Here is a 219,948-nt window from a genome sequence, read left to right as displayed (position 1 = left end):
TCCAGTACCTGCTGTCCTGGCAGAATATTTCACTTTTGCACACTCCACCCTTCACTTCCCGCAGCTGGAGACCATGCGACCGCCACTGCACTCTGCGGAGGCTTGTCGTCCCGACGCTCTAATTAGGGGGGCGCGTGGCCGCTCTCAGTGCGACGCCACTTCCCGAGGAGACACACGGCAGATTACCGGGTAATCCGGCCCAGGAAGCAGCCCGCATCCGACTCCACCGTGGCCCTTGGTTCAAAGCCACCGAGGACTATTTATTGTACAAATTCAAAAGAACTTCCATGTTTTGAGGACGAGGTGTTTGGTCTGTAATGACGATAAAAGCTCCAGGAAGATTTATTGGAAGCAGGTGGGCGTGTGATAAAGTCAGATATAAATGTGGTCCTTCTTTTCAGGAGGTGACTGGAGAAGGAGGGACAGCGAGAGCACATCTATGTGTACTGTCCAGAAGATGCCTTTGTAGCATTATATGCATGAAGCAATACATTTGGGAAGATATTTAAAGTCAAAATTGTGAGGAAACTTGATTTCCTTTTTTCTGTCTGGATTACACAGAAACAAAAATACAATCCCTCTTTTTTTTTTTTCCCCAAACAGTAGACATTGCTGTGTTAAGGTCCAACGCTCAGTGATGTGGGTGTGTGTTATAGTACCCGTGTGCCTGGGTGTGCTCTGTACTCTGTGTGGTGGAGACCCTGCCCTGGATCACCACCGTCACAGCAACAGCAACAGCAACAGCAACAGCAAAAACAACAGCAGCAGCAGTAGCAGCAGCAACAACAAAATACGATCTTCACCGGAGACATTTGGTCATCTACACCAGGTAAGAACATTTTTATACTCTCCATACACAGCAATGTTTCATTTTACTTATACAGGCACAAACCTGATTAATTACTTGCAGGCAGCCAATGAACACATGAAACTGAGTGGTTCAAATGCTGAGATTGCAGTTATAGTTAAGAGTTCTATACTGCTCTCTTTGGATAAACTGTGTACGTGTCATGTGTTTGGAAACTTCTTGAATTTCAAAGAAAAACCTGTTGATGAATCTTGTCTACTAATATCAGAAAAGATAAATGTGACAGAAGTACAGTATATAAACCATATAAATTACATTTGCTTAGCTGGAGTTATTTTGTATTGTACAGAAAAATCATTGCTCATTGCGCTGGACTACAGGGCGATCTGTTAAAAAGCCGTGTGCTTTGCTCTCATGCAGGTGTCCTGTAAGAGGGACAGCGACTGCACCGCTCTGCATTACTGCGAGCACTTGTCCACGCCGTCTGTATGTGCCGCATGCCGAACGGAGCGGGGTCGCTGCCATGGCGACAGCGCATGCTGCTCGGGTCTCCAGTGCATCAACGGTTTGTGAGCTCCTCCGCTCAGCGTGGCGAGGCCCCTCGAACATGCAAAATGCACCTTCCTGATACTCACAACACTGGACGTTTTAGAAAGGCAGAAAATGTACTTGTTTTTCAAAGAACTGAGTGGGTAGTGCTTCTGCCTTACATTTCTGGGTTCAGCGCAGCTACATCTGTGTGAAGCTTGCATATTCTCCCCATGTTGAGGTAAATATTCATGGAAAGATTAAAGGTAGAAAAGAGCATCCCAGTTATCGGCACAAGTTACTCCACACACACACACACACACACACACACACACACACACACACACACACACACACACACGATGTCTACAACCACTTGTCCTGGGGAACTAGAGCCTAACCTGGCAACGCAGGGCGCAAGGCTGGAGGGGGAGGGGACACGCCCCGGACAGGATGCCAGTCAGCTGCAAGGCAACTCAAGCAGGACTCAAACCCCAGACCCACCACACAGTGCACCCTGGCCAAACCCCTTGCACCCCCCACAAATTACTCCAGAAAAAAGCTATTTAGCATCAAAGACACTGTATCAGGAAAGGTGTGTGCACACCGCCACCCTGTCTAGGCCAAGTGGTTATCAACAATGAGCAAGTGAGTGTGTACGCATGTCTGTTTGTAGAACTGTCTATGTCCATCTTAGAGTCCAAGAAGATCAACAAATTTCTTAGCCTCAGAAAAGCGTGAGAAACATCCCCGTCTGACACCTCAGTTGCTCTCACATGACTTGACTCAGCAGTTCAAAAGTAGGCTGAAAGAAAAACCTGTCTTCCTCACAGTAAAAACATACTTGTCACCTTCATCTTATTAATTTTTATCGCAACTTACATGAGAAGTTACTTTTATTCATGATACAGTACATAAAAAAAACTGCTCACCTCAAGGTTTTGTGTCACTTCTATGGACTGAGCAGATGAAAATGCTGAGGTCAAACATCTGATATGGAAATTATTACACAGTGCCTTATAGTTTGGCTCTAGTCACTGTGACCTCCAGGCTGTGAAATGAGTAACCAAGTTTTAGCTCATTTATTAATACTGCTCTTGTTTTTATAGATTATATAAAATTATATATATTTATATATGCTGGGTGGCACAGGGAGTAGTGCTGCTGCTGTCTCACAGCGTTTGAGTGGTGCGAGAGGACATGGGTTCAATACCCGCTCAGTCCATGTGGAGTTTGCATGTCCTCCTGTGCATGTCCTCCACATGTCTGTGTGGGTTTCCTCCCACAGTCCAAAGACATGCTGTTCAGATTCCCCTGCAGTATGTGAGTGACAGAGAGAGTGTGTTCCACTGATGTATGGACGAGTGCCCTATTGTAAGTAGTGTATCTAGCACTGTAAGTCACCTTGGTGAAGAAGGTGTGTGGGCTGATAACACTACACAGAGTTCATTGGAAGTCGCTTTGGAGAAAAGCGTCTGCTAAATTAATGTAAAAGGAAATTTACTACTTGGCTACCAACATTTACATTAAAACTTGGCTTAGTTGTTTTATATAATAAGGTGTATAGAATATCACAAATTCATGAAACACTGTATTTATTCATTTAGCAGAGACTTTTCTCCACAGTAAGATATATCAACTAACTAGTATTTAGACAACACCTTTACATCCGGTGACGTAGTGTTAGATACACTAAACTTCCTAAATTCACCCATTTACAGAGCTCAGAAATGTAACTCCCTCATTCATTCACTTATACACACACACAAGGAGCAATTTACAATCACCAGTTCATCTGAAATGCTTGACTTCAAATTATGGGAAGAAACCACAGCACCTGGTGGAACCCTTGCAAACTGTGCATAGACTGAACCAGATTTGAACCCATATCTAAATGCACATCTTAGGAATTGTGAGGCACCAATTCTGTATGCTATGCTACCATGCTGTCCATGTAAAGCACATATAACAGAAATATTGAAAACACATGTAAATATATGTATATAATTTTTTTCTTTTCAGATGAAAGAATTGGAATATTATTTCCTAATTTATTTAGCAAACATTTTGTCAGTAATCAGTTGATTTCAAGGAATTGTCACAGTTTAGAATAATGGTTTGAAAATGGTACAATCATTCAGTAGTTTTAAAGTTCTTCTTTATGTTTTACTGTGTGAATGCAGATCAGTGTAAGCGAACAAGGAATAAGAAAAAAAATCCCAACATGAACAGACCGCCTGCATCAAGTGAAAAAATCAAAAGAAAGAAAAACTGTAAGTATCGCGATAAGTGAAAGCTAGAGGCTAAAGCAATAAGGTGTGTGTCGCAACCATGGTAAACATGTGGTGACATCTGTGCTCCAGTTCAGGAGATGGAGAACTGCGTGCGGTCCAGGGATTGCGCAGAGGGCCTGTGCTGCGGACGCTACCTTACCAGCAAGAAGTGTTTGCGTATCCCTAGCGAAGGGGAGGCGTGCTCCCTGCCTGGGCACTCCAAAGGGCGCAGGGCGGTCGAGTACTGCAGTTGCGCAACGGGGCTGTCCTGCCACGCCCAGGAGCCCATCTCGAGCCGCAACGGGGTTTGCCGACCTAGCTCCGGACGTAAAGACGACGAACAACCGACCCCCCAGCAAGGCCAAGACGGCCTCCTGGAATGAGGAAACACAAAACCGTACCTTTACACTGTTGAATCAAGAACTGCCCCTTTATACAAGAGAGCACACGTGCCACTGGTGCTCTGCTACAACACTGACTGATAAATGCCTTTTCTCAACTGTTTTCATGTTAGTACAGCCTATCTATGTCTACTTTTGAAGTCTAGTTTGTTTTGGAGTCAGTGTTCAGTCACTGCCTATAAAGTACAAAATGGTGTCAGTATAGATAGAAAACTGTCCTGTTCTTTTTTCTTCCTCTTATGCCCCAGCACAGACTGGTAACTGACTTGGAAAGCATTTACTTGTGTTTGCATGTAAAGGTATTTCAATTTACACATTGTCATCGTGGTGCATCTTGTATATAACTCCTAAATAAATGGTTTCTTTATGGAAGTCCTTTCAAATGGAAAGAGGCTTTGGACTCTGCACCTGTTGCATGAGGAGCTCAGTCACTGGGTGAAGAGGACAAGACCAGGCGAATATTAGGAAATGTTTGAACACTAAATATCAGTACTTTTTACTTTACATGTAGTTCGGGATATTAAAATGTTGGAGGGGGAAAAAAATGAACACATTTTTTATTTTAAACGAGAATTCTGAATGATAGACTGACACTTCACAAGTGGTTGAATATGAGGTCATCATTATTTAGTGACACACTAGGGCAGGTATAATAATTGCGTAAACACGACTGTTCATCGTGGTATTTTGGGGAAATAGTAATTATTTAGAGATTTACATACCAGCGGTGGATGTGCTCTGACAGAGTGTGGTAAACAAGGACTCCCAACATTACCTGACGCTGGTTAAAACCGCTTTTTTCGCGCCAAACGAAAATCGAGCGCTGCGATTGGTCAATGGCACAGGAGCCTTCATTTGATTGGTAGAAAAGGGAAGAACCTGGGGGTCGCTTGCGCGAGAGCGGAGAAAAAAAAAAAAACTATTTCGTTGTTGAGGCTAATAATTTACAGCTAAAATGAGTAAGAGTTTGAATTAATTGAAAATGTGAAATACGTTAACAACCCAATAATTCAGTAATTCCGAGCTGCGTGTCTTGAAACGTACAACACAATTTAAAACTTAAACATTGACATGTCATTTGTAGCCGAATTCATACGGCTTGAATGAAAAACATGATCATTGCAGGCACGTCATTCCAGGGTAAATTCTGTTTTTTTTCAACGATACATTAAGTGTATTAAGTATATTAAGTTCGGCGCTTTTCTTTTTGGCATTCCTTTTGCTTTTCGCGTGGAGAATTGTGAAGCCAAATTATTCGTGGTAATTTTTGAGGCGAGCGTCTAATCCCACCTTGCTCTATAACAACTGTAGGAACTGTTCTTACCCTAAATTGCTCCAGTAAAACCACGGGGTAAATAACTGTAGACACCTTAACATTGAAAGTCAGCCAACTGAACAACTGGACATATGATGAACGTTCGGCGGGCTTCATATCCCGGACATGGAGATCCAGCAGGAGGGAACATAACGTCACAGCTCGCAGAGCCAAACGGGGAGCAACAGCGCCGCCTTAGTCATTTTCACGTTGAGAGAGAATGTGGGGAGGCGGGCGCAGCGACCTCTGCTGGTGATACGTGCGAACAGCCAAACGCTCCCAACGGAGCATTCTGCAGAGCGGGGCACAGCACAAAATGACGGCTGCAGACAGCGGCATCTGTGCAATTTCGCCGCTGTGCTTAAGTGATTCCGTTTCCGAACTATTGAGAGCTACGCATTCCTCACTAGAACTACAGAAAATCCACCGAGCGAACATATTCATAAATACCAGAGAATGATCTGTAACAAAGTGAACCTTCTTAATGAAGAAGGTATGTGCAGAATGTGTAATAGAGGCACTATAGGAGAACAAATAGATGATGTTCTAACTGCTCCTATCAGACTTGCAAATATGAAGGCATTCGGGTACACGGCGGCCAAGTCCATCCTATAAATAACTTGGTGCAAACAGGGAATTCCAGCAATTTGACTGGTGCAGCAAGTTTCACACCTTTCTCTACCCTACTCCGATTGGCACAGTAAATTAGAGGGCATGTCCTTAGTCAGCTTTGGGGGAGGGGGTTTCATTGCCCATTCCTTTCTGACAGGAACTCTTCACCCCTTGTTTTACTCCTAAACAAATCCTGTACATTTTAAAATGAAACCGATTAAGACAATCTGTGGGGAGGGCTGTTCGATATGTTGTCATTTCCAGGACTCAACCTAACATGACACCAAGCTGTCTAGATGCAATACTACCTTTGAGGAAAATACAAGCCTAAAATGCCCTTTAAAGAGATAAAAGAAAGCCGGAAGTTATATAAATCTAAGAATTTTAAAAGGTTACTCCAGCACTCTAAAGAAAATCAAAATCAAGAAACCAGTTAGATCCCCATACAAAAGGGTCATGTATGCTTTTATAACAACTTACAGGAGTGTCAATGCAAAGTTCAGGAAAGATCAAATCAATTTAAGGGGGGAATCATGTCAGAGGAAAAAATTTCATTCAGTTCTGCTCTAAAAGATTGAATTCAGTTTAAAAGATTGCAACAGCCACAATTGAGAGAACAGCCAGCTTAGGGGACTGAGGGGTTTGTCGATTAATGCAGACTGCATTAATAGATGCACCTTTTACCGCCAAATGCTTGTTCCAGCTATATGCCCACCATTACTAACAAGGAGGGGAGGGGGGTTACACTGGAATTCAAGTACCTTAGTCTGCAAAAGAAAATGGTTGAGATTCCTGAAGACAGACTTATGTATTCTGGACATGATCATAAAAACAAGAATGCCATGTTTAAGGTTGTTCCCCTTTATTTCAGACTGTTAAACAAATTTTGAAGTTCTGCTGGACTTCCAAATTACAGAAAAAAAAAGCCACAAATGCAGCAAGTTCAGACAAGACACCAACTGGAGGCAGAGGGTGGAGGGGAAATAACGAATCTTTCCTGGTTAGGAATGTTGAGGTTTATGTGATGGACAACCATTTCAGAGCTGGCCACAGTCAGCAATGACAAGCTTGGCCTTCGGCTTGCCACTCTGCACCCCGAAAGACTCCACCTTCCTTACCACCTCCATTCCTTCCACCACGTTTCCAAACACAACATGTTTGCCATCAAGCCTGCCAGGAAGACACAGCAGAAACTTAAGTCAATGGAACAGGTCACAGTTCAGATTGTTCATTTGTAATGTAGTAAATGCTACTACTGACATGGATACAGTATTTCAAAATGTACTTTTAATATTACCCTGTTAAGAAAGGGTTAAAATCATGCAGGAATCCTGTAGAGTTACATTACCCACCACTGAGTTTTCTCTGTGCAGATGAAGAACTGAGACCCATTGGTGTTGGGCCCAGCATTGGCCATGGACAGGATCCCTGGTCCTGTGTGCTTCAGGGTGAAGTTCTCATCAGCAAATTTATTGCCATAGATAGACTTTCCACCAGTTCCATTATGGTTGGTGAAGTCACCACCCTGAGAAGGTAAGACTATACGTTAACATTTACATTTATCTGTTTTCAAAAGCAACTTACAATGTTAATCTAGCAACAATAGTCTACCCCTTTATACAGTTGGTAATTTTACTGGAACAATTCAGGATAACTACTTTGGTTATGGATACTACAGCTGGGGGGAGGATTCAAACCTGTAACCTTTCAGTCCAAAGGGAGCAGCTCTAACCACTATGCTACCACCTGCTGCCAAAAAAATCCCAAGATGCTTTAAAAAAAAAAAAAATGTTCCGCTTGATTCATTCAACAGAGTCAAAACAAGTTCTGTTACACAGCAGTAGATGTAACTGAAGGGGAGAACATGTCCAGCTTCCACGTACCTGACACATGAAACCAGGGATGACCCGGTGGAAGGTGGAGCCCTTGTAGCCAAAGCTCTTCTCTCCAGTGCACAGGGCACGGAAGTTCTCTGTTAACAGAAAAGCAACTTCAGCAAATGCAGACATGGCACTAAGCTTCCACACAGATTCTGAAAGTGGAGCAGTACACTATGGGGTCACACAGAGCGAGTTAAATGACGTTATATCAGGAAGAGGGATGAATATAACCTGTAGAGAAAAAGCCACCATTAGAATGCCAACCAAACACTTGCCATCTTCTGGTACGTAAGCACCTTCATACTGAAATTAAAGTCACATACCTGCAGTCTTTGGGACAACATCACTTCTTAGCTGTTTGAAAACAAGGGGTTGGGGGGGGAGGTTAATCAGCAGTCAAAAGCTACATAACCCTGGATATTTGTTATTCCAGCATATGCAAATTGACAGCTGCATGCATTTATGAGCATCATTCAAAAAGCTGAATTTTACCTAAAAATATACACTTCTTGCAGGTTATATTAAAGAGTGCCTAGAACTGGACAGTAGAGCTGTAGGGGGCACCAACCAGAAGGGCTGCTGCACTTGAGCGCTGCTCTCATGCAAATCATTTGTCCAGCCATGGCCAGCATGCAGCTGTGATTGAAGAATGTGTTCCATACATACAACTTCAAACTCACTTGACTAATTCCTCCTCCCCATTCACCAACATGGGGCAGTCTTTCCTATTCCTCATGTTAACAAGTTCACAGCAAAATTACTCAGGGAATACCACTATAATTTCATTGTACTGCACAGCAATACAACAAAATCTTCAACTCAATATTTAAGAGTACAGGCTTCACTGTCACCTGCACCACAGAAGCAGCTAATCATTTACATCTTCAATCACTGGAAGTGAATACAAACTTTAAAAGGTAAGTTTGGTTCCAATACATCTTTTAAAAGGTGGACTCATTGATTTAGGAGTGGGGGGGGAGTGGGGTGGGCGGCGCAATAAATGACAACTGGAGATCAAGAACAGGAGCTCAGCCACGTGCAGAACCATGGCCCAGGACCACGTGGATCCATCACCTGTCAGTTTCAGAAAGATCTGACACATGACTTTCGGAGTTTATAGAAATGCACCATAGTACCAGCTTTGGGTAGTCTCGCAAATTCTCTTCTGTCCGCACCCTCCCACCCAGATCTCAAGGCACGATCTCCTGTAGAAGTTTGTAGAACAGAGCCCCATTGTTGCTGCATGCAAAAGCCGGAATTACGGAGTCCTTCCAAGTTCATGTGAAATACAGAAAGACGTAATAAACCAGAGAGTTTACAAGACGTACGCATATGTAAAAATCGACTGAAGGCAGCGCGGGTTCCTCCTTTCTCGCGCACGTGCCGAGAAGCTCCGAGCAACAAAAGGGCGGCAGCGCCTCGCGCGCCCTTCTCACACGCTGCAGTGCCTATTTAAATTCTTTCAGTCACGGTTAAAAAGACGACGAGGGCATCCGCATGAGCCGTACTCGTATCGCTCAATAAAAATCAAATAGCTTTTACGCAAAAGAATCCAAAAATTAAATCCTGGCGAACTTGAAGCCTTGCTCTTAAGTGGCAATTTGGGCGAAAAATGGAGGATTCCGCCGGGCAGAGATCGTGAAGCCGGGAGGGAAAAAAAAAAAAAAAAAAAAAAAAAAAAACCCGCCACATGAAGCTGACAGACAGAGGGGCCAAATTAGGCGCCTAAAAAAGCTGCAATGCAGTCAAACATATCACAATGCGACCTCGTTTATGGTTTTATATATATAAAAAATATACACACACAAAAAGATGGACATTTTAAAAATTCGGCCAGAGGAGAAACAGCAGTGCGGCGCGTTTATCTCCGCCCAGTTACAAGCAGATGAGGAAATGGCGCCGAGCGCCTTCAAATATAACTTCTTCAGCTTGGCCTTATTAGTAATTACCAGTCTCGTTGCGCGTCCATCTATAATTAATTCTTGCTTCGTTTACATAACTCGTTATCTTTCTTTTAAATCCAAAAGTCTCCCCAAACCCTACGCCCTCATTGAACAAGTTTAGTCAAGTTAGGAGCTGCAGGAAACTACTAGTTTAACTAGTTAGCGTGGTTAAGTGGAAAGGAACGGTCCGCATTAACACGGCATTTTTAGAGGTGCACACGACCACTGACTGACATTTGAAACGTCAAAAAGGTTTTCTTTTACAAAACGTCACCCCACCCGCTTGCTTAGCACTTAAGTTTTTAAGTTTTCTTTCAATATACAAGATTTACGTGTGATATAACAAAACCATGAGGTGCGGTTGGGCTTGCTTGAACAGGTGAGGTTCGCTGCGTGTATAACCACACCTACATGATGCAGCCGCTTACCTCCATGATAATCCTGCCGAGTGGCCTGCCGTCTGCGGTGATCTCGAAGAAAACTCTGGGGTGTGCCATACTGTATACCGATGTAATGCACTTGTGTGTGGACTACAGACTAAACTCCTCACCAACGCCTTTCACGCTCGCAGCAAAAAAAACTGCTTAGCACCCTCGTTGTAATATATGGCACAATAACGTCACCGCGAATACGCGACGATCCAATGAGAAGCCTGGGATTTCTGAGTGACACCCCACCCAACCAAAGGAAACAGCAATTTGACGCACGGTTAAAACTGCTGATGAAAGTCGCTTCGAACGGCACTTCAAGGATTGACATTATTTCTGGCCAGTTACGGTGGACATGAACACTGGCACGCTGTTTCATCCAGTGAAAATGGGTCTACTTTGATATCCGCGAAGCGAAGGGGCGGGAACTATTGTAATTCGCCGAAAAATAACGGAGGGTGGGTCACGGGAGATCGCCATTACGGCTCAGTTTTACCATACGTCGATGTCAGCGAGTTCTTTCGCTATAGAGCCGTAATGGCGACGGTAACTGCAGTCGTTGTACTCGAAAGCGCATATCCGTAGTTGCCTAAAAGAACAATGTTCTTTCTTCTTTTAGTTGTGATGTTAGATCTTACGGCCATGTATGCTGGAAAATGTAATGGTAGTAATATTTTAACTGTTATTACTCATTTTTTTCCCATAGAGTTTGACAGACGCTTTTAACCAAAGCGACTTACTGTGTTGTATATGTGTCACATGACATGATTTGCTCATCTAAGCGAGGTGTTATTTTTACTGCAGTGAGCCAGGAGTGAAAGAACCTTGATTGTTTTCCAGCTGGAGCAGAGCACCCTGGAACATTTATTTTGCAGTTTTGTTTAAATTATGTTCTATGGAGTCCAGCTGGCCCTTCTGTTTTGTGCTCGTTGTTTGTTCCTTGGAGTGCGTGTCCTGTAAATCTGGAATCAGGGCAATATAATTTATAATAATAATAATAATAATAATAAGGCGTGTTTTTGGAAGGTCCATGATGGACCTAAGTAAGGAATAATGAGTCCAGATATGTAATTGTACTCAGGAAATCGAAGCCAGAGGGAGGCCCCTGCTGATTATTAGCACTTAATAGTGTAATGTCAGCCTTTGTTAGTTTCCCCTCTAATTGGAGATTTAGGGGACATCCTGTATTATGGAAATTATCAAGTATTCAGTTCAACTTCATCTACAGTGGGAAGATTTCACCTCTCCCATTTTAGCTAGTCAATGGTTAAATGGATTTTTACTGGTATTATTACGCTACATCTGTCTGATACAAACACTGGAAAGTGGAATGAGGATACACCAATCATCTTTAATAACAATATTAATATCATCATTAATAACAATAAAAATGACTATGGTACACAAAATATCTGGAAACAAAACTTTTCCTCCCCACATGAATGCATGAACTTCATACAAACTGCACTCTGTGGGCCCACACTGTTCTCAGAAGGGAGTGAGAAATTACAGGATTTGGACAAAGAGCTGCTGAACTCCTCACAGTTATATCAATATGACCCCAGAGTTTTCGGCATCTTTCCTTACAGTGTTACTAACGGTTTTGATGAAGCCACAGAAAGGCCATCTAAAAATTCAATTAACACTGACCATTACGCTTGCCATTTGGAGAGAGAGAAAAAAAAATAATCACACCGCCTACCTAATTGGAAAAAAAGTGTATATTTAAGGGGGGGGGGGGGGGGGGGGGAAATCCAGCACTACTTGCTTGAATTTCTTATAAAAAAAAAAAAAAGAAAAGCTTTGGGGTTTAGGCAAACCGTGATTTCAGATAGCTAAGGTGACAACACTCAACAAAGAGACATCAACATGCCACCCTCAGGCCTTTCTGCCACAGTTTAAAACCTCACATATGCACTGAGGGCCAATGTTTGATGGTTGTGCTTTGAAGTAATACACTGAAGATCCTCAGCCGTTCTTTCAAATATACTTGAGAAAATTGAAGTTCCGTTTCAGTTTCCCTTTACTTGGAACATTTCCAAAAATGAACTGTGTTCCATAATGGTGTAACCCGCTGCATGTTTTAGGTGAAGTACACTTACACATGTGTGTAATGAAGCTATTGTTACAAAAAGTAAGGATTAATCTTTTTTTTTTTTTAAAAAAAAAAAAAGCAAGTGTGGTAGGAACTGACTGAAGACATACAGTAGGTCTAACTCCCAGCAATAGAAATCCCAGCAATAACAAAAAAAAAAAAGATTCCAAGGTGACAAATAAGGAATAAATTAACATAATAATAATAATAATAATAATAATAATAATAATAATAAAGAAATGTACACTGGTCTTGCACATTTCAAACCATGGCAGGTCTGTGGAAAGCAGAAGTTTATGCCATACGCTGAGAATGTGGCGAATGTGAATTCCCTTCTGAAGGCCAAGGAAGGAGTAATGCAGCCTCAGCCCACAACACTAACACCTACCAGCTACAGATCCGGCTTAATAGGGGCACAAGGGCCCTCTGCACTGGTGTATTTACATTAGGCCAGGTTCAAGAAGTTCAGCTTTATCCCAAACACTTCCGAATAAGCACTGTGTTGGCAGATAAAGTGCAACAGTAACCAAGTCTGACAGACGAAACTGCGATCTTCCTATTCGGACCAACTAACGTTTTGCCACGTAATGTAGCTATATGATGAAAATTAACTGCTGCTTTCAAGGAATACATTAGAAATTATCAGAGAGCATTAGACAGTACGTGTGTGGCTATTATCAGGTGCATCACAAAGTCCGCACAGAGAGGATATGAAAACCTAGTTAGAAACGTAATCAGGCTTCTATCCAGTCTGCCTGTTGCCCTCAAAGTTTATATAAAGGCCAAGATAAAAAGAAATACAACTGAACACCTACAGAAAAGAAAAAGCTAATACACTTTGCTAAGACATAACCTCTTTAGCGCTCTTCTAGATTCAGACATCAGTCATTAAACTTTTTAAAATTCTGTCAGTGCATGATTTATAATAAAAAAAAAATAAATAAAAAAGCACTGCCTATTTAAAAGCAATTTAAATGTCATATTTCGTATTTTCCCATATGGCAAATGTCCCCGTATAAAGAACATTCCTCAACAATTAAAATGATTTGATTACTTTTTCCTGCAGTTTTCCTTCAGAAAAAACTATGCATCAAATTTACTTCATACTTCAAGATGGGATAACAAGTATTAAAAAAAAAAAAAAAAAAAAAAAAATCCTCACAGAACTTAGAAAATGCAAAAATTGCACTGGTTCATATGGCAACAGCAGGGCAAACTTTAAAACTGAGTGGGCAATGATGATACATTGATTCAGAATCTACTGTTCTGCAATACACACTCCCTGCAATTAAAACATCACTTACAACATTCTTCACCCTCTCCAAATGAGCACTGAACTACAAACAAGGTATAGGGTACCACAAAGACAGTAGTATTAAATGCCCGCAGTTATTGACGTATTGCACCACGGCAATGATTCTGGAGTCACCAAACTCTGGAAGCACACGGGATACTGGAATCATGTAATTAGGAATCTTGGCAGATTTCATTCACGAATAACCTTTTCGATATTCCGACGTCCGCCCGACTGTACTAAATATGCAAACGACGGTCATTTTTCTTCCTGTGTGCGGCCGGTATTCTTCCAAGTACATTCTCTTCACAGCATCTGGGGCATCTGCCATGCACTCTTCTAAAGTAATACACTCCCAACTTTAGGTCTTATGACACCAAATTCGTTACCGCCAGTGCAACACATCAGTAGAGGCAGTTAAACGTGCAGCACGCTCTTCTGACACTTGTGTGGGTCAGGGACTGTTTTACTTAGACCTTATTGCATTGGTAGAAAAACTATGTGTCGCAGCAATACCATTCTCTCTGGACAGACAGTCAACTTCTAGCACCTTGTAAATTATTCATAGTCATGGCTGTTCAAATTAACTAAGAGCAGGTACAAGACCAAGCTGTAGTGGGATTCGGCTGGACGCACGGGAAAAGCTGTCTTCACAATGACCGAACGTGACAGGAGAAGTTTATGGCTGCCTCTCAGAATGAGAGAGTGTGTGTGTGTGCTGTATAAGAAGGAGATGTTTTGAATTAAGGCCACCCCTTTCAACTAATATCCATCTCTTTCTCTCGTACAGTTATACAAACAGCAAGCTGAACAGAAGTCTAAAGACTGAAAAGAAAATCACATCACATTTAAGAGTAAATTTTCTTTTCTTTTTTTTTAACCTCTTTATATATCAATGATTAAATTCAAAGCACACATTATAATTGTCATTTTTTTTCATTGCAAATCACACGTAACAGAGGTCTTACATTGGAAAAAAATGAAGAAAATTTCCATATAATGGTATTTTCTTTAACAACACTGATTTCAAATGGGGTGTGATTTTGAACCTTGGTCCGAGAAGAGACGTAAGTAACCCGGAGGAAAGGAATGGGTTTATAGCTTAAAAATATAAAATAATAAAATCTGATTCATAGTTCATAGGCTGTCAAACAAAGCAAAACCTCTTAGATTATAAAGTTTTTCAGTGTCCTTGGGGCTGACCGCTGCTTCCAGTTTGAAGGGTGGCGAGGTGGGGTGGGGTGGGGTACGGTGGGCGGCAGGATTATAGTTTAAAAGAAGTCATACTTCCTGCTGCCCTTGCATTTTGGGCCATGGAGTTTTTTTTTTTTTTTTTGGACCACAACAGACCACTGGATTTCGGAGGAGTGATGTGTGGGGGCTCAGTTATTCTCGAACAGAGAGAGCAGGTCGTCATTGCTGTTGTTTGGGAGGTCGGGGGGGCCGAGGTAAGAGAGCAGCTCATCAGTGTTGGTCAGCTCAGGAAGCAACTGGGAAAGACAAATACGACACCTTTAGGTTACGTTTACATGTATTCATTTAGCAGACGCTTTTCTCCAAAGCGATGTACATCTCATAGAAAATACAATGTGTGCTTTACCTTAAGGTTAAACAGTCAGCGGACAGTACGATGTTTAATAAGCCGGAAAGGGCCTTGACATTATACCTCTGAGGAGGGTATGGATACGGCAAGTGTCATCAAGTCAAATTCGACATTCGGGAGAGCATGGAAGTGATCTACCGTTGCCTTCTTCCTCACATCGCCAACTCCACACACTGTGCACCACTGAGCTGCTATGAGCAGCGTACCAAACCAAAAAGGGATCAGCAGAGTATCTGGTTATGCAAAATACACCTCTTAAGGTGTAATCTTACATGCTATATAATCTGGAAAAACATCTCCTCTACAAATATTCACAGTTCATAAATAAAATATACACGGTGACATTCGCAAAACCACAATGTTTGTACTCACATCCAGTGAAGTTTCTGGAACATCTGCAGGGCCCCCCAGTCCGAATGAGCCTTCCGTGTGCAGCCGGGCGTTCTGGGAGGAGTTGCGCGGGAGCACTGGTGCTCCTGGGCCTCCTAGATGGACGTTGCCATGAAGACCCTGAGGCTGAGGCTGTTGCTGCGAACCAGGATTATGGCTGGAATGGGGCACCTTCACCAGAAAGAGATGATGATTGGAGCTACAAACTAAACCATATCGGTGCTACTAAATCTTATACTGAGGGTTCCGTGTTTTCAAAGTCAACTGGGACAGTTTGTTCATCACTCTAAAAGTCTGCAAAGTGAATTCAACGCAAGTGCGCTAGAGGCTTGTAATCCGTCCAATAATTCCAGCTGAATTCTATATGCAGCTACTCATGTGATGTGCACCAGCGAAATCGGTGGTTTTTCGACAAACTGCTACGGGAATCGCGTGTCTGGAAGAATCTATCTGTCTCTGTGCCACCGAGCAGCTCGTGGAGAGCAGGCTGGCAGACACCTCACGCGCATGCCTCTGCATTCTGAATCCCCTGGGAGCGGATTTTATGACCCGTTGTAAACAAGAAAGTACAATAAATGACCTTGGTTAGAGGTGCGAGTGTTGAAAAACTTAAGGTAGTGCGTGCTATTTGTGATCGCTGTCTGTCAAGGAATCGGATTAATCTTTGGCCCAAGCGTTGCATTGGTATGGTAGTTCTCTTTTTTTTAAAAAAAAAAAAAAAAAAAGTACTAAATAGTTCTCTAAAAAGTCTAACGGTGAAAAGTTTCTCACTCAAAGATTCCCAAGTCTAGGACCCACTGTTTCCAGTTTTTATTTTTAAATTTTATTTCATTCCCCTCTCTGTTTCTGCTGAAATTTCAGGCTTTGGCCAAGCGAAAGCGACCCGCGTTTCCACGTCCAGCTGTTAGCAGGCAGTAAAACACACTCAGGCAGAACAATAGAGCGAGGCAGTCTAGTTCACCTCGCATCCATGGTGTTCGCAGTTCCTGAGTCCTGCTGATCTATTGATTGGTGACGGGAGAAAATCGGTCAATAGGCCCTGAAGGGCACTTTGCGGAAAGAGAATATTTTTAATTTACGGTCACTGTAAACTAGATTTCATTTAGCAGTAGCTCAAAGTTAATAAAAATGCTCAAATAGTCTTGCCGAGCATTTTTATTTATGAAACCTATATGTGAGTTTTTGCAGAATCTAACCAATAAACAAATGCATCTGAATTATAAAGCTTTTATTGATTCCGCAGACAAAGTTGAATGTGGCCAGAGACTGATGAACACTGGACATGATTGGTCAGCAAAAAGAGTTGAATATGAGGTGATGGAGACAATTTTTCCAAAAATCTTAAATGATTTTTAATGTAGCTCGATGTTTTAAAAAATAAAGTGTTACGCAGTGAACCCACGCTCCGTCAAGAGCGTGCACTATATCGAACCCTGTGCTAGCAGGTTAGGCTCCACACCACCGTGACCTTGCACTGGAAAAAGATAGTGATGATGGAACAGAACCTATGAAGTAAATTAATAGAGGGAAATCTGCTGTTTAGCTTGTGTTGATTGTGACAAGTGCAACATGACTCACTTAAAGTGACTTTGGAGTGACGAACAAATCGATTTATGAATGTCTGTCATGTCTAAGTTGAGGAGCTAGTGTACTGGTGTTATTGCAAGTATTAACAGTCAAAATGTTCAAGGCATCTATGTCTAGATCCCATGACATGTTCATTTATATGAATGTTAATAACCTACATTATTAAACAGAGTACAGTAGGTGTACAAGTGACATACAGCACAGCATTATACCCACCAAGCAACTGACACACAGCTGCTGGACCATGCACAGTAACCTCTTCCAGCTATGGTTAAAGGGTTCGGTGTGTGTGGTGTCCCTGGCCATACCTGTGCAGGCATGGGGTGCCCCTTGTCAGGAGTGAGCAGACCGCTGGGCAGGTCGGCCTGGTAGGACAGAGGGGGTGGCCCAGAAGTAAACTCGCTGAGGGGGGGTGCTCCGGGTGCGCTGGGAAAATCGGGAAATTCAGCCTGGCTCGAGTATCCTGGTCCTGGACGAGAAGAGACACAGACTCACTGCTTACATCACAGACACCACGGAGTCCAAAGAAAGAAACCATTTTCACACATTTGGCGCAGTTTGTTCTGTTCTTTGAACAGAATCCACAGTGGTCCCATGGTGACATTTTGCATAAAGAAAAAAACCCATCATTCTGGCACACAAAAGCAGTGGTGTTTTTTAAGGATCTGTCATCTGCAGTACATCTGTGTTCTTCTGCCCTATTTTGTTTGAATGAACTGCTAATGAAGTATCTGTCTGCATACGACTGCTTCTACAATAAAGGTACTGGACGTTGAACTCAGAAGGTGCAGTCTCGATATTTAAATGCCAGTTACAGAAAGCTCGCGGTTCTCTGTTGAATCCTGTGTCTCGGAAACAAACGAAACCCATTTCCTCGCTTAACTAGGTTAATTTGTTCCACGAAATGACACTGTTGGGTGAATTCCCGTTGTAAGGGGACTGAATAAATGTTATTTCTTATGATAAAAATAATACTTGGTTCCTGGACAAAAAAATGCCATCTAAAATTAAAGACCAAAATAAAAGGCATTGTAGGCATAACAATGACATCATCACCAAGCCTATGACATTTGTAACAATAAAAACATTTCTAGCTTGTGTTTTAATGTTATGCTTCCGTTAATTTGTAATTAATAACCGCTTGTCCAATGCAGGGTGGAAGTAGTCACAAGAATAGGTTGAGAGACATGGTTGTGAGCAGGTTACGCTGGATGGACACACCTGAGATTATTTGGCTCACGGATGGTGACGACACAAAGAAATATAAGTTCCCAAGATCCCCGTTTACGTCACTGCACAAAACGCACGGACACCACACAGGTGGAGGCGCCGCGTAGCGTTACTAACAAGTGTTTGACTTTAGAAGAATGACAAGGACCCCCCCCCAGCAGTAGGAGGGTGCGTCCCCGTGTCCAGCCCCGCAGTGTCATCCATCACTGGTGTACCCCTGTTATGTGAGCAGTGAGTGTATAAACAATGCATTCCCATCTACTTTGTCTTCGGTCAGTCAAAATACGTCGTTTGTATTCTACGAAAATTAAAGGACATCTTTGAAGTTTTCCTGGTTTTCCATTTCTACGATAAAAAGTGTTATTAATCAGGTATATGGCCTTTGAATGAACTGTTCAAATAGCACAAAACAGAAGAATGTTTAGACAAAGAAGTATTGCTCTGCTGTATTAAAGATGATAAAGGCGACAGACTGGGAAGGAAGAAGAGTGGACTGACAGTGTCCCAGGCCAAAGCGGAACACTCTCCATTTTTCGTACCTTGGTTGGAGTAGTCCGTTGTGCTGCTGGTGCCACCCGGTGGCAGAGGAGGGTAGGGAGAGGGACCCAGACCCGGGCCAAGCGCCGCTATCATCTCCATGACGCTGGGCAGGATCATGTGACTGGGGCTCATTGTGCGGCACCGCTTCAGCGCTGGCCCGTCGGGCTCCTCCTTTACGTGCAGGTCGGGTTTAATGGGCACTGGCTTCCAGCTGCACACGGGGTCGATGGTGATCTCCTCGTACTCAGAACTGAGGCAGGGAAAACCGCGAGGGGTACGAAGAAGATGAAGGCAGTGGCGAAGAAAAGAAAACACAGAATGGGGGCGGGTGAGACACCAAAATTAGAACCCCGCAGATAAATGACACTTCTGGAAATGTCTCCGAAATGAGACACGAGTAGAGGTGAAAGAGCACTCACTTCTGGATGTAGATGAGTATTCCCAGTATGTACTGGTCCACTTCCAGACCTTCCAACAGAGCGGTCTTACTGTGAGATGCAGAGACAGGTGGTCAGGCTGTTTAATGCACTTTACTACGACAGGATAATGAGATGCAAACAAGCGACACTTGTGGACATACTTGCACACGGGACAGCGCCAGGTACCCCTCTCACAGTTGAGCTGTAGGTAGGACTCCAGGTCGAAGCACTGCGGGCCAGGAGGGGGATTCAAAGTCTACTTCAACTCTTACAGCAAATGCAGGTAATCTTATTCCAAAGGCTTCACTTATCATGTCAAAGAGAAAATATCCTAATGCTCCCAGACAAGAAGGGTCCGCTCTCTATAACGCCCGTACCTCCAGGGGCCTCTTACCTGTATGTGTCGGCAGTCGTGACCTCGTGCCGGCAGCTGGATACGACGGAAGGTGATGGGACACTTGAGGGACACTCTAATGGCAGTCTGCTCTACACCGTCCTCCCCATTGAGCCCTGGGGTTCCCGGGATGGTGCCACTGCTGAAGTTCCTCTTAACTGTCATGAGAGGAAAGGGTGTATGAGCAACTTAGAATGCATGTTACACACCCCCAGCGGACGAGAGTTACACAACCCGACCAGCAAGGCAATGCCCAACAAGAGGTCCTGCAGCTTCAGCAATAATGATCATACGAGCACAACACTGGGAATGTACAGGAATCCAGATATCTGGACAAACAAAGCATCTTACAACTAGAGCCTCAGCGGTACCTCTGAGGGCGTATCACATTGGACCCAGCGCAGGCATAATTAAAAACAAGTCGGCCATTTAGCAATAGCACGTTATGCATGAAGATTTAAAGGTTAATATTTATTGACTGTTGAAAGGTCTGATTTATTTCACAATTCTAGTTTGTAACAAGAAAAGTCTGACAGTAGGAAGCTCATGGTCAGAGAGATGTGTTTGATACAAAAGCAAGGCTGGCAATGTGGCATCCTGATAACTGATGAAGCTCTCCTGATTCCAAACCCATCCATGAATAGGATTGACAGTATGGAACGCATTCCATGTGAAGCATAACTAGTGCCGTGCTTCTATGAAATCTTAAAGAATATAGAAAAAATAAATAAGAGCCTCCCCCAAGTTCACCCCTTCCCTTATTTAGCATGGGCTTCGGCTTTCTTTTCCTGCAGTACCAGGTACACGTCTACAGGCCGTTCTACGCGAAAGGGCACATCAGCTGGGGCTGAGCAACGCGTCAGCGGCCTTGGGGCAGAAGTGCATCAAGCAAGGGCAGGCAGCTCTAAGGGCTGTGCCTCTATGTTTCGTAGGTATGCCGGGGGCTGTTGGCCGCACTCACTCTTGGTGATGCAGTGCTCTGCGGGCAGCAGTCTCTTCTTCATGAGGCCCTGCAGGACAGAGCGCACCGACGGCCGGTGGACCAACTGCAGCACGAAAAGGTGAGACTGTGGGAGAGACAGACAGGGGGACAATGTTGACGTGTCAGAAGTGTGGGTACATTCTATAGTGAGCTTTAGATGACCTCTACATTTTTCCTAGTCAATTAAGTCTTGTGATACTGATAAAGGCAGACAGAGAAAAAAAAGAGACAGGAAGAAAGAAGAGCGCACGTGTTTGACACAGTTTATATATTTCACAGCCAATATTTTACAGCAATCAGTCATTTCAAAAGTGCTGGTCTAGAGAGTATCCTGGCAACAATGAAAAGACTAACAGAAAAAAAAAACAGAAGAAAAAAATTACATGGGGTGAGAGGTGACAATGCAAAGGAGGAGACTTACACAGCAGCAGGCTGTGACGGTGATCTGAATGGTATTCCGCCCCGGCTGGCACACCTGCTTCAGGTACAGGGGCTTGTGGGATGTCTTGTTGTCACCGCGTTCAATGGTGAGGGGCGTGGCATTCACGCTAACCTGCACCGACGCCGGCCAGTTGGTGTTCATCTGCCGGTCCTCGTGGTGGTAGCATTTGAACTGGAGCTCCAGGTCGGGCCTACAGATCACAGACACAAATACACACACGCAGAAACAAAATCAGTTGCAATTTCAAGTGGACAGGCACACTCAAATAAATGTGAAGAGGTAGCAGTAGATCTGCTCCCCAGTAGCAGTGGTAGGCCATGACCTCATCATGAGCGTCTTGTAGACAGAGTCACGCAGCTGGAAGACGTGGTTGCTGACGGCCAGGTTGTGCTCCAGGCGGAAGGGCTCCAGCACCACACCGTCCCGCACGGGGAAGGTCAGCCGCAGGTCGTCACTGGGGTTCCCTGCGAAAAACAAAGGAACTGGCTTCAACACAACACAGCCTCTTTCCACACTACCGAGCTCCAGCTTAACTCTTGAATTAAGAACTCCTTGTTTTACAACTGGGCACGAAAAGCAGTCCTAAATGGCACCCTGTCGAACTGTAAACAGCACGGAGCATAGTAAGCGCGTGTCCTGCTAATAACAGATTTTACCTGTAGGGGGTGGCGGCAGGGAGTTCATGTTGGGCTTGATGTCAGGAAGAAAGGGTGATTTGACGTCATGGCTGGGGGACATATAAGGGGGTACAGCACTGCCAGGGGTCATCGGGGGAGTTGGGTTCCCAGGGAGCGGAGAGCTGGGGTATCCTGGTATAACTCTCCCTGGCTACAGGAGAGAAGAAACAATCATGTGAGAAAAGAAGAGAGAAGCACACGGGCCTGGAGTTAAGGTAGAGTCCATGCAACTAAAGTGTACTCTGCAGAATGAGAAAAAAAATAATTCTCTTATGGACAGCAATAAGTGTTGCGGTTAAGGAAATGCACCAGAACACTGAAAGTTCAAGATTCCACAAGGAGTCTGCTGCTGTGCTGTGTTTCAGGACGATCCATGGATTCATTCTGTTGACACCAAATTGTGACCCTACCGTTAAGCATGTCAAGATGGAAATCAATATCTGTCAAACCAGGCAACGTTTTTCTACTCTTCTCTTCTGCAGTTTTGGTGATAACATATCCACTATAGCCTCATCTGCTGTTTTGTTTTTTTTTTTTTTTTTTTTTAACCTGACAGGAGCGGAACCAGGTGTGGTCTTCTGCTGCTGTAGCCCATCTACTTCAAGGCTCAAAAAACTGAATTCACAGATGCTTTTCTATACACCACTGACGCACTAAGCTGTTATTTTGTACTTGCGCCCTTCAAGTTACCTTAACAAGTCTGGTCACTGTCCTCGGACCTTTCATTAAGGTGTTTCCCCTCACAGAAGTGCCTCTGAGAGGATGTTCTTTGTTTATTGCACCATTCTCTGCACTCTTGAGACTGTTGTGCGTGAAAATCCCAAAAGTGTCGTCGTTTCTGAGTTACTAAAACTACCACATTAGGAACCAGCAATCAAATTACATTCAAAATCACTTAGATCACACACCCTGCCCATTCCACGACTTAGTCCAATAGTCACCAAATCTCTCGACCCTGTCTGCATGCTTTGTATATACTGAGTTGCATGATTTGCTGTTTGGTGGAAGAGTCTGTTTGCATTAATGTGCAAGTATACCGCATGCATAAAGTGACCCCTGAGTGACAGTCCTTGTGAGCACCAGTCCAGTAGGTTTTTTGTTCTAACAAAGTACAATACGACCTGATTTAAACTATTTGTTACCTGCACTGGTCCAACAGGGGAGTGAATTAATCAGATCAGATCGTGTCGTGCACAGCTCAGTAACCTACAGCAAAGATGGACATTGAGGACCACTGGTCTACGAGTTCCCATGTGGTGGGGATGGACAGACAAGACGAAGCGTACACTAGCTTGATCTGCAGCAGCTGGGAAGCTTTGGCCTTGTCCTTCAGGACTGATGCGCTATTAGAGTCGTGACAATTAAAGCTCTTAGTCTGTAGATCTGGGTTCAGTCAAATGGGAGAAAACAGACTTCACACAGTGCTGCACTGTACCCGGCTACATAGACAGGCACACTGCTTCATTGGACCATTGCTGAGACCTACCCCATTGAGTACAGGTTGGTTGAAGGTGTTGTAGCCTGCACCTCCGCCTGCGCCACCCCCTGCAGTCATCGCAGACATGGTGCTATTTTGCCCATTGAACTGCTCTGTCTGGAAGGTCGACACACAAAAGAGTTCTCATTCAAATTGGCTTGAGTGTGATGCTCAACACAGTACATCATACACAGGCCTGCACCCTATCGCGCTGTAATAGGCTGCTTTGGTTTCCGTGTGTGGACTTCTTGTATGCCCCCTTACGACGCAGCGCTTCCAGAGGAAGGTATTTAATGTTTGTCCACAGCATAGTGTTGGACAGAGAACACATGTAAGATTAACATTATCACATGTAACATCAACATTGTTACTCGGGCTCAGGGGTTTTCTAGAGCCTCACCTTGTAATATTGCCCTGGGTTACCAGGCCCTGGGGGGTACTGGCTCATGCTGCCCTGCTGCAGGGGCATCCGGTGGCCAGGGTAAGAGGGAGAGGGGGCAGAACGCTGCGCCCCAGGCCCGGTGTACTGCATGGGCTGATTTGGATATGGCCCTGTGCTGGGCATACCTGGGAAGCCCTGGAAGAGTAAGGTAGGGTGGGGCACAGTGGGACATAAGAAATAAGTCAGAGAGCAGGAGTTAAAGCACCAGGACACTCTGGTATGCAGCAGTATTGAATCAAGTATGTGTTCCCTACATCTCAAGTCACCCTTTCTCATACCACTGTTACAGTAAATAAATAATGAGGTCTTATGATTTCTATTTTTATAGTACATGAGGCCAGATAAAGCTTTCAGTGTTGTCTGGGTATTCCATAGAAGAATTGCTGATTAAGTTGGTTATGAAACATGGACTGGCGTCCTGTCCTGGGTGCGTCCCCTCCCTCTCCAGCCTCGTGCCTGTGTCGCTGGGTTCGGCTCTGGCTCGCCGAGACCCCACGCAGGACAAGCAGTTTCAGTCAACGTGTGTGTGAGAAACATGTAAGGCGGTACATCAAGAAACCAGGAGTGTTATTCCCATTAAGTTCAGCAAAGTCTGGCACGCAAGTTGCAGGCAAGAGGCCGAAGCTGTTCCTAGACACGGTCGCAATCTTTGACACTATTGCTTCTATAGCACACGACTGGCCTGGCGCACCTCTGAGCTGTAGGGTCTTTTGAGTCCCTGCTGTGGCCTTGGGGGGCCCTGCTGGCCTGCAGGGTAGCCCGGTTGCTGAGGCAGTCGCTGGCCCTGTGCTGCGTACATGGGTCCCATGGAGGGGCCACGGGCAGGGCCAATTCCTGCAGGAGCCATGCCAGGAGGGCCTCTGGGTCCTGAATGGGGCAGGAACTGGCTGTTGTAAGGGGATCCAGCACCCATCTGGGAGGCGGGGAACATTTGAAACAATCAGGTTAACACACTGAGCCCCAGAGCTGTGACATGGGGCACTGGAACAACAGGTACAGAGCTCAGCTGTGCCATTCTCGTGTGAGACTGGGCAGTAGAGTTGGAAAGCGGGTCTCTTCAGGAAGCAGGACACGGGAAACGGGGTGGGAACCCGAGCACAAAGGCGATGACGGCAGAGGCTTTTCTACCGCATTTGTCAGAACCTTTAAGACAGTTCTGAATCAACCAATTACCGACCACTGCAGTAATCGTAAAATGAGGATAGAAAGTGGCTTTCCAACTGCTGTAGTATCACTAAACAAGGTACTTGCCTTGAATTAATACAGCAAAGATTATGCAGCTGTAGATATAGGCAAATCACCGTTAAGTAGCTTAGAATACAAAACTGCTTTTTCTACAAAAATTTTCAAACAACAAGACCAACAACAATAAAACACACGAAAAGAGAAGGGAAGCCAGGTAAAACCTGCAGAAATTTCCTCTTCTGGCCAAGGGGGGGCACACGACACACCGAGACCAGGTACTGCTGTGCAGCGCATGGTGAGCGTGCCATGGCTCCTGCCACTGGAATATGTGAACACACCGACTTTTCCAGCCGTCAGACACAGCTACGAACCACGCTCAAGGAAGGCATGTGGAAGCGTTTCACACACGGGCTAACAAATTGAGTAGAGCGGTGGTCTGTGGACCAGATCGGGGGGGTAGCAGGTGGGGTAGTGGTTAGTGCTGCCACCTTGACATTAGAAAGACCCAGGCTCAAATCCCACCTGCTACTATAGTACGTCTTTGGAGAAAAATGGCAGCGAAAGAAACAGGTAGTAGTAAGTAAACAACAGGCGGACCAATGTCCACACTGGACGTCACCGCTAGTGACAGGATGAAGTAATTTTCTCCCCTCTGCAATAAGAGGGTCAGCTGTTGGCCACAGAGCGCGAAGAACGAAACACAGAAGCTAATCTGTAAATACGAACGCTCGGAGGTTCTGCCTCGTGCAGCAATGTCACTGTGCGAAACAGCCACGATGTTTCGAAAGGTCGCATCGAGAGGCCAGCGGCGCCCGGGGGGGCCGTACCTGCCCGTAATTCAGCTCCTGGTTCTGCTTCTCCTGTATCGCGGCAACTGTTGCCGTAGCAGTTGCAGTTGCTGTGGCGGCCGCGGCGGCCACCGCCGCTGCCGCAGCTGCCTGGGTGAAGTCTGCGGACGAGCGGGCGCCATGAGGGGGTACGCCCATCGACCCTCCGCCGCTGGGAGGGTAGCTGAAGATGAACACAAAGACTCAGTGGTTCTTCCCAGAGAGCTTAGTGCCTCTTGAAGCTGTCAGGAAACACTGCTGTACACAGCAACTGCCATAAACAACACCGAGGCCGTATAATTTGTACGTCGCGTCTAACGGCTGAACGGGCTATGACTTCTAGTGATGTAAACCGGTCCCTGAGGCCACAGCAGTGACTCACGTAACCTCTGAGGAGTTACACAACCTCCCCTGACGTTGGGGTGGTGGGTCTCCCTCTCTCACCTGCCCCCGTAGCCTGGTCCCGCCGGGTAACCCCCACCTCCACCCGGCCGGCCGTACAGCCCTTGCTGCATGTAGCCCTTGCTGGGCTCGGCGTAGCTCTGCTGGCCCATGAACTGCGGGGAGCCCATGGCAGGGCTGCTTCCAGGCATCATGTGGCCACCTGCAGAGTTCCCCCCAGGACCCATAGGGGCACCAAGGACCTGTGCAGGAAGAGAGGAAGAGGAGCCACGGGGAGGGAAAGCAGGAGGGCAGAGAACACATGGCCGGGCAAGATGTGAATACTGCAGTCTGTCAAGACTAAAGGGGAAACGAAAGTGGGGAAATACTGAATTTGGACGAAATAAGGAACATTTAAATAAAGCTCTCTCCGCCATGCTAAAAGCGTAAAAGTCAACTGATGGCAAACAGTAACACGGGGCAACACCTCCAACCACTATCAATCACCACTTGTCTAATGAAGGGCTGTGTGGTCTCGAGCCTACCCTGAAAGCATACAGAGTAAAGCGGGTACACCCTAGATGAGGATATTTCAGAGTCACCGGTTCACCTGAAAAGTGCGTGTCTGGATTGCGGGAGGTAACCGAAGCGCATGGAGGAGGCCCGCGCGTGCTCCACGCAGACCGTGCCGGTTTCGAACCCGCATGCAAACCCACAGCCCAAGAGAAACGAGGCACCGGGGCAACCTTCTGCGCCATTGCGGCACCGGTCTTCCCCCTCTGCCAGGCAACGTTTCCGAGACGTGCAGACACAGCCTCAGGACTTCCAGGATCGGGGAGTTCTTACCTGGCTGGGTGATGGATTGGTCACCCCCCACACGGTGGTTACCACGGAGAGGGAACCTGCGGCCTGATTGGAGCCTTGCTGCCAGGAGACAGGGTCATACGGGTAGGAGCCGTCACTGCGGAGGAGATTCGCGCGGGACATCGTTACCACCCATATCTTAACTGAGCGTTTTACGAAGGGGGTCAGATGAGCGACTGATAAAATCTACTTGGTTCCAGCTACTTCCAAACGCCGAGGGGGAACAGACAACACAGCCGGGAGTTAAAGAGAGAGACAGATGGGATCGGGAGACTGCTTTCACACTAAGGACGTCAGCGTGGTAACCAGAGTGTGTTCTGCATACAGATGCACGCATGTGCGGCAGACCGTTTCACCTCTTCGTTTGGGTTACGCTGCAGGATTGTGTGTGTCGACGTACACAAATACGTACGCGCACACACGCCCGCCCACGGAGCACTGCCTGGCTGTACGCGAACAAGATTCGTCTTTACGCACGTGAGCCGACCAGGTTTCCGAAGCACGGTTCTAGAAACGCGCCGTGCGACGGGTTAACTTGGTACGCAGCTATTTAGAGAGCTCGTTATTAATACCTCATTAAGCGAGCTAATGTACCACTTGTTTCGGCGCACGCGTCGATTCTTATTTGCCCATTCTTTGTCGTAGGCATCAGGTCCTCCAACAAGTACTTGTAGAATTCGTAGACGAACTCTTTCAGGTTGGCGCTGACTGCTTCTCACCAAAGGAGTGCCAAAGCGACATTAACAGACTCGCACGTGGGGTTCACGCCCTTTCAAGCGGGGCGCTGCATGTCCGCATTTTATTTTTTACAGCCGCACACACAGAACTGGGCTGTGTGTGTGTGTGTGTGTGTGTGTGTGTGTGTGTGTGTGGGATTGTGTGCAGCGCAGTCCCTCCGTGTCTCACTAAACCTGACTTCTGTGTCTCAGTCACATGCTCGCATAGTACTCTGCACTTTGTTTCCATGGAGATACTGCCGTCACTTAGATACGGGTAAGAGAAATACAGGGAGGGAGGGACAGCGGGGGTGGGGGGGGGGTGATCTGTGATCTGTGCGCAGGCGTGTGTGTGTTTCTTTGTAACTCACACTGGATTAAACAGGACTGCTCTAGTTATTCCCCCCCCTTGCGTTCCATAATTAGCAAAGCTGCACAAAGCCTGGGAAGAGCGGCAGGGACGCGTACCCAGAAAGAACAGCGAGTCTCTGCTGAATCACACATCAACAGCCGCTTCCACGAATAGCGGAAAAGGAGCTCCAGGAACACGACATGGCGGTGCCGCCGCTGACTGGGGCGTTCCTGGGGTTACTCTCATTCAGCAGACAAGAATATGCCGTTCATTCCGCGTACGCGCTACATCGTCGTTATATCTTCCGGGAGCGTCGGCGCCGGTCTTCCGCAAAATGCCTGGATTAAGTCAAACTGACAATTTGTGCTTTAAGGAGGAGAAAAAAAAGTGAAACAATAGAGACAGTGTTTTTTAGGAAGCAGGTGGTGGAAAGACATGCACTGGCACACACGCGCACAGGATGCCAGGAGGCGAGGTGGGCAGCCCTGCCCAAAGGCTGTTTCGTGAACCACCGTCTCTAAAATCCACGTCCTCGGCACCTGACGTTTGCCCTTCGTCACCTGAGCACGCGCATGATGGTTGTTAGCGTCCTGACGCCAGGTGCCGCTCCCCTTGCTGCAGAACGAGCTCTGCACGGCTGCAGGGAAACGAGGTGATCTCCTTGTTAACGGAGGCGCTGTACCCCACCGCTGCGATACACCGCTCTTGCACAACACCTTGGCAAGGTGCCGGCGTGGGCAGCTCATGGTGGCGTCGAGGGCAGCCAGGACACTCGGAGGCTGGGGGAGGGGGTCCTCTCAGGTTCCTTTCCCCAAACCACCGGATGTCCGGCCCACTCTGCAAACAGGAAGCCATTGTTCCTCAGCTCGGCTTCCAGATGCCCAATCAAAAGGGACACGGGGATGCAGAGGCGCGGAGGGGGACCAATAGGAGGCGGCGTGGAGCCTCTGCCGACCGCACACATCTGCAGCGAGCGCAAAGGGTGTTTTATCTCCCCCACGTGCGTCTGTTTCCGGCTCATTCTTAACGTCTCACCGTTGCACCCCCCGCCACTCCTGCGCCTCGCGTGAAATTGTTCCCTTATCTTTCAGATATAAAGAGGGTTCAAAATAAGGTGGAACCTCAGAGGTACTGCGAGCGAAGCTTTGGGGGAAAACACTTTTTCAGAAAGCTTCTGGAAGGAAAAAACAACATGCTACAGGGAGCAGCGGTCGAGCGGCAAATTGACAGGGAAGCCTCCTGATATCCGGACAAAGGGGGCCTGCAGGATGCAGCGAGGGGCTTCTTTGAATGCCCATGTCCTGGGTGTGGGGTTTCACAAGCGAAAGCAGGACGCTTACCTGTGTGGTGTCGGAGGCAGCCCAGGTTTCATGGAGTTGTTGGGGTTCATCGGAGGGGCGCAGAGGTCAACGGAGAACCCCAGAACTCCTCAACCCAGCAGGCAGCCTGGAAGAGTAAGCGCTGTTAGTCGCTGTAGTTAAGGCACTGGAAGAGGTAGAGACATCCGGGACAGGCAGTGTCACAACTAAATATTCACATGCTAACTGAAGCCACTTGTCCCGAGCGGGGTTGCAGCGAGCCGGAGCCTAACCCGGCAACGCAGGGCGTAAGGTTGGAGGGGGAGATGACACACCCAGGACGGGTCGCCAGTCCATCGCAAGGCATTCCAAGCAGGACTCCAACCCCAGACCCACCAGAGAGCAGGCACAGGCCAAACCTGCTGCGCCACCGTGCCCCCCTTTAGTCAAGACTAATTTTTTAAATATATTTAGTCAACACTATATATTTTAGGTGGGGGGGAACGCAGGGTGGCACAGCCACTCTCTGGTGGGTCTGGGGTTCAAGTCCTGCTTAGGGTGCCTTGTGATGGACTGGCGTCCCGTCCTGGGTGTGTCCCCTCCCCCTTCGGCCTTGCTCCCCGTGTTGCCGGGTAGGCTCCGGTTTGCCACGACCCCGCTTGGGACAAGAACTTTCAGACAGTGTGTGTATATATTTTAGTTTAAATATTTTTGTGCTGTTTTGGTAGAGGAACGGGGAGCGCTACGAGAAACGCCACGCTGTCATCCGCACAGATACCCTTTCGGGAAGACCTGCTCCAGAAAGCCGCAGTCTTGGGCCTCACGGCTTTTGAACGGGATCCCAGATTTTAAACCAGTGAACAACGTATGCAGAAACCGCAGGCGAACTGGGCTCGCGGTGCAACTTGTACGTGGAGGAGAGGCTGTGAAAGAGCAGCCAGTGAGCAGGTTTTCAGCAACAGCAGCAGGAGCAGCAACAACAAAAAGCAAACAACTCCAGGAACACTTCATTTCTGAGTCAGGCGGCTCTGCTTCTCGCACTAATTTTTTTCCTCTGCTCATCAGAGTCCCAAGTCGCATGGCCTTCCCGACGTAGCCGATTCAAAGCTAAATCAATCACTCCACAACAATAGCAGGGGGGTGCGGCAGCGCAGTGGGTTGGTCCGGGTCCTGCTCTTCGGTGGGTCTGGGGTTCGAGTCCCGCTTGGGGTGCCTTGCGATGGACTGGCATCCCGTCCTGGGTGTGTCCCCTCCCCCTCCAGCCTTACGCCCTGTGTGCCAGGTTAGGCTCCGGTTCCCCATGCCCCGTGTGGGGCGAGCGGTTCGGACGGACGGGCAACGATAGCACACAGGCGGAGGGAGGGCCACTTCTGTATTTCTGCACTTGTGTTTTTTTCGTATTTCTGCCATATGCAAGGTCAGAGGGGTCTGACATAATACAAATCTGCAGCATAGATGGAAAACCAGGAAGCAACGGGCAACTAAGCGAACAAATAAACAAATACCTTCATTCACTCATCCTTTATTAATAACCACTAACCCAGTTCAGGGTCATGGGGGACTGGAGCCTATTCCAGAAGCATCTCGGGGCAAAACTAAGGTGTCAAATCAGCAATCCTCTTTTTCACGACATCTCTAAAGCGTCATGGCATCCGGCCCGTCATACGTGCCGAACATCCCTCCTCCGCAGCCTTACAGTGATGTCATTCCATACAGCGGGGAAAAGTCTTCATTCATCCAGTCAGTATGTGCGCTGCACACTCACTCGTTTCGTGACGGGATGAAAACAAGACGAAGATCAACAAACTGTTACGATTATATATGTAAAGCCAAAGGGTCCGAAGGCCCCTTCTACTCCCTGTTGTGAGGCACAATAATTACCGGGTCCGAGTTACCCCTCCGCTGGGGGTCCCTCTGACCAACGCAAAGGCGCTGCAGCCTGCAGAAGCAAAGAAATTCAGAAAGCACACGGGGAGGAAAACGATAAGCCGTTAACACGGCTCGGGAGCGGTTCCCGCCCACCGTTTACTGCCATCGCTAGTGGTCATTCCCACTTTGCACCGCCCCTCGCTCCTACAAGGGACGGCGCGCAAAGCAACAGATGCGATTCGGAGCAGTTCTGCGGCTTTTCTCTCCCTCGCAACGGAGCTCCTGTTACATGCCGGGACTGCGAGCGGGGACCGATAGCCATCCTGCCATCAGAGCCTCTTTGTTCGAGCCCACAGCCAGACGGAGGGTTGTCCGTATCAGCCTAGGGTCATGTGGGCGTGTCTCTGTGTGTGTGTGTGTGTGTTTTCAAAGCACGCTCTGCTTCAGGGTGACATGAACCATTAACTCCGAGATGGTGATGTTGCTGACACCAGAGCAGGGGGGCTGGATCAGTCCCGGCAGCAACGCCGCACCTCCGCTTCGGGCCGACACCGGTGTTTCCTGGACAGCACAGACCCCCCCCTACCTCGGGCACCCCGCAGGACCCGGAGATCGGACACAGACACGACGCAGGAAGCCTCACGGTTAAAAACCCGACGCTGTGCGATGGCACCGGGGATGGCTCTCTCTGTGTAGTGGCTGCTGGGTAATTACTGTGGGCTCCCTGCCCCCTCCCACCTCACCAATACATGTCATTAACTGACATGCTAATTTGTCACCCTTCCCTCCCCCATCAGCCTCTCCCCACATGTAGGTCAGACAGCCTGCAGCTTGCAAAGAGGAAATAAAAACAGGGTGGGGCCGCGACGGCGGCGGAGGAGGAGGAGGAGGCCTTTGCGTGAGAAGAACATCGACAGGAATAATAAGGTCAAGGAAGACGGCTCCTCAGCTGCAGCCGGAAAGGAGAATATAGTGACAAGTGGTTGGTGGAAAGGGGGGGCAATGAGAGAGCGGGGGGACCACCGCAGAGGAACGAACACGTGGGCGCACGCACACACACACACACGCACGCAAAGGCTTCAGTCCCAACAGCCTCGACACGGACCCTCGAGCACGCAGGGCTTCATTACAGCGCTTTAGCGTCACGTACGTGACTGCGGCGTTAATGTAAACCGACTCATTCCGCAGCGCAAACGCTCACCAGACTCGGCGCAACAGCTAAACGAATCGGACAGGGGAGGTCGGGCAGCGCGGAGGTCGAGCCGCGAACAGCCTCGTCGAGTGACGCGAACGGACCGGCAGGTGGCGAAGCGGTTAAAGGAGCCACGAGCTGGAGGCCGCAGAGCGGCGTCTCAAAAAGCGCACCTCGGCGCTTTCGATAAATGTTACGCAGCCGCGTCACGGCATAAAACGGCACGCGACGGGACACGCGTCGCCGGAACAAACGAAGCGGGACTATAAATGGTACGGCGGGGATAAACAGGCACCGGTGCGCCGGACCACCGCCGTGCCGCTTGCTGCTAATGAAGAGCAACGTGTGGGTGGAGGAGGCGGATGCGATGACACGCACTTGCGGGGCCCGTTATTAATTACGCTCATTACTGGTGGTAATGGACCCGCGGGGAAGCGAGCGGCTCTTTGCACGCGTGACGCGCAGCCGCAGACTGCGTGTGTGCGCGTGCGCGATTAACCTAGCACGGAGGGGGCAAGGGGCGCGAGGTACGGCGACTGCGGACACGAGCGCAGGCGAACACCCCACCACCGCTCGGGGACACACACACAGACACGCACGCGCAGGCAGCCAGATGAAGTGGGCCGTGTCGACACGTGGGCGACTGTGCCCACAGCTTCCCCCGCCCCTGTCCTCGGAGAGACCCCACGAGCTGCAGTGGCGTGCCGAGCGGTACGCACGCCCCCCTTCCCCCCTCCCCCCACAGTACACACTGTTCCTGTCCCGGAATGAGCGCTGCACCCTGTACTCCCACTCCTCTGCCCTCCTTGTTATTTCCTCTCCACCCCCCACCCCACCTAGAGACAAGGGTTCAGAGTGGGACTTGTGCATCGTCCCGGACAGCGTGTGTCTGTCACGTTGACCGAAGAGGTGCTAAACACTGGGGGAAAGTAGGGGGGGCAAACAGAGTGGTTGTCGTCCGGTACACGACGACACCTCGCAGCTTTAACAGAGCGAATCAACTGAAAGACGAGCTCTCCGCAGCCCCGCTGACGCATCGCCGCAGGGCTCGCGCTCACGGGTTCAAAGACCTCTGACAACACGGCTAGGGGGCCAAGGCTTGGGGGGGGGGGGGGGCGCTTCAGAAAAGCCTCTTCTTTCTGGTTACACCTACAAAGGCAAACGGCCTCACCTCTCACGCGTTAACCCCAGAGCCGAGATCCCCTCCCCCCAATGCCGCGAGCACCAAGACGTCGGTCGGCGGCAGAGGCCCAGGTCTCCGCAGCCACCTGGTTACGCAACCTAACAACATCTGGTCCCATGGAATAATCCCAGGAGCCCTCCCCTCGGACCGTCTGCGGCCTGCAGTTGAATAACGACGACGCACACGTCGTCAGGCCACACACACACACACACACACACACACACACATTTACATTTATTCACTGAGCTGACATTTCTCTCCACTGTGACTTATAACTATTTATCCATTTATACAGCTGGGTAATTTTACCGGAGAAGTGGAGGGTCGAGTACCTTGCTCTAGGGTAGTACAGCTGGGATTTGAACTTGCGAGTTTGGGTTCAAAGGGAGCAGCTTTAACCGCTACACTACCGGGTGCCCCCCCTCACCACGCACGCACGCACGCACGCACGCACGCACGCACGCACTTACCCCCACTCTTGTGTTGATAGAAGGAGTAGCGGTCCATGACACATGAACACGAGCGATGGCGATCAGCTCGGGGTTCCTCCGAGGGCTCGGCCCGGGGCCCACACCGCATCCGGCTCCCCCATTCACAAAACCGAATGGAGGAGGCTCTCACCACAGTGGTCCCCTCCCCCACCCCACACACACACTCGGCCATTCGAGGGACCACTGCAAAGCCATGGGGAGCGACCCTCAGGGGCACATTCCACAGCAGAGCTGCCAGACATGCCCCCCGGAACACACACACACACACACACACACACACAAAGAATACAGATGACCAGTGGTGAGCAGCCAGACTGCTACTGACACCCATGAGAAAAAGAAGCATCCAGCCACTGGGACGAGCTTCCCAGGATTCCACAAGTGACATGGGGAACTCACTGCAGCCGCAGTGTGTGTGTGTGTAAAACAGGGGTTGCACAACTTTAGATTTTTTAAAGTCGACAGTTATGTGATGAAATTCAACGCTGACTAGTCGCTGATGACATCATGAATAAAAAGACAGGCGAAGGGAATGCTTTGCAACAACCGACAATCTATTATTAAACTGAATGCAAATGCTGACGAGCTTCTTTTTTGTTTTTGTTTTAAAAATGAAAAACTATGAATTAACTATGTTTAGTAACTATTTTTTGCTCAAAATGTTAAATATTTAAAATATGCCTCGTTTATAGTTTCTTGCCGTATGACTCTTTGACTGAGTTATTTTGTTTTGTGGTATTCTTGAAGAACCCGCAAGTAAAGCACGGAGGTTCTCGGTTCTGGCTCCGTTGTGGTGGAACGTCCTTCCCCCGTCACTCAGAACTGCTGAAACTCTTTCTGCATTCGAGAAGGGTCCGAAAACTCACCTTTTCCGGACCCATTTCGCCCAAGATCTCGCCAGCTCATGCACAGTGTAAATGTTCATGCACCATAACTTCATGAGCATCACCAGATAAAGCCTTTAATCAGCCACTACTTCGGCATTGTATTTGCTTGCTTGTGTATCTTAGATTAAAAAAAAAAAGGTTAGGAGGGTATCAGGATTTGTCTATCCTGTGTTTTATGCACCTACTCGATCAATGAACCTCGGTGCAGTAAGTGGTAGGCAACAAACTAGGTTTACTTAAGAGTCATATGTTTGCAGCCATGTCTCTTTCCCTTAACGTAATGCACAAATTGTATTTTCGCTGAGACGTATGTTGCTTTGGAGTAAAGCGTCTGCTAAATGAATGAATGTAAATGTACATGTAAATTATGTAAAAGCATTTAAACCGAGCATAATCCATCAGTGGATTCATCGAACATGCTGGCCTCGTTCCGAGTTATTGATCATAAGTTAATATGGATCATTTGGTGCTTTTCAAAAGCAGCAAGAGAGCGTCCTCTTCTCACAATGTGGTGCCGTGCACAAAATCTTCGGACAATCATTGTAGAAGAACCCCACGCAGCACCATTGTACTAGATTGTCTGCGATCTCTGAATATGTTGCTCTACTTTCTATTATATTACTTATCATTTGCACAAATGGCTCCAGAGTGGACATTTTTTCTGAAGACCCCAATGAAACTCACTTTTACCTCCAGGTTAGGCAACTTGTTAGACATTTACATTTTTTTTTTTTTTTTTTAAATCAGACACTTTTCGCAAAAGTCACTTGGAACGAACTCTATGTAGTGTTGTCAGCCCACACACCTTATTCACCGTGGTGACTTACACTGCTAGATACACTACTTACGCTGGGTCACTCACCCAACATCAGTGGAACACACACACTCCCTCTGTCACTCACACACACACTTTGGGTGAACCTGAACAGCATATCTTTGGACTGTGGGAGGAAACCAGAGCACCCAGGGGAAACCCACGCAGATACAGGAAGAACATGCAAATTCCACACAGACTGAGCAGGGACCGAACCCACGTTCTCTCACACCACCCAGGTGCTGTGAGACAGCAGCGCTACTCGCTCTGCCACCGTGCCGTTACATTGGAAATACTGCGCACTTTAGGGCATTCATCATATTGGCATTGTGAGATTTTGATTTCTACACTTTGTATGATTAAACAAAAAAGAAAATTAAAGAAGTCCACTTGTTTTCTTTTTGTGCTTGCGCTCAGAAAAAATAAAAAGACGTTTTCCTAATTTTTCCGTTAGTTAATTCATAAATAGTTTTTCATCTTTAAAACAAAGAACGAATAAAGGCAACGTACACGGTCCGATTGGATCGTTCCTCTGCTAGCGTTAGCGGATCCCTTTTCAGATGAGTGCGCTTTGCGCTCGTTGTACTTTTGTTGTACTTCAGGACAAACTCGCATATTTTACAAGTGACAGTAGCACAAGCTTCATATTTCCACACACTTGATGAACCGCTCCTGGTTTTCTGCAATGACCCACCAGACTCCTCACCCGTTGTCCTCTCGGAGGCACCTATGCCGTTAGTGTCATAATCACATGATCAGCGACTAGTCGACGTCAAGCCTAAAGCGTCATTGCAGAGCAGTAAAGTCGACAACTCGACCAGTCGGTGCAACCCCTAGCGTGTAAGCGGGCGGCACCATCCGGTCAGTCGCACGCAACCTTGCGATGCCCTCCACCTGCAACTGCAACAGAAAGAAAAGGAGCCAAGTGGAAAGCTGTGAAGATTTAGATCCAACCTGGGACTCCAGTTTCTACAAAGTGTTTTACCACGTTAAGCTACTTACAGTGATTTACCGATTTGTACACCTGGGTAATGTTTATTGGAGCAACTCAGGGTGAGTGCCTTGTTCAATGGCACTGCAACAGGTGGTAGGATTTGAACCTCCGTCCTCTGACACCAAGAATGGGAGCTCTAACCGCGACGCCACCTGCTGCCAGGGTCTAATAAGCAAGCGTGAGTTTTAACGGAACACTTCTGCTCGAATCTCCAGTCCACTCAGTAGGTCGCCACCGGAATACGTGCGCTTTGATGACGACCGTGTCGGTAACCGTGCGTCTGCATCTCACCCCTCTGCCTCATTTTGTTTGCGGAGCCGCACGATCCTTTGGAGACAAGGGTCTGCGCAACACACGAACGCAGGTGTAAATATAAGGCGAAGGGGTCGACAGCGAGAGGAAGTCCGACGAGAGGGGGTACGGTCAGATCGGCAGCACCTCCCTCTGGCGCGGTCCACAGGAAGCGAGGGAGGTGCTCCGTTACCGCTAACGTGACGCTCACCGAGACCACAGACATTCCACCGCAGCGCACCGGACGCGCTTCTGCGCCTCGCATCCTGAGCCTCGCCTTGCGCTCGCTGGGCGACGGTTATCCCAAGGATCCGTGCTTCCGGTATTTCGCCGACGAACAGTCACGAATAAAGAGGTCATAAAGATGCAATGAAAGGTTGCCATGGCAAAGGGCTACAACCGACGGGGAGCCCGGGTTCCAGGACAACGGTGACAATTTGGCTGACGGGTGTCAGCCGTCTACCCGCAGAGACACGAAGCTCTTCCACAAAGCGACGGCCCACCGTGTCTCTCAACGAGTGGTTGAGACTCAGCTGAAAGTGGCGGCATGTGTTTTTTGATACCATACCAAAAATACTTTATTGGTACAAAACCATCGCCTGCAGTATATACCGGTGTCGACCGCAACCGCCGTGTGCCCTACTGAGCCAGTAAACACATCCAGATCCAGCGTGCCGGCAGTCACACTCTGCTTGGTATAAGAGAGCCTCAAGCACCCACGCACCTTGCTCACTGAAATAATTAAAAAATAATGAATTATTGTTATTATCTGATGCCTCTTTCCAAGGCAACGTGCAGCATAGGGTTTGTACTGTAAGTGAATTACAATGATTTACGCATTTGTACAGCAGGGTACTCTACTGTATCTCACACTCTCACACACACACACACACACACATTTTCAGAACCGCTTGTCCCATACGGGGTCACGGGGAACCGGAGCCTAACCCGGCAACACAGGGCGCAAGGCCGGAGGGGGAGGGGACACACCCAGGACGGGACGCCAGTCCGTCGCAAGGCACCCCAAGCGGGACTCAAACCCCAGACCCACCGGAGAGCAGGACTGCGGTCCAACCCACTGCGCCACCGCACCCCCTTCTCTACTGTATCAATTCAGAGTAATTCAGCACAAGAACTCTGTTCAAGGGTACTGGCAGCAAGAGAAGGATTCGAACCCCAGTGCCTTGACTGGAAGATGATATCCCTAACCCCTAGAAATTACGATCGGCCCACAGCCGCACGCAGCCCAAACGCACGCCGCTAACTTTCACCTTGCACGGAACTCCTGCCGAGCGCCGTCACCGGTTCCAGAACTTGTCCAGAAGACACTTTCTTAAAGTCTTATAAGCCTTAGTTCGGGCCAAAGCAGGAGACTTTAAACTGCAGGCATCAGAGTCCGATATGATGAGGGACACAAGCCCTAGAGCCCTAACAGGGACCCTTCCAGAAAGAACTTAACTGGGTAGCAGCAACTTTCATTAACAATTTGTTATCGTTATCATCATCATCATCATCATCACTACTACTACTCTTTCAGTTAGCCGACTTCTTTCTACTGGTAATGCCTCAATGCTTCTGGGCTGTGGGTTTGGATACGGGTTCAAGTCTGGCTAAATCCACGTGTTCTGGGTTCCTCCCCCCAGTCCAAAGACATGTATGTTAGGCAAACCGAAGACTAAACTCTCCGCAGGGCACAAATGAGAGAGCGTGTGTTTGTGTGTTGCAGTTGCTCGTGTGATGAACATTGGTGGACATGGTGAAACAAACTACTTAATCACATGTCTACAACTACGTCTCTTTCTCCTAATGTAATGCACACATTGTTTTTTCTATGAGATGTACATCGCTTCAGAGAAAAGCGTCTGCTAAATGAATACATTTAAATGTTTCAGAGAGACTTTCCTGCAGTAAACTGAGGACCTACCCAGGGCGTACCCTTCCTCACAGCCTATGCTTCTGGGAAATGCTCTGAACCATCATGACCCTGCGATGGATGGATGGATGGATGGATGGATGGATGGATCGATCCTGCTCTCCGGTGGGTCTGGGGTTCGAATCCCGCTTGGGGTGCCTTGCGACGGACTGGCATCTCGTCCTGGGTGCGTCCCCTCCCCCTCCGGCCTTACGCCCTGAGTTGCTGGGTTAGGCTCTGGTTCCCCGTGACAAGCGGTTCAGAAAGGATCCATCCGTCTGTACACACACTTTCTTATATTGGGTTTGTGTAATAAGATACAAGTATTTACCCAGCTGGGGAATTTTAAGTACGTAAACCAAGGGTACTACAGCAAGAGCAGAGATTCAAACCTAAGCCCTTTGAATGGAGCATCATCGCTCAGCCACTACTGCCCGTACGTACCAATGTGGTGCCAACGTAACCAGCCGGCCGGAGAGGGGCAGGGCAGGGGCAGCCAACACTCAACACACAGCGCTTACTTAGTTGACTCCACCAGCAACCCAGTGTGTGCAAACTAGAAAAGCAGATTGATTGGGCTCAAATTAAAGGAGGTAATGTTTACTGTGTTGCCGTGTACAGGAGGCTGTTAGAAGTGATGCAGTTTACAGGAACTCAACGCCACACTTACGGGGTCTGTGATGATACACTTCTGCTCCGTCTCTTGACTGACCTCCCCCTATACATAGGTCCTGGACTCCACGCACAGGGCCCCCCGACCCACTCGTAAATCAACGAGCACAGTTTGGTTCTCTGGGTGTGTGTGTGTCTGTCTGTCTGTCTGTCTTACAGGCAACTACATGCATTTCAAGTTCGGGATTGACGTGGGTGGGGGGTGGGGTTCAGCTCCGGAGCAAAAGCTGCCAACACATCCTGCCCACCTTCCACTGCACAGTCATCGCAGCTGCATCCGAAGGTGACAGTCACACAGTCGCCTCCGTCCCACAGCTGACACACACACACACACGTGCGCAGATCACCAACCTTTGACTCACACGCTGAGCCACAGCGATAGACTGCTGCTCCTCGGCACTCGCCGCTGGAATTCTCCTGTGGTTTCAGGAATTTTAATGACTCCATGTACCCTTCCTGTGCTTTGCTTCCTCCATAATGGAGGCAACATAAAATCGCAGCGTGGGCCGGGAGGTCAAACGGTGAACAGAACGCAGCTGGACCGCGGCTATTTCAGGAGCAGGGCGGCAAGCATCGATCCGCCGGCCGATAGGTCTCCGCCCAGCAACGGGGCGCAAACGCAGCGGCGTTAACGCACATCGGTGGGTAAACCGCTCCGTGTCAACGAGCGAAACAAACACGACAACAAATCTCTGCTGAGATGACGACTGACAGCAACGCAGTGTGAGAAGACAGCACTGCTGAGTGGGAAAATAGGATGTGTGGGCCACAGCCTTCTGTCAGACATGGCTGAATGTCAGAGGCCCAAAAGGAGACACACACACACACACACACACACAAACACACACACACACACAAAATCGATCCCATTACTCCCTTCAATCCCCAAGTCTCCATCACTCAAAATGATCCACGGAAATGGGATGGAGAGCAACAGCCAACTCCTTTTTCAGTGCGGTCGAACCCGGAGCCGACGCGTGGCGGTGCCTCACCGCCACCACTTAAACAGCCGAGGCACAGGCTGCCCGTGTCCTATAGCTGCGTGACCACATATCTCCACGTGGGAGTCACCTGGCAAGACCGTACGGTCGCCCTTCTGCTCGGCACCTGGGGATCCCAAACTACACGCAACAAGGCGCAGCCCGCTTGCACACCAGATAACACCCCTCTTACACTCCTCCACACACACCAGTACACCGGCAGAGGCAGGGATACACACACGCACACACAAACACATACCGCACACAGCATTTCCTCCAACCCTCACCACAGAAGTCGGTGCTGCGCTCACATTCTGCCTTCTCGTCAAAGAGCTCTTAACGGTGACCTGAGAGCGACCCGGGCGCGAGAGAGCCGCAGAGTTTCCGAGCGCCGCACCGAAACGGCGCGTCCGCGGCCAGGGAGGCGCTGATCCAATTAGCGGATAAGAAGGGGAGCAGAGATCAGAGTGGAACAAAAGGCTCACCGAAGAGTCCGAGTTCCCTCCCGCCGGACGCAGCGCAGGAATCCACACGCTGCAGGAAGGCGAGACGCCTAGGAGCCCGGAGCGGGTCTCAAACACCTGTCAAGAGTAAACTTTCAGCAGTGAGACCGCAGTGGTACACGACTTCCTTTCTCGCATTTACATTCATTCTTTTAGCTGACACTTTTCCCCAAAGCCATCTTTAGTCATGTCATTTTGACACGAGCAACGCAGGCCAAGTACCTCGATCAAGGGTGGGAATCGAACCTGAGGTTTTCTGGTCCATAGACAGCAAATCTAAGCGGTAAGATTTGTCTTTTTTTTTTTTTTTTTAAAACTTATTGTATTATTAATTTATTTGAATTTATTTGCTTTGTTGCTGTCCCATCTGTTTCGTCAGCATCAGTAGGTAGAGGCTGGGGGATCGGTGACCTGAGAAGCCCTCAGTAGTGTTCGCACATGTGCTTTTGGGATTCTCTGGGTCCCTGCCCTCCCCAGTGGAATGTAAATGTATCCCCTATATGAAAACTTGAAACAAAGTGTGGAAAAAAAAAAACTTTTACACATTACTAAACTGTATAGGGGGGTGCGGTGGAAGAGCGGGCTTGGCCGGGTCCTGCTCTCTGGCGAGTCTTGGGTTCGAGTCCTCCTTGGAGTCCCTTGCGATGGACTGGCGTCCCGTCCAGGTTAGGCTCCGGTTTGCCGCAATCCCAGTTGGGACAAGCGCTTCCAGACAGCGTGTGTGTGTGTGTAAACTGCACAGTAAGAGAACAGTATGAGATGAGGTAATGACCATACGGTCAGGGTTACGGGCGAGAACACGCACATCTGCCTCTGCCAACCTACTACTTTCACTCAGCCCGAGCGGGAGGCTCCCATCCTCGGCTCCGGGCTCAGGGGGCCTTGGCGGCAGCGCGCGCAGCGAGGTCCCCACCCGTATCCACCGCGGCGTGAGCTTCTCGCCAGGAATGTGGAGAAATGCCGACAGCACCTTAAAAGGTCATCTCCCACCACCAGATTTCAGCCGCAATCTACGACGTAAGCGACTCAGACGCTGCTTACAGAAGAGGACGGTGAGCCAAGCATGAGAGCGCTACAGTGCCGCTGGCTGTGCCTCGGTGAGTCACCGAGATCAGAGCGATAGAGCAGCGTCACAAACGTCTGGACATGACAAGGGGGTCCGGGTTAACCAGCGTGCCTTCTGACAATCTTCTGATCTACATGATCAATATAAGAACACACACACACACACACACAGGCCTTTCAGAATGCGTCAGAAATGATGAAACATCACTAGAGGCAGTGGGAGAAGCAAGGTGTAATTTTCACCAACTGCTCCGGAGTCAAACACAGCTGGTCAACATCATGAGTGCAAAGAAGTGTTCTGGAGGCCCCAGACATGGTGGAGATGGTCAAAAAAGGGTTATAGCACTGGAACAGAAGGCGGATGTTATCAAGCACTTCTACTGGGACAGGTGGTAGTGTAGCGGTTAGTGCTACTGCCTTTGAACCCAAAGGTCATGGGTTCGAACCCCACTTTGAGCTGTAGCACCCTTGCGCTAAACTGCTCCACTAAAATTACCCAGCTGTACAAATGAATAAGTTACTGTAAGTTGCTCTGGAGTAACCTCTCTAAAATGTAATGAAGGAAAATACAGAACAAAGTGTCACAAACTGCACAGTTTTGTGTGTTTTAACACACACACTTTCTGAACCGCTTGTCCCATACGGGGTCACGGAGCCTAACCCGGCAACTCAGGGCACAAGGCTGGAGGGGGAGGAGACACACCCAGGACGGGACGCCAGTCCGCTGCAAGGCACCCCAAGCGGGACTTGAACCCCAGACACACAGGAGAGCAGGACCCGGTCCAACCCACTGCGCCACCGCACCCCCCCGTGTTTTAGCAATGATCTGCAATTGATTATTCTTTTGCACCATCTTTTAATTTAAGGTGTACTGCGAGCGTACTGGGTCCCGCTCTCCGGCGGGTCTGGGGTTCGAGTCCCGCTTGGGATACCTTGCGACGGACTGGTGCCCGGTCCTGGGTGCGTCCCCTCCCCCTCTGGCCCTGCACCCTGCGTTGCTGGGTTAGGCTCCGGTTCGCTGCGACCCCACTTGGGACAAGCGGTTTCACATAGTGTTCGTGTGAGTTTCTTGTAGGCCAAGGACAGTATATTTAAAGTGACGTTATAGCACAGTAGTGAGGAGCCAAACACACACCTATAGGGTGTCCCTTTCAGATCCTTACAGCTCACTTACTCCATTTACACTGTGGAACTGAAGCAAAGGCTTTTGATCCCCTGAAGCTCTACCAAGGACAGCTCTGAACGTGCGTGAACCTTCTGCCACAAAGGAGACGGCTCTGCAGCACGCAGGCTTCCGAAAGGAGATCCCACTTCAAGTTAACAGCACTTGAGGCCAGTCTTGTGCTCAAAACATTTTCTTCACCGTGATCAAACGTAAAATGACTTTTACGAGGGGCGGGAAAAAAGGAAATCCAGCAAAAAGGCGCGTAGGCCGTTGGAGAGCCATTCTCAGGAACGGGGCGAGATTTTGTGGTCTGCCCAGCATGGAGATTTCATTGATTCAGCTAAAACCCTAAACAATGAGCCTGTTCAAAAGGGCAGAGCACATGTTGATATATTTAGCAGGAATTCTTGAATCCGCTCTGTGTTTGAAAGGCATCCTTGTGACACTTGCGCTCAGCGAGACGCGGTTGAGAAGAATCGACATCTCGTCCCTGGTGGCGCTCCGGAGAGGGACAGACACCGTCCCCAAGGTGGACGGACAGCCAGCGGAGCGGGGCAAACCTCGGACAATAGCGATGGGTTTTCCGCAATCACCGGGGCCTACCCGTGGTGCCATTCCTCTCCATCATTTACATTGATTCACTTAGCAGATGCTTTTCGCTAAAGTGACACACAACTCAGAGTAAACAAAGGCGTATTTCAGAGCCAAAGAGCTTTAGAGGCAGAAACGCCACTGTCAAAGCACAGTCAGTTTGTCAAGATACCGCCGTTTTCGCCAGCACATATTACACAAGCAGCTGCCTATAGGACTGAGTCCGAGAGGGAACAGAGACGTTATTGTGACAGATGGCACGACGCAAATTTATGGAGCCGTGAGGAGACCGGGAAAGAAGAGGGTCCATGCTGGGATGCTTCTGAAATGTTGGAAGGGATTCAGCAGTTCTAAGGGAGAGGGGAAGTTCATTTCACCACTTTGGAACCAAAACCAAGAACCTGTGGACTTTTGATTTTGTACCTCTTGTAAGAGGGCTCACCAAGTAGCCTGAAATGTCGGAACTTACTGGTCTGGTTGGGGTGTAGCAAGTGACCTAGCAGGTCCTGTAGGTATCAGGGCACAGATCCATTCATGCTTTTCTAGGCCATAACCAGAGTCTTACACTTGATACAGGCAACTACAGGAAGTCAACGGAGAGAGGCAAGGAGCGGAGATAACATGGGAACACTACGGGTGATCAGACACAACTCATGCTGCAGCATTCAGGATCATGTGGCGAAGCTTGATGACAAAGGCTGGAGCTAAAAAGTTTAGAAGGGCTATCACCATGGCCTGGACCAGCAGCTGCGTAGAGTGTGTGTTGCAGAGCTGCCAATAACAGTATTAACAAAATCTCTCTGTGGGTCGAAAGGTTCGCTCTGCAATAAAAATGTGACTGGTCTACCAAGGAAATGGTATATCGACAGGGACATCCATCCATCCATATCAATAAGCACTTGCCCAATGCAATGCAGTGGACTGACGACATTTCTAGGATTTCTTGCTGATAAAGAGTGATGGTCTATGGTATAAAGAAGCTGCAGACGCAGGCAGTGATGGCGACAACATCTGTGAGAAGTAAAGAAGTCGTCGGACGTAAATTCACTTCTTCCAAGTGCCAGCAAGGAGGAACCGCATCTCCACGGTTGCCTACCCGACGAGGGTTCGGCAGCAGTAGGGGAGAAGCTGGTGGGTGCAGCAGCAGGCAGGGCTGGGGGTGGGGGTGGGATGGAAAGAACTTTCTGCCTCCACTTTCCTGGCAAACCCCTCATGGCCCCTCGTCCCCTGCATCACCGCTGCGCCTGGCGTTCGGTTCTGCGTAAAACAATCTGCTTTTTCAGCCCAGGCGCAGAACTCGACAGCTGGCTCTCAGGGGTCCCGAGGCCACTCGGTGAAGCCGAGGATGGCGAGATCAGCCGCAGCCGCGCCGCACGAGCAGCGACAGAGAGCACGTGGTTCGGCAGGAGCGCCGGCCTCGTTTCGGAAATTAACCGTACTTACGAAACACCCTGCGTGATGGCCGGAGCCCCTCGGAGAGCCCACGCGCTCGAGCTAGTGAATGGCACTCCGGCTAGCGTACCTCTTAGATTGTTTTCCTTGTGAGGAGCAGCAGCAGACTCAAGCAACACATCCAAGCACCATAACTAAAGCACCTTGGGACAGAAGACCCATTAAAGGCATGTTTCTGTTGGCAGGGCTGGATTCCGCATGCCCGGAAAACAGATGAGCTGATACAAGTGTTGAGGGGGCAAGAGGAGAAACGGGAAGATGAAGCAGAGCCAGCGGGACCTCCCCCAACCCAGGTCCAAAGCACTATTGTTTCGCAGCGTCCTGCTTTCCTCAAGAAAAGACTCACGCATGCCTGCAACACGAGACAAGCTCAGCACTGTTCGATCAGCAGCGTGGAGGTTAATTAATTGATTGGCTGATAAACGAATAATCTGAGAGCTCCGCGGCAGACTGGGACCGTGCCGCCGGCAGACAGCGAGGGCCACGGGCAGGGCAGGCTACGGCCCGCACCCGCCTGTACCGCTGGGCGCTAAAGCGGCGCCACGGAAGGTCCGAAGAGCTGGCCTGCTTCCAGCGACGTGAACCACGATTCCAAACAGAGTACAAACTGCTAAAACGTACAAGGCCGGATCGCGTGCGGGGATCACGAAACATCTGGGCATTTGATACGGTCCTCTCGTCCTTAGCGACACCGAACCCAGCTCACCTCAAAAAGCACGGAAACACCTCCAGTTACAGCTGCATCCAAACGCAGCATCAACAGATCTAGCATTCAGCACAAAGGGTCTTCCATAAAGGTCACTCGGCTGTTTCGGGGATGTGCTCAGAGTTGAGTCAGGTGCTCGGTTACGGACCCGGCGACGTGACGCCGCGCGCTTATCGATCGTCCGCGGTAGAGGCGCATGCTGCTCCCTGGGGTACCCGCGCTACTCCAAGTCTCACAGAGGCGCCCTGCTAAAGAGCACAGGTAGAGCCCTACATGACGTATACACTTCATTCATAACCCGTGGCCACGACAGCAAGGCCTCATTGCCCTTGTTGACCAGTCGAGTTCAGCAGGAACACGCACGGCAAAACCCTCCACGCACACACAAAGACGACAAACACTGCCAAAGAAAACGGGATAAACAAACACTGTGTTTGCACACCACCGAACAAACCTGTAATGGCATTGAGCAAACATTTAATGTAAGCGCACGCATGCTATTCAAAGATAAACGATGCATTATCAGAAAATTTCTTTAAACTATTTAAACGCTATCAAATAAACATTACATTAACCTGGATGAAGTGGGACCGGAGCCAAATAGAACTCTGGGGTCTGTGCTGTTTAGGTCAACTGAAATAACATTTAACATGTTATAATCTGTACATTAACCATAAGCGCTGCTCCAGTGCAGGGCTGCGGTGGTCCGGAGCCTATCCTGGAAACGGGGGAATGAGGAGGGTACACCCTGAACAGGACACCAATGTATTGCAGGGCGTTTACACACACATTCACTCACACACACTATATGGGCGATTCAGACTCACCAATTCAGCTGAAACACATCTTTGGACTCTAGGAGGAAACCCATCCCAATGCGGGGAGAAAATGCAAACTGCACATAAACCAAGTTGGATTCAAACCCAGAGCCCAGGAGGCACCAGTGCTATGTGCTGTGCCACCGCACCATAATAAACAATTAGCATCAGAAGGTAACACCAATTGTACACTTCGTGCACAAATCAAAGATTTTGATTTGTATACACACACATTATTAACTAATGAAAATTAATTGTTGCTAAAGGGAAAAAAAATGTTTCAAGGGGGAGTTAGACAATGCAAAAGAAGTTGACGAATGTGCAATCGTGGAGTAATTTCAGTGTAATTTGCCATTGAGATAAAACATTTTCTATACAGGGGGTCCCCGATTTACGGTGGGGTTACGTTCCGTGAAATCCATCGGAAGTCGAAAATATCGTTAAGTCGAAAAAGCATCGAATATACCTAATACACACCTCTGCGTGGCAGAATAAGAGATGCGGATCAATGCCGCTGCCCAGCATTGCGAGAGAGAATTGCTCCACGTATTGCTTGCTCAGAAAAAAAAAAAAAAAAAAAAAAAAAAAAATCAAAATTCAATATTCGAAGTACGATTTCTACTGAATGTCTATCGCTATTGCGCCATCATAAAGTCGACAAAAATCGCAATCCGAACCATCGTAAATCGGGGACCACCTGTACATACGCTGAACCGGCTCTTGGAACACCCTGGGAAAGTTACCCTAATTTACTCCGTGCACAATACCCTGCGTGTTTGCCGTGGTTCATTTTTCTAGGACGTGCACCTCTTTCTCTTCCCGCTTTGTAAATAAATCGCATTGAGGCTGACACCTGGACCGGACCTCTTCTTCAGAATGCCACCAAACACACCGTAGCACAGGACAGGTCGGTCTCCCGAGAAGAACACACCAGCATCTTTACTCCGAGCCACCGACTCAGCTCCACACGCAGGCAGCGAGCGAAACCCGAGCACCTATGATGACCTGCGTGAACTCGACACAGACAAAAGCACGACGACGGGACGCATATAGCACAACACCCTTGCTTCTAGTGGATTTTACCCACAAAAGCAAAGGTGTTGGATTCTAGTGTGTCGGTGAAAGAAACACTTGAAGCTGCGAATCTCATTTCCTTATATTTCGTGCGATTGGGTTATATAACTATAAAATGTATATCTACAGTTATATAACTTTTGAGCAAAGCGCAAGGTCAAACTGCCATAAACGACTTGCTCAAACAAGGTTAACCATTGATCCTCGCTGTGGTCCAGACAGATCTGTGGACAATGAAGTGGGGCAAAGGGAGGATAATTTAAGCACACAAGCCCATCACTTTCCCACTGGGAGCAATACTTCACCCAAGATGGAATAAACTATTAATAATTCAATGAAACTCCTCCTGAGGTGGAGCTTTCGGTGAAGCGCACGGAGAACACCCGTCACTGGTTCTCCAACAGTTGTGTGGACACACGTGGTCCTCAAAGGGGGATGAGGATTGGAGCAGGAGAGGAGGCAGCACCGTTGCCAGGGCAGCGCAAATGACATATTTTCTGTTTTGTACAGATCCCAGGCAAAGAGGTTTGAAGCCGGTGGCGTCAAACACCGCCCCCCCCCCTCCGGCAAAGCCTGGAGGGATGGTCATACCCACGTCTCTGACCTACAAGTGAGCCGATATCATGCCCCACTGATCCTGGGAGCGGGACTACCGGGTGCTCGCTGGTCAAGTCCCACTTCACAAGTTCAACTAATTGAGCGCAGCCTGACTGCTGTAAAAAAAAAAAAAAAAAAAAAATCTATCATTAATTTAAGCTTTTCAACAGCATCGACTTATAACAGAGAAGCAGACTGAAGGTCTGCAATCGACCAAGTGTCGTATTCCTTCCAGGTAACCCGGGTTCAGCAGGACGTGATCAGAGCAGAGACCGCGGGGACCTTTGGCACTTTCCCCGAGAGGACCTGAGCGTTACGCTAATGAGTATGCCGTGCAGCGCCGGGGGAACCTCACACACCTGTTCACCGGAACAACACCGGCAGAGAACATGACGTGAAGCTCCGGACCCGGACCTGGACCTGGATCTGCTCTCCACGCCAGGGCACACAGGAGTCGCTCTCAGAAAGGGATGAGCGGCGGACTGTGATGGGCAGCGGGGTCAAAAACAGCACCGCTACACACACCAGCATCCGTATGGCAGCACACAACACAAGTAACACTTTTTTTTGTTTTTTAAACAAAAAAAAATAGAGAAAACCTCACAAGTATTACCACTATTATAGTTTCATACTGACTATACTCATTATTACTAACCTGTGTGTGCCAATTTCCCAGCAGCAACTAAATTAAGTAGCATCCTGCTCTATCTTAACTCATTACTGTTGCTGCTATTAAAAACAATGCTTTTTATTCATGAACAACACTATTAATTATTAATTCACCTATAAGTTAGTATAACGCTTTTCCCCACATGTTTGCATACTAATGATTACGCTAATCGGCTTACAATCAGTGATTTAGCCATTTATATAGCTGGGTCATGTCCACTGGAGTAAATTAGCGTAAGTACCTTGCCCAAGGGAACTGTACTACACTTCGATTCGAACCCGGGCCCTCCGCCGACTTCTAACCATTACGCCACCTGCTGCCCCGTAACCGGGAGCATCACTATAGCGACGTCAGGAGCGCGCGCACACAGGCTCACAAGTCGGGACTTCACTCACTGAGCCTCGTGCCGAAAGCGGGTAGCGCGCCGCGCCACTGTCCGCCCGCGAGCCGCTGTTCCCCGCGAGCCGGCGCTCCACCACAACCGACAGCGCGTCCGCAGCCTCGCAACAAAGGGAGACATCTTGTGCGCGCGGGCGCGTGTGTGTTTCACGTCGCGTCGCGTGGTGTCGTGTCGTGTCTCGTCTCCTTCCGCCGCCAGCAGTCACCACGGCCATCGCGCTGGCTGGAGCCGCCTCTGTTGCCGTGAAATATGATAAAGCGACAGAACGCGCCAAGTCGAGTAACGCGCGGTTGATGTCGCGCTCGTCAGGTTAGCTTGTGAGCTAACGAACCGCACTGCGACCCGCACTACGGGAACCCGCAGGCTGGGCGCCGCGAAGCCCCGCCGCTAGTCGGCTCTCCTGCCCACCCTTTCCCCGGCCGACGGAGAAACTAAGAGCCCGTAATAAACGGCGCCCCTGTCCCTCTTACCTTCGGGACTCGCTGAGCCGCAGCTGGAACAGCCGGCGGTCACGCGGCGGTGTCCGGGACACGGAGAAGCGGCTCTCATGCACGGAACGAGCGTCCTGTGTGAGCGCGAGTCATGGCCGCAGCACCGCGCACTTCTGACAGCTCCGCTCCGCTCAGCTCAGCTCAGCTCGACCGCGCGCTTCTCACGGTTCCTCGCGGCCCTTCGCTTCCAGCACGGGAGCTACGTTCTCCATGGCGGCGGCGCCGGCCGGGTCACATCTGTCCGTGTGGTTGAGCTCTTCACACAGCAGGACGCGTGTGTGTGTGTGTCCTGGACTTGCTGGTGGTGTACAAAGCAGCGCTCTTCGATCTAGATCGCGGTCCGCACCAGCGCCTTACTTGCGCCGCTCACTCGTCCACAGCGTTTCCACCTCCCTCTGTTGCACAATGCTCTACCATAATTTATTCATGAGATCATGAGCCCTGTGTGTATGCGCGCGCGCGTGTGTTCCTCTCTCATTTCTCACTCCTCGCCCCAGACCAGCCTGCTGGATAGATGTAGTTACAGCACTTGAAAGTCTCCGTGTTGATCGCGCTGGGGATGCCGTTTTGAAAGGAAATAGACCGGACGGTTCAGTTGCTGCACTGAAAATATTCATCAAACAAATATGATCGTCTCCATTCCGGCATTTAAGGGGAATACACCACTTTAAGATTAGACGGTATGAGAAAACTTGGGGCTGTAATGATGAGACACAAATAGAGAACATGATATTGTGGCATCTGAAAAAACTGGTTCTCCGCATGTCCGGAATTTGACCCCCCCCCAAAGCCCACTAGGCCCCGATCATGTTGCTATTTCTGACTTCTTTGTCCAGAGGGGCTCTTTTCCCTTTACCTGCTGTCGTCGACGTAAGTAAAGACCCTCAGTTTGGAAATAAAACCAGACATTATTTTAGTAGGATGCATTGGATGCAACAGAATATTCCCTTTCACAGCGCTCTTATTTGTGACTATGTTTTACTGTAAAACACCTTTATTACATTTATTTATTTAGCAGATGCTTTTCTCTGAAGCAACTTCCAATGAACTCTATGTAGTGTTTCAGCCCACACACCTTGTTCACCGCGGTGACTTACACTGCTAGATACACTACTTACGCTGGGCCACTCATCCATACATCAGTGGAACACACACACACACTATGGGTGAACCTGAATATGGTTATTCCACAGATGGCTTGCGGGACCCACGGAAGGAGTCTATCCCGGGCACAAACGGTACGAGGCAGGGTACACCCGGGACGGGCCTTCAGTCCATCGCAGCCCAGGACAATCACACAGACGAAGGGCAATGTAGACTCACTACAAGAATCTACAATATATACTCATTCTTAGTAGCAAAGTATATTCTGCTGTAAAATTCTTTAAAATATTACAAATGACCTTAGTATTGGTTTCAGTAAACATTTATATTTTTGAGTCCAGTACTGACTGACAACGTTTATCACCAGACTGAGGAAATTTAGTAATACTTAATTTACTTTAACTTTTCCATTATTTCTTAAGGAGAAAATAGTCCCACTATACTTTGTTCCGTGGTATAATGTGCTGTATTCGGTCCATGTTAGTACTGGATAGTCTGTGTGTGTATGTGTTTATACATATACACACATATCCCTATATATATATATATGTGTGTGTGTGTGTCTTTCCACATCTTACTTCTTTCTACTCTTAAGGAGCCACCGGAGTGTGTACGGGCTGAAATGTGAAATCCCTCTGATGGACTCTCTCGTGCCTTGTGTTCTTTACCATGGTACTTATAATTGACCTCTCGTGAGCGTTTGACAATCTATTTGCGTCCAACTGCGCCAAACCCAAAGTATATCCAACCCTGTCCATTTTCCACAAACTCCGACACAGCGTGTGGTTCTTGAGCTTGCAAAAAATGAGACACTTGTTTTTATTGTGATATCCTCTAAGTGCGAAACAATGTTCTACACAAACTCAAAAAGGACAAAAAAAAAAAAAGGCTACAAACAAATGACAATTTTAACCATATCTGAGAAATACTTCCAAAAATTTATCTGAAATCCCCGAAATGTTCCATGCTCCTTGAATTACTTCACACGAGGTATGTCCTGAACTGAAGTTGGGGGCCTAATCCTGCACCCTGTGCTGCCAGGATAGGCTCTGGACTGCCATGACCCCAGCTTGGGACAGCTGGTAGTGTAGTGGTTAGAACAACTGCCTTTGGACCCCAAGGTTGTAGGTTTGAGTCTCATCTCCAGTTGTAGTACCCTTGAGCAAGGTGCTTACCCTGAATTGTTCCAGTAAAATGACCCTGCTGTATAAATGGGTAAATAATTGTAACCTTAACATTGAAAGTTGCTTTGGAGAAAAGTGTCAGCTAAATGAATAAATGTGACTTGAACAAGTGATTTCAATAATGAATGAGCAAGTGAAGTCTAGGGTGTTTGTTTGTGGCCTGGACCTGGTGCATTTGGCCTTCATTGGGGAGGGCAGGGTTTCTCCCATTTCTTTTTCCAGCTCAGCTTATAAAAGGTCAAGGCAAACCGCAGCCTACACATCCACTCCGGAGTGACGCCGGTAACGACGGGTCCAAAGTTCAGGAAAGCAAATACAGCGAAAGGACTGAAGCAGTCAGCAGATCACGGCAGAAATACTGGTTCCGTCCTTTGTCGTCTCCCACTTGAGATGGTATTAATATTTCGAGGATAGCCTTGCTCTAACTATTCAAGTCCACTGAAGCAAATATTGGATGATTTCACAGCCTATTGAGCAGAAATGTGTTCACAAGAAAGGGGTCTCTTCAGAGCAAAGGACCGTCACATTTCACACAGACTTTGGTATGTTAACAAAGGTGGCTCGTCGACACTCGGTGACGCACAGAGAGAAGTCACTACAATGGACTCGTTTAATACGACTGTTTTGTACTACGACGGCCATCGCTGGAGTGAAAATGCACGGTGAAACACAGGATTGCGCTAAGTGAAAACATTTTATACTGCTTTTTCAAACGGTGAACAAATGAATGCCTTATATTCGAAATGACTCCGAAATCTTCAATTTAAGCTGTGCGGAATAAATACGGCTCTTTGAAGAGATAAGTGGAAAAATACCTAATGTGAGAATGTAATATCTAATTTAAATATGTTAAAAGGTTTTATGCCCTGTAGCCAACGCACAGACAGCATCCATATTTTAATCTTCAGTGCTGAATAAATTTTCACTTTTCTTGGGAACCTCCCAAGATCATAAGCTCTGCAGGGGTTCGAGAACTCGCAGTTAAAACATGAATGACTCACTGAGCGAACAACAACAGAAAGAAATACAGTAAAACGATGCGTACTTCTGTTCCCTTGCTGCACACTGCCTCATTCCAGTGAGTCATCAGCCTCGTGTAGACAGCCAGCTGAACATTAACGCATCTGCGGGTTCGAAGCAAAAGCGGGGGGCACTGTAAGTAAGCTCAGGCCATCTGTACCACATCACACACTCAGTACACTGTGCTTGACACCTAAGAGCGGCTCCCTTCCTCTTGCTCACTTAAAAGGTTGCACGGCTGCGCGTGTGAAGAAACAAGAAAATAAGTTTGTCAGACACTGAATCAATAAGACACCGCGCAAAGTGAGAACGGAACGGAGCGCACCATGTCGCAGTCTGGGGGAGGGAGAGCTACGGGCCAGAGCAGAGAGCCCCGAAAGCGAAGGGTAGCGGCGTCATCTTCGTACAATACGCGTCGAAATGTCCTGCTGGGCTTAAGGAGGACGAGTACTGAGGAGATGAGTATTCGGGACGAGGAGCAGCAGAGAAACGGAAGAGCTGCTCTCCTGCACTGCTCCAAGTGGTCCGTTCCGCCCGCGACTGCTATAGCTCGACATGGGAACGGGCCAGGAGATAAACAGAGCGCCAGGGCCGGGCTGAAGCTGGAGCCCCCCCTCCAACACACACACACCACGGTTATGCGTTTCCAGCGAGCGCCGAGCGATTCCTGGTAAACGCAGCCTTCTTGGATCCAAGTGCTCTGGGGCGCTATTTCAGCGCCGTCTCCCACTGCACACAGGTAGGACAAAGGATAAACAAACGTTCTATTGATCACTTTGGGGGAGAAAGTGATGCAGCAAAGAACTGACTACCAAGAGTGTCATGCAGGCCTGCCAGCGCCTCTATAAAGATGTGTTAATCTTAAGATACGGGCAACATGAAGCCCGATGTGAAGGAAGTGCCAGGCTACAAGTCACAGACACTACATGGTCCACATTACTAACCAGAAAGAAATGCGCAGACGACCAAACCCAAAGTGCACTCATCGCTGAGTCGAAATGTGTGCTTGGCAACGCGCTGGCGTGCCACCGAGACAATCTGGAGACGAGCGCAGCGCAGTTTCTCGGTCACCCTTGTAATCTGCAGTTCCCTGTTGCCCTGGAAACAGATGCTCTGCTCACATTCTTTGCGGTTTCCTCATTTTTTCCCAGTCCATTGACAAAGGGTTAGGCAGCATCCCCCACTCAGGCACCCCGCCCAACCCAACCTAACCTGCTGCACAGCTTCCTCTGCGACCTGCTGCAATCATTAAACACTGTCACAAACCAGGAAAGCCGAGCCCCTCGCTCCAACGACACACACGTACGCACAGTTCAGCGTAGAACACGTCCACTGCTGAAGGGCAGAACCGCGAGCTGCTGCAGTGAATCACTGGAGCTAAACACACCACGCGCAGCTCTACAGCTGCACCTGGGAGTGGGTGGCTCGTGTGTGTGTGTGTGTATGGGGGGGGACGTTGCAGATCACATGGCACCATGCTTTCATATGAATAACAGTCGCACAGGGAGAGCTACCCTCGCCAACATTTTCAGGCCCAAACAGAACATCTGCGCAGGATTTGACGAGTTTCACACACACACACACACACACAAAATCCCAGGACAGCAGAGCTGTTTGCTTTCCTGGCCTTTTTAAGGCAATATGTTATGTATTCTTTTTTTATTGTTCCCCAGCACTCTTGACATTCCATTGCAGTGACTTCTCCTTTCTGGCCAGAACAAGAACATTCCTGGGAAGTCTGTGACTGACAAAAACAGCTCAGCACCGCAGCACCGGGCAGCCTCCCTGAGGGAGGCAGGGGGCGATTCCGCTGCCGGAACGCTTCACGGAGACACGCCGCCACGAGGAGCCGCCGCTCCCAGCCACAGCAGCACCACCAGAGATGGCGCGTCGCAGACGGGCGCCGGCGGCTGGGTGCGCTGCTTCGTCTGAGTGCGGCACGGGACACATCACAATGAGCATCTCTCCCACAAGGGCACGGCTGTTTTCCTGCAGAATGGAGCTCTTCAGACTCGACGGTCAGCCCCAAGCTTCTTCTGTTTGACGGCCAGCCAGAATTCAATTAAACTTTAGAGCTGCGGTATAAAACAAAAAAAAAAAAAAAAACCCTCATCTGTTTGTCGACCGCACGTCAGGTTGAAAAGCGTGAAACAAACCAGGCAATAACAGAAGTGGTCTTTCAGCTGTCACCTGTTCTGCTCCTCTCAAAGCAGGTGATAATTATTTCCGCGATAATTGCGCACCGGTCTACACAACCGCTATTTAAAACAGTTGCACTTTTTTTAAGTCATAAATCAAAGCTGGATCATTGTAACAGATCCCTGAACTTTAACAGCTGTAAAGCAGTTGCCCCATGCTCAGTTCTGCTGTTTCCACGGTACCGCTTATGGCGGCTCTGATTCAGATTTTTTTTTCTCTGCTTGCCTCAGAATGGAGCAACAAAAGGTCAACGTGCAGAGTCCACTTCAGGATGACAGGAAGAGCCCGTTACGACTGGGGAAACAACATGTTCCACAGGGGTAATTTGTACAATGGCAGAATTAGTTGAGAAAGTGTATGTAGCTGGGGCACACTGAAGAGCTGCAATGTGTCAGAACGGTTTAGGCTGTCAGCACTTACAGTCTTTGTGTAAACACGCGGCCTCGGGTACGAAATGCCAGCGCATGACGCAGGTAGGCCGGGATTGACCTCAGCTGGCTGCAAACGGCACCGCTACGGCAGCGAGCGGCGGAGCATGACCGTGAGCGCGGCACATCTAATGACGTGAGCGAGGCGGACAAGGCCGTGCTACGAGTCGGGGAGCAGAGGACATCAGTCAGGGAAAGGTAGGAAATGTAACACATACACACGCACAGGGTGCCTGTCTCACTCCAAACAAGCTGTTATTTTTCTTGCCTGAGGTGATCTCCATCGGTGCGGTGGTGGCCGTGAGCTACCAAAAACAGAGGATTAAACAGCGTTAGAGGGAGCAGCATCGCATCGCGAGAGGCTGTCATTAGCTTCACGGTTCATTCATAAAGCCGTGGTGTTTAAGAGGTTATTAATCTTCTGCTCGGGACTTTCAGCGTCTCACTCGCATACGCACGGGGACGCCTTACAACAAAGTTGATCCGGAGAATGTTGCGTCTGCCGCCTTCCTCTGTCTGGCCCCCCCGCCCCCCTTGTTTACCGCTCCGTCGCCTCATTAACACACATTCCATTCCAGAAGTCACGGGCCGGAGCCCCCATTACCCGCCACACAGGCAGCTCCTCCGCGAATTCACTTCTCGGACCCGTGCAACACACCGTCATCGAGAACGTTAGTGCGACCAACAGCTTCTGCAACCGAGCCCAGTGCTTAACCTCCGTTTATTTTCAATTTTAAGGTCAGCTATTTCGTTAGACCAGACAGTGTCTTCCCTTTCTGCCCTCGTAACTGTTCCCTTTTCATGTGGCTCCCTAGGGCGCCCCTCCCCCCCCGCTCCCCACTCAACTGACTAACCAGGTCACACGAAACGTACCCGCTGTGCCTCGATCCAGTACCTGCAGTGTGCACCAGTGGCACAGAGCAGAGCCGAGAGGCAGCGTTCCCCGCGCATCCCACGAGCTTCGTCTCCAACCTCCTGACACTTGTGCGGTTGGTTCCGAACTTAAATTTGCACATCAGAAGGACAGAATGACCATCACGCGCCATGGCGAAATTACAGTAACGCGCTGCATTACCGCATCTCTTTCCGTGACACAGATGGAGCACTGCAATGCAGACTGAGATGCACAATCTCAGCTCGCTCTGCAGTGGGGAAGCTATTCAAAAAGCAAGAGCCTGCAGTGTTCAAATCTTAATTTCATATATTCCTCAAGACAAGGCTGTGGCTAATGGCAGCGCTTTGAAAAAGCTTCAATGCCCCAGAAGCCTGTGTTCACAACTCAAGGGGTTCAGTTAGAGCAGAAAAGGTCTCGGTTTAGTTTCGCTTCTGGAGGATGCAATAAGGCTCCAGCATGTGGTCTCTGTGCTCGCGCATGCACGACATTCCAATGACGCAACTGCAGCAGATTGCAGCGAGGACAAAGATCGCCATGGCAACACGAGCAGACGCGCGAGCACCGCTCGCCGTTACTGCACGCGTCCAGACGTGGCGAGAGCGCACTGCTCGCGGAAAAACCCATTTATTCTTTCTTCCCTGTTTAGGTACAACCGAATGGCAGCCGTACATATTTATAAACGGTCGGCATTTTTAGCCAGGCAAGTGCTACATGTCCGTGTCCATTTGCACCAGCAGCCGAGCTGGCTGAGGAAACACGCCATTTTTTATTCGCCCTACGACGAGCTGTTAGTCGGAGAAGAACAAAATACTGCACACCTGTAACAGTTTACACGGGTACAGTGACGGAGGTTGGAAAGTATCGCTGCTGAAGCAGAATAACGAACCCGTCGACACCGTTCTCCAGACAAAAGCTGGGGACGTCGAACGCAACGCCTCCGGGTTCCTCAGAGCGCTGCTTGCACGCGAGCGCCACCCCGCGGCCGAATCGTGCATTAGCGGGCTGTGATCTCGCGCCTGTGCACGCGGAGCACGAAAAAGGAAAAGTGACTGAACGATATTTTTTACCCGTTATCTCTTCTCTAGTCATTTATCCACCCATTATTCGTGGTACATTAATTAAGCTACTTTGTCACTTGGTCATTGTCCGTCGCTTATAGTTCTGACTCTGAGAAAAAACGCTTCTCGCTTGTTTCTCGAGGCAGGCATGCGACGTGTTGATTCTTAGTTTATTAAAGAACTTCGTGTAACGTCTTTTGAAAGTGGAACGCGTGCCAGCAAATAGACAAAAGCATAAAAATTCCTCAAATGTAGATGGTTTAACTACCCGTCCTACCCAGTTTTTCCTGTGAGCTAAGACAAGTTTTTACTGGGCTCTGTCCTGCTCGTGCCTGGGACGTGAAACCGGCCGTGACGTCAGCGAGGTGTAGGACAAAAAATAGCGCGAAAGGGTATTAGAGCGAGTGACAAAATGTCCCCCTTTATCGAGCGCCATGTCCGCGTAACGAGGCTGGACAAACGTTTCTTAGCACCACGTTAAAGTGTATACTTGCACTGTACACTGTAATTGTATACATCTCTTAACCAATCCTTGCGCAATCATCCTGTTCAGTTTCCCTGCAAGATTCAGCCCCTTTACTCCTAATATAATAATGAAGTTATCGCTTAAAATTCCACTTCATTTCATAACAGGGCACACACAAGCAATAGAAGACGATGTCTTTATTGAATGAAGCAAAGTACAATGAAAGAATTTATAATGGTCTATGTGGAAAATAAATAAGATGGACACTTCACCCTGCGGAGAGACTGAAAAAAGTAGCTTTGCCGTGGAAAGGTTTCTATTCCTTGGCAAAGTTGAGTTTTTTTTATTCTCTACTTCCACAAAGAATCCTAGTTTTCAGTGAAGTAGAACCTTTTGGCACAGTAGGGGAAAGGAGAAGGGTGCAGAAAGGTGGGAGAACCAAGACCTGAAGCTGTCCTACTGTCCTCGGTGCTGCGGAGGAGGCCGGGACTTCGGCTGGGGACACGCTGTGTGTTACTGACATCATTGCCACCGAGAGTGAGGGGCAGCGACGGCCCTGAAGCCGAACAACGGGGCGCACGAGGCTCCTTGTGCTGGAGGCAGACAGCGGTCTGGCACAGCTGTATTCCCAGTAATATACAACCATCACCTCTAGCAGATATATTATATATAAATACAAAAAGTAAAATCTTACACAGTTGTTTTAGGTTTTCCCTCCAACTTTTATATGTCAACACTTCTTGGTAGCAGTAGTGAGGAAAAACAAGAAATAATACAAGTTATTGCATTTTAAAGAAAAATTCAAATGCACCAGCTGACTTCTCAGCAGTACCCCATTCTACCTGGAAATGCAACAATGCAGTACAGTTCATCCCTCCTCTAAGTGAGCCATACAACTGCAAAGCAAAAAACAAAAAATATATATATTACCGATGAAAGTGGCAAATAATCAGTAGCATTCACAAGAGGGCAAGCCCTATAGTGCTGAGGCAGATGAGAGGGAAGAGGTCAGAGGTCACGGCTTTGGGCCAGGGTCAGACTGACAGCAGCCTTTGCTGAGCTTCCTCCGCACTGAGTAGTCCCAATTCTACACCACCCAGTTTTACAACTGCTTTTCAGGGAACCACAGCGAAATTGTGTTGCCGACATCTGCTGCAAGGCTCTTTAGTCGCAAACACGGGGAGAACAAATCGTGCAGAAAATACAGCTTGTATAAGAGTCGAAGGTAGGCTTCGCTGTCTGGGTCACACAGTGGGAACCCGACAGAAGGACTCAATGAGAGACAAAGTTGCACTGAGGTGCAACCCAGATAGTTGTGAAAAACATGCAGATACAGCCAGACAGCTGTTTCCTGTACTGCATTACACTTCCTATCTATCGATTAGCTCATCAAGGACTGCTGCAGCTGGCTGGAGTGGAGAGGTGAGGAGCAGCGGAACTGCTGACAAGGGGTCACAAAGACGATGAGGAGATAAGAGTGGAAAAAAAAGTGGTTTCCGTTGAGAGAATGAGGAGCTTAGTGTCCTTGGGAATAGCATGGCTGTCGCTGAGTGCTGCTGAAGGACCCACAGGGACAAGTAAGGCTGGGGAGCAGGGATGTTGGTGTGTGCGCATGGGACGGATGGGGGGGGCGTCGGAGCCAAGGCATCTCTACACCCTGGGAGAGCACAGGCGGGACCCGTGGGCTAGACCTGGCCCTTGAAGGCTTCGAGGTTGAAGGCCGTGTCCAGGAAACGGGCCAGTTCCTGAAGGTGGGCTGCCTTGTTCCCCGTGGCAGGAGCTGCTGCGGGATCACGGCCAGCATACCTGTGGACAGAGAGACACAAGAACACAAGTATATAAATCCACATGCAGGCAGACACACACAGGAACAGATTTCAGTACAGCACAAAGCTCAATATGGGGGGGGGGGTCAGAAAAGTATGCTGTAGGTAAAGGAACTGAAGTGAAACACAACACACCGAGGGACTGCATCAGTGACGATAAGGCAATGCGTCGGAGCAGGGGAGCGTTTACCAGACAGGACGAGCGCGGCCAATAGTGGTACGCATTCGGGGCTTCACGTAGTCGTAGTAGCCCTGGTTCTTGTGCTCCTCCTGGCACCACACCAGGTCTGCCTCTGAGAACTTCTCAGTCTCCGCCTTCACCAGGTCAAAGGGGAACGGAGACAGCTGTGTGGGAGGAAAGGAGGCAAGCCATGACTCAAATGATGCAAGTTCCTGGATCACGATGGCATTCCGGGTGAGTGCGTACATGGGTGCGTGTGTCTGTGCGTGAACAAACCTGCTCGACGCGAGTAATAGCCACCGTGTCCTCCATCCCGCGGGCTTTGCGTTCCCGGGTCAGATCATAGTACACCTTCCCTGTGCAGAAGATTACCCGCTTCACCTCACCAGGATTCTGGGATGCTGTACCACTCTCTGGGATCAGGCGCTGGAAGTGAGTGTCTAGGAAAGCCCACAGGTACACGCATGCACACATGTACACAAACATACACACCCAGGTATAGGCGCGCACACACACAGAAACACAAAGATATGCAGTAGGGTCTGTTAGGCATTGACATATAGCAAACCTTTGACAACCCAAGTATCCAACTGAACAGAACTCAGGAGACAATTTGAATCCAATCTCTCACCTGGCAACATGTCATCAAAACTGGACTTGGCCTCTGGGTGACGCAAAAGGGACTTGGGGGTGAAAATGATGAGCTAGAAGGGGATGAGGAAGAAAACTGTTAAAAAAGCAGAGCAAAGTACCCTAACGTATCCCAACACACTGGATGCAGGTTTGGAAAACGCCCTGGTCCCACCGGCTTCCTGAAGGGTAACAGTATCTGCCTCCTCAGCACATGGAAGTAGTTGGCTGGAGTAGAGCAGTTGACCACAATCCAGTTGCAGTCGTACAGCTGACGCACGGCAAAGTCCTCCGTGATTTTCTGAGACGAGAAGAGCGGAAAGCTCAGCACCATAAAATACTGCCATATACTGCAAAGCAGTGAGCAGCACGGAATCCTTGAGCACTACCGGGAAGACGTCTGGGTCATCGTTGCACATCTGGAGAAACCTCTCAGGTCGCGCAGAGGAGTGCTCTGGACCCTGTGAAGGAGGGAGGAATTCTTATTTTGGGTGGATGGACTATGGTTTTTAGCAGTAACACCCAATCCAATTCAGTATTCAACAAGACACAGAATATGACATCTCAATTTTCCTGTTCAAACAGAAAAGCAAGGTAAAAAGAGAAAGGAAGAGGAAGATGGTCTGGTGAAAAACCTGCCGAAAGTAGTACTATAAGAGAAACTAAAGCCCATATCTGACAAGAAGGAAACAGCACAGTGGTTACGAGTGCGACTAGTTAACCCAAGGAACCACTACAGTACCAGTGCAGTGTTTAACCTGAGCAGTTTCCATAAAATGCTCTTCTCCTAGAAAGAGGTCAGGTGTAATGTATGCCATGAAAAATGGGAAGGACAGGATGAGCTCACCATGCCCTCCATGCCGTGGGGCAGCAGCAGCACAATGCCATTCTGCCGCACCCATTTGGCTTGGCCGGGGCAGATGAACTGGTCGATGATGCACTGGGCCGTGTTGTGGAAGTCACCAAACTGGGCCTCCCAGAGCACCAGGGAGTTAGGGCTAGCCATGGCAAAGCCCAACTCAAACCCTACAGAAAGAGGGGGTAATGTTTCGTCATAAGTGGAAAAGAAGGTGTGGGAAGCACGTGGAGCATGAGGAGTCTACAGCCAGACTTACCCAGCACACCATACTCAGACAATGAGCTATTACACACAGTGTAGGGTGCCTGATTGGGGGAGAGGTGGTTCATGGGGATGCAAGTCCTCTTGTCCACATTCTGATCATGAAGCACGTGGTGACGGTGGCTGCAGAGGACCAAAAGCAACAGATTCAAAATGCACAAGTCAGAGGTGCAGAAAAGAAAAGCCCAATGATACTGCAGGAACATTAATCTGTACCAATTAAATTAGTCATGGTACATTAAATTGTACCATGTACTAATGCTTTAAGACCTGGTGGAGGTACATACCTGAAAGTTCCTCTCTCAACATCTTGCCCACTCAGCCGCAGGTGGATGCCCTCCTTGAGCAGTGAGCCAAAAGCCATGTACTCTCCCAGTGCCCAGTCCACTATGCGGTTCTTTATCATCTCCCCCCGGGCCTTCAGGATACGGCTGAGCCCTAGGTGCACACAGAGCGTGAGGACTACCGTGCACCACCGAGTCTGTCATACAACTACCCATCTTGCCTCCCTTTTACACTGGGAGAGATATTACTGCACTGATACTATCATTCTTATATTGGATTTTTTGTACTAAGACCACCCTCTGCTCTATCAGGAAGGAGGCTTCTTTCAGAATGCGTATTCATTCATGCACCTCCATGGATGGTGAAGTCCTCCACAGGCACGGAGGAAGCCACCTGGCCAATTTGGTTAAGCTCCTCTTCATTTAGGCCAGTGGATGGGCAACTCATGCTCTTTGGCTGGCCATCCAGGGTGAAGAAACCTGCAGGCATAGATATAACCAAACACATACAGTATACAGCTGTCTTAACTGCAAACACAAAACGCATAGCAACAGCCTTTAAATAAATGATTCCTGCTTTATCAGTGGTCTTAGGCAGCTCCAGAGATCCATAGCATTCCCACACTCACCAGGCCAGGGTGAGTCCAGCCAGTGCTTAATGTGGAGGATCTTCTCATCCTTGGAGCGTGCATATGCCTCCTCACATATCTTGTCATACTTAGCTATCTCCTCCTAGAGGGGAAAGGTGGGCAGGGCAAATGAGCCAGTTTGTATGTGTGAGAGTGAGATGTACATATCAGGACAGGGAAGGCCTCCTTACCTCAAACTCCTGCCGGGTGACAACTCCCTCTGCAATGAGTTTCTCGGCATACTTCTGCAGCACTGCCTTCTGCTTTCTGATCTGCTTGTACATCAGCGGCTGCGTGAACATGGGCTCGTCCATCTCGTTGTGGCCATTCCTCCGGTAACAGACCTGAGCACAGAAGCATTGTTGGTCAACTGTCAACCTGTTCATCAGTTATTAAATATTCATTTAAACACAGATCCAAGATGTATTCCGCACTGAAAAATACGTATTATTCAATTTGAAATAATAGGACATAATTTTGAGATGACAGCCTTGTAAGGTAATGAGGTGCATATAAAGCATATGACTTAATACCCCAGCAGGGTCTGGGGCAGTACTCTGTAATCAAGCACAGTAATATTTCTGTAGCAAAACATTAAAATTCACAGTAATTGGGATGACTATAAGTAGTAGTACAATTTATTTACATAGTAATAAACTGGTAAATGAAATAGCACGAAAAATGTAGACTAAATATCACAGTATGTCTTATTCAAAGTAAAACATTCAGTAAAATTTCAAACATATTCAGGGTAAAACTCAGCTAAACGTGTACATGTACATGAAATAAATGTTCATTACATTTGACTGCTTGAGTATCTTGGAGAAGAGGGTAGATCAGTGTTGCCACTGTCGCCATCGTTAGGTTTTGTTTTTACAATTTTAGAGCCAAGCTTGCAAGGAAAAAAACTTTCAGTTTTCAGAGCTTTTTGGACTTCGAAGTCATGGATAAGGGATTATAGACTTATACTTTACTGTGGAGCTTAGTAAATTTTACTTTATTTAGTTTTTGAAAAGGCCCGCGTTAAATGATATGGTAATCTGCAGCCTAAACGTTCCATCCACTGCAACAGAAATATCGGTCCAACCTCAGCGGTGGGGAGCAGAACCTACCAGATCCACCACAACGTCTTTGTGGAAAGTGGCGCGCCACTCAGCTGCCACGTTGCACACGTACACCACAGCCTCAGGGTCGTCCGCGTTGACATGGAAGATAGGTGCGTTAACCACCCGTGCCACATCAGTGGGGTAGGGTGAAGAGCGTGCCATTCGGGGGTCCGTGGTGAAGCCGATCTGAGAGTCGTGGTCATGGTTATGGTTATAAGTAATGTCAACAAATTCCAAGACTCACTTCCTCACTTTTCTGCTGCCTACAAACTGCTGCTAGCAAAAATAAACCACAGCCATACACGTTTAAATTATAGAACTAAAAAATGCACTGGGGTATTCCTCTGTATTCTGAGGTAGAGCTCACAACCCCTCCACACCTGGTTATTCACAACCACATGCACGGTGCCATGGGTAGTGTAGGACGGCAGGTCGCTCAGGTGAAAGGTCTCGTACACTATGCCCTGGCCGGCGAAGGCGGCATCACCATGGAGCAGAATAGACATCACCTGGAGCATGAGATATGGTGACAGGATCACAAGAGCAGCACTATCCAATTTGTGTCAAGGACCTGGACCTGCGAGTCTCACAGAAATGGGCTCCCATGGGGCCACACAACAGGCCCCACCCTGTTGCCCTGGGTGTCCCCGCAGTAGAACTGCTCAGCCTTGGTCTTGCCCTGCACCACAGGGTCCACAGCTTCCAGGTGGGAAGGGTTGGCAACCAGAGACAGGGTGATGTTGCGATCAGTCACACGGTTGATCCGCCGGTGGTACATGCCCAGGTGGTATTTCACATCTCCAGAACCCTGACACATGATAAATTTAATGAATTTATTCATATGAACTTTTTGTATGTCTCACTAGGGGCACATATTTCAATAACAAAGAATGTTATTGCAAAACTGCACATGTACACCTTGAATGTGAAAACACTGTAAAGGGGTCAAAATCACAGATATAAAGTAAAAAGATTACAGGCATAAAAACAGATTTTTAAAACAGACCTCATCGGCCGCCTCCAGCTTGGAGTCAAACTGGCAGAAGATTTGCTCCAGCTCCTTGCGAATCACATTGGCCAGGACATTTAGGCGACCCCTGCGAGTGACAATGCGTTCACAATCGAAAAAAAGATTTCTTTGTCTAAGGAGCTGACAGATGGTCCCCTATACCCGGGCAGTATGCACATCCACACACAGCCAATGTCCATCACATCAATAGCTATACACTCAGTTTGGAGAACATTTTCATCCTCTGACCTGTGTGGCATGCCCATGATGACATACTCCACACCGTTCTCACTTGACTTGTCAATGATGGTCTTGAGGGCAGGGATGAGTGACTCACAGCCCTCCAGGCCAAAGCGCTTCTCTGAGGACCACTTCCTCTGCAGGAATTCCTCGAACCTTTAGAAGGACACATACTTTTTACATTGAGACAAGAGCCTGTGATGTATGGAGACAGCCCTTTAGGTGTTCATAGAGACCAGAGAAGTACAGCACATGCTTAAGGGACAACGTCTGAAATGTACACTTCATGACACTTGTTGGGATTGAATGTGTATTAAGAGCATTGGCTCAAGATTCATTTTGAACTTCTTGTAAATGTAAACCGGAAGGGTTTCAGTTTTGGCTCTGATGCAGTGGAATGAACTCCGCCTCTTCCTCAGAAAAGTTTTATCCCTCTCAACATTCGGCAATGGACAAACTGTTTCGAGAACTATGTGCGCATCTGTATCGCTTCATTGGTTGGTGAAATGCATGTTTTACACTGCCACAAAGCGTTTGGTAAATAAATAAATGTAAACGTAAGACACAGGGTTGAGTCCTTGGAAGGTATAAAGTAGGACCACAGTACTGGTACTTAAACTCAAAATAACTGTACAATTGTTAAATGTAATGAATGCCTTGACGAAAGTGGTAGAAAAATAATGAAATGACTACTGATAAACCAACCCCATGGAAGAAACAAGATACTCGTGATGGTTAGTATTAAACTGTACGTCAAACAATGGGACAGCAGTGGTCCATTGAGTGCTCACCTGGTGGAGCGGATCATGCGGGCCAGCAGCGTTCTCTTCTCCTCCAGGGTGAACTGCATCACTCCAGGCTTCTCAAACTTCTGACGGATCCACTGGCACTGGTCCAGGTCATTGATGAACATAAACTCCACTCCTATGTGCTGGCAGTAAGCCATCTGCAGAACAGTGGGATGCTCAGTGTTTGTGCATGTGAATGTGCACACATGCATGACATGTCAAAACAGCTTGATCACCACGCAGTACTTAAGATCCTACATTCAGTAAACCAAAATCTAGTTTTGGGTTAAGTGAGACAGCTCTGTAAGGCTGGGAACAAAAAACAAATTTCAGTTGTTACATCTTAATCTTTCCAACAGATGTTTTTGAGCCACCCCCAAACCTGGCAAACCACATTTCTACCAATGAAAACAGATAAATGATCAAAGGATGCAAATACAGAGCAAAGCTAAGAGTGGGCTGGTATGCACCAGCATATTCATGACTCATGGGACACATGGCAGAATAAAAAGGGACAGCACCTCAAGTCGTCTGATGATCTCTCGCAGGGGCAGGGCACTCTCGTTGCCCCCGATGAAGGTAGTGGTGGGTAGGCGGAACACCTTGTCCAGGTCAGACTCGTCCAGTCCATAGAACCCTGGGATCAGTGGCAGGGTCATGAGGAATTGTGGAGACAACAAGCACAATGTAGGAAAAAAAGGGAATAACGCATGCGTCCAAAGAGGCAATGGTGGAGAACAAAAATGAAGCAAGGTCAAATTCAAAAGAACATGGTTAGGAAAACGCAAACGTCAAAAAAACCCAAAGTGTTGTGCAAATAAGGCATGGAGAGGGACAAAGATGCAACCAACAAAGTAAGGGGATAAATTTAGCAACAACCCAAGATTCATGCGCGGAATCATCAAATGGTAAATGGGAAGAAGAGGAGACAGGTGGAACAATTAGAGGGTGGGGGGGGTTATAAAAACAGCATAAAAGTATGAATAATTGTGGTGTTAAAATGGAAAGGGAAAAAAGGGAGAAGATTCATTAATATTACAGAGATCGGACTCCGAAGCAATTAAATGAAAAAAGATCAGAAATTTCCCCTCAGGCAATACTGAGCCGAGTCCCTATCTGGGTGATCCAAAAGAGGTTTTCATGTCAAGCGGCATGGTGTGTAGCAGCTCTAGCAGTATTCGGGGAATATCCCTGTGGACACACACATTTAATGTGCTCGTCTCCATGAACAACAAGAATCAGGCTCACTTCCCATAGGATTACTCAACTGTTCATCATTCACGTCAACATTTGATGCCCTTTTCCAGTCTGCTACGCACACAGAATCCCTACATTAAGCATCCCAGTGCTTTCATAGCCTTGTGGGACCTCTGTGCTGTGGCCATCATCAGTGCTCTCGCAGGTTCCTCCCTTGTTCTGGTGTCTCAACTCCGAGACCAGGTTTGGATCCTCCTTTATCCTCAGTGAGAGTGGGAAACTAAGCCCCACCAAACATGGACTGTGCTGCTTTGTTATCTATTCTAAACCCACAGAGACTAATGAGACTTCTGAGAAGTTTGCATCTCTCCATTGTCACTGTTCCCTCTTTCCTCACTGAGACAGTGTATAGATGTCCAAGCGGAGCTAAAAAGTTATGGACAGCGTTCACAGGTGAGTTGGTATGGCAGAGGTAGAGAGAGCGAGACTACCTGTGGAAACCATTAAGAACTCAACCGGCTGTTTAAGCCCATTCTACGCACAGCTCTTAAGTACAGCTCATAAACACAGTTACAGTACTGGTGTACTGCACTCAGTATTCAGGACGTGAGCTCATTGTTTCCCTAAATTTCTGGATACTCTGGACTTAAGACAGGTTAACTAGGCAGTATGAATTAATACAGCATTAAGTCTTTCAAGTGCATCTACTATTTGTTATATTACTGTAGCTTTAGAGAAGCTCTTTCCTACCACAATGGGTGCAATGGCATCTCCAGTGAGGTGCTTCCTCTGCGTTGGCACAGATACTTTCTCACTGTATCATCTCCATATCCTGTACAACGCTCTAGGTGCCTGTCGTGTCCCTCCTCCAATGTCAACATTGAAGCTCCACATATTCTGCTCCAGTTCACTCAACAGTTTTCACAAACGTTCTGTAGTCCCACACAACAATCTCCCCTGTGAATATCGAAGGTGTTTCTTTCTGCCACATTTACACATGAGCATATTAATAATCACTTTATCTGGAGAAGATCCATATACTTTTTCATAGTTATTCCTTTTTACGTTAAGACATTTATTTCATGATAGTTAAATATATGAGCATATACAAGTAAAAACTGTTGTTAAAACATTAAAGAACAAAAACTCAGTTCTAAAAAAATTGGTCCTCCCCTCTGCTGTTTTCTGGCAAAATTCAAAAACTGCAAACACGTCAAGTAGCATACAGCAAGTAGGTAACAACAGAGCTGAGCACTACATGTAGATTCGCACAGAATGCAGGGAGCACTGTAGCCCCGGCAGCAACACATCACCGACTGCACATTGAGGTTATTGTCAACATGGAGCTGTGGCAAGGAGCTGTTAGCACTGTCTGAGTGTGGCAGTCGCCACCACAGGGAACAAGCTGTTGCAAAAGTATCACTTTATCAACAGGAAAAATCTAATCCGAAGTGTTAAATATCAGCACCTACAACTTAATACTCACCTGTCCTTATCCAACATTTGCCTTAAAAACCTGCCTTGACTTTCATACACCAGGAACAACTTTATCTTTCACACCGTAAAACCAACGACCGATGAAAAATTTCATAAACTTACAATCACAAACGATGTGAGCCAGTAGAACACAAAAGAGGAACATCTGTGTCTTCATTCTGCTGAAATCACTCAGCAAAATTACAACTACAGAAATTGATCTGAAGGCTTTGGAATTTTAATCTTTCAAACAGTAGATATAAACTCATAGGTGGTGGTATAAACCCCCAGAAACTCTAATCAAGATGACTCCTGGGACAACAGCCTCTAGTCTGGTTTGCTAAACACAGAGCAACATGTTTCAGCAACTACGCACAGAAAGTTAGATGGAAAGCAAGTGGGGAAAACTACTCTATGTGAGTGGGGTGTGTGTGTGTGTGTGTGTGTGTGTGTGTGTATGGGGTGAGGTGTGATCGACTCAAAGGGGAATAGTCACGGGAAATAAAATGCAAAAGTGTATTATCTACTGTAGTTCTCCAGAGCAGCAAAAAGGAGATACAGCAGAGGCAGCGGTCTTGAATTCCTGGTCCCACTCCAGAAAAGAGAGGTCACACATTGGCGACCATTCACCCGCCCAGACAAATCAGCATACGGGTAGGATGAGTGAAGATGAGGCACACAAAAGTGTACCATGTGTCTTGTGAGAGGACGAGCAAACATTCAGTTCCATTTGAAGATGGTCTCCATCCAAGGCCCAACAACAGTGGGAGCTCTGCTGAACATCAATCCCCAGACACATTTACTTGTTTAGCTGACACTTTTCTCCAAAGCAACTTACAATATTAAGCTACTTATTATTTACACAGCTGGTTAATTTTACTAGAGCAATTTTAGGAAAGAAGCTTGCTCAAGGGTACCAAAGCTACAGGTAGGATTCAAACCTGTGACCTTAGGCTCCAGAGGCAGCAGCTCTAACCATTACGCTATCAGCAATAGCTGGTGCATTAAGAGGGTGGAGATCTCCTCAAAGTGGATTTGGGCTAAAGCATCATGCATTTAGGGCAATGCCTCCAGCTTTCAGACAAGGTCAAACGTACAGTACTGCGAAAGGGCTGCTGGAGGCCTTGCGATGTCATCAATATGAGTTCAGTGACACATGGCAAACCTCCGAGTCAGACTGATAACTCATACGATGGGTAAACGGGTACAGTCCACGGAAACCCTCAAAACATTAGCAAGGTCACTGATGCATTCACTGTTAATTAAAAGCAGCAGAACCTTTAAAATCCTAGCATTGAGAGGACAGGTACTCATCTCTTGCTGGCTTCGCAAAGCAAGTCACAGTGCAGTCCCAGGTAACAGCCGAAGGCACACTTGCAAAAGCATTCAACATCTTTTTTTCACAAAGCAGTGTGTACTTATTACCACTTCCCCAGCATTCTGAACAAGTTTTAAAATAAGATTTGCACTCTGACTCTGAAAAACAAAACATAAAACAAAAATCAACACGTGAGGGCATTTAATAAGATTCCAGCAAATTCTGGAGAAACTGCATGGACTTTTGACTAGACTACACGTGTACACTAACAACAGTTCTAAAGTCAAGCACAAGAATGAGAAAACTCACCAAAAATAACTAGGGCACACATACTTGCCTAGGATCTGGAATAAACAAACATCTACTCTATTGAACAAATGAAAAGTGTGGCCGAAAAGACAGCAAACAAGAGTCACAGCATATGCAAAAGGGCTTAATTATTCTCAGCCCCACAAAGCTGCTTAAAGCACTCAAGCCCTCAAAGCTCATGGAAGGCTTTTCCCTGAGAATGGACCGACCCCACAGAGATGTTCATGATCCTATGGAGCGTCTCTGCTTTCAGGGTGTGAGAAGGCCAATCAATGAGCAGACCGATGATATGACACTAACAGCAGTAAGCATTGTGTTCTACAGTTTGCCGTGTGCATTCACAGGACACGGGTGTGTTCGCTCCAGCTGGACTGTCTGTCCCCGATGAGGGAAAAATCTGTTGGTGTGTCTGTGTGTGTGACGGAGTGAAATATTATGTGTAGGACTACCATATGATCCAAGACTGCTAGGAGTATAAGTTGACTTCCTAGGTGTCCTGTGTAGACCTTTCAGGCAGCAATGCACAACCTCACATCTGACCCCGTAGCCCGGGTGCAAAGGGGCATTAATAATCATTTTCAGTGTTACTTAAAACAAGGAGAATGAACATGTGTGTCTAATTTGGTTTACATTTGCTCCATACAAAGACTCTTTCCCACGATATCACTAAACATCTTTGAGTGTTCTATCAGTACCTTTCTGTAAGAGACAGCAAATGGAGAGGTTGAGAATAAACTGTAAAACAAAACAAAGGGAAAAAAAAACATGGAAGCAGAGAAATAGAGAAGCAAGCAAAGACAGCAGTGACAGAGGCTTGTGTGACCATACCTCCGACGGTTAGAGTACTGAGACGCTCCTTGAAAACACTGAGGTCTGGGGAGGCGGCGGCGAAGAGGAGAGAAATCCAGAACAGTTAGACTCATGGCCCCAGGTGGACTGAGGGCCTCATACCTACCGCCAAGGCAACTGTACAGGCAAACACACAGCTCTTGAGTTACAGCCCCTATCATACCCGTGAGTCTAAGGTCTACTGGCCATACTTGCCAGTCGCTGCAGGAGAAGCCCAATGCCTCTCTCTCTCTCTCACACACACACACACACACACACACACACACACACACACACACACACACACACCCGAACAAAGCAATATGGTGAAGCCAGCAGCACTCAGAACTACCAAGCACTATCAGAAGCAGAGGAGCTGTACAAGTTCATTACCCACACAAAATTCAAAACCAGCCTAACTTTTAGCCACTGAGAAAGACCTATCATATATATCTGTTTTACTAAAAGAAATATGGAGAATGATGAAGTGACACAGATCAGAAACTGGTTAACAAGTAAGACCTCAGTGATACATAGATTTAATCCTACCACTGATATAAATGTAATAAAAGGCCAAAAAGAACAAAAATCCAGAGAGTATGAGAGCTAAGTAAAAGCAAGACTCGACATGTATGACAAAAACCAGAGTAGAGTTACTAGGGTAACAAATTTCAACAGAACTCAGCAATAGCCTATAGGAAGTGTAAACCATCAATTAGTGTCAAGTAGTTAATGAAGGGCACCACATGTCAACTGAGATTGTGACAATCGAGAGAGGTCCTTAAAGAGCATATGTAGAAATAAGACTACACAAAGGAAAATACAAGCTTCCCTTGCATAATTTGTTCCTAAAAGTCTACTTGTAAAGAAAATTTCTATAAACCAAACTCTAAATTACCATTAATTTAAATCAGAAAATGTAATGTTCCTAAACCACAAGAAGTTCAGCCCCTCTGTCCATACCAAACAAGCAAAATTCCTGCTTTGTCTTTTAATAAAGAAAACCTAAGCCAAACTCATGTCCAAAATTTCAGAACTGCTCAGGAAATCAAGCACGCCCACAAATGCTTACACATAACATTTGTGTGCTTTTTTCCCTACCGTATTTCTCACCAATTATTTATTTTACAATTGCATTCTCTTCTGATTTTGGTGTTTTATTCCATTTTTCTAGAGTAGCATGTCTGGCTCAGTGTATGTGGAGTTTGCATGCACTCTGTGATTGCATCAATTTCCTCTGGGTGCTCTAGTTTCCTCTCACACTCAAAGACATTTATATCAGGTGAACCGATGGCACTAAATTGCCTTTACTTTATTCAGTGCATGTGAATGAGTGAGAGGCCTGTAAAGGACTGGTATCAAGTCCATCGCACACCCTGCACTGCAAATTTTGCCTCTGAGATAAGTTCAGGACCACCGTGACCCTGCACTGGACAGTTGTTAATAATAAGTAATGGACTCATTCTTTTATTGTTCTAATAATTTAAATGCTATTTATTTTAAATTTTCTTTGCTTTAGAGTTGTAACAAATGTGTCTATCATTATTGTAAAGCACTGAAACTTGATGTCTGGGGGCGCAGTGGGTTGGACCGGGTCCTGCTCTCCAGTGGGTCTGGGGTTCAAGTCCCGCTTGCGGTGCCTTGCAACGGACTGGCATCCCGTCCTGGGCGTGTCCCCTCCCCCTCCGGCCTTAGGCCCTGTGTTGCTGGGTAGGCTCCGGTTCCCCGCAACCCCGCTTGGGACAAGCGGTTCAGAAAGTGCGTGCGAGTGTGTGTGAAACTTAATGTAGCTACATAAAATACATATTATTACCTAACATTACCTAATGTGATAAAGCTCAATATAACAACTGTAGTCACTCATAATGCTCATACACTTTCTTCAACAATGAACATGCAATTCAAAATACATAAATACACCAGGAAATGTGCATCTTTAAAAATCCATAGCTTTTTTTTTTTTTTTTTTTAAACACAAGGTACAAGAGTAAATTCATTTGATACGACTGAAACAGTTGGACGTCAAGCTATACTGACAATCTTATTTTTCTGATGTTTCAAAATAATTCTGCTGTAACAAAACATAACTTGTTTGAATCAGTAATATCTACTTGATTGTAGATAAATTTCACGTTAATTACTACAGGACAAATTACAATGGTTAAAAAGCTATTTGAAAGTTCACAATCAGATCTATAACTTAAAGCAGACTATTTCAGAATTTTAACAGTTTTGACAGCTTACCTTTTTTTTTTTTTTTTTCTTTTAAACAAAACAGACCAGCAAAGCCACATGGCCACAGTCCAGTAGAATCATATGCTGCTGAGGCTTGACCCATGTGTGAACTTCCTGTTTTAATGCATAACAGCATTCGAAGTGTACAGCAAGGTTAGGCTACACTCTACCTGCTCACTCATTCACTGAATACACTTTAAAAAATGTAAGACTTTCCCTTGTTTGCATGCATTATGCTCACAGGTAGACTCAGTGGCCTCAGTCTGTTCTAGGTAAGAGGAAATTACTCCTAGTCCATGATAAATTTGTCTCCTCCATGCCATATCTTGAGAGCTTCAGTCTCAGCTGGTCCTTCAAACACCACCACAAACACTGGTCAAGATCTAAAGAAACACAGCACAGTGTTTCAATAATAGTATGAGAACTGCCCGCTGCGTTGTCCTCAAAGGCCTCCAGCTACCTACCTAGCAGAATCTGAGAGCTTTTGAACTCACTGAACTTGAATTAAGTCACACCGGTGTTGCAGAATCGTGTCAGTCAAGACTTGCTGAAATCTTGCAGGCCCTATGCAATTCACATATCGGGATGGTGAACGTAATTGAGATTTCTTTCTCAGCAGTATACCATGCACGTGAGACGGGGCGGGCAGGCAGGCAGGCAGGCAGGCAGGCCGAGAGGCTGTTAGATGAGCTCAGGGGTTAGGGAGGATTAGTCAGCAATGATCAGAGTCTTGAGGAGACCACCTTCCACAGTCAGGCCCAGGAGCTGATATGAGCACAATCTCAGTGATATGGACAAGATGGAGAAGAGACTAGGAAGTAAAACATGGAGAGAGACTACATTTATCTAAGTGACAGAGTATGTTCCCAAGAGGTAAACGAATCGTCAAAGGGTATGTGAGGTGAAGGCCGTAAATGTTCCACCGGTCAGGATAAGCAGGCTGGCTGCGATAATATGAATAACAGTCAGAGGAAAGACGGGGGAAAGAATACAGCCTAAAAAGGTTCAGAAGACAGTGCTAATGGACATTAATACTCACTGCTGACTTCCATTCCATCAGCTAGAGGCCTTCCATTAAGATACATGACAGTGAAAAGTTCTCTTTCCTCTATTTGAGCACAACACTATTCAGCAACAATGGAGTGTCCTTGTTCTACTGAGCCAGAAGCCACTCAGCAGCAGAAGCCTATCAGCTGACATGCTACATTTGAACAGGACCTCCAGCAAGTTCAGCTGGAAGTTTTCAGCTCCAGCTCACCCACATGGGCCGTTCACCCACTGCAAAGTCCCCTGAAGTGGCTGCCAAGTGCTAGCAACTCACATGCAAGGGATGCTGGAGAATAAAGGTAAAGGATTAAGGCCTCAGTCCCAGACGGAAACAGGAGACCAGGGCAAGGATGAACGGAGCAGGTGGGAGATGATATGAGAGCAAAGAAAAGCACAGTCAGTAGGGAACAGCCCCTTAATGCTTCTCAGAGCCCTAAACCCAGTCCCCATAAGGCAAGGTGTCTTCTGCCCATCAACCCTTCTACCTCTCAGTCGGCGCCCTCACCAAGTTTGTCCGTAGACGTGATAATGTCAGTGGGAACACAAGAGTCCAGATCGGCGTCCATGATTCCCAGAGGGTCCAGCTGAGCAACATGGTGCCCGCGAATCTATAGGCGCACAACCAGAGAAAGCAACCAATAGGAGAATGGGGGTGGGAAGGGGGAGAGGATTGCGATTGGAAGAAGAAACAAGCAATGAGGGGCAGGAGAAGTTTGGAGAGGCAGAGATGTGAGGAAGAAAAGGGGGGGAGGAAGGGAAAAAGCCATATTAGCATAACCAGACACATCACCAGAGTGCAGCACACTGCCGCAGAGAAACTTCTCTCACCGACTTGATGTAACCCAACCGTTACAGGGGCATCATCAAAATTTACACAACTGATGCCCAGTGGGTCCAGTTTGGCATTCTGATGCCCCATTACCTGCAAATAAGGGCAGCAGCATTGACATCATCAAGCAAACACAGAAGCAATTAACATCACTAAAAATATGGAGCAGCATAAATATACAAGTTTTATCATAAAATGATGAAATCACATAAACTGGTTCATTTTTTAATGTAAAAACATTTACATGTGGAGGAAAGGAAAGATTAAGATGAGGGATAAGTAGTTGCATTTACAACAGCATCTCTGTAAAAGAAGTACTTGTAAAAAAACCAGAGAGAAATAAAACAAATATATCACAGTACATCTCACAAAAATATTAATGAGAAAAATAACTCAATGTAAATATTCATGCGTGCATAAAAATTACATAAACAGTCATACAAATAAAACTTTCAGACATACTTAAAAATCGGTGCTGACAGCAGAAAGCTAAAAACAGTTATTTAGGATACCGATGCAATTTGAAAAAATAAAACCATAAAACGAAGATCGTTGGGCTCACAGAGAACATACAGGTAGGATGAAAGAAACTAAGTCAAGTTTCGTGCCCTTGCTTTTCTTCGAATTAACATTATTCCACTCTCATATTTATTACACACAAGTGTTCCTGACAGCAATCTTACTCAATATGCTCATTTTTACAGTACAAATATGCTAACTTTTAAAACAATCCGACTTCATAGCCGAGTCAAGAATGGGTGTCAAGCATCACGCCTTTAAAAAAAAAAAAAAAAACACAATCACACGCTGGCAGGTGGGTCAAGCTTTGATGGAGACAGGTACAGTAGAAAGATGTGAACAGAACCCATCCTGATGAGTTCATCTGCAAGCAGCAACCCACATGAGGCCTGAGCGACTAACCTGATAGGCGCGGATGAGGGACTGCACGGCTAGGTGGTCCTCCACCAGCTTCTCCACATTGGGCTGCGCGCCCACCAGTGCATGTGCTTGTGCCAGCACTGGGAGGCTCACACCCAGCGGAGGGGGGCTCTGGTAGGCCGTGCCTGGGGGGGCTCCTGCATTGGCATTACGGAAAAAGATGTCCCAAGACTGAAAGAGAAAGAAGATAAAACATGATAGTTATGCTGAGGCAGAAGTGACCTTAAAATAGTGCAACATCAACTAATGTGTCCCTCTGTGAAAGTTACAGAAAACAGGTTCTCTCTCTGAACTACACCATGTGACTCAGATGGTACCAAGACTGAATTAACCAGAATTTGTATTAATTAATATAGGAAAAGATGAGAAAGAACATCTCCAGCGATATACAGACAGAGCTGTCCTATTAACATTCAGCTGATACTTTTCTCCAAATTGATTTACAGTGTTAAGCTACCTACAGTAATTTACCTATTTATACAGCTGGGTAATTTTTACTGGAGCAATTCAGGGTGAGTACCTTGCTAAAGGGTACAACAGTTGCAGGTAGGATTCAAACTTGTGATCTTGCGGTCTAAAGGCAGCAGCTCTAACCACTATGCTATCAGCTGCCCTCTTCATATAACATCACATTAAAAAAAATCACCTGTATTTGAGGTAAACTGAATAAAGTTAAAACAAGTAAATGCAGAAGTGTTTTTCCAATAAAAATTCAATGATTTCATCATGGAAAACACATTTACAATAAAACCAATGCTGAAGAATATGACCTAGCATGACTGGAAACGATATCCCAGAGCGCATACGTTCTCATTTTGTTTTGTTCACTGTAGGAGTGTTTTCCACAGGTTACGTTTCACTGTCCTTTTTCATATAAAAACGTTGCCTTATCCAGTTCATTCTATTGGACTTTAGAAAGAAGAAGTGAAAATGCCCTCTCTTACAGACACGTGCAGAAAATTAATGGTTTACATACATGTCTTCTTGGCTATGAACACACTGCAATCCATTTAGGTTTGCAAACACAACATTGCATGGGCACGTATGCTGTAGTATCACCGCCATTGCATGCCAAAGAAAATGAACAAGTGAAAAAACAAAGAGAAGGGGTGCGGTGGCACAGCAGGTTTGGGCTATTCCCGTTCGTTGGTGGGTCTGGGGTTCGAGTCCCGCTTGGGGTGCCCTTCGATGGACTGGCGTCCCGTCCAGGATGTGTCCCCTCCCCGGAGCTCCAGCCTTGCGCCCTGCGTTGCCGGGTTAGGCTCAGGCTCTGGCTCGCCGTGATCCCTCTCAGAACGAGCGGCCTCAGCCATTTTGTGTGTGTGTGTGTGTGTGTGTGTGTGTGTGAGAGAGAAAGAAAAAACAGCACTGCAGTCTCAATTTCTTTTTAACAACTCAGCACATTGGATCACAATTTGAAAAGTTGAGTTTTGCACCCAGCCACAAAATGATGAACATACAGGAAGAGCGTGCTGGGGAACTAAACCCTGTGATCTTTTCAGCTCAAATGCTCTGACCTTGCAAACTCCTAAGGTTGGGTGAAGGCGGGACGCTAGCTTTCCGGTGCTCATCCTCAGCTCTGTAAGAATCCCGTCACAGAGCTAATTGGCTTTGCTAGTATGAGAGGCTTATGGGTATATTGTGTTAAAACTGCAGCAGAACTGGTTTTCATTGTCCTGCCCGACACAGAAAGAGCACACCTGAGTGTTGGCCATGTAACACAGCCTTTATATCACAATCAGCCAGAGCAAATAAACTGCATAATGTACTATTTTCAGAAGTTTTCCACAATTTTGCAAGAAACTCTGCCTTTGGCAGCCACTTATGGAAGAATACCTGCGGTCACAACGAGAAGAAGAGTTGGTTCCTTTGCATTCTTAACTTCTTACAGCAAGATGACATGGAAATTATGCAAATGCACTGGATTTTTGGATTTTGATTTTTTTTAACAAATTACTGGAACATTATTCTCCAACAACTCTGCTCACATGACATTTATTTCTCAGAGCAGCAGTGAAAAGCTAACCAACTACGAAATAAATCTGATCAAATGTTAAATATTGCAACGAATGTTAATTACACTCTTCCCCTGGTATCCAAATGCAATTTATTCCTGAAAATCCATTTGGAAAACAAAAGCCCAGATAAACAAGCTACAGTTGGTCCCCAATTTATGAAATTAATTGAGACCAAGAGCAGATGTGCTGCTTGAAAAATTGAATGTGGTACAGAATGGGCCAGGAATTTGTCATCAATTCCATATGCAGGGGGAGAGAAAAATAAGAAAACTGAGCCGAAATGGTGGCGTGCATTAAACGTACAACTGACTGTACACGTGTTCTGTAATGCTGCAGAAGGCCCACTGTGCGAGAAGCAGGATGTACCGAAACTGCAACCCCAAGGGGTAACCGACACCGGTTGGAACCGAAGGACAAAAAAATGAATAATGTCGGGAGGTTGAGAGATAAGCTGAAGGGGTGTAGGGTGCCTACTATACGATGCACGTACAGCACCTCCCTTCTTCAGCCTGTAGGAAATGTAGTAGATAAAAATGAAACCAGAAGCCAAAGAGAAATGTTACCATGCCTGTAACATGCGTTTCAAGAACTATATAACGTGTGTGTACTGGATGCTCGGGGAGACTCTCTAGACTCTGACACAGGGGACTCTCCCTCCAGATGGGGCGAAATAAAGTAAGATACTCTCTCCCATCTTGGGTCTTTTGAGTTACGTAAAATTTCTTCCACAGCAGCTATTCATGTAATATGCAGCAAAAAAAAAAAAGTATTACTAGACTAAGATACTGTACTTTGAGAATCACATGGCTGCATCTGTATCCCTCTCTACAGGTGAAATGCAATTGTGTATTCTGAGTTGTACGATGCTTGAAAGAGAAGCATCTGCTAAATTAATAAATCTAATGTAAATATCAACAATCAAGTCAGTGCCATGGGATGGGATGTCCCAGCACCAGTGGTAGCGACAAGAGCAGCGATTCAAACGGGCCCATGGACGGCAAGCGGAGCCTCTCCCTCTGGCGAGTTGGGATACCTCCTTCGGTGAGTAGGTATAAACTGGTGAGGAGTATTTACGACACAGTGTGTATAATAAAGTCCATGGCCCAAAAGACCACCAGGGTGTTCGTTGTCACGCAGGGCTCACTGATCCCTTCTTTTACACATCACATGAAATTCAATAATACATAAGGCAAGAATACTAATAAGAAATAATAGAATACAAACAACCCTCTACTTACGTACATTTGACTTGTGTAAATCCGGATTTACATCAAAAATTCCCAGCATACACATTTACGGATAGCGCTTACGCAAAACATCTGAAATACAGTGTGTTAAGTGCAAATCAGCGTAACCAGACAAGGCAGGAAGCTGCATCTTACCAGTTCAAGCATGTTTTGAGCCATGAACTCATCTTCTCTTCTAAGTGTAGTGCTTTTTTCGCACATTTTTACCCATTTCATTGTTCGCAATGCCTGGTGGTAAACGTGCACTTGAAAACAAGAACCATCTCACAAGCGTACAGCAATCGATTTGGAGATGAAACTGAAAATAATAAAGAAGTTTGAAGGTGGACAAAAACTGTCTACAGCATGGGAACCAGGTTTAGCCGTACTGACTATAAACACAATAGTGAAGGATGCTGCACATATAAAGGACCACATGATGAGGAGGAGGAGGAGAAGGGGGAATATGATCTACGTAACTTTTGACTTCCATAAGGGGTTGAAGAACAGTATTTGCTTAAGTCAAGGGGGGTCTAATTATAAGGAAATTAGAACAACAATGCAAGTTGTGTTATTTACCTTGAAGCACAGACAATAACAGCAACAACAACTTGGAAAGGGAGGCATTACAACTGATAGATGGAGAAGGCATACAATGATGCAGTTTATTCATGTTAGCTTCTTTCCTACCTTCTCTACTCAAGTTTGCAGTAATGAAAAGTTTGTAACTCAGATGTTCATAAATCAAGGAATGAGTCTATTCTTGTTACTTCCAATTGGGGAAAAAATATAATCTGTTCCCAGACCAACAGTTTCATGTAAAAATCAGCAAAAACATGCACAACCAGTAACACTACTCTAATCTTACTATTATCATTTCATCATTATATTTACTCCATATCAAAGTAGTCGTACCTATTATCAAGTGTCATAAGAGTATTACCAGTGCAGTGTGATATGTGCTGTTCTATGGATATTCTACCAGTGAGGCAGATGCTTCAACACAAACAATATATGTCTGTAGCTGACAACTTCAATCAAATGTCATAGAGGACAACAGAAATGGAACAAAGCAAACTGTAGATACTTTGAGTGTAGCTTTATGTTCTCACTGTGGCCAAAGTAACACGATTGAAAATGTGCAGAAAAATGGTTCCACAGCACTGTTTATGGAACATTAAAGTTGTCATAAAATTTTCCTCCATGAATTTAATGCACTTATAAACAATCATGTTCAAATAAATGATAATCTGTATAACGGGCATCTGTAGCACAGGGAACAGGTATACAGTACTGTGTAAAAGTTTTAGGCACTGGGGGGGAAAAGGCTGTAAAGTAAGAATGCTTCCAAAAATAATGCTCTTAATTAATACACTTCCTACAAAGCTTAGTAACCATCCATCGTCAACGGGGTCGCGGCGGGTTTGGCTGGGTCCTGGTCTCTGGCGGGTCTGGGGTTCAAGTCCTGCCTGGGGTGCCCTGCAATGGACTGGCATCCCGTCCTGGGTGTGATCTCTCGCCTTCCAGCCTTGTGCACCGTGTTGCTGGTTTAGGCTCTGGTTCACTGCGACCCCGCTCAGGAGAAGTGGTCTCAGCCTCTGTGCGTGCGTGCGTGCGTGTATATATATATATATATATATATATATATATATATATATATATAAATATATATATATATATATATATAATATATACACACACACACACACAAAACTCCTACTGTAATATTGTAACTTTTTGAAAAAGGAATTCTTGGAAATCTAAAATATGTTCTTTCCCACTGACTCTAATGCAGAAGACATTAAATAACCGTCTAAAACAAATATTTTTGTGAAACATCTAAGTGCCTATGACTTTTGCACAGTACTGCATCTAAAACCCACAACAAATACCTAAGAAAATGATCTGGCCTTTGCAACAATCACAGTGACTAGTAAAAACATTTTTTTTTCATTGTTAAATACATTCAAACAATTTCATGTAGGCCACAGTAACTGGTAACATGTTTATACCAATGATACAAACATACAACACTTGACCTGCAGAGTGCTGTACCGTGATTTTAAAATCCTTTTTTAAGAATGCATGAATTCCTTACAGTATCTGACATGATGAAGTAAAAGGAGCTTATGGTTTATGAATATTTATAATAAATAAACCATCCTAAACCACAAGAATATCCTCTTCCAAAACAGAGAATGACGTACTTGAAGTCCTTCTGAGATACAGCAGGGAGCAGCCAGTTTAACTCACCAAAAAGCAAATTAATTGCAAAAACAGAAGCATTAATGCCATCAGCTTATACAGAACTACTGAGAAATCAGAATCCTAGCAGTGATACTCCTATCACACAGAAATCATATGACCCAACATACCACATCAACTGCTGCACTGCTAACCTACCCGATCCAACAAGCTTTCCCCCCGTCTCCCTCCCAGTATGCAGAACCAAAAGACTGAACCATGGACACCCTGATGTAATAACCTCCAAACTTCAACAAGGTGAACTGCACAGAACTTCATACCACAAGGCTCATTTTAATTTATTTTCAGCTGCAACACCACTCAATTTTGAAGAGAGAAAGTCATGTTCCAGAAACCTATAAGCATTAACAAAGCCAACGACATACAAACAGGCTCTTTGCCTCAACAAGGAGAGCATATGGTTACCCTCTGGGATCCGGTTTTGCCCCAATTATTCAGGCACAACAGTTCCATCTCAATAGTGTCCTGTTACCTTTTTCAGAATGCAGCTGGAAATGATGCAACAAGCTCACTAAAACTCCGACAAGCCTCACGAATTGAAGAATTTAAGATAAAATGTTTGCGTATCTTTAAAAAAAAAAAAAAAAAAAAAAAAAAAAAAAAAAAACTGTAGGAAGGTGATCAGGAATCGTCTATTCTGAGTTTTATGCAGCTACTCGTGTGATGAACATCGGTGCATATGGTGGAAAGAAATTAACTACTTAAGAATCACACATTTGCAACTCTTCCTCCTAATGTAATGCACAAATTGTATTCCCTGAGATGCACGTTGCTTTGGAGAAAAGCGTCTGCTAAATGAATAAATGTAATAAAACGGCACCCCTGGACAACACACACAAATACAGCAACTGCAGTGTGTTACCTGACATTGCTGCTGCTAGTTATGAGAGGAACAGATTCTGTGTTCCTTTGACCTGGCCTATTGCCCCTTTACCTGAGGTTAAACGTTGTCAGGTACATGGTCTGAAACTACAGTGTCTGCAGATACAGGGCCTGTCAATGGGGGATGGGGTGCTATGGGACAAGGCTGAGAGAATTAAGAGGTTCGGAGGAGAAAGTCATACCTTCAATGCTCACCACATTTTTCCCAATGAACACCCACCAACCAACCAACGTCAACAACTGCTTGTCATAAGCGGGGTCGCAGTGAGCCAGCAACACAGGGCACAAGGCCGAACTGGGAGGGGACACACCCAGGGCGGGAGGCCAGTCCATTGCAAGGCACGCCAGGCAGGGCGTGAACCCCAAACCCGCCACACAGCAGGCACTGGCCAAATCTGCCACGCCACCATGCCCTCCCCAATGAACACCCGAAGTTCAGATACCTGGAGAAGGAGCTTTAATTTACAAATGAAAGAAACGGTTTAACTGCTGCAGGCAGCCTTCATCATGTGTCAGAGTTCCTCCCGTAAGTTATTCAGTGAAATTATAATTCAGGTCAGAGACCCGAGGGACCATCGAGATGAGGGCAGCAACATGGTGAAGGACAGCTGTCATCAGCAGTATAGACGTGTAAACCTTCTCAGTCTACAAGTCACTTTATTAAATACTGTAAGCAACAGAAAATAAGTGGCTATGAATAATAAACCCTGTAAAAAATTTTAAAAAAAAATTTTAAAAAAAAATTTATGTATTCCTACAGTTGCCAAAACATTTCAATCTTAAAACAGAATAAAACTAAAGGCAGTACAGAATTTGTTCTGGATTGTCATTTATGTTTTCCAGCGGTTTAATGCAAGTCTTTTCTTTCAGAAAGTACATTAAAGGAAGGTACACTGCCAAATCACTAGAATGACACACCTTTCGAACATATTGTATTGGTTGGATTTCAATCGCGTTTTAAACTTATCAAAGCAACCACTTCCTCTCTTTAATGGCACTGCAGTTCTCCTGTATCCAGAGCCTCTTCACTGATGCCCCCACACCAACCGCCTTGTTTCAGTCTTTACCGCAATACGGAGCAAAGACAAAGAAGAATATTTTTTTACTTGTACAAAGCACCTTCAGCTCATCCAATAAACACATTGTCAAACCTTGTTTTTTTTTTTTTAAACATTTTCTTCTGTTACCCCTTAAGACCCCCTTTAACACATCTGATGGGGAAAAAAAGACTACTTTCCTAAAATAAATGTACATTTCTCATGTTAACAAAAGTATTCACAAGCGAGATTACAATTTACAGCTCAGACTTTATGAGCAACTACAGCTCAGAGCCTGCCTGAATATGACAGAGGGTTGATGGAGAGCAATTTTCAGGCCAAAGTATGGATTTTCGATGGCATTCAAGATTGGACATTAGTTCTGCTATTCCAGAATATGAACCTTCTTCTATTGAAGCAATTTTTCCATTACCTTTGGCATATGTTTTATGACTTGCTGGAGCATAAAAGCAAACTATAAATGAAGATTTCTTGCTGACTGAAACAGGTTCCCTTCAGGATTTACCTGTACTTACTCCACCCAGCCTGGTCTTCATAAACTTCTCAACCTCTTTTGCCGAACAACAAACCCACAGAATAATGCTGCCACAACCACACCTCAGGTTAGCTATGATCCTACCTGAGTAATGAACTGTTTAGTTTGTAGTAAACACAGTACTTTGCTTTTAGGTCAAAGAGCTCCGTTTCAGCCTAATAGACAACAAAATCATCATCTGGACAGCATTAAGATCTGTTACTTTGCTTCTGTTCAACTCCAGGAGTGACAATACTAGCCTTTTTTTTTTTTTTTTTTTTTTTTTTTAAAAAGTGGCGTTGTCAAACCTCTACATCAAAGTTCCAAAATCTGTGTAGCGCTCAACAGACTGTTGGTAACTACACAGCGTTTCCCATTTTATCCAATAACTTCACCAGCTTGCAGTTATAGCTAATCTCGTGGCCAGTTCCCTGACAACTGCTTTTCTCATCTGGTTGGCCAGTTTGGTGAGAGAGCCTGATCCTGGTAGCGCCTGTGTTGGGCCATGTTATTTCTATTTTATTACCGAAGACTTAATGTTCACCCAGGAAGCCCCAATGCTTTCATAATTTTCTCTATATCCTTCTCTCAACTTTAGTCTCGTAATGTCATTTTCCTTACTGTAACTGATCTGATCTTTAGTTTTGGGACCTAACAAACCCTGAAATATTTCTTGTTGATATGTGCTATTCTTAATATAGGTGGTAGCTCATTAAATAGTGTGACCGAGGACACTGAATACACCTGACCCAATTTAGTTTCACAGTCAAAGGTGAATACTTACCCATTATGACATTTTCAGGTAATTTAAATAATTTCTATGTATATTGTATGATTGATATATATTTTATAAATAATGTATAATTCAATTAGTTAATATATAATTCACCGAGTACAGAAATAATGCTATGTGTGTAGGGTGAACACTTCCCAGAAACACTGTAGACTGGAAAGCTCGTGGAGTAGTGATTAGAGCTGCAATCTAACCAGAAGGTTCCAGGTTCATATATAATCTCCTGACAGAGTACCCTTGAGCAAGATTCACACCCTAAAAATTACCCAGCTTTATAAACTGGTAAATCATTCTAAGTAGCTTACGCGATAAATCTCGTTGAAGAAACATATCAGCTATATTAATGAATAAACGTAAAATGCTTGGGATGGAAAGCGCTGAGGAAAAACCTGACAGCAAGGTCACTAGAAGAGTTAACTATTACATAATCAGATTGGGGTTAATCACAGTCCTCTGTTGGTTTAATTTGACACCGCAAGAGCACTCTATCAGTATTGAGGAATCATTTATTCCAGAAATAACAAATTATAGCTTTCCTCCATAAAACCTCATTATACATGACATTTTATCCAATAAGATCACCTGAATCATTGACTTAGTTATTTGGAAAAGAAATGCAAGAAATACGGTATGTAAATGTTGATCAATTTTTTCCAAGGCATCAGAAATATGTACATAAATTGCTGTATCTATTGACAAGTTTCCTTCAAGTTTCTGGATCTGGAAAAGTCGCATACTGGTAAAAGACAATGATTTATAAATCTATAGTTCCCAGTTGAAATCCCAGAAGGGGCTCTGCCACTGCACCCGAAAGTCAGATACCTAATTTGCAATACATCAAGCTATACAAACCTTTGCCTAAGCAACAAAGCAGTGCATTCACAAAGTTTTTATTTGTGGTATTACATTTAAATGGTTCTGTGAACATCAAAATATCAAAATCAGTTTTGTAAAACCCGCTCAGAAAATAAGCACCAAACAGTATAAAAAAAAAAAAAATGCTCCTTCTTAATCAAGTTGACATGGTAACTAGATGTTACACCAGCCAGCCAAGCAGCTACACCATGAGCTACTTACCTGCCTGGGAGTATACAGGAGAGCCAAATGAACCACATGACTAAATGTGCTGACTGGCTTTTTAGGCCTTGCCTACAAAGGAAGTATCAACTGGACTTTTCCCAGAGGCTCCTGCCAATAAGACATGGTCCATGCAGGGCACCTGCACACAAAGTAAAGGCTAATAACAGCTGCATCGGCAGATTTCCTACAACCAGCGATCGGTCCTGTGATGTTATTGCAATCTTGGGGCTATTTATAATTCCTATGACTTTCAGAAATGTGACCTTTACCAGCAGCTGCTCCAGTGAATTCAAGCGTGCGCGCGCGCGCGCGCACACACACACACACACACACACACACACACACACACACACACACACTCTGCGCTGTGTACTCTCAGTTGTGCAGACTAAATAACACTGCATCAAACAGTACTCGATTGACAACAGGAATGACGCAACACCAGCACATAAAGATCCAACTGTCAGAAGAACTCCAAGGAAGTCTAACATGAAAACAGTAGGGTAACTGTAGAAAAACAGGTTTTTTTTTTATTTTTAAGTTATGACTAAAATGTCAAAGGGTAGTTTTGTATAGAATGGAAATTCTGTGACATGAAACTAGTTTACTACAATGATGTCTGTTTCAAGAATAGAGGCATTAATGTAAGAGTGCTGAGCTGCTCTTCTGTAATCTTTTTAGAAAAGTTTGAGGGTTCCAAACAATTGAAAGCACAAACATTTCAATATTTCTAGTCCTAGAAGAATCTTAGTCTGAACTTTAAATTTCCTTCTATTGCTATAAAATAGAAATTACTAACAACTCATAGAACTGCAAGTGGAAATAAAACGAGTACCGTGATTACACATGGAAGAGAAGACATTCACATACAGTGTTGATCATACGTTGACCAAGATGAAGACCTTCAGAGGACCAAAAAAAACATGTGGTGCTGGTGGAATAATGGCAGCTCAGGACCCCTTTTTTTATTTTCAGTGGAGGGCAGCATAGTACCTAACAAAAGACGAATGGCACCACGTGTATCTTTCCTCTTGTTAAAATTGTTACCCTTAACCATCCTCTGCATCACCAGTGACTTACACCACAGCCACAGTACAAACCTCTACAACGGAGGAGTGGCCATGTCCAGCAGGGTGGACTGAGCTGGGAGATGCCACATTGCTCCCAGGCCTCAATCTTACCTTGTGTACGCTCTTAGGGTTCTCCAGCCAGGCATAGTACATTTCCTCCACATAATTGGAGCTAGTCCCATTGAGAAAAGGCTCTGCGGCCACAGGTGCCGTGTAGCACCTGAGGGGCCGAAACGTCCTGGGTGCGGCTGCAGGCCTCTGCTGTGGGAGGCTCTGGGCAGTCTGTGAGGCCGTCAGGGGCCGCAAGCGTGCAGCACAAGTCCTTAAGCGGTGCATCGCAGTCTTTTAGCACACAGCTCTCCCCACCTCTCCAAGTCTGCAGTTGTCCGCAAAGCAAACTCCTTGACGTCGCAGTCAAGAGCTTCCAAGTACCAGCGGAAACTCCCTTCCTCTGACCTCTTCCGATTCCCGTCCTTCTCCTTTCTCTACCTAAAACAGAAAACTGATGTCAGAGAAGATGACCAACACTTAAATCAACTCAGAAAATTTTATCTTTCTTCAAAGAAACAGCCAATATAAGTAAGCACAGTAATTATAGCAAAACAACAGTCTAGTAAAAGTGGAACTCATTATTGTCCTAGTCACAGGACATGGTAAAGTCGAGACCGAAACCAATTCAAATAAATTTGGCCCCGCTCCTCCTTTAGCTTCATTAATATGACTATAATAAACCTTACACTATGAAATTATTTATTAATGAAATATTAGACTAAGCAGTCACATAAAACATATCTGATTTACATATTTAAAATAAATGTTCTATACTGCAGTGTTCACTTGGAATACGAGAAGGGTAAAACTCTCAGACTCTTGATTCTTTAAATACGACACACTAACATAATGAAAACATCTTCTCAAAAATAAACGGCTTATGTGCAGGGTGCAAAAAGATGACTTTCTTTTTGTTTTTTTAAAAACTTGCCATATCTGACAATAAAACACCACCAGGCTGTGAAAGGCTGCTACAGCACATTATTGCTGTATCTTTTTCAGGTGTCCTGGAGTGTTTCTTTGACCTTAGTAACTAATGGTCTGCACCTTTAATTTCTTAATTCTCACCGTTTCTTCATGTTGGATAAAAACACTGCAGAAAAACATTAAGCACATTAAAATTACTGTCCCAGGGCATAGCTGTTCAAAGGAAATAATTCTGTTGGAGCTTCCTTCAACACATCCAGGGCTTCTTCAAGTTCCCTCACTCCAGAACTGCGGCATTGGCAGTGGGGGTGTAACGATGACTTCCAAGATCAAGACACTTTGCCCTCATCAAACTATTTGATTTCACACATTTAGAGAGACGGATACTTACTGAAAGCAACTCAAGATAATAATTACTGGTTTGTGCATCTGATGCCAAAATGTCTTGAATATCCTATGGTTTTACTGTCTCATGTTGAAAGCAGATGCATATCTAGAGTTTAACATGTTAAAATTTATTCCAGTTGTAATTCCTGAACATGTTTATTCAGGTGTGCAGTACGGGGCAGCCAGTAGTACAGTGGCTAGACCTGCTGCCTTTGGATGCAAAAGGTTGCAGGTTCAAATCCAATCTGCAGCTGTAGTAGCCTTGAGCAAGGTACTTTCCCTAAATAGCTCCACTAAAACTGCCCAGCTGTATAAATGAGTACATACTGTACATCACTCTGGAGAAAAGCATCAGATAATTGTATATGTCACATATATAAGTTACAAGAGCTCCACGACTGAAATATTTCCAAATTCAGCCTGAATGGCGCCATCTATTAACTGTTCTATTTCAGTGTGACTAATAAAAGGAAACCCTAGAACATGCAAGGAGTTAGACTGACGCGAATATTAACCTTTAAACATTTCGAAAACGCAGTGTTTTGACGGTATTGTTACCGTACTAACGGACTAAAAGCATCCTTTCACTTGCGTCAAAGGGCACGTGAAACAATACAGCAGTTCCTATAAGGAGACCGTGGCCAAAAGGTCCGGGCGATACCCAGCAATGTCCCGCAGCGTATCTGTTGCCAGATGACCGCAGAGGAGACCAAGTACAAGAAGGTGTCCCTTGAACCGCATGTTGCGGTACATCAGTAAAAACTAAACATGATTAGAGGGGAACGAGGATGGAATCACACTGATCTTCAAGCTTAACGTACAGGTCCTTCATGTTTCAAACTCAGTGTAATCGTGTCAGACCACGCACAAGTACACTAAATTAATGCTTGTTAAGACAGTTTAGTAACTCATGTTTAAATGCCCTTGAGAAAGCAGCAAAAGGAGAGACTTAGTACAATATGTTGGAGCTAATATCGGAACATTCCGGCAGGAAAATACAAATGGGCAGGAAAAAAAAAAAAAGAGTACACTATCCCATTCATGGTTTTGCACCATGATCAAGGGACTTTACTGGAACTGATACTGTGTGTGAGAATAACTTGCTGTATAAATGGATAAATGACTGTAAAGTTCATTATATAACAAGTCACACTGACGAAATGAGTAGTAAAAATGAGAAACTGTAAGTAATCTTTTTTGGGCCCTCATCATGTATCTTTTCCAAATGTTTTCCAAGAGCAGTGTTAAAGAAATATTTATGTTCATGCTATTCAGCGTCAGTCGAAAGCCCTTAAAACGCAGTCAAACTTATAAATACGACATTATAGAAGTGTGACCCTGAGGAGCACTTAGTCAAATGGAGACGACTTGTGACCCAGTTGGGCTCAAAAGCAGCGCGCGCCTACATGACAACGCGCGCGACGCTTGCGACTGCGCAGCTCGAGGCACTCAAGTTCGGAGCAGCGGCAACACAGGGCTGCTGCCAGTTGCAGCCGCTTCAGCTGCGGACCCGCGCGCTACGTACTATACTACGCGCAAAGAGCGCGCGAGCGCACACACGACGCGGCAGTGTGTCGCACAGCGAGCTGTGAGACGTGGAGCCAACGCAAATTTAATTAATGTAGGTCAGACTTTGAACAAGTTAGTTAACTGAGCTACACCGGCCATATATGAACTCACAATTTGAAGCCGTTTGATTGCGCGACAACATTTTGACCTTGTGTCCTCGGCATATTCTCCGTTCTCCTCCATGGTACCCCGAGCCCAGCCGGGGCCCGCCTGACTGTGGTGTCATACTGTGAGCTGATTGGCTAGCACCTGACATCCCGGCTAAAAAGAGCTCACATCCAAATGCTGATACGCCCGATGGCACGTCAATCATTTTGTCCTTTCCCCAAGAAAATCTTTTCCAACGAGCTCACGCGAACATTTTGTAATTCTAAAATATTTGCACGAGTAACAATACAAGCTGTGCGCTCTCTCCAGACGGTTTCTGGCTGGTTAGTTTCATTTCCTGCTTAGCCAGTCAATACAACGACTAACGCCCTATCCCTAAGTAACTAGCTACGGCTAACAGTGCCATCCGTGGCGTGGTAGCTACCATGCTGCAACAATCACACAATGTACATTCTGGACATTTCCGACGTCCCCACCCGTCATATTTCCTTTTAAGCTAGCTCATGATTGACGTACTCAGCCAGTGGGCCAGCAGCACTGCAGCGTCTAAAAATCTTAACGTCAACTAACCTGAATTTGAAACACTTACTTTCTTTCTATTCCCAGTAGTCCGGTCGGTGGGTGAGACCGCGCAATTTCTTTACAAATAATAACAATTCGCAGTACGATGTGCAGAATTCCACACAGCTAGCGTACCTACGGCTAGGACCCTCCCGAGCTCAGACAGCGTGAGCAGAAACTACAGCGCTGGGCAGCCTGCGTCACGGCGTTCTGACGTCACCTAAAGCGGAACCGCGCGCCCGACGTCGAAGGGCACGTGGCTGACCTCTGAGCAGGAGGAGCGAAAGCTGCCTTTCGCGCCAAAACGATGGAATTCGTCGTAGTGAAATTACAGTTGTACCGATTATAATCCAGTTGTATTATTCAAAATAGATATAATAAATAAACTGTGTATACGATTACAAAATGGGTTCAAAAAAAGATGCGAGAGAGCTCAGATGAGCCACCCCTCCCCCCATTGTTTGGGAAGATCAGTCAAAATTTTAGTGTAAAGCATGGTAAGTAATTTTTGTATTTGTTGAATGTAGCACAGTTTTACTTAGCTTCAGCTTCCTGCCCTGTTCCTCAGCTACTTTGCATATCATACTGTATTGCACTCTTGGCTGAAGTGAAGCCTGAGCCAAAAGGCCCTCCTGGCCCCCCCAGGGCCTGAGAGGAGATACCTCCCCGTAAGACATAACGGAAAATGTTATCAATGTAGCCGAGTGTTGCTGATTTCCCCCATTCTAAAAGTCTCCTCTTCATTTTTTTTAGGATTAATGATGCTACTGATAACTTGAAGAGCCATACATCAGTACTATATATATATAGTATAGCATCAGGAGTAGCACCAGGGATAATAAATTCTAATAAAATGATGCAATTATAATAAAGTGCTTGGGGATAATAAATCACTCCAAGGAACGCATTTGCGTTTCTGCTCGTCAGTATAACATTTTGGTCCTCGGTCTCTTTTGGTATGATATCCAGTAGGGCAAATTACTGGGGGCAGCAAGTAGCGTAGGTCATTGTCCAGTAACTGCAGGTTCGAGGTTTGAAGCCCATTCACTGTTACTGTTGTAGTACCTTTGGGCAAAGTCATTACCCAGAACCGCTCCAGTGCAGTTATCCTACGGTATAAATAGGTAAATTACTGTAAGTCTCTTTGGATAAAGGTATGAACTTAATAACCAGTTAGTACTAACAATGCAAACTCTTGTACTTTCGACATCACGTTCCTGACCACTGTGATTTATATACGAAAAGCTCAGAACTCACATTTCATTCTTCGGGGAAATTTGCCTACAAGAACAACTGATGCTCACTGTACTGCTGCGTCAATGAATGACTGAATGAATGAAACTTTATTAATCTCACATGGAAAGTCTGTTTTGCTGCAGCAGCATATAACACACACACACACACACACATACATACAGACATACACTGAAGAGAGAAATAAGTAGATAAGTTATTTAAATGGCTGTTGGCTGCATAAGTAAGCCAGTGTATTCACAAGAGAGGACAGACTGAAGTGAGGTGGGGCAAGGTGTATTATGATGGCACAAAGCAGTTTGGTGCCAGTCGTTAACAAATCATCCCAGTGACAGTGTGACGACTCATTGAAGAGCCTGACGGCCACTGGTAGCTCTTTTTGGAACACCGCCACTGCGCCATCCTGTTGCTGACAGGCGCTCATTTATTTAAACCAAGGTGGCATGCCGAGTATATCAAGGCCCTTCTTAGCACCACTGCTCTGGGCATACACAAACGCAAGATGAGTGGATATAGTCATCAGTCATATGGAATTTTGATACAGATGTACCAATATAGTGTCTGCTAGTTGTATTATCAAGCACCATTTCATTCTGTTGGATGCAATTTAAATTTATGTAAACCGATCAAGACTAAACGTGCTTGAGCGAGCTGTCAGCGTCACACTGTTCGTATTAGTGCTGGATAGATTTACATGTCCTCAAAGGCTACAAATAAAAACAGAAGAAACAATAAATGGGATTATGTTTTACTTGTTTTTTTTATTGATAACATTTTAATACATTTCATTAAGTTAGAGAATACAGGTCACATTGGAGGACAGCGTAGTAAGAGGACCCAATGAATTATAGGATACCATGTTCAACAGAAATCCTCAACTGACAAAAACAGAAACACAAAGTCTCAACTCCAGAAACTATATAAGATTCTAAGAAAAAAACAAGGGGTGAGCAGGAAAAAGGGACCAGGAACACTACAAAGAGTTAGCTCAGGATTGTCAGAGCAGGAGAGAGTCACTGCAAGGGAGAAAACAGCACTTCTTTACGGGAACTACACACCAGAGTCACCGGCCAGATCTCTAAAGGGACTCTCACTTGCCAGCACCACGGGTGTGTGGGCCACCAATTCCACTGGGCAGCACAGAATGACCACTGGACCCAGTCATCTCAGCAGGAGCTGCTCCATGAGGTAAGGCCACACACCGGTGTCTTAGCTGCAACTGTCCATCACGAGTCCGTCATTTTCGACCGTTACGTTCCCTGAAAACAAAATCACGATCTCTTCCAATGTAGTACCTACTTCTACATCCATGAAAAGAAGTAGGAAATACTGATATTAAATGAGGGAGTATTACCGTATCGCTTCAAAGGTAAATTTCGTGGGACAGACTGCTGTTTGAAAAGCGATGATATAACATCCACGCTGAACCAATGCATTGTCTGGAATACTGAAGAATCAGTATACTTAATGCAGAAAGAAAAATGTCGATACTTGATAATGGTCTTCTTTAATGCTGACATATTATTGGCTTTGGTGCATTGTTGTGTATCACTGTGCTACCTGCTGGGTGATATACATATATGTGTATATATATATATATATATATATATTTTTTTTTTTTTTTAAAAGAAATACAAATTTTTTTTTGCATGGCATTTTCTCCGTTATATCTTGGTTCTAGCAAATCAAGCACAAAGTAAGAGGGGGTTCTGGAATCATAGCTCTTTTCTGGAATTTGCCCCCGGTCCAGTTTCAGTTATTTCCACTGACACTGTTTTACTTGAGCAACGTGACCCACTCTGGCATGACAAAACAGAGCCCTGTACAAAAGCATGCCTTACGATTGCTATGACATCATCATCGCCATCATCGTTATTATCAGTACTGTGAGACAAAATAGTTTTATGCACTTACAAAGCTAGGAAAATATATAGACAAAGGTTAAGTTTACCAGCATTCAGTAAAATAAAAAAAACAAAGAAAAAGAAAAAAAAAAACACAACCCAGTGTCCCATTGTATGTCATGCAAAGAAATGCCATCTATTAAACTAGTTAACTGTAGTTTTGCAATACTGTGCATCTTCTTCTGATAGTTTATTATTATTATCATCATTATTATTATTAGTATTTTCCAATGAATAACACACTGAGAGGAACATCAGAACAAGACAACATGCTGTTTTTGCTCCTGCTTCAGAGTAGGGAGGGGTGTTTTTTTTTTGTTTGTTTTTTTTTTTTTTTTACCTTATGATCTGTTAATTTTCATTTCATTCTTAATGAGCGGATGCATCCAGGCCAGGCACACAAATGAGACACATCAGTGGAAAGGGGAGTAAAATGAAGAGAAGATGGAACACACTGTGCCTCCCTCCTGAGCCATTCAATGCAACATGGTCCTCCTTCGCACTTTATCTACTGAAAGGGCAGAGAAAAGTCCAGCTCTAGTCCTCGGGGCGCAGCATCGCCAGGCCTTCAAGACTGCCTCAGCACTTGAGAAAGCAAAACACACGCAAATACGCAAAGAGTGAGAGCGAGAGGACACGCTGGGTTTGCTGTACACTTCACCACAGAGGTAGAACGCACGACACGTTTTGGTAAATAAATAAAAATAAATACTTCCTGAGGACAGGCCAGCAGGCTGCACGTGGTGGCATCTTACAGAGCCTCTTGCTTCTCATTCCTACCAGTTCTCACTCGCAGACTCGCTGAGAGCTGACACCCTGCTCTGCTGCGTTAGGGCCCTGCTCCACATGGGTGTGTGTGCGCTGCGGGGAAGTCTCCCTGGGACTGGCTTAAAGAGGTGAAGGAAACACATCTGACATCTTTGAGGAGAACCGCCAGGTGAACACTGGATGCTTCCTGCTGCCACAAAGCTCACGGGTGTGTTGGGGACAGAGCGATAGCTGCTGACCGGAAAGGTCAAAGGGCAGAGGCGGCAGCGGGGCCACTAGGGCCCTCGAAAGATTCCTGGGAGAAAATATGTTACCTGAGAAGGTACCATATCCAGAACTCGGCAGTTTCGAACAACCCTTTTAACCTTTTTCCAATGGAGTACGAGAAGAAACTAAAAAAAAAAAAAGGGAAAACTTGCAAATGATCCTTTTCTACGCAGAACCTCGACTGAATTCTTAGACGTGCTGCCGCCGTTATGACTTTCGTGCTCCAGGCCATCATTTGCACCCGAGCTCCGGCTGAAGGTTTAGCGCAGACATCCGTGCGCGTGGAAAATTGCGAGAGCCAGAGGAAGAGCGCAGGAGAGCCCAGTGTGTATGGTGTCAGAGAGCAATGCTGACAGCAATAAGAGGAACGGCACGACAAAGCGCAGCGATTATGGTGCAGGTAACAGAAAACTGACGAAAGAAGCCATGCTTCTAAACTGCACATCAGCACCACCCCACCGCCTGTTTCCCGAATGTGTCCCTCCCTCTGGAAAGCAGCCCCCCCCATCGATTCGTCTTCTAACGATGGGTGTCACTTTGTCCAGGCAGAAACGGATGCACACCGATCACGGAGGGCCACCGGTGTCGACGCGCGCGGCGGGAAAGAGGAGCGGATGTTCGGCGGCGCGCTACGGCGGGGGATCCGGCTCATCGCGCCCACTCTGCGACGGAGCGCGCAGCGGTAGAGCACCCTTAGATGTGCTATGGCTTGTAATTGGATAAGGCTGCGTGCCAGGCAAAGCTGCGGAAGCAGCGACCGCGAGGGTGTCAGAGAGATCAAGCAGCTGTGGAACGGAAAAGGAGCGTTTATCTCAGAGAAGGTGGGGGGGGTGGGGGGGATAGGATGCTCCCGTAGATATTGTTAGTTAAATATTACCTAAGAAGATAAGTGTGACTTGGAAGGAGAATGAGGACAAGTGAAAGATGACAGCAAGGCAGCAGCAGTGAGCGTCTGCACATCAGGCTCCGAAAGGGGCAGCTGGCAGGGAGTCCAATGTGTGACAGTGGCACTGCCACCATGAGTCACTCCTAAAGCTGATGCAGGCCTACGGTAGGGTTCACACGGTACAGCCCAGAGACGCGGATCGCCGACCAGCTCCCGGATGAGAACTTAACCGTCACTGCGGTCTCTGGACCAGCGCTAGCGGTCAATTCTTCGAGCAGAGCAGCGGAATCCAACCTCTGGGACATACGACACGAAAGAAGGAGAACGAACAACAATCGCATGGGCTGAGATCTCCTTTCTCAGTGAGGAGCGCTCCTCCCATCATTCACCTGGACTACGAACAGGAAAGAACCGGACGCTGTGGGCCTCCAGCCGCAATGTCACAGCGCTGAAATTTGAGCGATTGAAATCAGGGTCAATCTCAGGCACACAGCCCCTCTCCCTCTGCCCCTCACAGCGCCCGCCCCCATTTCCGAACATCATTTTTGCCCTCACTTGGGCCACCAGGCTGCTGAGTGCTATTGAGAGCGCGTGGAAGCCGGTAGAAAACAGCCAGGAGTCGCCTTTTGATAACTTAAGCACAATTAAAAACAGCCATTGCGCATACTGAAAGAAAACATGCTTTCCTAAATAGAGTGAGAGAAACAGATTATCTGGGCTGTGGAAACCTAGGGTAGCAACGGAAACCTCAACTGCGATCATAACACCAGCGAGAGCTCGTGCGCGAGAGTCTGAGAGCGCCGCAGCTCCGCGATGAACGAACAGACGAGACAGGGTGAGACGGGAAGACAGAAAGCGGGGGGTCGCCACAGAAGCCGGGGTCTCGGGGCGCGATACTGCACGTTTCCCGCTGTCAGGGGCTACCTAGGGCCCAAGCGAGTCCCGGCTTGCGGCGCGTGCGTTCGGGTCGGGTGCAGCGAACTGATGCTGGGTGGGGTAACGGCGGGGTGTGCGATGAGGAGCGCAGCACGAGTGACATCAGCTGCAGAGAGACAGGCATGCAGGTGAAGACAGGTGCGGGAACGGGTGCCCAGCGAGGGAGGGCCAGGCGCTGCCTGCTCACAGCTGTCAACTCTGGGTCAGTTCTCCCTCCCCTGCCCCCCCTGCCCCCCCTCGCTCCCTCTCTCCGGCTGGGCACGTTTCTCAGGAGTGGCCTCTGCCGTCGCCCTGGAACACACACAAAGCGAGCATCAGAGAGGCGTGTCAGGCAAACACGCGTCGCACACACGCACACGCATGCACAAATCTGTCGACGGTGCTCGGCGGACGCACCGCTACAATCCCGCGCACCCACACACGTACACACACAGCTTACGTCTCTTCCTAAACTGAACCCCGTCACGGTCCCACACACACACACACACACACACACACACATACTCTGACTCGCATAAATGCATGATACATAAATACTTGCATAATGCACTCTCAAATGCATGCGCACAAATTTATTTCGCTTCGAGCAGAGAACGTTGTCAAACAACACTTTCGCAACCGGATACGAACGTGCGCGTGAACACGGATACTGGTGTGATTCACGTTACGGCAACGGGAAGCCTCCGGCAGAGTCAACCGGCACCGTTCACGCCGCACGTTGGTGCCCTTATCCCCTACGCCGCCTGCTGCCCCAGCACACCTCGCACAACCTCGCACCCCGGACCAGGCTGAGCGGGGCCGGGCACGGCGCGCGGAGTCGTACCCTCACTGGAGCGGCGCGGCCGGGGCGCCCGAACAGTGGAAGTGCACGTTCTGCCACCTGGAGTCGCGGCGGTGCCACACGCGCGTCTCCTCCGACTGGCTGCTGCGCGGTCGGCCCTGGTTGTCCACAAACTGCGTGAGGCGGATGTAGGCGATGCAGGCGGCGTCCTCGCCGATGAGGTGCACGTGCGGGTTCAGGATGGTGGTGTGGATGGGCTTGCTGTTCTTGGACAGAACTGGGGAGAGCGACAGTGGATGGGATCGGAGGACAGCGGCGCACGTGACGTACGTGACAACTGCGGTGGAGTCCTTACGGTTCTCAAAGTAGAATCTGTGGAAGTCCATTCCCTCCACCAGGTTTCCCAGGGCCTCGGGTTCGAAGGAGGTCAGTCCGGGGTCACAAATCTTCCTGCGGAGATGAGCCGGACTGAGTTCACATGCTGAGAGCAAGTTCCATTTACATCTGTGTTTTTCAGCTGACGCCTTTCTCCAAAAAGCGACTTACCATGATTTACATTTGCTCATTTAGCTGATACTTTTCTCCAAAGCAACTTACAGTGTTAAGCTTACAATTATTTACCCATTTATACAACTGGGTAATTTTACTGGAGCAACTGAGGGTAAGTACCTTGCTCAAGGGTACGACAGCTGGAGGTGAGACTCAAACCTGCTACCTTTGCATCAAAAGACAGCAGTTCTAACCACTATGCTACCAGCTGTCGCCTCATTTATACAGCAGAATCACTCTATGTAGAGAAATTCAGGGTAAGCACCTTGTTCAAGGGTATTACCACAGGAGGTGGCACTTGAACCTGGGTCCTAAAGTCCAAAGGCAGGGGCTCGAACCACTACGCCACCTGCTGCACTGCTACAGAGAAGGACCCAAGGAGGACAAGGACACTTATCTTACTTCTGCACAGCGATGCACAGGTGCTCGTGGACCGAATCACCACGTTTTCACGCAATGGGAACCCCCCCGCAAGCGCTCCCCTAGGCCCACACACTCACGCATAGGCTTCGAAGTCTCCATTGTTGACGGCCTCAATCAGCTGCTCCGTGATCTTGATGATTTCTTGCTTGCGAGCTGCAGGGCGAGAGGGCGGCAGGGTGAGCGCCAAAGGCAGCGCGAGTGCCGCGGGGCGCCGGGCGAAGCTCGGGACCATCGGCGCCCGGTCGGCGGGACCTCAAACGCCCCTACGTCACATCCGTCACACTTGGCGCCTACTGGGAACGGGCTACTGAAGCAACGGCCTCACGTAAAGCTCAGCACGGCGACAAGAAGGTGTGAAGAGGGAGCACGTCCGTGTATGCGGCAGGTCGGCGCGTAACACAGGAGGAACACACACGATAACGAAATCAGAGCGCTGTACTACAAGGACCCACCGTCCATCACGCCTCATGGATGCCGTGTCCTCGCAGGAGCAGGGTTCTCCGCCAAGCCCGGGTTACCGCACAGTTGCGCTGCAAACTTCTGCACAAATCGGTTCTTTACGGCAGCACCTGGCCCCGTCCTGGAGCGAGCGCCAGAGCCCTTTTCGAGGAGGTCACGGAAACGCCGCTGGCACTCGACGCTGCTGGCAGAGTCATTCATTGCACTCAGTAGCTCATCCTCATCTGATGATTACGACCAGGCGGCTCGCGAGCAGGAGAGAAGAGTCGTGCTCTTTAGCCCTGCGTCCGCGGTCACCACGTGCCGTGCCGATGCACGTGCGACAGGGATACAGCAAACCAAGAAACGGCACCAAACAGCCCAGTGGAGAGCGCGACGCGGTGCCTTAACTGTGCGGTGCACCTCGGGTTAAAATAACTGAAACCAAAAAGGGCAAGCAGAAGGAAGTCGGACTTTTCTCAGAGACCGCAAACTACCGAGGGAGGAGTCCTCAGCCCTTTCGCGCGAGCTGAGGGGGAAGAAAAACCGAGCGGGAAAGTCTCGGCGCGGAAGTGAGCGCACCTGCGCAGCGCACACCTGTCTGGCGCACAAGTGAACGGCAAGCCTGGAGCGCGAAGCGGAAAACGGGAGAGCGCCCCCGGGAACGGCGAGCCGGAGGACCCCGCGGAGCTTACCTGACAGCGTGTCATTCATGGTGGTCAGGCGAACCATTCATTCCTCCCGATTGCAGCGCACCCTCTCATTCTCCACAGCACACCTTCCCCTCCTCTGCGTGCTCCTCCACAGGCAATACATTAACCTACTTAATGAGGCACCTCCGCAGGGGAGGGGATGCGCTGCTGCCGTAAATTCCCGCGAAAATCTCGCCGCCTTTATAGGTCAATTGAAAGTAAATGAAATTGCAAAAAAGCCCTCTATGCTTCTGTCTCTTTTTCCTCTGACCTTTTTTTCCGAGTCCCCCCCATCGCTCCTCTAAACTGTGTGCAGCCTGCTGACCTCACCGTGCTATTCCTGTCCTGCAGCTCAGATCAGATTTACTCCCCCCCACCACCCTTTCCGCTCTCCTCTCCTCTCCTCGTTCAAGGGCTCAGCGGCCGCGAGCGGCCCAGGCGCCCGTGCGCAAATCTCCGTGCTCGACGGCGGCACCGGAGCGCCGCATCCGCCACTCGTGGACCTGGCCGCCACCCGGCCGGGCTCGCCGTCGCCGCGAGGGCCACTTCCCGTCGCTGTCTCGGGTCATTCTGACGGGCGGTAAGACACCGTCACGCTTTCCGACCCGGACGACGACGAGGGATGCAGTGACGCGGCGGCATGGTGAGCGCGGTGGTCGGGATCAGTTCGCGCACAGTGGGTCGTTCGCTCCTGCGGGTTCCGGTTCCAAGACGAACCATCCAGTTCCTTAAAAATGTTATGAGGACATTTAGAAAACGATTAAGTACACCTTCAACAATAAAATAATTTCAGGATAATGATTGATAATGAAATATGAATTAGAGTGGTCCCCCAATCCAGTGGGCAAACTGTGTGGAGGGACACAGCTCCCTGTGGACTTTTAGAGTGGACTCATGGGACCGATCCCGCATCCCGCCTGTCCTAGATTCATTTACGGATAAGGACTAAATCCAGCAAAGAGCTCACAGAATCAAAACCATTAGTGTAAAAGCGCAGGAGCATTAGCGCATCCATTGGGCTAATGACAGCCCACCCCCGAACTCGGGGATCACGAACGATCCCACTTCCGCAGGGGGCGGATGCGCAGGCTCTGCCGCCTCCTCTCCGTGACGGCAGCGCGACGAGAACTCGCCGTTTCCTCGCCTTCGGCGGCACCCTGTGACCCGCATGCATCCGGTGGAGTGGGGGGGGGGAGCCCAAATTTTGGGTTCAACCAGAGGTTGGAGGACAGTAGCAGGGAGGTGGACGACTAGGATGAAGAACGTTGGATAGACTAAAAAGCAAATGAAATCTGAGGACACGCTGATGTGCTTGCGATGGCAGCAGCGTTGCGCCAACCCCGCCTCGGGAGGTACCACGCTTCCGTGGTATTGTCTGGCTCGTGTCCCAAACGCCCATGCGCACAGCTCCGAAGATCCAACAGCTTGGGGGGAGTCTAGGAGGAGGGTGGAGGATGTATAGCGATACGGGCTGCGGGAGGATGATAAATCCTACCGAAGTGACAGAGAAAACAGGTGAGGTAGCAGATCTCTGCCAGCAGGAAACATATTGCTTGGGCAGCGCTGCTGTGACAAAGAGCAAGAGAGCTTCTACGCAGCACTGCAGACAATCTCGGCGCTTTGAGCCGCACTACGATTTAAGAGTTACCGAGCGGCGAACCCGCCACGGATATCGGTACGTGGTTTGTCGAGCGACGCCAAGCCTCCCAAACGTTGACAATACCCCATATTTCAGTATATTAATGAATTCTAGGTGACATTTTTCATCTGGCAACCAATAATTTTTTTCGATGAGAAATAATGGAAATCCAGCACCAGGGATGGGTGTATATAATATATTAGTAAACTATTGCATCCTTGTTGATGCATATGTCAAATGAGATGCTTTAAAAGCTGGATATACACTTGGACATTTGAGCAGTCCCTGCCATACTACTAATTTCACAAATTAGTTTACGCTACATTTATAATAGGGTGGCGTAGTGGTGCGGCACGTTTGGCCGGTGCCCCCTGCGTGGCGGGTCTGGGGTTCGAGCCCCGCTTGGGGTGCCTTGCGATGGACTGGCGTCCCGTCCTGGGTATGTCCCCTCCCTCTCCGGCCTTGCGCCCTGTGTTGCCGGGTTAGGCTCCAGCTCGCTGTGACCCTGCTTGGGACGAACGGTTGTTGACGTTGATTGGTTTTTACATTTATAATAAGAATACAGGAGCAGTTGCTCGTTCTTACACGGGAGAGGCTGGTGTCCAGTGTCACTGCTGCTCCGTGTAGCCCCACCGGGTGGCAGGAGGGAGCCGAACCACAGCGGCTGGACAGACGCCGCACCGCGACGTCAGACAGCAGGCTGGGGTTGTGTATTCAGAAAATTAATATAAGGAGGAAGGGGGGTGGGGGTGAACATGTTTTTCAAGCAGTGCACAGGAAGTTCTACTTTTACGTAATTTACAGTAAATGCATGATGACTCACGGGCAGACGGTGAAGAAATGGGCTTCAACGGGAGGAGGAAGCACAGCGCGGCATGTAGGTGACTCAGTCATTCAGAAGATGATGAGGCCTGTACCCGCCGTACAACGGTGTAATGTACTTGACGAGGGCACAGTTACAGACACAAGCGCTCGGGGAACGTTGTGGGGTCGGACCCCGGGTTCGCCGGCTGGCCACTCGCGCTCGGCCGGGACTAATCGAGGCCGCGATCCGCGCTTCTTCGCTCATGCGTGAGGGACGGCCCGAGGGCCGCGAAGACAGAAAGGAGCCACGTAATTAATGGCGGAGCAGCAAGCAACACGGGAAAGGAGAGATGCGGTCGGAGCTGCACGGAGAAAGCGGTGCGCAGAGCGGGAGGCTGGAGCTGGAGCTGGGCGGCGAGACGGGTTTATTGAGACAGAACAACGGGGCTCCGCTCTTTCCTACTTCTGAAACAAGCACGCTGCTCTGGAAATATCTCCATCTTACATAAGAAAATGTGCAAGCAGAGCAGTGACAAAGTATTTCTGTCTCATTTTCTGCCCCGTCTCCTGCATTTACAGTGAACTTGGTCAGATCTTCAACCTTAACCCCACAGCAGATGAGGGGGACCCCGAGTAAACGAAATAACACAAAAAATGAACGCGTATTTCATTTATTTAACAACGCCCCCACCGAATGCTGCCGTGCGAAGACGTACTTGTGAACTGCAGCACGCTCGCTCACGCGCGCTGTTCAGCTTTTCCATCGGTCCCGTCGGAGATCGTTCGTATCACTTGTCGTCCATCGGTCCAGGCTGTCATTTACACGGCGTGGGTCCCCAATAAAGCGCGATAAAGTGAGAGAGACTGTGAGACGCAGTGCGCTGCGAGATCCGACACCCTCGGCCTTCATGTGACTCAGCCTACCGCCGTAAGCTTACTTTAAGAAATCACACACACGCACATCATCTGAACCGCTTGTCCTATAGAGGGTTGCGGGGAGCCGGAGCCTAACCCAGCAACACAGGGCATAAGGCCGGAGGGGGAGGGGACACACCCAGGACGGGACGCCAGTCCATCGCAAGGCACCCCAAGCGGGACTTGAACCCCAGACCCCCCGGAGAGCAAGACCCGGTCCAACCCACTGTGCCCCACTATAAGAAATCATTTTCCAAAAATGATCTTACGTGCACTAGACCCTTCACGAAGGAAACGAGTGCCAATAGCTCGCTGTTGCCTACAGACCCAGAATTTGTGCTCTGTGGGGGGTCCCGACACCATCATCATCATCAGCAGTAACTAATTTCCCTATTTATAATGTAAGGAAGGAAAGGGAGTGAAACATAAAGAAGAAGAAAGACACTCGTTGCTCTTGATTCTATTCCAAGTGGGGATTTTAGAAAAACGTGCGCTGTGTAACACAGGCAATGGACCATGTGGGGGGGGCAGAGGGTGTCCCTGGCAAGCTGCTGAGACACAGCATACAACCACACACACACTTTCTGAACTGCTTGTCCCATATGGGGTCATGGGGAGCCGGAGCCTAACTCAGCAACACAAGGCGGAAGGGGAGGGGACACACCCAGGACGGGACACCAGTCCATCGCAAGGCACCCCAGCAGGGCTTGAACCCCAAGCTCACTGCAGAGGAGGACCCGGTCCAACCCACTGTGCCACTGCGCCACCGCATCCCCCAGCGTACAACCAGCCTTGTGAAAAATAAGTTCTTCACATCACACCACTGCCGGGTCACGGGCAGCGGGATCCCATCTCTGACCCCCTCCCCACACAGGATGCACGGAGTCGAGATCGATCCGGTGAGCACTACAGGCTGCCGAATGGTGCCCTCACTTTCACGGAGCTTAAACGAGAGACATCGCACCCCGCCCCCCATCCGAGGACGGCAGCACGCTCCCCAGCAGCAGAGAAGCAGGGCGCCACGGGATGCAGACTTGGAAATTCCACGGTGCACCCACTGCGGGGAACGTGAAATGTACACACACACTCCGAGTAAAGTCCGGTCTGGAGACGACGCTGGGCTCCGAGCCCAGCCTGCCTGCGTCTACCAACGCTGCAGCAAAGAAACGCAGTAACGTACCGCAAGTGTGTAGCGTGAGTGATGTGCTCGCTTTGCCATTACTTGCGTTTACTCACATTTCTTCATTCTGCAGATGCTTTAATGATGTATGGAGTGTGTCACTATGGGCAGATGTTTCCATTTATCTGGGGTCTGGGTGTCACAGATTCCGAGATACGTTGCAGTTGTCCCTTTTAGTTACGGCGCTTACGGCCAACGTTACGAGCGTTGACTCGCATGAGCGAATGCGCCATCGTCCGCGTCGCCCCACAGAGCGCATCGAGCGCTCGGCCGCCTCCTGGACCGCAGCGGAGTGCTTTGAGGTGCCTGGCCGTTTGCCCTTCGCCGGAAACAGAGCGGGCGGGTGGTCTTATGGACCAGTGTGTCATCAGTGTCAGCGAGCGGTAAAGAGATGTAGGTCAGCATGACTTACATCTGGCCTGTGTGGGACGGGACCATAACATCACCTCTGCAGCATCGCCATGTCAAATACACACACACACACACACACACGCCGTCTGAAACCACTTGTCCCAAGCTGGGTCACGGCAAGCCAGAGCCAAACCCGGCAACACAGGGCGCAAGGCCGGAGGAGGAGGGGACACACCCAGGACGGGACACCAGTCCATCGCAAGGCACCCCAAGCGGGACTCGATCCCCCGATCTACCGGAGAGCAAGACCCGGTCAAACCCGCTGTGCCACCGCGTCCCCTGTTCCATGTCAGATATTCGTATTAAGACTTAACAGAGACTTTCTATCCACCGCAACTTACATTTGTTTGTTTTGCTGACACTCTTTTCCCAAGCGACATACGGTGTTAAGCCATTTGCAATTACCTGCTTGTTTATACAGCTAGGTAATTTTTACCGCAGCGACTCGGGGTAAGTAGCTTCATCAGGGGGAGGGATCCAAATGCGGGGCCTTCCAGTGCAAGGTGAGCACTCCAAAATGTTCTCTTCTCGGCAGCGCTAGAGTGTTGCTGCGCTCACGCGACTCACCTTTCACATCTTCGTCCTCGGCGGTGGCGTTGCTGCTGTCGGACGATTCCTACAAACGAGAGCAGACGAGCGCATGAAAAACTGAAAAATTGCAACGATAAAAACCGACACACGTAGACATGCAAGCTGGTCCGAATGAATGTTAGGTATCACACGAGCAAACCCCACCCGTGTCTACCTCCACCTTTTATTCATCTAGCTAATGCTTTTCTCCAAAGTGACACAAGGGTTAAGTTACTTACACAGCTGGGTTGCTTTACCAGAGCAATTTATGGTAAGTACCTTGCTCAAGAGTACTACAGTTGGAGGTGAGACTTGAACCTGCAACCTTTGGGGCCAAAGGCAGCACCGCTAACCACGATACTACCGGCTGCCTAGACATGCATGCAGGGGTGTCACCCAGTCACCTGTTGTGTGATACATGAACACAAGGGCAGCGCGCGCTGCCGATGCTCACCGCAATACACTCACGCCACCATCGGACCCTCCTCGTTACGGGACGAACACACAGTCGAAGCACTGAAGCCGCACTAGCAACGGAAGCGCTCTCGAGCCTGCTAGGACTCTGGGTTAGGGCTGATCTGGCGTGGAATCAGAGCTTTTGCCACAAGCAACCGACCGACACAGCACTGCACAGCAACACACACAGGAGCTGAGCCCAGCTGGACTGGGAGCGACACTCAGCAAAGCAACACAGCCCGCAGTTCTGACACACTCCACTATGTGGCAGTAATGAGTTGAGCACCACACTGCTTCGCTTGACCTTCTAGCTATGATTTCACACACAGACACACATTTTTCCTTCCATAATTTTACCTGAGCGATAGCTTAGATTTCTCTCATAATTTGAGTGCAAGATCAAGCTAATGAACAACAAAGACTTTAAAAAAAAATTTTTTTCGTTACCAAGGCCGCCAATAATTCTGCAGGGCACTGTGTGTATGTACGTATACATACTATATATACATATGTACATGTATATATATTATATATTATATACACACATCAATATTTCCACATGTAACAAAGTCAAAAAGTACCTGCAATTATTCATCTTTGAGCAAAACTTAAGATTTTTTTAAATTTACCCTTGTGTATTTCTTGATGTATATTGGTGCCTTGCGGTGGACTGGCGTCCCATCCTGGGTGTGTCCCCTCCCCCTCAGGCCTTACGCCCTGTGTTGGCGGGTAGGCTCCGGTTCCCCGCAACCCCGTATGGGACAAGCGGTTCTGAAAATGTGTGTGTGTATTATTCGCCAAAACGAATTGGAAAATATTGGCATTACGCAATTATGTTGCCAAGTGTGACATTTTAGTCAACCCAGCGCACGAAAAATAAAGGTTTACTGCCCAATCTGATGTGAACTGGACACATGTTGCAGGGTGAGGTGCGGACCGGCTGCCACCTGCTCCCGTTGCGTCGTCCCAAGGAGCCACGGGCCAGAGGGACGGTCCGAGCTCCGGGCACAACGAGGGCAGGTTGACGCAGCACGGCAGGCTCAGCACCTTGTGGCCCAGTGCATTATGGGATTCCAGGGTTCTCAGGGCTGCGTCCGGCCGGAACGCACCAGGCGGCCCCCTCGGTCCAGAAAGTCGACCCTGCGTGTTGGGGAGGTGGGGACCGCGACCCTGTTGCAGCCCACTTGACAGAAACGCAGGACAGCGGGGCAGAATCCCCTCGGCAGGAGCGCGGAACCACATCACAGTGATAGTTATAGCGTTGGGGGGGGGGGTCGGGGGTCCATGACATGGGAGGGTCGGCGTGGAAGGACAGGAGACGGGCAGCGAGAAGCGGCAGAGAAAAGGAGACGGCATCTCCTAAAGCGAAACGCGGTGAAGGAACCTTCAAACACAGAGACGTGGGAATCCGTTCACTCTCGCATCCTACTTCACCGCGCTGAACAGCGATATTGCGCTCACACACACACACACACACACACACGCACACACACGCACACACACGCACGCGCTCTCCACTGCCCCTGGGAGCTGAAGTGCGGCACAGCTGCCCGTAATGCCCTTCACCAGCTGAACACACTGGGCCACAATTTACTTTAATAGCCAATTCTCAAAATTTCCTCTACACTCAACATACTCCAATGTCTCCCTGAACGAAAGTCGCACTTAATTATGTTCCGCAATTATGTTTCACAGTTCCTCCAAGGGTGTTTGCCAGTTTGATGCGGGGCAAATAAAAATAGTTCTGCTGACTTTGGCGATGGCCCTGAGACCCGGGGGGCTGTAACCTCCCGGCCGGTCCGGGATTACAGCTCCTCCACGTCACATCTTAGCAGAAGTGACAGCGAATCACACTCAGAGTCCGTGTTGCCCAGAAGCAGAGTGGCTCTGTCGGACATGGACACCTCTGTCAGACACACACACACACACAGAGGAAATCTGAGTGAAACAGCTTGATCACGTGTGCCACGGGCAGCGTGCTTCATTCACACACCATGAGTGCCAACGGAATGAGAGAGAGGAGAGGGAGCAGGGTGTACCTTGGTCCCATCCACTGGGTTATGGATGACAGTGGTCTGGGGTTCCTACAGAGAGAGAGAGAAAGAGAGAGAGAGAGAGAGAGAGAGAGAGAGAGAAGGGGGGGAAGGAAAAGAAGGAGAGAGCAGAGTCACACCTGGAGTGAGGATGAGAAAGAAAGGGGTGATGGGGGAAAAAAATGACATACAGATTATGAGAACAAAAAAAAAAAAGATGGAGAAAGAGAGAATTAAATTCCAACAGAGAGAATTAAATTCCGAAAAAGAAGATGCGGAGATTTTGTCCAGTGAGAAGCCTCGTGGAGTAGGAGGGGCGCCGAGGCACACGCTGTAATTATGAGCAGACGCCTGTAGGAAAACAAGAGCCGAAGAGCCATGAACAGGAGCCGCGACCTGACGTCCACGCAGTCCCGCATCTCGGAGCCCTGCGGGGCACAGCGCGGTAAAACCACGGTGCCCCAGGCCTCCAACGCATCACCGAAAGGCTCTTCGGAGGCGCCATGATGAAAATGGATGATAGGAGCAAAAACATCCCCTCTCCAAGAGTTAAGAGCCCAAACTATTTACGTTCCCGGAAAGACGATCGCCAGGAAGCACGATCTCACACACACACACACACACACACACACACACGCACACACACACACACACACACACACACACACACACACACACACACACGCGCACGCACACACACAGCAGTCCCTAACCCGATCGAGAGAGAGCTGCAGTTCTCTCGCGAGGGAAAATTCCGGAACAGCACACGGCACATCAACGAGTTGACCCGATCGCGAGCGGACGTGTGAAACGGTACTCCGCGGAGCTGCGATGAGCGAGACGCCACCCACGCAGGCCCGCGGTAAACAGACAAACGGCAGCCCTCCTTCCTTGGCAGTTCTGACACCTCTCCCATCATCCCATCACAAGAGCTGACGCCAGCGTTTCCCGGGCGCACACCGCCCATTACAATGACCCTCCGCCACCTATGAATTCTGAAGGCACGTTGCGAACGAGGAGGGACCCGTCTACGGACAGAGCAGTGCTTTACTACATTAGTGCCAGCGAGGGGCGCAGTCTGTGGGAGACGTCCGCTATGGCTCCCGGGCGTCGGAATTCATAGCATATTCCAAAATTACCGTATACTCGAGGACTTCCCTGCACTGGGCCGAGTCTCTTTACCCACTTAGATGATGATGATGATGATGAATTATGATGCTCAAGATTTCTCCACGGCGTTCTCACGATGACCTCCAGTGCTTCTCCCTTTAAGAATCAGGCCCTGCGTTACCAAAACGTCCCCCCGCAGTGCGTTACCCCGGTGCAGAAGGGCATTCCTCACTAAGGCTTAATGAGAGGACTTAATGAAACTTTAAAATGTTTTCCGCATTATGCTTCACTCCAACAATGGCTCCGCCTGCGCATCACGTGCCCACCCCCCACATCTTCACCAGTCACCCAGGAAGTAACACTCTACAGTGGCCGACCGCTAGCCAGTTATCATCTGCGCCACAGTGACATCATCACCATGACAACCATCACCATGAGCAACAACTCCAGCAGCCAACAGCAAAAACTGGAGATTTGAGACGGAGTCAAAGTGTGTGGATTATGCACAGGAGGAAGGGACCGCAGTGATAGGCTGCATGGTAAATGGGACAAAGATAAAGATTTGCGGGGTATTAAGGATTAAAACACTTTAATCCTAAAAACCTGTCCTTCTTTTTCACATAAGGCTCAGCGTGAAGCATTACTTCCCCAAAACTCAAGAGCTTCACAATACAAAATACAGTACTTTTTCCAATACCTATTCTCCTACCAACAGCCTCTGGGTTGCCAAGTATTTTCTTCTGTGCATCTCTGAATACCTCCCAACACACACACTTTCTGAGGTGCTTGTCCCATGTGGGGTTGTGGGGAACCGGGGCCTAATGTGGCAGCTCAGGGCGTAAGGCTAGAGGGGGAGGGGACACACCCAGGACGGGACGCCAATCCATCGCAAGGCACCCCAAGTGGGACTTGAACCCCAGACCCACCGGAGAGCAGGACCCGGTCCAACCCACTGCGCCACTGCGCCACCGCGCCCCTCCACCTCCCGATAAACCCAGCTAATAAGGCTACACTTTGCAGCTGAGTGGAAATTACATCAGCAAACCCATTACATAAAGAATGGATACAGAAAATCTATTTAATTGACAAGTATTTACTAAACAACACCAGCCTTTAGTAAGTGGGACAGTGGGGCAAATACCCATCCGTTACACCAATGATTCTAAATCTTTTTTGGCTTGCGAACCACTTTTGTGTAACAAAAACCACTTATCTTCAAAATAAAAACTGAAATAATTGAAAAATGTATCCAGATGGGGAGCATTTTTATAAGATGCATCAACGTCAAGGTGCCGTATATTATGAGCTTGTTTATTATTTTAACAGTTAAAGAGAAATTGCACAGAAGCCCGCATTAAAAGGCAGAGCAGACCACCACTGGGATGCAGAACGCATGGTGAGAAGCACTACCTTAGACCTTGGCAGGAACACAGTGAGCAATTAGTTGCCAAGTGCACAAGGTAAGTAGTGAGGAAAAACACGCTTGAAGCCCAGAAGGAGCACGGGCCAAGGAGATGTTAACAGCGGGTGAGGACAGCGACGCTCTCCGCATTTATTAGGAATCAAGGAGGTGGAAGAACATGCTGAGAAGAGCTTAGGGATCATATGTCCAAGAAGTGGCCAAAATAAAGACGTGCGAATTGCCGGAGGACCTCTGCGATATGGGTCCTACCTTTCAGAAACATGTCGATAAATAAAGAAGTACAAACACACACGCACAATCACATATAGATACATGGAATATTACTTCTGGTATTATGGAGAGAGAGAAAGGAAAACGTGTGTGAGAAAAGAGGGAAGAGGCAAGATCAAACTGAGCTATGATGAGCTCACAGACAAAGTGCATTAAGCAGAGGGTAACGCTGCTGAGCTCACAGAAAATGTACATTAAACAGTGTAACACGGCTGAGTTCACAACGTACTGAACGTTAAACACGGTCAAACACCGCTAAGCTCAAAGAGAAGGTGTCTCACAAAGTGTAACACGGCTGAGCTCATAGACAATGTACTGTACATTAATCACAGGAACACTGCTGAGCTCACAGATATTGAGCATCAAACAGGGTGTAACACGGCTGAGCTCACAGACACTGAGCATTAAACACAGTGGAACATTGCTGAGCTCACAGACACTGAACATTAACCAGTGTAATGTCGCTGAGCTCACAGACATTGTGCACTAAACAGTGTAACGTTGCTGAGCTCACAGACATTGTGCATTAAACAGTTTAATGTCGCTGAGCTCACAGACACTGAGCATTAAACACAGTGGAACACGGCTGAGCTCACAGACACTGAGCATTAAACACAGTGGAACATTGCTGAGCTCACAGACACTGAACATTAACCAGTGTAATGTTGCTGAGCTCACAGACATTGTGCACTAAACACAGTGGAACACAGCTGAGCTCACAGACATTAAGCATTAAACAGTGTAACGTTGCTGAGCTCACAGACACTGAGCATTAAACACAGTGTAACGTCGCTGAGCTCACAGACATTATGCATTAAACACAGTGGAACACAGCTGAGCTCACAGACACTGAGCATTAAACAGTTTAATGTGGCTGAGCTCACAGACATTGAGCATTAAACAGTGTAACGTCACTGAGCTCACAGACATTGTGCATTAAACAGTGTAACGTTGCTGAGCTCACAGACACTGAGCATTAAACACAGTGTAACGTCGCTGAGCTCACAGACATTATGCATTAAACAGTGTAACGTTGCTGAGCTCACAGACACTGAGCATTAAACAGTTTAATGTGGCTGAGCTCACAGACATTGAGCATTAAACAGTGTAACGTCACTGAGCTCACAGACATTGTGCATTAAACAGTGTAACGTTGCTGAGCTCACAGACACTGAGCATTAAACAGTTTAATGTGGCTGAGCTCACAGACACTGAGCATTAAACAGTGTAACGTCACTGAGCTCACAGACACTGAGCATTAAACAGTGTAACGTTGCTGAGCTCACAGACACTGAGCATTAAACACAGTGGAACACGGCTGAGCTCACAGACATTGAGCATTAAACAGTTTAATGTCGCTGAGCTCACAGACACTGAGCATTAAACACAGTGTAACGTTGTTGAGTTCACAAAAAATGTGCGTTAACCAGATAGGAACTTTGCCATAAAGGCACTGGTCTCGGTGTGCGCCGACCAGACTGTTCTGAGCTCACAGCGGCACGGAGCTAAAGAGCGCGTAAGAGCGCCGACCGCACGGAGAACGTGCGCCGAAGAGCCTGCAGCGCTGCTGAGCTTCGGGAGCCTGCGCCGAAAAGACCGTAAGAGCGCGGCGCTCAAGGAGACGACGTTACACAACAGCAGCCGAGGGACCAGCGGGATAACCGCCTCATCGTCACTATTCGGTGCCGTGCCGTACGCCGCCGTGCTGAATCGCTATTCGCAACGCCACTTCAGCTATTTCACCCAAGAGCCGGTGGTGCTTCACAGTTTCCGTCCCCTTCGAGGGAGCGGCATCGTATTCGGACGTCGTCTTCAGGGTGATCTGATTTTTTCGTTCCCAATCTATATTCTATTCATACGCAAAAAAGGGCACGGGTGACGATGGCAAGTGCAATGCAGAAGCAGGATGGTCCACAATGCTCTTCACCGACTGCAGGTGGAACCTTGACGCAGCAATCCAGAGCAAACGTGCAGCCGTGCATACAGATGCATATGTGCGCGGACACACACACACACACACACACACACGGAACCCAATGAAATGGGAATGATGCTGACAGTCTCCGCAGCGGAACGGAGGTGAGAAGAGGTGAGTGACGGAACGGATGCAGAGGAAGGACATAAAGAGGTAAATACCAGAGCAGGAGAAGGGGTGTTTCCCTTGGGGCTGGTGACTATGCTGTTTTTCGTGCTGTTTGTCTGTGGCTGTGCAGGAAATACAACACAGTGTTAAAATGGGCAAACGGCTGGAGCGCAGCTACACACAAATACGCTGCAAACACACACTTTGTCAGGGCTGCCTGGGTTTCTTTCCCTCGCCAAACATCGGCTCGGGTGCGGGAATTACGAAACTAGGAGGGAACTACAGTATGAGCCTTAAGTTCCCATCCGTGATTCGTAGAGTTTTTAACATGCCATCAATTTCCCTTATTCCATTTAAAATGTGCAATTACTTACCTAACGGCAGAAAGCTGGACAAAAGGGACCTATCAGGCCCCTAACAGGCCAGCGACACAAGCCAATCAGATTACGTCGGGGATGTAACACTTTCACGGTTTTTGTGCACAGGAGGTTTTTTTTTTGACACCGGCAGGGATGTACGACACATGGGTGACACGAAAGAGAGCACAGAAAGAGGAAATTAGAAACCGAGGATCTTGATGAGGAAAGGAGACCCAAAAGCAGGTCTCTTTCCCTCGGGATGACAGAGCCCAGAGAAGCAGAGTGCAAGTAAACCCCGTCGCGGGAGATTTACTTTGGAAATCCCGTTTGCTCAATGTCCCACACACACACACACACACACACACACACACAGCTATATAGTAACCACAGTGACATAAGGGAGCGTCACGAAATGCAACAATATGTAGATCCATACAATCACACATACAGGACACACGTACAGAAACACAAACCACAGAGCTAAACTCACCTCTTGCGTCTGTAAAGCTGTAGGGGTATGTGTATTACTAGTGTAGCAAAAGTGTGTATTACTATTAGTGTATAGTTGTGATGGGGGGGTACGGTGGTGCAGTGGGTTGGACCGGGTCCTGCTTTCTGGTGGGTCTGGGGTTCGAGTCCTGCTTGGGGTGCCTTGCAATGGACTGGCGTCCTGTCCTGGGTGTGTCCCCTCCCCCTCCGGCCTTATGCCCTGTGTTGCCGGGTTAGGCTCCGGCTCCCCGCTACCCTGTATGGGACAAGCGGTTCAGACGATGTGTGTGTATAGTTGTGATGTGTATTAATGTGTGTATTACTGTTAGTGTACAGTAGTGGTGTGCATTACTATTAACCCACCCACCTTCTTTTTGCCATCGCTGATTCGACCTTGTTGTTTTCCGGAAACAATACCCCAGTGTGAACCCAGCTTCTTGACGTGAACCTGAGCTAAAATACCTACTCTACATCTGGTCTAGAATACGTCCTGGAAACATCCTGCTTTTATCGCCACGACCGCACCCTGCTGCCGCCTGTCTGCTGACCTCCAGAGTGAGCAGTACAAGTTGATGTTGATTCTGAAGTCGCCGCTGGTCCGAAATGCAGAAGGAGCTCCTGTCTGAGAGACGCGGCGTGGGAACACCCCCAAACCAACGGAGCGGTCAGCGCTCTGCCGAGGAACCTCGCAGCACATCTCGCCACGTCTAGCAATTTAAAAAAATACTAGTGGAATCTTAATGAACGGGGCAGTTAAGTCAAGTACGTGGCATTAAAACTAAATCACATCGAACTAAGTTCTGCAGAACGATTTCACACGATCAGTCAGGTACCAAATGTCTTTTAAATCACAGTAAATCTCAGCCGCAAGTGAAGAAGACATGTCTAGTCGCTGTGTTGCTGGCTCTAAGATCAAAAGGAAGACTGAAAATGCAGGGCCATAATAAACAATTTATTATTATTATTATTATTATTATAAATTATGGCACTCGTATCTCTTGGAGGTAAAATTCACAAAGGTCACAACAAAACACTTAGAAAAAGAGACCTGCTGGTTGGTGGTTCATCATCTCACAAGGGGCACAGGCCTTTTGAAATAAATACACACACACACACACACACACACACACACACACACACACACACACACACATTTTCAGAACCGCTTGTCCCATACGGGGTTGCGGGGAACCGGAGCCTACCCGGTAACACAGGGCGTAAGGCCAGAGGGAGGAGGGGACACACCCAGGACGGGACGCCAGTCCATCGCAAGGCACCCCAAGCGGGACTCGAACCCCAGACCCACCGGAAAGCAGGACTGTGGTCCAACCCACTGCGCCACCGCACCCCCCTTGAAATAAATAGATACGAGCCAAAAAAGCGGAGCGAAAAACCGAACTAGCGAGTGACACGGTGGAAAGTGCTGAATTATGGAGCGAAAAGTAACGCGCTCGGCGAAGAGTCTGTGCAGAGGTGCAAGATTGGACACCTGACATTGTGACATCCCTCATAACATCAGCGGTGTCACATTATTCTCACCAGCGGCCTCACGCTCGAGCGGAACGGGGAAAAAAAGAAAAAAAAACTGCGAGGAGATCTCCGGAGAGAACGGCACAAGGTGAAGAAGAACAGAGACACGGGTAAGGATGAGCAAACAAGGGAAGGGAAATAAAGAGAGGACGCGAAGGATTTGAAACGGCGCGTGTCCTTACCACGTACTGAACGGTCGAGCTCGGGTTCCGTGTCTGGCACCCGGGCCAAGGGGGGGGAGAGAACGAGAGAGCCGGGTGAACGTCGCGAGGAACGTCTGGAGCGAGAGTCCAGGCCCCGCACCCCGGCACGCCGTCACTTTGGGCACGGTGGGTGGTCCCCCAAAGGAGGACGAGATCCACGAGCTCGAGCGCACACCGAGGAGAGGAGCGGAGCGAAGACCATGAGTAATACAGAGCTTCTAAGGAGACTATGGAAACCGCGGGGAGAAAAGGAGTTAGACTCCGGTGGAAGGGTGAGCGGGACGGTACGGGGGTGAGGACACCTGGACAAAGAGTGCCGGACAGCCACCCGCGCATTGAGCAACTAGGGCAGCCTGTGGGAAGCGCTACCTCTCACACTGCTCAGGCTTCTTTGGACACATCCGCGATGAAGCACAATACAGCTTAAAACCAGTTTCCCGCAGAATCTAACCAGGGGTCACCCATCTCAGACAGACGCACGACGAGTTATGCTGCATGTCTCCGTTTCCTCTGTTAATAGAGCCCGAAACTTCCAGATCTACCAAAAACAGGAGCCCTCCAAGCTCTCTTAGTCTCCTATCCATTGTAGTGGAATTCACCGGTACGGAAGTGCTTTCTTCTAGAACTTTCTACAGCCGGCAGATCACGGTAATAACACTACTCCATTGGTTGAGAACACTAATGCAACAGAAAACATAATGAATAATATGATAAATATGTAATTGTTAATAAGAGTAAATAATAGTAATGATGTAACAATGAAGTGAAATAATTTTAAAAATGTATGCATTCCATCAGTTTTTCAATCGCTGCTGGGGTGTCAGGACACACAGATGGAAGGCGACAGATTGAGAGGGGACCAGCGTGCTTATGTTACGCAGTAGCTAGTCCATGTTTAAAAGGTGCCCGGAAAGGTCTGGGGCAGCAGGTATGTGTGCTGCTGCGTGTGCTGCGTGATCCAGACGTGCGAGCGTTTACGAGTTTTCTAACGGGATCCGGAAAGGACGTTCGTTCGATGTTCTACTAAAGTCCTTTCTTACGCCTTATCCGCGCAGTTAAAGCTGGGTTGGACTGGAAGGGAAGAGACGTGACGTGACGCGAGTGGACAAACGGTTCAGAGAGAAGGTGATGGATCTGGGCTGACTTTGGAGTTGAGTCAGAGGTGCGGCAGCTGTGCGGTGAACACACTCGACTGCAACATCCTGCGCAGCAGAACCAGGAGAGGAAGAGGAGAGGAGAAGGAGGGAGAGGAGGAAGAGGAGGAGAGGAGGAGGAGAAGGAAGAGGAGGAAGAGGAGGAGGAGGAGAAGGAAGAAGAGGAGGAGAAGAAGGAAGAGGAGGAAGAGGAGGAGAAGGAAAAGGAGGAGGAGAAGAAGGAAGAGGAGGAGGAGGAGGAGGAGGAAGAGGGGGAGAAGGAGGAGGAGGAGAAGAAGAAGAAGGAAGAGGAGGAGGAAGAGAAGGAGGAAGAGGAGGAGAAGGAGGAGAGGAGGAGGAGAAGGAAGAAGAGGAGGAGGAGAAGGAAGAGGAGGAAGAGGAGGAGAAGGAAAAGGAGGAGGAGGAGAAGAAGGAAGAGGAGGAGGAGGAGAAGAAGAAGGAAGAGGAGGAGAAGGAATAGGAGGAGGAGGCGGAGAAAAAGGAAGAAGAGGAGGAGGAGGAGGAGGAGAAAAGGAAAGAGGAGGAGGAGGAGAAGGAAGAGGAGGAGGAGGAGGAGGAGGAGGAAGAGGGGGAGAAGGAGGAGGAGGAGAAGGAAGAGGAGGAAGAGGAGGAGAAGGAAAAGGAGGAGGAGGAGAAGAAGGAAGAGGAGGAGGAGGAGAAGAAGAAGGAAGAGGAGGAGAAGGAATAGGAGGAGGAGGCGGAGAAAAAGGAAGAAGAGGAGGAGGAGGAGGAGGAGAAAAGGAAAGAGGAGGAGGAGGAGAAGGAAGAGGAGGAGTAGGAGGAGGAGGAGGAAGAGGGGGAGAAGGAGGAGGAGGAGAAGAAGAAGAAGGAAGAGGAGGAGGAAGAGGAGGAGAAGGAGGAGAGGAGGAGGAGAAGGAAGAAGAGGAGGAGGAGAAGGAAGAGGAGGAGAAGGAAAAGGAAGAGGAGGAGAAGAAGGAAGAGGAGGAGGAGGAGAAGAAGAAGGAAGAGGAGGAGGAAGAGGAGGAGGAGGAGAAGGAATAGGAGGAGGAGGCGGAGAAAAAGGAAGAAGAGGAGGAGGAGAAGAAGAAGGAAGAGGAGGAGGAGGAGAAAAGGAAAGAGGAGGAGGAGGAGAAGGAAGAGGAGGAGTAGAAGGAGGAGAGGACAAGCCTGCAGGGCACAGCGACCTCGCAATATACAGTAATAAACACGTTAATTTTAGAAAAACTGACTCGACTGTTGTCCTCATTTACCTCTATTCTATTTTTGCAAAACCTTTATAAAAACTTAATTGTTTCAAAGTGTCAACGACAAATAAAGGGTCGGGGGGGGGGTGGTAAACGGACTCTTTGAAATGTCAGAATTCGGGTACTCGGCACCCTTGTTGCTAGGCGATGAGCGAGGTGCAGCGGAAGCGACTATTTTTGGCACAGAGTTTCCAAGGTTCAGACTCATGGCTATTCCTGGAACCGGAGTTACGTTCCCAGCTGCACCGTCTCCCTCACACACACACAACGTGAAGACGCAGGAGTGGCGGAGCGACTGGGTGAAATGAGCTGATGATGGACGGAGACGGCGATGGAAGGGCCTCAAGTGCCCACACACTGTGCTGCCGGAACAGGGGGAAAGTAGGCAGTATAGGGACAATAAGGAGGGATAAGAGCATCCGATGGCCAAAAAAAAAAAAAACGGCCTGAAGGAAAGTGAACAAAACGCAGGATCGAACGAGGGGAAGCGCCGATTAAAAATAAACGCATTCCGGTTCGCTCATACGGCACTCTGCCACGCGACGCCGTCACCGCCGTCTCATCACAGCGCGGCACCTTCAGAGTCCCCTCGTTCGCTTTCTTTCTTTGGCAGATACGCGGGACACGGGGCTTTTCGGCGGTCTTAAAATAAGACGCTGCGGGAAGGATGAGAGGGTGCTGTTTGGAAAGAAAGGAAGAATCCGTATTGCTCCGCGTCGGTTCCTCGACTAAAACAGCCATCGGGCTTCAACGGGACGCGGTGTCGTTTTCTTAATTCACGCTTGAAAATGCCGTGCGGTCGACGGTTATGTAAGCTGCGTTAAATCATTTAGTCGTGCTGACTGGATAAGAGGATGCTTTTTTTTAGATTTCGCCATCCTGAAGAACTACTTTAAGCCTGTTATAGGAAGCAAGGAGGCAGAAACAGACATTTATATAAATATATATATGTATACACACACACACACACACACACACACACACACACACACACACACACACACACACACACACACACACAGAGTTGTTTTTCTGGCATTTCTCTCTCGTGCTCCTTCACCTGAAGCTGTTACCACCCAGGGACCCCCAGAGGAAGACTCTGCTACTTGCTGTAATAACTCCATGGAGATGGTTTTTATTCACATCTCCCGTTACTAGGCCCTGCTACCTCTGCAGCTGGGGCTTCCGAGATTCCTCCCCCCCCCCCCACTCGAATACCAGGTTTATTACACAAGTCCTGCGCGTTGCTGCGGCCAGATGATCGAGGGCATTAGATCCGTGTTTCTAGCAGAAATCTCCCTGGAGCCCTTCAGGCATCCAAAAACGGTCAGACATCCTTAACGTCTTTAGCCGCTCACAAGGTGGACAAAGGACCTTCACCCCGATACCCGCAGGTCCAGTACAGAGTCCGCCGCACTCCTCCACGCGTCGCCGCTCCGTCGTCTCACTCGCAAGGGGTTCAAAAGCAAAAGTCTGTAGGTTCTCAGTTTTCGCTCCGATGCGGAGAAATGAGGTCCCTCTGTCGTTCGGAACTGCTGAATCCCTTTTCGCACTCAACTAGTGTCTCAAAACGCATACATGTAAATATAAAGGGAAACAAATGTGGGGGAGATGGGAGCTCTTCACCTTCACATCACTGAACACCACACTGCGGAGAGGGCTGGACCTCTGAGCTGATGCTCGTGTGCTCGGATCGAGCTCCGGCGCAACGGCGGCAACAAACACGGTATTTACGCCTCGGGCCTTCTCGCGACTCCCCAGCGACACTCTCGTCCGTGCAGCCGAACACACCCACGCGTCTCGCCCGCGCGGAGACCTCCAGGCAAAGCAAACGGGGCTCTGTCATCGGGAAGCGGAAAGCAGTGGCGTCGCGCGGAGGAAACGGCATCGTCGGACGCAAGGAGAGCGGCGGCCAACGGAGGACAGCGAGGACAGCCAACGCAGGGCCGGGGGAGACGGCGGGACGGGAGAGAGGCGGACGGAGAGCGGGGTCGGAGAAAGGCCGTGGAGCTCGGCGCCCTTACCTTCACGTCCGTTTTCTTGTTCAGCAGGGTCTTGGCTGCTGCAGGGTGGGAACGGAGAGAGACAGGGTTAGCACGGGGACACGGGGACGCAGGTACAGAGGCCCCACCGACACTTTCGATACTTTTTGAAGCTTAGCCGAGGGGTAACGCGATTACAACCCCCACATCCTCCCACCCACCGGCCCAACTCAGTCCCCGAACGCTGGGGAAAAGTGGCACCGCAAAGCGAGCGAGGCGAAGAAGAAGAAAAAAAATTCCGTCCGGAGGTCATTTTCAACCGAAAATGATTACGCTCTTCGAAACGCATTCATCGGAACAAATAACGAGAGCGCGTGGATCGGAGCGTGTTGCGTAACACAGCGGAGGATGCTATAATTGAGATGATACCTTGCGACGGGGGGAATGTTAAACGCACGCTCCGATCGGGCCCGAGATGCTCCCCAGGATCCGGCCGGAGAGGCCCGTTTCCACCACGAATAACGCAGCAGCGCCAAAAAACACACTCCCTCACACATACACGCGCGCACACAGAGCCTCGCCGATGCACGGCGTCACTAAGGCGCGCAGCCTTACATTCCAGCGGAAGCGCACTCCTTCACGCTGTCAAACACACGTTACTTAACGCGCGTTCCCGCTCACGCGGATCGAACGGCCGTGCGGAAACGCGGGCCGGTGCCGAAAGGCACGGGTGGGACACGCACGCAGATTCGCCGACACACGACGCGCACCGCACCCGATGATGTGTCCTCGGTGTAAAGAGCGCAGGGGCCCCACGTAAGCCACGAGGGACACTGAATTATTCTCAGGACTCAGAGCAGGAAACTCTTCCACTGACAGGACTTACTCCTTACAGCGCAAATGGTGAAAAACATCTTCTCACTCCACCCAAAGTTATTTGCCCAAGAAACAGCGCAGGTGACCAAACGCGAGCGGGGATATTTCGCCCCCCGTGGACCAGCCGCTCCGGAAAGCTTATTCATCGGCTCGCCGAAGTGTCTCTACCTGGTTGGCCTTCGCCCCGAGCGAACCATCCCCTACACGGAAATCCGCTCTCGCTCATAACGCGTCCCTGAACGCCGGCGCATCGGCACACCGCGGCCTCGCTCGAAGCGTGAGGACCAGACCAGGAGAGGGCGCTGTTCTCTGCCACGCGGCCCCAGAGAGAGGAGCTCCTTACCTTGGCGCACGTGAACAGAAGCGAGAGGGAAGACAGAAAAGAAACAAACATTAAGAGAAATCATAGTGGGATACAAGCGTGATGCATGTACCAAGGGGCGAGGGGCCGCGGCGCAAGCGGTGGGGACACGAACCCAACGGAAGGTGGCGACGCAAATCGCCCGCTGACACCCGCACACATTGGCCTACGGGGCGTTATTGACGACACCCGAACCCCTGCGCGGCCTCTCAAATGAGGGAACATCTCTGCGGGGTCTCGACTCCACCTGGGCTCAGCTTTCGGGTCCTTTGCACTTTTTGCGCTCCGAAGAACCAAGACCCACGGCGGTTCAACGCAGCATAGAATTCGAAAGTGAACTGTTTAAAATGAATAACAAGACAGGAAGCGGGCCGTGGACGGGAGGGCAGTGCGGGACAGAGCCTCGCCGATGCCTCGCCGGCATCCGCCCTCCTTCGCTGCGGCGGAGCGGGCGTCACCGGCTCCGGTCTCCTCCGGCACCGCTGTCCCCATCCTGCCATTGCACTTCCCGCTTTGTACGGCCAAAGACCGGACGGATGTGTCGCTGTGTCCCGGCGCTGCCCGCACCATGGCCTCTCGCAGAACTGTACAGAAAGCCTCTGTGCATGCGCCGCCCCTGTCCTCCCCCAGCATGCACTGGTCCCAAGCACCAAGCAGCATCCGGCAGAGCATCGGAGCGGCACCCCGCACTAACAAGAGGAGGACAGCGACGAGATGGAGACCGGGGACAGGCAAACCGAGGCAGAGAGGAGGCGGGTGCAGGAGAACGAGCGGCGCTCTCCCAGGGAGGAACGACAGACCCGCAGGAGGCCGGGGAGGAAGACGTCGACGACGACAGGGGTGCCGAGCGACGCGCAGAGAGAAAGACGGACGCACGCGCAAACAGAGGCGAACCCTGTCATGCCCGTGAAGCAGGAGCTGAGGAGAGAGAGTGTGTGTGTTTGGAGGCGGTGAGGAAGGGGCTCGCTCATGCGGGGGTCCCGCTGGCCGTGCTGACAGGAAATGGTAGGAACGCAGGGGGCGAGGGTTTAGCGAGCGTCGGCAGGGCCGCGGTCTCCCGATCGCCGCGCTGGAAGGAAGGAGGAAGGGCCAATGCCGTGCTCTCCATGCGGCATGCTCCATGCGCGATGCACGTGTGTTTTATGCGTGTTTGAGGAGGGGGCCCCCGTGATGCACGTGGCTACCTTGCTCTACCAGCCCCGCGGTCGTGCCGGCGGCGGCGGCGGCAGCGGCGGCGGCGGCAGTCATGGTGGCGGGAGCCGTGGTCTGCCGGCCCACTGCGAGCGTCCGACGCCATGGCAACGACAAACGGGAAAGAGCACGCCAAAGTGGGAGTGAGAAGGCGAGAGAGAGAGAGAGAGAGAGAGAGAGCGAGAGAGAGAGAGAGAGAGAGAGAGAGAGAGAGAGAGGAGGGAGAAAAGAGGAGATTAGAAAAAGGTGACAGGGGAGCAGGCAGGAAACCACTGAATCAGCCTAGAAGACACTTTATTGGTAAGACAGAGAAGGTCTCGGACGCCCGAAGCAAATCTCGGAGCAATCCCGGCGGATTTCCGTCGCGGCACGGCCGACCGGAGGCCTATTTACCCACGCGCTCCCTTCGCTCGGCTGTTTCGCGGATCCTTTGAACGAGAGCTTCCTCGTGTCACGAGGATCCGGCCCTAGGGTCTGGAGGGTGAGCCCTAGGGAGAGCTGCGAGGGCCCGCTGCCTTTCCTCTAGTCCTACTACGCTGCAGAGGCGCACGCGCCGGCACCGAATGTGCGTGCGGAGGGGACGAGGGACGGAACGACCCGGGACCGAGCGGCAGACGTCCGCTCGGATGCTCCCGCGCACAGAGCGACACGGGCGGGATCCTCTCCAGAACGGAGGGGCGGCGCGTACGGACCTGCACGACTCAGAAGACTGCTCATTATCTGAAGACGACCGCGAAAAGATCGATACGTGTCACTTCCCGTGAAACGGGAGCCCCGTCTCTGACGAGCGCCGCTTCTGCGGAACGGGGCAGCCGCGGTGGTGGGAACTTTCCTGGCCTTGACCTCGTTGTTCGAGTACGAGCCGACCGCATCCCGGCTGACTCGCCATCCTCGTTTTCTCGGACCTTTCCCATCTTCGTGCCACTTTTACTGCGTTTTACCCCTTCTTGCTCCAGTCTAGTCGCGGCCAATTAGCCGGTTCTCACGTATCCCACCGAAAGCGCGACGTCCACGCGAAGGAAGACGCGCCAGACACGCACGCAAAGTCTTCCCCCCCCGTTCTCACAGCGAGCTCTCGGCTGGAGAGCGCGAGTCTCCCGACCGCCGTATCGCTTCCGGGGCCTCCGCGTCGCCTGCGGCGGGAGCAGCCCGCGCAAGATCCGAACCCGCATTCCTAGCGGAGGGTGGGCGCTTCAACTGTAATTCAGGATAATTTTCAGTAACCTTGTTCAGCGCTCTGCATCTCCCTGGTGACAAGAGCACTGCATAAAAATAACTGAACCGAACTCGAAGAAACTTACCGGTGCGTCCCTTCGTCTTATTTAGAAAATGATAAATGGAAACGATGTGGGACACCAGTTATCGATAGCATCATCCAGCTGTGAACAAACTGTGTTTTGTATTAGGAGCAAAGAATTAGACACGCAAGTCACTTCGGTAACAACTCTGTCCACTCATTACAACCTTAATCCATCAAACCAGGTTCAGAGCTTTGTAGGGTAACAGCAGCTGATGACGTGGTGATTATAGCTGCTCCCTTTGAACCCAAAGGTTGCAGGTTTGATCCCCATGTCCAGCTGTAGTGCCCTTGAGCGAGGTACTTACCCTAAAATTACCCGGCCGTATAAACGGGTAAATGGCTGTAGGTAGACTAACGTGGTGTGTTGCGTTGGAGAAAAGCATCACCTATATATACTATCTACCACTATCCTCCACATTTATTTGTGCAGCAGGTGATTTTCTCCAAAGCAGCATACAATGATTATTAACCAGTGACTAGTTTTATCAGTTTAACACACTCGCACTCATGCCGACACACACACAGGGGGGCCATTTAGAGTCACTCATCCACATCTTTGGAAGGAAACCCGCAGAAACACGGGAAGGACGTACTCCACGCTGGCGGCTCGTTTCGAACCCACGCCCGAAGAGCCCAGACCATGAGCCGCCACGCCACCCAGCTGGGTATTTTTTCAGCTGCGTCTTTTACAAACGCCTCGGAAGAAAGCGACCCTTTGTCAGTAACATCAGCAATCCACCCTAATCCCTCTCCATCCCGCCTTCTTTAAGCGGGGCCCTTCCTTCTGACACAGAGCTTTGTGGAACCGATCCGCACGCTTCTTCGGGTGACGGTGGGGGCAGGGCAGAGGTCAGAGGGTGTCCGGCTTACCTGAGAAGTTCCGTGAGACAAGCATGGTGGTGAGGATGGCTCCCTGCAGGGGGAAAGAGGAGTATGTGTATGTCACAGCACTCATCACCCTTGTTCTGCATGTCACAGTGGAGGCCTCTAAGAGCATCTCTATTCACTGTGCCCCAACTCTCCATCGTGTCTCCGCTCCTCTCACACCACGCTGGGCTCTCCGGCCAATCCGGCTTCAGTAAAGCACAAGGCGGCAAAGAAAGTGCTGTCAGACCTTGAGCTTCCTTCTGGCATTGAACTTCTTAAGGCACTCCACTGTCTCCTGCCTGTGCATCATGGAAGCCACTGTAGAGCGTTGCTGCGGGACAAAGAGAAAGACGGTCACTGCGCAGACACAGCCACAGGTGAACACAAGTCTCAGAGCCTCCGGGTTTGCGGGTTTTCGCCGGCGTGTCCATTTGTTCAGGGTGATCCAGGGGCCGTGCGGACGCCGCAGGAACCGAAAAGCAAAGACACTCACGCAGACCCACGGGTGCTTGAGAGCCTCCTGGGCTGTGATCCTCTTGGCCGGGTTGATGGTCAGCATCTGGTTGATGAGGTTCTTGGCCTCGGGTGTGACGGTATCCCATTCCGGGGATGGAAACTATCAGAGGACGGAGCAAGGAGCAGAGCAGGGCCCAGGGTGAGCGGAGCCACAGCGGACACACTCTCCCCGTTACCGTGCCTACACACACCCGCACTCTGCTAGCAGCACAGCAAGGAATCATCGCACGCATCGCATCGCATCGAATACACTTCTGATGCTGCCAGGTGGACGGCAACAAAGGGTTAAGCACCAGCTCCGGGCCCTTCTGCAAAAAAAGGCTATACGAAAATATGCTGAGTGGGCTTTTTGAGCATTTTAAAATATAAATGACTTAGTTTTAGACATGATTTTTTTTTTTTTTTTTTAAGTATAAAATGGTAGCCAGGGGAAGCCTGCCCACGTTGCACTCACATCGTAAGCACCCGCTTTGATCTGCTGGTACAGCTTGTGCTGGTCTTCGTCCCAGAACGGCGGGTATCCCACCAGCAGGATGTAGAGGATCACACCTGGGTGGGGGACAGACGGGGATGAGGACAGTCGGAGAGGTGTCAGCGCCTGTTATGCCATCACACCCAGTTTCTTTTCCCAGAGCGCAGTCTCACGATGGGAAAAGAATGGCTTCCTGCTTTAGCCTAGAACTGTGTCGCAAGCCCGCAGTTGACATAACACAGCGTGGGTGACAGCTGGGTAGCTGCAGGCGCAGGCAGGGCTGGCGGTGCGGACAACGCGATGCACGTGGGACTAGCGGAAAAGGCAAACATGTCCCGTTGGAGGAGAATCATTAAAAATATTTCTCAAATAAGCCCGACGCGTAGGCATGCGTCTGTCCTTCTCTGACTGATATTACATTTATTCACTCGGCTGATGCTTTTCTCCGAAGTGACTTACAATGTTAAGCTATTCACCCTGTTATACAGCTGCATAGGTTTACTGGAATAATTTAGGGTAAGTACTTTGCTCGGGGTAGGGGGTGTGGTGGTGCACAGTGGGTTGGTCCTGGTCCTGTGGTGGGTTTGGGGTTCGAGTCCCGCTTGGAGTGCCTTGCAATGGACTGGCGTCCCGTCCTGGGTGTGTCCCCTCCCCCCTCCGGCCTTATGCCCTGTGTGCCGGGTTAGGCTCCGGTTCCCCGTGTCCCGCATGGGGCAAGTGGTTCGGACGGACTTTGCTCGGGGGAACTACAACTAGAGGTGGGATTTGAATGTGTTGAACTTTTGGGTCCAAGGGCAGCAGCTCAAACCACTACGCTACCAGCTGCCCATTATGACTGCATTTAGCAGACAATTTTCTCCAAGACACCTTACAATGATTTACCTATTTATACAGCTGGGTAATTTTTACCGGAGCAATTCAGGGTGAGTACCTTGCTCAAGGGTACTGCGGCAGAAAGGAAGATTCAAACTTGGGTATAACGTGCCGAATCTAATCGCTGTGCCACCTGCTGAGCGTGCAACGATGTCTACGTGTGCAATCCCACCCCTTCCCAGCCGCTCCTCACCGCAGGCCCAGATGTCAACAGGCTTGCCGTACGCCTCCTTCCTCAGCACTTCAGGAGAGAGGTACCCGGGCGTCCCAGCAAACCCTGTTGAAGAAGACACACGCACAAACACACGTATCCCATCAGACCACCTGCCCCTTTAAGTGTTTTACATTTACACTTAATTTAATAAGCTGATGCTTTTCTACAAAACAAATTCCTACAAGTATGATGCATACCATACTGTCAACCAGTAGTGCAGTAGTTAGAGCTGCTACCTTTGGATTCACAGCAGACAGGTTCAAATCCCCCCTCCTGCTGTAGCACCCCTGATCAAGGTGCTTACAACGATTTACCCATTTACACATAAGAGTAATTTCTACCGCAGCACCTTGATCGAAAGTACTACAGCGGGAGGGGGGATCTGAACCTAGGTCCTTCAAATCTAAAGGCATCAGCTCTAACCGCCACGCTACCAGCTGCTACCCGAAGACCAGTTCCTTAAATTAGTATCACTTTGATCTAAATATACAGATGTATTTACGATTTCAGATGAAAGGTAAATTGTTACCGAAGCAGGACTGCTCTGAATAGCAGACGCAACCTATGCCGAGAAACGCCAGCGCATTTGAGCCTTTGCTCACAACAGTCTTAATCTCTCCTCCAGCCACGAGAGATTTAGATGCTGGTTATCTTTTGCACCGCATCCTGCTTCAGTGAGCTGGTTGAAGGGAATGTTCTGGAACTGGGTTTAGGGAAAGGTGGCTCTTGTCACAGACCGGGGCCATCTCCTCGCGCCTGGGCAAGGTATTCTCCCGTGCGGAAGGTCGGCGGTCATGCGGCGGCCGCGTACCGAACCACGCCTGCTGGTCGCCCTGCACCTCGATGGCCAGTCCGAAGTCGGCCAGCTTCACGGCCGCATTCTTGCACTTGCTGGCCAGGAGCAGGTTCTCCGGCTGCAGAAGAAAGAGTGCTCAGATAGCGCCCGCCCCAGAAAGACAGGGTGTACAGACACGCCGACTCCATCTCCCACACGCACGATGATCCCACACGAACCACGTGCACAGAGGACGTTCTCACACACACTCGCATCCGTGAACTACGCGTGGAAAGCGACTTAGCAAAAGAGTTCGGCACAAAATGCACAATTACCGCGATAAGAATTCCGGATCTCGGCGGTATCGTTGCGGTCCAGAGGCCGGCTCTGGCGATCGCAAGCCGTGGCACCCGACAGCGGCACTCCGATCTACTTACTGCACAGAGCGGCACAGGTGCTTCTCCTCTGCCTGAGCAGGGGCCGCATCCGTGAGTTCGGGGCCCCGATCGCCTAATTCATCCACGTCGGAGACAGACCGCAAGCGTGACACCTCCGCCGCATCCGTCTCACGCCGGCTGTCCGAACACCCACACGCGCAGGCTGCCTCCCTTCCACGGCAGCATCCTGTCGTGTCCTGGCTGACTCCACTCTACGTTTCCTATATATCCTGATGCGTTTCATATTTATTTACTCAGCTGATATGTTTCTCCAAAGGGACTTACGATCACTTACCCAGCTTATCAAGCTGAGTAATTTTCACTCTGACAATTCGATCAAACAGGAGGCGGGATTCGAACCTTCGACAGCTCTAACCCCTAGGCCCCCCCCCCCCGGCCCAGGTTTCACCCGACGTTTACTCCCCGCCAGTCTGCGCTCCAGACAGAGAGGCTCCTCCTACTGTACCGTCTGTGTGCAGAATGCTGATTAAACACTTCGAGAGCTGCTCTCCAACCGGTCTCCCAGGAGGCCGCGAGTGAATTCTCTGCCGCTTTTCATCCCACATTTCCGTACAGAATTACAGCTTATTGCCGAGTTTATATAACGATCCTCCGTTGCAGGTTTACTATCTTGTTACACATTTTCATCCTTGGCCATTAAGCTCAGCAACCATACGGCCGCCTAGTGAAATGTCAGGGTAGGCACAGAGGAACAGGCGGCGCCTCTTCGGCAGGCGCCGCACCGCCACATGGATGGCAGGGGGTTGCGGGACTCCTCCAGCGGGCATCCCTCCCAGTTACGCAGCCACTGTTTTAAAGCGGTCCCGCTCCAAGCTCGCGTACAAAGGGCTGCGCTGCTTCACCACCACATTCGCTCCGTGCCCGCGCACGAACGCAGCCGGGCGCTCGATATGGAACTTCCTATGGAGGGCACGGTGGTGCCTACATACAATTTAGCAGGTTACATGACATCACCAGACATATACTAATACACACACACACACACACACACACACACACACACACACACACACACATGGCACACAACTGTACGTTATACTGAAAACTTTGTTTTTTACCGCACTCCTTGTGGGGCAGCTCAAATAAAATGAAGGCTTCCATATATTACATACATAATATATGAAGAGCCCTTGATTTATATACACATTGTATACATTCTGCTACTGAGAGGCCTCTTTTGAAAGCAATTGGCACATATGATTTATGCTATTTATAAATTGTTCAGCAAATACAGTTTCCTGTCATTAACTGAACATGCCAGTCATGTACATATGTACATAATCTTGCACGCTGCCATTAATGGGTAACTGCGCTACATCGGAGACTCGCAGTGAACAGATGAACGACAGGCTGGCAAAGTCCTGTGGCATGCACACGGCAGTCACGCAAACAGTGCATGCACAACACGGGACGTCACAAGCAACAAGCTCTGAGGGCAGACCGCGCAGCCAGGCCCGCCATCCTGCCAACACCCGGAAAAAGCCCCCCGAACAGGGCTCCGCTCACACCCCACGTGGCACACGGACAGAGGCTGCTGCGCAGGATGCCCTAACGGCTCGAGGACTCGTCCTCGACATCGTCACGGCCCATCTTCACAGCCCAACTCAAACGACGTTTGGAAAAACTAAAATTGAATTTCCAGTCATCTGCCGTGACGCAGACATATGACCGCGAGTGCAGAATAACTATGAGCGCTATCCAAATGAGCTATGAAAATGGACAGGTGCAAGAGCCCCCCGATTGAGATGCCGCAACGCATCTCGGCAAGTCAGCGACACGTATCGAAGGACGCGCACGGTGTGCAGGATCCACGATGAATCGTTCACAGCCGGCGCGAGGAGGCAAGAGAACCGGTGTAAGTTCTAACTTACACTCCGCACGGTGACGGCTCAGAGATTGCCACACGGACACTCACAGACAGACACGCAAACACTCGAGGGACGGCAACGTCTCCGGGCCTCTCACTCACCTTCAGGTCTCGGTGCACCACGCCCATTTGATGGCAGTGAAGCACCGCCTCCAGGATCTGCTGGATGCAATGACTGCATGCAAACACCAGGGGGTGTGTTAGTCTGAGCAGTGCCACAGTCCCGTGCACAGGCCAGGATGAGGGGCTCAGAAGGAGGACAGAGGTCCCCCTCTGGACACACATTCCTGCGCTCCCCAACCAGGTCACGCGCTCGCTGCAGCTCCCCACAAAATGGAAAAGGTGAAAAAGAGCGCGGGACCTGTGTGCTCATCCCTCGAAACTACAGCCGTCGCGTACGCCCCGTATGGAAACGGCACCTGCTTCTTCCTGAAGATTTTATCGTGCGGTAATAGCGAGCGGCCGGCGAGGCGGCGCTACCGATAACCTCTCCGTCGTGTCAGTGAGCCGTAAGGATGACTGCGGCGTGCCGTGGATCCGGAGGAGAATGCCATCCAGCAGCCAGGGCGAGGGCAGGAGTGTGACCTGCGGTCGCGTGGGCCGCTCAGGAATGCCTCGGGCGAACTGGGCCGGTGGGACTCGGTTACGTTTGCCAGAGAGGAGAGGAAGCCAAAGCACGGTCTGGGCGAGCGTGTAAGTTTCTCACAGACACTGACACACTTCACTGCGGTCCAGGTGCACGGGCATGAGTTCGTCCTGTAGGGACGCAGTGAGCTAACCGTGTGGCTCGCCGAGATGCGTCCCACGTACGGCCGGAGAGCGAGACGAGACAGCCCCCCGCCGCCCTTACCCCACCTTCGCAAGATTACACTGACGAATGCCTACGCGCTAACCCATGACTTGGCCCAGCTGCATTCTGGGAGATGGAGCCAGACTGGTCCCTGGAGCTGAGCCTTGTGCCAAGGTTGCCTGGACAGGCCTGGCGTGAAGAGGCGGGGCCGTGCACCCACTGGGCGAGGCACGAGGTGTCGGGGTGTGGGGGCTTCAACTGCACGCTCACGCTCGCTTACTGTTCATTTGTCGGGGGAGAAAGGCTTTTGAAATCTCATCGGTAGCTCTAGAGCGACATCTGGTCAAAGCCCTGTGGCTAAATAAAAAAAAATTTAAAAAAAAAAAAAAAAGACAGACAGACACATGCATGGTCTCCAGCAAGACAGAGGAGGGAAGGGTTGATGGGGGGAGGATTTGAGGCCGTTCGCTTTGCCATCAGCAGCACAGCAGCACGACTGAATACCTCTCCGCTGTCTGCCTCTAGCGCTGTCACAGCTCCTAACATTATCATCGCTGTGACGCGCAGCCAAAAAGTGGAGGCTGCAGAGCGCGGCGGAGATTGTGAAACGGATCACGTCGAGGAGTCAGCAGTACCAGCGCTCGCCTTTAGCCACACGGTGACACAAGTACAGCGAGACACATGTAAACAGGTAAACGGGTTTGCAGATGCACAGGGACACATCGACCGACAGGCGCTTGCGCTGCAGGACTCGCGTAGACCGCGACACGCATCGTCCAAGGGTGCCGACGGTTCGCTGAGCACTGAGGACGGTACGTGTGAAACGCAGCCCCCCCCCAACCCCTCATGCCCTTTGCCCCGTGCTGCTCGCCACCTCTCTGCCTCTCCTTGCCCATCACGCTTGGAAAATGGGACGGCTGGAGGCGCCGTTGGGCCACGGCGACCCAAATGGCGGTGTCTGCGTTGCAGTCTCCTCATTCTTATTCAGCAGACAGAGATGGATGCGGAGAGAAAGGGGGAGAAGACCCAGGGGGAGATGCGCCTGCTGCCGGGGAAGTATGTGGAGCTTCGGCTCGGGCTGGCGCAGGAGATGAGTGCGGAGCTATAAATTACCATTCTGCACCTCATCCGCACAGAGCTGCCAGATGGGGGACAGCTGGACAGCGCTGCAGCCTTCCTTCCACGCTGCACTGGGAGTGTGCGAAAAGGACAGAGGGCCGAATACGTGCGTGCATCTTTTCGTGACGCTACACGTAGGAGTGTGTAAGCACGGACTGCTTCGCTCAGGGCCCCTGTGAGAAAGCGAGCGTGGCTGCGCGTGCAGCGGCAGGTTTCGGGGGACGCGGCTCAGCCCAACAGGACGACGCCGCGACGATGCCACGCGTGTTATTCCGAATAAGTCAAACTGCACGGATGAGGAACTAATACGACCAGAGAACCGGGATCCCGTGTTTTTCAAGCGTTGCCCACATATACGTTTCACACCATTTAAAAAAACGACCCGCAGCTATCACCCTGCGGTGCTGACACGAGACGGATACGTACGAGTCCATGCATCAGAATCCGGATCTCAGTGATTAAACCTATCCGTGTATCTGTGTGCAGGGTTACCACTGGCAAGTCCTGAAAAACAGACCTGGGGGGGCGGTGTACGAGAGAGAGAGTCAACACACACTCCTCACAGCGACAGGAACTCGAGCTGCGTGAGGGTCTCTGCGGACAGGCGCGAGCACTGCGACGCTGCATTCTGTGCGCCCGTGGTCTCCTCCAGGTCCCCGGGCACGGCCACAGTGTGGGCTGGGAGGGAGGGTCAGACCGCAGGGGCCACGGTGCGGTCCTGTTCGGGTCCCCCCGAGGGCTGAGCCGTCAGCTGCCGGAGCAGCGTGATGGGGACGACGTGCCCTCCCACTACATGTCCCACTGACAGCGCGACGCTATATGAGACACGGCAGCCAAACGGAGCAGTCGTGTGCTCCCACCCCACCACGCTGCGCTCTGACTCTTCCGCTTACTCAGCGTACTGACATTGTCACAGCGAGGATCAGATCGGGAGCAACAGCGTGCACAGAAAAGGCGCATGCAGAGAGGATATACCGTGCCTTTCCGAACCAATTTTGGACCAATTTCCGTTCTGTCTAAGGGCTGCTTTCCCGAAAGCATACGATTGGTTGGAGATTTCATCGCACATCCCCAAATAAGCGTGAAAGCACTTCTGTTTTTCAGGACCGTGACATCATTGTATCCCAGTTTCCAATGATGTGCATATACTGCATACTAGTGTATGGACACAAAAAGCCATTTTGTGTGAAAATCCGTGTCCACTGACACCGACCGCAGCCGAAGCAAATGACGGCAGCGTATAATACCGTTTGGAGTCGAAACAGAATGAATGCTCCGTGTCGAGATGGGGAGGAAAGCTGGGGTCAAAGCAACAGGCTTGGAGGGGGCAGTCAGTTCAGCAGGAGCAGCTCAAGGTGCCACAGACGGAGACGCTGACGGACAGACAGACAGACAGACAGACAGACAGACAGGCAGCGACCAGGCCAGGCTCAAAGCTTCTGCACTACGCATACTGACCTTCAGGTCCCTGTGAACTATGTCATGTTGGTGAATGTAACTGACACTGTCTAGAATCTGATGGATACAGTGACTGTGAAGACAAAATGGAAAAGGGGGGGTGGGGGGTGGGAAGGAATACGGGGAGGTGGGCGGGGATGGGAAAAGCACAGGGCACAGTGAGGCACAGTGAGGCACAGTGGAACACACACAGAGTTGGGAGAGGGAGGAAAAATGGTAGTTTATAGGTAAAAAATATATCAGAACGCAGGAGCAGCACACAGACATGAGAGAAGAGCATCTGGGAAGAAGGCGCAACGGAAGCCCGGTGACGGGACGGGGTTGAAGAGGTGGGGCCTGAAAGAACGGAAGAAGAGAGTGCAGCAAGGAGACAAAACCCATTTCCACAAAATGACCCCGAGATGAGAAGGACGACCAAGAAGAGAGGAGAACAGAAGAGAACCGAGAACAGGCTCCCGGAACGGAGAGCAGAGCGTGAGCGAGAAAGACTGACGGCGAAAGAAACAGGTGGAGTTTGCAGCTTACGGGAAGCGTGAGCAACGGCAAGGGGAGAGAGGCACATTGGACCCAAGAGCTGCTATGTGACATCGGAGGTCAGCGTTCTGGAGTGAACCGCGACGCTGGATATCGAGGCTATTGCAGCCTGCTTTCGCACAGGGGTCTCCACGGGACCGCCGGACCAGACCCAGATGGCCCGGCTCGTCCGAAGAGGCGAGGCGCCACCCGAGGGGTGACCCGAGTGTGGCTCGCATGTGGCTTTTGCTGTGACTTCTAGTATTCAGGCTTTACAGCAGTCAGCTGGGGGTAGACACCGGGCCCGTAACCCTGGTAACTCCACAGGCAAGGCCCACCTTAGCAGTTCTGGGGCATAATTCGGACCACTTTGGTGGGCCCTCCTCAGCTTCAGATAAGGCTTGATCACCATCGATTTGGTAAGCTCCTTTCTCTGACACTCTCAGCCGCCCCCAACCTCCCCCAATCAATTGTGTAGGGAGCTAGAAGGGGCATCCTGGTGCGAGGACCCTGCGGGCCCCATTGGGTCAAAGGCGTTCAACTGGATTGTCATCGTGGCACTGCGGGTAGCGCTGGTGCCTCACAGTGCTTAGGCTGTGCGAGCACACGTAGGCGGGACCCCAGTTCTGTCTGCGTGGGGTTTGCATATCCTCCTTGTGTTGGACTGGGTCCAAAGAGGTGTGTTTCAGGTTGACTGGTGACTCTAAACTGCCTGTTGTGTGTGTGTGTGTGTGTGTGTGTGAGCGAGTGTGCGATTGCCCTGGGACAGACAGATAAGTGTCCTGTCTAGGTGTCCAGTGCCTCACACCTGTGGTTTGGATGATCAGTTACTGATAATGGAGAGATGGCCGACGTACCCTGCGTGTGAGTGCGTGCATTGTGCATTTACCGTGAAAACAGAGTAAGGCAGAAAAAGCAGACATAGAAAAAAAACTAAAAGGGCAAAAGATTAAAAAGCAAGAACCAGAGGTAAAGAGCAGGGTTAAAAAAAAAAAAAAATGATAGAAACAAAAAGCGAGCGAGAGACAGAGAGCGAGAGAGCGGTCTGCGTGAAAGACAAGTCACAGGGTCGCCCCCGGTCTGCCGACCGCGCCCAGATCGACGCAGGAGCGCCGGCCGGATGTGGCTCCAGAGAGGGCAGGCCCAGGTCCTACGCGTACACATTCACAAGTTCATGAGGTGCGTCACGTGAGAGGGGGGAAGGCATTTTTCTCCCGGAATGCATTTAAAGCACTCGTGGAGCCAAAGAGGGCCTCTCGCTGTGTCCATTCCTCCTCGGATCGGTATCCGGTAGTATGCTACCATCTAGAACTGTACTGGCACGAAAGAGATGGGAGGAAGTGAGCTCGAGGGAGACAGAATGGGGACAGAGCGAGAGGAGTGGACAGAGGAGGGAGGACGGGAGAACGCTGGAGGCATAGCTACCTGGCATCTGCTTCGCTATAGTACTCTCTGGCTACGATGTCCTCGAACAGCTCGCCGCCGGTCACCCTGGGGAGAACACAGGCCGAGTCAAGCAAAGGCCGCTTGGCTGTCGCGCACCTCGTAATCTGCCGAGAACACATCTGCTCCTTGTCCCTTTAGGACGGCGTGCCAGCGTCTGTGCTTTACATTTTCACTTATTCATTTAGCCGATGCCTTTCGCCGCAGTGACTCACAATTAAGGTGAAGGCGCTTACAGTGATTTACTCGTTTATATAACTAAGCAGGGTCATTTGTCACTGGAGCAACTTATGGTGAGTACCCTCCGAAAGGGTGCTACAGCAGGAGGCGGGCGTCGTACTGTTTTGTACTTTGTACTCCTAAGTCCAGATGGGGTGGTTCTAAATGGTACGCTCCTTGCTGCCGTGGTACGTGTAAATCATGGTACACCTTCAGTGTACGTTTCCTTCCGTGTGCCAGATAATACATGGTAAGTTCTTTGTATGCGTCATCATGTGGATCTGCTTCCCGACACCTGCAGGAGCTGAAAACTGGCTACGTCCCAGCCAGACCGCTACGCTCCTCCACATGCGGCTGCTTGGTGGTCCCACACACAAGAGGTCCAAAATCAAAAGCTAAGAGTTATCTGTTCTGCCTCCGATGTGAGGAACGATCTCCCTCTCTCACTCGGAACTGCTGAATCTCTCTCGACGTTCAAGGAAGGTCTCAAAACACATCACTTTCAGACTCAATCTCTCCAGATCTCCTACCTGCTCCATAACTTTTCACCATATTATGCATTAAAGACATTCCTCCTTATCAGTTCTGTATACTGCTTACATTGCTATACTTGTGTGATGTATGCTGGCAAAAACAGTGGTATTCGACTAACTGACTGTGCTTCAGGAACAATGCGACTGCCTCGGTATCTCTCGTCAGAACCACCGCTTCTCCCATACGGGGTCGCAGGGAGCCAGAGCCTAACCCAGACCACTGAGGGCATCAGGCTGGAGGGGGAGCGGACACACCCAAGATGGGACGCCAGTCCATCACAAGGCACCCCAAGCAGGACTTGAACCCCCGACCCAACGGAGAGCAAGACCCGGTCCAACCCACTGTGCCACCGCGTCCCCTCCTGTATCTCCTCGTGAAATGCAATTTCATTTGCTCCAAGTTTAGTGTCACTTTGCAGAAAAGCATTCGCTAAATGAATAAATGTAAATGTGTCTGTGGCACAAGCACGTTTAGGGAGAAACACCCCTGGTCAGATATCCCTGACAGTATGAGGGGAGAACCCCTGGGGGGGGGGGGTGATAGTAGGATTCCCATTTGGTGGACAGCCAGACTTTGTTACCGTGGAAACAAGCACATAGTAAAAACCAGGAAGAAATGATGCGGATGAGAAAAACAAAGGCGTGGGAGAGCAAGGACACCGCAGTAATGCAGGAAAGAGCAAGTGAAGAGGAATGAAACCCAAGAAGACGAAGGCAGGAAAGACAGACAAACATTCGCTTACAGGTCGAAGAGCAGGTAGTGGAAGCCTTCTTCCGATATGCTGTCATGGAGACGAACTGGAAGAGAGGGAAGGGGAAAAGGTGACGCACGCAGGACAGCCGATGACTGATACACACAGCAACGGGTCTTCCTCTGAGGACACGGCCAGGAAAGACCCACAGCTGCCATCGCCGTGGAAGTCGTCCTCTGCCACCTAACTGTATCCGGCTGGCGTCTCCTCAAATTCTGCAAGATTTCGCCCTGCAAAACTGGATGACAGAGGTTGCCAGTGTTGCCCACCTTGCCCTGCTGCTCCACCGTCTGTCTCTGACCCATCGCACCCACCCCAAGGACCCATCGCACTGCTTTACTCTAACTGTCCTATGGACCCGTCCTACCGACGCAATGGCGATGTCCCACCCAGCCGCTGTCCGTGCCATCTTTCGGCGGGCCACAGTGCTGTCGCTCCTGTGCGGGGAGACTCACCGATATTGGGGTGCTTGAGCAGACGGCAAATGCGAGCCTCCCGTTCCAGCTTCTGATGATCTGTGGAGAAACAAGAGAATCAGACGTTCCCAAAAAGGCGCGCGCGGGATACACGGGAGAAATACCGAAACGCGTGGGACCGGGACCTGGTCTGAGTGAAACCCCGATGATGGATTTGTGTCCCGAGAGGCACGGGGTGATGCAATCGCCTTCGGGCGGCAGGCCGCGCCGCAAAGCCTGCCGCCCTGCTTCTGCATTTGCATCCGCGGTTCATAATATTGACTCGAGGATCTGAGCGAGATGCCGGAAGCCTGAAGGGAATACACTTTTGCTGAGTATGCAGAGACGCAAACACATGCTCGCGCAGCATTTCTCTTTGCCTCTCTTCCACACAGACACACGCGCACAAATAAAGGGGCCTTAGCTGCATGAGAACGAGAGTCATCTTTATCATCATAAGATTTGCAGCCCAGACTAATGTACGAACCCACGCTATGGAACAGCGCCTACTCTACAGACCTTCCAGATCGCTTCTGCTTTGCGGTCACACCAGCAGCACACGCATCCCATTCGTTAAAAAACGCAGCGCATCGACAGCATCACGTCGAGCTTCGCCAGACTTTCGGTTCTCGGATTCTTTTGGGCCCGTTTTCCTAGCGCGGTACATTTACGGACGCTGTGCTGAACTGAGGTGAAATGACCGTACGGCTTCAAGCGAGTTTTATTCGAGTTAACAAAATAACGCACAAAAAAAACTGGGCAAAACACCTGTGCCGTATGTTTATACGCTGGAGTGCTGTGCAATTTTAGTCACCTTAAGCACCCTTTGCACCGGTGTAATTTACTCCGCATGCAAGCACCTTATGATTTGTTTAGTCGGAAAGTGCTGCGCACGGTGAAGCGGTGGTTCAAACACACACACATTTTCAGAACCGCTTGTCCCATACGGGGTCACGGGGAACCGGAGCCTACCCAGTAACACAGGGCGTAAGGCCGGAGTGGGAGGGGACGCACCCAGGACGGGACGCCAGTCTGTCACAAGGCACCCCAAGCGAGACTCGAACCCCAGACCCACCGGAGAGCAAGACTGTGGTTCAACCCACTGCGCCACCGCACCCCCTTGGTTCAAACATGAACAGAAAATTTGGATCACATCCTGAGCTCCCAGCCAAAGCCGCCCGTGCAGAGCGACACCGCCGTAGGATGCAGCGGTGCTGCGACGGGTGTGTTTCGCAGGACAAAGCGCGCCGTCGCCGGTACCCGGGAGAAGAAATACGAACATGTTCATCTAGCTTTCCCGAGGGTTATGTTATCGGACCTGTCATGAAGATTCCTGATGATCAGATTTTGGATTTATTGCAAATCCACACTATTGGAGCGTGATAGTATCGAGGGGAATCCAAGCTGCACCCAGGGTCCGGTATGTTGTAACGCCCAGAGAATCTCAGCAGGACCAGACACTAAGGCACGGGGTGGCCTGGCTCAGTCACGAGCGTGCGCAGCCCAGCTCGACCCTCATAGATAGGGAATCTTCGTTATCATCCTCCCTGCTAAAGCTCCCTTACACTAAATGCTTCCCACTCGGGTCTCCGATGGCTCCTAAGCCCATAAAAAAGCACTGTCGGGTATCATGCTGAGCAGAGGCAGCCGGGCCTCGGTTCGCCGCCGGCAGCCTCGTGGGGATGTCACGGTGGGACACGCACCTCCATCAGGTCAGAACGCGAGAACGCTAGAGACGCTGCGCCCATCAGCCGGCTCGTGGCCCGTGCTCTGGCGGCGCCCATCCTTTGCCAGGCCCCCGCAGCGCGAACTGATCTCTGGAGCGAAAACACACGGGGCACGGCGTTCCTGCTCCTGCGGCACACTCATCCGCACGGCAGGAAAGCCATCACGCTGCCAAAGAGAAACAGGAGCGGCCGCAGAGAGAGCGGAGACGCCCACGCCGGTGCTTTTCGGTTGGCGCTTAACTCCTTCGCTCTCGTTCGAAATGAACCGGTGCTTTACGATAACGGCGCCATGCGACAGACCAAATACGACGAGGCGTCTTCGCGAAAGGTTTCGTGCAGCTTGCGAACGACACGCTCCAACCGAGCGGCCGCCAATCGTGGGCTACAATACCGTACTGATCAGTGCCTCTGCTTGCATGTGCTTCCTTTATAATTTATGTAATGCCTCCAATCATAAAAGAGTAATCCAAACAAGTCAGTTGCCGCTAAAGTTATATTTACAATGAGAAAAGTGCTGGGAATCTGCTCCGCTGGGAAATATAAATCCATTTGCATTTAAAACCATACATGCAGGCCGAACACCTCACACGGGCTCCTTGTTCAACTGAAATTTCGAAACCAGGTGTACGTGCGCAGCTACGCGACATCCGTGAATTGGACAGTCGGGGGTGTAATTCGGGAAGACGGCAAACCCCGGCGCATACGCATTTCCCTTCCGGCTAAAGAAGCTGCTTGCATCTATCAGAATATTATTTGTAAAGGATCTTAGGAATTTTAAATCACAGAATCGTATTTATTTGGGGGAGCGAATAAATTTGATAATTTATTTTTTATTTGATAATTTATCTGATAATTTGCTAAATTTGCTGAACTAAATACATCAGTACTGATTTTAATATGATGCATTGACTAATCTGAATTACATAATTGGTTTATCCTACTTCATTTTATTATTCAAGCCTTAAGAAAAACAGAGTGCAAGTTCACTGTAATTATGAATAAAATCAGAAATAGTGTTTCTTTTTCTTATTTGCAACACAAATGAAAAATATAAGCATATTTATTCATCTTTCACCATTACAGGAAGTCTTTTGGTTCATACACTCACTGGCCACTTTATTAGGTTCACCTGTTCAACTGCTCGTTAACGCAAATATCTAATCAGCCAATCGCATGGCAGCATCTCAGTAGATTTAGGAATGTAGACACGGTCAAGACAATCTGCTGAAATCCAAACTGAGCATCAGAATGGGGAAGAAAGGTGATTTAAGTGACTTTGAACGTGGCATGGCTGTTGGTGCCAGACGGGCTGGTCTGAGTATTTCAGAAACTGCTGATCTATTGGGATTTTCACACACAACCATCTCTAGGGTTTACAGAGAATTGTTAGAAAAAGAGAAAATATCCAGTGAGCGGCAGTTCTGTGGGTGAAAATGCCTTGTTGATGCCAGAGGAGATTGTCCAGACTGGTTCGAGCTGATGGAAAGGCAACAGTAACTCAAATAACCAATCGTTACAACCGAGGTATGCAGAAAAGCATCTCTGAACGCACAACACGTCGAACCTTGAAGCAGATGGGCTACAGCAGCAGAAGACCACACCGGGTGCCACTCCTGTCAGCTAAGAACAGCAAACTGAGGTTACAATTCGCACGGGCTCACCAAAATTGGACAACAGAAGATTGGAAAAACGTTGCCTGGTCTGATGAGTCTCGATTTCTGCTGCGACATTCAGATGGTAGGGTCAGAATTTGGTGTAGGCAACATGAAAGCATGGATCCATCCTGCCTTGTATCAACGGTTGAGGCTGGTGGTGTAATGGTGTGGGGGATATTTTCTTGGCACATTTTGGGCCCCTTAGTATCAAATGAGCATCGTTTAAATGCCACAACCTGCTTGAGTATTGTTGCTGATCGTGTCCATCCCTTTATGACCACAGCGTACCCATCTTCTGATGGCTACTTCCAACAGGATAACGCTCCATATCACAAAGCTCAAATCATCTCAAACTGATTTCTTGAACACGACAATGAGTTCACTATACTCAAATGGCCTCCACAGTCACCAGATCTCAATCCAGCAGAGCACCTTTGGGATGTGGTGGACTGGAGAGTCGCATCATGGATGTGCAGCCGACAAATCTGCAGCAACTACGTGATGCTATCATGTAAATACGGAGCAAAATCTCTGAGAAATGTTTCCAGCACCTTGTTGAATCATTGCCACGAAGAATTAAGGCCATTCTGAAGGCAAAGGGGATCCAACCCTTTACTAGCAAGGCACACCTAATAAAGTGGCCGGTGAGTGTATGACTTCAATGTTACCATTGATTCAGTACAGGTTAATTAACGATTGACTCGGTTGGAACATACAAAGAGACAAAAGGGGTTTCCAGGGCGAGGACTGAACACTTCTGATGCACATCACCAAAGTCATGTCTGTAACTTTACGCATGTCAAACATCTATTTATTCGTCTCGTGTGCTTTGCACACGTAAACAGACAACTGAGTCAGCATGTGTACGTGTGAAACATTCATCTGAAATTCCAAATCAAAATGAACTCATTTGGAGGATACAATAAACCCACTGCGGTTGATAGAAAATTGATCTGAGAACTGGAGTTGGCGCAAAACTAAAAGTTTACACATACAAGCCCAAGAAGGGCTGCTGCTTCAGTAAGAGACTTAATCCGACAGGTTTACATGGGTGATTATACAAAGCGGTGACACAAACCTGTGAGCTACATAAGTCGCTTTGGATAAAAGCATCTGCCACTATACGATGGGTGTCACGCCCACATCCGCGGGCTCAGCAACAGCACCTGTTGCCGATTAGCACGGCGCGGTATAAAGGCAGCGCCGTCACGGCAACGGGTGCGAAATCTACAAGGACGCCCACCTTCTTGTGCATTCGGTGTCTTGTTTTCCCAGTACCCTTTTCCCTGAGTAACATTCCTACTTCTCCTGGCTTTTTTAACCTTGGCTGGTTCACCGGTTTCCCCGAGTATTGCTTTGCCCCCGAAACGACGTTCGTCCCTCGGAAGATCCTCGCCCGTCTCCGATTGCTCCCGTGTTTTTGACCCTCAAACAACAGCGCCCGCACTTAGCTCCAAACCCTACCTCCTGTCTCCAGTCTGCAACCATGACAACGGGACAGCTGGTGGTGTAGTGGTTAGGGCTACCTGTAGATATAAAGGTTGAAGGTTCGCTCCCCACCTCCGGCTGTCGTACCCTTGAGCAAGGTACTTACCCTACATTGCTCCAGTAAAATTACCCAGCTGTATACAGGTAAATAACTATAAGCCTGTAATCACTGCAACCTTAACATGGTAGGTTGCTTTGCAGAAAAGCATCAGCTAAATTAATACATGTGAATAAGGCACTACACGTGTAGCCGTGGGTTTTCCAGCAGGAGAGTAAACCTTTCATACGGCCATGGCGCCGTCACACGAGGGATTACATAAAGGCTTCCTCCCGCTTCACCTTTGTTTACCAAACGCATCAACTTCGCGTACCCTGTAAATACTAATATACTGTTCCAAGCGAACAAGAGCGGCTAAAAAGGCATACGTGGGGCCGACGGAGAGAAGTCTCGGCAAGGACTACGAGTAGCTCTCGGTGAAATACTGAACAGAAAAACTAAATTCAAATACACGCTTCCGTCGCACAGCAAACACTCATATCACAGGAACTGGGGCTTGCGAGTATGCGTACTTTGTTCCGGAAAATTCGCACGAACGAGCTTTCGGCTCGTCTGAGGAATCCCTCACGAGTAACGTGCTGTCGAGTCAAAATATGAGCCTTGGTGACGTGGAGCACGAGGCAAAATGATCAGCTTTCCCCCATGTCTTGTACGTCGCACAGATCTCTGGACTTTTTACCGCACTATAAACACATCACCTATCAATGAGCCCCACAGCAAAAACAGTTTGAGCAAAGTGCTAAAAGAGGCCTTACCTATCAGTTTAAAACTTGAAGTGATAAAATGCACAGCGTTTTCTTAAAAGTCATCATATCGAACTCCTTGCTTTATCGTTGAATCGAAGAGCTCACCGGAGAGGGAACGGGGTAACGACAGCAATTGCATTATAACGATGTTCTAATTATGTATATTATTTCCAGTCATAACCTTTATTTCATATGGTGCATTTAAAAGCAGCTTCTCAAAGCACTTCACAAAATACATATCTATTGGTTAGAACTCTAAAGAAACTTGCAATAAAAATTTGAGTTTAAAAATTTCAGCAAAAAAGAATCGACAAAATACATGAAAAATTACTTGTCTAATGGAGGGTCACAGTTGTCAGGAGCCTATCTCAAAAGCATAGAGCATAAGCAGAGTACACCCTGGACAGGGCAATCCCACACATTCATTCACTCGCAGCTACACACAATAAGGACAATTCAGAGACACCGGTACACTCGAAACACCTGACTTTGAGCTGTGCGAGGAAACCAGAGCACCCGGAGGAAATCTATGTGAACACAGACAGAACGTGCAAACTCCAGACAGAGCCAAGAGCTGTGAGGCACCTACGCAGCAGTACCCGCTGCACTATCATGTGACCAAAGAGGGAAAAAAAACAACACAAAGTGAGAAGATACACCGAAATAAATGACGAGAGGGAAGGGGGAGCGCTAAAAGGAGAGTGCAAATGTGGTTTGGAGCATGTGGGGCTTCTGATATTGGTTTTGAATTAGATTTTCTCAGTGATTAAAAGATTAGACACAAGCATTGCATGCTTGCTGAAAAATTGGCTCACATTAATTTCCCTCCCATTTGAATTAACGGTGATTAGGACTTTGTTCCATAAGAATTCTGTTTATGAGCAGGTTTTCAGGAATAAATTACTGGTTATGGGAGGGAAGCCTGTATTTTTGGTTTGTTTCAATTCTTGCAGCTAAATCAATTTTGTTTCACCATTTTGAGTGTTTTTGGAAAACTTTGAAAATTATTACTGGAAAAAAAAAATATTCTGATTTATTGTTCAAACATATCCACTGACTCTACCCAATTTCATCCCACATTTTTTCTGCAAAAGCTGGAAGAAACTGTCAAATCGGCGACATATTTAAAAGGCACGCGCTACGCTGATGGAAAGAATGTAAAAATGACACCACGGATTTTATTATATCGTGCTTTCCTACCATCGAAAAAGAGGGATGTAAAACAAAGTCAGTTACCTCACTGCACTGCAGGTAGCGCTGACCAATGAGAAGCCACCCCTAAGTACCGTTCTCCTGTGATCCCTGCAGAATTGTTTCAAATGACCTTCGACGTGACCCGACGTGGTCCAGCTACTGGCTCCTGCCGCAAGCTGTCCCCTGCTCTTAGTCGCAACAAAACACATCACCTTTACCCCCAAGGTAAAGGCTGGAGGGGGGAGGGGACACACCCAGGAAGGGACGCCAGTCCATCACAAGGCACTCCGAGCGGGACTCGAACCCCAGACCCCCTGGAGAGCAGGACCCGGTCAAACCCACTGCACCGCGTCGCCCCCCCCCGATCCCATACAAGGATATGCAGAAAAAATAATCAGCAAATGAAAAAGTGATGTGAGACTTTTAGAGCCCTTCAGTACACATGAGGGAGCTCAAAGTAATGTCCTTATTAGAAATAGTGTGTCCTCTTTGCCCGAACATATTGAGTGAAGGTTGTGAGTCAGAGTCCGGCAGCACGGGAGCAGAGCCCGGAGGCGCCGCTGCAGTCCAACCGAGGAGCACCGTGCCCGCGAGCGCCTGCACAGGCCTTGCTGTTGACCCGACTGCCTCTCCTCCTGACTCGGGCGACCCTCCCTCTGCACTAGGATGGTTCCCCCTGTCGACGCCCACGAAGTCTCCATCACGCGGCAGCGCACCGGTGCTCACTGTACAGGCGAAACACAAGCGATTAAAATAAAATATTCTAACGACCCGCGTTACTGTTTTGTGCGGGAAATGTGTTTATTGCAGTTGGTTAGCGTTTTGTGATGTACGGGGAATATAAAGGGGCGACTGCGTCTGCCGGAGAGAGAAAGAGGAGAGAGCCTGGGGGCGCTAAGCAAGGTTGGGAAGGCTGGCTAGACACGCAGATCCTGTAGGAAACGGGGTCCTCGGACCGAGAGCGTTATTTCCCTGTGTGCCGGTGTCCTGATAAAACGTTCGACACGAACGCTGCCTCCGCATCCTTCTTCGCTCCATCCAAACTCACAGTGCCGCGTGCCACATTGGTGTCAGAAGTGGGATGGGACAGGACCACGAGAGGCTGGATTCGGGAGCGACTGAACTACGCGCCACAATATACTGAATGATCGGGATCCGTCTTCGATGCAGAAAACACACAAATGGGTCATGCGAGTCTAAACTATGTATAATGTATTTTATCGTAAGCGGTCGCATTTACCACCCGTGTACTTTTAATGAGCGCAAGGGCTGTAACTAAAAGTGCCTTAACTACTGCCCCACTTTAGAGTAATGGGGTAAACAGCGATACACCGTGCCAGAACATATGTAAACTCATAAGTAATCTAGAACTAACTGTAAGAACTTATTGCAGTTGCAATGGATTACACAACACCCTGGGACATCAGACCCCCTCCCGTCTTCTACACACGGCCGGTTGCACACTGCGCAGACCCCCCCCCCCCCCCCCCCCCCCCGCGCACATGAAGCGCAGCGGAGACGGGAACACGCCGACCTCCACAGAGATGACGGAGAAACATCCGGGCATCTGCAACACAGCCACGCTGCGGTAGGAGCATGGTAAGTGTGTACCGCAACACCGGCAGGCACGTGCCAAAGCCGCTGCGCACGCACCGGGCAGGTCTCTGGCTGACACACGCGGAGCACTCACGGTCAGACATTTAAAAAATTAAAAAAAAAAAAAAAAAAACACATTGCCCATTTTTACACTATTAATAAGGTAAATGCACAGGAAAGGACAAGCAGCACATCGTGAACGTGACAGCATTGGGAAAAAAAAACACTCCCACACATCTGATAGTTTCTCCATGATAACGGTTATCTTTAGAGGAATAAATGTGTGCTCTGCAGGATTTACAGACTCGCTACTACTCTGGGTTTACTAACCCTGAGGAAGCGGTTAACGTCTGTAAAGCAGCCCTGCGAGCTGCGACTCATTCAGTGGATACTTATGTCCTGTAAAGGGGTGAGCAAAAGCACGATATTAGATGAAGGTTGGAGGAGCCAACGGCCGACCTCTCTTCGTCAGAGCTTCGCGGAACACTAACAGAAGTTTACAAATGGGCCCCAACAGCACCATGTGCCAGAGGAATGTTCTAGAAGACTCTGCGACCAGCTGCGTTGGTCAGGCATACCTACCTCTTGCAGAAAGCTTCTTGGTGTTGATTATTTTGGCAGCATACTCCTGGCCTGTGGACAGCTTGACACAACGGCGCACCACTGAAAAAGCGCCTCTGGGGAAACAAAATAATGGAACACGGCGTTAGAAGACATCCCGCAAACCCAGTCCAGCGCTTGCAGGCACTCGTCCTGAGCTACGCTGTCCATTTAGTGGCAAAAGCATCAGGATCAGCAAATTTGCTCACCCAAAAGAACTGAGTATCGAGAAGAAAAAAATTTACAGATTGTACAGACCATAAAATACGCATCCATCCATTATGGATCACTGCTAGTCCAGTGCAGGGTGGTAGTGGCCTGGAGCCTATCCCGTAAGCACGGGGTGCAAGGCAAGTCATGTCCTGGACATCAAACCGTTGCAGTATGATCACTTACTCACAACGGGCAACTCAGATAGCACAATCCACCTGAAACACGTCTTTGGATTGTGGGAGGAAACCAGAGCACCTGGGGAAAGCGAAGAGAGGACATGCAAACTCCACGCAGACTGGTCCAGATTCAGTGCTACCTGCTCTGCCACCGCGCCATCCAATTATATATTACTGGAAAGAAAAACAAAACGTGACGTAGGGCGCAGAAGACAGTGTGTCTATGAAGCCGGTCAATCTTCTCCTCAGCAACTCTTGGTACAAACAACACGACATTGCAAACAGATTCCACGTCAACAGTGCACTGCATACCACCATGATCATTTAATCTTGGAAAAGAACTAAGGAAAAGAGTATGTTTCGTGCACTTCTCATCATACAGATATGTATTCCATGTTTTCTGCACGCCTTGCACCTTCTCAGATCCCGCCGAGACGGCAACAATAAGACTACGTCTCACGCAAGTCTTGATCTACCTTCAACCCTATGGTTTTGTCTACTCAGCAGGCTCCCTAGTGTCACCATTTGCTCAATCAGCTCGTTCCATACCGTGTGGGATGAGCCCAGAAATCAAGAACAGGGTGCAAGGAACCTACTGAGGGACACAAATCCCACCCACACACACACCTTCATCACAAATGGAGCCAGTTCCACGTCCTGAAACGTTACTCGAGTTCATAATTTGCTTTGCCGGTTCACATCCGGCATCGAGTCGGTCACCGATGACATCACACTAGAGGAGAAAGAATCTGCATCTAATAGTCCAGAGGGCAACACCCCCAATGACAGGGATTCAAATGTCCTTCCTCCATGTGCTTTATGCTACGCAGTCGAAGCTTACTTCGCGGCGGAAACAGCCGCATGTACCTCCTGCGCTGTCCGAGGGCGAGGAGGGTCCTCATTTCCAGAGTTACATCGCGATGAACCCTCGAACGACTCGGGGCTTAAAACGAGCGGTTTGATTCCCGGCAAGATCCCTACCCTTAAGGAAGGCACTCGACAAAAGCGCGCATCCGTGCCAATGCATACGCTACCAAAGCAAAAGGCGTCGTCGGAACGAAGTGTCTGCTAAGCAACGACATTAAGAGTGGACACTGTCCATTGAAGAGGGGAGAGAGGAGGGTAACGGTAACCGAGGATCACGCCAACGGACCAGCTTCGAAGAATGAGGTTGATAGCGGAACGCTGCGGAAAACACACGTTGCAACAGGGCTCCTGCTGCCTTTATAACCCAAAAGCCTTTGTTTACACACAGCGAGATGGTACAAATGAGTCAGCGGACTCTGCAAAGTGCTTCTAATTGGCACTTGTGCCGGGCCAGCTGGCCTTTGGCGGGGGGGCTAAACTGATCTACAGCACTTCACCTGTCATCTGACCCACACAGTGAAGGTCGGGGGCCTCCAAGCCCATCCTTGCTGAAACGAAGGCTGCTATTCCGCCAGCTCTCTGGACTCCATCCGACGGACAGCAGACACAACTATGTCCATACAGAGCCCCTGGGCTGCGTTGGGGTGCAGTGTGGGTTCTAATCTGGCTCAGGGCGTGTGGAGTTTGCGTCTTCTCGCCGCGTTTGTGCGGATTCCCTCCGGGTGCTCTGGTTTCCTCCCACAGTCTAAAAACATGTCTTTCAGGTGGACCGGTGACACTAAACTGCCCACAGTGTGTAAATGAGTGCGTGCGATGAACGAGCGATGCATCCGGGGTATACCCTGGCCCGCGCCTCCCGGACAGACTCCAGACCTACGCGGTCCCGCACCGCACGGGCAGTTACTGAAAACGGATGGATGAGCAACCCCTCGGAAGGTGGCGTGCACACCGGGAACGTCAACGCGTCGCCATTCTTCGTACGTCCGGGTAAAGTGGCGTACTAACAAGACCCGAGCGCAGCTTCAACGATAAACTACCTTCAGACTCTCTCCTTCGTGCAGGGGGGGACCGAAAACCCCAAAGTGCCAGTTAAAGCACAGGGCAGCTGGTAGCGTAGTGGTTCAAGCTCTGCCTTTGAGCCCAAAGGTTTCAGACTTGAATCTCACCTGTGGCTGTAGTACCCTGGAGCAAGGTACTTACCTTACTTTGCTCCAGCAAAGTGACCGAGCCATGCAAACGGGAAAGTAAGCGTCGTTAGATGAACATTGAGAGTCGCTTTGGAGAAAAGTATCAGCTAAAGGAATAAATGTGAGAGTGTTCCAGTATCGGCGGCCGTGTTCATTCGCACGCAGGGGGGTGCCCTCGGCCTGCTCGGGGGCCCCGACGTTTGCGAACTGAGCACGCCATATAACGTGATCAACATTCATGAACAAAGGCCAGCCTGTTTAATTGAAAAAAATCAAGATTTTCACTTAAATTATGTAATTTTGCTCAAAGTTTTCCTCGGGGGGGTGTGGTGGCACAGTGGGTTGAACCAAGTCCTGCTCTCGGGTGGATCTGGGGTTCGAGTCTCGCTTGGGGTGCCTTGTGGTGGACTGGTATCCTGTCCTGGGTGTGTCCCTCCAGCCTTATGCCGTGTTGCCAGGTTAGGCTGTGACCCTGTATAGGACAAGCGGTTTGGACTGTGTGTGTTCGTTCCTTTTTTTAAGTATCGCAAAGCATTTCGCAAAAAATTATTCCGGGGAGATGCTACGCCGGACAACGCGTGACTGCAGACAGGAAGAGTCGAGGCGAGGCGAGCACTTCAGTCTGACGAGCGGCTGGGCAGCGAGAGCGCCGCGGCGCGCTGGGCGCGGCACACGCTGCAAACAGCCTGCCGGCGGGGCCTCGGACGCAATCCCGCACGCACCGCCAACAGTCTGTCGATGCCGTCTTTGGGGAAAACATCACAGCATTACTCACCAGCAAATGACAAAAAACAGAGGCGCCCTGTTCATATCAATTATATCAAATTAATTAATCCAGTCATTAAGTGGATCATGTAATAACCCCAATAACAAGAGCCAGATGCCCTCAAGAAACCGTGCAACGTTTAAATATAACATTATTTATCTGCTCTGCACATCTTCTCTCCAGGGTGACTTAAAAGGCTTACATATTTACACTGTTTACCCTTTTCGCTCAGGTTAGCGTTGCCTGAAATAGATCTGAATAAAAAAGCTCTCTGTGGGTTTGAAACCTATGACAGCATTATTTAAAGACATGCACAAACACTTTACTTTTTGAAATATTAAATAACATTTTTGAAAGTGATGTGCTGTGCAGATACACTATTGCAACAGCATACTGGCTTCTTTGTGTCACACTTTTATAGTTTCCTAAAAAACGAATTATTTACTTTTTATTTGTCTAATAAGGAGGAGCTGAATTCGTCGTCATCATCTTTCTTCCACCGGACACTGTAAATAGAGACTAATAATTCATATGTAGCTGGAAGCCCAACAGAAAAGATGCACAAACACACAGAGTCTGAAACCACTCATCCCAAGCAGGGTCACGGCAAACCAGAGCCTAACCCGGCAACACAGGGTACGAGGGGGACACACCCAGGACGGGACACCAGTCCATCACAAGGCACCCCAAGCGGGACTCGAACCCCACGCCCACCAGAGAGCAGGTCGTGGCCAAATTCGCTGCGCCACAGCACCACCGCACCCCGTATTACACACAAGACAGTTCATATTTTTGGATTCTGCTGGTAATTCAGGTTAGATGCAGTGTGCTGAGTACATAATGAATATCTTTTGAGATTTTGTGTGCGTGTGTGTGCGCGAGAGAGAGAGGGAGAGAGAACGAAAGGCGAGAGCAACTCCTGAGGAGGCTCTGCATGCAGGTGCCCAGCACTGTCCTTGGCAATAAAGTGCATTAATCCACACGTGTGAAAAGAACAGGCGTTGAAGAGGGTCTCGATGGGCACGCTGTTCTACACCATCACACACATACACTCACACTCCAAGCGAGCACAGCTCCTTACCATGCTGAACTGAGACTATTCTACAGTGAAGGAGCACAATGACTCTGGTTCATCTTGCAGGAAATAATCAAACCCAGAGATGAAGGATCCTCCATCCTTCCTGTCTTACCTTCTAGTGTATGAATATCTTCAAACTCATTTACTCAACAAAGCAAAAATGGTCTCTATTTGAGTATACAGTGCTCATTACCTCCCTGCATCAGGACACAGCGTTCTTTACCTCTGCACGGTACACTGTACGCTTGGCCAACATGCAACGGGCTCCCATTTTCAGAAATGTACTTGAAGCTACAGCAGTTTATGAAAATAGGTATCTTGTTTCTTCACACATTCACATTTACTTGCGTTCATTTAGCAGACGCTTTCTCCAAAGCGACGTACACCTCGTAGAAAATACAACGTGTTCATGACATTAGCAGAAAGAGACACTTAGATGCGGACTCATGATTCTAAAGTACAGTTAGTTTGTTACTTTCCACCATATGAACCAATGTTCATCACATGAGTAGCTCCCTCAAGGTTTATCCGTTGTCCGACAGTTATGATCTCAAAGTTATAGAGCATTAACATTTACGTAAGAATTTAAGAGGTTATTGGCAAAGTGAGTTTTAAGACCCTTTTTAATTGTGGACAGGGATTCAGCAGTTCTGAGTGAAAGGGGGGAGGCTGTTCCGCCACATCGGAGCCAGAATCAAGAACCTTTTGCGCTTTTTCTTTTGGACCTTCTGTGCATGATCATGATTCATGCCAGTGGTGTATATGCAGTCGCTTTACTTCCACACATGTGCTGTGTGGGCCATGACCATGACAAAGACACCACACTTACACACACATCTGGTGAGCCCTGCACACATCCTTTCCAGCAACACAACTCTTGTCCTATCGCTTCACAGAAGTCATTTGGCACAACAGCAGCAAACACTCATGGAAACACACACACTATCTGAAACCAGGGGACACACCCAGGACGGGACGCGAGGCCGTCACAAGGCACCCCAAGCGGGACTCGAACCCCAGACCCACCGGAGAGCAGGACCCAGCCAAGCCCGCCGCGCCACTGCACCCAGCCCTTCGCTCATTAATAATGAATTAGTTAACCAGTCAATTAAATAGTGCATTAAAACACAAGGTAACTATAATATTTTTGTTAGAATAATCACAATTAATATGTTTGTATCATCATTGTCATGCATAAAAATACCTTTTATTCTGGTCTTTCAATTCATTTTAATCGACATACTTTTTGTCATACATTTTTCCATCTCAAATCAGCATAATTCTACCCCACGGCAGTCGGAATTTGCCCAACAGTACGACTGCGCTCAACAAATTCTTGCTATTATGCAAGAAATGGGTGTAAATACTTCCTACTTCCAGTCACACTCAAATTCGCAATCAATCACAAGCATCAATTAAGGTGAATCTAATATGACACGTGAAACAGCAGGTTCTGTACTATTATTATTCATTATAAATAATATCATTTATATTAATTATTAATTAATAATAATAATAATAATATTCATTCATTTTGCTGGCACTTTTCTACAAAGTAACTTCAAATGTGAAGCTACTTACAATTATGTACCAATTTATACAGCAGGGTAATCGTACTGGATCAGTTCAGGAGGACCGTGCCCAAGGCGACTAACGCTAACATCTGGGACAGCTTTCCAGAGCGGAAAAACATCTGCCCTCATCTTGCACACTGTATTTCTTTGTATCATAACCCCCTGTGGGGTAAATTATCCGAATGTGCGTGTGTCCGAGTTTAACCCTGTCTCACACACTGACTGTGCCTCCTGGACACACTGTACAACCTCTGCTGCTGATTATACAAGTATTCATCATTACTCCTACATGAGTACACAGGAATCATTACTCCTATTTGAGCACACAGTGATCATTACTCCTACATGAGTACACAGGAATCATTACTCCTACTTGAGTACACAGTAATCATTCCTCCTATTTGAGTACAGAGTAGTCATTACTCCTACATGAGTACACAGTGATCATTACTCCTACATAAGTACACAGTAATCATTACTCCTATTTGAGTACAGAGTAGTCATTACTCTTACGTGAGTATAGAGTAATAATCACTTCATTTGAGAACAGTAATCATTACTCATGTTTGAGAATAGAGTAGTAATTACTCCTACATGAGTATAGAGTAATAATCACTTCATTTGAGTACTGTAATCATTACTCCTATTTGAGTACAGAGTAGTCATTACTCCTATACGAGTACACAGTAATCATTACTCCATTTGAGTACAGAGTGTGGCCATGAGCCCAGTATGAACATGATGCTGCTGTTTTTCCCATCTATACGTGAACACAACACACAGAGTGTGACAGCTATGAACGCACTATGCGCGCGCGCGCGCGCACACACACACACACACACACACACACACACACACACACACGTCGTACTGCTCGGTGCCGCGCCGTTCCGACGACTGACCGAGAGACCATCTCTCTCCCCCCCCACAACCCACAACCCACAACCCGCTCCTCGGTGCTCGGTCCTCAGTCCCCGTCACGCGCTCGCTCCTCAGGTACCGGTAGCACAGCCGCCTGCTGTATCGCGACGACCGGTCACGAGCGCTGATATCGCGACATTACTGTCCGTCGGCCGTGGACAGGACAGCAGGCAGGAGTAACAGAACACGACACGACACAAGGCAACGGGCTCTTACTTTCCGAGCTCCTCGTACAGCTGATACTCGTCGGTAAACCGCGTACAGGTTGTCGTGGCCATTTCTGTATATTCTTATCTTCCGAGTCAGTCGGCGTTTCGACACCCCGCTCAGCTGTGCGGCGGCGGCGCTGTCCTCGGTCTCTAATGATTACGTTCGAATCAAATTATGTCCGCAGAGGAGGTGTCTCCGGCGCTCCCCCTGGCCGCTAAAGCCGAGATATGTGTGTGAATGAAGGCGCAGCCTTGCTGGCGAGTGGACCGAGCGCCTGCCTCCCTCCTCGTCAGTCTGCAGTGTGTCGTACGCGCGCCGCCGTCGCCGCGGCGAAAGGACAGCTCTCCACCGCCCCCTACTGGAGCTCAGTGTTAACACACAGTACAGCGCGTACGCGTTCACCTCTCCGCTGAGTTGTAGCTCCAAGTACCTACTGTACTGTACTGTAATAACAACATTACTGTGTTTCACACTCGTACAGTGTTAAAATATTGAGCGTCATTTGCCCTGTTAAGTGCTGGATGAGGATACTGACGCTGAATAAAGTCTGGGGCCCGCTCGCTCCCGAGAAGGGCATTTAATCTCCATCGAGAATTGTATCAACGTATTAAAGCAGCTGCAGTAATAAATGTTACACACAATACTGAAATCGGGTACACTGAATAAATAAGCAAATATAAAGAAAACATTCCAGCTTGCTTCTCTCAATATACACACTATGTCGTGTACTGTATGTTGACACTGATCATTATACTACATTCACTCACCCATTTATTACACGGCGACTTATTCTTACCCTACTGGTCCAGTGTAAATACAGTACTGTACCTTGATCGATTTTTTTTTTTTTCTCTCTGAAAACCACTCAACCACTTGTGTAAAAGCTGTGCGCCGCCCGGGAATCGAACCCGGGTCGCAAGAATGGGAATCTTGCATGATACCACTACACCAGCGGCGCCTGAGTTCTGCAGTCCTGCTTGCTCCGATTTCTCTGTGCGTGTGCGTTTGTATCTGTGTGTTTTACTCATTATTTCACACAAAACACAGCAAAAATGCATACATATACAATTATGCAGTAGTTCCTATATGTTGGAGATGAAATACGTGTAATACCCGATTACTAGTAATAACTGATTCATCTAGTTAGTCAAACAAACCGAGGCACGGTGAACGTTCACTGCAAACGGAGGATTTTTAAACTTTTAACTGTGATTTTTTCCTAGTAACTGACACGCGTTGCGGCTCTAATTTACATGGTTTCGCAGAAAACTGCGCTTTTCGACAGTAATTAAAGCACGAGATGGAAATGATGGACACGTGGGTCGGGGCCGCATCACTGACAGTCCCGATCGTCTGTTATCTTCAGAAGAGCCCATTCATTCATTCATTCATTCATTCATTCAACATCGGCGAGGAGCGTCGCGAGCGGCCGCGTGACCCCCCGCATGTGGTTGCAGCACTCAGGGCCTTTGAAAGCGAAAAGTAATAGGAGGAGGGACAAAACAGGACAGATGAACATGATGTATGGCCCAGGACATGAGAGCTGAGACACACAGCTCCAAATCTCCATAAATGAGAGCTGTCAGGGATATACCTACTGTACTGTCATCATATCATATCATGCAGGTAGATGGTACACTGCTTGGGGGGGGTCTTTCAGACCCCAGTTTCACTTCATCTGCTGTCATCTGGATATTAATTATCCAGATGTGTCCATTTCTAGAACCAGGTCCCTCTTGTCCCCATCTGCTATCTGTATGGATCTCCACAGAGAGCAGTGTTGGGACACACAGTGTGCTCCAGGATTACATGCACTCATTTAACTGATGCTTTTCTCCAAAGCAACTTACAATGTGAAAGTTACAATTATTTACCCATTTATGCAGCTGGGTAATTTTTACTGGAGCAATTTAGGGTGAGTACCTTGCTAAAGGGCACCACAGCCAGAGGTGGGAATTAAACCTACAATCTTTAGCACTGAAGGCAATAGCTCTAACCACTACACTATCAGCCTTCCCAGCTATTTACCACGGGAGACCACTGCTTACCGCAGGATCACAGTGTTAGCTGTCAGGACACACACGTAGGTATCAGTGGCTGAATGAATGCATGGTGGTGCGGTAGGAAGATCGTGGGTCTCAGTCGGCCCATGACTCTGCCTGTGTGGAGTTAACATGTTTTCCCAGTGTTGGTGTGCGTTTCCTCCAGCAGCATTAAGTGTGTATGCTTTGGGTGAATTGGTTACTCTAAATTGCCTATGGTGTGTGTGTGTGTGTGTGTGTGTGTGTGAGATTACCCTAGAAAGGACCAACATCTTGTTAAGAGTGCTCCCTGGGATTGGCTCCAGCTCACCATAGCCGTCGTTGGACAAGTGGTTTGGTAAAAAAGGACCGTGGCTGCGTAGATATCCATAGATACCGTTGCAAACTGCCCTCTTGACGTTAAAAACCGGACAACGGAAAACTCAAAATCTGATTGTTTGCAGGAAATTAGTATATTCCACAGTTTTACTGGATTGAACTGGTCTGTGAAATGCTGACTGACATTATGAGGTCTTCTTTTTCATGTCATGAAGCAATGGCACAAGGTCTGTACAGCAGCCGGTTTAAATACTCTCTTTTGGTCTTAGCGGCAGACAGTGGAACAGTACGAGAACATGTTAAAAGTTCTAAAAGCGGATTAAGTATGAGTGATAAACTGGTGTCAGACCATTCAAATAACACCAGCACTAAGAAAAAAAATCATTTCTTGCAGCCAACAGAAAGTGAAGATGAATAATGAATCATAGTCATATATAAGAATGTAGCAGAATAATGACAGAATATAACAGAAATACATAACTATCATTTTTAGTATGTTATACTTAATTTTAATCGCACGGATGCAATTCCTTGGTAACCAGGGAAGGTAAAGAGGAGGTAATGCACACTTTACACACTGCTTAGCACAGTTGTTAAAATAAGGTTTTCATTGTAAACACAACATTGTGAATTGTCCACATTATACAGTATTATGTGTAACCTTGACAAAAATAAGTGTAAGTTCCAAAGGTGAAAAATAACAGCATCAGTCACAGTAACAAATGCTGTATTCTCAAGCATTTTACCAGAGAAACTGACTGAACACATCGGTGTTAGAATTATTCATTTTAATTTAATCCATAACACATTTGAAGGGACATTAAGATTCCACTGTTGGCATCTAGCTCCTGAATTAACAGAATCATGCGAATAGGAATTTACCCTGGTAACCCAGCCAGTGTAGTAAGCAAAGTAATACACTTAATGTGTCACCAACTTGTCTTATGTTTATTTTTGCTGCGAATTCCACCCTCTTTTTCATCTCACTTCAGTGTGTTACATGCTGCCACACATCTGTTTGTACACTGTTTTTACCAGCATTCATTGTGACTGTCTTGTCTAGCCCTTAGTTTTACTATGTTCCCCTGCCATTTTATTCCATTACAAGGAACGTCCACCACGCCGAATTCCTTATACGTGCAAACGTACTTGGCAATTAAAGTCTTATCCGCCATTAACATTAGAATAACCATCAAAATATCACGATAGGTGACTACTCTCCACTTGATAAAACCACCACTTCAGGTCTCTGACCTCCCCGAGTTAATTCAACACGCAGCGACATTTGACTTTTTCATCAAAAGCCCATTTTTTCCCATCCTCCAATAACTCCGCTGAATAAAAGGACCACCCATTTTTCATCATCCAATGATATTGCAGGAACGAAGACCCGCCCGTTGTTAACCATCCAATGAAGTCGCAGAACAAAAGCACCACCCATATCAAGATGGCGGTGTCGTTCGGTGGTGCGGGTTTAATTCTGGCCGTAAGACGTTCCTCTGTTTCGCTTCTCAGTAGTTCCTAACCTTTATTATGAAGTAAAATGGTGTTTAATTAATGTCTGTATATGTGGGTGTCTGCGTAATTAAATGTTACTGCATTGCCTATTTGGGACTGGGCCACCTGTGACGTAACGAGTTGCTTGGTCAGTCAGTGCGGTTCCACACACGGAGGGGGTGGTGATGATGTTGATCATTATCATAATTATGTGTCTCCTTCGCAGAATCATGCAGTAGCACACATGAGCAGGACGCTCTGTGCTGTTCCCAGGGCTCGAGCAATCCATTCCACCGCTGTGTGTTGCAAGGTATCAGTGTTACACCTTTGTCTGAAGCCCTCTTGCAGTTGCTGTCTTCTGACATCCTTCTCTTACATACATCTCTTCCCTTCATTATTCCCAACTCAGCAATTTTTAAGTCTGTGTGTAAAAGCTGATGTGTCTAGTCGGTCTAGGCACCGTTATGATTGATGATCTCTTGTGCTGAGAGCACATGCTTTATTTGTTGTGTGTCTTCTTGCAGTTAGTAGATAAAACACTAAGAGCCATGCAAGATACTTGGCACGCTTGAAATTAGACTCACATATTCTGCGTTGGTTAAAGCATTTTCTCATTTGGTTTCAACAATATCCAAAATGCCATGCTGGATTATGGGCAAAGGATGGCAACCCTCTCAGTGTCTCCAACAACTTCCTCTATTGCAATGAAAAAGACTCTTAACTTTCATAGAGTGTTCATTGCATCTTGTGAACTTGCAGCTTCTTGACACTTTTCATCCAATTGTGTCACGCGCTCTCTCCGTATGCATTTAACCCCACTCCTTTTGGCAGCACCAAGCAGCACGGATTCGTGTTGGGAAAGGAGACAAACCCGTGACATATGAAGAGGCCCACCCTCCACATCACATTGCCCACCGCAAGGGTTGGCTATCTCAGCACACCAGTGAGTACCAGCAAATATATGCATCCAGGATTTATATGTGACACACAGAACAAAGCAAAGTGCAAAAAGATTAATAAACAGTGAACAAACTAAATGCTGAGACCGCTCAGATTGATTGGATGGGCCTGATGAAATCCTGCTGTGATGAATCTATATTTGTTCCCTGCCTAGGTAACCTGGACAGAGAGACGGGCGCTGCGGAGAGGACGGTGGAGGACATTTTTATCCGGCGCTTCATCTTCGGCACGTTTCATGGCCTCCTTGCCAACGAGCTGGTCATCAAACGCAGGGGTAACATGCTGGTGGTGTGTGCACTCTTCACTCAGAAGATCCCTGCCTATAAGTTGTACTTCCTCATTGGCTACACTGAGACCCTGCTCTCCTACTTCTACAAATGCCCTGTTAAGATGGAGGTGCAGACAGTAAAGGATAAAGTGGTCTATAAGTACCTGTGAGGGAAATGACTTTCCAGTGGCTTTTGAGCTTTAAGGCCCAAGAGAGACTAAACAGATGTAATTATGTGCTGCATGGGACTTTTTGCCATCAGCACCATTCCGGACAGCTTTTCTGGTGTTCTTCTCTTTTCTTTGTTCCTTGTCAACTCTAGAAAACTAATGGTAGAGTGTTGAACCTCACAATAAAGCCCTTGTCTGGTTTGTATAAAAAGCAGCTGTTGTATACTAATTGAGTCCACAGTAGGCCATAGCTCCACACCAGCTACTGAACTATGAGGTAATTTTTGATCCTATGTCATAAACATTTGGACTTGGTATATGAAATCAAGTCAAGTGGAGGCCACATGTGTGTTATTTAGAAAATGAGTTATAAAATTATGAAGTTCTAAAAATGTTTATTGGTCAGTAACCATTTCCTTGCACTGTCCTGCCACATACCTAATTTTAGGAACAGTCTTGCAGCATTGCAGTCTTACATTTTGTACGTCATGAATACAGGAGGTGGATTGTCAAGAGACAGAAGGGTAGGCAACTGGAGAGTGTGGGTTAAATATTAAACCATCAGCCGCAGGGAGTTGATGTGAAGGTGGTAGATGAAGTCTGCATAGGAGGCCCCACCATTGGGGCTCTTGTCCTCCACCAGTAAGGGATGGAGAGCTTCCTCACTGACATCCCCCTGCTTTGCCACTGTCAGCTGGGGAGATGACAGGCAAGCTGAGTAACAAGCACTCTCCTGTTTAACAAATATACTGAATTTTTTGAACTTGTGCTGTCCTTGTTTGAATTAATATTTTCAAGCACAGGTCTGACAAGTTACACATTTTCAAATGAATGTGTAAAGATATTTTTACAATGAAACACTGCCCAGCACACTGGGTATGTACATATTCCAGTGACTTATTCGGGCAAGTCACGTGTTGGTATATTAGTATAGAGTTTGGATTTGTGGATATATTGGACATGTTTCCAGGAGACTAACCTTAAGAGAATAGGGTGCCTGTGACTGTAAGGATTCAATGAGCTTCCTGATACAGATGGAGAGGGGATTGTCCAGCACAGGCAGACAGGTCTACAAAATACAAAATGTGAAACAATTACATTCATACTGAAAGACAGCCAGCAAACCTCCAACATTTCCATCTCAATTTATCATTTGTAACTTAGGGTCTGGATAAACTCTTGCTCACAGGCAGGAGACATTAGTGTAGACTAAAAACAGCGGTTTAGAAAATACCTCCCCAGGCGGTAACAGAGAGAAGTAGGTGACGTTGAAGAGTTGCTTCAGGACGGTGTTTGGCACATGGCGTCCCACCCACAACAGCAGTGCCAGGGGTCCGTAAGCGAGGTATAGGTCCGTTGGATCCAGGCTCCCGGCACTACAGCGCACTGCCTTCAGTTCACAGAGCTTTGTCTGGGGCTGGCCACGTTCCGGCTGGTCGTCGGGGACATGCCAGTCCAAGCAGATGGTTGGACAGTAATAAGAAACATCACCACAGTACAGAATACATACCTTATATGACACATTTTGCAGTTCGCTATTTATTTTAATGCATAGGAAGTCATCCCTGCTGACTCTAAAAAAAGTCTTCTCACCAGTCGGAGGAGGAGAGGGTAGAAGTGTAAAGCAGTGCTTCTCGTGTCCATGGTGACAAGTCGGCTGCGCATCTGCAAGCGGTGAGGGACAGTGCTACGCAGACCAGGAAGCAGCACTTCGCTCTTACGCAGACTGTTTGCATAGACTGGGAGAGCCTTCAAGTACTGAGGCAGCACCAGCTAAAGACAATACCCCAGGGCTCAGTATCTGCTCTAAAAAACCATGTCTGTACAAATGTAAGTTTCCCTTCGCCCTCACACACACCCTCCCCTCACCTGGCCAGGTGTGACAGCACTTGAACAGCAGTGTTTGCGATAGCATGCCAGTGCTTCGGTCACCTCTGTCTGCAGTTCTTCTCGCAGCTCCTGTAGTGGGCGCTCCAACACGTTACAGTACCCTGTGTGTAAAAAGCACAGAATACTGCCTGAGAACCTCCATGGCATCATGCTGGTCAGCAAGAGGCAGTATGATAAGTTATCTATAAGTATATTTTCCTTTTTGTGACCTGATCATAGATCAACAAGTATCACCTGGAAAAAGAAAAAAAAAAAAAAGTCCACCTTTGCAAGCAATAAAGCACAGACAAAATGACCTGTATTGACCACGTCTTCCAGAAACTCTGCAATTACCAGTGGGTGCCATCAAAAACTATGACTTTGATTCCAGACCCACACACAGCCTCCTTACACTTCTTGCAGTAGAATGTGAGCAGAGTCTGTGCCTGGCAGTTGCGGAAGGTGTTCATTAGGTGGTGAGAGCAATGCAGGGCCAAGCTGTGGACTCGCACCCTCCTCTCTCCCCTTGCATTCGTGTATGACAAGGCTGCCTAAAACACAGGACACAACTGTAATCTATTTTGCTCTCCTAGGATTCGGCATTAGGGTTCTGCATGGGTCAAATTATGCAATTAGACTTGAGACTAATTATAAATCATTTAAATGTTAGCAAAGACAGAGTGATCAGACATGCAGCGTTCACCTGTATGATCACACCCCTCTGTTCGTCCAGTGAGCTGCAATGAGTGAACTCTATTGCTAAGGTTGTGTGCCAGTCAATGGTTGCCATGGAGATGTGGGCAGGATCGTGACCAGGAATAAATCCGCCGTAACACCGTGTCACACGCAGACCTGAGAAATAACATGCAAACACATTAAAAAGACAGCTACAGATGGCCAAAAAATTAAACCATTATCCATTTGGCACAGTATCTATGTACATACAAACACGAATTACCCTGATCCTGTACCTTTGCTAACAAAGACTCTGAGATCTGCTTTGTAGCCTGTGCCTTTATCCACACACCTCTTCAGGTCACGACTCAGCTGTTCCAAATTCACCTTTGACTGAAAGACAAGTGCAACGAAAGCGACTGGGAACTTAGAGTATCTGCTGGTGCTCAAGCAGTCAAGAATAATGTCAGTTGTTCGAAATCAGCCTTGGCATACCTGAAGAGAGCTGTAAGTGAAAACTCCTCCCCCTGTGAGGTATGGGGTGTACCCTGGCCAAGCACCTCCAACATCTTGCATTGAGAACAGAAAAAGGTGTATGCAGCAGCCTTGACTGACACAGTCTTTAGCCAGTGAGATGCCAGAATCTGGTGCTTGGAATAGGAACTGAAACATAAAACAGTATTAATACACGTGCGTCGTTTAATTCTCAGCGTGACTGGACAGACAAAAGTACAATGTGAACCAACTTTAGGTTGACTGGAGCTGAAGAATCCTGAGGACCTCTGATTCACTGCATCTTCGATCAGCGGCGTGGAGTGGAACACCAGCACCTTTCCTGGACACCCTAATGTCTGAGAGAAACAAGCACACAGGTGTGAGGGAAGACAGGTTTTCAGTCTGTGTGCAAAGTGCGTGTGAGCAACTCACTTTGAGGATGTGGAGTCCAGCACGAACTGGGAGGTCTGGCGAGCCAGAGCCATCTCCCAGTCCTCCATCAAGCTGCGGAATCTGCTGCAGGACACTGGAAATAAATTAAATAGTAAAATAATAGTTATGTAATACTAAATAATGGAAAGGTATATGCATATTCATTGCTGCGTAATGACGCTACCAAGAAAACCTCAAAGTGTGTGAGTTTTAAATTCAAATTAGCCAGTCCTAAATACTGACTTTATTAAAATAAATTGTCCAGGTATGGAATACCTGTTAGCTTTTACCTGTCAAGGTGGTCTCTGCAGTCTTTCAGTGGCACCAGAAGTCCTTCACACACTGGCAGCTCCAGCTCCATATGATCAGTCATGACCAGCATGTGAGGGCGGGACAGGGCGGGGCTTAAGTCGTAGAGGTGGAGCCTCTTGTCATAAGTCATCAGGCCAACCCTTAGATCTGACTGGTCCATCGTTCCTTCACCTTCATTCCTGCGGTCACATAAAACAAAGCTTAGTTATAGCTGGGTCTGTAATATAGCTACAACATTAATATTAAAACTATTTTAAAAAATACTAAAGATAAAAAAAGTCCCGCTCTCTGTGGGGTTGGGGTTCGAATCCTGCATGGGGTGCTTTGCGATGGACTGGCGTCCCATCCTGGGTGTGTTCCCTCCAGCCCTGAGCCCTGTGTTGCCAGGTTAGGCTCCCGTTCACCGTGACCCCGCTTGGGACAAGCGGTCTCAGACAGTGTGTGTATGTGTCTGTGTGTGTAAGACAAAAAAAAAAAAACCTAGCATTACCCCTGAGGAAGATACTTATGAATTACTCCAGTAAAAATTAGCCAGCTGCATAAATGGGTAAATAATTTTAAGAAACGTAACATCATAAGTCACTTTGGAGAAAGCTAAATAAATAAATGCAAATGTAAATAAAAAACCTCAACAAACAGAGATAAGTGAAAACACAAAAACAGGTATAAACCAAAAACTGTTTGTACCTTCAAAAAATTCTAAGTCGAAAGTTTGTTACACGAGGAGCCAGTGAATTTATTTACAGTAGAAAACTGCCAATGTATTTTGTATATGAACTTGCAGCTGAACATGTTATGTAGCTGTTTACCGGTATACTGTATTTACACATCACATACGTGTTTTCACATTAATATAAGTGTACGTATCACTAGTACATCTGTAGGCGGACTTGTTTCGGCAACTGTTGCTATGGCACGTGTGTTTGCATCTTACTTTGACAAACCCAGGAGGAGCGAGCGCAGCTGCTCACAGATGAGGTCCAGCTGTCCTCTGACTGCAGCAGCTGACACATCCACTGCCAGGAGGAGTCCAGCGGGTTCACCCTGTACAGTAAGGTCACGCATCTCTATCACCTGTCCATGCGCATGCACCTTCGCACACCAAGAGCTACACACACATCAAAACACACAACACAAACAAGGTGTGGCTCATCGAGTGTAGGACAAAACCCCCCTAGGACAAATAACTAAGAAAATTTTTATTCTTCTGATTATTTGTAGCTATGAACACTTCTCTGAATTGTAAAATAGTACATTTATCATATAAAGAGACAGCAATCAGAAAGACATTAAGTACTGTAATATAATATACATTAATACTTGCATTATAATTTTACAGCTCACTGTTCTACAACATAAAATTATTTGTACAATCATAAAAAGGCATATTTAAAAGATCACATCTTTGAAAAATAAAAAAGAAATATTAAAAACATCATTGAGTGTTGGTTTATTTAAATTTTATTTAGTACCACCTGATGTGTCCTACGCCATTCAGAAATGAACCAACACAGGGAAAGGTTGTAGTATTTTCTAGGATTACTTCAGTGTTAAAATTACTTAATTTATATTTTTATATTTTTTCTTCCAATTATTAAATGGCATGAAATGCAAAAACAGAAAAAGAACAGGGGCTTTCGTCTTTTTTTTTTTTTTTTTTTTTTAAAATTATGAAGGTTTTGTCCTACTTTGTGTTTCAAAAGAGGGGGTTTTGTCCAAGGGGGATTTTTGTCCTGGGGGGTTTTGACTGGACCCCGCCTCATCAGAGTTCTGACCGCTGGGTTATCAAGGATTTCGTAGGATCCCAGACTGAGCTCGGGGTTCTGTCCGCTGTCCGCTCGCTGCCTCTGACTGTCAGTGGGTTGGTAGCACTGCCAGGGCACTGAGAAAGACACAAAGTGAGGACAGGATGTGGCTCCTAAGGAGCTACAGTAGGGAAGAGACACAAAGCTAGTTAAATGCCCTTACCCTCTGTCAGTTGACCGCAGAAGGGGCAGTGAAACCGCTGTCCGCAGTCCTGCCATGCCATAAAGGGGCACATGTAGGCGCCACACTCACCACAGCCTGGGATGTGGCCCTTGCCCAAGGCGCGTGTGCAGACTGGTAGAGGGTGCTTACAACAGCACAATAGTCTTGAGTGAGTTGCATGTCTGAAAGAACCTAGAGAATGAGGACACTGATGTAAAGCTCACCTCTCCTTCCTCCAGTCGGGCCAAGGGGGTCACGATGGCTCCCAGGGGCACGTGACTCTGCTGGGCAGCCAGGCCTTCGCAGGGGAAAGAGTAGGAGGTACATCGAACGAACCGAGGGCTGGCGTTGCCTGAGAAACAGGGTTAAGAAATGTGTCACTGCTCTTCTCACTACATTCTGATCGACTCTCCCTTCCCACAGAGCCTCACACCCACTGGATCACCCCACACCGGGCACGCGTTGCGTATAATCGGCAGAGGTAGCAACTAACCGATTTACTCCGCTACTAGTACTTAGGTAAACGTCTCGAGAACTTGTATTTTTCAGACTAGTTTTTGGCATTAATACTTCTTACTCTCACTTAAGTACATTTGGAAGGGGAAAAAAAAATTACATTTACTCCATTACGCGTTTGTCATTATCCCATCATCGTTATTATCATAACCATCATGATATAGGACAGCTAGTAGTGTAGTGGTTAGAGCTGGTGCCTTTGGATCCAAAGGTCACAGGTTTGATCTCCACCTCTGTCTGTAGTACCCTTGAGTAAGGTACTTCCCTTAAATTGCTCCAGTAAAATTACCCAGCTGAATAAATGGGTAACCTTAACATTGTAGGTTGATTTGGAGAAAAGCATCAACTAAATGAATTAATGTCACAGTACTCTTATTTGCATTTAATATTTTATTTTTCTCAACGTGAAACCAATCAACCAACCAGTTTACTGTGAAATATTAGCGAGATCTCCTTGCTGTCAGCTGACACCTTCTGTGGATTTCATTGATTACTGTCATCTTTCAGTCAGAGTCACACAGATTTCATTAGCAATGTGAGCAATAGTGATCACGTCATTACATGATGGTTATTGCTCACATTGCTAATGAAATTCTCGGTGAAAACCGAGAAAACAAAGGCTACAGCGTCTTTGTGCGATGAGGGCAAACAGCTCAGTGCTGACAAATTAGAAGTTTAGTTGCGGTCAATCCCAGGTTCGCTTGAAATTTCATCTCCCCTCCACTGACAACCTGAATTTCAATGTTTCACAAGTTGAGAAAAGTCCTCTTTTTCCATGTTGTGACTACAATTTTATAGGACTTAAGCAGGTAAAGTCTTAATTGTTTCAGAACTGAGTTATTTATTTGGTGAGTCCATCCATCCATCCATCCATCCATCTTCCTCCGCTTTATCCGGGGCCGGGTCGCGGGGGCAGCAGTCCGAGCAGAGTACTCCAGACTTCCCTCTCCCCGCACACCTCCTCCAGTTCCTCTGGAGAAACCCCAAGGCGTTCCCAGGCCAGCCGGGAGACATAGTCTCTCCAACGTGTCCTGGGTCTGCCCCGAGGCCTCCTCCCAGTGGGACAGGCCCGGAACACCTCCCCAGGGAGGCGTCCGGGAGGCATCCGGAACAGATGCCCGAGCCACCTCAACTGGCTCCTCTCGATGCGGAGGAGCAGCGGCTTTACTCCGAGCTCCTCCCGGGTGACTGAGCTCCTCACCCTATCCCTAAGGGTGCGCCCAGCCACTCTGCGGAGGAAACTCATTTCTGCCGCTTGTATCCGCGATCTCATTCTTTCGGTCATGATCCAGAGTTCATGACCATAGGTGAGGGTAGGAACGTAGATCGACCGGTAAATTGAGAGCTTCGCCTTACGACTCAGCTCCCTCTTCACCACAACAGACCGGTACAATGACCGCATTACTGCGGACGCCGCACCGATCCGCCTGTCAACCTGCCGCTCCATTTTTCCCTCACTCGTGAACAAGACCCCGAGATACTTAAACTCCTCCACTTGAGGGAGCAACTCCCCCCTAACCCGGAGGGAGCAATCCACCTTTTTCCGACTGAGAACCATGGCCTCGGATTTGGAGGTGCTGATTCTCATCCCCGCCGCTTCGCACTCGGCTGCAAACCTCCCCAGTGCACGCTGCAAGTCTTGATTCGATGAAGCCAACAGGACCACATCGTCCGCAAAAAGCAGAGACGAGATCTGCACGTTCATTCTCAAAAACATAATTACCATTTCATTTCAGGACACACAGCCTCATTTCAAGTCAGGGATTCCATATTACATCAAGGTACTAGCTTTCTACCCAGAGAATACATCACAGTTTTCATGCTGCTTTATTATTTCTATATTTCTTCAGTTACAGTATGTACAGACATTTCACTTCTTTGAAAACCACTAGGGGGTGCGGTGGCGCAGTGGGTTGGACCGCAGTCCTGCTCTCCGGTGGGTCTGGGGTTCAAGTCCTGCTTGGGGTGCCTTGCGGCGGACTGGCGTCCCGTCCTGGGTGTGTCCCCTTCCCCCTCCGGCCTTGCGCCCTGTGTTGCCGGGTAGGCTCCGGTTCCCCGTGACCCCGTAAGGGACAAGCGGTTCTGAAAATGTGTGTGTGTGTGTGTGAGATCTCGCGGCCACCAAAGCAGACACCCTCCGTTCCCTGACTGCGCCTAGAAATTCTGTCCATAAAGATAATGAACAGAATCGGTGACAAAGGGCAGCCCTGGCGGAGTCCAACATGCACCGGGCTGACTTACTGCCGGCAATGCGAACCAAGCTCCTGCTCCGGTCATACAGGGAACGAACAGCCCGTAGCAACGAGCCCCGAACCCCATAATCCCGAAGTACCCCCCACAGGATGCCACGAGGGACACGGTCGAATGCCTTCTCCAGGTCCACAAAACACATATGGACTGGTTGGGCAAACTCCCACGAACCCTCCAGCACCCTAGTGAGGGTATAGAGCTGGTCCAGTGTTCCACGGCCAGGGCGAAAACCGCATTGCTCCTCCTGGATCCGAGGTTCGACTATCGGTCGGATTCTCCTTTCCAGTACCCTGGCATAGACTTTCCCAGGGAGGCTAAGGAGTGTGATCCCCCTGTAGTTGGAACACAATCTCCGGTCCCCCTTCTTAAAATTTGGTGAGTCACTCCCATTATATTAACTTTTGACATGTGAACGATGCCAACGTGTTTTTTACATGCTAATGGTAAATTAAAGGTTTGAAAAGAAGCGTGAAAATTTGCACAGGTAAAAAAACATTTACTTTAAATATACTCAAAGTGTTTTTGGTCTGAATTTGTTTGCTATAAAGAAGTTATACTGGGAAGTTGAAATGAAACAATAGTCTAGTTCTAGAAAGTTTGCAAAAGTATTCTCGCATGTATTACCATAATAATCAGCATGCTAATGATTATGCTAATTGTGTGTGTTTGTAAACAAGAGAGTACTTGTCACCTAAGGCAGCGCAACCCGATCTGTCCCCCAAACATGTTAATTTGCTCTGTGAAATCACACTGTTAGGCAAATTCCCATTGTGAGGGGATCAATTAACACTATTTCTTATGGAAAATAATTGGTTCCCAGGCAAAAAAAAATTGTCCCCTAAAATGACAGAGGTATTTTATTCAAGTCAATGATAATTTTTATAGTATTTGAAACAAAAAGTATTCTTACTATGCCATCTTCATTCATGCATAGCCTAATCAGTAGTATCTAATTTCTTACGACAGCAGATTTAACTGAAAAAATATAGAAATATAATAATTTCAGTGAGTTAAAAATATATTGTCACCATTGCTATTGAGTCATAACAATAAAAAGCCTACTGTGAATCAAGGCTTCTTGATTCTTTTTTTGACCTGATACATTTTATTTATTTATTTTTTTTTTTACTTTTATTCAAGTAAATCTCTGGATGAGTACTTTGAGTTCCTTTTTTTTAAGTTACAGTACTTGTACTTGTTGCTAAGCATTGTTTTGACTGCCCAACTCTGAAAACAGCTACATACCCCTGTAATTTCTAAGAAATCCCTGCAGTTGGACTGTGAAGCAAGGTACTTAAATTCATGAAACAGCTGGCAGTACAAACATAAGACTCTGTGATTTAAATGCTTGGACATGCATTCTAATAACCCATGAGCAGATGTGTATGGTGAAAACGCACCCCTGTCCTCCACTGCACAGTCAGTAGTAGCCAGTGGGGGAAGAGCAAAGCTGGGCTCTGACACAAACACCCTTCCTTCCCACTCTAGCTTGTCCTGCTCCATTACCTGCACCTGCATGAGGTGTCAGCAGAGAGATGGAGAGCATGAGAGGCAGATGGAGAGGCGATAGAGAGACAAAAGGGGAAAGACAGATGGAGGAGAAAGAGAGAGGGGGATAGATAGGGAGAGGATTATGGTTAGAACTGTGCCATCACACCATCCAAGAAACACAGAGAGCAGCAAGACACACATTTACATTTCGTGTGCATGTATTTATTTAAACGGGCACAGCAAGTAATAGTGCACACACACTAGTGAACAGACTAAAAGGGCAAAGCAACAAACAGCGAATACAGACCTGGTGAGGAGAGGCACAGCCAGTACAGGCACGATCAGTACAGATTACTTCCCACAGAAAGGTAAGGCCTGAGGGAAAGACTCACCGCGCTGGGGAGCAGCTGGGGTTCGAGGCCGTACCGTGATTCGGAGCTGGGGCTCACCGGACCACCTTCCTGTAAATGGAGCAAAACAGAAAACGTAAAGGACTTATGGGAAAGACTTTGTCTTGACAATGTGTTTTATGTAATGGTTGCTTAGTAACTTTGTTGACCAACTGTAGGAAAATGGTGTTGGGCTTGTTGGATTGTGGATTTTAATGTATTGTTTTGGTTGTGTATTATTGATAACTTTACCAAATAAAGTTTAATTTAAAAAAAAAAAAAAAAAAAAAATGTAAAGGACTTCCCCTATCCCCTGATACGGACTCCTCACACAGTCATCCTCACTCAATGGTATCAGTCTCCAGCACCTCTCCTTGCTCCAGCGGTTTACTGAGGTACCTGGGTGGGAAACACTGCATCTCACCTGCTGCGGGCTGTTTCCTTCCGGGGGCTGTGTGTCATTGCAGAAGAGAGGCCAATTGTTTGGCACATAAAACATGCCTGAAATAAGAAAGTCCAGGACAAAATTTACATAATAACAAACAAATCAGAAGTATACAGCTGTTAAAAATGTAAAGTTTTTGTACATTCATCAAAAGCAAAAATGAATGGGGAAAAAATGCCACGTAGCTCCAGTAGTTGATTTTCATGTCTCACTGGTGTTTATGCACATGTCTCCCTTCAAAGATGTTCAGGTGTGTGTGTTTATGTGTAGGGAGTGTGCTGTCTCCATGTAGTGGGTGTCTGTCTCACCACTGAAGCCATGTGGTGAGGAGCCCCATCCAGGCTGCTGCTGGACACAGGGGCCTCCCAGCAGTAGGGGTGGGGCAGAGCCATCCGTCATAAAAACCGAGGAAGGAGCTTCCACAGCAGCACAGGCTGGGGTGATCTGGGGTCTCTGCTGAGGACACCGACTGGGATCCCTGCGGGGAATAACCGTCCGATTCCTGGGTACACGGCTGACTTCAACGTGACCCTCGTAACAGCGAACAGGGTTATTCCCTCCATACCTGTAATTCGCTGCTGGGACATCCATTCTTCGCTGTCAATCGCAGTCACTGGGAACGTTCCCGGTCACAGCATTTTGCCGTACTGGTAAAAGTGGATACAGAGGAAAACACAACATTCACTTAAAAAAGCAAATGAGCATTTATATACACTTTAGATGTCTGAAGTATTATGCTGCAGTAGTAGATGAAGGGCAATGGATTTACATTTACATTTATTATTCATTCAGCAGACGCTTTTCTCCAAAGCGATACACATCTTGCAGAAAAATACAAAACACAAAAACATCTGAAATATCTCTTGTTCCTTTGTGCTGCCCGGGCCTGGTCAAGGTGAGCCTTTCCTGTGCCTTTGGTGTAAATTCAGTTTTCATTCATTCGTTCTGATGGTCATGATGGGTGTGTTTTGATTCCAACTGACAGCTACAGCCTGACTAAACGTGAAATTTATGGATTATTAGAGAATTCCAGCGTACTGTCAATGTCGAGTAAGACACACATCTGTAACATAACAGATTTAATGGAAAGAAAGAGCGCTGTCCGTCTGCCGCGTAGACGCATCACATGATGTGAAATGCCGGAAAGGGTCACCGTTCGCCTTCTCGTCTCGGTCCATATTTACTACTGTCCCAGCGTGTTGCGGAAACCACTCCGACCGAGCACGTAGAGAAGGTTCGACGATATGAAACGACATTACTCCGCGTGTGTGTCACTGACACTGCGTACCGTGGTATGTCAGCGTGCGCCGCGGTGCGTTTGCTAGCGCGTGCCACCCCCCTCCACGACGGTGTTCACACTCACCCTGTGCCTGTTAGCGGCGATCTCCCCGCGAACGCTGCCGGGCTGCATCCGTCTATCGCCCGCCTCTTGTGGCAAAAAGTGAAGGGTGGCGGCTAAAATAAAGACTGTAGCAGCAGAAGACAGCGATGCCCCAGGTTTAGTGTCATGGAGGAGGCAGAAGACGCGGTGCCCGAGCGAGCGGCACTCTACTAGTGTGCAGCAACCGTCCTGCGCGGAACATCACCGCGAACCGAGCACCTGAAATACTCTCTTAGGCCATTATCTGACAGGCCCAACGAAAGACATATGTTTAACATTACATTTATTCATGTAGCAGACACTTTTCTCCAAAGCGACGTACATCTCATAGAAAATACAATTTTTGATTTACATTAGGAGAAAGACATAGCTGCAGTTTCAATAAATTACTGTAAAATAGCAACAGGTATTTAGGCAGGCATAGCAGCAGAGTACAACTCTAGCATATAAACAATAGTCTATCTATCTATCTATCTATCTATCATTAAACATACATAGGTATATTTCATCTGACCTACAGGATTTCAGCGTTCTGCAGTACAGTACACATAAAGTAAGGTTATAGATAAATAGTTAGATACTTTATTGATCCCCAGGGCAAAACTCATTCCCAGAGGAGAAATTCCAAATCAAAAGAAGCTACATACAATAAAATTAGGAATACAGCAATAAACGGTGTGTCAAGAGAAATCAGTACATCTTAACTGAGTTCGTTATGCTAATTCTTTGCATAACTGCATTTGTAGTCCGGCATCCCTGGTTTAAGTGTATTCCCGTGAGAGAAAAATAAGAAAACTGAGCCGAAATGGTGGCGTGCATTAAACGTACAACTGACTGTACACGTGTTCTGTAATGCTGCAGAAGGCCCACTGTGCGAGAAGCAGGATGTACCGAAACTGCAACCCCAAGGGGTAACCGACACCGGCTGGAACCGAAGGACAAAAAAATGAATAATGTCGGGAGGTTGAGAGATAAGCTGAAGGGGTGTAGGGTGCCTGCTATACGATGCACGTACAGCACCTCCCTTCTTCAGCCTGTAGGAAATGTAGTAGATAAAAATGAAACCAGAAGCCAAAGAGAAATGTTACCATGCCTGTAACATGCGTTTCAAGAACTATATAACGTGTGTGTACTGGATGCTCGGGGAGACTCTCTAGACTCTGACACAGGGGACTCTCCCTCCAGATGGGGCGAAATAAAGTAAGATACTCTCTCCCATCTTGGGTCCTTTGTTTGAGTTACGTCGAATTTCTTCCACATTCCATCAAGAGGAACAGCCATCCCGACCACCAAACATCCGTTCAGTCCAGTCCAGTGACCTTGCCCTCAGACTTGCCAAAGGGGTTTTTGAGTTATTCTTGGTGTAGTGATGTCAGGGAGTACCGGGGAAGTGCTTCACGATCTTTAATGTATAAAAGAAGAATCGCCATGTCATTAGCAGGAGTATTTGTGTTGAAAGTGTGGACTGTTTTTGAGAGCACTTACAGAGTAGAACAATAGCAGCCACGAGATGGCATTGTTAAGCCCTCAGTGCAGACGCACAGCAAGGAGAACCAGGAAGATGTAGTTCCTCTGAAACTTTAAAACTGGTTAAAGAACTTTATGAGAAATCAGAGCATGTGTTTTTGATTTTACTTCAGCAGAATTTAATGTTTCTGCAGTTTCACAACCTGGTTAACACATATATGAAACTTTTTAGGGGCAACACAGTATTGTAACCCGAAGGTTGCTAGATTAATTTCAGATCCTTTAGCAAAATATTTACCTTAAATTTCTCCAGTGCCTGTGGGTTTGGGGTTGGAAGGGTGGGATATATGGATATGTCTGTTGTTGCTATTGTTGTGATTGTTACAGGAGAGACCTCAAAATAATAATAATAATGATGATAATAATAATAAGAAAAAAATAATAATACAATCATTATGATAATATTTCTATGACAAGTTACAGTGATTTGGAGGTCACTGGAGCAATAGTAAGAATAGAGAATGAGAATGGCACACAGTTCTGTGACATAAGGGTGACAGCTCCTTACCCTCATCTGCGTTCTCTACACGGGTAACATCTAACATTCTGAGCTGGTGCTTCCCATCTGTTTCATCTGCTGTCGTCTAGTAACAACAAGCGTGTCGCCATAAACTGCTCTAGTTAGGAGATAAGGGATTGAACACAAGGGGGGTGTGGTGGTGCAGCCTACTCTCTGGTGGGTGTGGGGTTTGAGTCCCGCTTGGGGTGTCCTGTGATGGACTGGCGTCCCATCCTGGGTGTGTCCCCTCCCCCCCTGCAGCCTTGTGCCCTGTGTTGCTGGGTTAGGCTCTGGTTCGCTGCGATCCCGCTTGGGACAAGCAGTTTCAGTCAATGTGTGTGTGTGGATTGAACCCATATCCAACCCAGATGACATAATTCTGTCATTTAACAAGAACCTATGCACACTGCCTCTGCATCTCACACATTAAATATGTACTGTTCCAGCCTGTTTACCCTCCTTGACCTTCCCTTGTCATGGATGGAGCTTGCAGTGAAACCTCAATAATGAATGGGTTAGTAAAGATGAAAATGAAGCTTATGGCCATTGGACAGTTTCACCAGAATTGTGGGTTGTCTCAAAGCTATGGGCCCTTCACTGCAGTATCGAGGATTGGCACGGTGCAGAACATGAGGGCCACGATGAATATTTGATCCACTCTTCTCTTCGCCCTCAGCCTGCCTGCTGTAATATTGATGGAGTCCAGGACCCAGGGCGCTATCCCAGTCCATTAACACCGGCTCCCACTCAATACCACCTCCTGCCTGTTTCCCGCCTGCCTTGGCCCACCTGCTCCATGTCTGCTTCCTGCTGGTGGTTGGGTCGACATTTTATTACTGTACTTAACCTCTCAAATGAACTCGAGACCTTGTGAGTATGCTTTTATCAATGACCTTTATTTATGGCCTCAGCAATATGCAGGCAGGTTATGGACTAAACTTTGGAATCATGGGGTTTCTTCTTCTTGAGTGTTATAATATAGATTACTGTACTGCAGAAAACAACATTCTTCAGGTTTCATTGAGACCACATGGTAGCTTACCCACATCTGCCTTGTGCACAAAAGTGAACATTAGCATGGTTTAGCAGATCTTTGCACACGCAGAACTAAATCAGAAGTAAAACAGAACTTGATCTTTGCAACTTTTAGTACAGATTCATATGCTGAAGGGATGTGTCGTTTTATATGGGTTTCCTACAGCCGTAACACTTACAGTATACAGTACTGCGTTTTTTGCAGGGTGAGCACCTGCTGTGTGCTGCTGTGACAGCAATCCCATGATACCCATGGAAATATTTAACTGGAAAGCTGGGTTTCATGGGATAACAAAGCTGGATCTCTTAACCTACATGTAAAAGAAGGAAATGGAGAATTTTCCATTTTGCCACAGGTGATGAAACAGCTCTTAAGGATGAGCAAGGCGGATAGTGGTTAAACGGCTAAGGGCCTAGGGTTATGAATGAAAAGACTTTTTGGATCAGATCCCCAAGGGGTTAAGCAGGCTTGCCGTTTTACCATTCAGAAAGGTGTTCAACTTGAAAGAGCTGAGTAAAAAATTCCCAGTTGTATGAATGGGTAAAGTTTAAGTTCTGAGTCCTGCTTTGAATAAAAGTGCTTGCTAAGCAGTGGAATGATAAAAACCATCTCGGGGCTGTATTTTTTTTTTTTTTTACATATTTCTTTTCATCTTGGGAGCAGAGAAGAGGTAGACAGACTGAAGTGGGAAGCAGAAACAGGCAGAAGCAGCTAAGACTTCCAGGGATTACAGAAAAGCTAGGTCATGTTCACGGCAGATCATGGCTCATTTTTTGAGATGTATTTCAATTATTCAATAGCCTTCACTTGAGAGGGTGTTCGTTTTTTTGTTGCTCAGTTGTCCAGGGAGTCCTCCATCAAGGCTGCCCCCGGTGTGGCTTCTGAAAGTCAGAAACACACGTGTTTAGCTCAGGGAAGAGCGAGCAAAGCATAACAGGCTTGCCCGCAACCGCATCGCACGTCTGGTTTTCTGCCCCACAATTGCACAAAGCAGTTTTCAAAAGTTACCGAGAACCAATTTGAGAAGGATCCTTGCGCTTCGGAAAGGCCAACATGTACAGCGATAAACAATATGGATAAATGACTTTGAAAAAGACAGGGAGGCTGAGGGCTGAAAATTAAAAATTTGTAAGCATGAGTAAGGATAGACTGCTGCTGCCAGGGGAGTGACCTTGACTGCAAGCAAACACTAATCTGAAATCACCCTCTGCAGCCTGAAATGCCCATAGATGCCCCGGCCCAGTGGGGTCGCCTTTATTACAGAGCAAATGGTCCCCTCAGTTGTGCCTTGAGTGGTGGGGTGGGTCTATCCATATCCTCTGTTATAATACATTATATATTTGACAGTGTGGGTGGTGACATCCTGGTGGATCAGGCACTGGGCAACAGGACACATGATACTCTCCAGGGGTCTCCGATGGCAGCCAGATACAACCTAATAGGGTCATTGTTGTTTTTATGATCGGAACTACAACTAGTCAGATCTTGCCCTGTCATCTTACGAAAGCTAGGGGGTTCACGTATTTGACCACATGGCTCTTCATCTTTCGGGCCAAATTTCTAACGTGTGGAATTGCCATTTCAGATCAAATACTTGGAAGTGTGCATTACTCATACATCACATACAAGTCATCTTTAGAGTGCAGAACAAAACGAGAAATTATTGTATTCCAACTTCCAGGTAGGCGCAGCGGGTTTGACCGGGTCCTGCTCTCCGGTGGGTCTTGGGTTCAAGTCTAGCTTGGGGTGCCTTGTGATGGACTGGCGTCCCATCCTGGGTGTGTCCCTTCCCCCTCCAGCCTTACGCCGTGTGTTGCTGGGTTAGGCTCCGGTTTGCCGCGACCCCACTCGAAAACTGTAACAGGTGTTTATTGACAAAATAGTTGGTCTTATATAGTGGAAGATTAAACATCAATGCAACACCAATGAAGACTAAAAAGTGAGAATAATTTAACAAAGCTACAACACTTGAATATCAGGAGAATCTCACAGTGATGCTTGAAAAATGGTCAGCTGTCATGAAGTAAGCCAGCAGCAGAAAGTCAAAAGTAAATAAATAAATGCTATCTAAATCTTTAGCCAGCTGGTGCACACATATAATATTTTGTTTTTAACCTGTTCCAGAGCCAGGTTTTGGCTGTACTTCTGAGGCATACTGCATATTGGATTAAGACTTCAGAGGACATGATCATGCTCTCTGTGGGTGCAGATGGCCGTTAATGAAGTCCTATTGTCCAATTCACAGACAAACCTTGAAAATGGTTTTTTTTCACCACTTTGACTAAAACATATAGAAATTAAATCCTGGTGTGTTTTCTTTAAAGATGAGTTTCAGTTACACTGAGATCCTGCCTGTTACTGGACTGCATGGGATCAAAGATGATGGCATAATCGTGGGTATGGTAATACACTCAGCTCTACTGTAGGGCAATAGCTGTGTTCCCATAAAGCATTGCGTTATGCTAATCCACATAATAAAAATAACAGGTTCAGTGGGGAAAAATGGGGTTGGGCCAAGAGCACATGAAGTAATCATCAAAGCACAATTTCCATCTAACTTCTTCGTCCCGTGTTGATCTTGGCTGAGCTGAAGTCCCCGTTTGTTCTTATGTGTAGGTATAGAGACGGTCCCCGACTTACGTTGGGGTTACATTCCGATAAACCCATCGTATATTGAAAATACCGTAAGTTGAAAATGCACTTAATACACCTAACCTACCGAACATCATAGTCTAGCAAATGTGCAATGGCCATTTACGGGCTTGCTGCCTTCGTGCTGGGCAATTATCTTGAGTTTCTCCCCAAGAGTAATTCCCCTCCCCTTCCTCTTCCCACCAGTAGCAGGAGACACAGATTGGCGTTTCGTACACATGATGGATGCACAAAACACAACGTAGATACAGAGGGTATCCAAAAAAACACTGGCAACACAGAACAGTGTAGAATGTCAGTTGTATACACTAGTGACCGCTTGGCACACCAGGAGATGCGGATCACTGCCGTTGCCCGGCATCACGAGAGAGTATCGTACCGCATATCGCTTGTCTGGGAAAATTCGAAGTATGGTTTCTACCCAATGCGTATCGCAATTCGGACCATCGTCCGTACAGTATATGCCGAAGCGAGGTTTCCGGGTTTTGTATACACGTGCTGTATGTGCTAGTGCGTGAGTGCCGTTCGCAATCCGCGCGCATCCTTGCACATCACACAAATCCTCTTTAGTGATGACTCAGAGTGGCAGTGACACAAATGAAGGCCGTTCACTTTCAGTTCATCCTCCTCAGTGTGACACCGCCTGCCTTCCTCCCGAAAATCCCCCCGGGCGGCACGTTTGCCTCACCCCCCAGGAAAACTTTCCATAAAAAACACAGCCCCTCCCCGCCCACCTCCAAGCAGATATCTCAGTGTGAGGGACGTGAGAACGGGAGCTTGAGACACAGTACCCTTGAAGATTAGCACACAAAGCCCTGCGTTTAGGCAGCACAGTCGTTTCCAATTAAGCGGCGCGGGTAAAACGCAGGACATAATCTCCTCCGTGAGGGAGGCAGGCCATCCGAAGTGCCGAGAGCATCTGAGAGCTGAGGACTCCCGCCGATATATCTTTGTTCGTGATCAAGTTGCTCCCAATGTTTGCTTTCCACTGTTTCTTTGTGTCAAAGCCTCCCTTTACAGGCCTCTGGTCCCTTTAGGCCTGTAGAGTTACAGTTACAGACAAAAGCCCTTCCGTCTGTTTGAGTGTCACTTTGTATGCTGTGTAATGTGTTCTAGGTTTAATTAATGCTCCCTTTATCAAATAAGCACAGCCCGTGCAGTTGATTCGTACCCTGCTGTGACTTTTGCCGTGACTGGAAAAAGAACGACCGAATCACTTTGGACCGGTCATAGCGGGAAGCCGACCAGTCCAACGTGATTCCGACACGGATGTCTGCATTAACCTCATGTGTGCAGGCATGCGCTGCCTCTGTGAAACGCAGCCCTTTCCCCTGCAAAACCCAAACCCTTCCTTAAGGGAAAGCCAGTGATATCCTTGGGTGGGCTATACTTTTCCAAATGTCCAACATGGAGCAGACCAGGCAGACTGCAGGGAAAGGAATGAGGCACAGCGGAGAACTTTCAAACTGATTTCGATTCCTTACGGAGACAACTTGTACTCCGTAGCACCGAGCGAGCCTGGCTGCGTGAAAGCGTCAGCTTTGGAGAACAGCATTCCTACTTGCTCTTGGGGACTGTCGTCACACCCCAGCAGCACTCGCCATGTGGTCCTCATCAGGAGCGCCTAACAGCACCGCAGCTGCAAACAGATCTAGACTCCCTCTCTGTTTTACACAGAACGCGGTCCTCTCTTTGAAATCCCCCCCCCCCCCCCCCCCTTTAATCCGCACTACGAAAAGCACAGAAAGCTGAGTGTTTTCAGTTCTGCCTAAATAAATCAGACAATGAAAGTTGGTGATTTTCTTGCAAGCAGTACATATCTGAACATTATGCATCCAAATCCTTGCCCATAATGGGAGCTGTCTGCCAGTCTGTCGACGCAGTGCTTGTTTCAATGGCTGTTTTGCACGCGAGTCCCATGCATTCATCTGTGCTCCCTTATGGACATCTGTGATATGCGGCATTTCGTGGGCATCTGCCTCATTCAAGCGTCTCGGCTCATACTTCCTTCCATTGCTCTGCAGGATTTGCTGAAATCCGACCTCTAACGCTAACAGCTATCATCCCAGCTAATGTTCCCAGTCATCTAAAAATCAGGGGTTTGTTAGGGCAGGTGAGAGTATGTGCCAGTGGGGATGATGCTGTCTGATCTCTGTTCATTACAGATCAGTACGCAGCTCCCAGACAAATAGTTCTATCTATCTATTGTCAGTTTTCCTACTTCTATTTCCTGCTCTTTGTGAAAGATGGAATGATATAGTCAATCTATTTAAAACATTATTTACCAGGGGGTACCACCACTCCTAGATCACTTGAAGGGGGTCATTCTTAAAGACCTGCGTTATTTAATGTAGATCTTAAATGCAACTGCAATTTTCCCAGTGTTTAATTGATGATGGATCAATAATCTACGTCAACAACGCTGGGCCAAGTTAAGCACCGAAGAAGGGCCGAGACATTAGAAACAATCATAGAAGTAACTTTGGGAACTGCACCAAATGGCTGCTGATGCTTAATTAAGAATGTTGAGCTTTGGCTTCCAGCAATGGGGCTCACATCCTGATGAATAATGAGGTTGCTTTGAAATATCTGCATCTTACAGAAAAGGACCATATGCTATCACATGAAAAATGAGGGTGTGACATGAACAAATCTGCCCCAAATTTTCTGATAGTCCTAGATGCAGTGACAACACTTGGCCTTCTACTAACCATCAGAAGATCTTATAAAACAAAGCCATTACTTCTCTGTTCACTTAATAATTAGGTCTCATTTTAGCAGTAGTTACTCTACACTCTAATGTTCTCCTCTATCCTCTATCTCCTCTAGATGCCTAAAGGCTGGCACCAATGTTGGGGTGCTGAAGAGAAGCCCTCCAGAACTGTGGCTCCACTCAGTGACCTTCACGGATAAGAATGACTGATAGGCTCCGCTACTGACTGAAGTGAAAATGTTCCTGTGGGAAGTTACGGTGGGCTTGTCTGTGACCAGCTCCTGTGGCCTGGAATCCCTGGACATCCCTGTTACACTCGTGCACCCTTCCCTGCAGCGCTGCCTTGGGGGCCGGCGGCCTGCCTTCCATTATTAACTGCCGATGTTCACGGCCGACCCGCCAGTCACGCTACCTTTTCGACAGCTGGCAGGGGCATGGAGAAGGACAGAGCGAGAGAGAATGGGACTAACGTGGACAGCAACATAAAGACAATGACAAATAAAAGAGAGCCTGCAAAGGGACAGTTGATAGTGTAGTGGTTATTGCTGTTGCTTCCAAACCTGAAGGTCATAGGTTCAAATCCCCAGAGCAGCTGTTGTATCTGTGAACAAGGTACTTATGCTGAGATACCCCAGTAGTATAAATGGGTAAAGAATCTCTAGCTGCTTTGGAGAAAAGGCTCACTTACATGTGTTTAAAAGTACATACTGTTAGGGTTTGAACCATTACAGTAGGAGAGCTATGCCTGCTTTATGAATATTATATACAGTATATTACATTTCACTAGTGATGCCATTGGATCAGAAAATTGTAATATTTGTGCCATTTTTCTGATAGTTTACTTTATTATTGTAGCGCATTTTTGATAATAAAATAACACTATATTGCTTATTAAAGAATGTCATTTAAATGATCCGAATAATGGGGGCGCAGTGGCGCAGTGGGTTGGACCCGGTCCTGCTCTTCAGTGGGTCTGGGGTTCGAGTCCCGCTTGGGGTGCCTTGCGACGGACTGGCGTCCCGTCCTGGGTGTGTCCCTTCCCCCTCTGGCCTTACGCCCTGTGTTACCGGGTAGGCTCCGGTTCCCCGTGACCCCGTATGGGACAAGCGGTTCTGAAAATGTGTGTGTGTGTGATCCGAATAAATAATACTACATAACTTATGACGCTCAAGTAAAATCCACCATAAAGAGCCTTCCATATAACTTCCAGCAAACACACGCTATGTTCTTTCAGTCCTCACTAGGCCTGAAACTGTCAGACATATTTTTTAGACCCAAATAATAACAGTCTCTTTCCATCTCTCAAAAGTCCAAATCAAAAAAAGGACTCTAAAAGGCTTTGAATAATCAGATGCGCTCTAAGGAAAATTGCTAAATATAATGTTTATATATTCAACGAGTCTTTAATGGCAGACTCCTCTCCGACGGACCACCTTCTGGGGCTGGCCTCCGCGAGCCTGTTTGCAAAATCTTACCGAATCTCACATGAAAAAACAAAATATGAAGGGAGACATCTAAAAGCAGAAGAAAGGAGTGAAAAATGAAAAGGGTATCAGTCGGCCCGTATGGCGGTGCAGAGAGGCGGAGGAAGGCTCCAGTTGCAGGGCTTTCTGATAGGAGAAGTCGCATGATGGTGGTGAGTGTTGCCGAAGAGGGGGATCAGAAGGAATGCAGAACAGGGTGAGGGGTGTGTGTGTGTATGTGTGGGGGAGGGCTTTTTGGTGAGGGGAGCTCAGTTAATCCAAGGCATTTTGTGAAGGGATGTGATTGCATGGAAAGCGTGTCTCCCACGGCGCACGCAACAGGGGGCACGGTTTTATTCAGAAATATCTTTTTCTTACCCCAACTGCACCCCACCCCAGCTCCCCCTGCCCCAGCGTGATGGCAGTTGAGGCACGGTAACTAAGCGCTAGGGGACGATGCAGTGACAGACACTTTGTGGGAGTGTTTATATGTCAGCATGCCAGGGGGTGCCATATTTTCTCCTGCTCTGCATGCTAACTCCGGTGTTGATGGCTCATCCGCCTGCTACAGATTACCACACTGGAGCTGCCATCTATTATCATCGTTCTAATGTGCTTAATACAATTTCTCTTCGGGCTTATAGTGAGGAGATTAGTGAGGGTTTGTGGGGTGTACCATGAAGGAAGACAGCACAGCTTTCCTCCGGACCGCACTTCACGAAGCTTCGCAGCTTCCCATCAGACTCACGTTCGCTTCGGCACCTGCAGGTGAAAATACATCTGGCCCTCAACCCGTAGCACAAAGCAATCGTTTTAGATTTAAGAAACATTTTTCCTCAATAAGTAGGGCTGAGGGAAGAAATATGAGGGTGAAAGAATTTGTAAAAGCTCACGGTAAATCTCTGTCTTGTGTGCGGTATCAGCATCAACTGACTTTTGCTGAAATAGACAATAGAGGAGAACAGAGAATTCAGTTCAGACAGAAAAGCGCATTTACTCATGCTTCTCTGTAAAGCAACTATCAATATTAAGGTTACAATTATTAGAAGCTTACAGTTATTTACCCATTTATACGGCTGGGAAATTTTACCGGAGCAATTTAGGGTAAGTACCTTACTCATGGGGATCGAGCCTGTGACTTTTGGATCTACCAGCTGTCCCCACATCACCTTTAACTACTGTTATTCTTACTGGTCCTATGAAACAACCACTGATCAGGACCTGGGTGGGGTGTGGTGACGTGGCAGGTTTGACCAGTACTGTGAAGGGGGTCTGGGGTTCGAATCCTGCTGGGGGTGCCTTGCAATGGACTAGTGTTCCATCCTGGGTGTGTCCCCTCTGACCCTGCATTGCCGGGTTAGGCTCTGGTTCGCCTCGGGACAAGTGGTTTCAGACAGTGTGTGTGCACGTGTGTGAGATCAGGACTTGAATGCTTTACGATCTCTGATGAATACAGTTAACACAAATGCTGTCCATCAGTCAGTGTAGTTTACATGTGTGCAGTCAATCTTTCCAACTCTTTTGAAAAAGAATTACAACAAATGGAAACCATATTATAGCATGAAAAGTGTTCTTGGTGAACCTAACAATGTACCGTAAGGGTGGTCTTCAGAAGAACGGAAGCAATCACTTTGTTTCAAGGATCTCAAGGCCTCTCGCAAGTTTAAACCATCCAATTTATAAATAAAAACCTTTGAAAACTCATACTTGCACCGAGGAAAAATACTAAATCCAATATTTATGCATTCAGCAGCAGATTGCTCTCCTGTAATCCACATTCTTGGGGAACCTTCCCTACGACTGGTGAAATGAATCTCTGGCAGGGTAGCAGGTGGTGTAGTGGTTAGGGCTCCTGTCTTGCTCTCAGTGGACCCAGGACTGAATTCCACCTCTTGCTATCGCATCCTTGAGCAAGGTACTTACTCTGAATTGATACGGTAAAAATGACTGAGCTATACAAAAGTGTCAGTCATTGTAAGCTGCTTTGGAGAAATGCGTTAGCTACAAAAATAAATGCTGAAGGCAAAACTAAACGCGGAAATGTGTTTTTTTATAGATGTTTGATTCACGTGAGGCTGATCTTGAGAAGCGTCCCAAACAAATACAATGAAAGCCAGTGGAAATGTGAGCAAGGCACCAGAGGAGGGTAGAAATACTGCTGCGACAGCAGGAAAAGTGGCTGAAATGTGTATACAAGAAAGACAATGAGAGCCATGGACTGACTGTGAGAGAGGTTAAAATAGATGGAGGAAAGGAGTGCAAAGCAAATGGGGGGGGGGGGGGGGGGGGGGTGAAAGGGAGGGGTAGGAGGTATTTCCCTAAGGAAAGATGTGCCTGTGTTCACTGGCTGCGCTTACTCACTCGCTCACTTAGCGGGCTCAGCAGAGCAGCGCAGAGCAGAACAGAGCCGCTCTCTTTGCCTCTCGCTCCCTCTCTGAGCAAGTTCATCTGGAGATCCATGGTGCCATTGCTCTCCAGCCCTGAGTAGGGCCGCCAGTTGGACACCCCGATGAGGCAGGGAGGACAAGGAGCACAGGAGGAGAGAGGAACGGCGGACTGACGCCCAAAAGAAAGTGTACAGCGGTAACGGGGCGCTGTCCGGTGGATTGAGGAGGGCACAGCAACACTGCCAGACTGGTGGACTTGGACTCCAGGGACAGACCAGCTCACAAAGGTGGAGCAGATCGTTACCACACGGAGACAGGTAAACCTTTTCTCCTGATTATAAGATCCTCTGGGCTGGAACCACAGCCCTCGGCCACCAAGGCTGCCCACCGCTCCCAACGGGGAGGTCAGAACCGCGTCCAGTGCGGTGGTTATCAATGTCCTGGGACAAATGGCGATGACTGTCCCAGGATGCTGCTGTCCTCAGCGACCGTACGCCTGGCTGCCTGCTACGCTGCCTGGTTTGAGCATTCTGGCTTCTGCTCTCTTGTGTGAGCGTTGGCTGGGAGCATGATTTTGAAACAGGGTCAGTTGGCATGCAGCGCCGTAGAATCTGGGTGAATGGTTTCCGAGATGTGGCCAGCCCGAAAAATCACAGAAGGCATGTGCACCCAGATAAGCAATTTCAGTAACAAGCATGTGCAGGCAGACAGCTTTGAATCGCTGTTAGCGCTCGTGCTGCCGAAAGAACAACGCCGCTCTCACCCGGTTCGTTCTGTCTCGAGGCTCACGCTCAAGTCCGCTTACTGTAGAGGGCTGTGTTCTGTAGCTGGGAACAAGGAGTGCCTCACTATCCTGTCACTTGTTGTGAGAACTTAATGGGGCTGGGGAGGAAAAGCAGAGTGCAGGAGCAGCAGGATGTGATGACTACAACAATTGCTTTGGCTCCACGTGACCCCTGAGGTCGTGATCGGCTGGACTCCGGCGACGAAAAAGGCCCGTCGATACGAGGAGTCTGCCGGGCGGTGCTGTCCCAGGTAAAGAAGTGACAGGACTGGAGCTCCTTCCCTCCTATTTACTCTTCGTAAACTGCCGTGATACTAAGTATGAAAGCATTATGGACTGTTGGTTTATTTTTTTGCAGTCAGACTGTAAGGTTTCTTTTTTCTGTTCATCTCACCCATCTGAGAAACGGTAAGACACAAAATAGAATTTAAATGAGGATTAACACTGGAGGAAAGTTTGTTTCTTCCCCTAACTGTGATTCAGAAATCAAAGGTTGTCACATCAGTGAAGAAAGCGTACAAGATATCTCAAAGGAAACTAATAGTTAGTAGGTGCCATCGCTGTATTTTTTGGACTTCGGCGTATTTGGAGAGGAAAATCCTTGTCAGAAACAGAGGCGATACTTGGCCAAAGAGTGGCAAGAATTAGAAAGTCTATTTCTGTTTTGTGCCACTTCCCCAGATAAAGGGGGGATTTGAGGCAGTCACCGTATCTGAGGGTTGACCTGAATGCTGAAACATTTAGGCAGTTTTTTAGGAGGGAAACATACATCTCAGGATGGAGTGTGTCTGTGGTCTCAGTGAGTGGAGTTGAGTTATTTGATCTCCGTTGGTTCAAACCACCATGGTTCTGGTTGTATCCAGAGAAATTGAACTTGTCATGTACAAGCAAGCTCGAGTTGTAGGCTTCTCCATACTGATGAGGACAACTTCAATCGTAACTTACGCATGATTTCTAGATATCCCACAGGGGTAAAAATCTTTGCATTAGAAATGAGGATGTGAAGGTTTTCTTGCCTTGGAGACCAGCCCCTGGCACTGGTCATGATTGAACAACATTTCCCATGCATCAGAGAGACACTGTTTGGAGGGAAGCTGGAGTCAGTATGAGTCTTACCCCTTAACAGGGTACATTACGTAGCATTAAGGGTAAGATGCTTGAATAATTCATATTCTTATGAGGAAAGTACCTTCTTTTCCTGGGGGTGACACGGTATGTGTCCACAGTGGAGAAAGACACAACCCCTAGACCTGGATGGCGCTGACAAACACAGTGCTGACGCAATAGACTTGGTCACCAACCCATAAACTGTGTGTGTGTGGATGAGACCAAGAATCGCTACTCTGAAAGTTTGTTAGTTGAATGCAAAACAGAACACCTACTGTTTTAATGTACAGCAGCAAAAAGAGTGATATTGGACTAAATGACTTCACTTTGAGAATCTCATGTCTGGATCTACCTCTTCATCTGTTGGTGAAATGCACTTCTGTTTATTGAGTTGTATGCGGGTTTGGAGAAACGTGCCTGCTAAACGAATAAATCCAATGTAAATGTCAACAGCACGAACATCTTTGTGAATGAGAGGCAACGGTGGTGTCATTCGAACTGTCTTTCTCTCATATATTCACATGATCGCGCACAGCGGAGCAGAAGACACTCTGGTGAGCCGGGATGCCTCGTGCACACATCTGTGCCTTCGGAGTCTCCTAGCAGGAGTATTTACTGTCAGTAGAGCTACAGCAGCGCTCACCTGCAACTTCTCAATCCCTCCTTTTAACTCCACACATCACACTAAATCGATTTCCAATACAGGCATAATAATAAGAAATGGAAAGCACGATAACAAGATATTCAAAAGACAGAGTTGTATGTTATTTACCCTTAAGGGCAGGCAATAGCTGATGAATTAGGAGCTGGCGGTATCACATGGGGGTGAAGCGTGATGGAAAGGTGGCGCCGCACTGATGGCTCAGCTGGTACATGTAGAAGGTAGAATATTGTCTACAGCATTTTCATCATCTGTTTACTACCTCTCCACAATTTCGAAAACTTAAGGCAGCTCTTACTGTTTGCAATTGCTATCTGTCAGCATATCAGCTAAAATAAAAGTGCTTTCACAGTGACTTTTAAATGCAGAAATTTGCTCCAAATGTAATGAATGAATATTGTTATTATTAAATTAGCTGTAAATTACTTACTTGATAAAAGTAATATTTAGTATGGTACATTATAGTTACATTCAAATATTAAATCAATATTAAATAATTAAATGATAATACTAATATGTTTCTATTATTACACATACTTTTCATATTCCGTATTGCAATATTTAGATTGTAAGGGAATTACAGAATGTGCTTAATTTTCACTATTTTTGCAGGCTCTGTGAAAAGATTTACTCTATACTGTAACTAAACACATCTGCTACCCTTTACTGATACAGTGATCAAACTGTCAAAATATAGGCTGACTTTGAGTGTTGAGTTCAGATGCAAAAAAACCACACAAAGGCTGAAGCATGACATTTTAGGAAGAATTTGTGAGTCAGTGCTGCTTCATGTGCAGCTAAGCAAGCAAGTACCTGAATGCTGACTGGTTATTATTTGTCAACAGTGAGCTGTTCAGGAGCCAGACGCTTGTCTGATTTCCTCAAGCCCTTAATTCTTCAAGAGCTGGAGCTTTGAAAGCAATCTTTAAAACCTGTGTTTCTGTCTCAATACAGGACATAGAGTATCACTCAACCTTCAAAAGAGTGAGAGATCAGCTCAGTGTGCTTCTTAAGTGGCTGATTGTCATGGGAGCTGTCTTGTTGTCAAGGCAACCAGAGTAAATGTTTTCTGAGTTGGGGAGCTAACAAGTTTCTGGAGGGCTGTGTCACCTGACCATCTGCACAATGCAATTGAAGCTATGGAAACCCTACTTACATTGGTGTCAGACATACTGGACTGGCAGACGAATTGTTGACTATCTTGCTTTCTGTTACTTTTACTCATTGAAAAAAGCTATAAGTTCGTGGGAGGGAGGTGAGCATCTTCAGCAGATAGGAAAGGTTTCCAGTCAGATCCACTTCCAACCCCTGTTTCGTGTTTGCAGGGAACAAACTGGATAACTGTAACTTTACAGCCATTGTGAAATGAGAACGAGATGCTCTGGGGCTCTTAGTGGACCTTAAAGTCCAGCAAGATGCCCACATCTCATCAACAGAGCTCCACGCCGACGGACTAGATCGGTGCACACGGATGACGTGCGTTGTGAACCCATGCATCTCTCGCACTGAGAGCTTCTCCAAATTTCTGTTCACAGCGAGGGTCGAGCAGAAAGGTACTTACTGTTGGATTCACTGTACACATATCAACAACTTGTCTGGACACAACCTCCCTTCTCCATTAAGAGTATTAATATGGAATTCCATCTGGTCACCCCACCGTAATCCTTCTTTTATTGTCGGATAGAAGTTTGTCATCAGCATATCCGACTCAAATAGGTTAATCTCTCCAGCAAGGCTTATCTTCTTCAAAGAGTGCGATCTACTGTACATCATTGCCACCCTTTGAATACGGATTTCAGAAAACAAGGCACTCAAGGGCAATAAATATGAAATATTTTACGTAACTAAGTTGAGGAGATTGAGTGAAATGATTACTGTGTGGGGACTGAAGATGCTTAAGTCATAAAGAGATTAATGTTTTAAGTTGCTTTGGAGAAAACTCTCAGCCCAGTGATCCAGTAACTAAAAAGATAATGGTATTAACCCTTAACCACACGCTCTGACATCCCATCCCTGTGAAAGCTGAAGTCAAAGTCAAATTTATTGTCATTCCGCTATGGGTGAGTTACACATACAGGGGAACTGAATTTCATTTCTCTTGGACCTCTGTGTCACATAGGAAAGAAAATATTAAAAAAAAAAAAAAAAAAAAAAAAAACACACTAAAAATTTTACATGTAATACACAGTACAAAGAAAATTATACAGGACATGTAATTTACACTGTAGCACTAGAGACAGTGGAGTGAGCTGTAGGAGTATAATGAATAAATAAATGAATGGGGGGGACAGTGTGTGCTAAGAATTTAACAGCTCGAGTAGATTTTTGGGGGTTGATGGCCAACTTTGCCGCAGAGGACTCAGTTATTGTGCAAAGTGTGATTTAGCTTCGCAGTGATTTTCCTTCACATGTGCTCCTTGTACAAAGTGGCATGTGCCATGCGAGGTCTTCTGTATGTGTAGCGTGCGGATGCTCGGCAGGGGGTTCGTGCTGTTGAGGATTCCCACATCCTGAGGGATGAAGCTGTTGCACAGTCTGGAGGAGGCGGTGCAGATGCTTGGGTATCTTCTGCCGGATGGCAGGGGGACAGAGACTGTGGGAGGGGTGGGTGGGGACGGTTGTGATGCTGAACGCTTTGTGGGTGCGCCGTAGAGGGGCACCGATGATCCTTCCTGCTACGTTCCCATACCAGGCAGCGATCTAGTGTCAGCAGGGGGGACGGAGGGCAGACGCAGTCAGACCACCCCCACGCCTGCTCCCATCCACTGGAGGCCACCTGCCCCCTGCAAATTTTAAGAAGACACAAAACAGTGTCGGTGTATGAAGAATACTGTCCGTTATATAACAGCAGCCCCCAAACGAAATAACCGTTCCCTTGGTTCCCAGCTTGGGCTTGATAAACAATGTCAGTATTAAGAGTGATGAGAGATGGCTGTGGATAAAAGCAGCATAAGCCTGAGTGCACGCGCTGCATTGTGTAAGTGCACTGGAGGGGTTAATGTGAGCAGCCCCAGCAGCAAGCAGAGATCCACACGGACAGGGCTGGACCGAAATACCGGTCGCGTTGTCATCTTGGAAACGCTGCTCCGTCCCGCTGTGTCAGTTTGGAGCTGCCAGCCTGTCGCTCAGCGCACGGTCACATTGAAAGCAGGAGCCTTAACTCACAAGCCCCAGTCTGAAGGCCCAGCGGGGAGTGCTGGGTACCACACCTCTTCATGTGCAGGATGTCCCATCTCTCTGAGCTGAGTGCGAGATGACAGGTCTGGCAGACACTTTTCTCTAAAGCAACATGCAGCTCAGAGAGAAAAAGTGCACTGAACAGATAAAGAGCTGCAATTGCAGACGTGTGACCGTTAAAATACGGTCAGTTACACCAGTAGCTGCCTTTGAATTTAAGACAGGTAGGAAATTTAAAGGCGATCGTCAGGAGAGAAGCGAGTCAAGGTTTTGGACCCTTTCTGAGCTCTGAAAGAGATTCAGCAGTTCTGAAGGATCAAGGGTATTTGCGTTTAAGAGGAAGAACATTTAGGAGCACGGAGCTGCGTTTTTAAAACTTCTTTCATTTGTCTGCACGTCTTCCCCTGGGCTCAGTGTTAGGCTACTGACATAGACCTGATGCTTTTGTCCAAGGTGATTCACACAGTTTTACGCATTCGTGGAGCTGGGTAATTTTTACCGGAGCAATGCAGGATAAGTACTTCGCTCAAGGCTGCTACAGCAGGAGGTGGGGTTTGATCCATCGGCCTTCGGATCTGAAGGCAGCTGCTCGCCCCACCCTACTACCGCTGCCCTCATTTACCGCCAGGACTTTTGTCTTTTGCTTGATGTGCGCGCGGGGTTATAACGTCAGGCTAAACGTGGGCTCGTGATAACTACGAGGGCTCAGCTCCTCTCCTCACATCTCCACCTCTCCCTCTCTCCGGCTCTCTGTAGCGCACAGGCTCCAGCTGTTGTTTTTCCAATCCAAGGTTGCCATAGTGAGACGGAGGGTCTCCACCTCAGCTGGTGATCTAACAAGCTCTGCTTCTCCCCAAACCCCATGTGCCGCTCCCTCCCCCCATCTCCTTACCTCTGGTTGTATCTCATCTTTGTTTTCTTGATTACCAGCCACCGTCTGAAGTCTAGATGACTCCTTGGATGTGGCAGAGCAGCAGGTTACCAGAGCTCGCGCGCAGCTGCATCTTATTAATGCAGGACTTGCAGCGATATTGACTTGATGAGACTGGCGAGCGGTGCTTTCATCGGGTTTGGCTCCCAGTGCCTGTGTAGCAGACTGGCACCCGCACAACCGGCGATCGCCGGTGCTCGTCCCACCTTCACCGTAGGCAGATACCTACTGACTTTCACCGGCGCCGGTCACGCGGAAAATTATGCCAGCGGGGGTTTTGCCCTGAAGCTCTGAGCCTGTCGTCGAGGCTCACAGTGAACTTCCGGAGCTAATCATAAATGCCTTGAGAGTCATATGCAGAAAAATGAACGCTTTGCTTATTTATGTCTCAGAAATGTTTGGTAAAACAGCAACGCTGATGTTTAATGACAGCGCTGGGGTAGGGCTGTGTGAGTTTAATGAATGGGAGCTCCCCCCGGCAGATCCAAGGGATGAGTCCAGATGATGCACGACGGAGGACATGTCAACAGCATCCAGCAGGACAACCGGTCCGAGCGTGTCCGTCTGCAGCAGGCGCAGTTCACGGAGCCCCGTGCCGCTGTTAGCCGAAGGTGATGTTGAGAATGTCAGCCAGCTTGGCTCGGCGCTGCAGGCCGACTCTGGGACAGACTGACTCCTCCCTGCCGGCCAAGGGAGGATGGAAACTGCAGTGCGAGTGGCTGAAGGGTGAGGGGGATGCCTGTGGGGTGGATAGAGATGGAGGGAGGGAAGGATTGCTGGTGCTGCCGGTGTCGAAGCCATTTACTCCAAAGCCCCTGCAACCAGAGCCTCTGCTCCCATCATCAGCGCTTGCAGCATCCGGCGGCGGGTCCAGCTCTGAGAGCTTCAAGCATTTGACCCAGATCTTCAAGCCAGAGCGGCCTCGTTGACGACGGGGGCGGAAGACAACATCGGCAGAAGGGGGGGCGGGGGGCAGGGAGCCTCAGAATTTAGCAATGAGTCTAATTTGAAACACAGCTGGACGTCTGTCCGCAAAAGCGGGGCAGATTTACCGAAGGTCACCGAGCGCGCCGAGAAGCGTGGCTCCTCTCAGAGCGGGAGAAAGAGCTCCTTATCTCCAGAGGCATTCAGGGAACAGGGATCCTTTTAGCCTTGGTCTTGAAAAATAAATCAAACCTGAACCCATAATCCTCATGCATTTTGGTTTTCTGCGTGTGGGGTCCTTCAATGGGGCATCTCACATGTTAAATGACCTATTCTGTTCCTCTCAAGTATTTCTCCTCTAATCTCAGCATTCTTTGGGCGAACTTATTTCATCTGTTTTTCAGTATCTGAAAGTTTAACCCCTTACTTTATTTTTACTACCTACGCCTCTCTGTACTCGTACCGAACGCTTTTTATCACCACCGAGCTGTTTTACTTTTATTCATGATATAACGGTGACTGTACTCATCAAGACCCCCCTCAAGCTCTTCAGCTCTGCAAGTTTCTAGTTTTTATTGTCATGAGTACTCAACGAATACAGTGAAGTTCCTGTGCTATAGTTCTCCCTTCCTACAGTACTGTGCAGTAGGGGGTGGGGGCAGTACAAGAGTATAAACAGAAAACAAAAACAGCGCAAAGACAAAACAATACAATAATGCAAAAAGAGGACAATCCAACACTATTCATCCTTCCACAATCATCTCACACGCTCCAACCTGTGCCACGGTACGCTCTGACCGGCACACTCAAGAGAACTTTCTGTTGAGATGCACACAAGTACACGTGATCACTGAGGACCCGGAGATGTTGCATGGTTACATTCTAAGAGAGAGGACTTGCATTCCTTGAGAAATTTCCCATGTTTTTGTATTGTTTTCCTCTTTCACTCTTAAGATTATGTAACCCTAACCTTAAAAAAAAAAAAATCACACTAACATTCATCTGTTCTCTTCAGAGTGTGTAACCCTCACACAGAGTCTGAAACCACTGGTTCCAAGTAGGGTCATGGTGAACCAGAGCCTAACCCAACAACACAGGGCTCAGGGCTAGAGGGGACACACCCAGGATGGGACACCAGTCTATCACAAGGCACCCCAAGCGAGACTCGAACCCCAGCCCACCAGAGAGGAGGACCCGGTCAAAGCTACTGCGCCACCTCACCCCCTCTCAATGTATGAGCTTTATTGTGAATCTAGTTTGCGTTTAAGCGTGCCTTACTTGGCAGCTCTGCTCACTCCAGATGAAGGAGTGTCTGTAATGAAACCTATAGCCACTGAATCACACCCAGTTCAGCCCAAAGAACCACACACACGCACACACACCATCTGAAACCGCTTGTCCCATGCCGGGTCGCAGGGAGCCAAAGCCTAACCCGGCAACACAGGGCGCAAGGCTGGAGGGGGAGGGGACACACCCAGGACAGGACAGCAGTCCATCACAAGGCACCCACAAGGCAGGACTCAATCCCCAGACCCACCAGAGAGCAGGACCCGGTCAAACCCACTGCGCCACTGCCCCCCCCACAGAACCACACATTACCTATTTATGCGACTCCTTTGCAAAGGCAACTTACATTGTTTGGTTGTCATACTACGCTGCTTACACTTATTTACACAGCTGAATTATTTTTTTCTGGATCAATTTATGATAAGTAGCTTGTCCAAGGATGTTACAACAGAAGCGGGGATTCAAACCCAGGTCCTTTGGATGCAAAGCCACAGCTCTGATCACTGCATCTCCTGCTGTACCCATACAGTCACACACTGGCCTGTTGTGTCCAGCTGCACAATTTGCCTATATTATCATACATATATTAGCCCTTTAAACTGTGTGGATATTTATCACCTATAATATTTTGTCTCCCAACTTTCCCAACACTTTCCTTAATAACCAGGTGAGGTGTGCGGGTTAACGGACATTTGAAGCGGCTCCTGTCGTAGGGTGTGCAGGTGAGCAGGTGTGTGCAGAACCTCATTAGTGGGACTGGAAGTGAAATTCTGCCCCCGCGGAGGAGACTCCCAGCCATGAGGGAGACCAGCACCCTGCGCAACACCTGAAGTCTGCCAGGCTCAAACCCTGAACCTGCACGCCCTTTGTCTCCCTCCATTGCCATATCTTCCCCAAACACGGCCCCCACAGAGAGGCCAGTAGAAGTCCTTTGGTAGCTGCGGACGGAAACTGCCCACTCGCTGCTTAAATCAGTGCAAATCACAATGATGCCTTCATCGCTGTTTTGCCAACTGCCTCTGCTTCCCTCTACCTTACAGAGAGACCGAAGCAAATGCCAGGAGACCTTCGGAGATGTCAGGCTGCATGGCATTATCTCATCTAAGTGTGAATGTCACCGAGAATACCGCATTAAATTAGTCGCGCGATGTCTGGTCTGAAATTAGATGCACGGTGTGTCTGCTGGCAAATTGTGGTAACAGGTAAAATGTAATACACTATAATAATAGAGCTACACATACAGCCAAGTTCAGAAACGAAAAGATATGCAAGAGGCCCCGGTGAAGAAAGAATGGTGCAGTAATGATGATGATGATGATGATAATGAAAACGATGATGTAGTTCCTCAAACAGAAAGAGACAAACACAGAGACAGAAATAGACCCTGGGGTGCAGAAGAGATACAGCGTTTCCCAAAGGGCCAATTACCCTGTGCAAACAGGAAAAATGCACCGGTACGACAGGGCTTCTCATCAGGACAGCCTAATTAATAACCCAGCCACATCACGACAGCGGCTGAACAATAAGAGCCAAAATAATAAGATAGAATTGTCACATGAGTCCCGAAGACAACATGGGGGTTTGGTAATGGCGCATTTCCTCGGAACTAAAGGAAACTTGTTTTAAACAAACAAAAAAAAATATAAGAGGCAGCAGGCATTTAGCAAGCAGTGTTTCCTACGGGCAGTGACGCATTGCTCCCATTTATGACTCCTAGTGACATCATTAGGAGTCTCTCAAGACCGGACCGTCTTCTCCCAAGAGGTGGACGTTGGCATGCTGGGACTGATTAAGCAAAACCCCACAGAAGCAGAGCCGTTCAAGAAAAAGGGTGCAGAGACTCACCAGTTTAAAATCGACATAAATTTTGTGTAAAATCAAAACGGTTGAATACAATACTGAAGGTGACCAATGAACGACCGAAGGACCGAAACGCTTCATCTTAAAATGCGGTCCATCCTGGACCACATGGAAGCAATGGAGGTCAAGGTTGAGGTTATTTCAGACACTTGCCTAGAAACGGCACAGCTGTCATGGAGGAAGTGAGACATAGGCCTGGAACTTCAGCAACTAGAAAAGCGGGATAAATTATGTCTTCTGCGACCGATCAGATGGTTTCCTTCATGAGGACACATCAGAGAGCAGGTCTCGACATTCTGAAGGCCATGCAAAATGTTATATAACAATGAGTGAATATAATAATCAGGTCTCTACGGCTCGTTGATTTAAGGTCATCGTTAGGATTTTTGAGACAGTACCAATTAAGTAGTGTTAAGGTTAGACAGTGTTGGTCAAGGTCCTAAACAGTGTTACAACTGTTGCACCCTTTTCAGTTTTATCCTTTAACAGTAGTCTCGATGTCATCAGTTTAGCATCTTTGCACAATTGACCAATTACACTTTTAACCTTCTTTACATTCTGGGCATGTCGTTCACACCCGTTCGGATTTAAGTGAACACTTTACCAGTCCCTTCCCATTTGAGTTTTTATGTATTAATATGTACATGTGATTTTCTTGGTGCTGTCATCCGAAGCAGAGAACACGGGTAAAGCAGGACCCAAGCGCAAGATGGTTCATTCAGGGCCGAGGGGATAGACTTTTTCTTGTTGGTGGAGATGGGCAAACGGTCGGTCGAACGGGGTAAAAACGACGATCCGTAAATGAAGTCAGGAAATGACAGGAATAGTCCAGAGTCAGGGAACGAAGGGGACCGTGATGGTCACGTGGTGATGAGACACTTGTCTAAAACGAGATTCTACAACCGGGAAATGGTTGAGTAGTGGTTTTTATAGCCAAGTGTTCCAATTGAAATCAGGTGCTTAGCCGGAGTCAGGTGCTGCTGGTTGAGGAGCGGGCGTGGTTGTGACAGATGCTGTGTATATTGCATGCTGTTTGACAAATATTTGTTTAAAATCCATCTCCTTTTGCCAGTGTGTGAGTCTAGACCATGCGCAGCTGAGTGTGTATTTGTGTGACCCCCGCCGCAGGTGTCCTCCAGCCCTTCGAAGAGTTCAGCTGATGAGCGCGGACTAAGGACTGGGCTGGCTGTGCTGCGCTGTGTCAGCTCTTGTCCACCATGGTGTGGACCCTCCTTCTGGCTCTCCTGCTGCTCTTTCTGCTGCAGACCCAACTTTGCGTGTGTCTCCGGGGGCTTCGTGCTGCCGCCGCACCCCTCCCGGTCAATGCTACGCAGCGCCTGCCCGGCGCCATCATCATCGGCGTGCGCAAAGGTGGCACGCGAGCCCTGCTGGAAATGCTCAACTTGCACCCCGATGTAGAAGTGGCCAAGGCTGAGGTGCACTTCTTCAACCGGGACGAGAACTACCGTCGCGGACTGTCTTGGTACCGTGCCCAGATGCCTGTGTCCCTGCCTGGCCAGCTGACCGTGGAGAAGACCCCGGGTTACTTTGCATCCCCAGAAGCACCCGGAAGAGCGCGGGATATGGACCCAGCCGTGCAGCTATTGCTGATCGTGCGGGACCCGGCGGAGAGGCTAGTGTCCGACTACACGCAAGTGCTGCACAACCGGCGGCAACGCGACAAGCCGTATCCCCCCCTGGAGGAGCTGCTGCTGCGCAACGGCCGCATCGACGCCAGCTACAAAGCCCTGCAGCGCAGCCTGTACCACCTGCACCTGGGGCGCTGGCTGGCCCACTTCCCACGAGCCCAGATCCACGTGGTGGACGGCGACGCGCTCATCAAAGACCCCTTCCCCGAGCTCCTCCGGGTGGAGCGCTTCTTGGGGTTGCCCCCTCGCATCAGCATCTCCAACTTCTACTTCAACGTCACCAAGGGGTTTTACTGCCTGCTTTCCGCCGGCCGAGACAAGTGCCTGGACGAGTCGAAGGGCCGGCCTCACGCCCCGATCGGCCGCTCGGCCCTGCGGACGCTCTGCCGCTTCCTGGAGGAGCCCAATCGCCTTTTCTTTAGCATGGTGGGCAGGTCCTTTGCCTGGTGCTGATGGCCAACCCAAAACCCAGAGGGCTGCATTTGCAGTTCGCACGCTGGTCGGGACAAAGGAAATGGGCGACTCCTGAGTCCCCCGTGAGCTCCCATGTAGCCTCCTTCACAGAGCAAAGCTGTCTGGAGGCTGATGGGACTGTCCATCAGCGTATATCAAAGTGAATATGTACTGCTTGAAGGATGGGACGCCGCTGCCCGTTACCGCTATGCACTGTGGCACGACAGAAACCCACCTCTTGCGGACTGCACGCGAGCCGGCCTAAGAGGAATTCGGGGCGGAAAGCGACGCCTGCTGACTTTGCCCTGCTCTTTGTGCTCGCTGCACAGATTATCAAGGACAATTTTCAGAAGCGATTGTGTCCTGGTCATGTAGAGTTATAGCTAGTTGTTTCTACTGACTCGTGTGCGGTCATGTGTCACGCACGGTCACTCATGCACGTGGAACTGAGGTGTGTGTTTAAACAATTAAACTTCACTTTTATTGAAATAAATTAATACGATTTTTAAAGAATCTTTATTGCTTGACATAAGTAAGGAAAAGGCTGAAGACAAAGGCAAATAAACCCTAACCCTACATGAAGCCTGTGGTCTCGTCTCCGTTGGTGCAGGAAAGGCTCTGGCTCGCTCTTTGCTCTGAGTCACAATCGAATAAAGCATCGCGCTAAGTTTCCAGAGTTTATTCGAACAGCGGAGCTGAGCTACGATTTCGGCGATACAGATGAGTTCTCCATTGCGAAATGTGATTTATTGTCCTTTCAGTTTATGCCATTTTTTGAGGGTCGAATACTGTTGAGATTTGGGAAAGTTTGTGGTGAATAAATCAAATTTGCCAAAAGCACGACCCCGAAATTCAAGTTTTCCAGGCTCTACGTGTAGTTCTCAGCACAAACACAACACGGGTTTATTGAGCGTTCGTAGGGATTTCGTGATGGTGCCAATTTTCAGACGGTTCCTTCCTAACAGCTAATTACCTTGTAAATCTCAGCTCTACTACAAAGCCTGTGTCTGTTCTCACCCATCACGGCCACTCGAATGAACAGGAAAAGGGCCGCAAATGGAGATGTTGCCTCTGGCAGCTTTAACACTGATATGGCCGGAGCCCTCTGCCGATACTCGAGGGGAGCTCCTGCTGTACTCTGCTTAATCTCGTTCGACACCTTCATCCCACCGCACCTCCGCGAAACAAAAGTTTTAGGAGATGGAAGAGCTTCCTTTCACCGAGGGGCAATGAGAGGGTTTGGCTGCAGTAACATCGACGCCTGTGTGACCCCCTCAGAAGTTCATAGCACAGGCCCAGCAGCTCACCTCAAAGCCTCTTCCCGCCACTTTGATGGGACCAGATAGAAATCATTAAAAAGTTGAAAAGCAGAAGCATCAGGAGTCGCCCGGATTAATATTACAGTGACATGACGAAAGGCAGGACACATACAGCTGGAAGAGAAACAAAAAGAATGTCCCGGCCGCGGCTACGCTCGGTATTCGGTGTAGTCACAGTGAGGGCCCTTTACGAGCATTATTTCGCTATTTGCGTGATTACGGAGGTTATTGTCATTCCATTGTTATTGACTTCTTCACAGCTTTAGTGGCACGGGTGAGGAAAGCCCTCAGACCTCAATCACCTACGTCTACATCAGTGAAAGAGGAGGTGATGATCTGCCCAGGGGGTCTCTGAACAAAAACAAAAGTGACTCAGGGAGGCCAACGTGAGCCTAGAGTCTTGACCGGCTGCACTCTGCCCGTGTCTCTGGGTGGTCTGGGGCATCCGTGGTTCAGTAGGGGAAACCTTGGGTCAGCAAAATCCATAGCACATCATACTAGGCACTAGACCAGCAGGTTGAATAGGAGTTAATAAAAGCAAACCATTCTTAAGATTCTGGAACCTCAAAGGCTTGTACATTTTTCCAGCTGCTCACCTGGGAAAATAAACCCAACAGTTATGCGGTTGTCGTAACCCCAGGGGGTGAAATCCCCGATGTCCGCCAGGGGCGGCGCTCGAGATCCATGCAACTAACCCAACCCACCGGTTTTCAATAAATCGCACGTAAAAGGGGGTAAAAATACATCACTAGTTTATGGAGTCTTGATCGGCACTTTACTTGTGATTCTACAGTGATCCCTGTTCACTGACCTGTTATAGTGATTTCCGGTTCCAGTCCGGCGCTCCTTCGCCGTTCACGCCGATCACATACCTTCTCAGTACAACCCAGCTGCTGTAACACCTCCTAATATTAACTCTGTTCACGCAACAGTTTCGCGTACTGTAAGAACACCGTCTCCGATTGCGTGTCACCCATGCACTCCATCTGTGGGTTTCCACATTTTATAAACTCTGCAGGTGAGGTCATTGCGCTTTACGCCCGGGCTCCCGACGTTGCGGCGAAACACGTCCGTGGTCGTTTCACGTCCGGGAGTCACGGCGGTAGATTAACTTGGTTTGCACTGCAATCGTACGCTGCTGCAGTTCACGGCAAACAACTCAATGGCAGCAGATCTGCAAGCGGACAATAAGGACATCAGGCTCATCCGGATACGCACAATAGCTATGTAAAGGTTGTTCAGCAAGCGGACGCGACTTTTGAATAAAATGACGCATTGCACCAAGGCAAGAAGGCCGCGGCAAAGAAAAAAATAAATAAATAAGGCGGCAGGAAATCTAAATATACCAAGGATTTGTGAGCTCCGCCGATGCTTACCCTAACCCTGTCAAAGGAAAGGCCGTGACGGAGTAAGTAGGGACACATGACGCTGGAAATACCATCATTACAACACCTTATAAAGTGAAGGACACAGGGTTTGTGGATCCGCGTGTGCGTGCGCGGGATGGTTAAGAGGAAAAAGAAACCGACACGGGATTTACACACAGACAATAACGCACACTTGAGACCAGTAACTGAACACACGGACAAGGCTTCACATTGCCTGTGCTTGTTACTCTGGTAACAGGCCCTTTTCATCGGTAATTGAAGCCATGACTGCTGAGGATGTGACACTGTTCCTGGTGACTTCAAAACATGACATGCTAAACACCTGTACTTTGGCCACAAAGAACATTTTTGTCGGGAACTGCTTTACGGGATTTGCATTACTATCCAAGAGATGAGTTTTACAAGGACACAGGAGACCACGGAAAGGCGTAATAAAGGAACGATCAGGACCCCCCACAATGCGTCAGTCAGTCATCAGTCATACCGTCTCCTGTACTCCCCACCAGGCCCTCGTCTACGGTGTCCTTACCTGGTTCCTGCTGTCGACCAACAGCCCTCTTCTCCCCACGTTGCGTCCTGGGGAGGCAGCATGGATCGATAAAAATACAAGCGGCTTTGCGCTCGATTCAAATAAGTTGATTTAAAAAGACACATGTATGAACTGTGCGTTTTAAATGAATCACCGACATCGAAAAATTACTCTGGGTGTTTGTTACGGCTGCCTTCGCTCCTTCACGTAGGGAATCGTTTCGCTGCGCAATCCAATCCGAGCGCTTTCAAAATGCGAGATTGCCTTCTTTGTGGTCGGCGTGGGCACATCTGGCTGAGATTTATAAAAATGAGACGTAAGATGGGCAATTAATTAATAAGGCCACAGATCCCTTGAGAATCGCTCTAATTTCCCAATTTAAAAGGACGATGCGCTGTGTTTAATTCTCGTTACTAAAGTTAAGCCTTGCAGAACTTTGTAAGGCAAGAGGAGGACGCATTACATTATGGGGCCGTTGTAAATGGGTAATTTATGGGGCTCACGATGAGGAACTGACCATCAAAGGAGCTTGGTTTGTTAATAATTGGACGAGCGAGCGCAAGGGATAATAAGCTCTGTAAACAGCCACCGGTCCCAGCTGATTCTGTGCTCCCCTTTCCTTGCTTCTCACATGAGCTAATAATTAAATAAAACATTTTCCAAATCCACATTCCTGCAGATCCATGAAATTCAACGGAAAGATAATCCACCGATCCAAGTGTGTGATATGGTAAGAGGAACTGGCTAGAAGGGCAGTCCCGCTGATATAACTAACCGATACCTTCATTGCGATCCGTTGCACCACGTGGGTCAATTCACACACGTTAAAAAGACAAATTTCCAAACTGCTTTTATTCCATTGTCACCGAAAAAAAAAGCAAGACCTGCTCCACAACCCCCCGGCAGGACCCTCAAGGAGAAAAGGCGCGGCGCGAGAAAAGACTCGGCTGGGCAACGCACTGGTGGTTTCAGCGCATAAAATGGATCGTGTGAACAGCCACGATGTCCATTTAAACAATCTGGAAACTGAAATGGCTTTGGGGTGACAAATTTAAAAGGTAGAACTGGTTTAACCAGGACAGCTGTGGTTCTCAGCCTTCCGGAGGCCCACGGCCAGTATGGAGGAGGGGGGCTCAGACTTGTGGAGCCAGGTATTACGGGACTTGTGTAGAACTGAGGGACGTTACCAGCCACACTTGTGGACACTCAGGGGCTGGGTGTAGGACAAGGGTGAGAATTCCTTTGATCTCCAGATAAGTGACTTTCAAATGCAGCGAAGATCCCCCCAATATAAGGTGGAGGGATGGACGGCAGAGGGAGCACACGGCAGTGTAGAGGTAGGGTAGAGGGCCGTTCACCGGTGCGGACCCTGGAGAGCAACTTCAACGCGGGACAAGAAACCAAAGATACGCCTTGTTAACGTGGGCTTCCTGGCTGGAACTGGGACCCTCCTCTCGTCCACGTCGTGCTGCAGGAAAGGCCATGCAGGAGAAGTTCTCCGTCGAGTGGCTGTCCCGGAGCAGCCGCGCCGGCCGTCCCTGCCGGACGACGTCCCTCGAGGTGTGGGGACAGGGAGCCGACGGCAGCCCGCCGCGGAGCCGGCTGAGCCCCGAGAAAGGCCACCGGGGCCCCGAAGATCAGCCGGAGGGATCCGGCATTATCGGTGAGCGCATTTCTTTGCCGGGAAAGGCGCGATGTCGGCTCGCCTCCTCGATTCTCACTGCTCTTGGTCTCCAACCTGCTCTCTGGGCCTGCAGCTCAACTCAACAGTTTGCCTTTATCAATAATAATAATAATAATAATAATATATTTTTTATTATCTCATCAGGGAATTGATCATTACGCTACCCTCGGTGAGGTCTTTTGCCGTTAAACTGTTTAATTTTGCCGAATTCTCCATTTTACGTATCTCCGCACGTCTGTACGGAAGATAATGATGCGACCGCCGATGACCAGTAGCAGTAGTAGTAGTGAGTCATTGAACCGTTCTCTCTAGCGGTACTTTCTATTAGTTGTTCTCGTCAGTCATGGAATCGAAATCTCCAACAGCAGCTTCCAGTATTGACATTAAACCATTTCCAGTGTTTAAGCTGCATTCTTCTCAAACATTTAACTCAATAGTAACTTTTTTCGTTTTTTTTCCCCCCGTGAGCGCCGGCGCCGCTCCGGCGTTCCTGCTCCGCCTGCGAATTTTAAACGTGCCCTTTTAAAGTCTGAATTTTTTAATAAGATGCAAAGACTTGTGGTAGAAGCGAGTATTTTTGTGCGCTTTTCTGTGTTTGGAGGAGTATTAATTGTTAATGAACGCACGACGTAGGGCCTACGGGCATCGGGCTGCATACTTAGTTTGATTATTTTAATGAAATGAGCAACTCGCAATAAATCAGTCGACTGACAAAACAAGAAGGTAGAAACGATAAAATCAGACATTCTCAGTAGGGGGCTGCCTTCGCCCGGCTCCGTGAGGTCGGCTGTCGGTGGCGAAAGGAATAAGATCACCGCTCAAGTGACTTGTGACAATACAGCGTAACCCTAAAGAGCTCCGGTACGAACACCCTGCTGTTCAAACGGGCAAGTCAGTAATATCCGGACGTCCTAAGTGAGCCCCGGTTTTCCGTTAAAGATGGACTGAATTTGAGGACACACCCAGGACGGGACGCCAGTCCATCACAAGGCACCCCCAGTGGGAATTGAACCCCAGACCCACCGGAGAACAGGACCCAGTCAAACCTGGTGCACCACCATGCCCCCCAGAGAAGAATAATCTTTCCAAAATGTTATTTTTTTCCCTTGAGCACAACTAATGGAGTAAATGTAACTCTGCTAACCAATTACTACCTGCTTGAGTGCCAGGTAGAGTTGAGCAAATGTCAACTAATTTTCACAAGTGAATTAATTGCAAAAGAACACAATGCTTAATAAATGTCCAGTACAGTAGTGTAAATAAATTTATTTACAATATATAGTCATAATAAATTTGTTCATTATTTATTATATTCCGTCCTGGGTGTGTCCCCTCCCCCTCCAGCCTTACGCCCTGTGTTGCCGGGTCAGGTTCCAGTTCCCCGTGACCCCATATGGGACAAGCGGTTCCGACAGTGTGTGTGTGTGTATAATAAATACACACACACACACACACACACACACACATTTTCAGAACCGCGAACCGGAGCCTACCCAGCAACACAGGGTGTAAGGCCGAAGGGGGAGGGGACACACCCAGGACGGGACGCCAGTCCGTCGCAAGGGACCCCAAGCAGGATCCGAACCCCAGATCCACCAGAGAGCAGGACCCGGTCCTACCCACTGCGCCACCATGCCCCCTGTCTTATTTATTATAATTATAACAAATGTTCTTTATTACAATAAATAATGAACACATTTATTATGACTATATATTGTAAATAAATATATTACAATAAATATCTAGTTTAGTTGATTATTTATTATAATAATTGTTGTTTACAATATATATTCATAATAAATGTGTTCATTATTTATTATAATAAAAACTTTTGTTATAATAAATGCCCAGTTTAGTAGTGATCTTCAATCTGAAAATTGCCCAAAGCTTGCATGGCATACGGTAGAGTAGACCGGCGTATGGCTGTCCAGTTTCCTTGTGCATTTCCTCAGTAACTGGTATGTTACGGCACTGATGAGGTGCTCTCCCCTCCTCCCCCCAGTGGCTGAAACAAGCTTGAGCGGTTGCTCGGAGGAGGATGACATGCCTGAGTGTGACAGCGAAGGGGAACGCTCCCCCCCCCCCCCCACAAGGCAGCCCTCGGAGCTCCCCGATCAGCGGGCGCAAACCACGCACTGCCTTCACGGAGGAGCAGCTGGAGCAGCTGGAGAGAGCGTTCAAGGAGAACCATTACCTGGGGTTGCAGGATAAGACAGATCTCTGCAAACGGCTCAACCTCTCAGACAAGCAGGTGATCCTTTCATACTCACTAATGTCATCACATTACATTTACTCTAGAGGGGTAACACACAAGGGGGTGTGGTGGGCGAAGTGGGTTGAACCAGGTCCTGCTCTCCGGTGGGTCTGGGGTTCGAGTCCCGCTTGGGGTGCCTTGCAGCGGACTGGTGTCCCGTCCTGGGTGTGTCCCCTCCCTCTCCAGCCTTACGCCCTGTGATGCCAGGTTAGGCTCTGGCTCCCTGCGACCCTCTATGGGACAAGCAGTTCAGATGATGTGTGGGTAGCATACAGTATTCCAATATGCAACCTCTGTCTTGAGTAGTTCCTTAACCACTCGGTCAGACACTCGCAATCACTCCATGAGGCCCGATGACAGAATTAAACATAGACTGCTGTCTTCCATGGTACTTAAAAGAAAATCAAAACGCACAGCTTGATGAATGGGAAAAAAGCAGATCTTTTCTTTTTCCTTATACATTTCTTTTAAGGTTAGGAACTGGTTCCAGAATCGGCGGATGAAGCTGAAGAGGACCCTTCGGGAGACCATATCTGAAGACCACCAAGCAATAGTTTCTTCTCACCAGCGGCACTGGCCACACTCGCAGGCTTTCGGGCCTGGATTCTACCCGGGCTGCAGCCCAGTTCCAGCCCCGGATGTTCCCAGCTCTTACCAAGTTCCACTGAGCTTGTGTCATGGTCCTTCCCCTGCCGTGAGTGTGACCACGCCACCCTTGTTTTTGGATGCCTTTTGGGTGCAACGGTGCAGCAGCCTGCCGAGTCTGGCGACATCCTCGGGTTGTATCCCAGCAGCACCCTCCTGCTTCCTCTCCTCTCAGGCTCAAAGGCACCGTGATGGCAACTGAACAGATGTGCCGCATCCATTAATATCTACAAGATAACAAACGACAACTGATACCTTAGGTGGGACGCCGACTTATGGGTTTGCCATTTCGGCCGTTCCGATACAACCCGTTCTGATACGTACCCCAGGAAGCTCATCAGTTGTAGTCTTGTGGGTTTAGTATCTGACATGCTTTGATTAACATGGAGAAAAAATCTCAGCGTTCCAACACCTGAAGGATGGCGCAGTTTACATGTACACAATAGTGAGCTCAGTTTAAGTGTGACATTCCTGCGAAACCCAAAATACAATATTCAAAGTGACTTCTGACTTTTCTGGATGCAAACATTTGCAGATGTGAAAATAGTCATATCTGGAAAAAACGCAGCCTAGTTTATCTGAGGTTCCCACCACAATGTTTTATACGTGCTTTATTGGTGACTCTTTTCAACCAGTTTCTACATTTCTAGTCACCTTGTAGTTTCTTGAGGACATTATAACAATAAAACACGAACGACCTCTCGAAATACAGAGACTCTTGTTCTAGTTAGACGTTGATCCCAAGAAACTAAAGGCGCTCTCGCCACATGGTCCCAGCGGACGGCTGCACGGGCCTGATGTTAGAGCTCCCTCTACTGGCCGAGCGCGGGAACGGGGGAGACCGCGTTTCTTTTCACTACGGAAAAACGGAAGTACGTGCACGCGCCTTTCACTTAGGCGGTCTCACCTCTTCCCCCCATGTAAAGATGTTTCTGAGCGCATAGCACACCATGGGAGCGTGTGCTCCTACCTGAGCCCTCTCCTAGTAACAGTGTATAGTGGACACCCTGAACTATATGTACAGTATATATTGCAGATTTATATATCTTATAACAACAGGAGAACAGTAGTGCAGCAGGTTTGGCCTGTGCTCCGGGGTTCGAGTCCTGCTTGGGGCACCTTGCCATGGACCGGCGTCTCGTTCTGGGTGTGTCCTCTCCCCTTCCAGCCTTGCGCCCTGTATTGCCGGATTAGGCTCCGGTTTGCCACGACCCCCCTTGGGACAAGCGGTTTCAGTGTGCGTGTGTATATTTTATAACCACACTAATTTCAGCAACACTTCAGCATTTACTTCAACATGAACTCAAGATGATCACACATCACTTAAGGTTTATATGCTGAACTGTGTAACACTATTTTTGACTTTACAGCCAATCCCCCCTTACCTGAATATTTTGCAAGTGGAGTGCTCCTACCAGTTAGTGGTAGTGTCAGCTACTTTGAACTGAGACACGCTATGAAGTACTGCAGATGTTTTCAGAGGTGTGAATGCGTGACCCCCACATTGTTTTTTTTCCCCCTCCATTTGTAATACTCCCATCCATTACTCCAACTGCTGCATTAGTCTAATACAGCCCACATTTACACACTTCCTACAAAAAGCTGCTAGGGGAGAGAACACATTTCAATATACTTTGCAGCTGCATGGTGTATATGGAAAATCCTTAGAGCTTTCTGACTTTGAGTTAGACAGGTTTTCAAGATAGTGTAACACCAACAAAGGAACGTGGTACTGGCAGCAATCAGAAACTTACAAGCAAAATACGAAGGAAGACAACAAGCCCAGTGGGAGAAACACATGGACTAAATTGGAAAAAATCCTAGTTACATTCATCTGAAGTCAAATCAGTGTGAAATGTACGGTACATATACTTGTGTGATACCCAGTTTTACTAGTGTGTTCATACTTTCAGCTGCTAGCAGGATAAGAGTTTGAAATACAACAGTTAAGTAATAGTTACATGAAAAATATTAAACTCCTTGTTCACTTGGGTATGAGGGCTACCACCATTCAGAATGAGAAAACAAAAACCTGTAAAAAAAAAAAAAAAAAAAAAAAAAAAAATCCTTCATCTACACTTTCATCTACTGTCTTGTAGCTCAAATACTAAAATAGAGAACCAACAAAAGGTTAAGAGTGAGCTCAGTTTCTTATTGCAGCACTGTACTGCCTTGAAAAATCTACAAGAAATAATACAAGATCCTGTAAGTCATGACAAGTCAATGGATATTATTCCATCAATACACCGAAAATTACGAACAGTACTGCAAGTACAACGAACACAAACTTTGTTTTTTTTAAAAATGGTTTAACAACTCCATTTCTCAGTATAAAACACTTCATGCACATTAGCCAATTGAACAAACTGCTGTCACAGTAGATTCAAGCCCCCCCAATCCATCAGTCTAAAATAATAAAAAGTTATTTTTGCATGTCTAAGTTTTGAAACATTACAACGTAAAATCTTAACACTTATGCTAAAAAAAGAAAAAGGAACCCTGGCAGAGTCAGTTATCCACCTGCCCATTTCTTCTTGATGACACACAACTCTGCTAACTCCATCTCTATGCAGTCTTCTGCTGGCCCTTCTTTCCAATCAGAGACTTGTGGATGTGAGGGATGACACCTGCAGGAAGACAAGCAAACCTGATCTGACACATGGCCAAGCCAAATAAAGGCTAAAGGTATGAATTACAACCCTCCTGTTTCAGATGGAAAGGCAGTTGTGGTAAAGGTATGGGGATAGCCAACCCCTAACACCCACCTCCGCCAGCAATCGTGGCCTTGATGAGCGAGTCCAACTCCTCATCTCCGCGAATGGCCAGCTGTAAATGACGAGGGGTAATACGTTTCACCTTGAGGTCTTTAGAGGCATTGCCTGCCAACTCCAGCACCTGTAACAAACATGTTAGAAACAAATCACATCTAATGATGCTACCATACAACAAGGGAGCAAAAATTAACTTTAACACCAATTCTGTTAATGAAACACTCTTCACTACACAATGACTTTACATTAAACTGGTATTATACTGACTATTACCATGTTTGTCTCAAACACATGTAAACAGATGTAATTCTTATATAGAAATATTTATTCTATTGCTACTTGCATGTGGATGTATTGGAATTTACAGATTTCCTAAAGAATTAACAGAACAAGAAGTCAGTACCTCAGCAGTGAGATACTCCAGAATGGCTGCACTGTACACAGCTGCTGTAGCCCCTACTCTTCCATGGCTTGTTGTACGAGTCTTCAAGTGTCTGTGGATACGGCCCACAGGGAACTGCAGTAGCAGAGACCCAAAAAAAGAGGAGGGGAAAAAGAAAAAAAAAAAAAAAAACCCATCAACACAAGGAACCCAACAAGCCATTTGTGTAATGTGACCAAAAAAGCAACAGTTGCACTGAGCCTACCTGCAGGCCGGCTCTCTGTGAACGAGACACAGCCTTTGCCTTGGCTTTCCCACTATCTTTTCCCGCTTTTCCTCCAGCCTGGAGGGAGAAGAAACAACAGACTGAAAATACTACACATTTCTACGTCTTAAAAAACAACCCACAGATCTAAGGTTACTAATATCTATTTGCATTAGTTTTACATTTGTCAAGTCCCACAGCAGCCTGGAAGAAAGTACAAGGTGGGTTTAATCCAAACAGAGCATTAGTGTCCCATCACAGTACTTGATGGCATGATGAAATTCGGTACAGCATCAAGCACCCACCACTAGGACTATTTTAAAAGCAATGTCAATGTGTCAATGCAGTACATAAGACACAGCATTAGCAAAGTTTATTCATTACAAATACTCCTCTCTGAGAAACTTCCTCTTCAAATGTACAGCACGAACTTATTTCCACAATATGCATTCACCCTATTAAAAAATAATCCCACATTATTTATTTACAAAGGATTAGAGCTTCAACTTTTTAAGAAGTTGAAATAGCCAAGTAGTGGTCTGACCCCCTGGGAATGAAAGACTCAGACTCCAACTATCAGTAAGAAGTAAATAACTGGATAAGTTTAATGTCACGCTTGAGCGATCTAAACTTTGTGGGCACCCCGGCATGGCAAGTGCGGCGCGCGCTGCCTCGCGGACACCTACAAGCCCTGCCGCCGGTACGCGCCGCCGAAGAGCAACTATGTGTCCGCAACGACGGAGCCAAGACTCGCATTGGGCACGGAAGAAACATACAGTCCTGTTCACATTCCTTATTCACGAGATACCCAATCAACCCCTTTTCGCTACAATCTGTCACTACTAAGTGACGGCGACTCTCGCATGAGACAAAAGTTCACGTCCGCCGGGCTGAACGGGATTATTGGCGCGCGCGCGCACACACGTCAGACTCGCTTTTCCCGCCAACAGACTTTTTTTTTTTTTTTTTTTTGCAACCCTCTGAAATATCAGAATATTCCACCCAGTACGTTTTCAACAAATACAATCTCACGTAAAATGCCGATATCGTCGTGATAGCAACTGGATACTTTGATTAACGTAAAATCATGTCGGTTTTAAGTGAATTAGCCATCCTAATTCGAGTCTACCGCATTCAACCAACTCTACCGCAGTCTCGTCACGCTAAACCTTTTTTTTTTCCTGCACACATCTTTCACTTTATTAATCCGACAATTTACGCACAAAGTTCGGTAAAGCAACCAATTAAAGTCACATGACGAGAACGGGTAAGTAAGATAAGTTGGGTAGTACGGGGCTATAACCACCAGGAAAAAAAAAAAAGAAACAAAAAAAAAAAAAAAAAAAAAAAAAAAAAGACAGTCCGGTGCTGTGTGCGCTAAGCAGAGCATCTTCTTCTATAAAAAAGTTCCGTGTGGCGGTCCCGACACCGTTTGGCATTTAGTTAGCCTTTAGCATTCAATATCAAACACTCACTAGGCTAGTAGCTTAGCGAGACAGCTGGAAATGTGGTAAGCTAACGAAAAAAAACTTAACCAAAATAAAACATGCCCGTCACGGTCTGTAGACATGTTTTGCAGCGTATAAGGCAAAGTTATAAACGGAGGATAAAAGTCTTACCATTATAAACACTACACTAGTTTTCCTGCTCTAAAATCCAGACCTTCGCAGCAATTCCTGCTTGAGACGAAGAGAAACAATAAAGCCCTTCGCCAGCCTCGTCGCGAGAACCATCGCCACCGAAAGAGACCCACCAATAGGCGCTCTCGATGTTGGTTTGAATAATATTCCTAGCCAATGGTGTCATTGTTTGTATGAGTTTCTCCCCCATCCCCCACGTCGACTTCAACTGTCTTTTTGCGCACGGATCTACAAATTAGGAAAGAGCCGAAAGGTGCCAAAACAAATCGATGCAATTACAGTACTCAACTAAATCATCGTTAGATGCACGTATCACAGAAAATGGATAGCAAATGTACTACAGTGTCCAATTTTACGTTTAAATGTTAAAGAGCATTTTTTAAAAAACGTAGGTCATTTTTTTTTTTAAACTGTGACGCCCTCTCGAGGAAATGTAATTGTATGGTTAGTTAATAACTTCAATATCCCATCTTACTATCGAGAAAATGTTTAAATGATTTAAATTATGTGTCAAATGAAATGTCAATTTAAGTGTCACATTTCGTCATATATGTTAGGAAAGCGCACGTTATTCGACGACACATTGTTTTTACATATGGACATACTAAAAGTGACATTTCTTTTATGCCTGCTATTAATTTGCAGCAGTTTTGTTTACTGTATGGATGAACGAAATTTCCAAATGACAACAAACAATAACCAATGAGAAAATATGGGATGACGACAGACATTATGTCAGTGCAACAGAGCAAGGCAATTGGGAGAGGGAAATTATTACAAGTAAGTCAGGATTATCTCCAATCATGTCAAAGGGGTGTATGAAATGTGGGTAATTGGCAACAAATTCTCACCAGTAAGAAGAGGAATTGAGTATACGATGCTGTGATTGGCAAAAGGGCGACCAATGACGTTTTAGCAGGCGGGACTACGTCACGTCCACTGAGGGGGGTGTGCACCGGGATAGGGGGAAGGTACGCAAGAGGGAGAAGCTGGCTGCTGGTGGCGAAGATGGCGGATGGAGACAGCGGGAGCGAGCGCGGTGGTAGTAGTGGTGGCGGAGGTGGCGGCGGAGGCGGGTTTCAGCACTTTCAACGGGAGCAAGAAACCCAGGAGCTGGCGTCCAAGCGACTGGACATCCAAAACAAGCGCTTTTACCTGGACGTGAAACAAAACTCGAAGGGAAGGTTCATCAAGATCGCCGAGGTCGGAGCTGGGGGCTCCAAAAGTCGACTGACCCTTTCCATGTCAGTGGCGACGGAGTTTCGTGACTACTTGGGGGATTTCATAGAGCACTACGCCCAGCTGGGGCCCAGCAGCCCCGAGCAGATCGCGCAGTCTTCTGGAGGGGAGGACGGCGGGCCTCGGCGGGCCTTAAAAAGTGAGTTCTTGGTGAGAGAAAACAGAAAATACTACCTCGATCTAAAAGAGAACCAGCGCGGGAGGTTCCTTCGGATCCGGCAAACCGTTAACCGTGGGCCCGGCTTCGGGGTGGCAGGGGGAGGCCCGGGCGGCGGTATGCAGTCCGGCCAGACCATCGCCCTTCCCGCGCAGGGCTTGATAGAGTTCCGAGACGCCCTGGCCAAGCTCATAGACGACTACGGCGGGGACGACGAGGACTTGGCCGGCGGCGGGGGAGCCGGAGGCTACGGCGAGCTGCCCGAAGGCACGTCTATCATGGTGGACTCGAAGCGCTTCTTCTTCGACGTGGGGTCCAATAAGTACGGGGTGTTCCTGCGGGTGAGCGAGGTGAAGCCGAGCTACAGGAACTCCATCACCGTCCCGTTCAAAGCGTGGAGCAAGTTCGGCGGCGCCTTCTGCCGCTACGCCGAGGAGATGAAGGAGATCCAGGAGCGGCAGAGGGACAAAATGTACGAGCGGAGGGCGGACGAGTCGGAGGGCGACGACGCGGAGGACGACTGAGGCAGCGCGCGCACGAGCGCGCGGCCACCCGCCGCCGGACATTCGTGACTAATATCGTGGAGTAAAGTAATACAGTAGAGCGGACTGAGACGTAGCGGAGAACGAATCGTGTGTTTAAAACAAAAGAAAGAAAGAAAAAAAGAAATTTAAAAAAAAAAAAGGGGGATAGGGGGGTAGGTGGCGAGCTGAGCTGAGCTGATAGTGAGTGAAACCGAGGTGCTCATCGGGCGCGAACAACTTTAGTTTCATGGTCACATGTGTGAAATAGCCTTCCCTCCCTTTGTAAGCCAGCAGCTCAGTTTCACAGCCTCTATAGCTAACACAGCAGCTTCTTGTTAAAGCCCTTGTTTTATTACAAACAAACACACACAGAAAAAAAATTATATATATATATTATACATACACATAAATATATATTTATACATTGAGACAGTTTCCCAGACCTTGGCGGTTGGGTAGCAAAAATCCTATAAAAGATTGCAGAGTATATAGGTGTGTATAGGCCTGTTGAAAGAGTTAGATGGCGCCTCAGTCGTGCGACTCATCGGACAGAGAAAGGCCTCTACCTCCACGGTCCACATGCGTGCGGCCGCTCTGAGGACGGGTTCGAGCCAATCTCACGGTAGTTTTTTTAAAAAAAAAAAAAAAAACTTCCGCTTGCAATCGAGTTCCTTAGTGACGGCACATCCATATCAGAAAACTGGAATATTTGGCTGGGATAAAATGTGATTCACCTCAATAACTCTTCAGAAAAAAAAAAAAAAATCTTCAGCTGGCCAACCACCTCATCTAGAATCTCTGCAGTGTCGTCATTTGCGCCGTTAGGGCCGTAACTTCAGCTCGATTTGTAACCAAAAGTCTATTTTGCGAGACGTGCACGTTCGCCATCTGAACAAATGGTCCCGGACCTCCCGAAAGTTGTACAACACCTCAAAGCCAGGAAAAGAGCAAGCACGTTGGCCCTGGAATCGCCACAGTGCCGCCCAGTAAGGGGCTACGGATGACTGTTTGCACTTTCATTTGGAATTTTAAGGACTAACCATAGGACTCTTTGTTTTTTTTTTTTTTTTTTTTTTCCTTTCATTCAAGGGAATCACCTTTTAATCCGTCAACCTTGGAACTGTTTGCAAGGCCGCATCGGTAATTCTTCAACTTTGCCCTTGCGTGGACTGAGTAATTGGTTTCATCGAACAACTTCTTCGACGTCTGCAGTTGTGTTTTGGACAGAGATGCATGGATGGATGAATTTAAGAAAACTATACCGAAATGAGATTATACTTTAAAAAGAAAAACTGAATTAACCAGCACAGAATTATTTTTTAAATAAGTGTAAAGTATATATAAAATACAGAATTCTTAATGCTAAGGTTTATTTAAACACACTAAGCTGGGATGCAGATTTGACATGACCCCCCCCCCCCCCCCCCCCTTTACAGTTTCTTTTATTTCCAAGAAATAATGGAAGAGTACAGCAGCTCTATTATTAAAAAAAATCATATAACAAAATACCTTGCCTGTATACGTTAGGTATATTAGATCCCTGTTATCCCGTCCTCATAATAAATACCCAGCTCATTCTGTGTAAGTCCAGAACTTTTCCACATCTGAAGTGAGTAGCTTGCTGTTCGTTTTCAGTTACTTCTGTTAAGTTAGCGTAAGATTTTCCACATCCAGATGTCTGCAGCGGTCCTTTCAGTATGTTAAAATTTGCATGCCTGTTCCATTTTGGAGCTGCCTTGTGTTAATTTATTACATATTCTGAATAATGTAATGTTGGTATTAATCAACTCTACACATCTTATTTACTTTTTGAGCAGAAAAGTGTATATTGAGCAAAAACAGTTCAGTGGGCAACATTTGAATCTTGTGGCAGTCTATTTTTCATTACCATTGCAGAACAGCTTTCATTGTGACTTTCTGGATAACAAAATTTACAGTTTATTAATCCAGCAGACTAGAATGTGTTATTCTCTTTGCCACATGTTTTTGCACTTTAAAAAGTATTTTTTACCCTACTGTTGACAGTCCATTTAACTTGATGTGAAAGTTTTCCTTCCCTTTTAATTTTACTCTTCTCCACAGCAAAGAATTTATGAAACCATATGGGAGCAATAGTTTTTTATTAATTTTGAGTGTATACTCTATATACTCATGTCCAATTATTTCATATATATAATATATATAATGTATATATTATATATATTAATGTTAACTATATTCTTATTCCTGTACTTTGTTACGTGAAATGGCAGCTGTTTCATGTGTGTCCTGCTGTAATACTCTTACCAAGTTTTTCGATAAATAAAGAATTCTTTGCTGAGGAAACTGACTTAAGTTTTCAGGAAGACTTGATACGATTAGGAGTCCATTGAAGGCATGAGGATCTGGCTGCGGAACAGTGTGTCAGCAGAGTTTGCGAGCTGGCGAGGTCTCTGCTCCAAGGCAAGTGTGTGTGTCACACTTTCTCGCCCCTACACGGCAATGTATCTGTTAACGGATGGTCAGGTGTGATCCGAAGAATAACGCTCTTGTCGTCACGCCTATGTAATGAGGGATACGGTGCTTTTGGTGTGTTAACCAGTTTCCCATTCTCCGAGACACTTAATTCGGAGGTTATTTTAAAACCCTTGGAGGATTTCGTTCCAGTATTGTTAAAATTTCTCTACTGTTGTCTGAGTGTCTCCAGGCTATTCCTTCATAAGAGGGCGGCTTCATCGGCTCGGCTCCACTGTTCACGCAGCCCTGTTTGAAAGGCGTAGAGATGGAAAGCGCCACAATGACTACTGCCCTCGAGGCGTGCGAACGGTGCCTGGTGGCCATCGTAAAGCCATCGCTTCTTAGAGCTCCTGCCTACTTCTCCTGTGAAAACAGAACTGCAAATGATTTTTTCTGAAGTCCATTTCTGTCAAGATTGACATCACTGTTTTACAGTGCCTTTCAAAAATACCACGTTAAATCGCTTCTTCAAGATAACGACGATAACCTTTGTGGAAATAGTTTTATAGTGCAGATTTAAAAATCATCCATAATGTAATAATGAAAAGCGCACCAGTGGCCTTGGGATCATCATGGCAGAAGGAAGCAGGGAGGTCCTACTGCAAGACCCCAATGGGCAACAGGTGCTAAGAGAAAGGAGGAGATCTCCAGCAGCTGTTTGCACCCCTCACCCATGCTCCTCTCGGCTGCCTGTCGTCTGTGCTATAAAACTGCTTATTTATAGAGGTGGAGTCTTGCTGAGGAAGGCTGGGGACTAGTAAGTGCCAGTTCCAACTGAGGACTGCAGGAAAATCTGCGGCAAACAACCTCCCTACCATATGCTAGTACTAGGTGTTCCCAGGAAAGGGGAGCGAGGTCGTGCGCCACGAGCATATGCGTTATCAAATATGCCATCTAAATTCTGTACATATGTCTCGAGCTGTGTGTGAGGCCCAACAGGTGGCTGGGGTCTCTTTGTATGGTGACCATGTGTTATACGTTATGCTGTATGCTGACAGATTGACTAAAGATTGATCTCAGCAGCTGTGGCCACTTTTGTTTAGCAGTTCTTGCACACAAAGAAGTACCTGATCACAGGAAGACCAACCACTTATTCCTACCTGTTACTGGAGCTACCCAGGGGTCAGCAGCATGTGGCCAGTCTAAAGTTAATCTTTCCACTGTGTACTTAATGTACTTAACATGGTGTATTTATGTCTGTGTTGCAGGTCTGGGGTTCGAGTCCTGCTTGGGGATGCCTTGCAATGGACTGGTGTCCCGTCCTGGGTGTGTCCCCTACCCGTCGGCCTTACGGCCTGTGTTGCCACGTTAGGCTCCGGTTTGCTGCGACCCCGCTCCGGACAACCACACATACATATTGATTTGGCAGACACTTTTGGCCAAAGTGGCATTCAGCTCAGAGTACATGGGAAAGTTTGGGGACTTGTTTTGCAGATACTTGCAATTTATCTAAAGGGTTTTTGTGGTGGGTAGGGTGGCAGAGCAGGTAGCGCTGATGCCCCACAGATCTTGAGCTGTGGGTTTAGGTGCAAGGTCAAATCTAGCTCAGTGTGCATGTTCTCCCCGTGTTCTCATGGCGATCTTCCCACAGTCCGAAGACACGTGGTTTTAGATAATGAATGGTATGCTTTTGTTTAGTTGATATATACAATTTAACTTCAGATTTTGAGCCAGAGTTTACGCAGACCTACTTAAATCTGTTATGAATTGTATTTTTGGACATGTTCGCTGCTGTATTCCTCTTTTGAGACATTGTGATGGAAAAATTTGTGTGGAAGTAAAATGGGAAAATAATCTGGACTGTAGCTCAAAGTTAACAGAACTTCATTTATGTTGACAGAGGCTCCAGCAGTCCTTCTGCTCGAATCTTTTAACCCTAAGGTTCAATAATGAGCTTTGGATCAAAGTAGCCCATTGTTGGAAGTGCAGAAGGATCAGTACCCACAAAGTCCCCGTTTTAAGTAATGATCCATCTGTTTCATAAGCAACATAAAGCAGTGAGGACGAAGTAAATGACTAAGCAGTGTTCACAATATAAAACATTACGCTGTAGCTGACAGGGGTTGTACTATAGTACAAACAAGCGTTTGTACTCAGCATTTCCTGAGGACGGCTGCTGACACAAAGCAGGAAAGCATCATTAAGACGACGTCTTAACGGGAACATGCTCTGCGGTCCATCACTGAGGCGAGCGGTAAGTGGGGCAAGAAGGATGGCGTTCCCGCAGCTCATCCTCACGGGGGTCTTGGTCACTGAGACGGGGGCTTCCGGAACAGTGATGACGATGACGGCTCTCTCACTTTCTGGGCAGGGAGCCCTTGGACCCGCGCAGCTGCTGACCTATCCTTCTTCGAGTCATTCGAACCTTTTCTGTGGTACTTTACAAAGATTTGGGTTAAAAAAAAAAAACGTTATGTGTAGTTGTGTTACTGCAAGTAAAGGGCAGTACAGCATCTCCAAGCCTTGCTTTAGTGTGGATTTTTATCCCTTCTGAAAGCATCTCTGCTGGACAATTTATCCATGTTAGTATCTGAATTTATGGCCAAATATAGCAAGATTTTTGTTTGAATGGGATAATGCTACACGTAATGTTGAATGGGTTCAAAATGCTTTAGATGACATCTGTGGCTTATTTTGCTTGACATGCTCCACTATGGGTCCAGGAGACATCCGTCTAACTCTTCAGTTCATTTTGAACTCAAAGGTATGTTTACATTAACAGCAAATAACCTCAGAAGGCTCTACACAGTGAGTGGGGAATATACTAAATGATGAATGAATGATGCTTATTGTTATCCAGTGTGAGAGCTGTTACGTCACTCCAATGTCATTTTGTGAAATGCACTGTCCTCCAGCTCAGTGACCCCCTCCCTGTGGTAAATACAGGACGGCGGGAGGCAGGGAAAGGGACACCTCAAGGGCACGTAATACTGTGCCGGGCTCTCCGCCAGATATGGCAGGGGATTATTTCACGTGGTTTTGTCATTGCGTTGGGGTGAGGATTAGTTACAGGCCGTCCAGGTGCCCAACTCATGGTTGGTGTGTCACGCAGGCCCTGACAGTCTGTGTTGGGGGGGAGGCCTGGGATTAGCGGACAGGACATTGCACTCATTGAACGAGGCAGCAAACCGTGGCATCGTGAGCACGAGGGACCTCGGGGACATTGGAGAACTGCCCCTCCCGCTCTCATTCATTATGCAAGAACGGATCATCAGCATAGGCTTTCCATTCTGAAAATCTCATAGAATGGCAGAAAGAGAAGTTACTAGGGACTGCAAGTCTTCACCTTTGACCTGCGCATGGGCATGCACTCAAACATTTCCCTGTACGTTTCTCAAGTGATGTCCGGGTCTTGGCCATCGGGGGCTAGCATTATAAGTTTGAAAACAGAAATTGCACCAGGGCTACAATTGCGAATGCAAGAGATGGAACTACTTTCATGCAAGTAACGGGGGAAGTCAGAATCGAGCCGGTTGTGTGAAATGGAGGTAGCTGTGCAGCTCTTACGCACTTGGAGAACGTCATCCTCGGCCACAGACGCGGAGGTAGTTGGAAGCGGACGAGTGTTGCGCTGCTGTCCTTCGGGGAACGTGCCACACGTACGGACAGCCTTCTTAAACGCAAGTTGTTTCCTGAGGCCTTCGCACTTTCTTTGGGCTCATTCATGTCAATTTGAAGCAGTAGCGTAGGGCCATTTTGTTATCACGCGAAAATCGCAGTAGCGGCTCCGTTGGCACTTATGAGGACAAAGCCGTGCACTTGGGAACGTAGTGGAATGCAGTATTTATGCCCTTGTGCGCGAGTGGTTCCTGAGGGATGGCTCATTCATCCAGCGGGCCGTGCCAGTGCGTCCCCGCTTCCGTCCACGGGGCGTTTTAAAGTGTGCGCGAAAGACGGTGACGGAGGCAAGGAGGAGAGAGATAGAGAGAGGCAAGGAGACTATGGACCCCTGCTGTGTTTCCGGCAAGCTTCCCCATCACTTAACTTAATAAATCCACTACTGCCTTAGCAACAAGCTGACCAATAGGAATGCTGCTTGTAGAGTTTCCTGTTGCGTGGATGCGAGGGGGGCGGAGCCAGTCCAAACAGGCAGGGGTAGGGGGTACTGCGTGGGGAAGGGATCCCACATCCCCGGGAAGAAACCCGGATCACAGCTATATTTAGCATGTGTTGCCATGTACGTGAAAAGTACACGGCAGCAGTCGCGCAGGAGTGTACCGTCATGTTGCACGTGTGGGCAACGCAGCGTAGTGCAGATTATGAATGGCACGCAAATCTATCCACCGAAATTGCGTGTAAACCATTCATGGAGTCAAGATTCGAAAAGGCACTCGGTCCTCAGATACATCACAATTTGTTTTAAATCCATATGCAAATATATTTTTATATTATCACATTAAAATTCTATTTTTTATAAATGTGCCCCAACAGTACTGTATCGATCATATAAGTATACCTTCAGCACTGATTTTGTTTCTTGCAGCTGAAATTGAAGAAAGTGAAAATGAGGTGTAAACTAGGGCCCAGTAACGTAATCATTTCCACGGCCTCTCATTTCGATTATTTCGCTTCTTGAAGTGTGCGAACCAAAGTGCGATGTCATAGTCCCCGCAGCGATGCGTACGTTGCTGCTGCCGCCGCCATCTCATCTGTCCTACATAACACTACATAGAGTTCATCGGAAGTTGCTTTGGAGAAAAGCATCTGCTAAATAAATAAATGTAAATGTTGTCATAGTGGCTTAAAAAAAAATTTGTTACTGGAAATCAGAGTGACAGACAGGAGCTGTGCAAGTTCTTATAACCTGTAGTGTAAAATAATGTTTTGGTCTTTAGACATGTTATATAGCAATGCCTTCATTGCTCATGAATCAGTGTATATACATTCATAACAATATATATAATTTCTGTGATGACAAACACTTGAGGTACTTTCAGATGTTTTTAAACTGAAATGACATTTGTATGAGCCACAGTTGTAATACCAGCAATCACCACATGTGAGCAGCACAGATTTACTGTGGTATTTACTGTATTATTCTTGGTTTCATTCAGTAAAAATAGAAAATACCACATTCAACCATTGCTTAATCAGCTACGCACATAGTTATCTGACCACTCAGCACAAAAAACTGACATATTAAGAATCTTGGTACAAAATATCAGAAATGCATACATTGTGAATAAAAATTCAGATTGTCCTTAAATACTCTTGTTTTAAACAGATATTGAACTACTTAATGTTCCTCAAGCAGTTAATGCTTGCAGACCAGAACAGTAGTTTGACAAATTTGTGAATATTTTGTAGTTAAGGTCAATATGGCATTTGTTTAGTCTGGCTGTTAAAAAAAAAAAAAAAAAAAAACCTTTACTGTTGCTTGTAGCATATATTGAACGTTGTGTTGAAATAAAAAAAATTACTGTCTCTGCATCAGCAGTTGACGTCTGCTGACCTCTCAGCGACGTCCACTCCTAGCGTTCTTGCCCATTTGCACGTCCTACGAACAATTTAACAGAACTGGAAACGATTGTGGCTTCGAGATGTTTTATCTCGGAGTTGCTCGCAGGTCCGGCTCTCTTTCTGACTAATTTTTCTCGATTTCCTCACAGCTACGTAAATTAGACCAACACCACCTGTCATGATCATCTACGAATTTGCTATGATTCTCACTTCTATATTCAGCTACTTGAGAAATATGTACAAGAAAAATAGTGGCATCAAACCAGCTGTGCTTTGATAATTATGTGTTTGCAAATAAAGCTCTTTATCTGTTCTTCAGTACACTTTCATATATACATATAAATTTATTCATTCAGTGCTATACTGAGCAGGAAATTGCAAGACTTTTACTTAAAATGAGAGTTTGAACTTAATTCACTTTAGTTTGGATGAAACTTGACCCCTTAACATGTGTGGCAGATGTACATTTATAATAAAAATAGTTACAGATGAGATTGCATCAAGTCTTCATACAGTTTAACCAAGTATGATTCATAAGCCAAGCCAAAACAATAGAAATATTTAAAAAAAAAAAAACTTTTGTGTGGGGACATCCCAACAAGCAAAAAAAACATATAGGCTGAATGCACACAAAAGCAGCATGTTCTGCATCACACTCAAACATCTTCCTATGACTCGTGTGCTAAATATGTTAAATTCAGTAATTCAAGTTGAGTGGACGATATTAACTGCCACTCTACTAATTCAGGGTAGAAAAGAAAAAAAAAAAAAAACCAGGCAGACACACAAGATATCAGGGATTAGCTTTTACACAATCCACTATAAAACAAATCAGGTAATGTGAAGTTTTACATCAAGTGACACTGCTAATTAAAACCAGATTCAAAATAGTTATTGACAAGTATTAACAAGCTGTTAAAGCATCTTCAGTGGATGAAACAAGGAAGAATTACCACAGTAGAGAGATGGTCAACACTGGTGCTAGGGAGCCATACTATATGTTGGTTTTCACTGACTCATCAGCTCTTGATTGCTTTATGGAAATAGCATCTTGGGTATAACGTCTCCTCACCTGGTGCAGCTGAAGTGCATTTACTCTGGGGCCAGCGGTGGGCAACCCTTCCACAGTATAAACCAGGAGTTCTCCCCTCCCCTGCTGCAGGCCAGTGTATTTGGACTTTTGTCAGAACTGGTATCCTGATAGCGGCTGAGAATTTAAATTGTTGCGGATACAGTTTTGAAACATCCAAAGTCGGTCCATCTGCATTATGATGTGGAACAAATTCCAGTAGAGAACCTCAGCAATAAGCAGTCACCACTGCTTTAAGTACGGAATCAGCGTGTCAAACCCCAGTCACTAAGGAAACATACTGTATGCTCCTATTTCTAGGTATAAATCAGGCACTTAAATTCAAAATCATGGAGGGATCCAGCTCTCGAGGACCAAGGTTGGGCATCCCAAGTGCATTTAAAGCTAATGCGCTTGAACATCATCACCACATAGGAAGGAAGTAGCACCACCCTCCATTGCTATTGCAGGTGCTTTACAGAAGTTACTAGGCATATATACATGGAACTTAAAAATGGAAGCAGGTTACACTGTGTTCATTACCTTAGGTCTTCCTTACTGCAAATAATTAATTCATTTCTAAGTCAAACTAGTTTCAGCCCTTTATGCACCATGAACCAAGTACATTGTGCTTAGTCTAATATTGCAATACAGGGAACCCT

The 219,948-nt window shown here is 47.8% G+C and overlaps 10 protein-coding genes and 1 non-coding gene across 35 annotated transcripts; 4 read left to right on the top strand and 7 right to left on the bottom strand.

Moving 5' to 3' along the window:
* The first annotated feature begins 371 nt into the window (after positions 1–371).
* On the top strand, positions 372–4,255 carry LOC108940352 (dickkopf-related protein 4). Its single transcript, XM_018762452.2, has 4 exons — positions 372–829; positions 1,229–1,373; positions 3,520–3,609; positions 3,700–4,255. Exons 1-4 carry the CDS (start codon positions 638–640, stop codon positions 3,990–3,992), a joined length of 720 nt encoding a protein of 239 aa, XP_018617968.2. The 5' UTR covers positions 372–637; the 3' UTR covers positions 3,993–4,255.
* A 2,527-nt stretch (positions 4,256–6,782) lies between these two features.
* LOC108940358 (peptidyl-prolyl cis-trans isomerase-like) lies at positions 6,783–10,395 on the bottom strand. The gene is made up of 5 exons (XM_018762461.1): positions 10,189–10,395; positions 8,141–8,171; positions 7,821–7,909; positions 7,290–7,462; positions 6,783–7,107 (listed from the first exon to the last, which is right to left on the bottom strand). Exons 1-5 carry the CDS (start codon positions 10,255–10,257, stop codon positions 6,975–6,977), a joined length of 495 nt encoding a protein of 164 aa, XP_018617977.1. The 5' UTR covers positions 10,258–10,395; the 3' UTR covers positions 6,783–6,974.
* A 3,030-nt stretch (positions 10,396–13,425) lies between these two features.
* On the bottom strand, positions 13,426–50,640 carry LOC108940367 (zinc finger MIZ domain-containing protein 2-like). Of its 6 annotated transcripts, none has more exons than XM_029257062.1 (20): positions 41,154–41,491; positions 29,426–29,531; positions 28,202–28,922; positions 27,000–27,114; positions 26,217–26,416; positions 25,773–25,956; positions 24,452–24,673; positions 23,719–23,895; positions 23,328–23,435; positions 21,821–21,992; positions 21,487–21,628; positions 21,144–21,354; positions 20,702–20,807; positions 19,741–19,898; positions 19,508–19,575; positions 19,347–19,415; positions 18,927–19,177; positions 17,466–17,626; positions 15,553–15,741; positions 13,426–15,067 (listed from the first exon to the last, which is right to left on the bottom strand). In XM_029257062.1, the coding sequence occupies exons 5-20, from the start codon at positions 26,399–26,401 to the stop codon at positions 14,960–14,962; spliced, it is 2,511 nt and encodes an 836-aa protein (XP_029112895.1). In that variant the 5' UTR covers positions 26,402–26,416; positions 27,000–27,114; positions 28,202–28,922; positions 29,426–29,531; positions 41,154–41,491; the 3' UTR covers positions 13,426–14,959. The 6 variants fall into 6 exon arrangements, with proteins under 6 accessions (XP_029112895.1, XP_029112896.1, XP_029112897.1 ...); XM_029257063.1 differs by having other exon boundaries at positions 28,202–28,451; XM_029257064.1 differs by having other exon boundaries at positions 28,202–28,438.
* An 8,096-nt stretch (positions 50,641–58,736) lies between these two features.
* LOC108940325 (2-oxoglutarate dehydrogenase, mitochondrial) lies at positions 58,737–91,254 on the bottom strand. 7 transcript variants are annotated; one of them, XM_018762385.1, is made up of 25 exons: positions 91,064–91,254; positions 87,563–87,940; positions 76,528–76,716; positions 75,283–75,385; positions 71,496–71,540; positions 70,466–70,516; positions 66,889–67,004; positions 66,371–66,525; positions 65,589–65,735; positions 65,337–65,427; positions 64,959–65,138; positions 64,711–64,839; positions 64,337–64,516; positions 63,416–63,568; positions 63,225–63,327; positions 62,947–63,075; positions 62,599–62,749; positions 62,307–62,434; positions 62,039–62,217; positions 61,581–61,652; positions 61,367–61,492; positions 61,193–61,265; positions 60,838–61,001; positions 60,571–60,725; positions 58,737–60,360 (listed from the first exon to the last, which is right to left on the bottom strand). In XM_018762385.1, the coding sequence occupies exons 2-25, from the start codon at positions 87,785–87,787 to the stop codon at positions 60,240–60,242; spliced, it is 3,165 nt and encodes a 1,054-aa protein (XP_018617901.1). In that variant the 5' UTR covers positions 87,788–87,940; positions 91,064–91,254; the 3' UTR covers positions 58,737–60,239. The 7 variants fall into 7 exon arrangements, with proteins under 7 accessions (XP_018617901.1, XP_018617900.1, XP_018617902.1 ...); XM_018762384.1 differs by having other exon boundaries at positions 91,083–91,254; XM_018762386.1 differs by lacking the exon at positions 91,064–91,254 and adding an exon at positions 90,497–90,515.
* A 1,797-nt stretch (positions 91,255–93,051) lies between these two features.
* Positions 93,052–152,954, bottom strand: LOC108940337 (calcium/calmodulin-dependent protein kinase type II subunit beta-like). Of its 13 annotated transcripts, none has more exons than XM_029257072.1 (21): positions 152,883–152,954; positions 145,867–145,961; positions 136,821–136,880; positions 136,357–136,411; positions 134,844–134,909; positions 132,906–132,978; positions 127,250–127,352; positions 126,418–126,501; positions 125,334–125,428; positions 124,857–124,979; positions 124,611–124,694; positions 124,367–124,409; positions 122,190–122,282; positions 119,811–119,848; positions 112,900–112,968; positions 107,967–108,011; positions 105,469–105,517; positions 98,900–98,975; positions 98,206–98,300; positions 97,893–98,127; positions 93,052–97,360 (listed from the first exon to the last, which is right to left on the bottom strand). In XM_029257072.1, exons 1-20 carry the CDS (start codon positions 152,942–152,944, stop codon positions 97,895–97,897), a joined length of 1,641 nt encoding a protein of 546 aa, XP_029112905.1. In that variant the 5' UTR covers positions 152,945–152,954; the 3' UTR covers positions 93,052–97,360; positions 97,893–97,894. The 13 variants fall into 13 exon arrangements, with proteins under 13 accessions (XP_029112905.1, XP_029112904.1, XP_029112906.1 ...); XM_029257071.1 differs by lacking the exon at positions 132,906–132,978 and adding an exon at positions 129,641–129,713; XM_029257073.1 differs by lacking the exon at positions 132,906–132,978 and adding an exon at positions 129,641–129,713 and having other exon boundaries at positions 119,811–119,845.
* Positions 152,955–153,763: 809 nt separating this feature from the next.
* Positions 153,764–153,834, bottom strand: trnag-ccc (transfer RNA glycine (anticodon CCC)). The gene has a single exon. It is a non-coding gene; the product is annotated as a tRNA-Gly (tRNA).
* Positions 153,835–156,667: 2,833 nt separating this feature from the next.
* On the top strand, positions 156,668–158,303 carry mrps24 (mitochondrial ribosomal protein S24). The gene is made up of 4 exons (XM_018762460.2): positions 156,668–156,722; positions 156,960–157,043; positions 157,565–157,676; positions 157,848–158,303. Exons 1-4 carry the CDS (start codon positions 156,684–156,686, stop codon positions 158,129–158,131), a joined length of 519 nt encoding a protein of 172 aa, XP_018617976.1. The 5' UTR covers positions 156,668–156,683; the 3' UTR covers positions 158,132–158,303.
* Positions 158,304–158,427: 124 nt separating this feature from the next.
* Positions 158,428–170,548, bottom strand: LOC108940368 (protein transport protein Sec24C). The gene is made up of 22 exons (XM_018762484.2): positions 170,337–170,548; positions 169,539–169,620; positions 169,282–169,451; positions 168,953–169,029; positions 168,532–168,600; positions 168,049–168,160; positions 164,107–164,234; positions 163,883–164,027; positions 163,690–163,796; positions 162,849–162,958; positions 161,893–162,093; positions 161,603–161,696; positions 161,422–161,526; positions 161,171–161,338; positions 160,972–161,068; positions 160,704–160,852; positions 160,413–160,551; positions 160,001–160,122; positions 159,725–159,904; positions 159,366–159,563; positions 159,111–159,200; positions 158,428–158,825 (listed from the first exon to the last, which is right to left on the bottom strand). The coding sequence occupies exons 2-22, from the start codon at positions 169,562–169,564 to the stop codon at positions 158,685–158,687; spliced, it is 2,628 nt and encodes an 875-aa protein (XP_018618000.2). The 5' UTR covers positions 169,565–169,620; positions 170,337–170,548; the 3' UTR covers positions 158,428–158,684.
* Positions 170,549–182,923: 12,375 nt separating this feature from the next.
* On the top strand, positions 182,924–195,953 carry hs3st1l2 (heparan sulfate (glucosamine) 3-O-sulfotransferase 1-like 2). Of its 2 annotated transcripts, none has more exons than XM_029257088.1 (2): positions 182,924–182,948; positions 194,491–195,953. In XM_029257088.1, the coding sequence occupies exon 2, from the start codon at positions 194,580–194,582 to the stop codon at positions 195,462–195,464; it is 885 nt and encodes a 294-aa protein (XP_029112921.1). In that variant the 5' UTR covers positions 182,924–182,948; positions 194,491–194,579; the 3' UTR covers positions 195,465–195,953. The 2 variants fall into 2 exon arrangements, with proteins under 2 accessions (XP_029112921.1, XP_029112922.1); XM_029257089.1 differs by lacking the exon at positions 182,924–182,948 and adding an exon at positions 183,627–183,666.
* A 9,461-nt stretch (positions 195,954–205,414) lies between these two features.
* LOC108940363 (histone H2A.V) lies at positions 205,415–208,434 on the bottom strand. Its single transcript, XM_018762478.1, has 5 exons — positions 208,321–208,434; positions 206,702–206,779; positions 206,458–206,571; positions 206,049–206,178; positions 205,415–205,910 (listed from the first exon to the last, which is right to left on the bottom strand). Exons 1-5 carry the CDS (start codon positions 208,321–208,323, stop codon positions 205,849–205,851), a joined length of 387 nt encoding a protein of 128 aa, XP_018617994.1. The 5' UTR covers positions 208,324–208,434; the 3' UTR covers positions 205,415–205,848.
* An 865-nt stretch (positions 208,435–209,299) lies between these two features.
* LOC108940350 (transcriptional activator protein Pur-beta-like) lies at positions 209,300–212,586 on the top strand. Its single transcript, XM_018762449.2, has one exon. The coding sequence runs from the start codon at positions 209,350–209,352 to the stop codon at positions 210,259–210,261; it is 912 nt and encodes a 303-aa protein (XP_018617965.1). The 5' UTR covers positions 209,300–209,349; the 3' UTR covers positions 210,262–212,586.
* Positions 212,587–219,948: the final 7,362 nt, after the last annotated feature.

This window comes from Scleropages formosus, chromosome 12 (assembly GCF_900964775.1).
Source record: "Scleropages formosus chromosome 12, fSclFor1.1, whole genome shotgun sequence".
Lineage (NCBI taxonomy): Eukaryota > Metazoa > Chordata > Actinopteri > Osteoglossiformes > Osteoglossidae > Scleropages > Scleropages formosus.
This window is presented reverse-complemented; position numbering and strand designations above follow the sequence as displayed.

What these genes read in the sequence shown, in the direction of transcription:
- LOC108940358 (XM_018762461.1), bottom strand. Translation starts at nt 10,257, where the DNA reads ATGGCACACCCCAGAGTTTTCTTCGAGATCACCGCAGACGGCAGGCCA. An exon ending in TGTTGTCCCAAAGACTGCAG is followed by an intron (nt 7,910 to 8,140) that starts GTATGTGACTTT and finishes TTCTGTTAACAG; the next exon opens with AGAACTTCCGTGCCCTGTGC. An exon ending in TCCCTGGTTTCATGTGTCAG is followed by an intron (nt 7,463 to 7,820) that starts GTACGTGGAAGC and finishes TTACCTTCTCAG; the next exon opens with GGTGGTGACTTCACCAACCA.
- LOC108940352 (XM_018762452.2), top strand. Translation starts at nt 638, where the DNA reads ATGTGGGTGTGTGTTATAGTACCCGTGTGCCTGGGTGTGCTCTGTACT. An exon ending in GGGTCTCCAGTGCATCAACG is followed by an intron (nt 1,374 to 3,519) that starts GTTTGTGAGCTC and finishes GTGTGAATGCAG; the next exon opens with ATCAGTGTAAGCGAACAAGG. An exon ending in AATCAAAAGAAAGAAAAACT is followed by an intron (nt 3,610 to 3,699) that starts GTAAGTATCGCG and finishes TCTGTGCTCCAG; the next exon opens with TTCAGGAGATGGAGAACTGC.
- LOC108940367 (XM_029257059.1), bottom strand. Translation starts at nt 29,475, where the DNA reads ATGAACCCCAACAACTCCATGAAACCTGGGCTGCCTCCGACACCACAC. An exon ending in CCGTCACAGCCTGCTGCTGT is followed by an intron (nt 20,808 to 21,143) that starts GTAAGTCTCCTC and finishes TCTCTCCCACAG; the next exon opens with TCTCACCTTTTCGTGCTGCA. An exon ending in ATACTCATCTACATCCAGAA is followed by an intron (nt 19,178 to 19,346) that starts GTGAGTGCTCTT and finishes TCCCTGCCTCAG; the next exon opens with TTCTGAGTACGAGGAGATCA.
- LOC108940368 (XM_018762484.2), bottom strand. Translation starts at nt 169,564, where the DNA reads ATGGATGTCCCAGCAGCGAATTACAG. An exon ending in CTGCGGTCAACTGACAGAGG is followed by an intron (nt 163,797 to 163,882) that starts GTAAGGGCATTT and finishes TGTCTTTCTCAG; the next exon opens with TGCCCTGGCAGTGCTACCAA. An exon ending in AGGCACCCTATTCTCTTAAG is followed by an intron (nt 158,826 to 159,110) that starts GTTAGTCTCCTG and finishes TCATCTCCCCAG; the next exon opens with CTGACAGTGGCAAAGCAGGG.
- LOC108940325 (XM_018762385.1), bottom strand. Translation starts at nt 87,787, where the DNA reads ATGCACCGCTTAAGGACTTGTGCTGCACGCTTGCGGCCCCTGACGGCC. An exon ending in GTTGAGAGAGGAACTTTCAG is followed by an intron (nt 62,435 to 62,598) that starts GTATGTACCTCC and finishes GGTCCTCTGCAG; the next exon opens with CCACCGTCACCACGTGCTTC. An exon ending in TTTTGATGACATGTTGCCAG is followed by an intron (nt 61,002 to 61,192) that starts GTGAGAGATTGG and finishes GGGCTTTCCTAG; the next exon opens with ACACTCACTTCCAGCGCCTG.
- LOC108940363 (XM_018762478.1), bottom strand. An exon ending in CACAGAGAGCCGGCCTGCAG is followed by an intron (nt 206,572 to 206,701) that starts GTAGGCTCAGTG and finishes CTGCTACTGCAG; the next exon opens with TTCCCTGTGGGCCGTATCCA. An exon ending in GGCCACGATTGCTGGCGGAG is followed by an intron (nt 205,911 to 206,048) that starts GTGGGTGTTAGG and finishes GTCTTCCTGCAG; the next exon opens with GTGTCATCCCTCACATCCAC.
- mrps24 (XM_018762460.2), top strand. Translation starts at nt 156,684, where the DNA reads ATGGCGGTGTCGTTCGGTGGTGCGGGTTTAATTCTGGCC. An exon ending in CCACCGCTGTGTGTTGCAAG is followed by an intron (nt 157,044 to 157,564) that starts GTATCAGTGTTA and finishes TCCTTTTGGCAG; the next exon opens with CACCAAGCAGCACGGATTCG. An exon ending in TTGGCTATCTCAGCACACCA is followed by an intron (nt 157,677 to 157,847) that starts GTGAGTACCAGC and finishes TTCCCTGCCTAG; the next exon opens with GTAACCTGGACAGAGAGACG.
- hs3st1l2 (XM_029257088.1), top strand. Translation starts at nt 194,580, where the DNA reads ATGGTGTGGACCCTCCTTCTGGCTCTCCTGCTGCTCTTTCTGCTGCAG.
- LOC108940350 (XM_018762449.2), top strand. Translation starts at nt 209,350, where the DNA reads ATGGCGGATGGAGACAGCGGGAGCGAGCGCGGTGGTAGTAGTGGTGGC.
- LOC108940337 (XM_029257072.1), bottom strand. Translation starts at nt 152,944, where the DNA reads ATGGCCACGACAACCTGTACGCGGTTTACCGACGAGTATCAGCTGTAC. An exon ending in CGACCAGCAGGCGTGGTTCG is followed by an intron (nt 126,502 to 127,249) that starts GTACGCGGCCGC and finishes CTTCTTCAACAG; the next exon opens with GGTTTGCTGGGACGCCCGGG. An exon ending in CGAGGACGAAGATGTGAAAG is followed by an intron (nt 98,976 to 105,468) that starts GTGAGTCGCGTG and finishes CTCGCCCTGCAG; the next exon opens with CTCGCAAGCAAGAAATCATC.